This window comes from Salvelinus namaycush, chromosome 32 (assembly GCF_016432855.1).
Source record: "Salvelinus namaycush isolate Seneca chromosome 32, SaNama_1.0, whole genome shotgun sequence".
Lineage (NCBI taxonomy): Eukaryota > Metazoa > Chordata > Actinopteri > Salmoniformes > Salmonidae > Salvelinus > Salvelinus namaycush.
This window is the reverse complement of record NC_052338.1, coordinates 4,521,184-4,796,023: the sequence shown is the minus strand read 5'-3', so window position 1 is coordinate 4,796,023 and position 274,840 is coordinate 4,521,184. Positions and strand designations below refer to the sequence as shown.

Sequence of the window (274,840 nt, the reverse complement as noted above, 5' to 3'; positions counted from 1 at the left end):
TGGTTAAAACTATACTTTTGATATCATGGATGGTCAGTCCTTGCAAACAGAGCTCTAAAATACAATTTCTCCAGGCCCATATCCATCAGCTTTCTATCAACACACAGGCGAGGTGACACTTTGTTATTGTTTCAATTAAGGATTCAATTAAGGATTCCAGCTTTAAAAATGTGGATTATTGTTGCTGCCATTGATTGCAATGAAATATATTGACGACTATGAATATAACACCAACTCTAACACAAAAAAATGGATGAGCATTATTTTACAGCAGATACGGTATGTACATCACATATAGGTGTTTAATACCCCACTCATGATGTTACGGTAGAGCAGAGTTCCACTGCAAGTTCACCTGTGTGAAAGCGACACCTGGTGGTCATTCAGCGATCAACACTGCCCTGTATAATTTATCTATGAACCAACCCTCTGGTCTATTTTAACTTTTTGGTGAAGTGGTTTACTGTATTTGTATACGATTTAGCTGGGATCATCCCTAACGTGTCATGTGTCATCATAATCTTCCTCTTTGGATAAAAAAAAAAACACCATTCAAACTTGTGTGAGCCCCTAATCCTACGTTATTAATGATAGAATGGACAAAAACTATAATTCTCTGCAAAGAGATGACCAGCTTTTGCTAGGTTTCCATTTATAGCTCACAAAGCAATCTGTTACGAGTTATCTTTATTTAAATTAAAGTATCAAACACAAGATGTGCCTGAAATAGATACTTACTCATCCTGTGCGCCCTGCCGTGCTAAATTGCTGCTCTGAGTGACAAAGAGAATAAGAGAGGGTTTTATTGAACAAATGAAAGGCTTCTTCAGGCTTGAGTGAAGCTGAAGTTTGAAAATAATGCCTGTTACTTAATTTCCATTATTCATTCAAATGTGGGGTTGTACGGCTACAGGATGGATTTAAATGTCAATTTATCTAGTGTGGGAGGCTGAGTTGGGTAATTGTAAACCTTGAGACAGGTTTTATTTTCTTCTCTCTAAAGCCCTCTGTGTAAGCTGCTGAAACAGAAACTGGCACAGAAACGCCATGTCAGTTCACTTGGCTGCTGACAACTTCTTAATTGCGAAAAAGAGTGCCGTTTAGTTCACCACAATGAATGAGTTCAAATCTGGCTCGTCACAGGTTGTTAGATCCTAATTTCCTAGGTTATAATTTGTTTCCCACTTATGAATATTGAATAACTGAGGTCTGCTGTGACACGTGGCTCTATTTTGAGGCATTTGCACAAAATATGTAGACACAATTCTGGTTCTGTTGTGTCGTGCCTGTAGTGTTTAAGTCTTCTATAACAGAATTATGAATATCCAAAGTCCATAAAGATGAAGACAAATTAAGTATAGATTCTGTATCAGATGTGTAATATATGTTTCCAATGACCATACCTTACCTTAACACCCTCAAGCACAGACAGAGATAAAGCACATAGTTGATAGAAAAGTGTTCTCAAATACTGTTCAATTACCATGAATTATACAAACATGGAATAAATAGGCTACTGTATTTAAGAAAATAGATTTGCTCTATGACACATATTCTAACCACTTAGAAACGTCTTAAATTTAAGATCGCTGACATTGATGACCTTGGTGTGATTTCAGGGTGTACAGCACAGTATTGGACAACATCACCTCCACCAAACCAGCAGAGAGCCTCAACAATGGCCAGATTGAAGGCACCAGAGTGTTGAAAGGGAAAACTCCCAGTGAGGGGAGAGGAAACATGAACCATATAATGACTGCTGAGGGATATCAGGCTAAATCGGATTATCTACCATACTCAGCCGTCTCGTGCTTTAATTAAAAACACTCTGATCTTGTTCCTCCAGGGTTGGGTTCGGGAGGGGCAGAGTGCACAATAGTCTGCTCTCCCACTTCAACCAGGACAGTGTCTCACGTTGAAGAGGATTAAAAGAGAGAATGACCAAGCTACAGACAAGGAGAGAGATAATATAGGAGTAGGGCTAAATTGCGGAATCCTGTGCGAATTTCAGCCCTACAGTGACTGCCAGAGCAGCAGTTGGATAAAGGGCTTAACTTTCTCTGTGTGTGAGTCTCTATGTGTGTGTGAGCTGAGTAGAGTGGGGTGCAAAGCGTGTGTGTGTGTGTGTGTGTGTGAGAGAGAGTAATGTAGAGCAGACAAAAGCAGGGTGCAAAGAGGATGGGGTGCACAGGAGATGGGATACTGCCAGGGGTCAGCTGGTTTCAGGGAAACACAATCCATCAATCAGATGTTAAACACACACACGCTGCTCTAATCTGCCGAGTCATGCTCACACAGCCCACAGAGTGGAGTGCAAATGCAGAGGTTAAATGTTGATCCACTCACACATTCTAGAGAGCTTGTGATAGCCTTGCTGAAATGGTTTGCTACAACAAAACAAGTTAGCTGTGAAATCATAATTACACAAAATAACTTAGCCTTAAAAAACAACAAAGACCTCAAAAACAAAATGCATACTTAATCACTGACTCTCCCTTCCTTAATTGACTTATTCTACATGTTTCAAATACCCCCCTAATAGCTTTCAGTACACAAACTGAACCTTCCCCCTGTGTACATTTGATCAAATCATGTTATCAGGGTCTGATTTTCGACAGACTGATTGAAGTCTCCCTATTAAGGGAGGGTGAGGCCAAACCAGAGATGTGTATATGATACTGGGTCAGTAACACTAAGGGACCCTTGAGACCCAAGATGGCTGATCCATTGACATTGACGGCCTACAGCTGCACCAGACTGGCTGAAGGTCGAGGAGGGGACAGGGAAATTAAAAATGATCGAGGTGTGCAAAGAGACAATGGATCCACTGAGTGCTGTGTTGCTGAGAAACCCTTATCCTTATCAGGAACTATAGCAGAAGGCAAAAGGGCAAACGTGATTATTGACAACACTAGATTTGATTCAAATCAGTATTTTAAATATAAGGATGGTTTTGTTCTCTTAATTATTAGCATCTAACACCGTGTGGTTTCATCTAATTTTCTTTAAACAATACAGTGACCAGCATTTCAATATAGACACTTAAACCATTAAGCACTCAAATGACATTTTAAAATGTGGACTTAGAGTAAGATAAAACATATATAAATATAATTCATGGTGCAACACTTTCAAGCCTGTGATCAGCTATGGCACCCCGTCCCTGATCACTTCAATCTTTACTTCTTTGGGAATATTGGTACAGAGGCTCTTTCTTGTGACTGTAGAATGATCACCTCAGTATTTCAGAGATAAACAAACTAACCACACAACAAACGGGTAAACTACAAAGCAGGATCAGTGAGTTAGCCAGCTGTCGTCGATAAACAACCCCAAATAACGTATTGCTTTTCTGGTTCGTTCAGAAATGTAAACTTAGATATGTGTTTCTGGTTGTTGAGTCAATTGGACCAGGAATTCGGGAGTAGGGGGGGGGGGGTAAATTAGTCTAGCCATTTATCTAAACTTGTAATCATGGTCGAATTATTTTAAAAACTCTCCACCCCATGACAAAACGAGTAGAATTGCAAGAAATGTGTTATAAAATTGCTAAATCTTCTCTACGCCCCATGGCAGAATGTGTAGATTTGCAGGAAATTAACTCTAAGGGCTCTATCTTTTAACAAACCTAACGCAATAGTCAATCTAAGCGTTGGCAGTAGCGCTATAGGTTCGAGGGTGTGTCCAAAATATTTTAGCTATTTTTACAACCACAATTATTTCTACATTTATTTACCTTTATTTAACCAGGTAGGCCAGTTGAGAACAAGTTCTCATTTGCAACTGCGACCTGGCCAAGATAAAGCAAAGCAGTGCGACACAAACAACAACACAGAGTTACACATGGAATAAACAATAAACAAGCCAATAACACAATAAACAAGTCAATGACACAGTAGGGGGGAAAAGTCTATATACAGTGTGTGCAAAAGGCATGAGGAGGTAGGCAATAAATAGGCCATAGGAGCGAATAATTACAATTTAGCAGATTAACACTGGAGTGATAAATGAGCAGATGATGATGTGCAAGTAGAGATGCTGGTGTGCAAAAGAGCAGAAAAGTAAATAAAAACAGTATGGGGAAGAGGTAGGTAGATTGGGTGGGCTATTTACAGATGGACTATGTACATTATCTGCGCAGTTGCTGGCGGTGGCTCGAAAGGGCTGGGATTTGATGAATAAATAAGTTGTGGGTGTGTTGAGGCTTTACCCCCTCACTGGCCAATCAGAACATGCTCCATGGCTAAATATGTGGTTGCTTCAAGTTGTGTATATACAGTCTTGTATATATTACCTTGGGATCAACTCAAATTCCAATGTTAGTCCACTATAGTTTGTTAAACAGCTTACAGAAACAAAATAACTAAATGTAGACCTATCCCATCTTTGCTAAACTTGAACCTGTTTGCAGTCCGCATTGTTCTAAGTAATTAGATGGCTTCAATAGCGTTCGCACTGATATAGGGGCTAGGCCTACTGTAAATTGCATTATGGCTGAGCATGGACATGGCAAATGTTGTCAACAAGCAAGATTAAATTCACACCGAAAAATTATAATAAGTTTGTTTTAATAAAATGAAACAAAAAGCAAGCAATCTGTTTGAATTTTTTTCAACAACAATAAATGCATGTAAAATGTCAAATGTAATGTATCATAAAATCACCATCATAAAAGAACAACAACGAATTGCTGTTGAACCAGCCTTCGCTATAGTAGTCCTAGGGTAAAGGTAGTCTGTGGAGGGCTTGGATTTAAAAAAAAAAATGAAATGGAAAACAAGCAATTGTTACATGAAAATAACTAAATACGAGGTTCACCGGTATTCACCGAGGATCTCATCTCTCCTTTCACGATGGGCACGGAGACATGGAACCTATATCATGGAGGGAGTCTTACGCACGTCCAAAGCATGGCTAAAATAACGTAGGCCTGCCTACAATGCATAGATAAAAAGGGAACGTCAGCTCACTGTTTTACTCCTCTCAGACTTGATACAGTATTTTAATAAAGCTTGGGTGATTAGGATTTATTTCCAAGCGGTCTCACGAGCCAAACCCTTTATCAACGGTCTTGTCTAGCCTACTTGATTACGTTGGGCAGGACAAAAAGAAAACAGCCTTCATTGAGAGGGGAGGCTATGCTTGGTTTTTAATCAAATAAAATGAAATGGGGAAAAAACATGAATGTTTTATGTTTCTAAATACCAAAGTATACAGGTGCCAAATCACATCTTGTTCCATGTTCATGTGGGCAGTGTGTGTCACGGCTTTTAAGGCTGTGTTTCAGCTGTCAAAATTCATACCGTAACCAACTGCGTTACCATTAAAACCAGCTTTTGATTGGTCTTAAATATCCCTACCAGTGCCGCCTGAAATTAGTACTTTGGGTCATGTTTTTAAGGGCACGCCTAAAATATTTTCACTCCTCCCATCTGAGTGTAAGCATGCTGATGTTAGACAGGTAAATTGCCAAACCTGGCGTTAGGGCGGGAAAATGCCAGTCCGCCAGTTTTTACATGGCGAAATTGCAAACTAACGTGCGTATGACACTAGCGCCTCCTTAGCGCCAGCTGAAAATAGAGCTCTGGTCCAATATCCATGATTGATCAGCCAAAAGCAGAGCTTGAAGTGGACTTAAATATATGCCGGTACTCATCCAGAGAGACACTGCACTGCAAGTTGTTTGGCTGTAACATATAATCAAAAAAAGTTGTGTTCTATTCTATTTGGAGTGCTGTTTATACTAAGGTGCCGGAACGCCGCCGCAATATTTTAAGGCCACATTCTATAAAAGATGCAGGAACTCTAGCTGTACAAATGTGAGGTGCGAGAAATCAGTTCCAATATGTTCCTGGTCAAGTCAAGCACTGGCCAAAAGACTGTGTCCAGGCTACAACTAAATCCTGGTTAGGTAGCTTAACTTAGCCTCCTGGCCTTTCCCATGGGCTTAAACAGGTGTCTACATGTTGGGGTCCTCACACAGACTACACCCAGGCTTCTGGTCGGCCTGCTGTTCCAGCTGTAAGGTGACTGAATGAAAGTTGTAGTTGGAGAAGCAGGTTTGGGTCATCTCCCTTAGGACTGGCTGGGCATCCACTATGTCATCTGTGGAGGGAAAGGAAATGCAACTGTGATGACACTGACCAACTGACACTTTCGCAAGTCACTACGGTCCGATCAAGTCAAGGCACACACATATAGTGGAAACAGCGGTGGCATTTCCACAGAATGTTTCATTCTCAGATGCATGACAAGCAAAAAACAATGTGTCATGGATACAATAAAGCCATCATCATCACTACATATGGGAGTTGTAACATAACAGTAGATTACTGACAGCCTAGTCCAGCTACACTCACCTATAGCCACGTGTGCTGACAGCACCGTCTGGTTCATAGTCAGGGCCCAGATATGGAGGCTATGGACAGACTTCACCCCCTTCACTGCCAGCAGCCGGTCCCTCACCTCACCGTGCTTCACTCCAGCTGGGGTACCTGGGGAGAAATAAGAGAGGGAGAGAGGGAGAGAGGGATGGAAAGAGGGAAAGAGAGAGAGAGATATGGATTTCATTAACACGCAAACGCACACACACAGAGAGGAGGGAGTGGGCACAAAACATGGGCATCTTGGGCAACTTTTGTGATCATGAAAGTTTTAGACATGTTGCAATCGTCAACTGTTGCACAAATCATATCCTCGTGGCTGCCATCCCTATAAATCATTCCTAGTCTACAATAAGACGTCTACTTTGACATAGTCCCGAAACAGGGACGATAGAGAAAACTCCCTGTATTACCTTCCATGAGGACAAGCAGGATGTCTCTCAGAATGGTGACGGTGGTTCCCAGGACAAACATGGAGAACAGGAACGTACAGATAGGGTCCGCTATCTTATACTCAGGCTGTGGGAAACAAAGAGAACGAGAGAGTAAGGACCGTAATCATTACATTGTCATTACATGCTCTATTTTCCATCCAATATATTTCACTTTAGTTAAAAGACATACTTGTGGTAGAACAAACAGGGGACATCTCTATCTCACGTTAGAAACACATGAACGTTTGTGCTTGTACAGCATCACAAAAGGGATCATTCTATTGAGAATTGCCTGCTAGCAATATCCGTTTAAAAAATACATCAATCTCTAGTTTTGGAGTTACCTTCGAGAACATGACGCAGTAGATTTCAGTGCCTACGGAGGTGCATGCTCAGCGCATGAAGATTTTGAGAGATTATCACACACAGGAAGGAAGAGGGGGAAGAGTCTAAAAGTCACACTGGGCTTACTGTGAAATTAACAGTAAACTACTGTAACAGAGCGGTCCATTGTGTACTGCAATGATACTTGATTAATTTGTCGAGAGAGTCATTTTTGCAGCCTCGGCATGGGGCACAAGCCAATAAATCCCAAAGTGGATAAAGTCAACAATTTATAATACAGTAAATCGCCGCTAACTAGAAGTTATATGCATCTTCCATCAATTACTGATTGATTCTTTCAATTATTTAAATCCCATTGCTGAGAGTTTTCAATAGTACTTATGTACAATTTATGCAAATTCAAAAAGACTTTAACTTAATCTATGAAATTAGACTAATAACCTAATGTTGTCGGGGCTCTATTTGAGCCACTCTTTCAGTATCAGTGACATACTGTATGATTCATTCTAACACATTGAGTATTCAGCTATCTAAATGACCAGATCAAAAGGACATCTTACGAAAGTCAGGAAGAGTGTGTCAACACGAACATCCACCTCATCCTTATCTAACATCCTTATCTATCCTTATCTATCTAACAGACCGCTCTGTTGTTGAAAGCAATTACATGGACAAGATCCCTCCCAATTGAGGTAACAACCTGGCGGACAAAATGGCGGACGGAAGACAGGGTGGTGCGGCAGGTGCCGCTTCGCATTCGAATGCTGTAATTTTATCTAAACCATCAGGTGTACGCCGACCCCAGCTAAGTAACTCATGCAAAGAGTTAAAGCGCAATTATGTGTTTTATCTCCAGTACTCTGCCATGATTGTCAGTTATGTAGCTGCTCTACTGATAATCTCAGTGCGTCCTTGCTGGGATGACACAATCAGTCTACTACCGGAGAATATTAACACCAAACACATTGGTTCACCGTTCCACGGGAGCGGACAGTACACAGCATACCATAATGTTCTGAATAATGGCCAAGTCTACCTCGCTCCTTATTCTACTGAACCGCTTAGGCGCAACAAACACAAGTCCAACATTTATCGGAAACTGTTAAACTACCTGTTCACTACCCTCCTGCTCTCCGGGGATGTGCAACTCAATCCTGGGCCCAACATCACCGAGCCAGCGATACGCACCGGAGTGGAAAGCGGTGGATGGCCTCGTCCACTGATCGTCGCCGCTGTGGAAGTGGGTGAGTGCTATGGTCCTATGGTTTCTCTCGACTCACCCGGCTCCAGGATAGATTTTGACTCTTCAAACATACCAAAGTCGCTATATGCGATCCCTGACTCTGCTTCTGGTACGCAAGCTGTTTTAATTAGTTCCCCGCATCCAGTGCAGGCGGGAGGGATTGTTAATTGCGCTACCGAACTGCCCCTAATCAAAACGAAACAAAACGGCCTAAACCCAGCCGTCAGAAAACACAGAAAATTTAACTTTTTTCAATGTGTCAATCACTCTCGAGTCATCTGGGACCCACGAGCTAAGCCCAAGGGACTACTAGGGGGGCACTTGAACATTCGTAGTGTCATTCCAAAAAGTGATCAAATTCAACATCTACTCACAGACTCCAACCTTGACTTTCTCTGCCTCTCGGAGACATGGCTCCATAAAAACTCTCCATCTGCTGCTTTGATTGTGCCTGGCTACAATGTTTTCAGGAGAGACAGGACTGAAGGAAGAGGAGGGGGTGTGATGATTTACATTAAAGAACATATCCGATGTAAACAAATTGAGTGGTCATGTGATAATGAACTAGAATGTATTGGCCTGAACATTACACTGTCTCCCCAAATGTCTTTTACCCTCATTGGAATGTATAGGCCACCTTCCACCAAAAGTGTGTTTTTTGATCAGTTTAAAAACATGCTTAGGGAATGTGATTTTGGGAAAGAGGTCATCTTAATGGGAGATTTTAACATTAATTATGAAGACAAGTGTTGTAGGAAAACCCTCAAACGGATCATTAATACCTTTGACCTTACACAGCTAGTTAAAGGGCCAACCAGGGTGACTTGTTGCTCTAAAACACAGATTGATTTGGTGTTCAGTAATAAACCAGAGAGAGTGACTAAATCATTCAATATGGTTACTGGGCTATCTGATCATAATCTGACACTTATAGCCAGAAAGCTGTCTAAGAGCAGGTTTAACCTCTCTACTGTTAGAAAGCCTGATCAACTAAGAATACCTAAGAGTGAATTAAGCTATTTTGAAAATGCAATTAAGGGAATTAACTGGAATGATCTCTTGTCCTATGCAGACGTGGAAGCTGATAGTCAAGTTTTTCTATCCACAATCCAGACTACATTAAATGGTTTCCTAAAGAAAATCAAATCCAAACCTGGCCAAAAGAGCACTCTTCCTTGGCTAAATGGAGAAATCTGGAAATTGATGAAAGAACGAGATTATTATCTAAAAATAGCCCTAAGATCCAAATTAGAGCATGACAGACGTAGGTTTACCATGTTGAGAAATAAGGTGATGAAAGAAATCAGACAGGCCAAGGCAAACTTTTTTATTAACATAATTGGTGAAGCAAAGGGAAATTCTAAACTGATCTGGGAGAATCTAAAAAAGTTAACAGGGAAAGACCATAGTAACACTGCAAAAAGACTAGAAATCATGGTGAATAACAATCTAACACAGGATGCAGTTGAAATAGCAATAGCCTTCAATTCCTACTTTATTGACTCTGTCAGGGTACTGACACAGAACCCCTCCACTGGTTTCTTGGGCTCAGTGCTAGTAAATGATGCTCAACCTGTCTTCATCATAAGGGAGGTTTCTGAGTCAAAGGTGGACAAGGTGATTAGCTCACTAAAGAACTCTAAAGCCAAAGATGTGTTTGGGATGGACTCTACCTTTCTTAAAAACTACAAAGAGTCACTCATTGGCCCCATTACTAAGGTCACCAACACATCTATTGGTCTCGGGGTGTTTCCAAGGGTATGGAAGTCGGCCATAATAACAGCCATCTTTAAATCAGGCGACCCTGCTGACGTGAGTAACTACAGGCCCATTAGTATATTACCTGTGGTGTCAAAGGTTGTTGAAAAGTGTGTAGCAGAACAACTGATTGCCCACCTCAACAACAGCCCCTTCACATTACATTCCATGCAGTTTGGCTTCAGAGCGAAACACTCCACAGAAACGGCCAACTGCTTTCTTCTGGAAAATGTGAAGTCCAAGATGGACAAAGGGGGCGTTGTTGGGGCTGTGTTTCTGGACCTAAGGAAGGCTTTTGATACTGTTAACCATGAGATTCTCATCACAAAATTGTCCAAGTTTAACTTTTCCCCTGATGCCTTGAGATGGATGAAATCATACCTTGAAGGCAGAACTCAGTGTGTCAGAGTGAGCAATGAGCTGTCGCCCACTCTTAGCTATGATGTGGGCGTGCCCCAAGGGTCAATACTGGGGCCCCTCCTGTTCAGCCTGTACATTAATGATCTGCCTTCTGTCTGTACTGGGTCTGAAGTTCAAATGTATGCAGATGATACAGTGATATATGTGCATGCAAAGAGCAAACAACAAGCTGCACAAGAACTCACTACTGTAATGGTCCAGGTTACAAAGTGGCTCAGTGACTCGTGTTTGCATCTCAATGTGAAAAAAACTGTTTGCATGTTCTTCACAAAGAGGGCAACAGATGCTACTGAGCCAGATGTCTATGTGTCAGGGGAGAAGCTCCAGGTGGTATCTGATTTTAAGTACCTTGGCATCATACTTGATTCCAACCTCTCTTTTAAAAAGCACGTGAAAAAGGTAATTCAAATAACCAAATTCAACCTAGCTAATTTCCGATATATTCGAAATTGTTTGACTACAGAGGTAGCAAAACTGTACTTCAAATCTATGATACTCCCCCACTTAACATACTGCTTGACTAGTTGGGCCCAAGCTTGCTGTACAACAGTAAGACCTATTCAGTCTGTCTACAAACAGGCTCTCAAAGTGCTTGATAGGAAGCCCAATAGCCATCATCACTGTCACATCCTCAGAAAGCATGAGCTCCTGAGTTGGGAAAATCTTGTGCAATACACTGATGCATGTCTTGTATTCAAGATCCTAAATGGCTTGGCTCCCCCTCCACTCAGTATTTTTGTTAAACAGAAAACCCAAACATATGGCAGCAGATCCACAAGGTCTGCCATGAGAGGTGACTGTGTAGTTCCCCTAAGGAAAAGCACCTTTAGTAAATCCGCTTTTTCTGTGAGAGCTTCCCATGTCTGGAATACACTGCCATCAGACACACATAACTGCACCACATATCACACTTTCACAAAATGCTTGAAGACATGGCTTAAGGTCAATCAGATTTGTGAACATGGTCCCTAGCTGTGTGTTGCCGCTTTCCATGTCTGTTGTCTAACTTGTGAGGTGTGGAAACACTTTGTTGCTTTTATGAATTTTGTCTTGCTGCTTTTTGTTCTATGTTGCTCTGTCTGTATGCTACGTCTTGCTTGTCCTATGTTGCTATGTCTGTATGCTATGTCTTGTTCTATGTTGCTATTGTCCATATTGTAATTGTTTTTAATAACCTGCCCAGGGACTGCGGTTGAAAATTAGCCGGCTGGCTAAAACCGGCACTTTTACTGAAACGTTGATTAATGTGCACTGTCCCTGTAAAAATAAAATAAACTCAAACTCAAACTCAAACATGCACATTTTGCCTCAGTCCTAATCTTCTCACCCCATCGCCCTCTCCACCCCAGTTGACCACTACCTCCCCCATCACCCCAGTTGATCACTACCTCCCACATGACCCCAGTTGACTACCACCTCCCCCATCACCCCAGTTGATCACTACCTCCCCCATCACCCCAGTTGACCACTACCTCCCCCCTCACCCTAGTTGACTACTACCTCCCCATGACCCCAGTTGACTACTACCTCCCCCATGACCCCAGTTGACCACTACCTCCCACATGACTCCAGTTGACTACAACCTCCCCGTCACCCCAGTTGACTACTACCTCCCCGTCACCCCAGTTGACTACTACCTCCCCCATGACCCCAGTTGACTACTACCTCCCACATGACTCCAGTTGACTACTACCTCCCACATGACCCCAGTTGATCACTACCTCCCACATGACTCCAGTTGACTACTACCTCCCACATGACTCCAGTTGACCACTACCTCCCACATGACTCCAGTTGACTACAACCTCCCCGTCACCCCAGTTGACTACAACCTCCCCGTCACCCCAGTTGACTACAACCTCCCCGTCACCCCAGTTGACTACTACCTCCCCGTCACCCCAGTTGACCACTACCTCCCACATGACCCCAGTTGACTACTACCTCCCACATGACCCCAGTTGACCACTACCTCCCACATGACTCCAGTTGACTACTACCTCCCCCGTCACCCCAGTTGACTACTACCTCCCCCATGACCCCAGTTGACTACTACCTCCCACATGACTCCAGTTGACTACTACCTCCCCGTCACCCCAGTTGACTACTACCTCCCCCATGACCCCAGTTGACTACTACCTCCCACATGACTCCAGTTGACTACTACCTCCCCGTCACCCCAGTTGACCACTACCTCCCACATGACCCCAGTTGACCACTACCTCCCACATGACCCCAGTTGACCACTACCTCCCCCATCACCCCAGTTGATCACTACCTCCCACATGACCCCAGTTGACCACTACCTCCCACATGACCCCAGTTGACTACTACCTCCCCCGTCACCCCAGTTGATCACTACCTCCCACATGACCCCAGTTGACCACTACCTCCCACATGACCCCAGTTGACTACTACCTCCCCCGTCACCCCAGTTGATCACTACCTCCCACATGACCCCAGTTGACTACTACCTCCCCCGTCACCCCAGTTGACCACTACCTCCCACATGACCCCAGTTGATCACTACCTCCCACATGACCCCAGTTGACCACTACCTCCCACATGACCCCAGTTGATCACTACCTCCCACATGACCCCAGTTGACTACTACCTCCCCCGTCACCCCAGTTGATCACTACCTCCCACATGACCCCAGTTGACCACTACCTCCCACATGACCCCAGTTGACCACTACCTCCCACATGACCCCAGTTGACCACTACCTCCCACATGACCCCAGTTGACTACTACCTCCCACATGACCCCAGTTGACCACTACCTCCCACATGACCCCAGTTGACCACTACCTCCCACATGACCCCAGTTGACCACTACCTCCCACATGACCCCAGTTGACCACTACCTCCCACATGACCCCAGTTGATCACTACCTCCCACATGACCCCAGTTGACCACTACCTCCCACATGACTCCAGTTGACTACTACCTCCCCCGTCACCCCAGTTGACCACTACCTCCCACATGACTCCAGTTGACTACTACCTCCCACATGACCCCAGTTGACCACTACCTCCCACATGACTCCAGTTGACTACTACCTCCCCCATGAACCCAGTTGACCACTACCTCCCACATGACCCCAGTTGACTACTACCTCCCACATGACCCCAGTTGACCACTACCTCCCACATGACTCCAGTTGACTATTACCTCCCCCGTCACCCCAGTTGACCACTACCTCCCACATGACCCCAGTTGACCACTACCTCCCACATGACCCCAGTTGATCACTACCTCCCACATGACTCCAGTTGACTACTACCTCCCCCATGACCCCAGTTGACCACTACCTCCCACATGACTCCAGTTGACTACTACCTCCCACATGACCCCAGTTGACCACTACCTCCCACATGACTCCAGTTGACTACTACCTCCCCCATGACCCCAGTTGATCACTACCTCCCACATGACCCCAGTTGACCACTACCTCCCCATGACCCCAGTTGACCACTACCTCCCACATCACCCCAGTTGACTACTACCTCCCCATCACCCCAGTTGACTACTACCTCCCCAATGACCCCAGTTGACTACTACCTCCCCCGTTACCCCAGTTGATCACTACCTCCCACATGACCCCAGTTGACTACTACCTCCCCCATGACCCCAGTTGACTACTACCTCCCCCATCACCCCAGTTGACTACTACCTCCCCCGTTGACCCCAGTTGATCACTACCTCCCACATGACCCCAGTTGACTACTACCTCCCCCATGACCCCAGTTGACTACTACCTCCCCCATCACCCCAGTTGACTACTACCTCCCACATGACCCCAGTTGACCACTACCTCCCACATGACCCCAGTTGACTACTACCTCCCCCATGACCCCAGTTGATCACTACCTCCCCCATCACCCCAGTTGACTACTACCTCCCACATGACCCCAGTTGACCACTACCTCCCACATGACCCCAGTTGACTACTACCTCCCACATGACCCCAGTTGACCACCACCTCCCACATGACCCCAGTTGATCACTACCTCCCCCATCACCCCAGTTGATCACTACCTCCCACATGACCCCAGTTGACTACTACCTCCCCATCACCCCAGTTGACTACTACCTCCCACATGACCCCAGTTGACCACTACCTCCCACATGACCCCAGTTGACTACTACCTCCCACATGACCCCAGTTGACCACTACCTCCCACATGACCCCAGTTGACCACTACCTCCCACATGACCCCAGTTGACTACTACCTCCCACATGACCCCAGTTGACCAATACCTCCCACATGACCCCAGTTGACTACTACCTCCCACATGACCCCAGTTGACCACTACCTCCCACATGACTCCAGTTGACTACTACCTCCCCCGTCACCCCAGTTGATCACTACCTCCCACATGACCCCAGTTGACCACTACCTCCCACATGACCCCAGTTGACCACTACCTCCCACATGACCCCAGTTGACTACTACCTCCCCCGTCACCCCAGTTGATCACTACCTCCCACATGACCCCAGTTGACCACTACCTCCCACATGACCCCAGTTGACTACTACCTCCCCCGTCACCCCAGTTGATCACTACCTCCCACATGACCCCAGTTGACTACTACCTCCCCCGTCACCCCAGTTGACCACTACCTCCCACATGACCCCAGTTGATCACCACTCTCCCACATGACCCCAGTTGACCACTACCTCCCACATGACCCCAGTTGACTACTACCTCCCACATGACCCCAGTTGACCACTACCTCCCACATGACTCCAGTTGACTACTACCTCCCCCGTCACCCCAGTTGATCACTACCTCCCACATGACCCCAGTTGACCACTACCTCCCACATGACTCCAGTTGACTACTACCTCCCCCGTCACCCCAGTTGATCACTACCTCCCACATGACCCCAGTTGACCACTACCTCCCACATGACCCCAGTTGACCACTACCTCCCACATGACCCCAGTTGACCACTACCTCCCACATGACCCCAGTTGACTACTACCTCCCACATGACCCCAGTTGACTACTACCTCCCACATGACTCCAGTTGACTACTACCTCCCCCGTCACCCCAGTTGACCACTACCTCCCACATGACTCCAGTTGACTACTACCTCCCACATGACCCCAGTTGACCACTACCTCCCACATGACTCCAGTTGACTACTACCTCCCCCATGACCCCAGTTGACCACTACCTCCCACATGACCCCAGTTGACTACTACCTCCCACATGACCCCAGTTGACCACTACCTCCCACATGACTCCAGTTGACTACTACCTCCCCCGTCACCCCAGTTGACCACTACCTCCCACATGACCCCAGTTGACCACTACCTCCCACATGACCCCAGTTGATCACTACCTCCCACATGACTCCAGTTGACTACTACCTCCCCCATGACCCCAGTTGACCACTACCTCCCACATGACTCCAGTTGACTACTACCTCCCACATGACCCCAGTTGACCACTACCTCCCACATGACTCCAGTTGACTACTACCTCCCCCATGACCCCAGTTGATCACTACCTCCCACATGACCCCAGTTGACCACTACCTCCCCCATGACCCCAGTTGACCACTACCTCCCACATCACCCCAGTTGACTACTACCTCCCCATCACCCCAGTTGACTACTACCTCCCCCATGACCCCAGTTGACTACTACCTCCCCCGTTACCCCAGTTGATCACTACCTCCCACATGACCCCAGTTGACTACTACCTCCCCCATGACCCCAGTTGACTACTACCTCCCCCATCACCCCAGTTGACTACTACCTCCCACATGACCCCAGTTGACCACTACCTCCCACATGACCCCAGTTGACTACTACCTCCCCCATGACCCCAGTTGATCACTACCTCCCCCATCACCCCAGTTGACTACTACCTCCCACATGACCCCAGTTGACCACTACCTCCCACATGACCCCAGTTGACTACTACCTCCCACATGACCCCAGTTGACCACCACCTCCCACATGACCCCAGTTGATCACTACCTCCCCCATCACCCCAGTTGATCACTACCTCCCACATGACCCCAGTTGATCACTACCTCCCACATGACCCCAGTTGACTACTACCTCCCCCGTCACCCCAGTTGACCTCTACCTCCCACATGACTCCAGTTGACCACTACCTCCCACATGACTCCAGTTGACTACTACCTCCCCCATGACCCCAGTTGACTACTACCTCCCCATCACCCCAGTTGATCACTACCTCCCACATGACCCCAGTTGACTACTACCTCCCACATGACCCCAGTTGACTACTACCTCCCACATGACCCCAGTTGACCACTACCTCCCACATGACTCCAGTTGACCACTACCTCCCACATGACCCCAGTTGACTACTACCTCCCACATGACCCCAGTTGACCACTACCTCCCACATGACCCCAGTTGACCACTACCTCCCCATCACCCCAGTTGACCACTACCTCCCACATGACCCCAGTTGACTACTACCTCCCACATGACCCCAGTTGACCACTACCTCCCACATGACCCCAGTTGATCACTACCTCCCACATGACCCCAGTTGACTACTACCTCCCACATGACCCCAGTTGACCACTACCTCCCACATGACCCCAGTTGATCACTACCTCCCACATGACCCCAGTTGACTACTACCTCCCACATGACTCCAGTTGACTACTACCTCCCCCGTTACCCCAGTTGACCACTACCTCCCACATGACCCCAGTTGATCACTACCTCCCACATGACCCCAGTTGACTACTACCTCCCACATGACCCCAGTTGACCACTACCTCCCACATGACCCCAGTTGATCACTACCTCCCACATGACCCCAGTTGACTACTACCTCCCACATGACTCCAGTTGACTACTACCTCCCCCGTTACCCCAGTTGACCACTACCTCCCACATGACTCCAGTTGACCACTACCTCCCACATGACTCCAGTTGACTACTACCTCCCACATGACCCCAGTTGACCACTACCTCCCACTTGACCCCAGTTGACCACTACCTCCCACATGACTCCAGTTGACTACTACCTCCCCCATGACCCCAGTTGACCACTACCTCCCACATGACTCCAGTTGACTACTACCTCCCACATGACCCCAGTTGACCACTACCTCCCACATGACTCCAGTTGACTACTACCTCCCCCATGACCCCAGTTGATCACTACCTCCCACATGACCCCAGTTGACCACTACCTCCCCCATGACCCCAGTTGACCACTACCTCCCACATGACCCCAGTTGACCACTACCTCCCACATGACCCCAGTTGACTACTACCTCCCCCATGACCCCAGTTGATCACTACCTCCCCCATCACCCCAGTTGACCACTACCTCCCACATGACCCCAGTTGACCACTACCTCCCACATGACCCCAGTTGACTACTACCTCCCACATGACCCCAGTTGACCACCACCTCCCACATGACCCCAGTTGATCACTACCTCCCCCATCACCCCAGTTGATCACTACCTCCCACATGACCCCAGTTGACCACTACCTCCCCATCACCCCAGTTGACCACTACCTCCCCATCACCCCAGTTGATCACTACCTCCCACATGACCCCAGTTGACTACTACCTCCCCCGTCACCCCAGTTGACCTCTACCTCCCACATGACTCCAGTTGACCACTACCTCCCACATGACTCCAGTTGACTACTACCTCCCCCATGACCCCAGTTGACTACTACCTCCCCATCACCCCAGTTGATCACTACCTCCCACATGACCCCAGTTGACTACTACCTCCCACATGACCCCAGTTGACCACTACCTCCCACATGACTCCAGTTGACCACTACCTCCCACATGACCCCAGTTGACTACTACCTCCCACATGACCCCAGTTGACCACTACCTCCCACATGACCCCAGTTGACCACTACCTCCCCATCACCCCAGTTGACCACTACCTCCCACATGACCCCAGTTGACTACTACCTCCCACATGACCCCAGTTGACCACTACCTCCCACATGACCCCAGTTGATCACTACCTCCCACATGACCCCAGTTGACTACTACCTCCCACATGACCCCAGTTGACCACTACCTCCCACATGACCCCAGTTGATCACTACCTCCCACATGACCCCAGTTGACTACTACCTCCCACATGACTCCAGTTGACTACTACCTCCCCCGTTACCCCAGTTGACCACTACCTCCCACATGACTCCAGTTGACCACTACCTCCCACATGACCCCAGTTGACCACTACCTCCCACATGACCCCAGTTGACCACTACCTCCCACTTGACCCCAGTTGACCACTACCTCCCACATGACTCCAGTTGACTACTACCTCCCACATGACCCCAGTTGACCACTACCTCCCACATCACCCCAGTTGATCACTACCTCCTACATGACTCCAGTTGACTACTACCTCCCACATGACTCCAGTTGACCTCTACCTCCCCCGTCACCCCAGTTGATCACCATCTCCAACGTCACCCCAGTTGACCTCTGACCACTGACCTTGAAGAAGATGATGATGGCGCTGACCAGCACGCTGATGCTCTGGAGCAGGTCTCCCACGACATGCACGAAGGCGGCGCGCACGCTGGCGTTGGCCTGAGGTCGTGACCCCGCCGACTTCTGCTGCTGACCGTCCACCCCATTGTGCTGCTCCACGTCGCCATTTCCATGGGAATGGTTTTCTTGGTTACCGTTACTGTGCGAGTGGCTGCTCTTGTGGCTGTGCCCATGCCCATTGCCCGCCGCGTGGCTGTGCCCATGGTTGCTCTTGACGTTAGTGCTGTGGCTGTGGCCGTGCCCACTGCTGAGGCCCCCGTGGCTGTGCCCATGCCCAGACTGGTGCAGGGTGAAAGCCATACTGCCCACGGGACATTCAGAAAGACATAACATATTAAAAGCCCTGTTATTAGGCATTATAAATGCTCATATATGCTTACAACAAGTGATGAAGCATTATACATGGATGCTTCCTGCTGTCGAAGATGTCTGTAGGCTGTTTACGTGACAATACCTGTATATCTACTTGCTACTGTTGAGTAACACTGCTCTACAGACTATCAGTAACATTTCAACTAACTATCTACTAACCATACCCCTAGCTCTAACCCTAATGTTAACCCTTGCCCTTATTCTAAACCTAACCCTAACAGTAACCTTAGCAAGCAGTTGCTTATTAACAGACAGTTTGTTGATAGTATGACCATCTGTAGAGCATCTACAGATGGAAAATCTAAACTGTCCAAATAAAGTGTGACCTACTGTGGTTTCATTTTCACTTGTGAGTCACCAATATCTAGCCCTAACGGGGAACCATTAACGACACAGAAATACTACTAATAATACTAATCCACATCACTTTCTCAGCTTGTCTGTCATCAGTAGTCGTCAATTGTAAACACTACATTAGTCATGGTCACAGCAGACTACGTCCATTCCAAAGATGAAGTCCAATTCATGAATGGAATTGAATTGAATTTAAAATTCAATTAAAATGAAATGACATTTTTCAATTCAGATATTGTGAACTTCAATTCAGGAAGTGAATTTCAGCTCAGCCACTGAACTGAAAAGGAAGTAACCCCAGCCCTGTTGACCGTGACGGCCCAACGAATGGGCTGCGTTTGGCGTCGGTGGACACTCACATGATGTTTGCCAGCACAGCGCAGCCTGAAGTAATGAGCATTATGGTCCCCTCGATCTCATAATTATCGCTGATGAGGCGCTGCACAGCCAGGTAAACCAGCACACCTGTCACCAGCCAGATGGTCACCACCGAGAGGAGAGCACCCAAGATCTCTAGAGGATAGAGGGAGAGGACACACACAGGAGAGAAAGAGAACACGTGAGGTTTTAATCAGAGACCATAATGATAGAAATGTGATGGACGGATATATTACAGTAAAGAGCTGCAGAAAAACCCATTTGATCTTGCCAGCAGTGCCAGACGTACCACATAGTGAGAGCCAAGAGGAAATGTATCCAATAGGAGACACAGGTAGCCTAGTTTTACAAAACTCCAGTTGAAAAGTGAACCATTGTCCTATGCACAAATATTCACCTGAAAGGGAATCGATGCATCTAATGGTATCTGATTTTTTAAAGTATCTACTGTCAGGTTCCTATTGTAAAGGCCATGATACATAAATCACAATGCTAAAATGCTATTCTATAAACACATTAAATTACTCCACTTCAATTTATTTGTTCCAGAAAGACTATAAAGCACACACATCAAGTGGCTCATGAGATTGGGGTACAACATGTATTGATTATTTTATTGAAGATGGCAGTGATGATGAGGGTGAGCATTTTATGATCATGATGATCATGATTAAGATGAAGGCGATGATGACGACGACGATAAAGACAACGATGATGACGATGATGCTGATGATCTCACCTGCACGATGCCAGCCGTAGCTGAGTGTGCGCGTGGCGGGTCTGGACGAGAGCCACAGAGACACCAGGCTGATGATGAAGCTGGCGAAGTCGACCAGCAGGTGGGCGGCGTCAGTCATCACCGCCAGACTCCCCGCAAAGTAACCACCTACAGGCAAAGCGCGAGAGAGCGAGAGAGGAGTGAGAGAGAGCGCGAGAGAGCGAGGAGTATGTCACTAGCGACTAACCAACTAACTGACTGACTGTTGACTGCCTGACGGAGAGACACATAGACTCACTGACTAACTAATTGACAGGCTAGCCAATAGTCATGTATCATTTGACCCCTCACCCAGGATCTCTCCGATCATGAAGACCAGGCAGACAGCCGAGACAACGTAGAGCCTCTTCCTGGCCAACTGCTTCTCCCGCTCCCTGTCCTCCGTAGCTTGGCTGTTGTCATGGCAATGATTGATGTTGCTGTCCTTCTCCTCCTGCATTATCTCATCTGTGGACAGACTGTGGGGGAGGGGGGGGGACAGGAAAAGAAGACAACAGGCATATGGGTTATCCAAAAAGGAGGAGGAGAGGGGGATGAAAAGGGGAATTGGCAGGAAGACAAGAGAGATGGACGTCGTGAAATTCGTCCAAGAGGGAGGAGGAGAAGGAGGGACAGAACGCAGAGACTGAGGTAGAGCCTGTAAGAATGGCTCTCCCTCTCGTGTTGTGCCCAGAAAGACCAGACAAGCGAGATGGATGTCATGAAAGTCGTCCAAGAATTAGGAGGAGGAGGGTGAATGGAAAGAAGAGAGAAAGACTGAGGCTGAGCAGAGTTTGTATGAAAGGATGGCTCTCTCGTGTTGTGCCCGCGCATTCGGGCACTTCCACAGCCCAAAATGAATTCTCAGTATCGGCGCTCAGGCAGTGGCAAAGAAATACGTCCTACAATTCTACACATTTTGCCACTGGGGCAAAGAGAAACATATGCAGTTTTATAGCTAATCTCATGCTATTCTACACATTTTGCCATGAGGCTGAGAGAAAATGTTACCGTTTTAAAGCTAATTTCCTGCTATTCCACACATTGCCATGAGGCAGAGCAGAAAAAACGCCCATTTGTTCATTAACAGTGTAGTGTTAGGTGTTTTCTTTCTCAAAATGGAAATTCTACATCCATTATGTTAATGACATTGTCTGTGATGTTAATTACATTGTATGTATTACGCATGACATACTTATCTTTTAGTAATATGTTTCTGTCTGTAGTATTTTTAAGTTAGTGAGCGTCGTTAAAACTGTAATAATGTTGTAATGTCATAATGTAATAACTGTCATAAAGTGTTTTTACTGTCATAAGCCATAAAGTCAACTGTTTCCAACACCCCAGGGCGAATACTACCCAAATAGAGTCACCAAATACGGTCACGAAATACAGTCAGTAGCATATACAGTCCACCTCCATTTCAGAGCCTGTTTGGTACATGAAAGGACACCCCTCAGGAAAACCAGGTTGGTAGGGGGCCTTATAAGCTCCAATGTCGACAATTTACATTATCTGGGTTATATCCATAACTAGAGGCCTTATGAAAGACATAAATTGGTACATTGGGATCATTGGGGACTTTTATTTTACTTAATCCATGTACTACTGATAGTGGTGTAACCGTAGTTGATCCGTGATCCGTATGGATCACCCCCCCCCCCACACGGTTCGGCACGCACGTGAACCGTGGATCAATTGCAAAGTTTAACCATCATAGTGTGAAATACAGTTTTACTGACGCTGTTACTTTTAAAAGTAATAATTCCCTAAATCTCGATGCAGAGTCGCAGTGAAAAGATAAAGACAAGACTGATGCTGTGTTTTACTCTGAAGCCTGAAGGTTGATTTTATTATTTTTTAAAAGCAGTTGTGTGTTCTGTTCAGATGAACGGAGCATGTTGAATCCCAACGAATCAATCCCGGATGCTCGCGTTGCAAAAAGCAAAGAAGAAAAAAGAGCAGTGACAGCCATGGCTAGCGAAGGAGCTGAAGAACTGAAAAAGCCTCCCGCTTCATTTAAGTCTCGTGTATGGAAGCATTTTGGCTTCCCTGTCAAATATGATGACGGAAGAAGGGTGGTGGACAACACCATTACGGTGTGTAGGCATTGTGCCACAAGAAAGCCGTATGATCATGGAAATACATTGAGCATGGCCACGCATTTAAAGCGCCATCACCCTGATGTGTCAGTGACGGGAGCCAACTCAGCCAAGAGACAACAACGTCTCACCGCGGCATTTAAGCCCTTTGCTGCAGAATCAGACCGGGCTGAAGCCATCACCAAATCTATTGGAATGTTTATCGCTGCAGACATGAGGCCATACTCTGTTGTGGAAAACAAAGGGTTTAAAAATATGGTGAAAGTGCTTGAGCCACGCTAGGAAATCCCCTGGCGCACCCACTTCAGTATGGAGATCGTGCCAGATCTTTATGAACAGGATCAAAATTGTCAACGAATTATCCAAGGCATCCTCTGTTGCCCTCATCACAGACAGGTGGACCTCCAGGGCAACGGAAAGCTACGTGACTGTGACTGCTCACTACACCACAGAGGAGTGGGGGATGCGAAGTCCGGTGCTACAGACATGCCCCCTCTATGAGAGTCTCACAGGCACAAATCTGAAGCAGGTACTGCTCGGGGCAGTAGCAGAGTGGAAGCTAGAGAGGCCCAATAGCAATATCCCAATCACCACAGATAATGCCAAGAACCAAGTAAAGTGATAGAAGATGGACTGGGGCCACAGATAGCTTGCTTTGCACGTGTGATCAATTTAGCATCCTAAATAAGAATCTCAGTGAACCAAATGGATCGCCTCCTTGGGAGGATCAGGAAGGTGGTTTCCTTTTTTCCCCCGAATCACAACAGCCGCTCATGTGCTTAAGACCAAGCAAGAAATGCTACAACTACCGACCCACATGCTCATACACGATGTCACAACAAGATGGAACTCCACTTATGACATGTTGGAGTGCTATCTGGAGCAGCAGGCAGCTGTATACTCTGCACTGACAGACGAGACCCTGGAAAAACATAAAGACATCGTCACCTTGTCTGATGATGACGTGGAAGTGGCAGAGGAGGTCCTCCAGGTGCTCAAACCCCTCAAAACGGTTACAACCCTAAGGAGCACTGAAACTGCACCGTCGGTGTCCATGATCCTACCTCTGAAAACAAGGATTCTACAATCCATGGCCCCAAGTGAGGAAGACGGCACCATCAGTAGAGATGTCAAGGCTGCCATTAGAGAGGACCTGAACCCCAGATACCCATCTAATGTACAGGACTACCTTCATAGATCTACTGCACTGGATGCAAGGTTCAAGTCCCTGTCTCACCTAGACCCTGCCCTACACCGGAGGACATAGAGTGATCTCACCACTGAGACTGTGGCCACTGAAGAGGTCAAAAAAAAGAGTGAATTACTTAAATAATAAATATAGTGCAGTCTAATCTTAGTCTATGCTATTGCTATTAGAATCATCCATTTTTGATTTGGAATAATAATGTATTTTCTTAAATGTTATTGCCACAATTATAGTTCTATGAAATATGAAAATAAATAATTAGTTAGTTTAATAATAGATCGTTATTTTTTTCTGCAGGGTCAAGCCACAGAGCCGACAGGGGGCAGACTCAGAGGCATCTCCTCCACAAAATAATTTGTCCATGAAGGAGCTTTTCGGGGACAAAAGTTTGCCAACACCATCAAAGAGGAGGTGGCATCCTACAAGGCAGCATGCGGCATTCCAGTGGATGGTGATCCACTGGCATGGTGGAAAAGCAATGAGTGTGAATACCCTCACATTGGCATGATGGCAAGACGCTACCTGGCTGTGCCTGGCACTTCAGTTCCTAGCGAGAGGGTGTTCTCCATGGCAGGGGACATAGTGACTGCAAAGAGGTCTACCCTCTCCCCAGACAATGTAGACATCCTCATCTTTTTGGAAAATAATTTGAAGTTATAAACTTAGGTCTGCTTTGCTTTCTTTCTTTAAATTTTTTTTTTTTAATGATGTGGACACAGGCTATTTTTTCATTCACTATTGTTCAAAGGAAGAAGGTTTCATGCCTCATATTGCACTTTAATTTAACAATTGAGTATTGAATATTTTATTTTAAGATTTTATTTAAACATTGAAAAGATCCTTGCTTTAAGTGTTCTTTAAGTAATAAAAATGGAAAGCAAAGTTATATTTGTCTCCCTTTTTTTTGTTGCTAATCTGAAAAATGATCCGATCCGCGACTCAAAAACGTGATCCGATCCGCACCGTGAGTTTTGTGATCCGTTGCACCACTAACTACTGAACAGTGAACCAGTTGCATCTGTTAGGCTAACTGACTTTGTTCAACCTTGTAGCTCCTGGACTATCCTTCCATTAAATCCCCCACCCAGAGACCAGGTCATGGATGTGATGGGAGAGTAGTGAACTATGGTACATGTAGTAATTGAAATACATTTTGCAGTAGCTTGGCAGTAGTTGAACTTAATTCAAATCTTGGTAGTGTTTTAAGTAGTAAAGGACTTATTTTCCATGTAGCAGTCTAGCTAACTACCCGAACTAGACACTACTTTTTTTTGGCTAAAATATGCAAAAAAATATGTGTGAAGTAGGTAAGAATTTCCTTTCTTTTTCGGGAACAGACCTGGCCAATTTTCACTTGAAACATCGTTTTTGTGTTTAATAGGCCAAATTACACATTCTGTTAACATCTGACTCCCGATTAATCTGTTTTTGACAATTTTAGTCTATGACATTTCAGATTTAGATATGATAATTTATCACAAATTAGTTTGTATGTGGTGAACTACCTTTTCAAAGTTACTTTAGCAACCAGCAGTAGAAACAATTTTTAAAAAGCTTATTCCTCGCCTCTGATATGGTAAAAAGCTGAGGGTTGAGGCTGGAGAAATGTAAACACTCTCAAATTAAGGACTGACCATCAATGATATCAAAATTATAGCTTTAACCATGATTTGAGGCTATGTAGTGTTTGTTTACATTTACTTTCTTTACAAACATTGGAGTAAAACAAGCTTATATATTGGATTATGATGGGGTATGACAGTTGAACTAAGCTCATTAGGCATTTATAAATTATATTCTTCAAGAATCAACACTGTGGGAGTGATAACGCCAGATTTGGTGTGGATGCTATTAAATAACTAAAGATGCCGTGCACTCTAAGCATGACAATTAGCCCTAAATTAAGTTTAACATCGCAGGAGCGTGCACTGACTGCTGACCTCCTGTCATCCTTAGTGCAGAGCAATTGCAAACCTAAAATTGGAACCCGTGCGCAAAAAGTTTTTTACGCATGACTGGAGCAAGGGTAATAGGCTATCTTAGATTATCAAAATACGACGTTTTATTCTAAAAATGAACAATAGAAATTAAAATAATATGTCAACGAAACTCACCATGGGCGCTCAACACCCTCCTCGTTCACCATTGACATCATCCAAACGTTATTTTCCAACGTCACAAGTATCAAGAGAGGGGGATTCTCGTGTTCTCGACCCTCCAATTTTGTTCACCACTAAAGCTAGCACAGAACTAGACCCGTGTGTAAAATTTTGGAGAATATAAATCAGCCAGCCTAGCAGTAGCCCAGGCTGAGTTTGAGTACAGAGAACGCCTAAAAATGTGAAGTCAAGGCTGTCTGCTGTATATAAAACATTATTAAAACAAACTGTCAAAATAAATGTGACTGCGTATGAAATGTGATAACAGGACTAATCGTTCATTAGCACAATAAAATAATAATATCGTCCTATTCATGTGGATATGCTTCAAGTGAAAGAAACATCAACTCATCATCAAGTTGTTTTCAGATATCATAAATGTAAATGACAACATTGAAAACAGCATGACACTTTCAGACAATAAATAAACGGGGTACTTTACCTTCCCATGGTGATGCTATACATGGTGCCTTTCTCGGTGACCAGTTGAGTTTTCTCTGAATCGTTTCTGAACATGATTTCGTGCTTCAGGGATGACAGTAAACAAAATAAAACTAGTTACACTATTAACCCCCAGCCAATATATCTAGACGGAGAAATTAAAACAGAAGACAAAATAAAAATGCACTGAAAAATATTTTTTTTTTTAAATGGACTAATGTAAACTATATATTTCCAGCGTTACCATCGTCTAAATATATATCCTCTCACAAAAGAGGGTAAGTTCCACGCATCGTTGTTTGAGTGACTATGCAAGCAGTGTTAGTATTTGAAGCCTTGTGACCACGCACCGTGTGCAAATTTAGCCGCTTGCAGCACCTTTGGGCAAAAGTTTTTTATTCAGGGAGAGGGTGGGAATTTTAATAAGAGAGCTTCTGTTTCGAAAAAGTAATATTCCTTAAAATAAGGTTTGCTTCTAATCTTAGGAATGTAGTCTGCCCAAATTGAACATGAAGGAAAATATGGATTATTTTATTACAACCGAATAATCAGCTTTCGCATTTAGCCTCCCGAGTCGCACAGCGTTCTAAGGCACTGGGTTCGATCCCAGGCTGTGTTGACCCGGGTTCGATCCCAGGCTGTGTTGCAGCCGGCCGCGGGAAACCTATGAGTCATCCGGGTTAGGGGTGGGTTTGGCCAGCGGGATGTCCTTGTCCCATAGTGCTCTAGCGACTCCTTGTGGCGTGCCGGGCGTATGCACGCTGACTGCGGTCGCCAGTTGTATGGTGTTTCCTCTGACACATTGGTGTGGCTGGTTAAGGGAGCAGTGCGGCTTGGCAGAGACATGTTTCAGGGGACGTATGGCTCTTGACCTTTGCCTCTCCCGAGTCCGTACAGTAGTTGCAGCAATAGGACAAGACCGTAATGACCAATTGGATATCATGAAATTAGGGAGAAAAAAGGGGTAAAAAGTACAAAACAAAAACAATACTCACCCTCCATTTGGCAAGTCTGACCATAATTATCTCTATCCCCCTGATTCCTGCTTACAAGCAAAAACTCAAACAGGAAGTACCAGTGACGCACTCAATACGGAAGTGGTCCGATTAAGCGGATGCTAAGTCACAGGAGCGTTTCGCTAGCACAGACTGGAATATGTTCCCAGATTCATCCGATAACATTGAGGAGTTTACCACATCAGTCACTGGCTTCATTAATAAGTGCATCAACGACATCGTCCTCACAGTGACCGTACGTACATATCCCAACCAGAAGCCATGGATTACAGGCAACTGCAATAAACTAAAGGCTAGAGTTACCGCTTTCAAAGAGCAAGACACTATTCCGGACACTTATAAGATATCCTGCTACGACCTCCGACGAGCAATCACAGTCAAAACGTCAATACAAGACTAAGATTGAATCTTACTAAGCCGGCTCTGAAGCTCGTCAGATGTGGCAGGGCTTGCAAACTATCACGGATTACAAAGGGAAACCCAGCCGCAACTGCCCAGTGACGCAGGTCTACCAGGCAAGATAAATTCCTTCTATGCTCACTTCGAGGCAAGCAACACTGAACCATGCAACAGCACCAGCTGTTCCGGCCAACTGTGTGATCTCGCTCTCCGTAGCTGATGTGAGTAAGACCTTTAAACAAGTTAACATTCACAAGGCAGCGGGGCCAGACGCATTACCAGGATGCGTACATAGAGTATGCACTGACCAGCTAGCAAATGTCCTCACTGATATTTTCCAACCACCAAGACACTTCCGAGAGCTGGCTGCCCGGCCAAACTGACCAATTGGAGGAGAAGGGCCTTGGTCAGGGAGGTGACCAAGAACCCGATGGTCGCTCTGACAGAGCTACAGTTCCTCTGTGGAGATGGGAGAATCTTTCAGAATGACAACCATCTCTGCAGCACTCCACCAATCAGGCCTTTGTGGTAGAGTGGCCAGACGGAAGCCACTCCTCTGTAAAAGGCACATGACCGCCCGCTTGAAGTTTGCCAAAGGGCACCTAAAGACGCTCAGACCATGAGAAACAAGATGCTCTGGTCTGATGACACCAAGATTGAACTCTTTGGCCTGAATGCCAAGCTTCACGTCTGGAAGAAACCTGGCACCGTCCCTATGGTGAAGCATGGTGGTCGCAGCATCATGCTGTGTCATTTCAGCAGCATGGACTGCTAGCCTTGTCAGGAATGAGTGACAGATGAACGAAGCAAAGTACAGAAAGATCCTTAATGAAAACCTTCTGTAGAGCGATCAGGACCTCAGACCGGGGGGGAGAAGGGTCACCTTCCAACAGGACAACGACCCTAAGCACACAGCCAAGACAACGCAGGAGTGGCTTTGGAACAAGTCAAGGGGTCTGAATACTTTCCGAATGCACTGTATTCCTTGTGTTATTATTTTTCTATTATTTCCCAAAAATTCTCTCTGCCCGTAAGCATGCCACTGTTGTTTGCGAAGCATATGACAAATAAAATTTGTCATATAAAATACAGTCAAAATGGTCATCTGAGTGCTGCTTACCTTTTATGTGGAAATTGTCAAATTCAAATGTATAAATTGATTGAGTGAAAACTGTTAGCGATCTAACCATAGAGATGAATGTGTTTGCGGCTAAGCTAGGCTAGCCAATATAATAACTTTTGACAAAATGGCGCCTGCTAATCTTCTGTAATCGCTCCTCTAAGATAATATTGTGATTTCTTTCGGTATTTGTTTCAATTGTCCATTGTTGATATAGTCCCAAAACTTTTTATTTGCATGTCAGCAATCAAGTTTTCAAGATATGTAACTTTCAAAATACAGAAATTTGGCCCCTATGATGTGTTTTGTATCATATGATACACAAAGCGCAGCATCATATGATGCAAAATGCATCATACGGGACAGATTTCTCCTACATATGGCAACCACTTATCGGATTCCGGGTCACGGAGGAGAGGAGGATGGAGGAGTCGAGGAGAGGACAGATTTCTGCCCAATGGAGAATTTCCCCATGGTTAGGGTTGAACCGGGATGTGGACATGAACCTGGGGTTAGGGTTGCACAGGGATGTGGACATGAGGTTAGGGTGAGGGATAGTGCTAGAGTTAGGGTTAGGGTTGAACTGGGTCGCGGACACGAAGCTAGGGTTGAGATTACTGCTGTAAGTACAGTGTAATAATAATGAGTTATTACAAACAAGAAAGTATGACATAAGCTTATAGATCATTTTCAAAGCATCTGTATATACTGTAGGGTCTGAAATGATTGACACCCTTGATAAAGATGAGCAATAATGACTGTATAAAATAAATCAATCAAATAATGAGCTATGTAGTATGCAAAAGAAAACATTGGTTAATTATACTATTTTATACTAATGCAATTGCTCAGAGAAAGAGATTTTGTTTAACAATTACAAAACAAATTCTCAAAAAGGTAGGGGTGAAACTTATTGACACCCTTCAAGATTCTCATCAATAAATTAGTCAAACGTTTAGTATTTAGGTCCCATATTCCTAGCACGCAATGACTACATGAACCGTGTGACTCTACAAACTTGTTGGATGCATTGCAGTTCATTTAGCTTGTGTTTAAGATTATTTTGTGCCTTAAGAAATGAACGGTAAATACAGTATTGTGCCATTCTGGAGACACTTTTATTGTAAATAAGAATAGAACATGTTTTCAAACACTTTACTGTGGATGCTACCATGATTACAGATCATTCTTAATTAATCAATAAGTAATGATGAGTGAGAAAGTTACAGGGTCAAAGGGGGTCAAAGATCATACTCCCAAGACATGCTAACCTACCCTGTTATTGGTAATGTATGATATAGAAAGCCTTTATTAATTTAAGTTAGTTTAATGAAGTCGGACCAGAACTGTTCTTTTCCGGCGTGTAAAGCAAGAAATGACCAAAAGGTGGTGATAAGACTCTTCAGCACTCTCACCAAGTCAGCGTTCTGCTGTCTGCAGCAGGACTCTGCTCCTCAGGATTCTGGTCATTTCTGTCAGAGCAGCTGGAGAACCGGGGCGTCTTCTTAACAGTTCACTAGATCTTGTTCACCAGTGCAGGACCACAGCTTTAGTTTAATCAAACAGGGTCCCGTATATCCTGTAAAACTGTAGGCTATCACGTTAAACTGTATTTGTTCTGTAAGAGTCCAGAACAGAGTTAAGCAACAAATGATGTTGGCAACTCATGTGGCCTAACACATTCCACTCATTTGAGGGCATGGGGGTGGGTTTCAATGTGGTTCAGTGACTTGCAAAAGCTTAGTTCCTCATATTACGCAATATGTCACTGGTTATCTCACATTCACATTGCAGTGACATTAGTACAACACCTACCATCCCTATCAAGAGGTTGTTGCCTCTTGGTGTAATGGCTAAAATGTGTTAGAACTCGGTCAGGCTACAGTACATGTGTCAGGAGTGGGAAGCACATTTGCCTTCATGTTACTCACAATATTTGTATTTATTTTTTCAGTCTGGAGATGCCTTTGTTTCTACAATTCTAAATATAGATGCAAACGTGTCAAAGCTATTTTAGTCCATTTGTCTGGATCTGCAGCTTTGTTTGTAGGGGTTGCTAGGTGCAGCTCAGACTGCTAAGACAGAGTGTGCTTGTGTGTGTGTGTGTGCGTGCATGCGTGCCTGTCTGTCTGTCTGTCTGTCTGTCTGTCTGTCTGTCTGTCTGTCTGTCTGTCTGTCTGTCTGTCTGTCTGTCTGTCTGTCTGTCTGAGTAATGAAGGGGGACAGCTTTAGAGCTTTGAGGAACAAGCAGTCCACACTAAATTATGTCCTTGTTAACAGGGGTGACATGACAGCGAGCCAAGGACATTCCACAGACCACCCCGTTATCCTCAAGAGCACAATGGAGGTAACCTGGGCAACTGTCCTTCTTCTCCGTTCCTTCTTTTCCTCACTCCTCCCTCTTCCTTCTCCATAGGGGGAGTGTGTGTGTTAAAAAGAGACCCCAAAATGGTAAACAAAAGAGCTGACATCACTCCTGGTGCATCACACTAACACACGACTGACGCCACTCCACTGTCCCACAGAGGAGGGGGTTGAGGAAAACAGAGGAGAACCTCTTAAGTTTCCAGTCCAGTGCAGAACTACCACTGACATGAGAGAGGACACGAGGAAGTGGGAGTAGTGAAGCAGAAAGAGAAGAATCCTCCAGACAACGCTGTATCTCGCTACAGCCGAGAGAAGCTTTGACCAAACATAGATTCTATAAGAATACTGATTGATTTTCAGCCCAGATTGTAGACGTTGAAGCCTATCATGATGGAAGTGGTCCTGACTAGACTGAGAGACTTCTCCTCTAAGGACGCCACCTTTGATGCCTGTAAGTCAACCGGGCCCGTTGTGTCCAGGGACCCACGGACCATCAGAGACCCCTGCCCAGAGGAAGGGCTCCGGATGGCGGGCTGCATGGCCGGAGTACAAGGCAGCAGCACCTACAAACTGGACATTGAGAGTGCACTGGCCTGGCTGCGCAGGGAACTGGTAAGACTGGACAAATGACTGAAGTCTTTGGTTGTGATGAAGTCTCTCTAGAACGGATCAAATATGTAATCTGTCTATGGGCTTGAGTAAAAAGATACTCAGCAGCATTTACTGTATTTGAAAGTATTGATGTGTTTTGCATTTGCAACAGAAATACACATTTGTATTTGAAAATCGTAGAGGACAATTTGATCTTTCCTGTATGTTAACAGATGGTAATGGAAATTGGATTGCAATTATTCATCACTTTTACTGTGAGTTACTGTGAGTTACTGTGAGTTACTGTGAGACTCAAGGGGGATCTTGTCTTTCATTACTTCATATTTGTAGAGAAAGATGACATGTTAAAATGTTCCTATGCTGGATATGAATACCCAAGCCCCCAAAATAATGACCTGTGTGTGGTCTTCTGGCTCTGTAGGGCTCTGTGGAAATGGAGACATTTTTATTGGCTATTAGGGCTAAGGTCAAGCCATCTGTCACCCAATGAAATTACCTTCTTGGTCATTCAAATCGTTAGTGTGTGGGACTGTCACGTTATTGCATCCTTGTAATTGAGATGGGCGGGCGATGTTACGATGTCACCCTTCCAGCTTCCATTCAACCCCCCCCTTCCCATATGGAAAATAATCATGAAAATCAAATAAGAATCTTGTATGGCAGAAGAAGATTATTTGTACAAAAATCCTCCTCCTGCTCCTCCTCGCGGCAGGAATTTGATTCTAGTGTGTCACATTGCATGCGTCAGTAACGTCAGACAGTGGTATGCGATTGCTTTGAAATTTGTATGGCCCATGTATGTGAGACCATAGAAGGCTTAGCTTACATGTCTCTCATATGTTTTGTTTTATACAATGCATGCAACGGCTTGTTATTACTATGATCCAAGTGCTTTGAAATGAATTTGTCCTATGAACAGGTATGTGAGACCTCATAAGGCTTAGCTGACATGTCTCTTGTATGTTTTTTTATTTAATTATATGATGCAACATTTCTGTTATGTCTAAATGTTAATCCCCCATATAAGTCAGATGTTACAAGAATCTTCTATGAATCCTGTACGTTTATTTGCTGTTATATCTATTACTTACAAATTACAGGTAGAACATATTGTTCAATTATTCTATATCTTTTCCATGTTGGCCTAGTTGGTTAGAAATTCAAAGAGGGCCTATTGTCAATGATTAATATATCGCTTGGCATTTAGTCTTCGCCCGGCGCCTCGTCATGGAAACCAAGTGTCATGAGCACACAAAACCCACCAAATCTCAGATGGGACAGAGATACAGAGGCAAACTGGAGACTATAGGTTACTTTACTGGTATAGCTCTGGTTTAGTTGGTTCAATAGAATTGAATAGTTGAATGTGTTCTAATTTTGACTTAACTTAGAGAATGCTGTGTAAGCTAATAGTAGTTCAGAGAGACAGGTCCATTGTCAAACCGACAACAACAACTCAAGTAATCTAAGTCAGACACTATAGGCATTGGACTACATGGGGGAACCCTTGAAAACATACAGTACTGTATCCAGAGCGACTTACATGAGCAATTCGGGTTAAGTGCCTTGCTCAAGGGCACATAAACAGATTTTTCACCTAGTTGGCTCTGGGATTCAAACCATCAACCTTTCGGGCTACTGGCCCAATGCTCTTAAGCGCTATGCTACTGTACCAGTCTAAAGTTTGGACACACCTACTCATTCCAGGGTTTTTCTTTATTTTTACTATGTTCTACATTGTAGAATAATAATGAAGACATCAAAACTATGAAATAACACATATGGAATCATGTAGTAACCCAAAAAGTGTTAAACAAATCAAAATATATTTTATATTTGAGAGTCTTCAAAGTAGCCACCCTTTGCCTTGATGACAGCTTTGCACACTCTTGGCATTCTCTCAACCAGCTTCATGAGGTAGTCACGTGGAATGCATTTCAATCAACAGGTGTGCCTTGTTAAATGTTAAGTTGTGGAATTTATTTTGTTCTTAATGCGTTTGAGTCAATCAGTTGTGTTGTGACAAGGTAGGGGTGATATACAGAAGATAGCCCTATTTGGTAAAAGACCAAGTACATATTATGGCAAGAACAGCTCAAATAAGCAAAGAGAAACAACAGTCCATCATTACTTTAAGCCATGAAGGTCAGTCAAAATGGACATTTTCAAGAACTTTAAAAGTGTCTTCAAGTGCAGTCACAAAAACCATCAAGTGCTATGATAAAACTGGCTTTCATGAGGACCGCCATAGGAAAAGAAGACTCAGAGTTACCTCTGCTGCAGAGGATAAGTTCATTAGAGTTACCAGACTCAGAAATTGCAGCCCAAATAAATTCTTCATGGAGTTCAAGTAACAGACACATCTCAACATCAACTGTTCAGAGGAGACTGCGTGAATCAGGTCTTCCTGGTTGAATTACTACAAAGAAACCACTACTAAAGAACACCAATAATAAGAAGAGACTTCCTTGGGCCAAGAAACAGGGGGAATAGACATTAGACCTGTGGAAATCTGTCCTTTGGTCTGATGAGTCCAATTTTTTGATTTTTGGTTCCAACCGCCGTGTCTTTGTGCGACTCAGAGTAGGTGAACGGATGATCTCCACATGTGTGGTTCCCACCGTGAAGCATGGAGGAGGAGGTGTGATGGTGTAAGGGGGCTTTGCTGGTGACACTGTCTGTGATTTAATTAGAGTTCAAGGCACACTTAACCATCATGGCTACCACAGCATTCTGCAGACATACCCATCCCATCTGGTTTGCGCTTGGTAGGACTAATAGTTTGGTGTGTTTAAAATTTTGGCCTATACTGAACCTGCTGCTCTATGGCCAAAATGTTTCATATAGATCCACTGGTCCACAAGAGATATGTTATAAAGCCATCTACACTATCAGCAGGTCTCCGTCCTCTTTCATTCTCAAACCTCCAACACAAAAGACACCCATGTAAACTCTATCCAATTATTACACTTCCCAGTGACCAATGCTAACCATGTGTATGTGACAAATAAAATTTTATTTTATTTTATTTGGTTGCTGGCCTTTGATGTCATTAGATGTGGGTTTGTGCAGATGCAGTGGGAACCTTCCCAGGTCCAGTCTCTTTGTCCAGTATTCAGACAAACATAGCTACAAACCAGCCCAAATAGAAGTGACTTCCACCAATTAGAACCATCGCCTCTTATCAAGTCTCATGGCCCAGTATTCAGTTGTTCTCATAAAAGAGGAAGCAAGAACTCCAGCAAGAACAAGCGCTTGTTTACTGTCCACCATGGTACATTAGACATATTTCGATCTGTTGCAATGGCTGGGCAAAGGACAACAGACAGAACACACACACACACAAACACACGTCAAGAGGGGATATCGCCCCCCAGGAAGCCCACTGCTCAAACTTCACTCAAAGGAAAGTTGATGTTTCTTCTTTTATCCGTCTTTGAAACAAAGCTTTTAAAGCCACATCGCATCCTTTCAGTCGGAGCCCAATCCCAGTCTGAGGCTGTAATTAACAGAGAAAGAAATGCAGATCTGGTCATGATTGGTTTCTGTTCGAAAGTTCCTCTCCCTGGGACAAACTTGGACTTGGCGAATTTGTTGGAATTCTGTGTATTCTATTCTCAAAATGAGGGCAATTAGACTGGCTCTCAGAAATAGAGAAGAAAGAGAGAGAAAGAAAGAGAGAAAAGCATTTGCATCTGAAAGAGGCAGCGCTCAACTGAAATGGTTGAACCAGGTTATGTCAGGGAAAGGACAGGAACGTCATCATCTAAAAGAGACTAAAGGAAGCTGCAGCGCAGTTCCAAAAGAGAGATTTAGGCCTATAACTCAGTAGCCTGCACTGGTTCTTTTTGTTACATAACATTTGGTTCTGTGTTTTGAGCTATTTTTCTTTACCACTTGACAGTTGTAACTGCTATCGAGTCTTATTTTTGACAGCCATTTGTTTCTTTGTAATAGTTAGTATTTGCTTATGAATAATGCATGTCACAACCAACCAACTGTTTTTGAAATGGTGTTGTGTCTGTTTCAGTGTCTGTTACGTCTGTCTGCCTCTTTTATGTGCTCATATTGTTATGTCTGTATCTACGTGTCCGTTTACATCTCTTTTTGTTTCTTTATTTGTTATGTCTGTGTCACTCTGTTTAATTCAACAATCCTAACCCTTTTGTGCAGGTGGAGATGCGATCTCAGGACCAGGCCTTGATACGACAGCTGATGGACCTTCACGCAGGAATACAAGAGCTCAAGCTGGAGTGTGCCGAAGCAGAGGAGGAGGAAGAGGAGGATGACGAGACAGAAGAGGAAGGGAGCTGGGACTTTGGTAGTGAGGCAGGGGGCAGTGGTAGTAGTGTTTACTCCAGCTCAGGGGAAGTGGGCTTTTCCATATCTCGCCTGTCCACTAGAATGACTCCACCTCCTCTGGGGCCATCTCTACCTAGAAGGACTTCCAGCAGAAGAAGCTCCTTGCCTTAATAAAACCACAAACAGTAGTCTCTTATGGACCAACCGTGGTCAATGTGTAGGTCAATGTCACTGTCATATACCACAGTATCATCTATTCTATTGTCACTGTGTTTGCAAAAAAAATCACACAAGCGAATTTTGAATAGGCTGCAATAGATTCCATATAGAACCTAAAGATAATATATAGATTTAAGGCTTAGATTGACCTAAGGGAATCATATCTGCCTAATGCCTTATTGTGTTAGGAAGTTGAAAAAGGGTTTGTGTGTGTCTGTCTGTCTGTCTGTCTGTCTGTCTGTCTGTCTGTCTGTCTGTCTGTCTGTCTGTCTGTCTGTCTGTCTGTCTGTCTGTCTGTCTGTCTGTCTGTCTGTCTGTCTGTCTGCCTGTCTGTGTGTCTGTCTGTGTGTGTGTGTGTGTGTGTGTGCTCGTGTGTGTGTGTGTGTGTGCTCGTGTGTGTGTGTGTGTGTGTGCTCGTGTGTGTGCATGTGAGAGAAAAATATATTTTCATGAGACAATTGACAGACTGCAGAGCTTACACTTACTAAGTAAGCTGTGTAACTTTTCAACTCTAACTAGACGGAAGAGACAACAATAGCTGCTATCACTGTACGAAGGTCATAACGGTATAATAGTACATTTAAGAGAGAATAACCATTACTTACAGTAGCATATTGACTGTGATGTCTCAACAAAGGATTTGTAAAAACTCTTGTAATAGTGACCATAAAAGCGATTTAATATCATTGGCCGACCCAGCAGACTCATACAACATAATGAACGGTCAAGTTTTTAAAAAATCGCGAAAAAAGGACATCAAAGTGAACAAGATAGGATACTTCCCCATTTTCCCAATTCAACTGATTTCAAAAGGAGTTAATCTGTGATAAAGTGACAACAATTATTATGTTAACGTTTAGTGGACAAGTGGATATGTTTATCCTTGCTACTGTAACTGCATTTGGGACAGGTACTGTACATAGTATGCCAGAACAATAAAGATCTAAAAATTGAAATGTACTGTACATATATTTCTGTCATATCAGAAAACATCAAAGTCAAAAGCACAACTTGTCACGTTCGTAATAAGGACGGGACCAAGGCGCAGCGTGTGTTGAGTTCCACATCTTTATTTGCAGTGAAACTTCTCAAAAAAACAATAAACAAGCAACGAAACGTAACCTCAGTGGTGCTACAAGCACAAGCACAAACACAAATAATATCCCACAAACACAGGTGGGGAAAAATGGCTACCTAAATATGATCCCCAATTAGAGTCAACTAATACCAGCTGCCTCTAATTGGGAACCATACAAAACACCAACATAGAAATATTGAACTAGAACACCCCCTAGTCACGCCCTGACCTACTACACCATAGAGAAACAAGGGCTCTCTATGGTCAGGGCGTGACACAACTGTTACCGATACTTAAAGTTTCATGGTTTATTCTTTCTTTCTTTTAATCTGTTGCTTCTGCACAGCAAATTGGCTTGTGTAACTTAGTGTTACATTTTTCAGTGTAACAGTTCTAGTGTTGATTAGGGAGTTAAATGACCTCAGTAAGTGTTAAATTAACAGTCATTGGTGTAAAATAACCCAGTGTTGGTGTTAATAACCAGCATTAAACCAAAACCACGGCCATTATTATCATACTTCCCAGCATGCTCTATTGCAGCTAGATTTTTTTTAAATTGTTTGTTTCAGTACCTATGTTTTCTAATTGATTAATTCATCTTATGCTACTCAAATATAAATAGCATAAATTTTTCTAAACTAATCCAATCTGTTACTCATTGCACCCGTTACTAAAACTGTTGTTCCAGTTTAGATGATTTAGGTAGCGTCATATCTTTGGGGATTTTCACACGTAGTTTTGAGCTTTAGTTCGAATCAGAGTTTGATTATTTGTTACATTGTTTTTTTTTGTTTTTTTTGCCAGGTTGGTTTAACATTTCCAAATGTCAAATTAACTATAATTCCTAAACAAAACCACCCCACTAGCCACAGACGTAAATTCAACGTCTATTCCAAGTTGGTTCAATGTAATTATGTGGAATCAACATTGATTCAACCAGTGTGTGCTCAGTGGGATGTGTCCATTGAAGTCAATTGTTTATAGGCCAAAAATGCTCACGTTAAATCCATCTATGATTATCATGAAGCATCACTTGTGTGTTCCAATCTTCATATTACTTTTGTTTTGGTCTTCCAACAACATGCGGGAGGACACAGCACAATAGCCGCTCCAACTGTGACGTGAATAGGCTAAATGGATAGACTATATTCAGTAGCATATATCTCCGGTATAGCTCTGGTCTCCACTAATCTGCATCGGATGCGCTGCTACTCACAGAATGTTTCAGATAGTCAAGTTATGATGTTGCGTGCATTTCATCAAATGCTTGCAGTCAAACAACGAATAATACTGCATGACTCTGGTTATTTTTCTGTGTTTGGTCCAGACTGCGTTCTCACCTGCAGCAAACGGCACCACGGTACGAAATTAATCGCATAGAGACTAACCGTTTTGAGCGAACCACGGTGTGTTGTTTAGTGCAGATAGAGTGTTCACACCAGTACAAACGAACCAAACTAAGGGGGTAACGGCACCAGAGTTCGGAAAAACTGCTCCAAGCCAATTCAGTGTGATACCCCCTTAGTCTTCCTAACACTGGCAATCATTCTGAATGCAGTTTGTGGGTGAATAAAGATTCGGAATGTTGGATTCTGGTAGAATTCCAATAGGAATAACACATCACTTTGCAAACCAGCATAATGCGACTTATAGGCCTGATATGACCTGTAAACCCTGAGTTTCAGGCCACTGTATTAAGGTAAAACTAGGCCCTCAAAATAAGGCCTAATGAAATACGGATAGTTTTGTCTTGAATAATATAATTTTAATGATAACATATTCGCTTTGGATCTCACTTGGTGAATGACACAGGACTGAAAGTGTATGCATGCAACATTGAACACTACCTCACAAGTTTGAAACATTCTTACGGCTATTACTCATCAAATCATATCCAGTCCATTGGGTCCCTCACAGCCAACATCAAACATGCCATGTGACCTTTACAAGGGAATCCTCATTCCAAGGGTCTCTTTTGTATAACACTTCTACGTATCTGTTTTAGAAATGCCAAAGGACATAGTGTGGTCATGGATTCAGACAGGGTTCCAGGAAATTCCAGCAGGATACCTCCACAATCACTCTCTGTTTCCCCCAGGGGAGGTGTACTGGGCGGGGTTGGTTAGTGGTGTTCATCCCCCTCCGGCTCCAGAGCCCCAAACATACTCTCCCGCCTCAGTCGCTGGATCTCATTGTTGAGTCCCAGCAGGGTCTGGGCAAGCTGTTGGTCCTGAGAGCGCATTTCCAGCTGCATGGTAATGATGGGAGAATAGATCATATTTTCAGATCAAACACACACACATTCATAGTTCATTCTGATAAAACAGGCAGACTTTCATTCATTTGTATGTTTCTTTATTTACACTACATTGGCACACCTTAACAAGGCCTTTGAGTGATTCCTCACAAAACCAGGACAAAAAAAGACCATGAATTTGGGATTATCATCAGATTTAATCCATCGAATGGTACTTTGGAGGATCGATTGTTGACATATATTTGACGTTTGTATCTAAGAGCATAATTGAGAAATAATTGATCCAAGTTGGCATATTTAATCAATTGTGGCCTTATTCAGGCCTCCTTTAAAACTCCGTAACGTTTTATCTGTAGGTGCTAAACCGCAAACATGTATGTCATATCAAGATTTACCACTTGCTCTGTAAGTGAGACGTATTTGAGTCTTATTTTGATTTCAATAAGCATTTTCTTACATTTATTTATGAATATTGACAAATACAAACATGAATATTGAAATTTGATTTGTCAGTTTTATTTATTTGCGAACATAATATACTCTATGGGCAGAGTGGGATCTCTGCTAGTTTTATAGTTTTGGCATATTTCATACAGATACATTGGCATAGTAGGCAATGTAACAAATCACATCCCTCCTTGTACTTGTATCATGGCACGTTGTGCAAATTTGAAAATAAAGGAGAGCCGCACACTCTAAGAGCTCAGATGCAAAAATGTAATGTCCAACGTTTTGACAGGCAAGCTGTCATACCCTGAAGACAGCTTGCCTGTCGAAATGTTGGACATACATTTTTTGCATCTGAGCTCTTAGAGTGTGCGGCTCTCCTTTATTTTCAAGTTTTCCACTCCGCTAGCCAGCACCTCACCTAAATAGGTGTGCATTTCTTTTACCTCTACATTGTGCAAATTACCAGCAGAGGGCGACCATTTTGAATCCATTTTCACATTCACTCTGTTGGTAATGCTTATGAATTGCATCATAACTCTAAAAGTAGCAGAGACACCACCCACAGGTGCAACATTGCTAGACTTCCAGGAACGCTTGTGAAACAGACCAAACAAACCAGGCTGGGGTCAATAAAGTCAATAAAAAAAGTGAAAAATTCATCCTTAGTTTTTCATTTTCTCATAATCCAAAGGCACAACCTAGATTCCAGACAATGTCTTAAGTAGTTGAACGTGTTATTACTCCAACCTCATGAAAGCGACAAACTGCCACGTTTTCATTTTTTCTCAAAAACAACTTTATATCGAAGGAGTGCCTTTGATTTGATGGCCTGCACATGCACAGTTCAGCGCGAGACGACCGTTAGACCCGATGACGTGTTTCTACGCATGAGCTTAGCTTGCCAACGCCTCCATGACATCGCCTACAAGTGTGATCAGGGATTTCTATTGGCGAAGCAGTTTTAGCCTTCATAATGTACTGTCTTTGGCCCCACTCTGAAACTTTGATATGCCCGTAGATAATATTATGTTCAAGAATATTTTTGAAACATTTCCAAATAAAAAATGGTATATTTTCTTTATTCATGTTTATATTTTTCAATATTCATAAATGAATGTAAGAAATTTGTTATAGACATCAAAATACTACTCATGTTACAGAGCAAGAGGTAAATCTCCATATGGCACCAATTCTTTTTTTTTCACCAACAGATTAAATGTGATGTAGTCTTGAAAGAGGCCGGGGTAAGGCCAAAATGTCCTAAATATGCCAACTTTGATTCATTATTTCTCAATTATGATTTTAGATACAAATGTCAAATATATGTCCATCTTCCTCTGAAGGACCCTTCTATGGATTAATTCCTGTGAACATTTCTGTCCTGGTTTCGTGAGGAATCACACCTTTGGAACACAGACATTTCAGGTAAATGTTTAAATATTTGGTTCATTGAGGTCTAGATGACTCATAGGGACTATGACTGAACAGTGCACAATCACAGCAACAATAAATAAAACACTAATGAATTCTTAACTTTGGGTTACACATCTATACAATCCAATAATGCCCAACTCTACAATGCTGCACAGCAACATACTACACTGTCAAAGAGTCAACAGTATTCTACCAGGTGCAGATAACTCACCAGTTCAGATCTTAGCCAGGTTATGGCTCCATCTATCTTAGCTCTCCGCAGTTCCTCATTGGCTTGGTAACTCCTGCCAATGCTAATGGGCCCAGTAGTAGACTCTGGGGCATCCCGTGGTTCACCAGTGGTCCTGAATGCGTGAATCAGTTTGTTCTTGATGTTCTCCAGAACCATGGTTGACAAAGTGTCCTCACTTTGACTGTCTCGATTCATGCTGCCTTCCAAGGAGGCACAAATGTGGATGTGAGTATGTGTGTGTGTGTATCTTTTCCCCACGTGTCAAGCACTGTCTTTCCAGCACCGCCAGTCTCCAATATATCTTTTTTTGTCCTACTTTTGTTGTTTTTTCTCCTTTTTTCCCCCCTTGCTCCTTCACTTGTCTCAATCGACTGGACCCACTGTCTTCTCAGTTTTCCTCGTCCTGTCTAGTCGTCCTCCTCCTTGTCTTCCCTCGCTGCAGGAGCAGGATTCCTCCCTCTGTTTCTCAGCAGAAGTTACTGTGCTTCTGTTCAGCTGCCTCACTCATCCCATTCCCCGCTTTGTGTGGGACCGGCTTGTTTTGTCCCTGTTACTATGGAAAACCAGCCCTCCCTCCACCCCCCCTTTGGTAAACCCAATAAGAATGGTGGAAGATCTTGGACAAAGACCATTGTTGCCTCAAAAAGAACTGAAAGGACTCCCCCAACCCCACCCACCCCCTTTCTCTCTCCCTCGCCCTCACTCCCGCCTCCATACAATTTCAGTGTGAGAAATGCTGTGTGGGGGAGCTCTCACTTGTGTGCAGTGTCTATGTGTAGACCTGTGTGTGTGCTTGTGTCAAATCTGTTAAGCCTTTTCAGTGTCCGTGTTGCTCACCCATCTAAAAGACCTGCTTGTCAGCTTAAGAGACAGGTTGGGTGGGACCGGGGAAGGACATAGGCTTGGTGTATCCGATTGAGAGGCACAAAGGCCGTCCAGTGGTGAAATATATCCAGGTCTTTTGTGTCCATTCCCTGTGGGTTTTCTGGATTGGTTGTTGGCACAGACTACAGTCATTCTGACTTTTCTATAGAGATAACACAGAAGTCTAGTGTCCGCTCCTCCCTGACATATGTAACTCTGCAGCATTTTTCCAGAGTAGTTAAATGGCTCGCCAGTTTGACGAAGTACTGCAAATGATTGTGCACAACAAGTGTTTCTCTAAGAGGGTGAGAGGTGAAAAAAGAAATAAAGAGAGAGAGGGAGAGCAAACGAGCGAGCGAGCGAGAGACAGACAGAGAGAGAGAGAGAGACAGTGATAGAGAGAGACAGCGATAGAGAGAGAGAGAGCGAGAGAGATACAGAGAGAGAGAAAGAGAGAGAGAGAGATACAGAGATAGAGCAACATATTGTGAGAGAAATGGGCAGAGGCAGAGAGAGAGAGACAGATTAATATTAATTTCCCATTGCACATATTGACATCATCAACATTTCATCAGTCAATGTTAGTTCACAAAGCTCTGCTCATCTTCAAATTGAACTAGTAGTGAATTCCAGGCCATACAGTATCTCCACCTGAAACAGTTTTTCCCTGCAGTCTAGAGCCATAGTCATTATGCCTAATTCTATGTAAAAAAAAAAGTATATTTTTCTGCATAGGTTATCTAAGCATACCTCTTTACCTGCTCAATTGCCATTTTAATGAGGATGTCATTCTGACTGTTGTAAATCACACATCTCAATATACTGCACTAACATGCCTTGGATATTACATCCAAATTACAACACAGTACATGGGATCATAACACACATAATCAATACAAGCACATATCATGACATCATAATTAATACACAAATATCATGATATTATCACAAGGTGCCAGATCACATTTAAACCAAGTATTTTTCTGAATATCTAAGCCTTCCTCTTGAGCTGTCTGTGTCCTCCTGACTGGTGGTTCTTATTTTAAATAAACTAAATATGCTTCTCTGCATCTCTGCTAAAACAAAAAGTAAAATATTGAAAGGAATGAGTGTTATTCAGTGCATTCAGTAATTGCTTGCTTTTCTGAAGTCTAGCAACCTTGCCAGCAGGCATGCCAGCTAAGATAGTTAGACAAGTTACTCTAACTTGATAGCCTGAAATGGCTTGGTACCTAGTGATGAGGTTGGGAGATTGGGAACCTATCTAGCTGGCTAGCTAAAGTCAACTTCATAAAATTTCTAGGTGGCTAGTATTACATAGAAACAACAAAACATTATCCTTTCATTTATTCATCAAGAATGAATCAATAGGCTACATAGCTTGATCCAATTAATTTACGTACATACAGTGTCACGTTCTGACCCTAGTTATTGTGTTAATTGTTTGTTTCCGTGTTAGTGTTTTCACCACACGGTACTGTATAGGTTTCTGCACTTCGTTTATTTGTTTTGTATTTCGTGTCAGTGTTCGTGCCACACGGGACTGCTTTCGGTTTGATTCTCGTTTGTTGTTTTTGTATCTTGAAGTGTTCAGTTTACTTTCATTAAAATATGAACACTTTCCACTCTGCGTCTTGGTCCGATCCCTACACCTCCTCTTCTGACGAAGAGGAGGAAATCAGCCGTTACATACAGTGCTTTCAGAAAGTATTCACACCCTTTGACTTATTCCACATTTTATTGCGTTACAGCCTGAATTCAAAATGGATTAATATTGATTTATTTTCTCACCCATTTACACACAATACCCCATAATGACAAAGTGAAAACATGTTTTTCGAATTGTTTGAACATTTATTGAAAATAAAATACAGAAATATCTCATTTACATAAGTATTCACACCCGCTGAGTCAATACATGTTAGAATCACCTTTGGCGAGGGATCACGTGACCCCTGAACGAGATGGCCGCATGAACTAGGAGCTCCGCACAAGTAGTTTCCAATTCCTAATCTTACCTCCACCTCAAGTTTAAACTCATTTAGCTTTAGTCAAAAAGTCATGGCGGCTACAAAAGGCGACACTACAGGTGACATTTTTACACGGACTCGAGCACTAGCGACGGAAAAAGCCTCCAAGAAGCAGCTAGCTTCAGAAAAAGCTAGCGCCATTAGCCAGGAGCAAGAGGACCCGTTCCCCCCGGAGGCCCAACGAATGCCAACCTCGCACTCTGTCGAAGACATCTTTTCTGAGCTGAGATCCCAACGTACAGAACTCAACACTAAACTAGATGCCATTAACGCTCAGCTCAGTGCGATAGGGGGCAAGGTGACAATCCTGGAAAATGCTTTGCCTGACATAAACAACAAGATAACCATAAACGCGGGGCGCCTGGACGAGGCAGAGGGGCGAATCCTATCCACGGAAAACTTATTGACAGACGCCATGGAAACAATAGCATATGCTAAAAAAAAAATAGAGCAGCTGGAAGAGAAAACAGAGGACCTGGAAAACAGGGGGCGAAGGAATAATTGTGTTCTATTAAATCTGGGCAAAAAAGAAGAGGGAAACATGCCCCTGATCCGCTACCTGCAAGACAAACTTCCCGAGTGGCTCCACCTGTCCACCGACAGGCCCATAGAACTCGAGAGAGCTCACCGAGCACTGAGGCCCCCACCAGCAACCAGACAACCACCGCGCCCAATCACCATACGTTTCCTGAGATTCACCGACAAGGAACGAGTCCTACAGGCGGCGAAAACCAACACCATTACAGTGGGAAACGCCAAACTCACCTTACTCCAGGACCTGTCAGCTGGAATACGCCGAAAGCGCCGAGAGTTTGACGAGGTGAAGAAATGCTCCATTGACCGAGGCATCTTTAGGGGATTCAAATACCCAAACGAGCTCAGGATTCTTCACCAAGGAGCCCTGCGACACTTCAAAACTCCCGAAGAGGCAAAACGTTTTTTGAAAGACAACCCCGGTCAATGAGAAATGGACCATTGACTAAATGCGATTACTGTTATTACTAAAGGAGGTAAGACAACATATAGCCGATATCCAAAGACCCACCCGCCCTGCTAAATGTCATTATAGCCGTCTAATCTATATTTATGTTCCTTTAGCTGAGAGGGATAGGCCCCATATTATAACCTAGGCCTACTATATGTAGGCTGGGCTATTGATTTTATTTTCTCCCTTTTTTAATGTGGTCTGGACGGGGGCTACGTTGTCATTTACTCAATGCGGGGCGGAGAGGATGAGGCATTTCTTTGGTGGGGAGGGGGAGACGTTGTGCGTTGCTAACTGTTCCCGTTTTTTTTTTGTTGGAACACAGAATTGTGACTGAGCGGGGAGGTAATAGATCCAACGGGATATGTCGAGTTGTTTGGGAACTCGGCTGGGGTGTTCAGAGATTGTTATTTTATGTAAACCATTTATTTTCCTTTTATGTGAACGCAGCTGTAACTACTATCCACCTTTACCCAGAGATGACTTGCACTAAAGTTCGATTACTGTTCGATGACGATGACTAGTACCTTAAATCTATTGACATGGAACTGCCATGGTCTAGGTCATGCAATAAAACGGAAAAAGATACTATGTGCTCTAAAAAAGGAAAAAGCAGACATCGCGCTATTGCAAGAGACACACCTCTGTGATGCTGAACATGCCAAACTCCGCAGAGCTTGGGTGGGACATGTGTATTTCTCATCTTTCAAATCCAACAGTAGAGGTACAGCAAAACTTATCCATAAGAATGTTCCATTCATAATTGACAAAAACATATCTGATCCGGAGGGGAGATTTATTTTGATAACTGGGTCACTGTATGGGCAACCAATTACTATCTTAAACATATACGCCCCTAACACAGATACTCCTGCTTTTATGTCGAAAATGATAACCCTGTTCAATGAGCATTGTGTTTCCTTTGGAGTGTTGGCCGGAGATTTTAATTGTACCCTGAACCCAACCCTAGACAAATCATCTCAAGTCCCCACCACAAATCCTAGATCTGCAAAGATGTTGAACTCTCTTACTAAAGAGATGGGACTGATAGATATCTGGAGAGAGACTAATAGCTCATCTATGGACTATACATACTACTCTAATGTCCATAACACCTACTCCCGTATAGATTACATTTTTATCCCAAAGAGTTTCATAAATTCAGCCACGTGTACAATCGGACCCATAGCGCTTTCGGATCACGCCTTTGTCCACCTCCGCTTTGACCTCTGCAAAAACATCCCGAGGTCAAAGAGCTGGAAATTCAACACCTCCATGCTATCAAACGAAGCAGTCCATACATTGGTAACTACATGGATAGACAACTACACACAAGACAACAAAGATTCTCCTGTTTCTCCGGCCACAATGCGGGACGCTGCTAAAGCCACACTAAGAGGTCATCTAATTGCATATGCTTCCTCTAAGAAAAAAGCAATGGAAGCACACAGGCTAGATCTGGAGAGGGAGCTGGAACGCTGTGAAAAAGTACATAAACAATCCCCAGACAGCACCTCCTGGAGTCAACTTAAAGCAGCCAAAGCCAAACTGAATTTGGACTATAAAAAAAGTTTTCTTTACTAAACAGAAATACCATGAGTATAGCAATAGGCCTAGTAGATTGCTTGCTTATCAATTAAAAAAAGAGCAGTCAAAGCGTACAATTATGGCTATCCGAACAGCAGAGGATGAGGTCACATATGACCCAAAAAAGATCAATTTAACTTTTCATGATTTTTACTGCAAACTATATACCTCTGAGAGAAAACACACGGAGGCAGAACTCCACTCCTTCCTAGAGGGAATCTCGCTACCTAAACTATCAGAGACCGACCAAGAAGATCTCAACTCCCCCTTCACTCCTGAGGAGATCCTGGAGGCAATTACCTCCATGCCACCTAACAAGTCCCCAGGCCCAGATGGATTCCCCAGAGAGTTCTACAAAGCTTTTTGGCCCCAGCTTAGCCCTATTTTCATGCCAATGCTGGAGGATTTTTGCAAAAACTGAGTTCTCCCAGACTCAATGCACACAGCTCGCATTACAGTGTTGCTCAAAAAAGACAAGGACCCCCTATCCTGCTCCTCCTTCCGGCCCATAAGCTTGTTGGATTTCGACTACAAAATAATTACCAAATTGCTCGCCAAAAGACTAAACACTCTTCTTCCCAAAATAATAAAAGCAGACCAAACTGGAATTATTAGAGACAGATACTCTTCTGATAACATTCGCCGTCTTTTTGATATTATTGATCAAGTAAACGCACAGAAGACCCCTGTCCTGCTGGCTTCACTGGATGCTGAGAAGGCGTTCGACAGGATGGAGTGGAGCTTTCTGTTCTCAGTCTTAGAAAAGTTCAATATGGGCCCAAACTTTATTAAATGGATCAAATCACTATACTCTCATCCAAATGCCATGGTGACTACTAACGGACTGAACTCTGACAGATTCCCTTTGGGACGGGGCACAAGACAAGGGTGCTCGCTGTCCCCCCTGCTCTACTTGTTGGGGGCGGAGCCTCTGGCAGAGTTGATAAGGAGCAATCCAAGTATTATGGGTGTTCCTGCAGGCGGCCTGCAGCACAAGATTTCGCTTTACGCGGATGATGTCTTGCTCTACATATCCAACCCTGAGAAATCCCTTCCTCCCATTTTAGACACAATTGCTCAGTATGGCACGTTTTCAGGTTATAAGATTAATTTTAACAAATCCACTGTCTGCCCTCTCAATATTACACTCACCAGTTCTATGAAGACACTATGCCCATTCCAATGGATGACACAGGGGTTTCAATACCTTGGGATATTCATAACACCAGATCTGAATAGGCTTTTCAAGGAGAATTATCTTCCACTCCTGGATCGAATCAAGAACAACCTCCAAACCTGGATCTCCCTCCCAATTAGCTTAGTAGGAAGAATTAATGTAATCCGTATGAACATCCTCCCTAGACTGAACTATTTATTTCAGATGCTCCCATGCTATCTCCCAGCTTCCTTTTTCAAAACAATTAACCAAAGCATCACCAAATTTATATGGGGCAATAAAAAACCTAGGATCAAGCTCTCCACTCTATCGAAACCTGAATCTAAGGGTGGTCTTGCCCTTCCCTCCCTTCAATTGTACTACTGGTCTGCCCAAATCCGCAACATGCTAACATGGATCACAAACAGACAAGAGTCAACGTGGATCCAGATAGAAGCCCAATCCTGTGGTTCATTGCCACTAAGCTCAACTATATTCATTAATAACTTTAGTGAAGTGGGCAACATAGCCAAAACATTTGTGATTTACAGCACCCTACTAGCGTGGAGGGACTGTAAGAAATACCTGGGCATCTCCTCCCAAATATGTTCTCACTCGCCTATAGTAGGCAACCCAGACTTGCCAAAAGCCCTGAGGGATGCCAACTTTAATCTTTGGCAGTATGCCAAAGGAATCAGGACCTTTTCAGACCTATTTCATCAGAAGACCACTACACTGAAATCCTTTCAAGAGCTCTGCAGTGAATTCAATGTGCCAAGATCCCATTTTTTTTTTAATATCTTCAAATTAGACATGTCATCTCCTCATTTACTTCCAAGAGGAGGTTTAGAACTCAGTTGAATGAAGTTGAAACCCTTCTTGTCACAGCACAATCCATTAAAGGCAAAATATCCTATATCTATAGACTCCTTTCTGAGAAAGGAGGATCCTCCTTTACTCCTTTGAAAATAATATGGGAAAAGGACCTTGGTCTGACTATCAGTGATGAGTTATGGGCGGAGGTTTGCGACAGGGTATACTGTTCCTCTACTACTGTAAAAATGAAAGAATCTAATTACAAATTTTTGTACAAATTTTATTACACTCCCTTGAGACTCCATGAAATGAAAACAGACATTTCTCCTAACTGTAAAAGATGTACCTCTGAAAGTGGAACCTATATGCATGTATTTTGGAACTGTAGAGAGATTGACAGATTTTGGCAATCTATACATACTGCTGCACAGAAAATACTAGATGTACAGTTTGATATGACCCCGTGTCTCTATCTTCTTAATGCCCAGCAGGACTTTGTTCTTGATCCTGACAGAGAAAATTTGCTCATGACCATTACATACTTTGCTAAGAAATGTATTCTTCTATTGTGGGCCTCTAATACTTCTCCTACATTTAAAATGTGGATTGACCAGATTGTTGACTTTCTCCCTCTTGAAAAGCTCACTTATGACCTCCACAAGAGACAGCCCAAGTTTGATAGACTCTGGTCTCCACTACTCAACTATATTTCAAATTGGACAGAGTGAATGGGGGGGATCAGGGAGATGAGCAGATGCGTGTTGTGTAAGGTGCTGTAAAATCTAAAAAACTAATTATTGGCTCGTCATCTCAGCTAAGGCTGGAAATAGCTAATAAGAAACTTGATAGTGCTGCTGCAAGTTCTATATTTTAAATTTTGTTATAATTATTATTTGTGTGTATGTGTGTGTATGTATGTGTATATATATATGTATGTATGTATGTATGTGTATATATATATATATATATAAAACATTTTTTTTTTATTATTATTATTATTATTTTATTTTTTTAAAGTCTGTCACATCTGTGAATGTGGAATGTGTTTGGTTGGTTGATTGAAAACTTAATAAAACTTTAAATTGAAAAAAAAAGAATCACCTTTGGCAGCGATTACAGCTTTGAGTCTTTCTGGGTAAGTCTTGAAGAGCTTTACACACCTGGATTGTACAATATTTGCACATGATTCTTTTTTAAATTATTCAAGCTCTGTCAGGTTGGTTGTTGATCATTGCTAGAAAGCCATTTTCAAGTCTTGCCATTGATTTTCAAGCCGATTTAAATTCAAAACTGTAATTAGGCCACTCAGGAACATTCAATGTTGTTTTGGTAAGCAACTCCAGTGTATATTTGGCCTTGTGTTTTAGGTGATTGTCCTGCTGAAAGAACAATTGACAAGCATACCCCTAACATGATGCAGCCACCACCATGCTTGAATATGAAGAGTGGTACTTGTATTCAGGACATAACATTAATTTCTTTGCCACATTTTTTGTAGTTTTACTTTAGTGCCTTATTGCGAACAGGATGCATGTTTTGGAATATTTTTATTCTGTCATTTAGTATTGTGGAGTATCTACAATGTTGTTGATCCATCCTCAGTCTTCTCCTATTTATTTAACCTTTATTTTTATCAGGGAGTCATACTGAGACCAATGTCTCCTTTAGAAAATATAAATACAAAATGCAAGCAGTAAGAAAAACACGGTCATTAAAAACAAAACACATTTATCAGTAATAAGGTCCTCGGGGGGCCGGAACATAATTACAAATCATTTGTAGACTGCAAATTCATTGCAAGAATCACAAACAGATATAATATTTGACAAAAACATGATAATTTCAAACATTGCTTACATTTGTATACGATCACGTGTCTCTCTATTACGTGTGTGAATACTTGGGAACAGATTTCCAAGAATTCAAATGAGTATTTTTTGGGTCAGACAATGAATTTAAATATATATATATATTATTTATGTTCAGAAAACTTGGGGGCAAGTTTGAAAGTTTTACACCAACTTCTTGTTAACAAACTATAGATTTGGAAAGTCGGTTGACAGACAGATTATTTCACTTACAATTCACTGTATCACAATTCCAGTGGGTCAGAAGTTTACATACACTAAATTGACTGTTTCTTTAAACAGCGCAGAAAATTCCAGAAAATTATGTCATGGCTTTAGAAGCTTCTGATAGGCTACTTTATTGAGTCAATTAATTTGAGTCAATTGGAGGTCTACCTGTGAATGTATTTCAAGGCCTACCTTCAAACTCAGTGCCTCTTTGCTTGACATCATGGGAAAATCAAGAAATCAGCCAAGACCTCAAAAGAAAATGTAGACCTCCACAAGTCTGGTTCATCCTTGGGAGAAATTTCCAAATGCCTGAAGGTACCACGTTCATCTGTACAAACAATAGTACGCAAGTATAAACACCATGGGACCACGCAGCCATCATACTGCTCAGGAAGGAGACACATTCTGTCTCACACAATTGTGTGAAATATTTGCCAGTTCACTACAGAGTCAGTTTTATTAGACAATACAGATTTTTTTTTAAATGACCAACTCTGAGGACAAAAAAGTAATTAAACATTCAGATATAGCACCAATAACATTCGCCATGGAGGCAGTGGGGGCGGTAAATAAATGCGTATTCTGGTTTATGGACACATCTACAACCAAGAGCTTAACTTTCTTGGGAACAGAAATATTTAATGATTGGGACGCCATGAAGTTAGATTTTACATATATTGCCACTCCTCCCCCTTAACTGTAATATGTCACATCTAAATACATTATAATAATTTACTTCAATCTCTTTATCAGAGACAGAACCATTTAACCATGTTTCCCGAGAGAACCAGAATGTCAGGACACACGTCCTGTACCCCAATGTCATTTCTTTATCATACTTCGCAGATTTAGGTCACCATTGGCCTCATGGTGAAATCGCTGAGTGGTTTCCTTCCTCTCCGGCAACTGAGTTAGGAAGGACGCCTGTATCTTTGTAGGGACTGGGTGTATTGATACACCATCTAAAGTGTAATTAATAACTTCACTATACTCAAAGGGATTTTCAATGTCTGCTTTTTATTTTTACCATTGGAAAGCCTCCTTGGTCATTGTGGTTGAATCTGTGTTTGAAATTCACTGCTTGTCTCAGAGAGCTTACAGATAATTGTATATGTGGGGTACAGAGATGATGTAGTCATTCAAAAATCAAGAAAGTATATATATATATATACAGTGGGGAGAACAAGTATTTGATACACTGCCGATTTTGCAGGTTTTCCTACTTACAAAGCATGTAGAGGTCTGTAATTTTTATCATAGGTACACTTCAACTGTGAGAGACGGAATCTAAAACAAAAATTGGTTTCGGGGCTGTCGCTGGGCAATACGGACTTTCAGCTCCTTCCAAAGATTTTCTATTGGGTTCAGGTCTGGAGACTGGCTAGGCCACTCCAGGACCTTGAGATGCTTCTTACGGAGCCACTCCTTAGTTGCCCTGGCTGTGTGTTTCGGGTCGTTGTCATGCTGGAAGACCCAGCCACGACCCATCTTCAATGCTCTTACTGAGGGAAGGAGGTTGTTGGCCAAGATCTCGCGATACATGGCCCCATCCATCCTCCCCTCAATACGGTGCAGTCGTCCTGTCCCCTTTGCAGAAAAGCATCCCCAAAGAATGATGTTTCCACCTCCATGCTTCACGGTTGAGATGGTGTTCTTGGGGTTGTACTCATCCTTCTTCTTCCTCCAAAGACGGCAAGTGGAGTTTAGACCAAAAAGCTCTATTTTTGTCTCATCAGACCACATGACCTTCTCCCATTCCTCCTCTGGATCATCCAGATGGTCATTGGCAAACTTCAGACGGGCCTGGACATGCGCTGGCTTGAGCAGGGGGACCTTGAGTGCGCTGCAGGATTTTAATCCATGACGGCGTAGTGTGTTACTAATGGTTTTCTTTGAGACTATGGTCCCAGCTCTCTTCAGGTCATTGACCAGTCCTGCCATGTAGTTCTGGGCTGATCCCTCACCTTCCTTATGATCATTGATGCCCCACGAGGTGAGATCTTGCATGGAGCCCCAGACCGAGGGTGATTGACCGTCATCTTGAACTTCTTCCATTTTCTAATAATTGCGCCAACAGTTGTTGCCTTCTCACCAAGCTGCTTGCCTATTGTCCTGTAGCCCATCCCAGCCTTGTGCAGGTCTACAATTTTATCCCTGATGTATGTCCTTACACAGCTCTCTGGTCTTGGCCAGTGTGGAGAGGTTGGAGTCTGTTTGATTGAGTGTGTGGACAGGTGTCTTTTATACAGGTAACAAGTTCAAACAGGTGCAGTTAATACATGTAATGAGTGGAGAACAGGAGGGCTTCTCAAAGAAAAACTAACAGGTCTGTGAGAGCCGGAATTCTTACTGGTTGGTAGGTGATCAAATACTTATGTCATGCAATAAAATGCAAATTAATTACTTAAAAATCATACAATGTGATTTTCTGGATTTTTGTTTTAGATTCCGTCTCTCACAGTTGAAGTGTACTACCTATGATAAAAATTACAGACCTCTACATGCTTTGTAAGTAGAAAACCTGCAAAATCGGCAGTGTATCAAATACTTGTTCTCCCCACTGTACATATACACACACACGGTATATAGCGTATTATAATACGTTATTATTAGAGTGTAATATTGCCTCTCGGACCCCCTACGGCTTGGCCCAAGGGGCTTCCCTGTAAAGCCCCTGAATTAATCCAGTCACAAAGCAAGTGTGAAAAGTCTGGACAACCCCTCCCTCTCTCTCTCCCCTTCTCTCTCTTTTCAATTGATGTCACCTCTCCCGGTGACATTTGCCCCCTTCTTTCCGTTTTATTGTAACCAGCATCCTCACCCACTGAGCACCAACCGATACCGGATGTCCATGGACCTTGAAAAGTAGTTTAAATTTTGTCAGTCCGTCCTGGCCTTGATTTCAACATCCACAGAGGTTTGGATCGGGCTTCATTTGGCCCATGTTTCACAAGTTTGGACAGCACAGTACATAACAGTACAGTAGAGCACAGTAGAGTACAGTACTGTAAAGAAAAGTAGAGTATAGTTCAGTACAGTACAGTACATTACAGTACAGTAGAACACAGTATAGTAGAGTACTGTAAAGTAGAGTATAGATCAGTACAGTAAAGAAAAGTAGCATATAGTTTAAGTACTGTTGAGTAGAATAGAGTGGAGTAGAGTTCAGTAAAGTACACAGTTGATCACACTAGAGTTGAGTACACTGTAATGTACTGTACTGTACTGTATGGAACTATACTGTACTGAACTATACTCTACTTAACAAAATTGAACTATACTTGACTGTACTTTACTGAACGCTACTGTGCTGTACTTTAATGTCCAAACTTGTGAAACATGATTGGTTCAGATTTGGCCCGGTCTGGACCAACCAAATTTAGTCTTGTTTGTTGGCGGAGCTCATTAAAATAAAAGCCAGTGTGTAGAATAATACCCAAATATGCAGGAGGATAGGAGGATAGTCATATTTTTACCTTTATGTACCTATTTAGGATATATCACCAGGAAAAGAATGACATTCATATCCATAATAATGCATTTATGTGTAGTACAGGTCAGGGACCCATTACGAAATCCCCTTACCGCAATTCTATTACACGGGATACGTACACTTCACATACACTGCTCAAAAAAATAAAGGGAACACTAAAATAACACATCCTAGATCTGAATTAATGAAATATTCTTATTAAATACTTTTTTCTTTACATAGTTGAATGTGCTGACAACAAAATCACACAAAAATTATCAATGGAAATCAAATTTATCAACCCATGGAGGTCTGGATTTGGAGTCACACTCAAAATTAAAGTGGAAAACCACACTACAGGCTGATCCAACTTTGATGTAATGTCCTTAGAACAAGTCAAAATGAGGCTCAGTAGTGTGTGGCCTCCACGTGCCTGTATGACCTCCCTACAACGCCTGGGCATGCTCCTGATGAGGTGGCGGATGGTCTCCTGAGGGATCTCCTCCCAGACCTGGACTAAAGCATCCGCCAACTCCTGGACAGTCTGTGGTGCAACGTGGCGTTAGTGGATGGAGCGAGACATGATGTCCCAGATGTGCTCAATTGGATTCAGGTCTGGGGAACGGGCGGGCTAGTCCATAGCATCAATGCCTTCCTCTTGCAGGAACTGCTGACACATTCCAGCCACATGAGGTCTAGCATTGTCTTGCATTAGGAGGAACCCAGGGCCAACCGCACCAGCATATGGTCTCACAAGGGGTCTGAGGATCTCATCTCGGTACCTAATGGCAGTCAGGCTACCTCTGGCGAGCACATGGAGGGCTGTGCGGCCCCCCAAAGAAATGCCACCCCACACCATGACTGACCCACCACCAAACCGGTCATGCTGGAGGATGTTGCAGGCAGCAGAACGTTCTCCACGGCGTCTCCAGACTCTGTCACGTCTGTCACGTGCTCAGTGTGAACCTGCTTTCATCTGTGAAGAGCACAGGGCGCCAGTGGCGAATTTGCCAATCTTGGTGTTCTCTGGCAAATGCCAAACGTCCTGCACGGTGTTGGGCTGTAAGCACAACCCCCACCTGTGGACGTCGGGCCCTCATACCACCCTCATGGAGTCTGTTTCTGACCGTTTGAGCAGACACATGCACATTTGTGGCCTGCCGGAGGTCATTTTGCAGGGCTCTGGCAGTGCTCCTCCTGCTCAAAGACGGAGGTAGCGGTCCTGCTGCTGGGTTGTTGCCCTCCTACGGCCTCCTCCACGTCGCCTGATGTACTGGCCTGTCTCCTGGTAGCGCCTCCATGCTCTGGACACTACGCTGACAGACACAGCAAACCTTCTTGCCACAGCTTGCATTGATGTGCCATCCTGGATGAGCTGCACTACCTGAGCCACTTGTGTGGGTTGTAGACTCCGTCTCATGCTACGACTAGAGTGAAAGCACCGCCAGCATTCAAAAGTGACCAAAACATCAGCCAGGAAGCATAGGAACTGAGAAGTGGTCTGTGGTCACCACCTGCAGAACCACTCCTTTATTGGGGGTGTCTTGCTAATTGCCTATAATTTCCACCTGTTGTCTATTCCATTTGCACAACAGCATGTGAAATTTATTGTCAATCAGTGTTGCTTCCTAAGTGGACAGTTTGATTTCACAGAAGTGTGATTGACTTGGAGTTACATTGTGTTGTTTAAGTGTTCCCTTTATTTTTTTGAGCAGTGTATATATATATACTATATATATATATATATATATATATATATATACTGCATGACCAAATGTATGTGGACACCTGCTCGTCGAACATTTCATTCCAAAATCATGGGCATTCAAATGGAGTTGGTCCACCATTTGCTGTTATAACAGCCTCCACTCTTCTGGGATGACCTTCCACTAGATGTTGGCACATTGCTGCGGGGTACTGCTTCCATTCAGCCACAAGAGCATTAGTGAGGTCAGGCACTGATGTTGGCCAATTAGACCGGGCTTGCAGTCAGTGTTCCAATTCATCCCAAAGGTGTTAGATGGGGTTCAGGTCAGGGCTCTGTGCAGGCCAGTCCAGTTCTTCCAGACCGACAAACCATTTCTGTATGGACCTCGCTTTGTGCACGGGGGCATTGTCATATTGAAACAGGAAAGGGCCTTTTCCAAACTGTTGCCACAAAGTTGGAAACACAGAATCATCTATGTCAATGTATGTTGTAGCGTTAAGATTGCCCTTCACTGGAACCATGATAAACAACCCCAGACCATTATTCCTAGTCCGTCGGATCACCAGATGGTGAAGCGTGATTCACAACTCCAGAGAACGTGTTTCCACTGCTCCAGTCCAATGGCGGCGAGCTCGGCCATGGAAACCCATTTCCTGAAGCTCCCAATTAACACTTTTTGTGCTGATGTTGCTTCCAGACCCATTTTGGAACTTGGTAGTGATCCTCTGTAGCAGCACAAGAAGTGTTCATCGGGGGAGCTTCATGAAATGGGTTTCCATGGCCGAGCTCACCGCCATTGGACTGAAGACTGTTGGAAAAGCATTCTAGGTGAAGCTGATTGAGAGAATGCCAGGTGTGTGGAACGCTGTCATCAAGGCAAAAGGTGGCTACTTTGAAGAATCTCAAATATATTTATGTCTTCACTATTATTCTACAATGTAGAACATTTTAAAAATAAAGAAAAACCCTTGAATGAGTAGGTGCGCCCAAACTTTTGACTGGTACTGTATATACAAATGTATGCGGACACCCCCACATACTTTTGTGTGTGTATATATATATATAGATATATATAGATATAGATATATACACTGCTCAAAAAAATAAAGGGAACACTTAAACAACACAATGTAATTCCAAGTCAATCACACTTCTGTGAAATCAAACTGTCCACTTAGGAAGCAACACTGATTGACAATACATGTCACATGCTGTTGTGCAAATGGAATAGACAAAAGGTGGAAATTATAGGCAATTAGCAAGACACCCCCAATAAAGGAGTGGTTCTGCAGGTGGTGACCACAGACCACTTCTCAGTTCCTATGCTTCCTGGCTGATGTTTTGGTCACTTTTGAATGCTGGCAGTGCTTTCACTCTAGTGGTAGCATGAGACGGAGTCTACAACCCACACAAGTGGCTCAGGTAGTGCAGCTCATCCATGATGGCACATCAATGCGAGCTGTGGCAAGAAGGTTGGCTGTGTCTGTCAGCGTAGTGTCCAGAGCATGGAGGCGCTACCAGGAGACAGGCCAGTACATCGGGAGACGTGGAGGAGGCCGTAGGAGGGCAACAACCCAGCAGCAGGACCGCTACCTCCGCCTTTGTGCAAGGAGGAGCACTGCCAGAGCCCTGCAAAATGACCTCCAGCAGGCCACAAATGTGCATGTGTCTGCTTAAACGGTCAGAAACAGACTCCATGAGGGTGGTATGAGGGCCCGACGTCCACAGGTGGGGGTTGTGCTTACAGCCCAACACCGTGCAGGACGTTTGGCATTTGCCAGAAAACACCAAGATTGGCAAATTCGCCACTGGCGCCCTGTGCTCTTCACAGATGAAAGCAGGTTCACACTGAGCACATGAGCACATGTGACAGACGTGACAGAGTCTGGAGACGCCGTGGAGAACGTTCTGCTGCCTGCAACATCCTCCAGCATGACCGGTTTGGCGGTGGGTCAGTCATGGTGTGGGGTGGCATTTCTTTGTGGGGCCGCACAGCCCTCCATGTGCTCGCCAGAGGTAGCCTGACTGCCATTAGGTACCGAGATGAGATCCTCAGACCCCTTGTGAGACCATATGCTGACACATGCACATTTGTGGCCTGCTGGAGGTCATTTTGCAGGGCTCTGGCAGTGCTCCTCCTTGCACAAAGGCGGAGGTAGCGGTCCTGCTGCTGGGTTGTTGCCCTCCTACGGCCTCCTCCACGTCTCCTGATGTACTGGCCTGTCTCCTGGTAGCGCCTCCATGCTCTGGACACTACGCTGACAGACACAGCAAACCTTCTTGCCACAGCTCGCATTGATGTGCCATCCTGGATGAGCTGCACTACCTGAGCCACTTGTGTGGGTTGTAGACTCCGTCTCATGCTACCACTAGAGTGAAAGCACTGCCAGCATTCAAAAGTGACCAAAACATCAGCCAGGAAGCATAGGAACTGAGAAGTGGTCTGTGGTCACCACCTGCAGAACCACTCCTTTATTGGGGGTGTCTTGCTAATTGCCTATAATTTCCACCTTTTGTCTATTCCATTTGCACAACAGCATGTGACATTTATTGTCAATCAGTGTTTCTTCCTAAGTGGACAGTTTGATTTCACAGAAGTGTGATTGACTTGGAGTTACATTGTGTTGTTTAAGTGTTCCCTTTATTTTTTTGAGCAGTGTATATAGATATATAGTATCATACTAAATGGAGAGTCACAGATGTATATACAGAATAATACGAAATGCTCTGAGACCATGTTGCTTAAAAATACCTTAGTATCTGGTAAGGGCTTGGTGTGTTTGGTTTTGGGGGCTCCGTGGTGGCACAGCGGTCTAAGGCACTGCATCTCAGTGCTAGAGGCATCACTACAGACCCAGGTTTGATTCCAGGCTGTATCACAACCGGCTGTGACTGGTCCCATAGCAAGGCGGACACTTAGCCAAGTGTCATCCGGGATAGGGTTTGGCTGGGGTAGGCGTCATTGTAAATAAGAATTTGTTCTTAATTGACTTGCCTAGTTAAAAAAAAAAAAAAAAAAATGAATACAGGGCAAATTGAGTGAGGCATAAACACTTTCTTTATATTTTGAGATAAATAAATAAAAGTATGCAGATAATATAAAGCGTTCTTTAACTATGCTTAATCCGTGATGCATTGTGCTAGAAACAAGCTTTAAAATGCACCTCTGTTGTTTGGTTATGCAACGGACGAGTAGCCAGCAGGTGAAGCTTACATTGCGTCGGTCGAGCCTCTGTCTTGGTGGAAAGGTAACTTTTTAAAGTGCCATGATTAATTTCATAAGGATTTCTAATATTTAATTATTTGCAAAGAGCAACCGTTTCGTTGCAAACAAGAGACTCTGGTTTGACGTTAGAGAAATATGGTAAGAAAGCCTATTTCTCTGTTCATTCTTCCCTGAAACTTCGATTTTCATTATCCACCTTTCTTCTGAAACTTTTTCAGAGTGACATTTTCTCTTGTTTGCAAGATGCTTTTCCCTAATCAACGCATAAATAAATATAAAAAACGAATTTAACAGAGGCATTGGTGATTTTATCGGTGTAATCAGATTGAAAATATTAGGATATGTTATTGACATTGAACTGATTATATAGCCTACTATTATGTTCTTATCTGCCGACTAATAGCTGAGAAAAAACATATTGCTGATCCCTGCTGTACAGTATTCTAGTCTAGCATGGATAGGAAGGGGGTGGCAATTTTTTGTCTCGCTTAGGGCAGCAGAATGTACTGGGCAATTCTGCTACCCATAAAAAATATTGGTGCACCTGCGTGCGCACACAAAGGAGATCCTGTACCGGGAAGAAATTAAATATACTTTCACCCCTGGTTATAACAATCAAACAGATTGGTAAATGAAAAACCTGTAGGCTGTTTGCTTCCCAATTATACAAGAGTAATTGTAATGAGCCTTATTCACAAAAACAATTGTATTGTCATCCAATGGTAGTCGAATTAACGTCATTAATTTTAGGCCTAATAATGATTTATTGGTAAATGAAAAACTGGTAGACTAATAACCGACTTAAAAATGACTTATTTTCATATTTAGTGAGGAGTTTGTTGTGTTTTGTTAACATTCAAAAGCCACAGTATGATTCTCTTAAGAATAGAGTGCCTTAGCTCTCCCAACCTTGTTTGACATGGTTGATGTAACCTCTATCGCTGTTGATCCTCCCACTTCTGATGACACACCCACGTATGCAGTTACCCATACTTGCAATTGGAAGCCAAGTACCCCTGACTGCAATGTGCAATTCAGGCTGGGCTCAATGTGGGCGGAGTCAAACATTTGACTCCACCCACCTTTGTCTGAGGTTTGACGGTCACACACTGAATACAAACACACACGTTTGCGCAAAGCACACGTTGAATACAAACATATTTCATTTTTGAAGATCTTAAGAAATATTATATAAAGTGGTACCAGCAGATGTGTTGTAACACTTTTTGCTTCATGCTATGAGACAAGTTACTGATATTGTTGCAGTGAACAACACTTATTTATGTATGTCATGTACTGTTAAAATTGTGTTGATAAATGTTATAACTTATATTATTTAATTGAGCATATATATACACACACACACAGTTACTACCTATCCTGATTTATAATGCTATTTACTTTCCTCATGAGAGTGGAGACAGACTACACCATATAGACATACTGACAAGCTGAATGTGCTTTGTACATGAAGTTATACCAGCTCCAGTAAAGAGATCAGAGACTCGGGTGACTTCAACGTCATCTTTACTGAACAACTTAACACAACTAACAATTGAAACAATTAACACAGCAGACAAAAACAAGGTTTGACAACTCCTCAAAAATGGCTTCACTCCTGCTCCTCAAGAGGCAAAGACAGTAATGTTCTTGTTGTTCTATGTGGAGGCAGTTGACATCTCAATCTCTCTGTAACATGAATGGTTCCTTGAGGATATTTTCCTCTTCATCCAGGCCAACCGTAGTTCTTTAAGGGTTGTAGTGCGCTCTTCCCCCTCCATCCCAATTACACTAGGGAGGGAAACAGTGCCTTTAAATGTTTGGAGTTCACACCACCTTGCTGCCTCTAAGGTGTCCCTTAGAAGAACATCTGCTTCCTTGAAGAAAAAGGAAGAATAAACATTAAGAGTAGTGCCTCATTGGATGATCAAGTCAAATTACACCCCACTTTCACAATACCACCATGCAAACAAAAGCCACTATTACTAAAAGGGGTTTTCAGTGAGATCTAGAACTACTCAAGTCATCACAACTATTATACCTTGCCACGCATCAAGGCTTCAGCATTACACACAGTAGACTACATAACCAGTTCACAGCTCACCGTGCATTTTGTTTTCAGTATCCAGAAAGAAAACAGATTGTGGTCATTAAGTAATGTAAGGGAACCTCTACGGATGTGTGTACAAGACTGCACCTTACTTTAGCTAATAGCCTATACAGTACCTGATCCTGCAGAGCTGGATGCTGATGTGACATGCTGCGTCTTCTACATCATCCTGAAATATATTGGAGGGGGGGGGGGGGGTTAAGTCTTTAAACATTGGTTTAAAGACTATACCACTCATCATGACACCTACCTGTAGTGTGTTTTGTTTTCGCCACCTTTTTCGATCTTTCAACCTCTCTTCTTCAGACCTTAGTGAGGGAATGACATACATTCAATATGAACATATATTCAGGTCAGTCTGGCTACAGTAAAACAAGTGATTTTAAGGATGCAAATGAAACGTTTTTATAATGTTCAAGACTTACGGCATGGGAAAGTTCTGCAGGAGAACTAGGCGCCACCATGGCCTAATTTGCTGCATGTCTTCCTTTGAAAAAGAAAATCACACAATCGGATGGGTATCACAAAAACATTACATCCACTAGTGATGAGAATTTCATAATTTATACATACCTCAGTGAAATCACACTGTGCTTCCATTGCAATGTACAGAGCGTACTGTAAGTTAAAGAGTAGGTTGTTAAGTTTGATAGTTATGATCAATAATGATAACAGTAAATAATAATAATACCCCCCCCTCAGGAATATATTTCAGGATGTAGAAGACGCGCTTTCCTTGGACACTGCTTCAAAGCAATGTGTATGCTTTCTTCGTAAATGTGTCTTGAAGTTTTTCTTATTTAACTTCAGTTTGCAGTGTGGACAGGTTAAAATGACTTTTCTTGACTTGCCATGTATGTTGGGACCAGGTGATTTCATTATTGTATATACACTATGTGTAGGCTGTGTAGACTCGCTATGTGTAACTAAGGGAATTGCTTCAACAATACACATTTAGAGCCAGCCAAACACAACAAGGCATACATTGAATAAACACATAAAATCAACGATCAAATTGATTACATAACTACAAACCTAGGCAAATAAGATTCCCTCATTTGGAGCAATTAGCTACCTCACGTGCAAATGGGCGCTAATTAACCTATGCTAACATCTGCACGGTAGTTGGTCATATAAAAATGTACCACTGCACTGGTATAACATGAATATTACAAAGTACATTATGCATAATGACAGTCACTTACTGCCATGGTTTATATTTTTATCCATGTAGGTCAGGTTCGATTAAGAACTTGGGTGACCTTGAAGGAGATGGGAAGGGTTCGGGTTAAACGCGTTTGAGTCCGCCCACATTGAGCCCGGCCCCGAAGTATGACTCCGCCCACATTGAGCCCGGCCCCGACGTTTGACTCCGCCCACATTGAGCCCGGCCCAGAACTGCACACTGCAGTCAGGGGCTTCTCCGCGCAAGAGACCAAAAATGGTTGCTGCCATCTTGTTTGTTTTCAGTGGGAGGAGGAAGAGGAGGGGTGGAAAAAGTAAACTACAGTACAGCTGCCCCAAAAAATTGGAGCGTAATTGGTGAGTTGATTTACATTTTAAATATACGTTCAACTACTGGAATAAAGCAAATGTTTTGCATGTTAGATACAAAAAAATGGTATACACAAACCAAAAATCTTATCAGAATACGCGCTCTGTTTTGGAAATGACAGGGTTTGTTGATTACGTCGCACACACTGTTCGGTAACATTAGCTAGCCTAGTATATTAGCTATTTACCTGTTGTACTGTGGGTATTTAGCTAGCTTCACATTTGTTTATTAATCTGGAACGCAATATTGTACCAAAACGTACAAATATGTAACACTGGCGCTCACGTCTCCTGCAAAACCCCCAACGATAGCTATCGTGGCTGTTGTTGGGCTCGCGCCGAGGCCCCGTTATTATTTTATTTTATTTTTTACAATCTAAACGATTGGCTTCCTAACTCACTTAGTTGTATTCATACTTTTTGATGACAGAGCTAGTTGTGCATTGTTAATAAATATTCGATGTGTTTAATAAGTATCATATGTTGTTAAATTTACAAAACGAACTCTGTGTCGGTATCAACACAAATCCTCCGCCTCCCTCCACATGGAGGGTACCAAAAAATCAGGACAATGCCCAGATTGGGCCACAGTCGCTACTTGTAGCTAGTTAGTTTGACAGATGTAGCGGTAAATTATTCGGTCAGGTAAACGACATTTTTTGTTATTTATTTATTTACTTAATTTAATTTCTGAGTATTCAATCATTGTTGTTCATTCATTTTATTAACATTCATCCACAACGCACTTTCGTCATGCAATATAGTGTGAGAGTGTCGTTGGTCTGCCAGCAGCGGGGACTGATGACACAGTCAAATGTTACTTTGACAGAAATTGAGTAATGAAGTGTAGTATAAAAATGACGGTTAATGCGTGGCAATATAAAATGTATTTCTGAAAGTCCAATCTTTCCTTATTCAATATGACCATCAAAGTGTATTACCTCTTGTGACTGGAAGTTTTTTTCTAACAGCAGTCTCTAACCTTTGTCCCTGCAAGTTGGCGTCCCCCGTCCCAGTCCCCCTCCTTAGGTGAGAAGGTGCTGGGTCAATGTTTTACGCCCACTTTGTACTCAGCAAGCGTGGGCCGCTGGCCAAGATCTGGCTAGCGGCCCACTGGGATAAGAAGCTCACCAAGGCTCATGTGTTTGAATGCAACCTGGAGAGCAGTGTGGAGAGCATCATCTGCCCCAAGGTACACAAGCTATTATCCATACAGCGCTTCTATTATGTGTTTCGGTCATGTGCTGCGCTCTCTAGTCTCCACTAGGTTAATGCTGCTCTAAGGGTACTTTGACAGACTAGTGTTGCGTGAACCGGTAGAAGTGGGTACATTTTCAACTCACTTGCTGTGGGTCAGGGCTTGGTAGATGAGCGTACTAGAGATTTGAAGTGAATTATCTTGCCATAGGGGGTAAGTGTATTTCTGAAAGGTGTTAGATTAAATTACATTCTCTCTTATTATTTATTTCTCCAGGTGAAAATGGCCCTGCGTACGTCAGGTCATCTGCTCCTGGGGGTGGTGAGGATCTACAACAGGAAAGCCAAGTACTTGTTGGCTGACTGTAATGAGGCGTTCATCAAGATCAAGATGGCCTTCAGACCAGGTAATATATTGTCTAGGCAGCTGGACTGGTCCAACATCTTCTTTGTTGATTTACATTCAAGACTCTGAGTTACAATTTGGCTCAACAGCCATCTACTTTAAATCTTAATTTTACTGTTAGTTGGCATATATTGTTGAATGAACTGAAATTGGGGCTCCTGAAAAGAGTCCCAATATGAAACTTGTGAGTGGCACACTGGGCTTCTAGACAGTACTAACATTATTGGTAGATGTTATGGCTGTGTACTATGTGGGTTTGAGCTGACCTGACCCCTGCCTCCATCCCTGTCCTCTCTCAGGTGTGGTGGATCTGCCAGAGGAGAACAGAGAAGCTGCCTACAACGCCATCACCATGCCAGAAGAGTTCCATGACTTCGACCAGCCACTACCAGACCTAGAGTGAGTCCTGCATGTCATCAGAGCCCAACAAGTTGAAATATGTTTTTTGAGATTTGCCATGAAGCTCTGATGAGTGCTGTGTGTCCATTGATGTATATGTTTGCATCAAATTTGATTTGTCACATGAGCCGAATACAAAAGGTGTAGTGGACCTTACCGTGAAATGCGTACTTACAAGCCCTTAGCGAACAGTGCAGAGTGATAAAATATTTCTGAAATAAACTAAAGTTCAAAAAGTAACACAATAACGATGCTATATACAGGGGGTACCGGTACTGAGTCAATGTGTGGGGGTACGGGTTAGTCAAGGTAATTGAGGTCATATGTACATGTAGGTAGGGGTAAAGTGACTATGTATAGATACTAAACAGAGTAGCAGCAGCGTAAAAAAAGAGGGTCAATACAAGTAGTCCGGGTGGCCATTTGATTCATTGTTCAGCAGTCTTATGACTTGGGGGTAAAAGCTGTTAAGGAGCCTTTTGGACCCAGACTTGGCGCTCCGGTACCGCTTGCCGTGTGGTAGCAGAAAGAACAGTATGCCAATTTTTAGGGCCTTCCTCTGACACCGCCTGGTATAGAGGTCCCTGGATGGCAGGAAGCTTGGCCCCGGTGTTGTACTGGGCTGTACGCGCTACCCTCTGTAGCACCTTGCGGTCGGATGCAGAGGACTTGCTAAACCAGGCGGTGATGCAACCAGGCGGTGATGCAACCAGTCAGGATGCTTTCGATGGTGCAGCTGTATAACTTTTTGAGGATCTGAGGACCCATGCCAAATCTTTTCAGTCTCCTGCAGGAGTTCTGTATGCTCTTACTGGTATCAGTTTGCTTGTACCCAGCGCACTAGGTGTTTCTTTGCTCAGTGGTAGTGATTTATGTTGTATTTGCAGTGACATCGACGTAACCAAGCAGTTCACATTGAACCAGAGTCGAGTGGAAGAGATCACCATGAGGGAGGAGGTGGGCAACCTGAACCTGCTGCAGGAGAATGACTTCGGTATGTAGCCAGGCCTCCCAGTCCAATCCTTTCACCACCTCACTCCTCGAACTAAACCATGGCTGCATCTCAATAGTCTGTAGTTGCTTCCCTTTTCATCTCCTTCACCTCATCTGCACTGATATGGATAGGTGATAGCAAATGCTTGGTAGTGGTCTACCATGATTTCACCATAGTTTCATATCCAGGCAGATTATTGAAATGCACCCATACACCTATAAATGCATCCATACTCCAGCCTATTCCATCCTATTCCAAGCTTCCTAGTGTGACAAAGCCCGCCACTCATTACTGCTGTATATACACATTCCGAAAACTCATTCTAACATATTCAGTGTTTTCTCCCCTCCAGCTGACTTTGGGATGGATGACCGGGAGATGATGCGGGAAGAGAGTGCCTTCGAGGTGGACATCATCCACGGTGCATCAGCCTCCAACCTGCTCCTAGACCCAGAGACCTCAGAGGCCCAGATCACAGACAAGTCCAACCACCTGGAGTACGACGACCAGTACAAAGATGACTTCGGAGAGGACCCCATGGCTGACAGCGAAGGAGGCATGCTGGGTAAAAAGGATGGAAGGATAACCTGGGTTGGGGCTATGACCAAATTCTTTCTTTCCTTGTCTCCTTGGGTGCGTTTCAATAATATCTCCTTCCTCCTGAAGTGTGCACAGGTGTGGGAGGAAGGAGATGTAAATGGGACATAGCCCATGCCTTCTCCATGACTAATGTCGCCAATTGATTGTTTACATAATGATTGTATCTGGTGTAAAAACCCTGTGGCTTGATTCAATCTGTAGCGCTGAAGAGCTGCGCTACATACAGCGCCATAGAAATGTAAAGACAATGTTCCCGTGTCGTCGGAGACTGCATTCATGGTAAAGGCTTCTGTATGTTTCAGTTCGACTGGCGCCTAGCTGAACTCGGCTAGACGAACCGAACGAGTGTGCTTGCACACTCCCTTAATAGACCTTAGTGCCAATAGTACTGTTCGTTCATCTTGAGATACCGTAGCCAGATCTAATCTAAGATAACTCGAGAAATCTGTCATTTATTTAGACTTTTTTGCAGAGGATCTTAGTCGCACAATTTCACATCTAACTAAGATGCAGTATTTCTCAAGTGAAAAACTGTGCATGAAAATGATTAGTCTCTCGTTGAATTACAAAACACTTAATTGAAGAGTCCCTTCTGTTCAAATCAGATTGTACTGGTCATATACACATGGTTAGCAGATGTTATTGCGAGTGTTGCGAAATGCTTGTGCTTCTAGTTCCGACAGTGCTGCAATATCTAACAAGTAATCTAACAATTCCACAACAACTACCTAATAACACACAAACCTAAGTGAAGGGATGGAATAACATCTAAGCGGCATAGGCAAGATGCAATAGATGGTATAAAATACAGTATATACATAAGGGATGAGTAATGCAAGACATGTAAACATCATTAATAAAATGACTACTGATCCATTTGTTAGTGGCCAATGAATTCAAGTCTGTATGTAGGCAGCAGCCTCTCTGTGCTGGTGATGGCTGTTTAACAGTCTGATGGCCTTGAGATAGAAGCTGTCTCAGTCCCAGCTTTGATGCACCTGTACTGACCCTGCCTTCTGGATGATAGCGGGGTGAACAGGCAGTGGCTCGGGTGGTTGTTGTCCATGATGATCTTTTTAGACTTCCTGTGACATCGGGTGCTGTAGTTGTCCTGGCGGGCAGGTAGTTTGCCCCCGGTGATGCGTTGTGCAGACCGCACCACCCTCTGGAGGGCCTAGCGGTTGTGGGTGGTGCAGTTGCCATACCAGGCGGTGATACAGCCCGACAGGATGCTCTCAATTGTGCATCTGTAAAGGTTTGTGAGGGTTTTTACCGCCGCCTGAGGTTGAGGCGGTGCTGTTGCGCATTCTTCACCACACTGTCTGTGTGGGTGGACCATTTCAGTTTGTCCGTGATGTGTACGCCGAGGAACTTAAAACTTTCCACCTTCTCCACTGCTGTTCCTTTGATAGGGGAGTGCTCCCTTTGCTGTTTCCCTAAATCCACGATCATCTCCTTTGTTTTGTTGACGTTGAGTGAGAGGTTGTTATCCTGACACCACACTCCCAGGGCCCTCACCTCCTTCCTGTAGGCTGTCTCGTCGTTGTTGGTGATCAAGCCTACTAATGTTATGTTGTCTGCAACCTTGATCAAGTTGGAGGCGTGCATGGCCACGCAGTCATGGGTGAACAGGGAGTACAGGAGGGGGCTGAGCATGTACCCTTGTGGGGCCCCAGTGTTGAGGATCAGCGAAGCGGAGATGTTGTTTCCTACCTTCACCACCTAGGGGCGGCCCGTCAGGATGTCCGGGACCCAATCGCACAGGGCGGGGTTGAGACCCAGGGCCTCAAAGTTAATGATGAGCTTGGAGGGTACTATGGTGTTGAATGCTGAGCTGTAGTCAATGAACAGCATTCTTACATAGCTATTCCTCTTGTCCAGATGGGATAGGGCAGTGTGATGGCGATTGCATCGCCTGTGGACCTATTAGGGCGGTATGCAAATTGAAGTGGGTCTAGTGTGGCGGTGATATGATCCTTGACTAGTCTCAAAGCACTTCACGATGACAGAAGTGAGTGCTACGGGGCGATAGTCATTTAGTACCGTTACCTTTGCCTTCTTGGGAACAGGAACAATGGTGGCCATCTTGAATCATGTGGGGACAGTAGACTGGGATAGGGAGAGATTGAATATGTCCTTAAACACTCCAGCCAGCTGGTCTGAGCATGCTCTGAGGATGTGGCTAGGGATGCCGTCTGGGCCGGCAGCCTTGCAAGGGTTAACACGTTTAAATGTCTTACTCACGTCGGCCACGGAGAAGGAGAGCCCACAGTCCTTGGTGGCACTGTGTGGTCCTCAAAGCGGGCAAATAAGGTGTTTAGTTTGTCTGGAAGCAAGACGTCGGTGTCCGTGATGTGGCTGATTTTCTTTTTGTAGTCCGTGATTGTCTGTAGAACCTGCCACTTAGGTCTTGTCTGAGCCGTTGAATTGCTGTTGACCAGTGACCAATGAATAGTTGTAGACTTCGGCTACCGACTTGCCTCAAGACATTTTTGTGTGTGCGCGAACAGCCGAAAAAAAACTTCACAAAATGTAGTCAGAATATATGCACCAACTGTTCCGGACTATTTCAGATGGGAAGCATGCGGACGCCTTAAATGCTGCATGTCAGCTCAATCAAAAATTACGTTTACATTTCAATCGTGCAATAACTTCAGCGATACAGATTGAATCGAAAAACGAAACTTAAGAATGGGAAGCATAGAAATAGCACACCTAGAACATATATACTTTTAAAGACTTGTTTTCATTGAATCACAGATCTATAACTCAAATTTCTATGTGAATTTGGTCAGTTTGCCCAAAAAGTTACATATTGCAGCTTTAATTCCTGCTGAGCATTGCCACTTTCCTGCCTGTTTCTAGTTGACAAGCTCCTAAGTAACAAGGATGGGGGTGGCATTTTCGATGACCCTCCCGCCATCACCGAGAGCGTGCTGAGGCTGCAGGAACACGATGTCGAAGATGACTTTGATGCCCTCTCACGTAAGTTGCAACACTTACCATATGCTGTTCCCATAAAACTGTTTCGAACCAACATGGTCTTAGCCAACTCTTTTGTATTAGTTATTGTATGTTTTTATATTTTTCTATATGTTGTGTGTATAGCGGGAGGTCACGACAGCCCAGACTCAGGCCCAGCAGAGCCCCTGCCCGCCATGCAGGACCAGACAGAGCAGACCACGCTGGTACACAACGAGGAGGAGGCTTTCGCCCTGGAGCCCATCGACATCACAGGTCAGCCCACAATCTCTCACAAACCGTCAAATTCTGATAGTCATGTTATGCTATTATAACAAACCCAAACGGTTATGTATGTCACTACATCACATAGATCTATGCCATAACGTATTCACTTAGTAGCACCACTGCTCTCTTCTTGGAGTTTAGTAGCACACAAAATATCTTCAACACTTGCTTGTTCTTCAAGGCACCCCTACCACCCTGGATCCCACTGCTGCCACCAAATGTCACTATTCACTTAAAAGTTATTTTCTCTTTACTCCTCACAGTGAAGGAAACCAAAGCCAAGAGGAAGAGGAAGCTGATTGTGGACAACCTGAAGGAGCTGGATAGCAAGACCATCCGTGCCCAGCTCAGCGACTACTCCGACATCGTCACCACGCTGGACCTTGCGCCGCCCACCAAGAAGCTGATGATGTGGAAAGAGACGGGAGGTGTGGAGAAGCTCTTCTCTCTGCCAGCACAGCCCCTCTGGAACAGCAGGCTTCTCAAGGTAACCCAGCAACTGGTCTAGTAGTTAGACAAACAAGGGCGGTGTACTGTTATTGTGCTCAGTCCAGCACCTGGCAATGGCTTTTCTGTTTCCCCCCCAGATGTGTGCATGTTAATTCCTAAATCTCTTTCATTAGAGCTTTTCTATTTGTTTCTATTCTCAACAATCAGTTTGTGAGGACATAATGTAGCCACTATTTTTAGGGGTTTTGTGCATTGTTGTTTCTACCTAGCCTAACACCGACTCTCTCTATCCTCTCTCTCTTTCTCCCCCTCTCTTTCTCTTTCTGTAGATGTTCACCCGCACCCTGACCCCCCTGATGCCAGATGAGATGAGGAAGAGGAGGAAGGGAGGTGAGGCAGACAGCCTGGATGAGTTCTTGAAGGACCTGGAGAACCCTGAGGTGCCCAGAGAGGAGGTCATGCAGAGGGACATCATCGGTGAGATACTCCACTCAGTTAACTCACTACCAAATGTCAACAGTGCATTCCTCTACAGTAGATGCCATTATAGGCTAGAGGGCCAACTCTCGGCATGGTTATCACATTAAGACATAGGCTGGTATTCAAAGTAGATACATTTAAAGTAGTATACACTCAAAGTAGTACTATTGGAATTTCTTCAACACCAGTGGAACAGACAGATTCCCAATCTGACATAAGCCCTTCATCTGATCCTCATCCATAACACTCATGTACTTGTACTCAATACCTTTCTTTGATTACTGCAGTTTAATGTTCTGTCTGTGTGTAAATGCGCTCCAGACCAAACCATCCTGGAGGAGCCCAGTGTACTGCAGGCATCGGCCATGGAGGGCAGCAGGACCACCCTGGACGAGTCAGTCATGCCCCCACCCTCCTCCATGCACGGCCAGAAACGCAAGGCCCAGGACACAGAGCCAGCCTTGCCCGTGAGTGTCTCATTCCTCCTCTCTTCGCTCAAGCCCTGTTTAACTATGGCTAGGGAAACTTTCAAAGGCAGTTTGTCAAGCATATAAGGCTTGTTGGGGTTTGATATTGTATCCACTGGGAGATCTCATTAGTTTTTTGAAAGTAGATAGTAGAAGTTTGACCTGCTTCTATCTTTTGCCCATACTCAACCCGCTACTCAATCACTCAAACATTCTTATTCTCTCTCCATCCAGATGGGTACTCTGGAACAGGCTGCCAACCATTCAGGTGTGTCCCAGCAATTGGACATGACGGTGGAGCTGCCCCCTGAGGACAGCACCAACCTCAGCCAGTTCCCCGAGCTGGACCTGATAGGGGAGAAAAAGGACAAGAAGGAAGGAGAGGACGACTCAGACGAGGAGGTGAGATGGAGACAAAGATGTGCCAGTGGTCACAGCCAACCCTGGTTCTGGAGAGCTACAGGGTGTGCAGACTTGTGTTCCAAGTAAGAACTAAACAGCTGATGGAATTACGTGTGTTAGTGCAGGACTGGAAGAAAATCCTACAGACAATGTGGCTCTCTTGGACCATGGCTGGTGACACTGATCTATTCTGTCTTAGCTTCCAAAGGAAGCTAAATGTGTACAGGGACTTCAGAAAGTATTCACACCCCTTGACGTTTTCCACATTTTGTTGTGTTACAGCCTGAATTTAAAATAGATATTATAATTGTTTTGTATTTTACCCCCCGTTTCTCCCCAATTATGATCTTGTCTTATCGCTGCAACTCCCCAATGGGCTTGGGAGAGGTGACGATTGAGTCATGCGTCCTCCGAAACATGACCCGCCAAATCGTGCTTCTTAACACCCACCCACTCAACCCCGAAGCCAGCTGCACCAATGTGTCGGAGGAAACATCGCTCAACTGACTGAAGTCAGAATGCAGGTGCCCGGCTCGCCACAAGGAGTCACTAGAGCGCTATGAGCCAAGTAAAGCCTACGATTCAGTGCCTTAAACTGTTGCGCCACCCGGGAAGCCAGTAGATATATATTTATTTTTACAAATATTATCACAGGCCTACACACAATACCCCATAATGTCAAAGTGGAATTATGTTTTTCTATTTATTTTACAAATTACTTAAAGTAAAAGCTGTAATGTCTTGAGTCAATTAGTATTTAATCCCTTTGTTATGGCAAGCCTAAATAAGTTCAGGAGTAAAAATTTGCCTAACAAGTCACATAAGTTGCATGGACTCACTCTGTGTGCAATAATAGTGTTTATCATGATTTTTAAACGACTGCCTTATCTCTGTACCCCACACATAAAATGATCTGTAAGGTCCCTCAGTCGAGCAGTACATTTCAAACACAGATTCAACCACAAAGACTCAGGGAGGTTTTCCATGGCTCGCAAAGAAGTGCACCTATTCAAATTAAATCACATTTGATTTGTCACGTACACATGTTTAGCAGATGTTATTGCGGGTGTAGCGAAATGCTTGTGTTTCTAGCTCCAACAGTGCAGTAATATCTATCAAGTAATATCTAACAATTTCACAACAATAAATACAATACACACTAATCTAAAGAAATGGAATTAAGAATATATATATCTGGGCGAGCAATGTCAGAGCGGCATAGACCGTAGAATAGTATAGAAAACAGTATATACATATGAGATGAGTAATGCAAAATATGTAAACATTATTAAAGTGGCCAGTGATTTCAAGTCTATGTATATAGGGCAGCAGGTAGTGATGGCAGATGAGTGAATGGAAAATAAACCAGACATTGAATAGCCCTTTGAGCAAGTTACTAATTACACTTTGGATGGTGTATCAATACACCCAGTCACTACAAAGCTACAGGCGTCTTTCCTAACTCAGTTGCCGGGGAGGAAGGAAACCGCTCAGGGATTTCGGTCATTGTCCTGTTGTAGGAGGAAATTGGCTCCAATTTAAGCGCCGCCCACAGGGTATGGCATGGCATTGCAAAATGGAGTGATAGCCTTCCTTCTTCAAGATCCCTTTTACCCTGTACAAATCTCCCACTTTTCTCCCACAAAGCACCCCAGACAATCACATTGTCGCCATCATGCTTGACAGATGGCGTCAAGCACTCCTCCAGCATCTTTTCATTTTTTCTGTGTCTCAAGAATGTTCTTTGTGATCTGAACACCTCAGACTTAGATTCGTCGTCCATAATACTTTTTTCCAATCTTCCTCTGTTCAGTGTCTGTGTTCTTTTGCCCATCTTAATCTTTTTATTGGCCAGTCTGAGATATGTCTTTTTCGTTGCAACTATGTCTAGAAGGCCAGCATCCCGGAGTCGCCTCTTCACTGTTGACGTTGAGACTGGTGTTTTGCGGGTACTATTTAATGAAGGTGCCAGTTGAGGACTTGTGAGGCGTCTGTTTCTCAAACTATACACCACTCCTCTTTCTATTCTGGTTAGAGCTAGTTTGCGCTGTTCTGTGAAGGGAGTAGTCAGTGTTGTACGAGATCTTCAGTTTCTTGGCAATTTCTTGCATGGAATAGCCTTCATTTCTCAGAACAAGAATAGACTGACGAGGTTCAGAAGAAAGTTATTTGTTTCTGGCCATTTTGAGCCTGTAATCGAACCCACAAATGCTGATGCTCCAGATACTCAACTAGTCTAAAGAAGGCCAGTTTTATTGCTTCTTTAATCAGAACAACACCTTTCAGCAGGGCTAACATAATTGCAAAAGGGTTTTCTAATGATCAATTAGCCTTTTAAAATGATAAACTTGGGCCTCCCGAGTGGGACAGTTGTCTAAGGCCACTAGATATTCTGGGTTCGAGTCCAGGCTCTGTCGCAGCCGGCCGTGATCAGGAGAACCATGAGGCGGTGCACAATTGGCCCAACGTCGTCCGGGTTTGGCCGGCAGGGATATCCTTGTCCCATCGCGCACTAGCAACTCCTGTGGCGGGCCGGGCGCAGTGCACGCTGACACGGTCGCCAGGTGTACGATGTTTCCTCTGACACATTGGTGCGGCTGGCTTCTGTGTTAAGTGGACATTGTGTCAAGAAGCAGTGCGGCTTGGTTGGGTTGTGGTTCGGTGGACACACGTTTCCGTACGAGAGTCCGTACGAGAGTTTCAGCAATGAGACAAGCCTGTAACTACCAATTGGATACCACGGAATTGGGGAGAAAAAAGGGTAAAGAAATATAAATAAAATGAAAAACTTTGATTAGCTCACGCAACGTGCCATTGGAACACAGGAGTGATGGTTGCTGATAATGGGCCTCTGTACGAATATGTAGATATTCAGTAAAAAATCTGCCGTTTCCAGCTACAATAGTCATTTACAACATTAACAATGTCTACACTGTATTTCCGATCAATTTAATGTTATTTTAACTGACAATTATTTAAAAAAAATTCTAAGTGACCCCAAACCTTTGAACAGTAGTGTATATGCAAAAGTATGTGGACACCCCTTCAAATGAGTGGATTTGACTATTTCAGCCACAGCCATTGCTGACAGGTGCATAAAATCGAGCGCACAGCCATGCAATCTCCATAGGAAAACATTGGCAGTAGAATGGCCCATACTGAAGAGCTGAGTGACTTTCAAGGTGGCACTGTTATAGGATGCCACCTTTCCAACAAGTCAATTTGTTAAATTTCTGCCCTGTTAGAGCTGCTATTCAACTGTAAGTGCTGTTATTGTAAAGTGGAAACGTCTATGAGCAACAACAACTCAGCCACCAAGTGGTAGGCCACACAAGCTCACAGAACGGGACCGCCAAGTGCTGAAGTGCATAGCGTGTAAAAAATTCTGTCCTCGGTTGCAACACTCACTACCAACTTCCAAACTGCCTTGGGAAGCAACATCAGCACAAGAACTGTTCATCGGGAGCATCGTGAAATGGGTTTCCATGGCCGAGCAGCCGCACACAAGCCTAAGATCACTGTGCGCAATGCCAAGCGTTGGCTAGAGTGGTGTAAAGCTTGCCGCCATTGGACTCTGGAGCAGTGGAAACGCATTCGCTGGAATGATGAATCCCGCTTCACCATCTGGCAGTCCGATGACGAATCTGTGTTTGGCGAATGCCAAGAGAACGCTACCTGCCCGAAATGCATAGTGCCAACTGTAAAGTTTGGTGGAAGAGGAATAATGGTCTGGAGCTGTTTTTTATGGCTCAGGCTAGGCACCTTAGTTCCAGCAAAAGCCCTTTCCTGTTTCAGCGTGACAGTTCCAGCAAAAGCCCTTTCCTATTTCAGCGTGACAATGCCCCCGTGCACAAAGCGATATAGAAATCGTTTGTCGATCGGTGTGGAAGAACTTGACTGGCCTGCACAGAGCCCTGACCTCAACCCCATCGAACACCTTTGGGATGAATTGGAACTCCGACTGTGAGCCAGGCCTAATCGCCCAACATTGACGATGTAGTGTATTTCATTTTCAATAAAATTGTGTGTAGATGGGTGATAAATCTATTTTAATAAATGTTGAATTCGGGCTGTAACAAAAAATGTGGAATAAGTAATGGTGTATTATTACTTTCTGAAGGTACTGTAGGCCTAGGAGTACGCAGAAGCATGTCTCTTACTGTGTCTTGCATTGCTTGTACATTGGCTAAAGTGTATTATTTATGTAGAGTTAATGTTATGTGTGTTCCATGAAAGGATGAGGAAGGTCAGGCCGGAGAACAGGACCGAGAGGAGAGGCGGTGGAACAAGAGAACCCAGCAGATGCTCCACGGCCTACAGGTATGTCATAGGCGAGCTTCTACGAGAGCACTGAGAGCTCTACTAGTTGTTGTGACTCACCAAGTGAACCCCAACATTTCTAACCAGAACCGGGTCTTAACCGTGACGTACCTATTCTCTCCCTCCCTTCAACAGAGGTTGATGGCCAAGACGGGGGCCCAGCAAATTAGCCTGCTGGATCTGTGTAGGAACAACAACAAGAAGCAGGCTGCCGCCAAGTTCTACAGCTTTCTGGTTCTGAAGAAGCAGCAGGCGGTGGAGCTCAACCAGACAGAGCACTACAGCGACATCATCGCCACCCCTGGAGCCCGCTTCCACCTAATCTAGACTCGACACTGGCTGCTTTTACTCTAAAACTGTTGTTTTTGTTTGTATAGGATGTTATTTAGTTCTGACACTGTGCATTTTTATATATATATATATATATTTTTTAACTACACTGAACAAAAATATAAACACAACCGGCAACATTTTCAAATCTATGGATTTCACACGACTGGGCAGGGGCGCAGCCATGGGTGGGCCTGGGAGGGCTTAGGCCTACCCACTGGGGAGCCACGTCCAGCCAATTAGTTTTTCCCCACAAAAGGGCTTTATTATAGACAGAAATACTTCTAAGCACACCCCCCACCCGCAGGTGAAGAAGCCTGGGCTGGCGTGGCTACACCTGGTCTGCGGTTGTGAGGCCGGTTGGAAGTACTGCCAAATTCTCTAAATCGACTTATGGTAGAAAAATGTGTATTAAATTCTCTGGCAACAGCTCTGGTGGACATTCCTGCAGTCAGCATTCCAATTGCACTCTTCCTCAAAACTTGAGACATCTGTGGTGGCATTGTGTTGTGTGACAAAACTGCACATTTTAGGGTGGGCTTTTATTGTCCCCAACACAAGGTGGACCTGTGTAATGACCATGCTGTTTAATCAGTTTATTGATATGCCATGCCTGTCAGGTAGAAATGCTCACTAACAGTGACGTAAACAAATTTGTGCACAAAATTGGAGAGAAATAAGCTTTTTGTGCGTATGGAAAATGTCTGGGAACTCTTTTAGCTCGTGAAACATGGGACCAACATTTTACATGTTGCGTTTATATTTTTGTTCAGTATGTGCTTTTTTGTCTTTATGTTTTTTTTAAAGGTCAAGTGGCGGTTGGTGGGGGGGGGGATGAAGTCACTGAATGTCATGATTGGTGGGATTATTGTACGCCTCCGATCTTTGGCTTTTGTCATCCAATGAAAGCTCTTTATGTTTTGATAGAATGTGAGTGATAATCCAATCATGTGTTGCATTCAGAGGTTCAATTTCCCTCCCATAAAAAAAAAAGTTCTCATGTTTTATACCCTTTAGCTAAAAGAAGCGTGTAGTACTGGGCAAGTTTCTGAAACACAATTGCATACACCAGCAATCTTATCTTAAAGACCAACGGTAGCTTCAAGCGTTCCAATGGGTTAGTTTTTAATTCTGTGTTTACAAGTGCTTGTGTGTCTCTGACTGTACTTTATATTTTCAAATATCTTCAGACATTTAAAATGTCTCCATTGTTGTGGTGATTTGAGGATCATGTAGATTTAAAAAAATAACTACACTTATTGCGTGCTCCATTTTGAAATATACTTTATTCCAATGAATTGCTCCTGAAATTGTATTTTTATGGTATTTCTTGAATAATTACCTTTGTTTTAAGTCACATACTGTGACAATGAAAATACTCGTATCAACTATCTAATGCAGATGTTAATGGTTTGGTCAGAATCAGACTTAGTTAAGGCTGCATCTTTCGCATCATATTTTGAAGCTATCGTCAATTTCATCACAATCTCTAAATTTCAAGACAACTCAGCCCAGTGGGTGACAGGAAACTACATTTCATTCAACTTTGATGCAGCTAAATGTCAAGAAATCTCTGGTATATAGAAAACTTTAATTTGGTTTTCATTATAATCTAAAAGTTTTGATGGAAACTTGCATAGGTGTTTAGACCCGTTGCGACAGTCATTCTTCGATAGCTTGAATACGCTATTGCTCGTCTTATGGTTCATAGCTGCAGAGGACAAGAAGTAGATTTAGTTTTCGGACCGTCCTTTACAACAAATGCATTGTTTTGATATTCACTAACTCCCTCTGACATTGTTTATGATGTAATGTTTCAGTGCATCCCTTTTAAACTATGTGCCAGTAAACTTGCATTTTCCTTCTTGTATAAAACCCAAAATGACATCTTGTAGATACTGTTGCTAAAATGTGTTCTTACTCAGATTTGATGCCATGCCTGTAGTCCTGAGCCCCAGCAACTGATGTAAGTTTTCTAATAAAATGAATACTGTTAGCAGTTCGTGTCAATGCCGATCCTTTTCATAGATGGTTCATTGAGCCAGCGAACTGGGTATAATGGCTATGGACTTACTATAATAATGACTTAGAATATCAATACCTTCTGATGGTCAAAAACTAGTTTGAGGATACATTTTTAGAAACATGACATGAACCGTGACGCAATACAAAGACTGAATTCATTGTGTGCTTCTTCAAAAGATGTTCTCCAGACATTTGAAGTTGGATCTCTTGAATTCCAATGAGATGCCTTTAATCTGGCAAATGTGTTTAGTAAAGATATATAAAAAAAAAAGGTGTACATTTATTATATTCAGCTGTTCAAATTTCAACCTTAGGGAACGGTGGGGGAAAAAAGCTGCTATTTTTACTGCCCTGACAAAACAAGTCTCTTCCCACCACACTAGGGGTTTGGGGGCAGTTTGAGGGATGGACCCTCGCCTCCCTCTGGCTTGCTGCGTTTCCTTTGACGGTTCCGTTTCTTCTTCTCACCCTCAGTCTTAAGAGGCTGCGTCGGTGGCTGTTTTTTCTTCTTCTTTAGGCAGCTGAGCGGGTTGGGATTGGAGATTTTCCTCTTACGCTTCTTGCCTCGGCGCTCTCCATCCTGCCCGATCCCCTGCACCTCCTTCAGGCTGTTGATGCTCTGCTGCTGGGCTGGGGTGACCATCTCTCCCAGAGCCACAGCCTCCACATGGTTAACCGAGCATTGGCTGGGCTTGTCCAACACCATGGTGTTGGAGATGATATACATAAGAGGCACGCCTGGGATCTTATTCAGGCCTGCTGTCAGCTCTTGGTCCTAGAAATTAAACATCCGACAGGAAGAGGTGAATCAATGCATTTGGTCTAGACTGGATGCATGCAGTTAGGTGGGCGGCACTATTGGTTGTTGATCCTGAGGTGACAAGCGTTGCTAACGCATGCCAAAACTTACAACGCCTAGATACGTGAAATACCTATCAGCTAACCACATGGTCGTGTTCCCCTGCTCAGACGTTGCATGCATCAATCAATGGTTGCATACCACATCATCAAGGGCACCATATTGCTATAACATATGATCTGGTTCTTTTATGTACCTAGGCAAGTCAGTTAAGAACAAATTTCTTATTTTCAATGACGGTCTACCCTGGCCAAACCCGGATGAAGCTGGGCCAATTGTGCGCCACCCTATGGGACTCCCAATCATGGCTGGATGTGATAGTCTGAAATCGAACCAGGGACTGTAGTGCCTTAGACCGCTGCGCCACTCGGGAACTGATACGTGTGGTTAGCTGATACCTATCCAGGTGTTGTAAGATCTGGTATGCATCAGCAATGTCTAAGCAGAGGAACATGACCCCCTGTTACAGCAATTTGGCAGTCAATGATGTGGCATGCAACCATCGGTTGATGCATGCAAGGTCTGAGCAGGGAAACAGGACCATTGATTGACCCAGGTAAGTAAAGGTATGACATAACACTTACCTGTGTAAAGGTATGACATAACACTTACCTGTGTGGCAACAAAGTAGTGGTGTGGATTAGTCACTTCCAGCATGGAGAGCAGACACTCTGACGCAGAGACGGGGTTCTTGAAATGCTTGCAGTTCCTAACCTGATACCGCTGCAGGATGAGTTTGGCACCATAGAGGTCTTTCAGTGATTCAAGTTCCTTCAGCGCACAACTGTAGGACATAAGGTTAAAAAAACGGTCATTGGGTAAAACTCATGACAGTGTGACATTTACTACAACACCGAACTCCACTCACTTTGTAGTACAAAGTTGCACCTCCCCCATGAGGTATTTCGGCATCTGCTCTTTGATTTGAATCTTATTCTTCAGAGCCGCCTGGCAAAACGTCCCGTCGATGAGAATTTGAAAGGGCTCTCTAAAACTGAAGTTGTGTTTGTAGAAATTGATGTTTTTCTTGGCTTTCTTTTGTCGTTTGATCGTCATTGTGACTAGTTCGCTAGCCCAAGAATGTACTAAAAAGAGCTAACGAGCTTGTCTGACAGGATTACTTACTGAAAAATCACACACAAATATCACTCAAATAGACGCAATTGCATTACGTATATTCTGTAAATTTTCGTCAGTATCAGTTTACTAGTACACACGGATTCATAACCAATAAAATCAAGTTACTTGGAAAATATAAACACACGTTTCCTTGGTTGAGTAACAGCTTAATATGTTCGTCTGGAAACAAAAACGTCAGAAGAAAGACTTTTTTCTTCTTCTTCTGTGGGTTTTATGGCGGACTACAAACCCAAAAGTTGCATTGTCGCCTCCAACTGGACGGGTTGAAAACCAAAACAAGGTAAAAAGTAAATCCATACGATATAGGGACACTACTTTAATCCACCCAAATAAAAATAGTATATTAACAAAAACATAACTCCCACTTCTTTCTTCTTTCAAATATCCCTTCTCAGGCTCCATATAACTCCTCCGCTGAGAAATCTTTCAGTCCCAGGAACCGCTCCGCTGCATCCAAAATTATATCTACCTTCCTGGACCTTCTCCCCACCTTGGCAGTGCCATTAATCACCATAGCTATAAATGCCACAAAGTCCACCTTCTTAACCTTTAAAATGTCAGGGTCCTGTTGGTGAAAGGCAACCCCTGCAGCCTGCAGTGAAGGCCTATGCAGCACCATGGACTCTCAAGGAGCACCATGGACTCTCAAGGAGCACCAATCAAACCCTCAACTCTTTTAACAGTTGTTGCATATGACATGCTCTGGACAGCCCTGACTTTGGCCACCTCATTCTCTTTCGCCCTTGTCGGGCAATCAAAAGATGTAGCTTCATGGTTCCCACCACAATTGCAACATGTCACATTTTCCTCACTTTTAAATCACATGATTTGATCTTTTCCACAACTTGGATATCTCGGCTTCTCCCTTCTGCAAACAATTGAAACATGACCAAAAGTTTAACAATGATCACACTGCATTGGTCTTGGGATAAATGCTCTGACTCTGTAGTTTATATACCCCAACTGCACTTGAGTAGGGAGACACTCCATATAAAAAAAACAAAGAACAGATAGACTCTTCACTTTTTCACCATTCACCACACGAATCATCAGACATGCATCAATCACTCCAGGAATATTTCTAATCTCTTCAAAATCAACTTCCCACAAGTCGCCAGATTTTACCTCCTTAAGGGGTGCCCTGTCCGAAGAGACACACACAACACTTCAAACTTACCAAATCGGGTGAGAAGCGATGCACATTCCTTCTGATCCGCAGAAGCACAAAAATCTAAACAAGCCCGCCTCTCGTGATCCTCACAGCCTTCACTTTACCCAGCACTCTCTCCACCAGTTTGGATATCTCAAATGGTTTCTTCAATATTGGAAATGTGCTCAACTACTCCTCATTACCAAACTGTGCTCCTACTAGATACAAAGGGACATTCTCATCACTGTACATAACTTTGCTCCGTTTTCCCTTCTTTTGGACAATACTCCAATTCTCCTTGATTCTAGTGCCACTGGATTCAGAATCCACTTCATCGTCCACTTCCGCCTTCTTTTTCCAGCCTGCCCATTTTACCAACTTTTGTTCCTGTCTCAAGTCAATTCCGTTATGTGATGTGAAGTACTGCTGATATAAAAAGTTGGTGGAACAGTGGAACAGGCTCCTTACCAACTGTGCTATTTTGTGTGTTTTTTCTCTCGCATTGTTTGTAACTTATACATAATGTACATAATGTTGCTGCTACCATCTCTTATGACCGAAAAGAGCTTCTGGATATCAGAACAGGAATTACTCACCTCAAACTGGACAAATATTTTTTCTTTAATGAGTCTGACGTGAAGGATATACTGCTTCTCCGAGACCAGGCTCAAATCCCTGTCATTTGCGTGAAAAAAATACAGAAATACAGGGGTGCCTTGTGAGAATTCGTTGGCGAGTGGGTAACCCGCCTCTACCATCCGTTCTTTTGGCCAATGTGCAATCACTGGAAAATAAACGGGATGATCTCCGCTCAAGACTATCCTACCAACGGAACATTCAAAACTGTAATATCTTATGTTTCACCGAGTCGTGGCTGAACGATGACACGGATAATATACAGTTGGCTGGGTTTTCCATGCGTCGGCAGGACAGAACAGCTACGTCTGGTAGGACGAGGGGTGGTGGTGTGTCTATTTGTCAATAACTGTCACGCCCTGGCCTTAGTTATCTTTATTTTCTGTAATATTTTGGTTAGGTCAGGGTGTGACAGGGGGGATGTTTGTGTTTTTGTCTTGTCTTGGGTGGTTGTAGTGTCTAGGGGGTTTTGTTAGAGTGTATGGGTTAGTGTTGAGTGTAGGTTTCTAGGTATGTCTATGGTTGCCTGAATGGTTCTCAATCAGAGACAGCTGTCATTAATTTGTCTCTGATTGGGAGCCATATTTAAGGCAGCCATAGGCATTGGGCTGTTGTGGGTAATTGTCTATGTCATTGTGTAGTGTTTAGTGTCAGCACGATTTGTTTAAATAGCTTCACGATCGTCAGTTTTTTGTTTCGTCGTTATAATTAAAAAGAATGTATTTTTCACACGCTGCGTTTTGGTCCTCTCTTCCACATCAAGATGATCGTGACAATAACAGCTGGTGCGCAATGTGTAATATTAAAGAGGTTTTGAGGTATTGCTCAACTGAGGTAGAGTACCTCATAATAAACTGTAGACCACACTATCTAACAAGAGAGTTTATCTATATTTTTCGTAGCCATCTATTTACCACTACAAACCGATGCTGGCACTAAGACCGCACTCAACGAGCTGTATAAGGCCATCAAATCAAATTTGATTGGTCACAAACATATTTAGCAGATTATATTGTGGGTGTAGCGAAATGCTTGTGTTCCTAGCTCCAACAGTGCAGTAGTACCTAACAATTCACAAAAATACACACAAATCTAAAAGTAAAAGAATGAAATTAAGAAATATATAAATATTAGATTGAGCAATATCGGAGAGGCATTGACTAAAATACAGTAGAATAGAACACAGTATATACATATGAGATGAGTAAAGCAGTATGTAAACATTATTAAAGTGACTAGTGTTCCATTATTAAAGTGGCCAGTGATTCCCAGTCTATTTGTATATAGGGCAGCAGCCTCTATGGTGCAGGATTGTGTAACCGGGTGGAAGCCGGCTAGTGATGGCTATTTAACAGTCTGATGGCCTTGAGATAGAAGCTGATTTTCAGTCTCTCGGTCATAGTTTTGATGCACCTGTACTTACCTCGCCTTCCGGATGATAGTGGGGTGAACGGGCTGTGGCTCGGGTGGTTGATGTCTATGATTATTTTTTGGGCCTTCCTGTGACATTGGGTGCTGTAGGTGTCCTTGAGGGCAGGTAGTTTGCCTCCGGTGATGCGTTGGGCACCGCACCACCCTCTGGAGAGCCCTGTGGTTGCGGGCATTGCAGTTGCCGTACCAGGCGGTGATACAGCCCGAAAGAATGCTCTCAATTGTGCATCTATAAAGGTGAGCGTTTTAGGGGCTAAGCCAAATTTCTTCAGCCTGCTGAGGTTGAACAGGCGCTGTTGCACCTCCTTCACCACACTGTCTGTGTGGGTGGACCATTTCAGATCGGTAGTGACGACTAATCAAAATGGCGCCGACAGATAGGGCTGCGGTGCTTCTAGCTTAGGAAACTTTGCAGTATTTTATTTTGTGTTAATACATACAGCTGGGAAAAACTATTGGATAGCATTACCAGCATTACCAGCTTTACGACCAGGAATACGACTCTCCCGAATCGGATCCTTTGTTTGTACCCCCCAGGGCAATTGAACTGATTCCAGAGGCTGATCCAAAACACCGCCAGCGGAAGAAAGGTACTCGGAGTGGTCTTCTAGACCGACTTAGGAGGCGCGCACACCACCCACCACTTCTGAGTATATTACTCGCTAATGTTCAGTCTCTGGATAATAAAGTTGACGAGCTCAGGGCGAGTATTTCATTCCAGAGCGACAGCGAATTGTAACATACTCTGTTTCACGGGAAACATGGCTCTCTCGGGATATACAGTCTGAGTCCATCCAGCCAGTTAGGTTCTCAGTTTATCGCGCAGACAGGAATAAATACCTCTCCAGGATGACAAGGGTGGAGGTGTATGTTTCATGATTAACGTCTCATGGTGTGATTGGGATAACATACAGGAACTCAAGTTCTTTTGTTTACCCGACCTAGAATACATCACTATCAAATGCTGACTGTATTACCTCCCAAGAATACTCTCTTCGGTCACAGCCGTGTATATTCTCCCTCAAGCCGATACCATGACGGCCCTCAAATAACTTCACTGGACTTTATGCAAACTGGAAGCCACATATCCTGAGGCCGCATTTATTGTAGCTGGGGATTTTAACAAAGCAAATTTGAGAAAAAATCTACCGAAGTTCTATCAACACATTGACTGTATTACTCGCTCTGCTAAAACACTCCAACTTCCGGGATGCCTACAAGGACCTTCCCATCGGCAAATCTGATCACGACTCCATTTTGCTCTTCCCTTCCTATAGGCAGAAACTCAAACAGGAAGTACCCGTGTTAAGGACTATTCAACACTGGTCTGACCAATCGGAATCCACGCTTCTAGGTTTTTTTAATCACGCGGACTGGGATATGATCTGGTTGCCACCGAGAATAATATAGATGAATAAACTGATACGGTGACTGAGTTTATCAGTGAGTGTATAGATGTTGTACCCACTGTGACTATTAAAACCTACCCTAACCAGAAACCGTGGATAGACGGCAGCATTCGTGCAAAACTGAAAGCGCAGAACATCGCATTTAACCATGGCAAAGTGACTGGAAATATGGCAGAATACAAAAAGTATAGTCAATAATCAATACAGGACTAAGATTGAATCCTACTACACAGGCACTGACACTCATCAGATTTTAATTTTTTATTTTATTTAACCTTTATTGAACTAGGCAAGTCAGTTAAGAACAAATTCTCATTTACAATGACGGCCTACCAAAAGGCAATATAGGACAAAACACACATCACAACAAGAGAGACAACACAACACTACATAAAGAGAGACCTAAGACAACATAGCAAGGCAGCAACACATAACAACACAGCATGGTAGCAACATAACATAAGAACATGGTAGAAACACAACATGGTAGCAGCACAAAACATGGTACAAAAATTATTGGGCACAGACAACAGCACAAAGGGCAAGAAGGTAGAGACAGCAATACATCACATAAAGCAGCCACAACTGTCAATAAGTGTCCATGATTGAGTCTTTGAATGAAGAGATTGCCAGTTGGCAGGGCTTTCAATGGCAGGGCTTGTGGATGTGGCAGGGCTTGCAAACTATTACGAACTACAAATGGAAACCAAGCCGCGAGCCTACCAGACGAGCTAAATGCCTTTTATGCTCGCTTCAAGGCAAGAAACACTGAAGCATGCATGAGAGCACCAGCTGTTTCGGACATCTCTGTGATCATGCTCTCAGTAGCTGATGTGAGCAAGACCTTTAAACAGGTCAACATTCACAAGGCCGCAGGGCCAGACGGTTTACCAGGACATGTACTCAGAGCATGAGCTGACCAACTGGCAAGTGTCTTCACCAACATATCTGTAATACCAACATGTTTCAAGCAGACCACCATAGTCCCTGTGCTCAAGAACACTACCAACCCGTAGCACTCACGTCTGTAGCCATGAAGTGGTTTGAAAGGCTGGTCATGGCTCACATCAACACCATTATCCCAGAAACCCTAGACCCACTCCAATTTGCATGCCCCAACAGATCCACACTGCCCTTTCACACCTGGACAAAGGGAACATCTATGTGAGAATGCTATTAATTGACTACAGCTCAGTGTTCATCACCATAGTGCCCTTAAAGCTCATCACTAAGCTAAGGACCCTGGGACTAAACACCTCCCTCTGCAACTGGATCCTGGACTTTCTGACGGGCCGCCCCCAGGTGGTAAGGGTAGGTAACAACACATCCGCCATGCTGATCCTCAACACTGTGGCCCCTCAGCGGTGCGTGCTCAGTCCATTCCTGTACTCCCATTCCTGCAGAGCCAGGCACGACTCCAACACTATCAGTAGGTTTGCCGATGACACAACAGTTGTAGGCCTGATCACCGACAATGATGAGACAGCATATTGGGAGGAGGTCAGAGACCTGACTGTGTGGTGCCAGGACAACAACCTCTCCCTCAACGTGATCAAGACTAAGGAGATGATTGTGGACTACAGGAAAAGGAGGACCAAGCACACCCCCGTTCTCATCGACGGGGCTGTAGTGGAGGTTGAGAGCTTCAAGTTCTTTGGTGTCCACATCACCAACAAACTAACATGGTCCAAGCACACCAATACAGTCGTGAAGAGGGCATGACAAAACCTATTCCCCCTCAGGAGACAGAAAATATTTGGCATGGGTCCTCAGATCCTCAAAAGGTTCTACAGCTGCACCATCGAGAGCATCCTGACTGGTTGCATTACTGCCTGGTATGGCAACTGCTCGGCCTCTGACCACAGTACATCACTGGGGCCAGGCTTCCTGTCATCCAGAACTTCTATACCAGGCGTTGTCAGAGGAAGGCCCTAAAAATTGTCAAAGACTCCAGTCACCCTACCCATAGACTGCGGTACTGGAGCGCCAAGTCTAGGTCCAAAAGGCTTCTAAACAGCTTCTAGCCCAAGCCAGCCATAAGACCACTGAACATCTAATCAAATGGCTACCCAGACTATTGTATTTGCATTGCCCCCTACTCCTCTTTACGCTACTGCTACTGTTATTATCTATGCATAAGTCACTTTAATAACCCTACCCACATGTATTACCTCGACAAACCGGTGCCCACGCACATTTACTCTGTACCAGTACCCCCTGTATATAGCCTCTCTATTGTTATTTTACTGCTACTCTTTAATTGTTACTTTTATTTCTTATTTTTTTAAGTATTTTTCTTACAACTACATTGTTAGTTACAGGCTCGTAAGTAAGCATCACTCCAAGGTCAAAACCTATTTTATTCGGCGCATGTGACAAATAAAATGTGATTTGTTGACATAGTTGGATCCTTAATTGTTTTTACACTAACGTTACACAAAATAACATTTAAGAACAGTCAGCCCTTGAATGCCAGCTAACGTTAATAACTTGCAGAGTTGAAACTAACGTGATCTAGCAGGGATTGAAAGCTAGCTAGTTAACGTTACCCTTTCAAACCTGTCGTCTGGTTAGCCTGCTAGTTTGTAGCCAATGCCAGGAATCAAGATAGTTAGCTTTCCTAGCGACGAATCTAGCCAATTTGGCTAGCTAACATCGGGAGTATGGGGTAACGTTAGTTGCAGCGTGGTGAGGGTGAAAATCTGCATAGCTAGCTAATTGTAGCCACATTACTTTTTACAATTTCTAGTTAGCAATTTGACATCAGTAATATTCTGGAGGCAGTGGAAACGCAATTCGAGCAAGCCCAATCCCGATTGACTTCAACGTGCGAGGCTTTAGATACGGCTGTTTTTTCTCTCGAATTCGAACAGACGTACGCTACATTTTTGGTTTGCGAAAAGACCATACTTCTTAGACCGGATATAGAATTGCACAAAACCGGATGTCCCAACCCGGAAACGAGAGAATGGCCAACGAAGAAAGGGGCGGAGAATGCACGTTTACACGCACCACGTCAAATACGTCTAATTTCATTGGAAACATGTCGGCAGATGAGAAAATTACCAAGGTAAAGAAATGTTCGCTTTATTTTAGCTAATTTACAACGGCTATGTTGATTGCAAATTAGTCAGTTATTCAATACACCAAATATACATACACGAAATGCGAGTTGTTTTGCTTGCATAGTCTTGTTTCTGGCATTCTGCTAGCATGAAGCCAGCCCCCGTAAACAATTAACGTAGCTAACTAGCTTGCCAGACACAGGTAGAAAAGGGCTCTGGAAGATTTAGGAAAAGGTTCACAATTAAACATTTATAGCAAATATTCCTACATTTTGCAGTACATTTTGTGGAGATTGAGTGTCCAACATTTTCAATGGTCCTGAAATGTTTCAACTTCAGTAGCTATCTAGTTGGCTCGTGCATAACGTTACAATAGGAAAAGTTCCATTTCAATGCGTGCGTGCATTTCAGTGTCACTCACTACAATTTCGACATTACCTCTGGACATAACACTTCCAGCTATTATGGATGTTAAAATCTCTCTTGTTACGGTTGTATTCATTCATTCATTTATTCAGTATATTATTTGTGATGTGATCTGCAACTTTTGCACCCAAAAAAAATTCCAATGAGTCCTTCATGTCCTGCTCATGTATTTCCCCAATGTTAGGAGTTTTCTGAGAATGATGCATTGGAAACTGTACCTAAAGTGAGACTCTCAAGCCAGTCAGATGAAGGTATGGATGTAAATTTGTCTACTGTAGATTTTCAAATATATACACCTTTTTATTACAACCCAATTGGGTTGTGCTGTGCATGTTGATGCAGAGGCTTTGAATGTTTCCTAGGTGATGCAAGTACTGCCACAGCAGTGGTTACGAAGGAGACCAAGCCGATGGGTGGAATGCTGTCACAGTCGCTGTTCCAGGAGATTCAGGGGGATGGTTCGAAAAACGGGGAGGAGAGCGAACGACTATCAACAACATCCTCTTCTGTGTCCAGCAGAAACCTTGCAGGTATAAGATTGATCTATCTAGTGTCCATGGTTACAAGACTGAAATAACATTGATTTCATGTTTATCTTATTGTCAGTTCTCTCTTTTCTCTCTCTCTTCCTTAGTGTTCATAATCTGGTTTAACCTATGATTCCTTCGTTTATTCCTCACTCACAGGACATGCAGCGAAGACCCTTCCATCCACATCCTCTTCACTCTCCTCCACTTCCACTTCCTCTCCACCTGGCAGAGCAAAGATGAGTGTTTTTGGTCCTGGAAGTAAAGTTCTCCCGCCCCATCCCTCATCCTCCTCTCCCCATCCCTCATCCTCCTCTCCCCATCCCTCATCCTCCTCTCCCCATCCCTCATCCTCGTCTCCCCAGACAGAAAAGATACACCGTGCTCGCAAGACCATGAACAGACCTCCCCCAACACAGGTGAGTCTCCTAAGACGATGGCTGGTAGTAGCACTATATTCTTTAGAATAGCCATTTTATATTGTGATATCAATCAAAAAGGGCATATCTTATGTTTGAGTTAGTATGTTGACAAGAAGAGTATTTTACCACTCAAGGTTTCTATTCCTGTCACATTAAACCACTTCCTGACCATCTGATCCATAGAGTTTTTGCCTTTCAGGTGAGGTGCATTGAGTCTCCAATCGTGCCAGTCAACCCCACAGACCCCACGACCAGCTTCACGACAGACAGTGATACTGGTCAGCGTTGAAATATTGCATACATTTAGACTGAGTTAAAGGAAAGATTCACCCATTTTGAATGTTCTATATTATTTATGCGTCTCTGAGCGATGTTCTATCGTTTCCCGGGGTCATTTCATGTCTCTGAGCCATTCTCCATTCAAGCAGGCTGAAATATAGCCGGTACACCACTTTTTTTTTTTTCCGAGAATCGATAGAATGTCGCTCAGAGATGCACACACACAATATAAAATTCAAAATAGGTGAATCTTTCCTTTTAATGTTTGTGTAAGATTACTTACTGTTTGAATTATGTCACATTAAATGTGTGTCTCTTACTCAGCAGCAGCAAAAAGGAGAAGGCTGGGCCAAGGTTTTGACGGTACACCTGAGAAGGCAGAGAGCGCTATAGGCACAGAGCAGAAGGTAGGGACGGGGAAGGGGTGTGTCAGTGCTTTGTTATTGCTTTGAGATAATAGTTGCTTATAATGGGTCTCATGTTGAGTTATTAAGGAGTGACCCTGACCTAACGTTTAGTTTTTCTTACTTGAATTTCAGGAAGATCGTGTACTCCGCGAGGCTGCGAGACGGCGTGACAGTTGGCTGGAGGACTTGGAGGAGGATGCAGACGAGGACGAGTTTCTTCTCTATAACCCCTATGCAAGAGACGACACGGACGCAGCCTATTCCGACAGCAAGGTCAGAGGCTAATATCAATGTAAAAGACATGCTCACCACAGAATAAATATGATTATTGTGGCCACAACCCATTTGTATATACCCTTTAACAGGCAGCTCAACCAATTTTAAATGAAATTAAACATGAATTTAGTTTGGCATATTTTATCATCTTGATCAATGCCATTTAGTAAAATGGTCATGTAGTTCTCTTTATCAGAATCCCATATTTGTTTAAACACGCATTCAAAGATGGTTGAAAACCAGGAAGTGAACATGAGCAAAACTGAACCTTATTTATCACACTTTTCTGTACTAGTTGTATATAAAATGGAAAATTACAACATTGTAAAATGTTGTTGACATATAAAACAAAAGTAATTCAAATCATTTTAAAATTTAGTTTTACAATTTTAGGAACTCTTGAAAAATATGCTCTACCAGGTGGTTGAGTTGCCTATTAAAGGAATGCTATGAAGTCAAATGGACAATGGATGATTTTTTTTGTCTGTGCAAATACACAAATTATTTCAAATCCGTATCATTAATCACGGTCTGCCTGTTATCGGCAGTATGTTTCACAATATCATTCAGTACATGTAATTTTACTGATATTCAAAGCATTTGAACTGTAAATGCATTAATTTACATTCATTCTAATGATGATATTTTGACACATGTATGATATGTATTAATATTTGATATCAGTCCCCGTTTTAAAAGTAAATGAAGTAGACATAATGTAAATTCATGTATGATATATTTTTGATTATTTTAAAATTATATGCAAATTCCTATACAAAATTTGTTTACTCTAATTGGGCAACTCAACCGGCTGGTTGAGAAGTTTGTTATGCGTTACCTATCAACGTTTTTAAGTCAGGCAAACAATTTTTTTCATTTATTGGCCTATGCTGAGGCTAAATACACATTTTGCAGAAAATATATTTTTCAGGTATTTTTTTGCTTGGTGTACCAGTTAGAGTTAATGCTGAACAGCCACGATTTTAAATAGTTACAAGGACACTGTTGCTGCTCTCTTTCCATATGTATACCTTCCATTTTTCCTCTTGCAGTCTGAAGATGGTAGAATAGAGGAAAGGCTACATGAAAGAGAGGCAGAGGAGTCTGGTAACATGACAGATCATGTGAGTAGTTGAACCCTTCCTGTGTTGGTAGTTACAATCATTTACCGGGCAGTTTTAGGCAACATGTGTTGCATTAGATTCCCTTGCTGGAACATAATGTCTATTTGGGCAAAGCAATGTTTCTCTGCAGGTCAACCAAACCCTCTTTGCCCACAGAGCTCTGAGTCGGACCCACAGAGGCAGGGCCAGAGGAACAAAGTGAGCAGCGATTCGCCATGGACTCGCCCAGGGCGGGGAAAAGGGAGAGAGAGAGTCGAAGGAGTAGAGGCAGGAAGAGGCGAGTGACAGGGAGATCTTCATTAGTTTGTATAAATAGTCTTATCACCGGCACTATCATCACCACAGTGCCCTATTGCTGGTCAATTATTATTTTCTGTTGTAACTCCCAGCAGTGTCGACAGCATCTGCTCTAGGTGGGTCCCGCGAGTACACAGAGGTTGCCTTGGGCTCCCTGGACATCGCGGCTGCAGACAGCCTAACACTCTCACCTCACCACGGTGGGTAGATGGTGTTCACACACAATACACAATCTGCATGTCTTTATCCATGGACTCTCCGGGTCAAATCCTAGCTTGACGTATGCTTCCTGTAACTTTGACACAAATCTCCCATTGATGTCTTGTGAGCCACATGATTTGCGAACATAACTAAAGCCACGATATGGTTCTCAGTGAATAGCACTGATTATCTGCTACAGTGAATAGTACCATATAACACCGATGATGGAATGTCTTATCTGCATGTCTGTGTAGAAGGCAGTGATGGTGGGGAGACAGAGCGTCTGGAGGAGCTGCCTCTGTGCAGCTGCAGGATGGAAGCACCACGCGTAGACGGCGCCAGCAGACGGCCCAACAGACTCTGCATGGCCACAGAGAGCGTCAATGGAGAGGTAGCCTACATGTAGCCTACATGAAGTGTGTTTCACCTAGGATTTTTTTCAGCAGCGGTGGCAAAGTTAGTGTGGGGGGAGCTTGGTATTGAGTGTGGCCAATGGTGCAGTCTCTGACTGAACGTTTTAGAGGCCGCGCTCTTGGTCGCACAGACAAAAAAAATTGCAGTTTAAAACAAATATCCTGCAATTTTGCCATGGGGTGAAGAGAATTTGCAGATTTTAAGCAAATTTCCTGCAATTCTGCACATTTAACCATGGCTTATGCCGTGTTCTTATGCTATCTAAGTGACACAAACATGATTTTTTTTTTATTCACTTAATTCTATGGGGGCCCCATGCCGTTACTTTTTTGGGAATTTTAGATTCTCCCTGTTGGTTTAGTTTTTATTCTGGTGGTTAATTCTCAAAGATGATCTTGTAAAAAAATATATAGCTCCATTATCGTCATTATATTTTTTTACATCATATTTTTAGGAGTCGCTGCTAATTGAATATAGGCGATTCATCTCATTTAGAATCAACATATGACTCTTCACTACTTACTTTCCCTTTCAATTTTTCCCCCTCCCTCTGTCTTTCGCAGCTGGTGGGCTGTACCAATATCATTCTGAAGGGGGAGACCATGCGCCCGTCCAGTCGGGTTTCCCTCATGGTGCTGTGCGAGAGCCATCGGTCACATATGGTCAAACATCACTGCTGCCCTGGATGTGGATACTTCTGTATCGCGGTAAGGTTTTGTGCCACCCCCACAATCACGCATACTGTCTGAACTGGTTAGGTGAAAGCAAATTCCAAGTAGACATCCTCCATATTCTTTTCAGACTTAGCTTGTGTTTTCAAATCTGTAAAGATGGAGAGGAGACACAGAGAGGACACTTGAGATGCATTATAAGTTGGTATGTACAGTATATGTTTGACCTGGCCTTAACCCACACACCCCTCCCTATCTGATCTCCCAGGGCACCTTCCTAGAGTGCTGTCCGGACCAGCGCATTGCCCACCGCTTCCACCGGGGCTGTGTGACAGTGCTGGGGGCTGGGAGGGGCAGGGGCATGGGCACGGGCATGCTCTTCTGCCCCCACTGTGGCGAGGATGCCTCGGAGGCCCAAGAGGTCACCATCCCCCCCTCAGCATCTGCGGTCACTGTGGTCACCACCTCAGCCTCCTCCACCACCACACCGTCCCTCCCACCCTCCATTCCCTCGGCCCTCTCCCTGGCGGCCTCCACGGGGGCGCTGAAGAACGGGAAGAGGCCAGAAGGCCCTATCAGGTGAGGATGGAGGCAGAAAGAGGGAAATTAAGATGTGTGATATGACTAAGTGTAGAATGCAGTATGATTTTTTTTTTCCTACACTGCACTCCAATCATTGGGTGCTTTTGTTCCGCTTGTTGCATATTTGTGGATAATTGGTTGATTTGAGCTTGTCTGTGATTCTGTATTATTTGATAACTATTCATGTGGAAATTATGGATATTCGCACTACCCTAATTGTCCCAGCCTTTTTTTTTTTTACTAACTCTTTCTCCTCTCTATCCGTCAGTGCGAGGATGCGTGGGGTGGTAAAGAAGGACCCGGAGCAGCAGCCCCCCCAAGCCGCTGTGGCAGCAGGGCCTGTCAACGCAGCTCCCCCAGGGGAGGGGGGAGTGGACAGTGTGGGACCCTCCCTCTGTCTGCCCAATGGGAAGCCAATCTGTCCCAGTGCACTTCCCCCCGGACCCAGTAGGGCAGCACTGCAGAAGGCTATTCTCACCCAGGACACTGAGAGGTGAGACAAAATAATGAAATAGACTAATAGTGGTCTGTCTTTTAGAATAACAATTTATTATTGCAAATCAATGATTGATGGGAATTGTTTACAGCTACACTTGAGCCCTGTTTAGATGCTTTGAAAATACATCCATCTTTTCTTCCTTTGTTGAAATAAACATTTTTCTGAACTGACTGAATTGGGGAAATGTATTTAATGGTGTTGGATCAGTTATTAGTCCAGGGAATAGGTGTGGGAGAGATGCATTTTACAGAGTCCTGACAGCCATAACATAGGAGCTGTTCTCACTTGGTGATTTATTGGTTGTGATTGGTCAGGAGGAAGAAGCTGAGGTTCCACCCCCGCCAGCTCTATCCAGCCGCCAAGCAGGGCGAGGTGCAGCGAGTTCTGCTCATGCTCAGTAAGTGTCATAAGGAATCTGTTCGGCAGTTGCCGTACCAGGCGGTGATACAGGGTCGTATGCAAGTGAATGAATGAGATGACATTGACTCCTACTGCTGCTAATAACTCCTCCACTCAACGTCCTCTCTATGTTTGGTTCAGTGGAGGGCATAGACCCAGCCTACCAGGTTGAATCCCAGAACAGACGCTGTGCTCTCCACGTTGCAGCCCAGAGAGGCCTGCTGGAGGTCTGCTACATGCTGGTGCAGGTGCACAATCTTTTCACTTCAATTACAACTGCGTGAAATTCATTAGGCAGTTTTCTGTTGCAAACGTTCTACTACGGTGTGCCCAAATGAATACGACCCTGCTCTTTATCATTATGGTGATAAGTGACTCCTTTACATTTTTTCACCCAAATATGGATCAGAGTGTCTCTCATACAGTTCTTATTCACCAGAGTGCTCAAATAAATGTTTCTTCTATTTACAGGCAGGTGCGAAACTGGACGTCCAAGACAAATCCATGAGGACCCCTCTCCTGGAGGCCATCATCAACAACCATGTGGAGGTGACCAGGTACCTGGTCCAGAACGGAGCCTGCGTCTATCACACTGTGAGTGTCTGGTAAACAGCCCCCATACCAAAGCCGACTCGCTAACATTAGTAGTGGCTCTAATAACATGAGCCGTAAAGGATTTAAACCTGAAAGAACTTGATAATCACCTTGAGTCACCTCAGAAGTCAACAGGAGAATCTATTCTAGACTAACTGTAGCTAGGACCTGTAGGCGGTATGTTAATACAATCTTGATTGTGATCAAGTTATCCACTTCTGACCAATATTAACATGAGCATTTCTTTGTCCACCTCTCCTATTGTCTTCCTTCCCCCAAACTATTGTTTTTTTCCCATTCTCTTTCCTCACTCTTTTCCTCTGTTTTTCCTCTCTTCTCCCCTTCCTCTGCTCTCCAGGAGGAAGATGGCTACACTGGTCTCCACCACGCAGCCAAACTGGGAAGTCTGGACATTGTCACCCTTTTGTTGGAGACGGGACAGGTGGACATCAACGCACAGGTGGGGAAGAGCGAGAGAGGAACACTCTTGGGCTCTAGACAGGGTGGCAACAACCAACAAGTCAGTGTGTGTGTTTTATCAGTCTGTGTCACTCTCTGTCATGTTCATTGACCACATTCTGAGATTCAGATTCAGACTTCATGCACAGTTGATAATATGATTCTCTTTATTTGATATGAAGCTGTAACTTAAAAAAAAAAATATTTCAATTTTTTTTATTTTTTTTATACATATGCCAACCAGAGTTTGTCTAGTTTCAAACTGTATGTTATGTTTGTCTCTGCAGTGTAGTACTCCTTTACTTTGCGTAGCACTAACTTCTTCCTTTGTAGGTATAGTAATCATTCAATGTACTCAATAACAGATGCTGTATCATGTGTCACTTGTTAGTGTTGGGTACCTGTAGTTCTTAATTAGTCAATAGACTGAGTTAACTATTACCAGCAGACCAAACCTGTATGTTTAATCTATGTACCAGCTCCATGTAACGTACTGAACCATAGCACTTGTGTTTGGCTGTATTGGCTTGAGTACTATTGTATAGTCCAGTCCCCTAACCTTCTGTCAATGTGCTGTATCCCCCTTTCAGGATAGTGGAGGCTGGACTTCTATCATCTGGGCTGCAGAGCATAAGCACATCAATGTCATCAGAGCACTGCTTAACAGGGGGGCTGACGTCACCCTCAAGGACAAGGTTAGTCTTTCTGTCCTGCTATAACAACATATTGGCATACAATGGCCAAACTGATTTTGAAGGAAGGTATGTAGGATTTATAGGCACAAATCCTTGAAACGACAGCATTTGCTTCTTGATACTTGATTTAATGAAGGTGTGGGAAATTTTGGTTATATGACTCCAATTTTTCTAATAATGTATTTTTTTATATCCATTAATTTGTGATTGAAGTCCCTCTGGGATGATAAAAATCTCTCCTCTTTCAATTAGGAGATGAATGTGTGTCTCCACTGGGCGTCCTTCGCAGGCTATGTGGAGATAGCGGAGATGGTGCTGAATGCTGGCTGCCAGCTGTCCTCTGTCAACATGCACGGGGACACTCCCCTACACATTGCTTCCAGGGAGGGCTTCCTCGAGTGTGTCACGTGAGTAGCCCTATGGCCGGTCAATCGCATCCATCGGTCACTCCTATAGTCTATCAGTTTGGAATGGAAGGAATTTGTCTGTAGATACTAATCTGAAGCCAGGTGAGCATTTTACGCCCCCCTGAGATTACCCTCCCCATACCCTAATCTGATCCTAGATCTGTGTTTAAGGGCAACTTTAGCACCTTTGTTTGTTTTGATTGCTTATCTCCTTCTCTCTCTCTCTACAGGCTTTTCCTCTCTAGGGGGGCAGACATTGACATCATGAACAGGGAAGGGGACACGCCTCTTTCTCTGGCGCGTTCCGATTCGCCCGTCTGGGTGTCACTCCAGATAAACCGGAAGCTGCGGAGAGGGATAGCCAATCGCATGCTTCGTACAGAGAAGATCATCAGCAGTGACGTAGCCCAGGGGTATGAGAATGTGCCTATCCCCTGTGTGAACGCAGTGGATGATGAGGGATGTCCCTCAGACTACAAGTACGTCTCTGAGAACTGTGAGACTTCAGCCATGAACATCGACCGCAACATCACGCACTTACAGGTACATACATATGGTAACACCACACACTTTTAGATGATCCATACTATGATACTTATTATCATTGATGAGGCATGCGTTTTCTCTTTCTACAAACCTGTGTCTGTATCTGTCCCTCAGCACTGCAGCTGCACAGATGACTGCTCCTCCAGCAACTGTCTGTGTGGACAGCTCAGTATCCGCTGCTGGTACGACAAGGTTAGTGACACATTACTTATTTTACATCCCACTTTATTTGGATTTTAAAGTATTCAGCCGTTCTAGCTGTAAATGTTGTAGTTTTCTATTTGAATAAGGAAACAAAATCTGGAACCATGGAAAAATCCTAGGTTTTCAGAGCTTGCTTCTTCAAATTGTACATATCATCTTATTGAACTGTGGATAGTTTGTTGAACATAGATTATTTGTGATGGACTTTCCAAATAAAGTGTAACAAACTGTGTATGTCCCTTTTTTGTCACCCATGATGAAATTGGGGAGGGGACTGTGGATTTGTCTCCGTCCATCTGTTTGTACGTTAGTCACACACGATATCTCAGACAGCATTGGCCCTATTTTGACAACTTGGGTGAATGATGTGTCTTGCCATAGAGATCCAGAATTTACAAAATTACACTGACTGGCCAGATGGTGGCGCAATAACAATACATTGAAAATGCTAACATGGAAAGGGTCACGCCCTCACCCCTGACTGATCTGCACAAAACTTGATATATGGCATCTATGGACAAAGCAATATTTTCCAGACGAGTACCTAAAACAACATGGCCAATAAACATTCACGTGGGTGTGATCTGGCACACAAATGCATATAAATCAGTCAAGGATATTCATATTGTAACAATTTGGTACACATGATGCAAACACTGTCAAGAGTCAACATATGCAAGGACATTCATATCATCCACACGGGGGCGTTACAACAGGCACATGTTTGTTTCTCTTGATCTTTTTTAATCAGAGTGCTGAAATTTGGCACGCATGCTCAGGGATATGAGTCTAGCTAACCCACGTGATACCTCAGACTTCACTGGCCCAATTTTGACAACTTGGGTGGATGATACGTCTGAAAAGATGTTGCATAAAGCTTACTTAATTACAGTACCAGTCAAGTTTGGACACACCTACTCATTCTAAGGTTTTTCTTTATTTTTACTATTTTCTACAGTGTAGAATAATAGTGTAGACTTAAACTATGGAATCATGTAGTAACCCAAAAAGTGTTAAACAAATCTAAATATATTTGAGGTTCTTTGAGGTAGCCACCCTTTGCCTTGATGACAGCTTTGCACACACTTGGCATTCTCTCAACCAGCTTTGAGGTAGTCACCTGGAATGCATTTCAATTAACAGGTGTGACTGTGTTAAGCTAATTGTGGAATTTCTTTCCTTAATGCGTTTGAGCAAATAAGTTGTGTTGTGACTAGGTAGGGGTGATATACAGAAAATAGCCCTATTTGGTAAAAGACCAAATCCATATTATGACAAGAATAGCTCAAATAAGCAAAGAGAAATGATAGTCCATTACTTTAAGACATGAAGGTCAGTCAAGATCTTTGAAAGTTTCTTCAAGTGCCTACGCAAAAACCATCAAGAGTCATGATGAAACTCTTGAGGACTGCCACAGGAAAGGAAGACCAAGTTACCTCTGCTGCTGAGGATAAGTTCATTTAGAGTTACCAGCCTCAAATTGCATCCCAAATAAATTCTTCAGAGTTCAAATAACAGACACATCTCAACATCAACTGTTCAGTGGAGACTGTGTGAATCTGGCATTCATGTTCCAATTAATGAAAGAAACTACTACTAAGGGACACCAATAAGAAGATAGTTGCTTGGGCCAAGAAACAGGAGCAATTGACATTAGACCGCTGGAAATCTGTCCTTTGGTCTGATGAGTCCAAATTTAAGATTTTTGGTTCCAACCACCCTGTCTTTGTAAGACGTAGAGTAGGTGAACGGATGATCTCCGCATGTGTGATTCCCACCCTGAAGCATGGAGGAGGAGGTGTGATGGTGGGGTTGCTTTGCTGGTGACACTGTCAGTGATTTATTTAGAATTCAAGGCACACTGAACCAGCATGGCTAACACAGCATTCTGCCGCAATACGCCATCCCATCTGGTTTGCGCTTAGTGGGACTATCATTAGTTTTTCAACAGGACAATGACCCAACACACCTCCAGGCTGTGTAAGGGCAATTTGACCAAGAAGGAGAGTGATTGAGTCATGCATCAGATGACCTGGTCTACACAATCTCCTGACCTCAACCCAATTAAGATGGTTTGGCATGAGTTAGACCGTGGATTGACGGAAAAGCAGCAAACAAGTGCTCAGCATATGTGGGAACTCCTTCAAGACTGTTGGAAAAGCATTCCAGTGGAAGCTGATTGAGAGAATGCCAAGGGTGTGCAAAGCTGTGTTCAAGGCAGGCTAGTTGAAAGAATCTCAAATAAAAAAATAATTTTATTTAACACTTTGGTTTCTACATGATTCCATATGCGCTATTTCATAGTAAAAATAAAGAAAAACCCTTGAATGAGTAAGTGTCCAAACTTTTGACTGGTACTGTATTCGATAAAATAAAAGATTTTCACTGCATCCGGGATAACGTACACAGATGTTTCGGGTTTACAGCCTCTTCCCCCTAAGAGGTTTACCAGTAAGCCAACTTCATAGACTGCGTTGCATCTGTGACAGAGGAAGAATATGATACACAATTAAATTCTCCTTTAGTGTTTTCACTTGAGAGGTTACCCGGCTTGATAAAGCTAAAAATAAAATAAAAAAAAGTTAAAAGCTTGAACAGAATCTAGTTACTTAATAAATCCCATCAAAATGGAATAAAGTTTTCTGTAAACTATATACTTACTTTCAATGATAGCCGTAATGGCATCAAGTCTATTGTCAATAAACATTGGCATATTATCATCAGACTCCTCTTTATTTCGTACTTCCAGAATCCACCTTTATTCACCTACAAACGATCAAGAAATCTATCAAACATTGGTTAAATCAGATGTGGTCAGAGAGAAAAGAGGCCTTCCTATAAAGGATGCTTCCCGTTAGATCATGTCCCTCTTGTAGCACCATAAGGAAACAAAGTCATGTATAACTTGCACTACTAAAGGAGTTATTTATATGTTAGTGTTCTTGCAATAAGATTTATTTTGGAAAAACTTCCCGTGCCTTGAAAGTACACCTTGGAGAACATAAATCCACTATTAGACGTCTAGGTATCACCTCGCCAGTTGCGAGATACTTAATTGCGTTGCGTCGTGATCGAAAAGGTTTGTCCACCATGTAGAGGTGATTTATGAAAACACATTACTCCAAAGAGAAGCCATGTGGATATATACACTGCTCAAAAAAATAAAGGGAACACTTAAACAACACAATGTAACTCCAAGTCAATCACACTTCTGTGAAATCAAACTGTCCACTTAGGAAGCAACACTGATTGACAATAAATTTCACATGCTGTTGTGCAAATGGAATAGACAACAGGTGGAAATTAGGCAATTAGCAAGACACCCCCAATAAAGGAGTGGTTCTGCAGGTGGTGACCACAGACCACTTCTCAGTTCCTATGCTTCCTGGCTGATGTTTTGGTCACTTTTGAATGCTGGCGGTGCTTTCACTCTAGTGGTAGCATGAGACGGAGTCTACAACCCACACAAGTGGCTCAGGTAGTGCAGCTCATCCAGGATGGCACATCAATGCGAGCTGTGGCAAGAAGGTTTGCTGTGTCTGTCAGCGTAGTGTCCAGAGCATGGAGGCGCTACCAGGAGACAGGCCAGTACATCAGGAGACGTGGAGGAGGCCGTAGGAGGGCAACAACCCAGCAGCAGGACCGCTACCTCCGCCTTTGTGCAAGGAGGAGCACTGCCAGAGTCCTGCAAAATGACCTCCAGCAGGCCACAAATGTGCATGTGTCTGCTCAAACGGTCAGAAACAGACTCCATGAGGGTGGTATGAGGGCCCGACGTCCACAGGTGGGGGTTGTGCTTACAGCCCAACACCGTGCAGGACGTTTGGCATTTGCCAGAGAACACCAAGATTGGCAAATTCGCCACTGGCGCCCTGTGCTCTTCACAGATGAAAGCAGGTTCACACTGAGCACATGTGACAGTCTGGAGACACCGTGGAGAACGTTCTGCTGCCTGCAACATCCTCCAACATGACCGGTTTGGCGGTGGGACAGTCATGGTGTGGGGTGGCATTTCTTTGGGGGGCCGCACAGCCCTCCATGGGCTCGCCAGAGGTAGCCTGACTGCCATTAGGTCCCGAGATGAGATCCTCAGACCCCTTGTGAGACCATATGCTGGTGCGGTTGGCCCTGGGTTCCTCCTAATGCAAGACAATGCTAGACCTCATGTGGCTGGAGTGTGTCAGCAGTTCCTGCAAGAGGAAGGCATTGATGCTATGGACTGGCCTGCCCGTTCCCCAGACCTGAATCCTATTGAGCACATCTGGGATGTCTCGCTCCATCCACCAACGCCACGTTGCACCACAGACTGTCCAGGAGTTGGCGGATGCTTTAGTCCAGGTCTGGGAGGAGATCCCTCAGGAGACCATCCGCCACCTCATCAGGAGCATGCCCAGGCGTTGTAGGGAGGTCATGCAGGCACGTGGAGGCCACACACTACTGAGCCTCATTTTGACTTGTTTTAAGGACATTACATCAAAGTTGGATCAGCCTGTAGTGTGGTTTTCCACTTTAATTTTGAGTGTGACTCCAAATCCAGACCTCCATGGGTTGATAAATTTGATTTCCATTGATCATTTGTGTGATTTTTGTTGTCAGCACATTCAACTATGTAAAGAAAAAAGTATTTAATAAGAATATTTCATTCATTCAGATCTAGGATGTGTTATTTTAGTGTTCCCTTTATTTTTTTGAGCAGTGTATAAATAAAATTCTGTATCTCCACACGGTTTAAACGAAGAATTAGATTTCACCTTTATAAGCTACATTTAAACTGTTATGGACAGTGTTCTTGTATATCAGATTTTGCGTATCGTTTATGAGTTGGCCCCACATTTATTAACGGCTGTGCCTGATGTCCTTTGTGGTGGGCTGTCTCATGAATTGATATGATGTATTCAGGGGCGCGGACACCTGGCGCGGTTGATTCGTGAGTTGTCCGGTTGATTCGTGAGTTGTCCGGTTGATTTGTGCCCGCTCCTATACCCTATAAATCTGTATTTCTTTTACTAATTTGTATACCGGTAGAAAAGCCACTTCTCTGATTGGCAGATGAGTGGCAACCCTGATTTAAAGCACCTGCTGCTCATTGGTTGTTCTTTACAAATGCTGTTTTGAATTAAGATAATTGTACCTACACACTGAAGAAGGCTGTAAAGCCGAAACGTCTGTGTACGCTACCCTTGATGCAGAGAAAATGAATAATGAAGTAAGCTTTATGCGACATTTGAGCACAAACCCATTACACCTTTTTGTTTGTCTGATTTCGCGGGTTTTACGCACCAGACACGCTTCTGAGAGGGTGATGGTTCTGTTTTGATGAATGTTGCGTCTGGCGTAAGAGATCCGGTATTTACAAATGTACACTGACTGACCCAAGGGGGGCGCAGCATTATTCGTGGGGGACTATATGTGTTTTCTGTGTTCACCAGGACCACCGGTTGCTCCAGGAGTTCAATAAGATCGAACCGCCTCTCATATTTGAGTGTAACCTGGCGTGCTCCTGCTACCGCACCTGCAAGAACAGAGTGGTGCAGGCAGGGATCAAGTAAGAGCTGTGTTACTACACGACTGTACATATTGAATTAGAACACTATTGTATATACAGTGCCTTCCCGAAAGTATTCATACCCCATGACTTATTTCACATTGTTTTTACAGCCTGAATTCGAAGTGGATAAAACCTTTATTTTTTTATTTTATATTCTCACCCATCTACACACAATACCCATAATGACAAGGTGAAAACATGTTTTTAGAAAGTTTTGCAAATGTATTACAAATTATATCCAGAAATCTCATTTACATAAGTATTACTACCCCTGAGTCAATACATTATAGAGGCACATTTGGCTGCGATTACAGCTTTGAGAGTCGCCTTGGGTATGTCTATCAGCTTTACACATCTGGATTTGGGGTTTTTCTCCCAGTGTTCCTTGCAGATTTTCTCAATCTCTGTTAAGTTAAATGGGGAGTGGTGGTGAAGACCAATATTCAAGTCTTTCCACAGATTTAATTGGATTCAAGACTGGGCTTTGGCTGGGCCACTCAAGGACTTTCACATTTTTGTTCAGAAGCCATTCCAGCGTTGCTTTGGCTGTATTGTTGGGGTCATTGTCCTGTTGGAACGTAAATCTTCACCCCAGTCTAAGGTCGTTTGCACTGAAGCAGGTTCTCATTAAGGATTTGCCTGTATTTGGCTCCATTCATTCCCTCTATCCTTACTAATCTCCCAGTCCCTGCTGCTGAAAAGCATTCCCATAACATAATGCTGCCACCACCGTGCTTCATGGTAGGGATTGTGTTAGACGGGTGATGAGCTGTGCCTGGTTTTCTCCAGACAAAACGCTTTGCATTCGTCTCATCAGACCAGACTTCTTTGCCTTATGATCTCAGTCTTTCACGTGCCTTTTTGCAAACTCCAGGTGTGCTATCATGTGGCTGTTTTCTCAGGAGTGGCTTCCGTCTGGCCACTCTTCCATAAAGCCTAGATTGGTGAAGTGCTGTAGAGACCGTTGTCCTTCTGGCAGGTTCTCCCATCTCAGCCAAGAAACTCTGTAGTTTTGTCAGAGTGGTCATTGGGTTCTTGGTCACCTCCTTGACCAAGATCCTTGCCCGGTTGCTTAATTTGGTCAGGCGGCCAGTTCTAGGCAGAGGCTGGGTTGTTCCATATTTTTTTCAATTTTCCAATGATGGAGACCACTGTGCTCTTGGAAACTGTCAAAACTCTATAACTTAGTTTGTGCTCTGACATGCACGGTCAACTGTGGAACCTTATATAGACAGATGTGTTTCTTTCTAAATCACGTCCAAACAATTGAATTGGTCACAGGTGGACTCCAAGTTGTAGTGACATCTCAAGGACGCTCAAAGGAAATTGTATGCACCTGATCTCAATTTGGATTGTCATAGCAAAAGGGGAGTGAATACTTACAGTACCAGTCAAATTTGACTTACAGTACCAGTCAAAATTTACTCATTCAATGATTTTACTTTTTTCTACATTGTAGAATAATAGAAGACATCAAAACTATGAACTAACACGCATGTAGTAACCAAAAAAAGTGTTAAACAAATCAAATTATTTTTGATTCTTCAAAGTAGCCATCCTTTGCCTGGTCATCTGATGCAGTACTCCATCACTCTCCTTCTTGGTCAAATGGTCATTGTCCTGTTGAAAAACAAATGATAGTCCCACTAAGCGCAAATCAGATGGGATGGCGTATTGCGGCAGAAATGCTGTGTTAGCCATGCTGGTTAAGTGCCTTGTACTCTAAATAAATCACCTACAGTGTCACAGGCAAAGCACCCCCACTCCATCACACCACCTCCTCCATGCTTCAGGGTAGGAACAACACATGCGGAGATCATCCGTTCACCTACTCTGCGTCTCACAAAGACACGGCGGTTGGAACCAAAAATCTAATTTGGACTCATCAGACCAAAGGACAGATTTCCAGCGGTCTAATGTCCATTGCTCGTGTTTCTTGGCCCAAGCAAGTCTCTTTCTTATTGGTGTCCTTTGATAGTGGTTTCTTTTCAGCAATTCGACCATGAAGGCCTGATTCATGCAGTCTCCTCTGAACAGTTGTTGAGATGTCTGTTACTTGAACTCTGTGAAGCATTTATTTGGGCTGCAATCTGAGGTGCAGTTAACACTAATGAACTTATCCTCTGGAGCAGAGGTAACTCTGGGTCTTTCTTTCCTGTGGTGGTCCTCATGAGAGCCAATTTAATCAAAGCGCTTGATGATTTTTGCGACTGCACTTGAAGAAATGTTCAAAGTTCTTAATGTTCCGCATTGACTGACCTTCATGTCTTAAAGTAATGATGCTGTCGTTTCTCTTTGGTTATTTGAGCTGTTCTTGCCATAATATGGACTTGGTCTTTTACCAAGTTGGGCTATCTTCTATATACCTCCCCTTACCTTGTCACAACACAACTGATTTGTCCAAATGCATTAAGGAAAGAAATTCCACAAATGAACTTTTAAGAAGGCACCTGTTAATTGAAATGCATTCCAGGTGACTACCTCATGAAGCTGGTTGAGAGAATGCCAAGTGTGTGCAAAGCTGTCAAGGCAAAGGGGGGCTACTTTGAAGAATCTCAAATATAAAATATTTTTATTTGAATAACATTTTTGGTTACATGATAACATGTTATGTGTCTTCACTATTATTCTACAATGTAGAAAATGGTACAAATAAAGAGAAACCCTTGAATGAGTAGGTGCGCAATCTTTTGACTGGTACTGTATATAAATTAGATATTTCTGTATTTCATTTTCAATAAATTTGCTAGAATTTCTAAAACCATATTTTCACTGTCATTATGGGCTGTTGTATGTAGATGAGGGAGAAATCAATTTAATCAATTTTGAATTCAGTCTGTAGCACCGCAAAATGTGGAATAAGTCCAGGGGTATGAATACTGAAGACACTGTATCTATGACTGTACCCTCATCTCTTACTCAAACACACACTTTGATTTATCTCATCAGTCTTTATGTTCTTTTCAATGTCTTAAATTGTCCCGTGTGGTTCAGTTGGTAGAGCATGGTGCTTGCAATGCTAGGGTTGTGGGTTTGATTCCCACGGGGTTACGAAAAATGTATGCACTCTCTACTGTAAGTCACTCTGGATAAGAGCATCTGTTAAATGACTAAAATGCTAATCTTACTCTCTGGTCTGTGTCCTGGTACAATAGCACTTGTATACGTTCTCTCCCTCTTAGGGTGCGTCTCCAGTTGTACCGGACAGAGAAGATGGGATGGGGAGTACGGGCTCTACAGGACATTCCCCAAGGCAGCTTCATCTGCGAGTAAGTGTGTGTGCGTTTGGTTATTTAAAAAGAAAATTAGTGTGTATAAAGGCAATTCGTAATCCAATTCCAAACTTGCCTTGAGGCCACAGGAATGCTCTGATAGTGTAAAAAAAAACAAGCATACATTTTATTTTCCATACGAAGGTAATTTCATGGGCTATATTCCATCGATAGTCAAAGTGATCAGATTAAAATTGTAAACACAAAGTATGGACTAACAGCTTTCTTAGTTCCAAGTATTTGCGTAGCGGTCAAAAAAACTGTAAGGTACTGCCACACCTGAGGCAAAGTTGACTCCTACTGCCAAAAACCTAAGTAGGTAAAGGGAAGGGGAACATGAAAGGGAAAAAAGGTGTGCCCAGGAAAGGCTCCATAATGCTTTTAAATACCCATGAAAAACCAAAAACATATTCATCAACCATACTCATTAATTCAATATGTTTACTTATATATATATATATTATTATTTTTAATTCTAAATGGAGCAAAACAATAAATATAGCACAAATAAAGAAAATGGGAATTTGGCTCCAATGGTATGATTGGCTAATTTAATGTTTTGACAGTTTGTCAATTAATTAATTGGCTTGTTGATGAATGTAAGTAACATTTCTCTCCACACAGATATGTTGGAGAACTGATCTCTGATGCAGAGGCAGATGTAAGAGAAGATGACTCCTACCTCTTTGACCTGGACAACAAGGTACCTCATCAGTTTTTTTCCTCTCATAGGATTACACATAAATGATAAAATACATCAAATTTGATTTGTCACATGCGCCAAATACAACCGGTGTAGACTTTACCGTCATTTAGACACAGACGTTTTTAAAAACAGACTACACTGATATTCCTATGCGCCTTAATACATCTCTCTCTCTCTCTCCTTCCCTCTAAAGGATGGGGAGGTGTACTGCATCGATGCCCGTTACTACGGTAACATCAGCCGCTTCATCAACCACCTGTGCGACCCTAACATCATCCCTGTGCGTGTATTCATGCTACACCAGGACCTGCGCTTCCCCCGCATCGCTTTCTTCAGTTCCAGAGACATCCTCACGGGACAGGAGCTAGGGTGAGAGGCTGCACCGCACACACACTGTGGATCTGAGCGCCAGACACAAAATGGAAGCCCAGTGGAGTGACTTTGATACTGCCTTAGGAAAGTTTAAACATGATTTGGCACTACTTTTTCAGTAACAGTAGCATCTATTCCATGTATCACTTCTCTTGCACCAGAAATAAAATGGCCTGAGAGTATATTGTTTATTCCACTAGGATTATGATATTAACATACACTAATTCCAGGCTGAGAATTGTATCAATGTTCTTTCTGTGTACACAGGTTTGATTATGGAGACCGCTTCTGGGACATAAAGAGTAAATACTTCACCTGCCAGTGTGGATCAGAGAAATGCAAACACTCAGCGGAGGCCATTGCCTTGGAGCAGAGCAGGCTCGCTCGACTGGAGGCCTGCCCAGAATCGGAGACTGACCCTGGGCTTGCCATGTTAGGAAACTCCTAGGCTTCCCTGGGGCCTGTTGCGTGTATTTTTTTACACTGTTACTGTTCATTTTGTATGAATTTGTGCATTTATTGTTTCAGTGTGGTAGACAAATCTTAACTTCTTCGATGTATGGGGTATAAGTGACTGGAAAAAAGGTGTCTTCTGTGTAAGACCCTTTCATACAGTACAGTATTGCCATGAGAGATCAAGTTATGCTCACCACTTGCTGTGCCAAATACATACTGAATAATTAATTTCACAGTACTCTACCATGATAGTCAGTCTACTGCTGTGAAGCAACTGAAGTTACCAACAGCTGACTTGTGTAGTAATGAAGTTATGCATATGTCTTTTTTTTTTTTTAAACAAAGTCCCTTTTTTGTTTTATGTTCTGACATTTAATAAATGTTATTACACATCGACCTAAGGATCTACATTTGTTTCAGCAGTGTTGCATTTCATACAACTCGCTGAATATCATGCAGCCGAGACAATCCAGAGAATTGGTTGTTCAAATTTCTACATAGTTTGCAGTTGAGAATGTAACATTCCATCTGTATCCTAATCTTTTTAGTTTGAACCTTTGCTCTGAACAGCACCTTAATCTGGTCTTGGACAACGTTTTTGGGACGTGTTGAAAAGGTGCCACTATCTGCGAGTCAACTCAACCATGCTTTCCTTCCTCTGCCCCAATTCATGGTTATTGCAAAGTCTTCTACAGCTCATGATGAGAAAGGGAGTATGAACTCTTTGCTTTTATAACTTCTACAATAATACTGACAGCAAAGTCCATCTGACAGGCTTGTTCATGTTAATCACTGAAGATCATGGGGAGATAGAATGAAACCTTTCCAAAGCAATAAGGGCTTTTAGTGTGACGTGTAGTAAGTCACTCCCTCAAACATCCTAAATATACTGAACCAAATTCTAAACACATGTGTTTGGTCCCATTTTTCATGAGCTGAAATAAGATGCCAGAAATGTTCCATATGACAAAAGCTTATTTTTCTCACATGTTTACATCCCTATTAGTGAGCATTGCCAAGATAATCCATCCACCTGACAGGTGTGGGATATCAAGAAGCTGATTAAACAGCATGATCATTACACAGGTGCACTTTGTGCTGGGGACAATAAAAGGCCACTAAAATGGGCAGTTTTGTCACAACACAATGCCACAGATGTCTCAAGTTTTGAAGAGTGTGCAATTGGCATGCTGACTAGGAATGTCCACCAGAGCTGTTGCCTGAGAATTTAATGTTAGTTTCTCTACCATAAGCCGCCTCAAGTCATTTTAGAGAATTTGGCTGTACGTCCAATCGGCCTCACAACCGCAGACCATGTGTAACCACGCCAACCCAGGACCTCCACATCCGGCTTCTTCACCTGCGGGATCGTCTGAGACCACTCACCCGGACAGCTGATGAAACTGGGTTTGCACAACCAAATCATTTCTGCACAAACTGTCAGAAACCGTTTCAGGGAAGCTCATCTGTGTGCTCATCGTACTCACCAGAGTCTGACCTGACTGCAGTTCGGCGGTGTAACCGACTTCACTGGGCAAATGCTTACCTTCGATGGCCGCTGGAGAAGTGTGCTCTTTACGGATGAATCCCGGTTTCAACTGTACTGGGCAGATGATAGACAGCGTGTATGGTGTCATGTGGGCGAGTAGTGTGAATAGAGTGCCCCATTGCTGGCAGTGGTATGGGAAGACATAAGCTACGGACAACAAACACAATTGCATTTTATCAATGGCAATTTGAATGCACAGATATACCGTGATGAGATCCTGAGGTCCATTGTTGTGCCATTCATCCACCATCACCTCATGTTTCAGCATTATAATTAATGTAGCAAGGATCTTTTGTACACAAGTCCTGGAAGCTGAAAATGTCCCAGTTCTTCCATGGCCTGCATATTCACCAGACATGTCACCTATTGAGCATGTTTAGGATGCTCTGGAATGACATGTACTACAGTGTGTTCCAGTTCCTGCCAATATCCAGCAACTTCACAGAGCCATTGAAGAGGAGTGGGACAACATTCCACAGGCCACAATCAACAGCCAGATCAACTATGCGAATGAGATGTGTCACGCAGCATGACGCAAATGGTGGTCACACCAAATACGGACTGGTTTTCTGATCCACCCCCCACTTTTTTTTAAAGGTATCTGTGACTAACAGATGCATATCTGTATTCCCAGTCATGTCCAATCCATAGATTAGGGCCTAATTTATTTATTTCAATTGACTGATTTCATTATATGAACTCTGTACAGGTTTAGTTTTTTCCATTTATGTTTTGAGGTTGGAGTTTTAGCACGTTAACATGTACGGCACACTGATTGGTGTCACTTCGTTACTCAGTCTGTGTTACACCTGAGAGAGAATAAAGTAGATGTCACACGTCAAAATGTTGATTTATGACCCTATGTCATGATGACGTGTGCATGCCCATATTTGGGCTTCCGGTCAGGACATCCTGGTGGGGTGGGGGGCGGGGGGTAGGAAGTGACCATGTGTTTGGGCAGCCTGTTCCTGTTTCTCACGGTTTATAGTGTGAAAATAGTTTTTTATAGTGTCTTTGAAGTTGTCATGATGTTTGATGTCTAGTGTCCTGTTTGGAACGGGGTGGGGGGGAATGAACATTTCAAAGAGTAAGCATTTCAAAGAGTAAGGCCCCCCCTATTTTATTGCCCTCCGGGTTGTTGTCTATGAAACACGAATGTCCTGGGGTATTGGGCTTTGCAGACGCCTTATAAAGCCCCAGAACAATATATGCGTAAGACTGTACATGATAACCCCGGAATATTAAACAAAAATGACACCTATGCCAATTTTCGGTATGTTATGCGCGTCTTGTCATGAACCCAGTGACAGGGCATTCATACTTCTTGCGCTTAGCGGAGCAGCGCTTTTGTGAAGGAGGTGAGTTTGTGTTTATACAGGACCTCCCGCCCTCACCTACCATCAACCAATCATGTCAATGCGGAGCCCTCCACATTGTTAGCTACAAGATTTGAGAGGCGGACGGCGATGCGGAGTTCAAGTTGCTCCCAGAGGGACCGTTATTGGGTAACACCATCCACACCATCCACTCCGATCACGTTTACAAATCAAGCATTAGTTGGCTCTTAGTCTATCCTTTTTTGGGGGTGGAGGAAATCCTTCCAGATATTATGTGGTTTTCTTACTGGGGAACGGAACAACTGTAACTCTGTGAAATCTTTGAAATTGTATGTTGCGTTTATATTTTTGTTCAGTGTAAAATGTTTGTATTTGGTTATGTATGCCTCAAACATTTATCATACACAATTTGATCATTTTCAACTGAAATGTCATCAGATATGTTTGTTTGGGCATTTTAAGTAAAAGGTATTACGTAGGCATACAGCCAAATAATCAGAAAAATAATTTATTTCGTTTACCACATGTAGACCCGCCTATCAAACAGCAGGGGAGATTTAGTAAAGGGAGGCCAAGGGGCGCTGCCCGCCCGTGCGCGCATGGAAGTGCGCATCCCACAGGTGCGTTCGTGATGTCACAACCCTAGTTACTGTAGCGCGAGGGAGAAAGATTTCTTCTAAGGAAGTTTGTTTTTTATTGTGCACACAGGTGTACTAACACCTTTTGAAACGTTGTTTTAGACTTTTTGATTATTTAACTTCGACTTGATTTACCTGGCCATTGGAACGTTTTAGACGAATATAAACTAGTAGAGGTGGTGGAAAAGCATAGGTAATGGGTAAAAAACTGAAGGAAGAGAGTTTGGATCCCGTAGATTCGTCGGAATATGGTGAGTTAATTTCACATCGCAGGTTAAGTTACCTGGCTGGCTAGTATTTGTCTAACCTCACAGAGTAGTGTCACATTTTCTGTCTAAAATAAAACATTTTTATTTTTAGTTACTTGTCTGTAGTCTAGCCTATTTGCGTTTTTCAGTGATGAAAACAGACAGTTCCTTATGAGTGGTGAAAGCGATTGGGCCTAACTTTAACGTTACTTCTTCACTGGAGGTGTCACATTTGAGCCTATAGCCGATGACTGCATATTTGAATAGCCTAATAACAATTTGTGACATTGTCAATTGCTTAGTATTCAAGATTTAGATACATATGTAGTTATAGGCAAAGTTGACATTTAATTGTTTTCATGAAGCAAAGATATTATTGATGTATTTTACAAAAATACTACGTCAATAATTTATTTGGTTATTGCATCTTTCAAACTGTAAATATATGAATATATAAATGCAATCAGTGATATAAAATCAATATTCAGTAAGCATTACAGTTTAACAATCTACATGTTTTTAGCTGAAACGGGCTAATTGACTGACTATCCGTGACTGACATAACAAGAAAAAAACTGCTGATGCACAACCACATTTCGAGATTGCAATTCATGTATTATACTATTCTAACTCTCAACAATAAGTTGAGACTCTGAGTTCTCCACCATCTGTTGCCCATCCCTGTTTAATGGCATGTCAATGCTTTTATGTAGGTTTTTGGATTAGATGGTGAAATATAGAGGAGGAAGTTTGATATTTATTGTATGAAAAACAAACTTTGTTGTGAGGCATTCATTCTCTTTCAGTCTGCTGTGTGTTGTGGTGGTGGTATTTTGTTTTGCTTAAGTCCATCTCTGGGTGTGCCTATGTATTGTGTATAAAGGCTTACTGCCTTAGTGTGACCTATTACATGTCCATTTTACTCAAGGTTTGTGTCCAAAATTGCACCATATTCCCCATATAGTCCACTAATTTTGAACAGGGCCCATAGGGCTCTCAAAAGTAGTGCACAATATCGGGAATAGGGTGCTATTTGGTCCTTAAACCCAGTTGTTTGCATGAGATTTATAGTCTATTGACATTCTGGCACTGCTATTCAAATAGCCATTCCATGTAAATTCAGCTGCCTCTTGGACAAGTAAAGGTGTCCATCCTGTTTCCTAAGAAGGAAGTGGGTTCACAGGGTTTCTCCCTACCACTTAGACAAGGCGACTTTGTTCCTTTTTAAGTCTTATGAGGAATCAAACATGTATTGCCATTGACAGAGATATTTCACCGTCTGCTTCTTTAATTATGTTAGATTTTTTTGGTTAAAGTTTCATTTGATTGAGAGGTCAAACGTTACGTGTTTTTTCATCCTGGTCAAAAGCCCTTGACGTCAGCAGTGTTTTGTGTTCTGATGTCAATTTTACTATTTAGAAATAATTGTGGTGTGGTTAATACTGAAAAGTCTACAATGATGGCCTGCTAATCATTGGCCATTTATTTGTGAGGTGAGCTAGGCAAGCACTACAGAACATTGGAAAACCACGTTTGAAAGCCAATGATTAAACTAGACAGACACCAGACAAATCTTTCACCTCAGCTGCTTCTTCTAATATTGATACAAATTCTGTCACTATTAATTGGTGCTGGTCCTGGCCTGGCTTTTAATTTCAGATGCTGTTAGAACAGGTCAGCTGCGCTCTCTCTGTTCTCTAGAGGCACCATGAGGTTGTGTTAGCAAGCTCCACAAAATAGTCAGCTGAGCGAGGGAATGGGTGAATTAAATACTGGGCTAACTAGTAGCTAAATCCTTTCCTTAAGCGCTCCCTTTCTGTGTAAGAAGAGGGTGGGGTGTGTCAAAAGTTTATCACTTAATTAGTTGACTGACGCTGGCCTTGACAACCCAATGCATGTTTCCTCATAGGCAGATTCGGTATAGGAGACACACACACACACACACACTATGCAGCCTATCCAGGGGAGAACGGCTGGCCCTACTCATTGAAGCAACAAAAGTTGTACTGCAGGTATTGTTAGTGGAAAACAGGACCCCCCCATTATAGTGAATGTAAAAATGGCAATCTTCGTCGTCAATCTTTGTGTAAATAAAACACATTTTTGTGGAAAATCATGGTACCGATAATTGCTTCTAATACACCAGATGTATGTCCTTGAACCTATTTCTGTCTGTAATAAAGCTCTTTTGTGGGGAAAAACTCATTCTGATTGTCTGGGCCTGGCCCACCCAAGGCTGCACCCCTGCACAGTCATGTGAAATCCATTGATTAGGACCTAATGAATTTATTTCAATTGACTGATTTCCTTATATGAACTGTAACTCAGTAAAATCATCAAAATTGTTGCGTTTATATTTTTGTTGAGTGCATTCGGAAAGTATTCATACCCCTGGACTTTTTCCACATTTTGTTACGATACAGCCTTATTCTAAAATGTATTTAAATTGTTTTTCCCCCTCACCAATCTACACACAATACCCTTAATGATAAAGCAAAACAGGTTTTTAGAAGTTTTTGCAATTTTTGTTATGGAAATATGACATTTAGATAAGTATTCAGACCCTTTACTCAGTACTTTGAAGTACTTTTGGCAGCAATTACAGCCTTGTCTTCTTGGGTATGACATTACAAGCTTGGCACACCTGTATTTGGGGAGTTTCTTCCATTCTTCTCTGCAGATCCTCTCAAGTTCTGTCAGGTTGGATGGGGAGCGTCACTGCACAGCTATTTTTAGGTCTCCAGAGATGTTCGATATGGTTCAAGACTAGGCTCTGGCTGGGCCACTCAAGGACATTCAGAGACTTGTCCCGAAGCCACTCGTGCGTTGTCTTGGAAGTGTGCTTAGTGTCGTTGTCCTGTTGGAAGGTGAACCTTCGCCCCAGTCTGAGGTCCTGAGCGCTCTGGAGCAGGTTTTCATCAAGGATATCTCTGTACTTTGCTCTGTTTATCTTTCCCTCAATCCTTACTAGTCTCCCAGTCCCTGCCGCTGAAAAACATCCCCACAGCATGATGCTGCCACCACCATGCTTCACCGTAGGGATGGTATTGGCCAGGTGATGAGCAGTGCCTGGTTTCCACCAGACGTGACACTTGGCATTCAGGCCAAAGAGTTCAATCTTGGTTTCATCAGACCAGAGAATCTTGTTTCTCATGGTTTGAGAGTCCTTTAGGTTGCTTTTGGCAAACTGCAAGCAGGCTGTCGTGCTTTTTACTGAGGAGTGGCATCTGTCTGGATGCTGCTGAAATGGGAGAACCTTCCAGAAGGACAACCATCTCCACAGAGGAACTCTGGAGCTCTGTCAGTGACCATCGGGTTCTTAGTCACTTCCCTGACCAAGGCACTTCTCCCATGATTGCTGAGTTTGGCTGGGCGGCCAGCTCTAGGAAGAGTCTTGGTGGTTCCAAACTTCTTCCACTTAAGAATGATGGAGGCCACTGTGTTCTTGGGGAACATCAATGCTGCAGACATTTGTTGGTACCCTTCTCCAGATCTGTGCCTCGACACAATACTGTCTCAGAGCTCTACGTACAATTCCTCTGACCTCATCACTTGGTTTTTGCTCTGACATGCACTGTCAACTGTAGACCGGTGTGTGCCTTTCCAAATCATGTCCAATCAATTGAATTTACCACAAGTGGAAACCTATCAAGTTGTAGAAACATCTCAAGGATGATCAATGGAAACAGGATGAACCTGAGCTCAATTTTGAGTCTCATAGCAAAGGGTCTGAACTCTTATGTAAATTAGGTAATTTATTTTAGGTTTTGTAAATTTGCAAACATTTCTAAAAACCTGTTTTCACTTTGTCATTATGGGGTATTGTGTGTAGATTGATGAGGAAAATGTTTTATTTAATCCATTTTAGAATAAGGCTGTAATGTAACAAAATGTGGGAAAAGGGAAGGGGTCTGAATACTTTCCGAATGCACTGTAGTTGCCAATGGCAGCCTGCAGTACCCCGGTCGGCCTTCAACTTGAGTTACTAAATGACAAGGGGCAGCACTGAGTTAGCCTGCAATGCCACTTCCTGGAGTAGCTCAAACTGCATGTTATGTCTCCAAGAGACACCATTTTAACAGGCTTAATTTGGCTTCAATGCACTGTTGTGTCTTCACATATGAATTAATGGTGTCACGTGATCGATGGCTTTGTCCATTCATATATACAGTCATAGAGCCTACCTCACTGTGTGCACAGTGATTAACATACGCTCCTAAAAAGTTATCACAACACCACATCACAACCCAAACAGTAATACCTCCACGTGTATACCTCCTAATTGGACAAAGTTGTTGATCCTTTTACGTCACCACTCTATCCAAGGTCAAGCCAAATTACTTGAACTCACATACAGAGAGAGATTCATTGTTTGGGCCAAAGTACTGAAGTAAAAATGTCCTGACATCTGAGGTTTTGTAGAATCCTAAATGTTTTATGCCATATTCTAGTGAAGCAGATGGTGGTTAAAAACCAGGAAAAATAAATACTACATCAGGAAAGGGTCACTGTCAGTCAGTTTCCAGGTAGTGATTTGCACCAAAAAGACAGCTCTGTATTCTGCTGTAATCTGATATTAGTTTACAGCCGGCAATGAGGCAGAGGAACAGGTTTCTTTGTTCGGATATCCACATTCCTTCTCCCGGACTTTCACTAAGGTTATGTGTATTCTGTCAGTTGGAAGACAACAGCGTGCCTCATTCTAAATCGTTCATACAGTAGGCCTTGTAATTAGTAGCTGCAAAACAAACAGTATGATTGTCAACATCCTATACATTTATTGTGTATTCACTACAAAACTTACATTTTCACTAATTTCCTTTCCACATGTAGTAGGCGATCTTCAGGAAGCTGTTACTGTTAGCAGTTGTTATTCTTCATTAACACAGAACCCAAAGCAAATAGGTTCATTCAAAGAGAACAATCATGCTGGGAAGTAGATGGTCGATGTTCATCCTTCCCTGTCCTCAGTGTTTCTCTCCACAGAACAAAGTGATAATGTAATTTATAACCCCCAACCCTAGCCTGTGGTTGACCAATTATAATTCCTTGCAGTAAAATTGGGCAAATAGCAAGTATCCTGTTTCAGGCTCAGTGTATTGACAATTTGGACCAATGAGAACTTGACACATGTAGCTATGAGACCCAGACTGAAATTCCTACACAGATTCTAAACAGATGTTGAACTGAAAATCAACGATTTCCATTGATCGTTAATTTCCTATTGACCTTTTACTACTCTCTGTATTCTTAAAATATTATTCCATTACTAAAACATTGAGCTCTCATAAAACAAGATAAGTAGGTATATAGGATGTAACGGCCTTGTCAGATAATAGAGAATATACTAAAAGTCAATTCAGCAAGATTCATTTATTGGATATTTAGAGCTTCTTAAATTATACCTCTGAGTGAGACATTGTAGGCCATGAACCTAATGAACAGTCCTACATTGTATATGTAAATTCACTAACTCAAAGTCATAGTTGCTGACTTCATTGTAGACATGAGTGTTTTGCGTGCTTCCAATCAGTAATTGGTGTATAATGGCCAGCGAGATCTGGCCTGTTATTCTACCCCATAGCAGCCTAATTGAAATGAACAAAGTAAACCTCATGCTCAACTGCATATTCCTCGGACAGGTGCAATGTTCAAGGTGCTGTCTCTTTCATTTGTCATTTTATGAAGCCATTTTATTCTGGGATTTCGATTTGGTTTATTGTGAGGAGATGAGGAAGTGTCCATGAAACCAATAGCATCTCTTAGAAATGTGTGGCTTGCCAAACAGGATACAGACCAAACAAAGGTAATTGCTTACTGTGATAAGGTGAATGGGAGTGAGTAGGGCTGTGACGGTACCAGTATTGCAATATTATTTTCCATGGAAAAAATGAAAACACGAAGCAGACCAAACTCTGGGGTTAATTAAAAAGCTGTTGTATGCTATAGGTTGGAAAAAATAAATGTGACTCTGAATGACAACATAATGATCTTAGTTTCCAACATTAGGGCTGTTTTCCTGAAGAAGTTAAATCTGCTTTGTGTTTTGGTTCCTTGCCTTGATACTAACGAGTAACGTGATGCTGGTGTCGTCCCGGCCCTAGTTGTGAGTGACTATGAAATGCAGGATTTCAGTGGAAAATGTCTGATGGAATATTTTTGGGGGATCTGAGCATCCCTTTAAAAATGCACTGCTCTGCTTTGAGCCTGCTTCCTCCATCTTTGAATTCAAATTCAATTAAAATCTCCCCCATCACATACTGCCCCTTCTCTTTCGTTTTAGGCTACCTTTTAAGGTTGCATAAGTCATCAAATTTGTCATAAATACATTGACTTATTCAATGTAGAGATAAAAAGGGAGGGATAATGAGACATACAGTACCAGTCAAGTTTGGACACACCTACTCATTCCAGGGTTTTTCTTTATTTTTTACTATTTTCTACATTGTAGAATAATAGTGAAGACATCAAAACTATGAAATAACACACATGGAATCATGTAGTAACCAAAAGAGTGTTTAACAAATCAAAATATATTTGAGATTCTTCAAAGTAGCCACCCTTGGCCTTGATGACAGCTTTGCACACACTTGGCATTCTCTCAACCAGCTTCATAAGGTAGTCACTTGGAATGCATTTTAATTAACAGGTGTGCCTTAAAAGTAATTTGTGGAATTTATTTTCTTCTTAATGCATTTGATGGCAATAACAGTTCAAATAAACAAAGAGAAATGACAGTCCATTACTTCAGTCAATCTGGAAAATGTCAAGAACTTTGAACGTTTCTTCAAGTGCAGTTGCAAAAACCATCAAGCGCTAAGATGAAACTGGCTCTCATGAGGACCGCCACAGGATAGGAAGACCCAGAGTTACCTCTGCTGCAGAGGATAAGTTCATTAGAGTTGCCAGCCTCAAATTGCAGCCCAAATAATTGCTTCAGAGTTCAAGTAACAGCTGAGTGGCGCAGTGGTCTAAGGCACTGCGTCTCAGCGCTAAAGGCGTCACTACAGACCCTGGTTCGATACCGGGCTGTATCACAACCGGCCGTGATCGGGAGTCCCATAGGGCAGAGCACAATTGGCCCAGCATCGTCCGGGTTAGGGGAGAGTTTGGCTGTGGTAGGCCGTCATTGTAAATAAGAATTTGTTCTTCACTGACTTGCTCGTTAAATAAAAAAACAGACACATATCAACTGTTCAGAGGAGACTGTGTGAATCAGGCCTTCATGGTCGAATTGCTGAAAAGAAACCACTACTAAAGGACACCAATAATAAGAAGAGACTTGCTTGGGCCAAGGAACACGAGCAATGGACATTAGACCGGTGGAAATCTGACCTTTTGGTCTGAGTCCAAATTTGAGATGTTTGGTTCCAACCGCTGTATCTTTGTGAGACACAGAGTAGGTAAACGGAGGATCTCCGCATGTGTGGTTCCCACCATGAAGCATGGAGGAGGTGGTGTGGGGGGGCTTTGCTGGTGACAGTCTGTGACTTATTTAGATTCAAGTCACACTTATCCAGCATGGCTACCACAGCATTCTGCCACGATACGCCATCCTATCTGGTTTGGGCTTAGTGGGACTATCATTTATTTTTCAACAGGACAATGACCCAACGCACCTCCATGCTGTGTAAGGGCTATTTGACCAAGAAGGAGAGTGATGAAATGCTGCATCAGATGACCTGGCCGCCACAATCACCCGACATCAACCCAATTGAGATGGTTTGGAATGAGTTGGACCACAGAGTGAAGGAAAAGCAGCCAACAAGTGCTCAGCATATGTGGGAACTCCTTCAAGACTGTTGGAAAAGCATTCCAGATTAAGCTGGTTGAGAGAATGCCAAGCTGTCAAGGCAAAGGGTGGTTAACTTGAAGAATCTCAAATATAAAATATATTTTGATTTGTTTGAGTCTTTTTTTAGTTACTACGTGATTCCATATGTGTTATTTCATAGTTTTGATGAAACCCTCGAATGAGTAGGTGTGTGCAAACTTTAGACTGGTACTGTATATCTTAATAGTGCTCTATTTTTCTCCAATGGACAACTCTTAAGAAATGTTCTAGGAAGTGACACTAAGCAATGTAATTCCCGTAACCGTCATCATAACCCAGTCATCACCACCACAGCTCTCCAATGTACTGTACAGATTGTACAACCTATAAAGGAGTGTCAAGGTCTTATTCTTTTTGCTCTATTTCCTCCTTCTCAAGCTGAAGACTGTCACTCATTAACTCAATGAGGTGCATACTAACAAAGGCTACTCTTGTTGCTTAGCAACAACCCCCCCTCAATAAACCCTCAAACTCACAGGCACGCAATTCTCTCCATAGAATCTCACACACAGTAAAGCTATTTTGAATATCAATGCAAAATGCCTTTACTGAGAGATGTTTTCCCCATGTATTCTATCTAATCTGACTACTATCAGCATTTTGATAAAGTTTTTTTTGTGTGTTAATGTGCGGTCACAGTATGTGCATAAATAGCTTGACATTTATTTTGAAGAATAGACCTTCAGAAAATAGTTAAATTCTGTTATTGACCCATTATCTCTCTGTGTTTTCTTTTCAGGGGAACCTGCTCAGTATGACCCCACCTTCAATGGACCCATTCGGAAAAGGTAGCCTCTTCCGCTAAGTATCTCTCACTTATTTTGTCTCTTGCTCTCTACAAAGCCTACAAGCCTAGCCCTAACTATCACTATATCTCTGTATGCAAATTGTCCATTGTATGTCTAAAGTGCCTTGCTAGGCATACTTTCTGTAAAACAATTCTGCCCGGAGGCATGTATAACACAGCAATGCTCAAAATCACTTTGTGTGTTATTGTCTCCCCGTTCTCCCTCAGAGGCTGCACTGATGTCATCTGCTGTGTTCTCTTCATGGTCGTGATCCTTGGCTACATGGCAGTGGGAATTTTGGGTAAGATGGGCCTTCTACGCACCTCCCACCTCTCTCAGACCTTTTCTCTCACTCACACAAACTTACTTATTCCCTATGATAATTATTTTCTCTCTCTCGCACCATTAGATGAAATCTGATTCCTGACGTTATCTCTCTCTGGCTGTCAACCTCTTTGACTCTTACGTCCCTTTTGAAACTCTGGTGTCCTCGCCATAACACCCTATGTAAATGTAGTATTAGCAGGCGGAATGCACAGTCTGGCTAAACAAAACCACAGTGACATAATCATCTTGGTCCCTTCCTCAATTCCAACAGCTTGTCAAAATACCACTCACAAGTGAGAACAGAACTCCATTATTGAGAGTGCACTGAAAACATAAGTTTGTCATTGATACTATGATTTCCTGACTTTTCCCCTCTTCAAGGTCTCAACCCTCACCCTTCTCTAGTATTATAAGGTATCTCTATGGCCTTGATATTCTCCTACTTTTCCTGCCTTTCGGTCGAAAGGCCTCCCTCATCTCTGACTCCCACCCACAGTGGTTCCGAAGAGCAGTTCCAAAGCAGAAGCTCACCCTCACCCATGACATCCATGACCTGTCATCAAACACATTCCAGCAGCCACTCACTCTGCCTTATCTAGAGTCAATAGAGCTGCCTGATAAGAAAGGAGGTCATATGAATATATGGCCAATATCAATAGCTTAGTATGTGATTAATGTGATAGGATATTGTGCATTGACCGGATATACAGTCGTGGCCAAAAGTTTTGAGAATGACACAATTATGAATTTTCAGTCTGCTGCCTCAGTTTGTATGATGGCAATTTTGCATATACTCCAGAATGTTATGAAGAGTGATCAGATTAATTGCAAAGTACCTCTTTGCCATGCAAATTACCTGAATCCCCAAAAAACATTTCCACTGCATTTCATCCCTGCCACAAAAGGACCAGCTGACATCATGTCAGTGATTCTCTCGTTAACACAGGTGTGAGTGTTGACGAGGACAAGGCTGGAGATCACTCTGTCATGCTGATTTGAGTTCGAATAACAGACTGGAAGCTTCAAAAGGAGGGTGGTGCTTGGAATCATTGTTCTTCCTCTGTCAACCATGGTTACCTGCAAGGAAACACATGCCATCATCATTGCTTTACACAAAAAGGGCTTCACGGGCAAGGATATTGCTGCCAGTAAGATTGCACCTAAATCAACCATTTATCGGATCATCAAGAACTTCAAGGAGAGCGGTTCAATTGTTGTGAAGAAGACTTCAGGGCGCCCAAGAAAGTCCAGCAAGCGCCAGGACCGTCTCCTAAAGTTGATTCAGCTGCGGGATCGGGGCACCACCAGTACAGAGCTTACTCAGGAATGGCAGCAGGCAGGTGTGAGTGCATCTGCACGCACAGTGAGGCGAAGACTTTTGGAGGATGGCCTGGTGTCAAGAAGGGCAGCAAAGAAGCCACTTCTCTCCAGGAAAAACATCAGGGACAGACTGATATTCTGCAAAAGGTACAGGGATTGGACTGCTGAGGACTGGGATAAAGTCATTTTCTCTGATGAATCCCCTTTCCGATTGTTTGGGGCATCCGGAGAAAAGCTTGTCCGAAGAAGACAAGGTGAGCGCTACCATCAGTCCTGTGTCATGCCAACAGTAAAGCATCCTGAGACCATTCATGGGTGGGGTTGCTTCTCAGCCAAGGGAGTGGGCTCACTCACAATTTTGCCTAAGAACACAGCCATGAATAAAGAATGGTACCAACACATCACACAGAACAACAACACACAGAGCAACTTCTCCCAACCATCCAGGAACAGTTTGGTGACGAACAATGCCTTTTCCAGCATGATGGAGCACCTTGCCATAAGGCAAAAGTGATAACGAAGTGGCTCGGGAAACAAGACATTGATATTTTGGGTCCATGGTCAGGAAACTCCCCAGACCTTAATCCCATTGAGAACTTGTGGTCAATCCTCAAGAGGCGGGTGGACAAAAAAACACACAAATTCTGACAAACTCCAAGAATTGATTATGCAAGAATGGGCTGCCATCAGTCAGGATGTGGCCCAGAAGTTAATTGACAGCATGCCAGGGCGCATTGCAGAGGTCTTGAAAAAGAAGGGTCAACACTGCAAATATTGACTCTTTGCATCAACTTCATGTAATTGTTAATAAAAGCCTTTGACACATATGAAATGCTTGTGATTATACTTCAGTATTCCATAGTAACATCTGACAAAAATATATAAAGACACTGAAGCAGCAAACTTTGTGAAAATTAATATTTGTGTCATTCTCAAAACTTTTGGCCACAACTGTACAGTAGGCCATTTATTGAAAAGGGTGGTGGTTTAGTATATAAAATTACGCGCCTCCATGCCTCCATGCTCTGGACACTACGCTGACAGACACAGCAAACCTTCTTGCCACAGCTCGCATTGATGTGCCATCCTGGATGAGCTGCACTACCTGAGCCACTTGTGTGGGTTGTAGACTCCGTCTCATGCTACCCCTAGAGTGAGAGCACCGCCAGCATTCAAAAGTGACCAAAACATCAGCCAGGAAGCATAGGAACTGAGAAGTGGTCTGTGGTCACCACCTGCAGAATCACTCCTTTATTGGGGGTGTCTTGCTAATTGCCTATAATTTCCACCTTTTTGTCTATTCCATTTGCACAACAGCATGTGAAATTTATTGTCAATCAGTGTTGCTTCCTAAGTGGACAGTTTGATTTCACAGAAGTGTGATTGACTTGGAGTTACATTGTGTTGTTTAAGTGTTCCCTTTATTTTTTTGAGCAGTGTATATTGGTGTCCCCACGTCTCTATTAGATATTGATGTGTTTTTATATTTCCACCAGCCTGGCTTTATGGTGATCCCCGGCACGTCCTCTACCCACGGAACTCTACTGGAATGTTCTGTGGCATCGGGCTCAATGTGTAAGGACCTCTCTGGTGTTTGATGTGCTTGAACTAGAAGTCCTTTATGAACCATCAAGTATTATTTTATTCAGAAGTTCAGAACACTTGATGCTATGTAATGTGAATTTACTAATCATGCATTTTTGCCATGATTGGCCACATTTTCTGCTTTTATCTGTTGCATCTGAGTCACATTTCATCATTACATAATAATTCAAGCTTGGCATGCCTCACTACGTACTGAACTGTCATGTTATATATTTCGTTCAGAATGCATAGCTTGGTAACTTTTGCTTTCGCAGAGCTCAACCCAGCGTGTTCTACTTTGACATACTGAAATGTGCCACATCAATCAACGTCATGGCCGCCGTCCTTAATGGGTTACAGTGCCCCACCACACAAGTACAGTAACATCACACCTTTATAATATCTTAGTTTCTTTAAAGGCTGATGTCAGGAGTAATAAGGAACTCTGTGCACATCTCCAATTTCCCATTGTGTGTGTTTATACTCTTATTAATACCTGGGTCCAATTTGTATGTATATCTAATGTCTTCATCAAGCCGCTGGGAATCATACAAGTTGTCTTCTATTTCATTTTCATTTGTGTGAGGTCTTTCTTTCATTGTCTCTACATCCCAAAGTGACTTACTGACTTTATTGTCCTCATGGGGAAATTTTGCAGCAGTGTCATGTACATGTTTAATGTGGCATTTAAATACAAAACTAAATTGACAATAAAACTTTCATAAGTTACATACCAATATAACATTTTAAAAAATTAAAATGTAATGTGTTTCTCCATATCTGAGACAGGCAACACGTTTATGTCACAAAGTGAAGACCTCTTCTTTCCTCACTCTGCAGGTGTGTGTGGAAAAGTGCCCAGATGTATTCTGGGCTCTGAATCCTTTGGCCTACTTACCGAACGCCACGCCACAAGACTATTTCAACCAATCACTCTGCGTGCCATCCTTTGACCTAGCATCAACTAAACTGGTAAGTCCCATCCTATTCTTACGGAGGTTTGTAAATTCACTTCTTTAGATAGGCTTTCATTGATCATTGTTGTCACTGACTCCTCAAAGCCTTGGACTATCTTTTGGAAATAGATTTAACAGGAGGGGTTTCCCAGTTTTTTTTTTTTTTTTACTCTATGTAGCTGAAGATAGTAGTTTATCCTTTTTTCCCCCTTTGCCTCTCAGAAAGTTAAAGAAATTGTGGATCAAGAGCTGTGCCCGTTCTTCTACACTCCTACAATCTCTGGTGAGTGTGCCTTTTTTCATATTTCATTTCATAAATTACAGATCTAGATGCTTTTAAGTCATTAAATGTAAACATTTCTAATGTTTTCCTCTGTCTAGTGCTGGGAAGATGCATACCTGATGTTACCGCTCTGAAAAATATTCCTAAAGACTTTGCCAATACGCCAGGCTTGCCATCAAGCATCAATGATACAGTCAATGGCATCAGGAACGCCACAGGGTAGGGGGTGTTACACACACAGACACACACACACTGTAAATACCCATTAATAACCCATAATCTTTCTTTCTCACTGCCAGTGATTGGTCCTTGATTGAGTGAGTTAAATTGATCTCACATCAATATAGTAGACTAGTTCCTTTGTGTAGACTTAGATCTGTGTTAGCATGTTTGTGTTAGTGTCTTGCTTTATGATAGTGGTAGCCCTTTGCCATACCCTCGTAGTCATCTGCCCTGTCATTTAGCTCCAGTAGTACCCTTGCACATGGCTAGAACATTACTTTTAGTATTAGCTTTTAGTACAGAGTCGATCCACAAAGCCTTGGGTTGATTCTGAGGATAATATTAACACTGAGTCTGACCATGATGTCCAGACCTGAGTGGTCATTTTAGAATGTCATTAACTAAGAATAAGACTTAAGATAAGTAGGCTATTAGAATTATGTTCATCCTTTGACACATAAAACGTATGAGCATGTGTAATAGTGGGCACTTGTTAGTATTTGATACAGAAACAACCCAAGGATCTGTCAGTCGGCTCTAGTTGTACAACCTCCCAAATTACCCCTCAATGTGCTGTAGTAAACAATACACTTACTGGTACTGAATACCAGCAGTCAAAGAAAGCTTTTAATGTTACCATCTCTTTGTATTGAGCTCTATAAATACCACCAATGTATTTTTATTTTACCTTTATTTAACTAGGCAAGTCAGTTAAGAACAAGTTCTTATTTACAATGACGGCCTAGGAACAGTGGCAGAACGACAGAATTTTACCTTGTCAGCTCGGGGATTTGATCTAGCAACCTTTCGGTTACTGGCCCAACGCATGAATGTACTATTACGAAGAAACCTCTTTATATTTCTCTTTCTTTGTTCCTCTCATCTCCTCTACTTCTAAATCTTCTGTGCTTTTATCTTTATTTATCGTGTAGTACTCTGCATCATGCTGTTTTGTGTCAGAGACATTGTCAGTAATTACTAGCGTTAACAGGTCTTTTCCCGGTTTGTGTTGTAGTGACATAGTAAACGGCTTCAATGCCAAGGAGATCGGAGTGAGAATCTTTGAGGACTTTGCGTCATCATGGCAGTGGATCATCGCGTGAGTCTCTCTCGGGCTCATTTTCAACTACTGCCAGTTACTTGTCAATTCACAATTTCCATTGTCCTGTATTGTTGTATTAGAACAGGATAAACCAGAACATGTTGCGTTGTTGTTCATCTTCTCAGCTGATCTTTCAGTTTACACAAATTTAACTCATTAAATATAAGATATGCTCGACTAAGAATCTAACATTTTATTAGAGATGGCATGCTTATTAGGACCGGAACGATACATATGACTTGAAATGTATCTTATTTTTCTTTCTTATTCTCCTCTACCTCCTTTTAACTTGACCCTCTCCGCTCTTCCAATCCTGTCTTACTCTGCTGTGTACCTTTCTCCTCTCCTCCCTCAGTGCTCTAGTCATAGCCATGGTTGTCAGTTTTCTGTTCCTCCTCCTGTTGCGGTTCATCGCCCCTGTTATGGTCTGGGTCCTTATATTTGGAGTTTTGGCAGTAGGTGCCTATGGTAAGTCATTGATGATAATAATATGTCTACTAACATGTTTATATGTAGGTCACAGTTTAAGAACATTGACTTTTCAGGGTGGTTAAAGCATCTTATTTCTCTCTCTTGCTCTCTGTCTGTCTGTCTGTAGGTATATATCACTGCTGGTGGGAATACGACAACTACAGAAAGTCGACCGTCTCCATCACTGACATAGGCTTCACCACCGACTTCAAGGTCTACCTTCAGGTCAAGGAGACCTGGCTGGCCTTCTGTGAGTCTGATATTACACATGCTCTTTTTATGTCTCTGTTTTTCTCTGTTTACAGACTGACAGACATGCCTTTCTGATGACAACTTTGTACCGTTGTGTTGACCTATCTGCTTTCTCTCTCTTATTCTTTCTCACTCAGTGATAATCCTATCTGTGGTAGAGGGTATTCTTCTCCTGACCTTGATCTTTCTACGGACCAGAATCCTCATCGCCATCGCTCTCATCCAGGAGTCCAGCAAGTGAGTCAAGTTAGATATGAGCCAGGATTACACATACTGGCCCATACTTACACACACACACACATACCCATGTATTGTGACAAATATTCCACCAATATTGTGATACAACCTAACTTTTCAGCACACGTACTATAATGTTTTACAGGGCTGTCAGTCACATGATGTCTACACTGTTCTACCCTCTCGTCACCTTTGTTCTCCTGGTGGTGTGTGTGGCCTACTGGGGTATCACTGCTCTGTATCCTCTCTGTCGTGTAAATATTTGAGTATTTTACACTGCCTATTATAATTTTATGACAAATAATCATAAGGTCTGTTTTGTATCTGTGTTCCACTGAGCACTGTCTACAAACTCCACGGTATCGTTAACCCACTTAACAGAAGATGTTTAGGTATCTGGCCACTTCAGGCATTCCAGTGTACAAAGTGGTGACTCTCAACTCTACTCAGGGTAACTGTGGCCAAATCGGCGGCAATGTGACCTGTGACCCACAGGTAAGTGTCCCTGACGAACTTTGACCCCATAGAGATAGATGCATAAGCCCAACTCAGATATCAGAAACACACACAAAATGTGTGTACTTGCTTCAGCCATCTACGTAAAAAAAAAAGAATATCTGTTTGACCCCTTTCCGTGTCTCCATTCATATTTCATCCCTTCCTCTTTCATCTCTCCCCCCTCCTGTCTTTCCCTCAGACATTCTACAACTCTACAGACTACTCGTGGTGTCCGTCGGCGCGCTGCATCTTCATCAAGTACAACAACGAGGGCCTGCTGCAGAGGAACCTGTTTAACCTGCAGATCTACAACGTGGTGGCCTTCCTGTGGTGCATCAACTTTGTCATCGCCCTGGGCCAGTGCACCCTGGCTGGGGCCTTCGCCTCCTACTACTGGGCCTTCAGCAAGCCCTCAGACATCCCCACCTTCCCCTTGTCCCAGGCCTTCATCCGCACGCTACGGTAAGGGTGTAGACACGTTTCAGCAGTCGGGCTGTGGTGGTGCCTTTCCTTGCCTGAGTGTCCACAGACCATATACTTGTACAGTTATAATTTGAGCCAGAATCCAATTAGTATTTTGTTATCTATCCATTCAACTAACTCCCTTTCTCCCCATATGTCTATAGCTGTGTTCAAATACTCAAATTAACCGTACTATTTGTTACGTGAATTGAGTATATAGTATGCTTATTGGTTATAGTATGGATATAGTTAGTATGCCAAAAGTTCCCAGAATGTCGTACTAAATTTGCCAAAATACGAAGTACACATTCAGTGGACACTATTTCCATGCTGTTAGGGTCCATAGTGCAATTCTTCAGAGAATAGGCGTGGCTTCATAACTTTTCAGAGTTGAAGAAAATGGCAGAAAAGATGCAGCCGAAGTCAGTCGAAAGCGGATACAAATTCATTGCTTTAACTAATTAAGACAAATGTTGAGCAATGTAATAAAGTAATGACTTTTCAAATAAGTTACGTTACACGTTATGTTGGCCGACAACTTGTTAACTACTCTCTCCTTACGAACCGCATAGCATTACAGCAGTATGTACCGGTATGTAAGCTAGTTACCTAAGGTTAGTTGCCTACTAAGACATTGAACTTGCCAGGAAGTATATTAACTACCCCACGTTTATTGACTTGATTATTCACATCATTCTTAGTTAAGTGCGTTTCAATGGACATTGTTAATTCTGGCTATCTACTCTGATTTCGGAGCACTCTCGCTCAGAATAACTGGTGAATATATGAACGCTCAACACCCGTTGACTATAGCGGGTGTCAGTAGACGTTGGCAAAAAAAGCGTAGCTAATTTAATTGTTGCCAGCAGCACAGTTAGTCACCAACTCTCTGGATAACATGAAAACTGCCTAACCAGCTCTGCTAGGGTGATTAAAATGGTCAGAGTGAGGTGTTCTCTCATTTGTGTCTGGAAGTAGCTAGCCAACGTTAGCCAGTTCGCTTGGGTGCTTGACTGACCTACTCCTCGGCCAGAGCGTCCAGTTTGCGCTCTGAGCAAAACGCTCTGAATTTATGGACAGACAATCTGACAACGCTCTGGATTTATGAGCGCACTCTAGCACTCCAGATTGAATTTAAGAACACACCCGAAATTTTTAAATGTTTAGCTAGTCATTTGTTATGCTAACAAGCTAGCAAGATGCTGCATAGCAACAGCATCAACTTCCGGTAGACAGGCGAAGCTCTAGTACGCGCAACTGAAACGATACCGTTCGTTTACAGTATACTAAAATGAACTAATAGTATATACTCATTAACTATACAGTATGTTAGAATGGGTATTCGAACACAGCTGATGTTGCTTCTCTTAGATACCATGTTGGCTCCCTGGCGTTTGGTGCTTTGATCCTCACCCTCATCCAGGTAGTTCGAATCATCCTGGAGTACCTGGACCACAAGACCAGAGGTAAGGCTGGATTTTCCCTTGGAAACCTGTTATTGTTATCCGATTAGCCTCTTAGAGTCGATATCTGCGCACCTACGGAAATCGAAATTGGCCTAATATGGAACTAGTCAATTATGCCAAGCTCTCACATAATGCATGTTGTAATGTAAGGGTAATGGAGCTCCCCAGCTTGTAGTCGTAAAACCCGGAAATTAGTTACCTCTGGTTCGTTCAGCCATCCGTATGGGGAAAGAAGAGGGTTTTTGAATAAATGCTGAAAAAAGGTCTGAGGTTAACATAGGCTTAGGAGATCTTATACTTTTTGTTCTATGAGATAATAGCAGTCAACATTACCTTTTGAATTATGAAGCCTTTGTTGTTTTTCATGACATAAAACGTATGTGAGATCCTACACCTGTGTTGACCACATACTTTTTTAAATTTTTTGGCCTTTTATCCAAAAACCTTACAAAAACACCATTCATTTTTCCCATAGCCTTTTTGAAAAAACAATGGTGGAGTTCGTGCCTACAAAAAGACGGCATTACTATTTCTCTCTGTCTCTCTAGCGGCTCAAAACCCCTGTGCTCGGTTCCTTATGTGCTGTCTGAAGTGTTGCTTCTGGTGTCTGGAGAAGTTCATCAAGTTCCTCAATAGAAACGCCTACATCATGGTCAGTCTCTACTACATCCTCACATGTACCTGTTAACTACAACTACGTGTCTGTCAATCTCTCCCTCAGTTCCCCCAGTGTAGAGTATTTCTGGTAGGCTATGTATCTAATACACAGTCCTCTTTTCCCCAAAGATTGCCGTATATGGAAAAAACTTCTGTGTCTCCGCGAAAAACGCATTCATGCTTCTAATGAGGAACATTGTCAGGTGTGTGTTCTAGTATTGGTTGGTATGCCTGTAGGAATGTGTAGACTTGTTTTCCCCCCCCCCCCTCTTACATAAGAACATTTGCATGGATTTGATTGACTGCTGTGAAACCATAGCTGAATGCTGGGGATGTGTTTCCCTGACGTGCTGACTGTGCCTCTCTCCTCAGGGTGGTGGTGTTAGATAAAGTGACGGACCTGCTGCTCTTCTTTGGGAAGCTGCTAGTGGTGGGAGGAGTAGGTAAGATGACAAACACCAACATAATTATTATGCTGTTTATCATTAGTCATATTTCTGAATAGGAGCTCCTTTTGTGCATTTTACAGGCCAGAAGTGTGATTAGAAAACCTGTCTAAATTAATCGAATCTTTAACCAACCTTCCTCTTCTCTTCTCAGGTGTCCTGGCTTTCTTTTTCTTCTCTGGCAGAATAAGACTACCAGGCAGCAATTTCCGTACTGAAATGCTCAACTACTACTGGATGCCCATTATTGTAAGTGACAGAAAAGTATTCAGATCCCTTCACATTTTTTTCAATTAAAATAGTTCCTCATCAATCTACACATAATACCACATAATGACAAAGCGAAAACAGGTTTTTTATTTATTTTTGCAAATTTACAAAAAATCAAAAACTGAAATGCCTTATTTACATAAGTATTCAGACCCTTTGCTATGAGACTCAAAATTAAGCTCAGGTGCATCCTGTTTCCATTGAGCATCCTTGAGGTCTTTCTACAACTTGATTACAGTCCACCTGTGGTAAAATCAATTGATTGGACATGATTTGGAAAGGCACACACCTGGTTATATAACGTCCCACAGTTGGCAGTGCATTTCAGAGCAAAAACCAAGCCATGAGGTCGAAGGAATTGTCCGTAGAGCTCCGAGACAGGATTGTGTCGAGGCACAGATCTGGAGAAGGGTACCAACAAATGTATGCAGCATTGAAGGTTCCCAAGAACACAATGGCCTCCTCCATTCTTAAATAGAAGAAGTTTGGAACCACCAAGACTCTTCCTAGAGCTGGCTGCCCAGCCCAACTCAGCAATTGGGGGAGAAGGGCCATGGTCAGTGAGATGACCAAAAACCCGATGGTCACTCTGACAGAGCTCGAGTTCCTCTGTGTAGATGGAGAACTTTCCAGAAGGACAACCATCTCTGCAGCACTCCACCAATCAGGCCTTTATGGTAGTGGCCAGACGCAAGACACTCCTCAGTAAAAGGCACATGACATCCCGCTTGGAGTTTACCAAAAGGCACCTAAAGGACTCTCAGACCATGAGAAACAAGATTCTCTGGGATGTGTGTTTTGTCCAATATTTTTATTTAATTAATTTTTATGTTTTAATCCCATCCCCGTCCCCGCAGGAGGCCTTTTGCCTTTTAGTAGGCCGTCATTGTAAATCAGAATTTGTTCTTAACTGACTTGCCTAGTTACATAAAGATAAAATAAATTATGAAACCAAGTTTGAACTATTTGGCCCCCTATGCCAAGTGTCACATCTTGAGGAAACCAGGCTCCGCTCATCACCTGGCCAATACCATCCTTATGGTGAAGCGTGGTAGCAGCATCATGCTTTGGGAATGTTTTTCAGCAGCAGGGACTGTGAGACTAGTCAGGATCAAGGGAAAGATGAACGGAGCAAAGAACAGAGAGATCCTTGATGAAAACCTGCTCCAAAGGGTTCAGGACCTCAGACTGGGGTGAAGGTTCACCTTCCAACAGGACAACGACCCTAAGAACACAGCCAAGACAACGCAGGAGCGGCTTCGGGACAAGTCTCTGAATGTCGTTGAGTGGCCCAGTTTTTTTTATTTATTTTTTATAAATGTACAAACATTTCTAAACATTTTTTTTGCTTTGTCATTAAGGGTTATTGTGTGTAGATATTTTTTTTTAGAATAAGGCTGTAATGAAATGTATTTTTTTTTTTAAAGTGAAGGGGTCTGAATACTTTCCGAATGCACTGTATTTACAGGTATTCCATAGTGGAAGTGAAAGAAGCAGTTAACGATCAATTAAATGTGTGTTAGAGAAAGTAATTGACAGTGGTGTGTATGTCTTTGTGGTAACAGGTGGTTGTGGTGGGAGCGTACCTCATTGCTCATGGATTCTTCAGTGTGTACAACATGTGTGTGGACACACTTTTCCTCTGCTTCTGTGAGTAGAGCACCTCCAGCAACACACATCACTGTATCATATCCTGAGCAGTCACGCATTACATTGCTAAATTTCTTGCTTCATTGCACAAAAACATCTTTCAACATACCTGTCTTGATTTTCTCGCTTCCTTCTTGCTCCCTTTCTCACAGTGGAGGACTTGGAGCGACATGACGGAACGATGCAGAAGCCATACTACATGTCCAAGAACCTGATGAAAATCCTCAATAAAAAGAACAAGGGACCTAAAAAGGGCAAAGGAAAGGATTGATGAAATATTGCCTTGATATTAATCACTGTATAGCACAGTCACTTTCAACAACCTAGAAATACCCAAAAACATCACATCCTAGAAATCTAATTTCGTTTTTTTAGTTATGTTTCAGCCTTATCACGCCTTCCGTTTACACAAATTTGATCACTTTTTTTGCACTTTCAATTTGAGATTACATGTGGTGACCACACGTGTGAACGGAGAAATAGCTGGAACGTAAGAAAATCTCATAACAATTTGAATTGACCAAAGCTAGAGCTGTTTATTAGTCTCTGACCAAAACCAAATGATTATTCTCTTGCAGTGCTTATTTGTTTTCAGAAAAGAGACTATTTTCTCAAGTCAACAAATTATTTATCAGATAGAACAAAAACTTTTGAGACAGATCATCACAACAACAGTTTTAAATACTTTTTTATGATCCTCAGTACTCTGTGTATGATTTCACGTCAAGGTCTGTTTTTTTGTTTTTTTTTGTTAAAGTAACACTTAACAGTTTTTATGATTTTATTTTTTTGTTTTTATATGTAAATATTTATTAATCATTTTGACAATTATTAAAGGCTTTTATAACGGTATTTCTATTTTTTTTTTTTATCCATGCTGACATTACCTGTATGTTGCCTTGCGTAATGATGGATTCCTGTATAGGAAAATAGCTCTAGTTTATTTCACACATCTGCTTAAAGCAGTGGTGCATGTGATCTTCTGAAATGCTCTGTTGAATCATGACACTTGCAGGCACTTGTACATGGGCGCTGAAGACGAAGCTCTCTTTAGCAGAACTTATCGCAAGTCAAGGGTATGAGGTGTCTGAACTGGGGCCCTATTTATATTCTTATAAAGTACTGGACCCTGAAACAAATCAAATTCAGTCTAGAGAGTCTGTTCATCCATTTGGCTGCACTAAACACAATTAATTTTAGTTGTCAAAGATTAATGTTAATTTACCTCGCATACTACGACTCAATATCTCATGTCAAAATCTCACTACATTCCTCAACCTCTTGTCTGCGGAGATCCAGAGAGAAAAGTCACGTGGGAGTCTGCAGTCGTCATGTATGGTGATCTACTACAGGATAGACTCATCGTGTGATCGGGCAATAGTCCAGTACATGAGAGCGCGTGCCTTTTTATTGTTAAATCATTTGTAATAAAGTCACATTAACTGGATTTTAAGCTTTATTTTTTAAAAGCTTTTTCAAACTTAAAATTTCCCATTTACTTTTTATGTCAGATGGTCCAGCACCATCCTCAGGCAATTTTGTACATTTTTGTTGTAATTCTATTTTCTGGAAAAGGCTTAAAATAAAGGTTAAATCCAGGTCATGATCAACCAAAACACAGGGCACTGGTAAATAGTATTACATTGCAGGTTTCTGGCTTTTGTTCTCTTAGTCATCAGCTTGACTATAATCATATTACAAGCATAGCAATAGATGGCATACACCTGATCCAGCTATTTTAGTTTACAGTGAAGCAGAGCATAAACTGCCTGAACAAAAATATAAACACAACATGTAAGGTGTTGGTCCCATGTTTCATGAGCTGAAATAAAAGATCAATGTTCCATACGCATAAAAAATTTGGTTCACAAATTTGTTTACATCCCTGTTAATGAGCATTTCTCCTTTGCTAAAATAATCCATCCACCTGACAGGTGTGGCATATCAAGAAGCTGGTTAAACAGCATGATCATTACACAGGTGCACCTGGGGACAATAAAGGGCCACTCTAAAATGTGCAGTTTTGTCACACAAAACAAAGTCACAGATGTCTCAAGTTTTGAGGGTGTGCAATTGGCATGCTGATTGAAGGAATGTCCACCAGAGCTGTTGCCAGAAAATGGAATGTTAATTTCTCTACCAATGTCATTTTATAGAATTTGGCAGTACAACCAGCAGGCCTCACAATCGCAGACCACGTGCATTGGTGTTGTGTGGGTGAGGGTTTTACTGATGTCAACGTTGTGAACAGAGTGCCCCATCGTGGCGGTACGGTTATGGTATGGGCAGGCATAAGCTATGGACAACGAACACAATTGCATTTTATCAATGGCAATTTTAATGCACAGAGATACCGTGACGAGATCCTGAGGCCCATTGTCGAGCCATTCATCTGCCACCATCACCTCATGTTTCAGCATGATAATGCATGGCCCCATGTCGCAAGTATCTGTACACAATTCCTGGAAGCTGAAAATGTCAGTTCTTCCATGGCCTGCATACTCACCAAACATGTCACCCATTGAACATGTTTGGGATGCTCTGGATCGACACCATGTTCCAGTTCCCACCAATATCCAGCAACTTCGCAAAGCCTTTGAAGAGGAGCGAGACAACATTCCACAATGAACAGCCTGATCAACTCTATGCGAATGAGATGCCGCGCTGCATGAGGGAAATGGTAGCCTGGCAGGTAGGAGTGTTGGGCCGAAAGGTTGCTGGATCGAATCCCCGAGCTGACAAGGTAAAAATGTTGTTCTACCCCTGAGCAAGGCAGTTGACCAGTCATGGGAACAGTGGGTTTTCAGATAAAAAATTTAAAAAAGGTATCTGTGACCAACAAATGCAAATCTGTATTCCGAGTCATATGAAATCCATAGATTAGGGCCTTATTAATTTCAATTTCAATTGACTGATTTCCTTATATGAACTGTAACTCAGTAAAATCTTTGAAGTTGTTCCATGTTGCATTTATATTTGTGTTCAAAATAATTTTATGCTTTGTGGTTCTTTGTGGTTGAATGGATCTCAAAGTTTCACTGATGTGCCTTTCAAAATTCAGCATATTTGGACAGTTAATACACATTTCAACTTCATAAGTGTGCACAAAGAACTTAGACAACACAGGCTACATTAAATGTATTAAACAACTATTTATTCAGAGTGCAGGAAAACATTTCCACAGCTCCGTGACCATTCGGTTTTGCACAATGTCTCACTGTGTCATCTAGCAAAAGACTTGCAAAACAAATGTCATTTCCATCTTTTGTGTCACAAAAGACTCAGAATACAAATGCCTAGCTTGATCTGACAGTGATATGTATGAAATTACTTAGCCCCTTCAACTGTACATCACAAGAAAGACCACCCTCTTCCATCATTTCGTGCCCCCATAGCCCTTCCTTTACTCAACCCCTTGCATGGATGTTATTGGGCTGGTGCTGTTTGGTAAGGTGCTACAGAGTTCCTGGACACTCTTGATCTTCAACCCATTTCATAGACTTCACAGGAGTTGTATCAAAATGAAATGGGTAGGGTGAAATGGGAGTTTCTGTTTCCTTCTCATATACCGGTCAGATAGGTTAGAGTGCATTGTACGAGTACAGAAATGTAACTTGTCTTTCACTGAGTGGAAGAGGGGGACTCTGCTACATCATGACATGCTGGCCAGGTTAAACTCGAGCCATCTCACATCTTGTCTCATTGCCATGGCTGGTCATTCGGAAACACGTAAAAACAGCCTTTACAATATTCATATATACAAATGTGTATATACAGACAGACACACAAACACTTACAATCAGGAGAAACACTCATTGAAATCTTACAATTATAATAGTCCATGTCGTCACATTGGGCACAGTTCATGTTGCTCATCGCATTTAATTTATTTCAGCTGCAGATAACATCAAATACTCATTCTGACTTAAGTCAAAAAGGATCTGACAAACACTATATTGACTTATGCACCTGGGTCATGTTCAGTAGGCACAAAACGGAAGTAAACTGTACAAAACAGTGAAACAGGTACAATCTGAATTTGTCCAATAAACACTTGTTTTATTTTGCTATGTTGTGCCTTAATGAACGTGACTCTGTCATATTTTCCTTTGTAGCACTGTGCCCAGCTACAAACCCCCAAGGACAGGTTTTTAGTACATTTCATCCAGATCAAAAGGATCCTGTGTTGTGTTCCAGATCATTTTGATTTGTAGATTTAAATGTTCCACTAACTGTCCCCCAGAAAATACTGTGACATCATACAGTATTTACTCATGTGGCGAATTCTCCAGAGCACAACTGTACACAATACTGCTCACTCCAGCCTTCCCGTACACTACTCTCATGACTCTTTACAATAGTGTTAGTCTTAACATATATGACAAAGAACTCTCATAACGTGTCCACATTATTAGGCCTGTCTTATCTATGACTTCACAGTGCAATGGCAGTTTGTTAAGAGAATATACAAAGTTGTTATTGTACCCGTCTGTAGACCATCCTAAAGAATGTTCATAAATTATTTTCTTAAAATCTACAGACAAAAATTGAATCAGTTTAGTTGTAATCAGGACTATTCAAATACATTTTCCCAAAATCGTACTTGACGGTGATACATCGCTCTTTGGCCTGGGGAAAAAAAGTGTCTATAGCAATTTTTTTTTTTATTGTATCAGGTTATAATCCCATTCTCACCCTCCCTTAAAACCAAACAAGCTCTAATATTTGGGGAATAGCCTAAACCTGAAATTCCTTCGAAGGGTGATTTTTGTATTCCATTTTGTCTAAGTACAGTTGAAGTCGGAAGTTTCATTTTTCAACCACTCCACAAATTTCTTGTTAACAAACTATAGTTTTGGCAAGTCGGTTAGGACATATACTTTGTGCATGACACAAGTCATTTTTCCAACAATTGTTTACAGACAGATTATTTCACTTAACTCATTGCATCACAATTCCAGTGGGTCAGAAGTTTACATACACTAAGTTGACTGTGCCTTTAAACAGCTCGGAAAATTCCAGAAAAGGATGTCATGGCTTTAGAAGCTTCTGATAGGCTAATTGACATCATATGAGTCAATTGGAGGTGTACCTGTGGCTGCATTTCAAGGCCTTCAAGCTCAGTGCCTCTTTGCTTGACATCATGGGAAAATCAAAAGAAGAAATCAGCCAAGACCTCAGAATTTTTTGGGATGACCTCCACAAGTCTGGTTCATCCTTGGGAGAAATTTCCAAACGCCTGCAGGTACCACGTTATTCTGTACAAACAATAGTATGTAAGTATAAACACCATGGGACCACGCAGCCATCATAGCGCTCAGGAAGGGGACGCATTCTGTCTCCTAGAGATGAACGTACTTCAGTGCGAAAGAAATAAAAGCTGAAATAAATCCTTCTCTGTACTATTATTCTGACATTTCACATTAAAATAAAGTGGTGATTCTAACTGACCTGAGACAGGGAATTTTTACTAGGATTAAATATCCGGAATTGTGAAAAACTGAGTTTAAATGTATTTGGCTAAGGTGTATGTAAACTTCAGACTTCAACTGTATCTCTAGGTATTGTGGTACAGTAAAGTTACTTAGTGATCATTGTCATACTCCCCTAATTTACAATTAACTCAATCCAACCATTTCTCTCAACACTGATTCCAGTCTATACACCAGTCCCATCCCTAAAAAGTCAGCCCCCACGCTTCAACCCAGGTATCCACTGTGTGTGTGTGTGCATGTGGTGTATTTATGTACAAATGCAGAGAAAGGTCGAAAGATTGACTTCGCTTCACTCACCCTCACGTTTGGGTATCATCCACCACCACAGAGTGGTGTCTCAGTGTACTCTCCCAATCCAAATGAATCTCGTAAATCATTTGGGGGGGGGGGGCTAATACACAAATATTTGACACGTTTGTTTGCTGCATTAGATATCGCTTGCTAAGAGTAAACTGACAGTCATCCCACCACCACCCATCTATAGTCTAAAGTCTCCCAGTCTCTACTGAGCCAGAAAGTCGGTAGTTCCTGATGCTTTGATGTGTGTGTAATATATATATACATACACACACACACACACTCCCCCATCCCTACACCTCTCCTTTTCCACCTTCTATCCATCTTCTCCCTCACACAGTCAGCAGCCAGAAGAACAAGAAGATGGCCACGAACAGGAAGAGAGAGTCCTGCCAGTTGTTGCCGTTGTCAGGGTCGCCTTGGTGATCGGCTGCGTATGCGTCTTGGGGGGGGGGGGGGAGAACAGTGATAACATTGCAATGATCAGCCAATAGCCATTGTGTCAAGGAATACATTATGGTTGTGTGGGTGTCTGTTTGTGTGTACCTGCTCTGTGGAAGGGGTCATTGGTGTTGAAGACTGTGGTGAAGAAGCCGAATGGGAATGCACCGATCCCAAAGGACATGTGGAAGCCAGTGTCCCCAAACCCCTGGAAGGGCTGCAAGAAGAGGAAAGAGCAGAATAGTGGTCACTCATTACAAATAGAGTGAACACACAAAGAACCATGCAATAAATGTCATATTAAACTCATTCTAATGTAAGTGATGAAGAGGAGGCCTCACCCCTCTGCTCTCTGGCTCCGTTCTCTGTCCCTGAGGCCGAGGTGGGGTTTTCAACCTGGAGGACGAAACACCAGTTAACCAATGCAGTTTCTCAATGTCACATGTGTACAACCATGCACGCTCAAACACACACACACAGTGTACCTGGGGTCCTCTTGGCTGGAGCTCCCTCTGCCGTAGAGGGGGATGACTTTCTCTCTGCTGATGCCCGCTTTACACACAGGACACTGCTGTTGGCTGGGCCGTGTCTCCAACCACTGCACGACAGAGAAGGGGAGGGAAAGAGAGACAGAAGCCATACTTTACTGTCTGTTCAATACGGTCAGTCTATTGGCATGCACTGACTTACTACAATGTGCAACACACAAGGTAGATCTATGGGATATAGTGTGTTGTGTAAAAGGACTAATCAATATACTGTAGTAGAATGATTTATTCAAATTTAAAAAAGGGGCAAAATAATTCCAAATTATACTTTGCACTTTCTGTGTGTCATCAATATAAGAGAGTTTTAAGCAGTAGAGCAAGTACGACAGCTGGGTACACAAGGCACTAGCGTTGACACTCTATCAACAGAGTTAGCTCAGTAACTAATGAAAGAAAAACATTGACTTGTTCTCAGACAATAAAGGAGAAGGATACGCAACATGATGCATGTACAGCTTGTGCTATAATCTACAGCACCTTGAGGACAAAAGGGGGTTGACAGTAAACACTGGTGTAATGAATGTGACTTTAAGAACATTATCAACAAGCTGCACTAAATCAGCTGACTGACCAAGGTTGGTCTCAGGTCATGTGACAGTGATTGAGGGCTGGTTTCAACCAGTAGGAAAGGTGTAGCTAATATTTACCCGTACTGTGAAACTAAAGATAACACCTTTAAAATGGAATACTTACTTGATGAAGGCAGGGCCAGCTGTGAAAGAGAGAAGGAAAAAATGGTTAAAGTGGGTATTATGGCATCACCTAGAAACCTGGTGACATTTGGAGGAACCTCCTAATGGCCTACTTAATTGAGTCTGAATTGACACACAGGGTGATTCTCAATTGCATACTCCTCGCTTCCTCTCTCCTCGTCTCATTTTCAAAACACAATGGATGAGAAAGTCAGAGGTCGCTCTCCTCTGACCTTCTCCTCCAATTGGCTTTGAGGCGAGAAGAGACGAGGAGTATGCAATTGAGATTCTCCCATAGGCCTAGTTAGTGGGCTAGATTTTGGAATCCATATTCGCCTTGTTTTCCCGGTAGGCCCCCACCTACAGGGTGCATCTGGTTACCCTGTTCTGACCTTAACCATGCGAGTGATTCAAATTATCCCGGCTCCCCATCGTTAGTTTTAATTAGCTCCATCTGTCATCGCTCGTTAGCACCATCGCGCCTCGTTGCTGGCCAGATTGCTGCATTGTGGGACAGCAGGATGGTAGATGTAACATAGCGCGGCATTGTTGGTTCCAAAAACCATGGTTACAAAGAGGACTATCGTGAATGTGACAACGATAGAAATAGAAGGAAGAGAACATCCAAAGCCCCTAAGACAATGGTGAAATGGAGCTGCCCCTTCTCGTTGTCTATGGTGACAACACATGGGCTAAAAGCGTGCCATACATTTGCAATCTGAAACTGGTTTGTGGCTCTATGGAGCATAAACAGCATTTGTAGAGCTGGGCAGTGACCATGGTTCTGGGAGGGTTTTAAGAGTTTTGTCAGGTGAAGAGCTTATTTAGGCACCAGTGGAAAGAAAGCAGCGACTGCACATTAGATCTGTGGGAGACAGGTGAAGTGTGTACTCTAGTCTAGCTACCTGTGCTAAGTAGGCTAAATTAGATGGAAATGAGACATTAGTTGTCAGGGAAATCTAGCCTAATGCAGTCTCAGATACCCACTGATGTTTTACATCAAATGATTAGTCATCGTCAGTCCACTGCAATATTTTAGCGCATGGAGAAGACTGGAGGTTCGACAATGAAATGAGCCCTCTATTGAGAAGTGTCAAACATCAAAATATATATTTCCATTCTTCAGTACAGCCTAACCGGTTCAAACACCAGCCTGTCAGGATTTCAAGTTTTAGGGCTGTGTAACATTTTATTATATCCTCCAATTTTAGAAAAACACTGTCCTGGTCAAATTCTGAAAATTTACACAGAGTCTAGGGGAGCTTAGTATTAACCAACAGAATGTTTACACCAGGAAGAGAGGACTTGCCTTCCCATAATAAAGGACAATAGAGAAGAAATCTCAAGATTAGTGACATTCCCATCTCCTACCTTTCATTTGAAATGTGGATATGGTCAGCAAAAACACATTTCTGTAAGCATTCGACGAAGCATCGACGAAGAAGAGGAAATGAGCCTCTTCAGACTACCGAGATGCTCCTGTCGTCAAATGAGTGTCTGCTCTGCAGAAAATGTGACCACTCTTACTCTCCACAGGTCTCTCCAGCTACATTGTTACATTCAAATATAGGCTTTGGCTCTAGGGAAGGAGACTTCCTCCTTATCTCCCACGTGGGGGCTCAATATCAGCTATTGGAAGCTTAAGCCTTTCACCCTCAACGGGGATAGGGGTATTCAAGTGGACTTACTTTAGTATAAGTGAGACATGAATCTCCAAATAATTTCTCACTAAACGATACCATTTTCTAAAGGAAATCGAGATTAACACTATTCCTCTTTGCATGAATAATGTACATGAAATAGCTAGTTCAATTTTTTTAAATAAAAAATAAATCTATTTTTCATTGAGAACAGTTCAGGAATGTGTGTTCCATCAAGTCTCATTGCTCATCAACTGTTGATTTTATTTTTATTTCACCTTTATTTAACCAGGTAGGCTAGTTGAGAACAAGCAAGTTCTCATTTGCAACTGCGACCTGGCCAAGCTAAAGCAAAGCAGTTCGACACACAACAACAGAGTTACACATGGAATAAACAAACATACAATCAATAATACAGTAGAAAAGTCTATATACAGTATGTGCAAATGAGGTAGTATAAGGAAGGTAAGGCAAATAGGCCATGGTGGCAAAGTAATTACAATATAGAAAGTCAACACTGGAATGGTAGAATGTGCAGAAGATGAATGTGCAATTAGAGATACTGGGGTGCAAGGGTGCAAAGGAGCAAGATAAATAAATAAAGTATGGGGATGAGGTAGATTGGATGGGCTATTTACAGATGGGCTATGTACAGGTGCAGTGATCTGTGAGCTGCTCTGACAGCTGGTGCTTAAAGCTAGTGAGGGAGGTAAGAGTCTCCAGTTTTATTGATTTTTGCAGTTCGTACCAGTCATTGGCAGCAGGGAACTGGAAGGAGAGGCGGCCAAAGGAAGAATTGGCTTTGGAGGTGACCAGTGAGATACACCTGCTGGAGCGCGTGCTACGTACGGGTGGGTGCTGCTATGGTGACCAGTGAGCTGAGATAAGGTGGGGCTTTACCTAGCAGAGACTTGTAGATGACCTGGAGCCAGTGGGTTTGGCGACGAGTATGAAGCGAGGGCCAGCCAACGAGAGCTTACAGGTCACAGTGGTGGGTAGTATATGGGGCTTTGGTGACAAAACGGATGGCACTGTGATAGACTGCATCCAATTTGTTGAGTAGTGTTGGAGGCTATTTTGTAAACGACACACTGTACTGGAGAGAGTCTTTTATGTCGTGGACACTGTGGGTCTATTCTTACCCCTTTATAGTGACAGTACCTCTGACACCAATTCCACACACTCGCCCCTAATCTGAAATGAAACCCGTAGACGTGACTACTGAATAAGGCATGAATAAGTCAGTGAGACCAACTACATGCATGTTTACAATACAAACAATGCAACCTTAAGCCAACAACTTTGCAGAACCTTGAAGGTCAATGCCTGCTTTTTGTAATACATGATTCACATGTCAATGTTGGCTAGTATCTAAGCTGGTGACGATGTGTGCTTGGTAGAATCAATTATTGTTTAGTGGATGAGTGAGGTTCACCAAAGTTACCCATTGCCTATAGCAGAGTGTGTAATAGTTATTAACCCAATGCAGAGGCTCAACCTCAACCACTGACTGAGCTCCATGCAGCGAGCAGGTGTGCGCAAGCGAGGCATTCACTGTCACATTGCAAACGTCAGATCATACATTGTTGCTGTAGCTTGCACACAGGTGCAACTGAAAAGGGGACATGACTCAAGTTCCACAATAATGATTTTGGCAAGATGCTGATAGCTAGCCAACTAGGTTGCGTCCAGAATAGCCCAATAATGGCATAAAAAGAGCCTTAGTCCAAGGACCTTACATGTTGTGTTTAAAGGCGAATTGGTAGGATGGGTACCAGTCTCTTTAGCTAATCCACTCACTGTACTCCATGTTATGTGACAATGACAAGGAGTGGCACGTTAGCTAAAAATATTGGTATTCAGACTAGCGAATTGGCTCTGGAAGCCAAAACAGCCAAATACGATCGATTCTAAATTGCGGTACGGTTCTAGAACCATAAATCCCTTTACTTTCATATGACATCAAAAAGATTTCACAAATGCAAAACACACAGTTGCAGCTGACAGTATTTTCAGTGACAACACGTTTGTGGCTTTCATTTTTTGAGTTAACACGGTGTTCAGAGACGCAGATCGCTAATTAGCACAGGTAGTCAGTCCACTGTCTTCCGTATGTTTTCCATAAACAAGCGCTGTAACATGACAATATGGCCGCGTGGGAACCCTATAAAAGGAGTGTATCAATTGAACCTTTTTATTATTATTTGTCGCTGATATGAATGATAAGGTCATTATGCTTCCAATACCGTAAGGCAAGCGATTCGTGTTAATGTTCAGACCGAGCGTCTGGGCTCTTAAAAACAAAACTAACCCATACAGAATAAGCCTTCGCCCAATGACTCTTCAATCAATCAAACACATTCATTTATAAAGCCCTTTTTACGTCAGCCTATGTCAAAGTGCTATACAGAATCCCAGTCTAAAACCTCAAACAGCAAGCAATGCAGATGTAGAAGCACGATTGAACTGTGTAATGGAACTGAAAGTCATGATCGAGGGCTACGACCACCGCAACGTAGCCAACTAAAGCCAGGTAGCGAGATCGTATAACAATCTAACTTACCTAGCTAAATTGAGTTAATGTTGATAAAATGTGTGAATCAATGTTGTAAAGTTGAGGTGAGGAGCATATCAGTCAAATGCACTTTATTTCGATGGGTTGGCTAATGTATGACACTCAGCCAACCAACACTCATCCATGATTAACGTTATCTAGTAGATCATCTACTAACTAGACTTCAAGTTAGCCATCTTGCTTGTTAACTATATACACAAACATTGTGCATGCATTTGTCATCGACGTATGGGTGTGATCCGACAAACAACCCGCTTGTTATTGCATAGAAGTAAGCTAACGGAAATGTGTTAAAAGGTAAACAAGGCAATGCCCGCTGGTTATGTATGTAAGTAAGCTGTTAGAATGCAACAACATTCCCTATTACTCGCGATTGATCGAAAGTATACCACGGCTCGTACCAGAACAAGTGCCCGCACAAGCTGATGACAGCGTCCCTTGCTGTGTCCAAACAAATGTTGCATTCGAATGTTGACCGATCTGGCTCGGATTCTCCCTCTCCGCCGCTTCCTCCCGGGCCATCGCGCTCGTTGCTGCTCTCACCAGCCGGGAACTCTCCTCTGCTTGCGGGCCTGTCATGACTCGAGGACCAGGGATCCGCGGCCGCCATAATTGTTTACTGACAAAGTAATAACTCGGGCAGACGAGAGCTAGCTTCGAGGTTTCACTTTACATGTGTACCACCCCTTCCGTTTCCGTAAAAAAAGAAGAAACAACTGGGAGGAGTTTAAAAAGCACAGCGTTTCTAAACCGCGAGACTTCCGGGAACACTTGCGAAACAGACCATGCTGGGGTTTGAGAAGTCAATGAGCGAAGTGAAAGATTATTCCTTAGTTGTTAATTTTCTCGAAATCTAAAGGCACAACTTAGATTCGAGCCAATGTCTTAAGACGTTGACCTGTTATTACTCAGAACTCGTGAAAGTGACAAACTGACACGTTTTCATTTTCGTTCCTGTTCTGCACGAGATTAGCTAACAGATGTCGCAATGACATCGCCTACAAGTGTGATCGGGGATTTTCTATTGGAGAAGCAGTTGCTGCCTATCTGCATACTGTATGAAGCTCAAGCACTACACTACTATATTAATATTCTAAAAGAGGAACAGGAGATCAAGCAGTAGAACCTTTGAGGTGTCGAAACGCTCACCCCTGCCAGAATACCCAATTTCGCGTGAACGCGCACGCACTCAAGTCTTCATTGCTGCTACTTGCTTGACCGCGCACGCACTCAAGTCTTCATTGCTGCGACTTGCTTGCTAGTTGAGATTTCTGTTCACGTTCGGCTGCGTTTCATTTGATTTTCATGTCGGTTTGATAGCGGGGAGGCACTACTAATGTCTGCAGTTTTCGGTTTGGCTATTTGTTTCAAGTGTATAAGTCTATAAATAAATCTCTGCCAAAATTCGTAATTGCTCCCATGTCTTATTCGACTAGTAGTTGTTCTGAAATGTTTGCTTGCCTATATTTTACTCCCTCTTAATATAACACGTACATTAATTATTAATTTTGGTTGCCTATCCTGTTTGTTCAATAGAAAGTATTTGACTCTGATGTGTCACAGAAAGTATTTGACTAGCCACAAAATTAAGGAAATTAGAAGTGGGGAGGACATAAAGAGGGCGTAAAATGTAGGCAAGCAATAAACATTTCAGTGGTGTGGGGGCTGTGCTTTGGCAAAGTGGGTGGGGTTATATCCTTCCTGTTTGGCCCTGTCCGGGGGTATCATCGGATGGGGCCACAGTGTCTCCTGACCCCTCCTGTCTCAGCCTCCAGTATTTATGCTGTAGTAGTTTATATGTCGGGTGGCTAGGGTCAGTCTGTTATATCTGGAGTATTTCTCTTGTCTTATCCGGTGTCCTGTGTGAATTTAAGTATGCTCTCTTTTATTCTCTCGTTCTCTCTCTCGGAGGACCTGAGCCCAAGGACCATGCCTCAGGACTACCTGGCCTGATGACTCCTTGCTGTCCCCAGTCCACCTGGCCGTGCTGCTGCTACAATTTCAACTGTTCTGCCTGTGGCTATGGAATCCTGACCTGTCCCAGACCTGCTGTTTTCAACTCTCTAGAGACAGCAGGAGCGGTAGAGATACTCTGAATGATCGGCTATGAAAAGCCAACTGACATTTACTCCTGAGGTGCTGACCTGTTGCACCCTCGACAACCACTGTGATTATTATTATTTGACCCTGCTGGTCATCTATGAACATTTGAACATCTTGGTTCTGTTATAATCTCCACCCGGCACAGCCAGAAGAGGACTGGCCACCCCTCATAGCCTGGTTCCTCTCTAGGTTTCTTCTTAGGTTCTGGCCTTTCTAGGGAGTTTTTCCTAGCCAACGTCCTACACCTGCATTGCTTGCTGTTTGGGGTTTTTGGCTGGGTTTCTGTACAGCACTTTGACATCAGCTGATGTTTATTTTATTTTTATTTTACCTTTATTTAACTAGGCAAGTCAGTTAAGAACAAATTCTTATTTTCAATGACGGCCTAGGAACAGTGGGTTAACTGCCTTGTTCAGGGGCAGAACTGCAGATTTTTACCTTGTCAGCGAGGGGATTCGATCTTGCAACCTTTCGGTTACTAGTCCAATGCTCTAACCACTAGGCTAACTGCCTAAATTTGATTGGATCTTTTTTCAGAACAACTACTAGTCAAATAAGACATGGGAGAGATGACGAATTTTGTCAACGAGATTTATTTATAGACTAATACACTTGAAACAAATAGCTAAACTGAAAACTGCAGACATTACTATTGCCTCCCCCACGATCAAACCAACATAAAAAATAAAATGAAACGCAGCCTAATGTGATCAGAAATCTCAACTAGCAAGCAAGTCGCATCTGGCAGGGGGGAGCTTTTCGGTACAACACCGGTACTCAGCTCCGGTGAGCTCGTGCCCAAGTCAAGCACTGGTCCAATGAATGAATATAATGATGATCAATCAAATATATTTATAAAGCCCTTTTAACATCAGCAGTTGTCACAAAGTGATTAAAGGCCTACAGAAACCCAGCCTAAACCCCCAATGGAAATGACTACTTTGGTACTTTCATTCATACCATGGTATAGTCTTAGTCATGGAAATGTACCATGGTTTTAACTTTGAAGTATGATGGTACTGCCATGTACCTAAATAATACCACGATATTGCCGAATTTTTACCATGGTATAAATGTGGATCATGGAAATACCATGGTTTTAACCTGCATTATACATTCTACCACAGTAACGCACAATTATGCTAAATAGTACCAAAAATTATATGGTACCATCTTTATTAATTGTGCGTTACCGTTACAATGGCACTATAATGCATTAAATAAATAAACCCCCCAAGGTCAAGAGGTTGGTTGGTATTATATTGATAAATGTATATACCAGTATGGACAAGTTTCTGATAATGTCAGAGGCAGGCTACTATTTTTTGTCCTAGTTTGTCTGTAACATCAAAGAAAAAAGGAAATAGTTGCTGTGAAAAAGGGGGAATACTTTCTGCATTAAGAGTACAGTTTTTTGCTCATGTTTGGGTTCCCTGTGTTGCCAACCTGAAATGTGGGAGAACGTGAGATACAGTGCATTTGGAAAGTATTCAGACCCCTTCACTTTTTCCACATTTTGTTACGTTAGACCTCTCAACCTCAAGTCACTCCAGAGATGGTCGTCCAGGCTCTGGCTGGACCACTCAAGGACATTCAGAGACTTGTCCCGAAGCCACTCTTACATTAACTTGGCTGTGTGCTTAGGGTCGTTGTCCTGTTGGAAGGTGAAAGGGAAGGGAAAGGGGGATACCTAGTCAGTTGTACAACTGAATGCATTCAACTGAAATGTGTCTTCCGCATTTAACCCAACCCCTCTGAATCAGAGAGGTGCGGGGGGCTGCCTTAATCGACATCCACGTCATCGGCGTGTGGTGGAATATTCTATTGAAGTGAGTGAGACTTTGTCATTTCTTCAAACAATCATCTTTATTCAATATCGATTAATTATTGCAATAATTAAGACCAGCAGCCTACCCTTTACAGACCATGCTGTTCCTTATATAGCTGATGCCAAGATTGCTCAGTCATAGCTGGTTCAAACACCTCCCATATAGATTGGGGGGCTCCAGAAGCCACTTTGGGTTTATCCTGTGGTCATCTGCCTCTGGTGTTATTTCCCAGACGCAAGGATGAGAACAAACAATGAAATATTTGTTCTATTCCTTCAGGCGACTATCTCTATCTCGAGTCCCACACACAATGCCGCCCCAATCAAACCGGAGACATGTCTCACATGCACCACTAATCACAGAATGGAATGTGGCTGTTTGGTTTTTGTCACCAAGCCATCTCTTAAACAGTTGCCAGACCACGCTTCAAAGACTCCTCTCAGTTCAATCAGAAGTAAAAGAGAGAGTTCTAAGAACCATACTCTATTGCATAAGATAACCATTCGGTGCATAAACATATGCTCAAACCCTACACCCCAACCCAAGCACTCCATTCTGCCACCCCTGGTCTCTTGGCCCTCCCCCACCCTACAGGAGGGTAGCTCCCGCTCAGCCTAGTCCAAGCTCTTTGTCCTGGCACCCAAATGGTGGAACCAGCTTCACCCTGAAGCTAAGACAGCAGAGTCCCTGCCCATCTTCCAAAAACATCTGAAACCCTACTTCTTCAAAGAGTACCTTAAATAATTCCACCTTTACGAGCTCTGACTTTGGTGATAGTTACTTTATTGAGGAAAAATGCACTTACTATGACTGATATGTGGTTATCCCACCTGTTATCTATGTTAGAAATGTGGATCAAATGTAGGCCTATGTAATTAGATTGTAAGGATAAAGATGTATTTAGGCTCTAAATAGTCATCCACCCAAAACAGTAAACATAATAACCAATGATAGGTGGCGACATCAACCATTTAATGTGCATGTAGTGCCTTTTGCTTCCAAAAAAACAGAAGAAGGTTGTCTCTCCCACAAGCTTTGGTTCCGACTTCAAGTTGCAGTTGGTGAGCAACTGCAGAAATGTTCAGTCGACTGCAGTCGAAAGTTCATGACCTTTGATCACATGGTTGTTGTAAAGGTCATGCATTCAACATGTAGTCGCAAGTCAGGCAATTCTTATACCCATAATGCAACACACTTTGAAATGTAACTTCTTGACAAAAGTGATCCGCTCGAATGCACCTACTGTGTCCCGGTGTTGTTGCAGTTCATGCTTGTTTCAAGGTGACATCTAGGTGGTTATCAGAAGCTAGGTTTCCATCCAATTGGCGACAGATTTTCATGCGAATATTCTAAAATCCGCTAATTTTCCCACCAGTGGTGTGTTTCTACCAAACTGACTTGATTCTGATCAAATCAAATCAAATTGTATTTGTCACATGCGCCGAATACAACGTAGACCTTACAGTGAAATGCTTACTTGCAAGCCGTTAACCAACACAAATAAGAAATAAAAGTAACAAATAATTAAAGAGCAGCAGTAAAATAACAATAGCAAGGCTATATACAGGGGGTACCGATACAGAGTCAATGTGCGGGGGCACCGGTTAGTCGAGGTAATTGAGGTAAAATATACATGTGGGTCGAGTTAGTCTTATGGCTTGGGGGTAGAAGCGGTTTAGAAGCCTCTTGGACGTAGACTTGGCGCTCCGGTACCACTTGCCGTGCAGTAGCAGAGAAAACAGTCTATGACTAGGGTGGCTGGAGTCTATGAAAATTTTTAGGGCCTTCCTCTGACACCGCCTGGTATAGAGGTCCTGGATGGCAGGAAGTTTGGCTCCAGTGATGTACTGGGCCGTACACACTACCCTCTGTAGTGCCTTGCGGTCAGAGGCTGAGCAGTTGCCATACCAGGCAGTGATGCAACCTGTCAGGATGCTCTCAATGGTGCAGCTGTAGAACCTTTTATGGATCTGAGGACCCATGCCAAATCTTTTCAGTCTCCTGAGGCGGAATAGGTTTTGTTGTGCTCTCTTCACGACTGTCTTGGTGTGCTTGGACCATGTTAGTTTGTTGGTGATGTGGACATCAAGGAACTTGAAGCTCTCAACCTGCTCCACTACTGCCCTGTCGATAACAATGGGGCGTGCTCGGTCCTCCTTTTCCTGTAGTCCACAATCATCTCCTTTGTCTTGATCAAGTTGAGGGAGAGTCCTGGCACCACACGGCCAGGTCTCTGACCTCCTCCCTATAGGCTGTCTCGTCGTTGTCGGTGATCAGGCCTACCACTGTTGTGTCGTCTGCAAACGTCAATGATGGTGTTGGAGTTGTGCCTGGCTGTGCAGTCATGAGTGAACAGGGAGTACAGGAGGGGACTGAGCACGCACCCCTGAGGGGCCCCTGTGTTGAGGATCAGCGTGGCGGATGTGCTGTTACCTAACCTTACCACCTGGGGGGCGGCCCGTCAGGAAGTTCAGGATCCAGTTGCAGAGGGAGGTGTTTAGTCCCAGGGTCCTTAGCTTAGTGATGAGCTTTGAGGGCACTTTAGTGTTGAACGCTGAGCTGTAGTCAATGAATAGCATTTTCACATATGTGTTCCTTTTGTCCAGGTGTGAAAGGGCAGTGTGGAGTGCAATAGAGATTGCATCATCTGTGGATCTGTTGGGGCGGTATGCAAATTGGAGTGGGTCTAGGGTTTCTGGGATAATGGTGTTGATGTGAGCCATGACCAGCCTTTCAAAGCACTTCATGGCTACAGACGTGAGTGCTACGGGTCGGTAGTAATCTAGGCAGCTTACCTTAGTGTTTTTGGGCACAGGGACTTGGTGGTCTGCTTGAAACATGTTGGTATTACAGACTTAAACAGGGAGAGGTTAAAAATGTCAGAGAATACACATGCCAGTTGGTCAGCGCATGCTCGGAGTACACGTCCTGGTAATCCGTCTGGCCCTGCGGCCTTGTGAATGTTGACCTGTTTAAAGGTCTTACTCGCATCATCTGCAGAGATCCGATATTAACCAGTAATACAAAATACATCTAAACATTTTAAAACGTTAGCTGACACCTTGAGGCTCTATAGGGGGTAACAATGTTTTCCGTGAAGGGAAGGCAATTTTGTTATTTGTTAGCTAGCTATCTAGGCTACTAGTTAGCTTTTAACATTACCCCTCAATCAAGTCTAGCTAGCTAGCTCTACTGGCTGCTGGCTAAATTAGCTAACGTTCTTGATTGTAGTTACCAAGATAAATAAAACATTTCAATTTAGCTACTCACTTTAGCGTTTACTTTATTGAGGTCTTTTCTGAACAGCTTCTCACTTCTTTGTTTCTCCTGTTGTCAGTTTGACCACACCATTTACAGCCCCAAATTAAAAAAGGACAGTTGGAACACCAGTGCAGTGTAATTCTTGTTGCTAGGCTACAGTGCTTTTATTTGGATTTATTGTGGTTTGCGCATGCCTTTAACCAGAGGGAATTCACAAATGATCGCTAAAGTCTGAAAGAATAATATGTATTTAATATCTGTTTTTGAATTTGAGCATGTCCTCAATTCATATCCACATCTGGAATGTTCCTAATTTAGCATATCAAGATCCTGATATGGACCTCAGTGTAACGTTCGTTCTCCTCCTCGTCTGAGGAGGAGCATGGATCGGACCAAAACGCAGCTTGTGTGGAATACATGATGAATTTATTTAAACAAGACGAACACGAAACACACTTGATAAATTACAAAATAACAAAACGACGTAGACCGACCTGAACATGAGAACACGAAGAACGCACGAACAGGAACAGACTAAACAAACGAAACAGTCCCGTGTGGTACATACACTGACACGGAAGACAATCACCCACAAACAAACAGTGTGAACAGCCTACTTTAATATGGTTCTCAATCAGAGGAAACGTCAAACACCTGCCCCTGATTGAGAACCATATAAGGCTAATTAACCAATGAACCTAAACAAGAAACAAATAACATAGACTGCCCACCCAGCTCACGTCCTGACCAACTAAACAAAGCTAAACAAAGGAAAAACAGGTCAGGAACGTGACACTCAGTCATGAGCATATGCATTGTATGTGCTGAGAAAATATACTATGTAAGCCTACTGTCAGTATTTATCATCTATAGTCAAATTAAGATGTTCACATAGGCCTATCTCAGTATATCTAATGAGTCAATATCCGGCCATACCATGTATGATATCTGGAGGGAATCCAAAAATAATTTGTGCATGAAAGAAAAATATGGATTTCATATTTGTCAAATTATTGAGCCCGTGGTGAAAACTCAGAAATGCATCAGAAATTGTCCCTATTTTCAGCATATCAAGATCTGCATATGGACCTCAGCCAAGAGAAGCATATCTGGAATCAATATAGCTTCCTATCTTGAATGTGCTGAGAAAACACATATGTGATGTATACGGTCAGTATTTATCAACAAGAACAGAGGAAAAGGATGTCACATATCTCAGGATATTGAATTAGTGCATTTCCGGATTAAGAAAATGTCCATGTGTAATATTTGGAATAATCCCAATATCCTTCATGTCTAAAAGACACATCTGAATTCAGAATTTGTCAGGGTATGGTGCATATCCACAAAACTCAAAGTGTGCATTGGAAATGGTTTGAATGATCTATTTAGCACTTATCATCATGGTTTCTCGACAACAACAAAAAATACCTACCTCCCTACTCAGTATCAAAGACTTGGTTTGAAAATCTCACAATGTCATTCAACTTTTTAGTATTTTGTAACAGAAGTCTCTTTCCATTGATCTAATGGCCGTTGAGGATTTTGGATGCTGGAATTATATTAGAGTGGAGTGGATGAACATGTGCAGGTAGCCTACTGGAGACTTTTGAAGTAACCTAATCAGGGTGCTGAGAATTTTTTGTTGTGGGGGGGCAGATTTTTTGGGGGGGCCCGCACTACAGACGGATGGGTGATTGTGCAACTACAGGAACTTCTATGTCCTCAGGGTAAATTTGGGGGATTTTATTTAAAAATCAATATTTTTAATCTTAAAACCATATGCTGACACATGGACATTTGTGGCCTGCTGGACGTCATTTTGCAGGGCTCTGGCAGTGCTCCTCCTTGCACAAAGGCGGAGGTAGCGGTCCTGCTGCTGGGTTGTTGCCCTCCTACGACCTCATCCACGTCTCCTGATGTACTGGCCTGTCTCCTGGTAGGGCCTCCATGCTCTGGACACTACGCTGACAGACACAGCAAACCTTCTTGCCACAGCTCGCATTGATGTGCCATCCTGGATGAGCTGCACTACCTGAGCCACTTGTAGACTCCGTCTCATGCTACCACTAGAGTGAAAGCACCGCCAGCATTCAAAAGTGACCAAAACATCAGACAGGAAGCATAGGAACTGAGAAGTGGTCTGTGGTCACCACCTGCAGAACCACTCCTTTATTGGGGGTGTCTTGCTAATTGCCTATAATTTCCACCTTTTGTCTATTCCATTTGCACAACAGCATGTGAAATTTATTGTCAATCAGTGTTGCTTCCTAAGTGGACAGTTTGATTTCACAGAAGTGTGATTGACTTGGAGTTACATTGTGTTGTTTAAGTGTTCCCTTTATTTTTTTGAGCAGTGTATTTTATGTATTTAGTGTAAACTATATGCTAGCTGTAATACTAGCCAAAGCATGCTAAGCAGTCTGTCATTTTTCTCCAAAAACAGTAGAAGTGTCATTTCCATCACGGTAATTTCCATCACAAACTTAACAGTGGTGGAAATGTCAGAAAGTGGTGGAAATGACAAAAATCCATTATGTTATTACTTTTTTTAAAAATCTTTAGACTTCTTTAATCATGACTTGAATTCCTTTAATCTAGAAAATGCTCCAAGGTGTGCACAATTTGAAAACGTAAGTAGTATTTCTCTTTGTTTTTAGAAGATGCCACATAAAACAGCATAGAGGTCACAACAAAATAAAAAAATGATCCTATACGATACCAGGAACATCTGAAAAAATACAGGGAGAGATACTGGAAGAAAAAAGAGAAGTAAAATCTATCTCTGAGCTTACAAAGCGAGAACAAAGAAGCAAGAGATGGCAATGGAAATGCAACCAACAGAATAGAAGACAGACTTTAAAGAGAACAGTTGCAATGGAGACCTACCTATCAGGCAACACAACACCTTAGTCACCAGATGACTTGCAGCCAGAACATGAGGCCATCATACTTGCCCCTAACTTATCTGCCCCTGATGCACGCCCTGATACCCCTTACTCATCATCTGCAACAGGAATGAGAAGTCAAATACTTGCTGGAAGGAAAAAGGTTGGAAGAGTTCGCTCAAAAACAGATCTTTGCATGACAAATGTCAAACTTGATAAAGCTTAACGGAAAACTGAGTAATACAAAAAAGGTATGATCAACTGATGAAGAAAATGGAGAGACAAGATTCCCCAAAAGGAACTCTGAAGAACTTGAGAGGGATTTTATTGTTTCATTGCAGAGTTAAATTAGAAGTATCAAAAAATGTGCAGTGCCAATGTCACGACTTCCGCCGAAGTCGGGTCCTCTCCTTGTTCAGGCGACGCTCGGCGGTCGGTGTCGCCGGTCTTCTAGCCATCGTCGATCCACTTTTCATTTTCCATTTGTTTTGTCTTGTTTTTCCACACACCTGGTTTCAATTCCCTCATTTACTTGTTGTGTATTTAACCCTCTGTTCCTCCCATGTCTTTGTGTGGGATTGTTTATTGTAGTGCTTGTGCACGTTCCCCGTGAGCGCACAACGGGTTATTTTTGTGCCCATTTATCTTGTTGTTCTGGATGCCGTTGGTTTTGCTTAATAAATCTCCGATTATTACCCAGTTCTGCTCTCCTGCGCCTGACTTCTCTGCCGCCAATTACACACCACGCTACAGCCAAGGACAAACAAGTTGCTTCAAAAATGTTCAGAGGCAACATGCTGAGAAATGATGGCCTGGTCAAAGCCGCAAACAGAGAATTTGGATTTTAGGAAAACCTTAAAAAGCACTTAAAATAAGATTCAATGCAAGTTCATGTACAAATGTATAAGAAATGTGTTATTAATTGTATGATATTTAATTTTCAACTAAAATGTATGTTTAATGACGTGCTGTAAATTACATTTGTCTGATGGCTGTCTGAGAAAAATGACAAAAATATATACATTCCTGAATAGTACGATCGCAGCCATGATCAGATATTGTTTCTAGACAAATCAAAGACAATTATAATTCTGGTAAAATGGTGTTCCAATACATTTTAATTTCTGAAAGCTTGCAGGGCCAAAGTTCCCGAAGTTGCAGAATCACCTGGATATATCGGCCCACTAATACAGGATTACTGCTGCAGCAACCTCAGCACTTCTACTTCCTGTGGCTATGGACGGGATAGGTGCTTGCAAGCAGATGAGGAAATTTGGCTGTATGGAAGACATTATATAGTAAAACCTGTAAAATGGCGAATGTAAATCAGAGAAAAAATGCAATACCCTCCGCTGTACCCAATAAAAAAACACACAACCCTCCCCAAAGCAAAAAATAAGTTTGACAACCTTCCCCTATTTTGGACCAGCCACCACACCCCAGTAAGTTTTGAACTATCCCTAACAAAAGAAAGAGGAATAAAATACAGAAGAATTGAACTATATACAGGGATTTCCAGTACCAAATCAATGTACATGAAGATATCTGTATATATAACTCACTGTATAATGAGGATAAAGATGTGGCTCACTGATGTCGTGGAAATTGCAAGATTATGTTATAATGCTTGTATTGTATTATAATGGTTGTTTTATTCGACAAAATAGAGTATTCTGTTAACTATTGTGTGTGTGTTTTACTGAGGAGGGCCTCCATGAGATAGCACTGACGGAGGAGATTTACGATGTCTTTGGGTGATAAAACCTAAAGAGCATTCCAGATAACATGAGGTAATGTTTTTGTGCTATACCGTACCAGGGTGAGACGGTTCCAGTTTGGAGTAGGAGGACCAGATACGGGTCTTTACAATGAAAACTGTTGACACAGCAGTTGCTGTCTGCTATGTATTATAGATACCTTTCATACAAATCTTAACCTTGTGACCATTCTATGTATTTGTTGTTCGTCATGTAGGTTGAGAGGGGTGTATCTTGGCTATAAAAGATCTTTGTACTTTTGTGTTGTCACTTTCAATGGTTCATTAGAAATGGCGCATCATTGAAAGTCATTGCTATTGCAAAGCTCTTATTATTAAAGATGTAGTTTAAGTATAACTCTGACTGGTGTGTGAAGTTTGTCTCTCTCCTCATTTGGTAATACAGAAATTAACCACCACACTAGCCATGTGTAACGCTCGTCCTCCTCCTCGTCTGAGGATGAGCAAGGATCGGACCAATATGCAGCGTAGTGTGAATACATCTTGATTTATTTGTGAGAGACGAACACGAACAAACACTTGATAAACTACAAAACAATAAATGACGTTAAAAGACCTGAACTTGTGTAACAGTTTAACTTTATACCGTCCCCTCGCCCCGACACGGGCGCGAACCAGGGACCCTCTGCACACATCAACAACTGACACCCACGAAGCGTCGTTACCCATCGCTCCACAAAAGCCGCGGCCCTTGCAGAGCAAGGGGCACACTACATCTAGGTTTCAGAGCAAGTGACGTAACTGATTGAAACGCTACTAGCGCGTACCCGCTAACTAGCTAGCCATTTCACATCCGTTACACTCACCCCCCTTTCAACCTCCTCCTTTTCCGCAGCAACCAGTGATCCGGGTCAACAGCATCAATGTAACAGTATAACTTTAAACCGTCCCCTCGCCCCGACACGGGCGCAAACCAGGGACCTTCTGCACACATCAACAACGGTCGCCCACGAAGCGTCGTTACCCATCGCTCCACAAAGGCCACGGCTCTTGCAGAGCAAGGGGCACACTACATCTATGTTTCAGAGCAAGTGACGTAACTGATTGAAACGCTACTAGCGCGTACCCGCTAACTAGCTAGCCATTTCACATCCGTTACACTTGTGAACATATAACATGAACGCACGAACAGGAAGGAACACACGAAATAACTGAACGAAATGAACAAAAACAGTCCCGTGTGACACAAACACTGACACAGGAACAATCACCCACAAACAAACAGTGAGAACAGCCTACCTTAATATGGTTCTCAATCAGAGGAAACGTAAAACACCTGCCCCTGATTGAGAACCATATCAGGCTAATTGAAAATGAACCCAACATAGAAACACATAACATAGAATGCCCACCCAGCTCACGTCCTGACCAACTAAACAAAGACAAAACAAAGGAAATAAGGTCAGGAACGTGACACCATGAATGACTTTAGGTTGTTTACTCCAAAACAGCTACAGCTGAATTCAGAAGTTTACATACCTGTTGGAGTCATTAAAACTCATTTTTCAACTCCTCCACAAATTTCTTATTAGCAAACTATAGTTTTGGAAAGTCGGTTAGGACATCTACTTTGTGCATTACACAAGTCATTTTTGCAACAATTGTTTACAGACAGATTATTTCACTTATAATTCCCTGTATCACAATTCCAGTGGGTCAGAAGTTTGCATACACTAAGTTTACAGTGCCTTTAAACAACTTAGAAAATTACATAAAATGGAGGTGTACCTGTGGATGTATTTCAAGGCCAACCTTCAAACTCAGTGCCTCTTTGCTTGACATCATGGGAAAATCAAAAGAAATCAGCCATAACCTCAGAAAAAAATGTGATGACCTCCACAAGTCTGGTTCATCCTTGGGAGCAATTTCCAAATGCCTGCAGGTACCACGTTCATCTGTACAAACAATAGTACGCAAGTATAAACACCATGGGACCACGCAGCCGTGTGGCTCAGTTGGTAGAGCATGGCGCTTGCAACGCCAGGGTTGTGGGTTCAATTCCCACGGGGGGACCAGGGTTCAATTCCCACGGGGGGACCAGGATGAATATGTATGAACTTTCTAATTTGTAAGTCGCTCTGGATAAGAGCGTCTGCTAAATGACTTAAATGTAAATGTAAATACCACTCAGGAAGGAGAGGCGTTCTGTCTCCTAGAGATGAATGTACTTTGGTGCGAAAAGTGCAAATCAATCCCAGAAAAACAGCAAAGGACCTTGTGAAGATGCTGGAGGAAACAGGTACAAAATTGTCTTTATCCACAGTAAAACAAGTCCTATATCGACATAGCCTGAAAGGCCGCTCAGCAAGGAAGAAGCCACTGCTTCAAAACCACCATAAAAAAGCCAGACTACGGTTTGCAAATGCACATGGAGACAAAGATTGTAGTTTTAGGAGAAATGTCATCTGGTCTGATGAAACAAAAATGGAACTGTTTGGCCATAATGACCATCGTTATGTTTGGAGGAAAAAGGCGGAGGCTTGCAAGCCAAAGAACACCATCCCAACCTTGAAGCACGGGGGTGGCAGCATCATGTTGTGGGGGTGCTTTGCTGCAGGAGGGTCTGGTGCACTTCACAAAATACATGGCATCATGAGGATGGAAAATGATATATTGGATGGATAGTGGATATATTGAAGCAACATCTCAAGACATCAGTCAGGAAGTTAAAGCTTGGTCGCAAATGGGTCATCAAAATGGACAGTGACCCCAAGCATACTTCCAAAGTTGTGGCAAAATGGCTTAAGGACAACAAAGTCAAGGTATTGGAGTGGCCATCACAAAGCCCTGACCTCAATCCTATAGAACATTTGTGGGCAGAACTGAAAAAGCGTGTGCGAGCAAGGAGGCCTACAAACCTGACTCAGTTACACCAGCTCTGTCAGGAGGAATGGGCCAAAATTCACCCAACTTATTGTGGGAAGCTTATGGAAGGCTACCCGAAATGTTTGACCCAAGTTAAACAATTTAAAGGCAATGCTACCAAATACTAATTGAGTGTATGTAAACTTCTGACCCACTGGGAATGTGATGAAGGAAATAAAAGCTGAAATAAATCAATCTCTCTACTATTATTCTGACATTTCACATTCTTAAAATAAAGTGGTGATCCTAACTGACCTAAAAAAGGGAATTTTTACTTGGATTAAATGTCAGGAATTGTGAATAACTGAGTTTAAATGTATTTGGCTAAGGTGTATGTAAACTTCCGACTTCAACTGTAGCTAAGTTTTCAGACGTTCCTTTTTGTGTCTTTCCCTTTAAAAAAATGACTGACAAGCTGTTGTCAGGGGAAGTGATGGTCCACTCACGTAAAAATAATCGCTAGCTAAATCATAAAACATTTTTTGGGGAGGGGGGCTTAATTTGATGTCATGCATAAAGTTAGCAGTGTGGTTAAGGTTAGGTTTAAAATACAATTTTAAGAAGATCATTTGTAGAAATAGGCGGGGTTTATGACTTAGTGACTTTGGTAACTAATAACGACCGTTGATAACATGCTAACGTTAGCTAGTTAAACAAAGTAAACATATTAGCTGGCTCTCTAGCGTGTTGGCTAACATACAACGAATGGGTGCCTAGTTACTCCACAACAAAACATATATTAAGGAGATATTAAAGATATCTACAGTAATAGCAGGTAAGGAAACACTAAACTAGCTAATGTCCAATTTATTGGCTTTTAATGCAAGGGGTCTTGTTGCTAGCTAGTTGACATTGGCCTGGCTGGGGCTAGGGGGGCAACAAGCTAGCTTGGTACTACTAAGTTAGCTGGGTAGCTACGAGAGGGGTCGGATACACAATAACGTTGGCGAAATTTACAACCTGCACAATTGACCTAAGCACATGCTGCTAGTGCTAACTAGCTAGCTAGTAACGTTAGCAGTAGGATGTAGCGAGGTCGAAAAATATATAACATTAATGGTTATCTTATCCGAGGTTAACCTAGGCTAGTAACGTTAGTAGCTTGATTGTTTACTTTGTTATAGAGAGCCATATCATATGCATGATTTCAGTTACACGTTGTGACCTGCTTGACTTGAAAACAAAACAAGTGAACAATGACTTGACCTTCTCTGTCTAACATGAACATCAGTTCAGAATCACAGGGAATGTTGATTGTCAACCCGAGATATGGAAGCTGTTGTGCTTTTACTCTTTAAAGAATAGTCAGACAACACCATGCCTCTTGTACAACTTTGCGTCTCTCTCGCTCTCTTTCTGGTCTGAATTTGGCCAGTATGACAAGCTGGAGAAATGTCCAGACTCCCAAAAGTGCCAAGTTTCCCTTAGGTTGATCCAGGTGCTACATTATATAATATATATATATACAGTACCAGTCAAACGTTTGGACACATCTACTCATTCAAGGCTTTTTATACATTTGTTACTATTTTCTACATTGTATAATAATAGAGAAACGATGAAATAACACATGTTGTAACCAAAAAAAGTGTTCAACAGATTCTTCAAAGTAGCCACCCTTTGCCTTGATGACAGCTTTGCACACTCTTGGCATTCTCTCAACCAGCTTCATGATGAATTATCAAGGCACACTTGTTAATTGAAATGCATTCCAGGTGACTACCTCATGAAGTTGGTTGAGAGAATGCCAAGAGTGTGCAAGAGCAAAGGGTAGCTACTTTGAAGAATAATGAAAAACCCTTGAATGAGTAGGTGTGTCCAAACCTTTGACTGGTACTGCATATTTTACATGATAATTGCATTATGTCAAGAATGTCCTCTTCATGTCTCTCATATAGGCACCACAGTAGCTAAGATGGAGGTGCTGTGTTTCCGGTTGCCAGGTCACGGTGACGCCACCCTGAAGAGCATGAACTCTCTGAGGTCCAGGCAGCAGTTCTGTGACATCACCATCGTGGCCAGCGGCAGGCAGACATTCCGCGGACACAAAGTGGTCCTGGCTGCCTGCTCCCCCTTCCTCAGGGACCAATTCCTGCTTAACCCTTCCTCTGAACTGCAGGTGGATGCCAGTGAAAGCCACCTTGATACACACTATTTGGGTTATGTTTCATAAATGTTGTGTCAGCTTCAGCTGATATACTAGCCCCTGACACTTCTTGTCACATGCACCTTTCAATGATCAGACTGTTTTAATAGGCATATCTTTGGCCTGGGAAGCTCACAGATGTATCACGCCAGCTGTGGTTCCAGTCCTACGCCTCATTATGGTTCAGTCGAGTAGATACTATCACAAGTCTTGCAGGATATGACACTTATGGCTTACGCGATTGATCACAGGAAAGATCTCTTGAGACGTAACAGCAAAATAACTGTTTGGTATGTTTTTGTCCTATTTTGCCCTCTAGGTGTCAGTCCTTCACAGTTCCTCGGTGGTATGTGAGCTGCTCCAGTCCTGTTACACCGGTGTGCTGCAGTTCAGCCCCAAGGAGATAGTGAATTACCTGACGGCTGCTAGTTACCTGCAGATGGAGCATGTTGTGGAGAAGTGCCGGGGAGCCCTGGGCAAGTACATGCAGCCAAGGAACCCCAGCTCACCAAAGGTTAGTTACTTATTTTGGTTAGTGTTTATTGGTGTTTAGTCGTAGGCACCCTATTGAAGCATTGGTTGGAAATCACAACATAAAATGTTAACATACATTTCAGTTGTAGAAAGCAAATACTAGTCTACTATGTGATTCAACAAAGGCTGGATTTGCAGTGTTGACTGTAAGATTGTTCTACCTGTGACGACATTCAATCGGCTCGTCTTCATTCTTTCTCTCCACCGCTCATTTTCAGATCAAGTCAGAAGAGAGTCACTCGATGCCAGTGACAGTCAGTGGCAGCAGTCAATCCCTTATGTCGACCTCTACTGATCATTCCCCCTCACTGCAGCCTCACAGCCCTGTACATTCTCAGGCTGATGACCATACAGACTCGCACACTAAGACAGATATACGACACGATGACGAACATAACACTCTGGATGAGATCAAGGTAAGTAGATCCAGGAACAAAACTTACCAGTGCATCCATTTCTGGATCTATAAATGGGTGAGAATCATGTACTCTCTACAACAGCAGAGTTACTGTATTGTATCAACATAATAGTAGTATGTGTATTTGGTATTTAAAATATTCTATTTTCAAATACACTGCCCAAAAAAAGATACACGGTTTAGTATTTTAATGGTTATTTGTAAAAACTCATTGTATTTGAGAGTATTTTCAAATACTATTTTTAAATCCCTGGGTTAAATGCATGGGAGTGTATTTGAGTCTGTGTATTTTAGTATTTCCAAATGCATAAAAATATTCAACTACTTGTCCTTTCAAATACATATAAATACTTAGAATGTATGTGAAAGTAATTGAGATATTTTAAATAGTATTTGAACCCAGGTCTGGTAGCTACCCAAGGACATTGATTACTAGCACACTCAAATCGGTCTCAATTTTGTTCCAGGTGAGGGTAACAGAGGAGGACGAGGGCAGGGACGATTATGACGTGTTCCGAATCTGCATCGAGGATGAGCAGGAGCCGGAAGAGAGGCGAGAGGTAGAGGAGGGCGGTGAGGAAGCCACAGAGGGCCATCAGGGGGGCCAGTACCCAGATACGGACAGTGTCATAGTGGGAGGGGGCGAGGGGGACGACGTGACCCCAGCCGAAATGGCTATCCGCATCAGCAGCTTCGAGAGGGAAGGGCTCCGCGCCTGGAGGCGGCGACTCACCGACTCACCGAAAGTGGGCCGGGGGAGGGGCTTCAAGAGGAAGCGTGGCTCGTACCATGAGAGGGAGAGGAGGCCTCTAGGTATGCAGTACCAGGAGGCGTGGCGTCTGCCCACCGGGGCAGAGATGATGCAGAGCTACGGCCTGGACTTCAGCCAGGAAGCCACGAGGTCAGCGTTCCTCTCGGGGAGCGAGCTCCCACGGCTAGACTACGGGATGGGGGACTCTCAGGGAGAGGAGCTGGTGCCTCGGGATGGGAATGGGTCGGTCCACTACAGCCTGGACGACCCCAGTGGTGTTGGAGGGGAGGGTAATATGGGAATGTCGGCTGTGCCAACAGGTGGTGACGAGGCGGGGGATGAGTCTGTCGCAGTGGTAGGCTCCACCTCCAGCACAGCGGGGCCGGTGGCTTGCGAGCAATGCGGCTTGACCTTCCCCTCTGCCCCCTCCCTGGCCGTCCACTCGCGCGCCACCCACTTGCTGTACGTGTGCCCCTGCTGCGGCAAGCACTTCAACCACTCCAGCAACCTCAACCGTCACATGACCGTGCACCGCGGTGCCAAAGTCCACCGCTGCCAGCTCTGCGACAAGACATTCACGCAGAAGTCCACGCTGTGCGATCACATGAACCTGCACAGCGGTGAGCGGCCCCACTGCTGCGCCTACTGCCACTCACGCTTCGCCCACAAGCCGGCGCTGCGGCGCCACCTCAAAGAGCAGCACGGGAAGACGACCGCTCAGAACAGCCTGGAGGCACAGGCCGAGATGGAGAGAGTGGCAGGGCCAGGGGAAGGAGACACTCAGGACAGATTTGACTTTTGACAAGAACACTGTCCAAAGTGTACTCTCATTGACTAAGCATTACAGGTTTCGGTTGGAGGTAAAGAGGGGTTATTCAAGCAAGCGTGCCTTTTGCCCTAATGGCCAAAGAGTGGTTTGGAGTGTGCCTTCAGACTTGAGGGTTGGAAAAGAGGTAAGTGTGTGCTGGAGGGACCAACTAAGACCTTGAAAGGGAAAACCCCTCCTTTTAGACCTGGGGTGCACAACTCTGGTCCTCCTTTTGGGCCGAAGTGTATGCTGGTTTTATCTGGCCAGTCAATGACATGGATTGATTATTTATCTTATTTAATTGAAGGGGGGAAACGATGACCTACACGACCGTGGTTCTGGAGGACTTGAGTTGTGTAAACCTCAGTTTTAGATCTGTCTCATTTGTAACTCACTGGCTGACCAATAAAATATTTTTTGTGTATTTGAGAGGGTGAGCTTCTTCTTAAACACTGGATGTTGGTACATACAACCTGATTTGTAATGTGTAATTACAGCTACACACTTATTTGTAACAGCGTGTACTTACTATTAAGACACTTCATTTAAAGAGGGATCCAAAATAATACAGTAGGCTCAGTCATTCCATAGTCATGTTCATCACAAAGGACAAGTTGTAATTTGCCATACACGCTTACTCATGACTCGTGAGACACTTGTGTACTTTTGTGCATGAAATGACATGTGACTTGGTGTGCTCAGCAGACATGCTAATGTAAGTACATCTCTGCACTGTATCATGTGCTATTCCAAAGGAACCATACAATGGATACATGTGAGGCCTACAACTATGAGGCTGATAACACAATAATACTGTGTCTACACTGTATTACATTGATACAGTGCCAAATCTAATTGGCCCCTTTGATTCAAAGCAAGACAACCAGATGAACAAATGTATTGAAGTGATTTATTGAGCTCCCCAAAACAATGAATCCCCTGGTTACAAGAGCAAGACCAGGCCACCATGCCAACCATCACAATCTCTTTTCACGTGGTCGTTGCCATTACACATCCTGGCCATGAATAGAAATGTAGCACCTACTCAGAACAACTGACACGTGGTGCCGTATCGGGCTAACAGGAAATAAACAACAAACTCAAAATGCAATATAGAAAAAAGCATACAAACAAAGCTAACACTAAATCATTGATTACTACTCCTTACAGATCTCCAATGCAGCACGCCCATCCAGCTCATAGGAAATCCTCACTGTACACAACCTGGTTCCTCTTGTCTCGGTAGGAGCCTTTGGCACTGTTCTGCACAGCTGGGAGAGAGAATACATGAATCCAGAGTTGACACGGTTACACTGCTTGTTATTCTGATCTGTGTTTGACTGTGATATTTACCCAGAGTGGCCCAGACAGATTTGCCGGTGGCTGCCTCCAGCATGGGCTGCTTCCTAGCGATGCTGACTTTTATGGGGACATCTCCCACTGTGCTTCCATTCAACTGGGAGAAGAGTGTATAGATTATAGGTTTTACACTTTAATGAATTAAGTTGGGAGCTAGAGCTATACTTACCTCTGCTACAGCCTGGTCTGCAGACTCCATCTTTTCAAAGGTGATGAATGCACAGCTAGAAAGAGAAAAACAGGGTTGTGTTCATTAGCCATCAAACAACAAAACAGTCAGGGACTTACTGGACTAGTTTTCAATTGCAAAACATTTCAAAACACAATCACACACTGCCACATGGACGTAAAATCTCAACATTGTAGTTATGTAGCCCTACTTGCGTTGGGAGTCCATGGACAGGTCAATGATGGTGCCATGTTGGGAGAAGGCTAAGCGCAGGCTGTCCTCCACAAGGCCAGTTCCATACACATACACCGTGTTCCCCTTCCTCACCCCCCTCCGCTCCGGGTATGAGTCTGATCCTGAGAGGGAAAGAGAGAGAGAAGATAAGGGGGAAGAAAAAAGTACCATTATTTGCTCTTTGAACTTGTATTTTGATTGGAACATCCTTTTAAGAATGCCAGTGATTAAAGACATGAAAGACAGAAGTTCAGTAAAAGAATATTCACGTCTGAATGGTCCGTCTCGCTCACGTGACTCTCTGTCTCCTCCCCTTTCCCGGTCACGCTCTCCGTCTCGGCTCCTGTCTCTCTCGCTCCTCTCGCGGTCTCGCAGCTCTCTGTCCCTGCCCCGGTCGCCGCTGCCCCGGTCTCTCTCCCTCTCTCTGTCACGCTCTCTCTCTCTGTCCATCTCTCGGTCTCCTCTGTCTCGCTCTATGTCTTTGCTGGTGGACAGGCCGCCTCCCTCCTCCTCATCACGAGCTGCCCGGTCGCCTGGAGTGATGAAGCTGTTGGAGAGCCACAGAGGAAAATATTTTAAATCGCCTTATACAGAGAACCAGTGTAGAAAACATGACCTACTCTATTATTCATCAGAGCTTTTAGGCTTACCTCTCGTACAGAGATTTTCTGTGGGCTCTTTTGCCAGCCTGAAGTAGAAATGTCAAATGTAAAGTAGCAGCATCAGTTCTCAATAACATATTTTTTCAAAGTCACTGGTTCTGTGGCCACAATACAGGCAGACTGCATTGGTAAAATACTGTAAAAGCATGCCATTTTGTAGGTAAAGTACATCAATTCATTGGATGATTTTAAAATGGGATGTCATTCTCACTTTACCTCAGAAAGCTCATCATCTGTGGACATGCTCCTTTGGAATGGTTGGAAAGCCACAGGGCCTGGGACTTTCTCTGGATCCTGGTAAACGGAAAGAAAATATAACAAATCATTACTAGACCATCAGTTTATAAGTTTGAGTTCCATCAGACTAGTGTATGTGTCACATTTAAGAGGCATTTGCACCTGTCAGCTTTATACATATTATTAATGTATATTCATTATATAAATAATTTATTCTATGATCAATTCCTACTACTACATTACACATCCTTGCATGTTGTATCTTACCTTGAGCTTGATCTCTAGCGTTCTAGAGCGCTTGAAGCCAGAGTTCTTGTTCTCTGACTTGATGGCACTGATGGCCCCAGACTTGATCAGCATCTTCGCCTGCTCTGTAGCTGTCGCTGTATCCAGCACAGGCTGGTCTGACAAAGCTAGAGGACAGAGAAAGTAGATGCAACTTAACCAACTTAGACCAAATATCTGCTTAGTAATACAGTTTTAAAGAGTTAACTTCTTAAAGTGAAGACAAAGCCCATACTGCGCTTCAATCCACTCTGATTGGTCTGGCTGGTTGAACTCTGCTGCTTCTTCAAAGCCAGCAGGGCCTTTTTCTATAGGTGTGCGGAGAGAGCGAGAATAAGAGGTGAACAATTAGTTTGGTAACATAATAATGATGATATCTAACTTTCTACATTATGAGTGTGATGATGATGACTGACAGGTGAATATTGATTTAATAAAGGCCTACCCCTAATTACATCTGCAAACGTGGGTGCAGTGGCACATCTCATTGTCAGCAGCAGGATACAGTTACATGGATAGAGTTCTCTCTAGTCAAGTGGAGTGAGGAGATTATTTGAGTTTCTCACCTTTTTCTTGAGTTTGGCATATTTCTTCTGCAGAGACTCCTCTTCCTCTGTCAAGGAGCTTGGGAACACTACCATGTTGAACCCAGCTGGAAAGCATTGTGAAAAAGGACCAGAATAGTGGACACATTTGCACAACAAAATGCACGTCAATACACAAGTGTGGTTGAATTCAACTCTATAACATGAACTCAAAAACGACCATATACACGTTGTTCACGACCACAGGGGTTTCTCTTTCTACATTCTGCATGCACCTGACAACATTTTAAGCGTTACGTTAGATTGTTAGCTAAGGCGAGTTAGCTACTTCTAGCTAGTTACATTATGTATTACACAGGGCAGTGGAAAGTATTATATTGCTTATCAACAATACGGCAATGTAGCGTTCAGACTACAGCAATTGATAAATATACTACATTGACACTACTGTATTTAGAAATGTAATTACGTTGTTACCTCTGTAACCTTACTGTAGCTACTTTTAATCACTCGCTCCTTCATGAACACAAAAACAAAGGCGCATGAATATGACGTATAATGTTGGTAGGGGTGCATGAATAAGACAAAATACTATTCAACCTGCTAAAATTGCGGGAATAAGTCAATTATAAGAAATGCATGGCATACACTTGACAACAGTTAGTAAAATAATGCATTAATATTGAGATATTTATCGTATTACATTTGGCAATTTGACCTACTTCCGTATACCAAACTTGGCCATTTCCGACTTTCATCTGCGGTGGAGAAATGGAAAGAATAGGTAAAGGACAATTAAACGTTAGATAATATTTACATTTACAGTTAATGCATTAGATATACGTTTAAGACCATTGCTGTAAGCTTTGCTTTAAAGTAACTTGCACTAAACTTGCTAGCAGTACAGTTTACTGGCGAATATGACAACTTTGGTTAGCCTAGCTAACGTTAACTGCAGTAGCCAGCTCAGCTGTCATTCATGTAGCAGAAATGTAGTCCCTCCCAACATGTGCAACGTGTTATAGGCAGAATCTTATCAGCTAAAGCAGTACATGATGACATTGCAATATGTGTATGTGCATTAATATATACAATGGACTCTATTGTGTTGTATGATAGAGGACAGTCCACAGAAACTAGGCTCTTTATCTCAATCCCATTTCGCTCTCTCTCCATAGATCTGCCCGCTGTGGGCCCCACAGACCTCCCTATATCCCTGCTGGAGATGGGTTGCTCTGGCAGGTTTGAGCTCATCACACACCCACAGCCCAATGACCAGCCCCTGCCTCCACAAAGTTCGGTCAGTATGAGAGTCTCAGTGTGTGGTTGGATTCTTATCTGAAAACTCGCCCAGCCATTTCTACAGATATGAAAAGGACTGCCAAGCAATATATTCCATCTACCTCTCTATTTGTCTGAGTTAAGTTTTTACAGTAGGTCTCACCTACCCGTGTCCTTCAGATCCGCAAAGGCCCGCCATCAAGTTTAGAAGAAAGGGAGAAAACTTCAGTTTGAAATGCAGCCTGTGTTGACATAGATCTACTATCCAATCTCTCCAGCCCATTATATCCCTTATGTATTTCTATCATTCTTTTATCTACAGCTCCCTCATGGACTCCCTCCCACTAGTGTGAGCCTGGAGACAGAGGTAGAGAAGCGCTTTCTACGCGACCCTGCCTGGCTTCCCATACACGATACCGACGCTGCCTTCCACAGGTTTCTGAAGTGAGTCTGCTTACATTTCTTATTAGGGTTTTTACTTCTTTACTTGTTATTGCTTTGATGCAATGTAAATCTTTTTTGGAAGCGGTGTTTATAAGGGGAATTCAGTGGTCCAGATGAGGCTGTGGTGCCAAATGGTCACAGAATTAACTTGCGGTAACAGACTTGTTTTCCTCTAGGCTGGCTGAGAGAGATGTTCATATAGACTCTCTTCTCCATTGTGCTCTGTCTCCTCTGCACTCTGGCATCTCAGTAGTCAGAGATCCAACAACAGGAATGTTGTTGGACTTCACTGAGGTACATACTAGCGTCAGATCTTACCTAGCTATGCTGTCTCAGTCTGTGTGTCCTAATCATACAGCTATGTCATGATGTGACTCAATGGGAACATTCAAAATTGTAGTAATCTTATTGAAAGGTCTACTTTGATTTTCATACACATTTTGCAACCCAGTGTCCTTAAATCTCACTCTCTATCCAGGTGTTACTGGGGGACACAGGCATCTCTGCTAAGAATTCTATGTCCCTGCAACGTCCACCAAACCCTAATCCCTCTGAGAGCCTACGAGGAAGCAACACCAACTACCCATTTTTGCCCGGTGGGTCTGACTCATTACCTAAGTATTTTATCAGAGCTATATACACTATATATACAAAAGTATGTGGACACCCCTTCAAATTATTGTCTATTTCAACCACATCCATGCTGACTGGTGTATAAAATTTAGCACACAGCCATGCAATCTTCATAGACAAACATTGGCAGTAGAATGGCATTACTGAAGTGCTCAGTGACTTTCAACATGGCACTGTCATAGGATGACACCTTTCCAACAAGTCACTTTGTCAAATTTCTGCCCGGCTAGATCTTCCCCGGTCAACTGTAAGTGCTGTTATTGTGAAGTGGACACATCTAGGAGCAACAACAGCTCCGCTGCGAAGTGGTAGGCCACACAAGCTCACAGAATGGGACCGCTGAGTGCTGAAGCGCGTAGCGTGTAAAAATTGTCTATCCTCGGTTGCAACACTCGCTACTGAGTTCCAAACTGCCTCTGGAAGCAACGTCAGCACAATAACTGTTCGTCGGGAGATGCATGAAATGGGTTTCCATGGCTGAGCAGCCGCACACAAGCCTAAGATCACCATGCGCAATGCCAAGCATTGGCTGGAGTGGTGTAAAGCTCGCCGGCATTGGACTCTGGAGCAGTGGAAACTCGTTCTCTGGATTGATGAATCACGGTTCACCATCTGGCAGTCTGACGGACTAATATGGGTTCGGCGGATGCCAGTAGAACGCTACCTGCCTGAATGCATAGTGCCAACTGTAAAGTTTGGTGGAGGAAGAATAATGGTCTGGGGCTGTTTTTCATGGTTTGGACTAGGCCCCTTAGTTCCAGTGAAGGGAAATCTTAACACTACACCATACAATGACATTCTAGACGATTCTGTGCTTCCAACTTTGTGGCAACAGTTTGGGGAAGGTTCTCTCTTGTTTCAACATAACAATTCCCCGTGCACGAAATGGTTTGTTGAGATCGGTGTGGAAGAACTTGACTGGCCTGCACAGAGCCCTGACCTCAACCCCATCGAACATCTTTGGGATGAATTGAAACACCGACTGCGAGCCAGGCCTAATCGCCCAACATCAGTGCCCGACCTCACTAATTCTCTTGTGGCTGAATGGAAGCAAGTCCCCGCAGCAATGTTCCAACATCTAGTGGAAAGCCTTCCCAGAATCATTAATCCCCTTTGATTTTGGAATGAGATGTTTGACGAGCAGGTGTACACATACTTTTGGTCATGTAGTGTATGTGTATATGGCTCTGAGATGTATAATAAATGTTTTTTGTAAATTATGTCTTCCCTTTAGTCAAATATAGAATATAAATATTTTATCTTTATGTTGTCACATAGGTGGTATGGAGGAGCTGACACTGGAACAAATCAAGAAGAAATCCGAGCGGGAGGAGGACATAGACTTTGAGAATGGTGATTTTACATTTTTTTATGGGGTTGAAATGGTGAAGGGGCAATTGTCATACCAAAGACTGCCTGTGCACAGTGAGGGGGGTTACTGTGAGGCGGGATGCTTGCTTTACAATGAAAATGCAGACTGAAGGAATCTTTGAAGTAAAAAAAAAAAAAAAAAAAAAAGTCTGTGTGCTGTTCCCTAGGAACCAAATGGTTCTTTTCAAAAATCAGAATACAGATTTGAGTGATAAGACAGATCTTTTTGTTATTGAGCATATGTGTTTCTTGCTTGGCTTATTTCATGTGTATGTAAGTAATATACAGTATGTATTTCTCTTTATCTTAGGGTTACTCACAGTGCCCCCTGGCCTGAAAGTTGGGATGGACTTCATTGACAAAGGTTTGAATGGCCGTTTGTTCCTAAAGGTTATCCTTTTGCCTTGGACTTGGCTTGAATAAATATATAATACGTTTTCTTTCTTTTTAAAAATTCTCTATGAAGATGCCAAAACCACAAAGGGAGAAATCAATCTCCTGTCCCTCCTGTCCACCTTTGATGACATCATAGACTCCCAGCCTGAGGCAGAGGAGAAGGAGAAAGGCCACGGAAGTGGAAACGCACCCAAACTGCCCAGAACCAACAGCCTGGAAGACCTGGGGATCAAGGTATTCAATAAATATATATCGTTTTTCTGTTGTTTATTGACAAATACAATCTACATCTCAAATGTAGTTTCCCCTCAAACTTAGCTTCTGTGGTTTATCATGTTCATATACTGAAAGGTGGTTGTTTATTTCCTCCTGTAGGACTCTCCCTCTACACCTGGGACCACCTCTACAGAGAAGAAAGATGGAGGAACGACCAAACCAGCAGAGGGCCAGGAGGAGAAGAAGAGATGGGCAATCCCAATAAACATCACCTCCCCCTGCGGTGACTTCTACAAACGTATCCCTAACCCTGCCTTCAAGGTACTGTGCTGCAATGACAAAATATGTTGTTGGTTTGATAAATGAAGTTGAATATGTCGATGATGAATGTGTTGATTAGTCTCATGTAGTTTTGTTTTATAGTGTTATGACATTATTATTCTAATCCCTTATTGGCACAGAACCTTGTTCATTCCACAATACTAATGTGATTCCCACCTCTCCCAGTATCCCTTTGAGTTGGACGTGTTCCAGAAGCAGGCAGTGTTGAGGCTGGAGGCCCACGAGTCTGTGTTTGTGGCAGCTCACACATCAGCAGGCAAAACCGTGGTGGCAGAATACGCCATAGCACTCTCACAGAAGCACATGACCAGGTGTGTGTATTTACACATTTGTCATATTCTCTACAATCTTTAATCCAACAGGGTAAAAATATGGGATTTATTAGAAATTCCTGATGTTTTGACCTGAATCATTGAAATGGACGAATAGGAAATTGAGTTGTTCCTGGTTTTCCATGTTAGGCCATCCAATCGCCTCTGGTGCAATCTAACCTCTCCATCTATTTGCACCTTTTGATAGGACCATTTACACCTCCCCCATCAAGGCGCTGTCCAATCAGAAGTTCCGGGACTTCAAGACCACCTTTGGGGACGTGGGGCTTCTGACCGGCGACGTACAGCTGAGTCCTGAAGCCTCCTGTCTCATCATGACCACTGAGATATTGAGGTGACGTAACATATACGGTACATCATATCAATCACTTAGAAAACATGTCACATTATTATATAACTGTACACATTATATCACACTGTCACGTTATACCTCCACGCCTCTAGGACCAAGCTCCGCTCTATGGGGGATTGTAACATATGCAGTACATCATATACACCAAACATTACACATTATAATATAAAATGACACATTCTATCACACATTAACCCTATGGAACACTGTTTATACTGTCTAATTGAACGCAAACCATGGTTATATTTTTACATACCCCTATCCATGTAGGCCTATACATCAGCTTATTAACTATGTAACACTGAGTGATGCTTTTCCATGTACTGTTTGACTGACACTTTCTCCCTCCCTCCCTCCCTCCCTCCCGCCCGCCCGCCCGCCCGCGCTCCCTCCCTCCCTCCCTCCTTCCCTCCCTCCCGCCCGCCCGCCCGCGCTCCCTCCCTCCCTCCCTCCCTCCCTCCCTCCCTCTCTCTCTTGTAGGTCCATGCTCTATAACGGTTCGGAGGTCATCAGAGATTTAGAGTGGGTGATCTTTGACGAGGTTCACTACATCAATGATGCTGAGGTAACGGAGAAGCCTCACTCTCAAAACCTTCCTCTCTCACTGTTTTGGTCAATCACACGTGTCACTAAATCTCATTCTCTTCCATTTTCTTTCCCTCCCTTTTTGTCTTTCTCTCCCTATTAGAGAGGAGTGGTGTGGGAGGAGGTTCTGATCATGTTACCCGACCATGTCAGCATTATTCTTCTGAGTGCCACTGTCCCCAACGCTGTGGAGTTCAGTGAGTGGGTCGGGTACGTTGTCAACTATTGCCTACTGTTCTCCTGATCACCACACCTTAACACCTGTCATCACCAAACCCAAAGCATGTACACTATATATACAAAAGTATGTGGACACACCTTCAAATGACTGGATTTGGCTATTTCAGCCACACCTGTTGCTAACAGGTGTATAAAATCGAGCACACAGACATGCAATCTCCATAGACAAACATTTGCAGTAGAGTGGCCTTACTGAAGAGCTCAGTGGCTTTCAACGTGGCACCGTCATAGAATGCCACCTATCCAACAAGTCAGTTCGGCAAATTTCTGTCCTGCTAGAGCTGCCCCGGTCAACTGCTAGAGCTGCCCCGGTCAACTGAAGTGCTGTTATTGTGAAGTGGAAACGACTAAGAGCAACAACGGCTCAGCCGCAAAGTGGTAGGCCATACAAATCAAAATCAAATCCAATTTTATTGGTCAAATGCACATGTTTAGCAGATGTTATTGCGGGTGTAGTGAAATGCTTGTGTTTCTAGCTCCAAGAGTGCAGTAATATCTAACAAGTAATATCTAACAATTTCACAACAATACACACAAATCTAAAGGAATGGAATTAAGAATATATCAATATTTGGAAGAGCAATGTCAGAGCGGCATAGACTAAAATACTGTAGAATAGAACATAATACAGTATACACTACCGTTCAAAAGTTTGGGGTCACTTAGAAATGTCCTTGTTTTTGAAAGAAAAGCACATTTTTTGTCCATTTAAAATAATATCAAATTGGTCAGGAATACAGTGTAGACATTGTTCATTTTGTGAATAACTATTGGAGCTGGAAATGGCAGATTTTTTATGGAATATCTACATAGCCGTACAGAGGCCCATTATCAGCAACCATCACTGTTATTTTAATGGACAAAAAATATGCTTTTCTTTCAAAAACAAGGACATTTCTAAGTGACCCCAAACTTTTGAATGGTAGTGTAAACATAGAGATCAGTAATGCAAAATATGTAAACATTATTAAAGTGACTAGTGTTCCATTATTAGAGTGGCCATTGATTTCAAGTCTATGTATATAGGGCAGCAGTCTCTAAGGTCCTAGTGATGGCTTTTTAACAGTCTGATGGCCTTGAGATAGAAGCAGTTTTTTAGTCTCGGTCCCAGCTTTGATGCACCTGTATTGACCTCGCCTTCTGGATGGTAGCGGGGTGAACATGCAGTGGCTCGGGTGGTTGTTGTCCTTGATGATATTTTTTGCCTTTGTGACATCGGGTGCTGTAGGTGTCCTGGAGGGCAGGTAGTTTGCCCCCGGTGATGCGTTGGGCAGACCGCACCACCCTGTGAGGAGCCCTGTGATTGCGGGCGGTGCAGTTGCCATACCAGGCGGTGATACACCCCGACAGGATACTCTCAATTGTGCATCTGTAAAAGTCTGAGGGTTTTAGGTGCCAAGCCAAATTTCTTCAGCCTTCTGTTGCGCCTTCTTCACCACAATGTCTGTGTGGGTGGACCATTTCAGTATGTCAGTGATATGTATGCTGAGGAACTTGCTTTCCACCTTCTCCACTGCGGCCCTGTCGATGTGGATAGGGGGGTGCTCCCTCTGCTGTTTCCTGAAGTCCACGATCAGCTCCTTTATTTTGTTGACGTTGAGTGAGAGGTTATTTTCCTGGCACCACACTCCCAGAGCCTATAGGGAGGAGGTAAGGGCCATCTCGTCATTGTTGGTAAACAGACCTACTACTGTTGTGTCGTCTGCAAACTTGATGATTGAGTTGGAGGCGTGGTGAACAGGGAGTACAAAGGTGAACAGGGAGTACAGGAGAGGGCTGAGCACGCACCCTTGTTGGGCCCCTGTGTTGAGCTCACAGAATGGGACCGCTGAAGTGCATAGCGCGTAAAAATCTTCTGTCCTCGGTTGCAACACTCACTACCGAGTTCCAAACTGCCTCTGGAAGCAACGTCAGCACAAGAACTGTTCGTCGGGAGCTTCATGAAATGGGTTTCCATGGCCGAGCAGCCACACACAAGCCTAAGATCATCATGCGCAATTCCAAGCGTCGGCTGGAGTGGTGTAAAGGTCGCCACCATCGGACTCTGAAGCAGTGGAAATGCGTTCTCTGGATTGATGAATCACGCTTCACATTCTGGCAGTCCAACAGATGAATCTGTGTTTGGCGGATGCCGGGAGAACGCTACCTGCCCCAATGCATAGTGCCAACTGTAAAGTTTGGTGAGGAGGAATAATAGCCTGAACCATGAAAAACAGCCCCAGACCAAGCCCCTTAGTTCCAGTGAATGGAAATCTTAACGCTACAGAATACAATGACATTCTAGACAATTCTGTGCTTCCAACTTTGTGGCAACAGTTTGGGGAAGGCCCTTCCCTGTTTCAGCATGACAATGCCCCCGTGCACAAAGCGAGGTCCATACAGAATTGTTTTGTTGAGATCGTGTGGAAGAAGTTGACTAGCCTGCACAGTGCCCTGACCTCAACCCCGTCGAACACCTTTGGGATGAATTGGAATGCCGAGCCAGGCCTAATCACCCACAACATCAGAGCCCGACCTCACTAATGCTCTTGTGGCTGAATGTTCCAACATCTAGTGGAAAGCTATTCCAGAAGAGTGGAGGATGTTATAGCAGCAAAGGGGGGACCAATTCCATATTAATGCCCATGATTTTGGAATGAGATGTTCAACGAACAGGTGTCCACTTTTGGTCATGTAGTGTATGTTGGGAAAGATACCGTTAAACCATGCATGTTTTTGTGAGTACATGACCTACTGAGTCTAAAACTAGGGCCCAGAGTTTTTCCTATCTCTAGGACCCAGAGTATTTGTTGGTCAAGTCATGTGGTTAGAAAAAACTCCTGACCCTAGTTAAAGTACAGTAATAGCCGTTGCTATGGTCACAGTATGGAGCATGTATAGTGTGTGTTGTGGTTGGCCTGTAGTCTATGAATGGAATGATGTCTTTGAGTTGTGTACGGATGCTTTAGTTTCTCCACTCCCTTCCTATCTCCTCTCCAGACGCATTAAAAAGAAGCACATCTATGTGATCAGCACAGCGAAGAGACCTGTGCCTCTGGAGCACTACCTGTACACAGGCAACAGCACCAAGACCCAGAAGGAGATGTTCCTACTGCTGGACCCTTCGGGCAACTTCCAAACCAAAGGGTAAGTACACGCACACACACACACACACATCTGGCCTCATAACAGCTTGGATGGTAATCCGAAAATTATCGATACCGACCGAACCGACAATTTATCCAGGACGTTTTACTGATATCGATAATAAAGATAAGTAGCCTTTTACTAGAGGAATGTGACGTTTGAAAGGAAATGTCTGCTACTATTGCTAACAGGACAATTGATAGCCACTGCATTCAAAGTAGTAGCAGTAGTAGTTTCAAAGGTAATATAAAAAAGGAACTGCTGCACATCAATGTTGTAAACTTATCGTTCAATTTATCATTATCGTGATAATCAGTCAATATATAGTGATATGGCTTTTTGTCCATATCGCCCAGCTCTAGTTGTCATGGAGAGTAATGTAGTGATCACTTTTTAATGTTGGTGGCTTCTTTGTTTTTAAGGTACTATGCTGCTATAGATGCCAAAAAGGAACGTACCAGTAAACACGCACAGTCCTTTGGGACGAAAAATTCATCTCAGAACACTACACCTAATCAGGTACAGAATATCATCCCTACACTCTCTGGGCTCTATTTTAACAAACCTAACACAATGGTAAATATAAGAGCTGGCAGTAGCACTATAGGTTTGGTGGTGTGTCAGAAATATTGTTGCTATTTTCACAACCGTAATTGTGGGCGCAGTTCCTTGCGGTGGCGCGAAACGGCTGGGTTTTGACGAGTAAACAAGTTGTAGGTGTGTCGAGGCTTGCCCCCTCGCTGGCCAATCAGAACGTGCTTCATGGCTAAATATGTGGTTGCTTCAAGTTTTTTTTAATATCGCCTTTATTTCACTAGGCAAGTCAAAAGTTAAATTAAGGTCAAATAAAAACATGTGGCCACCAGTGTCCTTAAAACCAGGACGGTGAATCATTCTAATAAGTTTGCTTATTTTTCGTTTAATTTTATTAAAACCAGTCTGTTTTTTTAATATTATAAAATCGGCAGGATAAAAAAGACAACGCATTGCTGTTGAACCAGCCTGCTTTTATAGTAGGCCATGGGTACGGACTTGGGTTTTGAACATATGAAACGTAAAACAAGCAATTGTTACAGGAAAATAATTTCTAAATACAATGTTCACCGGTATTCACAGAGGTTCTCATCTGTCTTTTCATGATGGACATGGACACATGTAGCATACATCAAGGAGGGGGTTTTACACACGTCTAAAATGGAGCTGTATGGCTCAAATAATGTAGGCCTGCCTACAATACATACAGTTCATTCAGAAAGTATTCAGAACGTATTCAGAACCCTTGACATTTTCCACATTTTGTTACGTTACAGCCTTATTCTTAAAAATAAAAAAAATAAAAAAAGATATATATTTTTTCCATTATCAATTTACACACAATACATACCCCATAATGACAAAGCAGAACAGGTTTTTAGAATTTTTTGCAAAATGATTACAAATAAAAAACATACCTCATTTACATACAGTACCAGCCAAAAGTTTGGACACACCTATTCATTCCAGGGTTTTTCTTTATTTGTACTAATTTCTACATTGTAAAATAGTAGTGAAGACATTATGCACTGCTCTGATTTGAGCCTGCTTCCTCCATCTTTGAATTCAAATTCAATTAAAATCTTCTCCATCACATACTGCCCCTTTCGTTTTAGGCTACGTTTCTTTTAAGGTTGCATAAATCATAAAATGTGTCATAAATAATTTGACTTATGCAATGTAGAGATAAGAAGGGAGGGATGTTGAGACATACAGTACCAGTCAAAAGTTTGGACACACCTACTCATTCCAGGGTTTTTCTTTATTTTTACTATGTTCTACATTGTAGAAAATTAGTGAAGACAACAAAACTATGAAATAACACCTATAGAATCATGTAGTAACCAAAAAAGTGCTAAACAAATCAATATATATTTTATATTTGAGTTTCTTCAAAGTTGCCACCCTTTGCCTTGATGACAGCTTTGCACACTCTTGGCATTCTCTCAACCAGCTTCATGAGGAATGCTTTTCCAACAGTCTTGAAGGATTTCCCACAAATGCTGAGCACTGGTTGGCTGCTTTTCCTTCACTCTGCGGTCCAACTCATCCCAGACCATCTCAATTGGGTTGTGGAGGCCAGGTCATCTGTTGCAGCACTCCTTCATTCTCATCTTGGTCAAATAGCCCTTACACAGCCTGGAGGTGTGTTTTGGGTTATTGTCCTGTTGAAAAACAAACGATAGTCCCACTAAGCGCAAACCAGATGGGATGGTGTATCGCTGCAGAATGCTGTGGTAGCCATGCTGGTTAAGTGTGCCTTGAATTCTAAAGAAATCGCTGACAATGTCACCAGCAAAGCAGCCCCACATCTCCTCCTCCATGGTTCACGGTGGGAACCACACATGCGGAGATCATCCGTTCACCTACTCTGCCTCAAATTTGGAGTCATCAGACCAAAGGACAGATTTCCACCGTTCTAATGTCCATTGCTTGTGTTTCTTGGCCAAAGCAGCAATTCGACCATGAAGACCTGATTCACTCAGTCCCTCTAAACAGTTGATGTTGAGATGTGTCTGTTACTGGAACACTGTGAAGCATTTATTTGGGCTGCAATCTGAGGTGCAGTTAACTCTAATGAACTTATCATTTGCAGCAGAGGTAACTCTGGGTGTGTGTAGATTGATGAGGGAAAAAAACTATTGAATTAATTTTAGAATAAGGCTGTAATGTAACAATACTTTCCGTATGCACTGTAGATTGAAAGGGAATGTCAGCTCACAGTTTTGCTCCCCTGAAACTTTGTTTAAAAAAAGCTTTTGTGATTTAAGATTCATTTCCAAGCAGTCTCACGAGCCAAACCATTTAGCGACAGTCTTGACTATTTGGCGATTGCAATGGGTAGGACCCCCAAAACAATTGCCTTCATTGAGAGCAGTTGAGGCTATATTGGTTTTTAATCAAATAAAATGAAATTGGAAAAAATAACTTTTTTAAAAATGTTTTTAAATACGAAGTATACAGGCACCGAAAGCACATTACTCCGGTTCCATGTGCAAATGGGCAGTGTGCTTCACGGCTGGATAAGCTGCCTCTGCTGTCAAAATTCATGCCATAACCAACCTCGTTACCGCTTAAACCAGCTTTTGGTGGTTCTTAAACATCCCTACCAGCACTGCCTGCAATTAGCACTTTGGCACTCAAATATTTCCACCCCTCCCATCTGAGCAAAAGTGAGCTGATTTAAAGATAGGTAAATTACCAATCCTTGTGCAAGTTTGAAAATAAAAGAGAGCTGGCTTTAACAGGTCGAAATTGCCAATGAACATACGTTTGACACTAGCACCGCCTTAATGCCAGCCGAACATAGAGCCCTCTCTCTCTGTCTCCTTTACCCTCTCTGTCACTCATCCCCATCGTAGGACTTCTGCCAGTCTTTGAACATCTTCTCTACTTTGCCATTTCTCCATGGGCCATCTTCTCCCTGTATCATTTCTTTACTCTTTCCCTCTCGCTCCATTTTCTCACCCCTCTCTCCATCTCTCTCCACCAGGACCGGGCGGTGTGGCTTTCCCTCCTCCACTTCCTGTCCCAGCGCCAGCAGACCCCCGTGGTGGCGTTCACCTTCTCCAGGACGCGCTGCGACGACAACGCCCGCTCTCTAACCTCCATGGACCTCACCAGCTCGGTGGAGAAGAGCGAGATCCACTCCTTCTTCCAGAAGAGCCTGAGACGCCTCAGGGGAGGGGACCGCCAGCTGCCCCAGGTAGGGTGCACTCTGGCTGGGGCCTGTTGTCTGGGAGAACTAAGACCTGCCTATCATGTTCTATTGTTCCTTGGGAAATGTTTCATGCAACCATCAGCAATGCAATGAAATCGGCTCACAGGACTGCGGAATTATTCATTCCATATTATAGCCAATTGTAGCACGTAGATTGAACTTATGGACATATACCCTAGGAGTTGTTGTTACAAACTCCTCCTATGTTGTAGATCCTGTTGATTAGGGACCTACTGAAGAGGGGTATCGGTGTGCATCACAGTGGCATCCTGCCAATCATGAAGGAGGTCATTGAGATGCTGTTCTCGCGGGGGCTAGTAAAGGTGAATCTTATTGGTCCGTTTTTGGAATCAGTGTGACAATTTGTCAATATCTTGAAATGACATGTCTGATTACTAGTCCCAACTTACATCCTCTACCTATGTCATCAACTCAAAATGTGTTTAAAGTGCGTTTAACAAAGTCTTAACACACTTTACAATAAATGTGTCTCCCTCAGGTTCTGTTTGCCACTGAGACGTTTGCTATGGGAGTGAACATGCCTGCGAGGACAGTAGTGTTTGACAGCATACGGAAACACGATGGCACCGGCTTCAGAAACCTGCTGCCTGGTATGCTCTCTTCCCTCCTCACACGTTTATATACACAACATTAAGGGTGTAATGGTACCCGTATTAGTACCGAACCATTCGGTACGGGGACCTCTATTCGGTCTACACTGTAAACCCGGAATAAAATTATAATACAAATAAACTCACTAGGCCTATAGGCTATGCCGATGCTGCTTTATAAGTCTCTTGAGAGTTTTATTTATTTCACCTTTATTTAACCAGGTAGGTGGTAATTAAAGCAACTTCAGCCTATGTGCAAGTTGTAATCAAAATTAAAATCTTAATTTGGCTCATTTCAAACAGTCCTTTTGCGAGGGGCAGCCGGGATCTAGTTCTTTACTATGGTGAGTGGTGGGGTCGATTAACCAGGAGGATTCTTCTCCATAGTTACAATCTCCAGTTTGGGAACATTTTGGCTTCCCAGTAGATTATAGTGGCGATGGACAGAGAGAGTATGTCTCCACTGCTCAACGAGAATAACCTATGCAGCTGCCAACACCTCAAACATGTTGACACATTTACGCCGACATCACCCCAGTATTCCTACCATTGGAACAGGTGGGAAACACAAAAAGAACAACACAACTTTGTCTCCCCTCTGCATTCAAGCAGCCCTTCGGCAGCTGATTCTGACCAGGCCCCCAAAAAATTAAAAGAGCGATAGGTAACATTATGTTTATAGCCATGGACATGCGCTCATTGTCGGTGGTTGAGAAGAATAGGGAGGTTCAGCACCTTGTGAAAATGCTCGAGCCGCGTTACGAACTTCACCCTCTCACACCCGTTTCAGCAAACAGGTAGTACCACCTCTAAATGAGCAAGCTAAAGTTGTCAATGAAGTTGTCAATGAATTTGCCAATACACCCTGTGTTGCGCTTACTACAGATGGATGGCAGTCCAGGTCTACAGAGAGCTACTTAACAGTAACAGCCCATCACATTTCTGCGGAACGGGGAATGAGAAGTACCGTGCCACAGACACGCCCCCTTTATGAGTCACTCAAGTGCGCATATTTTCCTCTTTGTTAGAAAACATTCTAGCATGGGCCAATACAATGTTTGAGCCATGTTTACATGTTGATTTCACACAGATATTGCACTTTATTTTTGTGTTGTTGTTGTTGAGTGATCTTGTGTTTTCATTTAAGAAAATATAAAGTGTTGGTATTCAAAAATCAACTTCATTTTCCTGCTGTACTGAAACCGAACCATGACTGCAATACCTACCAAACCATGGTGAAACGTTACAACCGTACTTAACATCCTTTTCATTCTCTCTCTCTCTTTCGCTCTCTCTCGCTCTCTCTGGCTCTCTCTCTGTCAGTCTGACTTTTTCTGTCTGTGTCTGTCTCTCTGCCTGCCTCTGTCGGTCTGATAGAAAAGCAGAGCATGATGCTTACAGGCAGTATTTTAATCTGATGTCACTTCAATCTCTCTCTCGCTTTCTCTCTGATATTTGAGGGGAAAGGAGAAAATAGAATGGATGTTTTTCTACATGTTTAAGAGCTCTTAGTTCCGGATGACTAACCTCTTTGCCGCTGTCGCTCTCTCTCTTTCTGTCGCTCTCTCTCTTCTCGCTCTCGCTCTCTCTCAGGTGAGTATATCCAGATGGCTGGTAGAGCGGGTAGGAGAGGTCTGGACGACACAGGCACTGTCATCATCCTCTGCAAGTCAGGGGTACATGACATGGGGGACCTAAATGTCATGATGCTGGTAAGGCTTCCATCAGAATGTACTGTCGTCTTCCATTCAATACCACTACATCAGTGGACCACTGGTGGTCTGTGATACATTTTTTTTAAATGTATTTTTGTGATGAAGTTTATATAATTTTTTGGGTTGACAGGACAAACCAACACAAACAGACATTGAACACATACACATGTACCCCCCCCCCCCCCCCCCATCCCCCTCCCCTTCCCACCTGCAGGACCTAGTTACTTGAGTGCATATATCAAAGTACTGATTTTAAACTGTTGAGTGTTGTAGTCCACATGCTAATATTTTCAGATTTTGCACCATGCGGTCGAGAGATTGACAGTTTAAGTTGTGCAATGTCCATGAATGAGGAAATCCGTTGCTGACGTGGCAGAATGTGTGGGGCTTGCCATCGTAAGGCAACCATTCTCTTGGCTGCTGTTAAGCCGGCAAGCCAAATCCTTCTTTGCCTGTACGTTAGGTTCAGCGAAGTCATCATTAAGCAGTAGCACATTGGGAAGACTGGGGATGGATTTAGACAAAATGCTTGATAATGATGAAGCCACAGATTTGCCAAAAGGAGGAAAAAACCTCTGGGAACTTCCAGACCATATGAATGAATGTGCCAGGACTCGTACCACGGGGGGGGGGGAGAGCATACAGACGGGGGTTGAATTTATGTTCATCTGAAAAAGAGTCTCATAACTCGTGTGCCAAATTGTAGTGGGGTAATTTGGTGATTTGTGTTTCTTGATGAGAATGTTAATGTTGGACCTGACGGTGCTCCAGTTAACATTTACTGTTGGTATATCTTAGTTCTGTTTTGAATTGATTGGTGATATGTTGCTTTGAGCAGGAATATACACTGCTCAAAAAAATAAAGGGAACACTTAAACAACACAATGTAACTCCAAGTCAATCACACTTCTGTGAAATCAAACTGTCCACTTAGGAAGCAACACTGATTGACAATACATTTCACATGCTGTTGTGCAAATGGAATAGACAAAAGGTGGAAATTATAGGCAATTAGCAAGACACCCCCAATAAAGGAGTGATTCTGCAGGTGGTGACCACAGACCACTTCTCAGTTCCTATGCTTCCTGGCTGATGTTTTGGTCACTTTTGAATGCTGGCGGTGCTCTCACTCTAGTGGTAGCATGAGACGGAGTCTACAACCCACACAAGTGGCTCAGGTAGTGTAGCTCATCCAGGATGGCACATCAATGCGAGCTGTGGCAAGAAGGTTTGCTGTGTCTGTCAGCGTAGTGTCCAGAGCATGGAGGCGCTACCAGGAGACAGGCCAGTACATCAGGAGACGTGGAGGAGGCCGTAGGAGGGCAACAACCCAGCAGCAGGACCGCTACCTCCGCCTTTGAGCAGGAGGAGCACTGCCAGAGCCCTGCAAAATGACCTCCAGCAGGCCACAAATGTGCATGTGTCAGCATATGGTCTCACAAGGGCTCTGAGGATCTCATCTCGGTACCTAATGGCAGTCAGGCTACCTCTGGCGAGCACATGGAGGGCTGTGCGGCCCCACAAAGAAATGCCACCCCACACCATGACTGACACACCGCCAAACCGGTCATGCTGGAGGATGTTGCAGGCAGCAGAACGTTCTCTACGGCGTCTCCAGACTCTGTCACGTCTGTCACATGTGCTCAGTGTGAACCTGCTTTCATCTGTGAAGAGCACAGGGCGCCAGTGGCGAATTTGCCAATATTGGTGTTCTCTGGCAAATGCCAAACGTCCTGCACGGTGTTGGGCTGTAAGCACAACCCCCACCTGTGGACGTCGGGCCCTCATAACACCCTCATGGAGTCTGTTTCTGACCGTTTGAGCAGACACATGCACATTTGTGGCCTGCTGGAGGTCATTTTGCAGGGCTCTGGCAGTGCTCCTCCTGCTCAAAGGCGGAGGTAGCGGTCCTGCTGCTGGGTTGTTGCCCTCCTACGGCCTCCTCCACGTCTCCTGATGTACTGGCCTGTCTCCTGGTAGCGCCTCCATGCTCTGGACACTACGCTGACAGACACAGCAAACCTTTTTGCCACAGCTCGCATTGATGTGCCATCCTGGATGAGCTGCACTACCTGAGCCACTTGTGTGGGTTGTAGACTCCGTCTCATGCTACCACTAGAGTGAGAGCACCGCCAGCATTCAAGTGACCAAAACATCAGCCAGGAGGCATAGGAACTGAGAAGTGGTCTGTGGTCACCACCTGCAGAATCACTCCTTTATTGGGGGTGTCTTGCTAATTGCCTATAATTTCCACCTTTTGTCTATTCCATTTGCACAACAGCATGTGAAATGTATTGTCAATCAGTGTTGCTTCCTAAGTGGACAGTTTGATTTCACAGAAGTGTGATTGACTTGGAGTTACATTGTGTTGTTTAAGTGTTCCCTTTATTTTTTTGAGCAGTGTATATCATTTGGTGAAGACTATGCCCTAACTTGCCGTTGCTGTTAATATAAGATACTTGATTTGAACCCCTTGGTACTCTGTAAGCACATAGAGCAGAAGGAAGCTGCAAAAAAAGATACAATTTAAGAACCAGGCAGATCGTAATTCTTTTTCAGGTCTATTTTTATTAGATTTTTTCTTCCAAAAAGGAAAGGTAAGGGGATACCTAGTCAGTTGTACAACTGAATGCATTCAGCTGAAATCTGTCTTCCGTATTTAACCCAACGTCTCTGAATAAGAGAGGCTGCCTTAATCGAAGTCCACGTCATCGGTGCCCTGGGAGTAGTTGTTGCTGGGGTTTAACTGCCTTGCTCAAGGGCTGAACAGCAGATTTTCTTCACCTTGCTGGCTTGGGGATTCGTGACTGTTCGATTACTGGCCCAATACTCTTCTTAAACACTAAGCTACCTGCCACAGTTGGGAGTATTAATGATTTTTTACTTTTCGCAATACAAATTGTTTAATAAACATCCATCTGTAATAATAGGCCTTTAATTAATCTCTTACATTCACATATCAAACTGATTTTAAATTTGACCGCAAAAATATTTTTTGTAAAAAAAAAATTGATCTGCGACATTTGACACTGATATGGTGGTCCCCGGAAAGAAACATTTTGGGAATCGCTGCACTACGTCAGTCACTTCGTTTATACAAGGGTATTACTTGGCTTACATTTCCCAAGGGTGAGGGGATGGCTCATATAATTAAAAAGGGATTGCTATTCTACTAAGGATAATAAAAATCCCATATTTCGTATTTAAATCTGAAATCCCTCAACAGTTTCCATCTAGCTCGCCCTGTAAGTGCTCCTCCATTGTACAGAACATAGGCTACACACCAATTGGCATCCTATGCCCTATGTAGTGCACTACTTTTGACTGGGACCCATAGGGAACTGGTCAAAAGTAGTGCCCTATGTAGGTTTTGGGAATAGGTTACCATTTGGGAAACAGTCATTCACTGCTCCTCTAGGTTTGCTGCACGCTAGCTTGTACAGTATAAACAAGTGCCTCTTTAAACTCTCAAGGGCCTTATTTTAAACCAACCTCTTTAATGTGGGGCTTTGGAGTGGACTATTTCCTTCCTGAATTGATCCTCCTGTTGCTAGATCAAGGATATGAAAATCCTCTAAACTGTTCTGTAGAAAACATGATTATATCTCCCTATCACTCTCTCGCTGCCAACTGCCATCGTGGATCAATTGTTGGATCAATTGTTTTAGCCTTATGCTAACAGTCATTTGCTCGATAGCAGCGGTAACTAATCGCTAACTGTTACTATACAACTATGGCCCAGAGTTTTTCCTGATCAGATCATCTGGAAGGAATGTAGGGCTCTCTATAACAGTTGTTTGCTAATTGCTAAATGCTAACTGTAACTGTCTATATGATTTAGAAATGCTCAACTTCATCCTCCGTACCTCCACCCTGTGTGTTCTAGCACTAACCTTTCTCAATCAACATTGAAAGGTTCCTGCTCCATTACCTCCATTTCTTATTTTTTTTCGTGTATACAACATAGTAGCGACATGAATTTTAATGACACTTCTTTGCCGTCAAGGGGAAGCCCACAGTGCTGCAGTCCCAGTTCAGGCTGACCTACACCATGATCCTCAACCTGCTCCGTGTGGAAGCCCTCCGAGTCACCGACATGATGAGGAGGAGCTTCTCTGAGAGCCACAGAGACACACAGGTACTGTACTACATTACCCACAAGCACTTGGGACAAAATTCTAGAGATAATGGATGACAGTTGAGGACTACCAGTTTAAAAAGAAAATGTAACTACATTTAAAAACAAAATGGAGATCAGCTTTAATATTGCAGATAGATTATGGCTTCCATCAATGTAATTGTCTGCATCATTTCCAATCCCCCGTATATTTTTTTGTAAATATAGAATATGGAATTCGAGCTCCATTATCAAAGGTCCATTCAGCTTTTGATGGCAGGAGTCAGAACAGGAATATTGTCCGTAATATACATATTTGACATCAGATCTATCTATGCTTACTGATGATCTACATTAATTTACATTCCTTTAGATCTTCCTACATAAAGTCACTCTCCAACCTGCGTTTGTATGTATTTGTGTGTGTATATCAGAGGGGTAAAAGCAGAAGACAAATTCCCAGCGCATATGAACTAATAATAAAAGTATATCTTATATTTTCATCCTTCTCTCAGGCCCATGAGCAGCAGATTGGTCAGTTGAAACAGACCCTGTCCTCTCTCCCTCCTCTGGACACGGAGGGTCAGCTGTCTGACCTACTGCCGTACTACTACACTGTCACTGAGCTACGCCTCACCGCTGAGGCGCTGCAGGTACACACACAACATACTGTAAAGGCACACACGTGCCCACAGACAGACACTCACTTATGTATAACACACACTATCTTAAAACACTCAAGCTCAAACCACATCACAAAACAACTGAATATAATTGAATGTGCAAAAGTGTCATAATTATTATATATATATATTTTTAAACATCACTAAGATTTGTTAATTGTCCGTCTGTCATCTTTCAGTGTGCTGTTCTGGGGTCTGTGAATGGGTTGAAAGCTCTTTCCGTGGGACGAGTGGTAGTGGTCAACAACAAACAGCACTTCAACGCCCTCGGAGTCATCCTACAGGTGTGTGTGTGTGTGTGTGTGTGTGTGTGTGTTTTTTATTTTATTTTATTTTTTTATAGGTGACAAAGCCATGTAATGCAGTTATCATTCTCCTTTCTCACTCCTCCTCTCGTCCTTCATTTCTTTAATTTCTCTCCCAGGTTTCCAGTGACTCAGTGAATCGTACGTTTACTGCTCTCATCATCTGTGAGAAAGGCAATGAGGAGGGAGGAGGGGACAGCCCCAACGGCAGTGCCTTCCCCCACCTCTACAACACTGCCCTCTTTACACCTGAAGGTCAGTTCATGCGCACATATTTATGCACACACACGCACACACACACACACACACACACACACACACACACACACACACACACACACACACACACACACACACACACACACACACACACACACACACTGATTGATGCTCAACCTCTCCTATTAGCGACAAACAGTACGAGTCAAACGTTTGGACACACTTACTCATTCCAGGATTTTTCTTCGTTTTTTTTACTATTTTCTACATAGTGAAGAACAAATAGTGAAGACCATAAAAGTGTTAAACAAATCAAAATGTATTTTATATTTGAGTTTCTTCAAAGTAGCCATCCTTTGCCTTGATGACAGCTTTGCACACGCTTGGCATTCTCTCAACCAGCTTCATGAGGAATGCTTTTCCAACAGTCTTGAAGGAGTTCCCACGTATGCTGAGCACTTGTTGGCTGCTTTTCCTTCACTCTGCGGTCCAACTCATCCCAAACCATCTCAATTGGGTTGAGGTCGGGTGATTGTGGAGGCCAGGTCATCTGATGCGGCACTCCATCACTCTCCTTCTTGGTCAAATATCCCTTATACAGCCTGGAGGTGTGTTTTGGGTCATTGTCCTGTTGAAAAACAAATGATAGTCCCACTAAGCGCAAACCAGATGGGATGGCAGATCGTGGCAGAATACTGTTGTAGCCATGCTGGTTAAGTTTGCCTTGTATTCTAAATAAATCACTTATAGTGTCACCAGCAAAGCACCATCACAGGGCGGAAGGTAGAGCATTGGGTCAGTATCCAAAAGGTAAAAATCTGTTGTTCTGCCCTTGAACAATGCAGTTAACCCACTGTTCCCCGGTAGGCCGTCATTGTAAATAACAATTTGTTTTTAACTGACTTGCCTAGTTAAATAAAGTTTTTTTTTAAATCACACCTCCTCCTCCATGCTTCACAGTGGGAACCACACATGCGGAGATCATCTGTTCACCTACTCTGCGTCTCACAAAGACATGGCGGTTGGAACCAAAAATCTCACATTTGGACTCATAAAAACAAAGGACAGATTTCCACCGGTCTGATGTCCATTGCTCGTGTTTCTTGGCCTAAGCAAGTCTCTTCTTCTTATTGGTGTCCTTTAGTAGTGGTTTCTTTGCAGAAATTCGACCATGAAAGCCTGATTCATGTAGTCTCTTCTGAACAGTTGATGTTGAGATGTGTCTGTTACTTGAACTCTGTGAAGCATTTATTTGGGCTGCAATCTGAGGTGCAGTTAACACTAATGAACTTATCCTCTGGAGCAGAGGTAACTCTGGGTCTTTCTTTCCTGTGGCGGTCCTCATGAGAGCCAGTTTCATCAAAGCCCATTAAGGTTTTTGCGACTGCACTTGAAGAAATGTTCAAAGTTCTTAACATTTTCCATATTGACTGACCTTCATGTTTTAACGTAATGATGGACTGTCATTTCTCTTTGCTTATTTGAGCTGTTCTTGCCATAATATGGACATGGTCTTTTACCAAATAGGGATATCTTCTGTATACCACCCCTACCTTGTCACAACACAACTGATTGGCTCAAACGCATTAAGAAGGAAAGAAATTCCACAAATTAACTTTTAACAAGGCACACCTGTTAATTGAAATGCATTCCAGGTGACCACCTCATGAAGCTGGTTGAGAGAATGCCAAGAGTGTGCAAAGCTGTCATCAAGGCAAAGGGTGGCTACTTTGAAGAATTTAAAATATAAAATATATTTTGATTTGTTTAACCTTTTCTTGTTTACTGGAGGATTCCATATGTGTTATTTCATAGTTTTGATGTCTTGACTATTATTCTACAATGTATAAATTAGTAAAAATTAAGACAAACCCTTGAATGAGTAGGTGTGTCCAAACTTTTGACTGGTACTGTACACATTTACCAATAAAGACACACACCGCTGCCTCAACACACACACGGCTATTTGAACACACACAGAAACATGCTAACACTACCTAACAAGTTCACACAAGCTTAAACTGAATAACCCACAACGATTGTGTACATTCTGTATGATCCGTGGCTAGGTCCCTGCAGTCACACGGTCCAGAAGCTGAAGCTACAGGACGTCTCAGCCATCACAGTCAAGACCCTGAAGGTGATCCCTGACCGAATCATCGACAACTACAACAAGAGGCAGCAGCTTCGCTTCAGGTGTGTGTGTGTGTGTGTGTGTGTGTGTGTGTGTGTGTGTGTGTGTGTGTGTGTGCATTAATGCATTATTATGTAGCGTATACAGTATGTTTCAGCCTTTTTGCACATTATTGCTCCCCTGAGCCAACACAACCATGTTTATCTAGGCAAATGAGGTGTTTATATGTGTTATGTCATCATGACCACTCAAGTGTCTATCCATCTACCTTCTTCTATTGAATAGCACTCTACATTTCATTGAATGCACAGAAAAAAGAGCCACCTCTAGTGAGTCTATTTCCATCTTTCTCTCCTTCCTTCCATCCTTTCTCCCTCGCTCCATTTCTCACAGGCTTGATCCTCCGGGTCAAGCCATCTCCACGGCAACCCAGGAACTCCTCCGATTGGCGGAGGCCAACCCAGGCGGGGCGATGGCCCTTGACCCAGTGAACGACTTCCAGCTGAAGAGTGTGGATGTGGTGGAGGGCACCATGAGGCTGCGTGTGCTGCAGGACAGCCTCAAAGACTTCAGCTGCATCCACTCACCCACCTTCTCAGAACAGGTGTGTGTGTGTGTGCGTGTGCGCATGCGTGCGTGTGCGTAACTGTGTGCGTGCATGTTTATTTTTTCATTATTATTAACCCCTCCACCACCACCCTCTTCACCACCTTCGTTTGGTTTCCATGTGCCATATTTTTCAATTGTGCTGTGATGTTTTACATAATTTTTTTACCTTTCTAATTGTATAGTATCCACATATTCTGAGCTAAAGATGAAAACCTTTCCTACGAGTATTATTATATTATTTATTGACTGACTATGGCTTTCCAAATTGCCCAACACTGCTATTTGTGTGATTTTGTTTTATTTTAAAATATACATTTTTTAACCATTCCTGAACCTGTGACCAGAAACAAGCTACATTGGGACAATACCAGAATAAATGATCTATTGATTCTGTCTCTTCGCAGCAAAATCTACAGAGCTGAGATTGTTGTATGTCCCATATATATAGCATTCTGTTGGTGGCAAGAATTTTAAATAATAATTTAAATAGAACAACTCTTAAGTGTTGAATCAAGTGTAGTTTTTTGTACCAGTTCATAAACATTAAAAATCTCTTCACATCTAATTTGCAACCTGTATGGCGCAGCTGTCAACATTTCTGTCCTCAAATGAAACTGGTATATTTTTCTATTTATACCAGTTCCTTTCAGCCAATTTGTGTTTTTAGTATATGACAGGCAAACAAGTTCCCTTCCTTCTCCCTTTTCCACTTGCCTCCTCCATTTTTGTGGTAGTGCTACAATCAGTTGGTTGTAAGTTTGGATTGAGCAGATATTCCCATATATTTTCAATAACTCCGTTTCTATTCATAATATCATTAATTAAAAAAATTATAAAAAATCTCCATAAAGCCTGGGATCGAACCCGGGTCTGTAGTGAACGCCTTAGACTTCTGCGCCACTCGGGAGGCCCTGTAAATATTTCTGATTATTGTACAGCCCGAGAAGATATGATCTATACAGGCTCTGGATTTACGAAAACCGTTTGTGTGTGTGTCCCTTCCAAACACTGTCCTGACATTGCAGTAATGATGTTGGAGCGCTCATATAATGAACAGCGACATGTCTGACAGACTGTCTCCACACACCTCCTCCTCTGTCTGCCTCTCGTTTCCACTTCATTCTCTCTCCCTTCTTTCTTCAATCTATAGCCCAGGGCCCGTATTAACAAAGGGTCTCAGAGTAGGAATGTTGATATAGGATCCCTTCTTGAATTTGATTACATGGACAGGGTGGACCTGATCCTATATCAACACTCCTACTCTGAGACTCTTTCTGAATACAAGCACTGGCCTCTTTCTATACTGATTTCTCATAGTAATTACATCGGACTGTAATTTATTTGGGCCTGCACTAAGCATTGTAAAACTAAGCCTTGTTAGATATTTCCCTGCCTTGTTCAGTGGCCAACTCAGTGGCCTTGTGGTTAGTGTCAGCCCTGAGATTAGAAGGTTGGGAGTTTGATCCCCAGCCAAGTCATAACAAAGACAGTAAAAATGCGATCCGCTGCATCTCTGCTTGGCACTCAGCATTAAGGAGATCGATTGATGGCCATGCGTTAGAGTAGCAAAGTACCTGTACATTAAGCTGCATCACGCTACGGAACCAGAAGATTGTCTCCTGCTCCTATGAGCTGTTCTGGCTCACACAAACCAAGGCTTGTTTATGTCTACTGCCTTGTTCCAGGATAAGGATGAGATGAGAACAGCAGAGCAGGGGCGTTCTATAATTACTTGGGTAGGCAGTGCAGAGTCACACATCAACACTGTCTGTCTCACTGAGGCGATACATTAGGACTGTATATCATTAGATCCATCGCTCAGTCAGACAGTAGCCTATGTGCTACTTCTGCTGGACTCTAATTTCTTTGGGAGGTAGTGATAGCTCACAAACACTATCTTCTCTTTAATGGCATGCAGTGTCCAAAGTGGGTATTTTATAAGGAGGTGAGATGGTTGTATGTGATGTAGTTATTTAAAACTCCTGTCTTTGTGTCACATATATATTACTTGTAAAACAAAATCTTTCTCTAAACAGTTGTATTAGTATACAATATCATTTTTCGATTATCTGTAGTATACAATATAGCTCAGTATTTTGTATTATTTATTTTATAGTCTTTTTTGCTCATCTTTGTCAAAGGGTCCAATAATTGAAGTGCATTCGGGAAGTATTTACACCCCTTGACTTTTTTAAACATTTTGTTACGTTACAGCCTTATTCTAAAATGTATTAAATTGCTTTTTTTCCTCATCAATCTACACACAATCCCACATTTTGACAAAGCAAAAACAGGTTTTTAGATTTTTTTTGCAAATGTATATAAAAAAACAACTCTCACATTTACATAAATATTCAGACCCTTTACTCAGTACTTTGTTAAAGCACCTTTGGCAGCGATTACAACCTCGAGTCTTCTTGGGTATGACACTACAAGCTTAGCACACCTGTATTTGGGGAGTTTCTCCCATTCTTCTCTGCAGATCCTCTCAAGCTCTGTCAGGTTGGATGGGGAACGTCGCTGCACAGCTATTTTCAGGTCGCTCCAGAGATATTAGATCTCTCTGTACTTTTCTCCGTTCGTCTTTCCCTCGATCCTGACTAGTCTCCCAGTGCCTCAGTCCCTGCGGCTGAAAAACATCCCCACAGCATGATGCAATTCCTTCGACCTCATGGCTTGGTTTTTGCTCTGACATCTGTCAACTGTGGGACCTTATATAGACAGGTTTGTGCCTTTCCAAATCATGTTCAATCAATTTCATTTACCCCAGGTGGACTCCAATCAAGTTGTAGAAACATCTCAAGGATGATCAATGGAAACAGGATGCACCTGAGCTCAATTTCGAGTCTCATAGCGAAGGGTCTGAATACTTATGTAAATAAGGTATTTCTGTTTTTTGTTTTTTTATAAATTTGCAAAAATTTAGAAAAACCTGTTTTCGCTTTGTCATTATGGGGTATTGTGTGTAGATTGATGAGGAAATAAATTAATTTGATCTATTTTCGGATAAACCTGTAACGTAACAAAATTAGGAAAAAGTCAAGGGGTCTGAATACTTTCCAAATTCAAAATATGTGCGAGTGATAGCCTACATCCATGTACAACCTTGTCTCTACAGTAAATGTATTGTAAATGAGGTGAAATTGCTGTACAATCTACGCGATCAAATGGTTGCACTATATAGGAAGTAATTCTACAGACCTTTTCTATTACTGTTCAGAGTGCATAGATAAAGTGATTGTCTATAATAGCCATGTTGACCTCTTTCTTCTGTCAGTTTCTGCGGGTGCAGGAGAGAATTTGTGTTCAGGAGGAGCTGGACAAACTGCTCTTCCTCATCTCAGACCAGTCCCTGTCTCTACTGCCAGAGTACCACCAGAGAATCAAGGTATGTCTGACTCCCGTTATCTTAGTGCACATGTAATATTAAACTCAAAACTTTTCATAGAGTAGCTTTCTTCCAAGGTTCCTACCATCTAGGGAGTTTTTCCTAGCCTCTGCATTGCTTGTTCTTTGGGGTTTTAGGCCGGGTATCTGTAAAGCACTTTCTTTTCTTTTTTTTTTACAACTGCTGATGTAAAATTACATTTGTTTTAACTAGTTCATACACATGCAGGCCTCTAAATAAATAAAACAATTGTTGGTAGCACTGGTGTGCCCAACTTTAAAAAGTTAAGAGCACAGAACAAAATTGATTAAGGTTAAAGCATATTAATTCTAGCTACTTCTGAAGCACGTTGTGCTCTAGAAACTAATATGTAACCCCGTAAATACATTTGTTTATTATAAAAAGCTAAAATGTTGATGCAAATACCTGTCATTGAAATGAGTCATTTGTGGAATATTAGGTTTCTACATGATGTAAAAGCACTATTTTCCTATTGAGATGGATTGCATTAAATTGTACACTGTTTCTTTAAGAGCGTTGAGTTTATGATGACAACATTGCAAGAGATCTGACATTCATTCATTGTTATGATCATTGATCTCCTGAAGAACCTATCCCTTTTCTTTCTGTGCCCCCAAATGTTTGGATATACTGGTAAAGTTACCAGGTTGTTAGCTAGCTAGCTAGCCAATGAGGTAACAAGCATGACTGAACAAGGTGTAAAACAAAATGGTTAATGGCCCGCGAATAGTTTTAGAGCGGTTCGCAGCATGGTTTATGAATATAAAACGCAGGCCCCCAATCCTCGACTTGAAAAAAATACGTCTCTTCGTTCAGTAATGCTTAAAAATGTACCTTCAACCAATCTCTAACGTAAAGCCTACACATTTGCCTGCCATTATGTCAGATCATGACGTTGAGTTCAAATACATTTTTACCTGACCAAATTATTAGATGGCCTCCTTTTTTGGAGGACCAAAAAAAGCCGATTACCGATTAATCTGCTGATTTTTATATATATATATATATATTTGTAATAATGACAATTACAACAATACTGAATGAACACTTTTATTTTAACTTAATATAATACATAAATAATAATCTATTTAGTCTCAAATAAATAATTAAACATGTTCAATTTGGTTTAAATAATGCAAAAACACAGTGTTGGAGAAGAAAGTAAAAGTGCAATATGTGCCATGTAAAAAAGCTAACGTTTAAGTTCCTTGCTCAGAACATGAGAACATATGAAAGCTGGTGGTTCCTTTTAACACGAGTCTTCAATATTTCCAGTTAAGAAGTTTTAGGTTGTAGTTATTCTCTATACCATTTGTATTTCATATACCTTTGATATTGGATGTTCTTATAGGCACTATAGTATTGCTATCCTAATCTCGGGAGTTGATAGGCTTGAAGCATTGTGAATAGATGCTGGCAAACGCAGGAAAGTTCTGTTTGAATGAATGCTTACGAGCGTGCTGCTGCCTACCACTGCTCAGTCAGACTGCTCTATCACATCATAGACTTAATTATAATATAACTACACACAGCCGTAGGTCATTAATATGGTCAAATCCGGAAACTATCATTTCGAAAACAAAACGTTTATTCTTTCAGTGAAATACGGAACCGTTCCGTATTTTATCGAACGGGTGGCATCCATAAGTCTAAATATTGTTGTTACATTGCACAACCTTCAATGTTATATCATAATTATGTCAAATTCTGGCAAATTAGGAAAAAATGGTCTTCACACAGTTCACAAGGAGCCAGGCGACCCAAACTGCTGCATATACCCCGACTCTGCTTGCACAGAACGCAAGAGAAGTGACACAATTTCCCTAGTTAATATTGCCTGCTAACATGAATTTCTTTTAAATATGCAGGTTTAAAAAAATATATACTTGTGTACATTGGTACATTGGTGCAACGACAGTGCTTTTTTCGTGAATGCTCTTGTTAAATCCACCCGTTTGGCAAAGTAGGCTATAAATCGATGATAATCATTGCGGTGCCTGTTAATTTATTTGCAACGCAGGACAAGCTAGTTAAACTAGTAATATCATCAAAAATGTGTAGTTAACTTGTGATTATGTTAAGATTGATTTGTTTTTTATAAGATAAGTTTAATGCTAGCTAGCAACTTAGCTTGGCTCCTTGCTGCACTCGCGTAACATGTGGTCAGGCTGCCACGCAGTCTCGTCATGGAGTGCAATGTAATCGGCGTCCGATTACCAATTGTTGTGAAGAATTGAAATTGGCCCTAATTAATCGGCCATGCCAAATAATTGATTAAAACACACCGACAGCTGATTTGTTGTGCACTGAAGTCCACAAGCGATGGGAAAGGTGAGAGGAGGAGAACGTGTAGATGCAAGAAGGAATTATGTGATAATGCTGTTTGTATGTGGCTGCTATGAAAGTGAACTGTGTTTGCGTGTGATCAGGGGTTTATTCATTCCGCCGATTCTGTTGGAAAAGATTTTCATAAGTGGAAGCAAACGGGGATGAACATACCGGAATTTGTTCAATAAAAACTCCCAAGCTTAAGTATGTCACCCCTCATGCCTCTATTGTAACTAATGCTTAATAATATAACTAATGATTAATAATGTTTAAAGCTTGTTTAAAGCTATCAGCGGTATTGAATGTGTCACTGTTTGTCAACTTGATTACTCTAATTTTCCTCAGCACATGTGCACTTACGTTGTAAACTTACGTTGTAAACTTTTATTCATAGGCTAGGTTGTAGAAACCTCATGATGGGTATTCGGAAAATTTGAGTATCATGTAGTAGCCTAAACTTATCGCTGTTACATTGAACTGGGTGAATGGAATATGAGTGGCAGTCATCCAATATGCTGTAATAGAAATAAGGCCATGCTCATAATTTTTTTAATCGTTCTCATCTTAAACAGTAGCGTCCACCACTGGTCTTCAGAGATGTTTTATAACTTATCAGCATATAATTGTTGTCTGGGGATCAAAAATCAGTAGTAACAGTATGCAAATCAGGGAGCCATATAAACAACTTTTTCACTGATGGGATTCGGTACCCAACATTCACCAAAAATATGTTTAAACAGAGCCTTTAGTATGCGAACTGTGTAAAAAAGGCATTATCCCCCATCCACAGGTGCTCCAATCCCTGCAGTACGTGGACAGTAGTGGTGCGGTGCAGCTGAAGGGCAGGGTGGCCTGCCAGATCAGTAGCCATGAGCTGCTTCTCACAGAGCTACTGTTTGAGAACGCCCTGAGCCCCCTGGCCCCTGAGGAGAGCGCCGCCCTACTGTCCTGTCTGGTCTTTCAACAGAAGACCCAGGTGGAGCCTCACATCAGCAACACACTGAAGGAGGTATGGGGGACTGGGGGCAGGTGGGAGGGTTGGGGGAGAGGGGTGGGAGGATGAGAATGTGTGAGAATCTCAATTGCATTTCCTTGATTCTTTGGGTCCTCTCTTCTTGCCTCTTTCTCGAAACCCATTGGATGACAAGGTCAGAGGTCCCTCCCCTCTGACCTTGTCATCTAATGGGTTTTAAGAAGGAGGCGAGGAGAGAGGATGCAAGGAATCAGGGAAATGCAATTGTGATTCTCCCTGTGCGTGTGCTGCGGTGGTAGAATGTGCTTTGTTGATGTCTACTTGGGAAGAGTTGAGGTTACACTTTTTGTGTGTTTGTGTCTGTCCCCTATGTGTTATAGTTGTGAAGGTTGTGCAACAACCTCAACGGGTCATTACATATAGACAGGATACAGTACATACATATAGACAGGATACAGTACATACATATAGACAGGATACAGTACATGCATATAGACAGGATACAGTACATGCATATAGACAGGATACAGTACATACATATAGACAGGATACAGTACATGCATATAGACAGGATACAGTACATGCATATAGACAGGATACAGTACATACATATAGACAGGATACAGTACATACATATAGACAGGATACAGTACATACATATAGACAGGATACAGTACATACATATAGACAGGATACAGTACATGCATATAGACAGGATACAGTACATGCATATAGACAGGATACAGTACATACATATAGACAGGATACAGTACATACATATAGACAGGATACAGTACATACATATAGACAGGATACAGTACATACATATAGACAGGATACAGTACATGCATATAGACCGGATACAGTACATACATATAGACAGGATACAGTACATACATATAGACAGGATACAGTACATGCATATAGACAGGATACAGTACATGCATATAGACAGGATACAGTACATGCATATAGACAGGATACAGTACATGCATATAGACAGGATACAGTACATGCATATAGACAGGATACAGTACATACATATAGACAGGATACAGTACATGCATATAGACAGGATACAGTACATGCATATAGACAGGATACAGTACATGCATTTGTTCTTCTAACTATACATTTCAATGTGTCATCTTTAATGTACATGGATGGATATGTGGGCTGTAGTAGTACAAGCCTGGCCGCTCCACTGGTCAGACACACACACCACGCACGCACACACACGCACGCACATATAGACAGGATACAGTACATGCATATAGACCGGATACAGTACATACATATAGACAGGATACAGTACATACATATAGACAGGATACAGTACATACATATAGACAGGATACAGTACATGCATATAGACAGGATACAGTACATGCATATAGACAGGATACAGTACATGCATTTGTTCTTCTAACTATACATTTCAATGTGTCATCTTTAATGTACATGGATGGATATGTGGGCTGTAGTAGTACAAGCCTGGCCGCTCCACTGGTCAGACACACGCACGCGCACACACACACACACACACACACACACACACACACACACACACACACACACACACACACACACACACACACACACACACACACACACACACACACAGTGGCATGAGCTCAGGCTAGACTTCACGGCTGCCTTACCCCGCAGCAAGAGCACCACACCTGACACACACACTCCCGAACACGCACACACAGCCATGTCAGTGTGTGTTGTCAAGCAGCCCCGCTACATGGAAGTGCTCTAAAGAGGGCTGAATTAGTGATGACCAAGGCGAGAGCCTTGTCTGGAGTGGTTTATAGGGGTGCCATCCAGGGGCGAGCAGCACCGAACAGTGAACACTGACAGGGAACACATTCACCCAACACTGGTGACAGGGCTCCGAGTGGGGTTTCTGACGACCTGCAGCAATACACTCCGGAGCTTTGGCGACTACTAAGTTTTTATTAAACCTCCTGCTTTGAGCTGGATGTGTCAGTGTGTAGTTCATACATGCATAATCTATGTGTATAATTACTGTCTTACCTCAATTAGCAACGAAATTCCTAGATTTTCTGGAAACTGTGCTGCCCCAATTTCCCTGCATTTTCCCCCACGTGGGCCAGCCCCCAAGCAATTCGAGTCCAACCAATGAGCTTCAGCCCCTCACTATATGAGTGACAGCTAGCAAGATGGTCAAACAGCAGAGAGAGAAGAGAGCAATGACGTGCACTTATCTGCACATATGTGACAGTGCAATTTTCGGGGATCACTTTTGGCTCGTGAGCGCTACTTTACAAACTACTGGCTAAAAAGTATACAAAAGTACCGTAACATCCCTTTAACAGAGAGGAGGCTGAGGTTGGAGTGGGAAAAGTAGAAAGTGTTGTGCTTAAGTGCTCCCTGTATGACTAATCTGTGTGTCTGCATTTTGTGTCTGTCCCTGCTCTCTTTCTCCCTGCTCTCTTTCTCAATCTCAACTCTTCTCTTTCCTTGTATTACCCCACTTTCTACCATCACCCTTTCATTACTACCACTTCATCTCTCTCTCTCTCTCTCCCTCTCCTCCCCTCTCTCTCGCTTTCTCTTTGCCCTTCTCTTTACATTACCCCACTCTGTCTGTGTCCCCTGTCCATTACTTTCTTCTTTCGCCCCATCTCTCCCTCCCTCCCGCTCTCCTTCCCTCTCTCCCACAGGGTATTGAGAGAGTGCTGGCGGTGGCCCAGCGTATTGGGGAGCTGCAGAGGGACTGTGGGATAACCCAGACAGTGGAAGAATTTGTGAGCCAGTTCAAGTTTGGCCTGACCGAGGTGGTCTACTGCTGGGCCAGAGGCATGGTGAGTGGCGTACTCTATCTCTGAAATGCTGGACTTCTTGATTGACCTCGTTTCAGTCAAGACACTCGTGAACACTTTCCTCGCACACAGAATAAACAATTTTTTTTAATTTTCATGTTCAAGTGCTTTGTACTCCAGAACTAGGCTTAGTCTGGTTCGTGGAAACTGGCCCCTCAAAGTTATGAAAGCACTGTACTAAACTATACTGCAGCTTTACCCAAACTAGGGGTCGTGACCACGTGTGGGGTCGCGAGAGAGAACTCTGAAATAAAAAATTTTTTTAAAATGGCGCTTGGTTCATAGAACCCGGGATTATGTCAGTAACCTCCGGTAGCCACTAGACGAGGTTGTAATAAACGGAGCGGTTTCTGTTTTTTCTTCCTGCAAATGTGATTATCTTTTGAACGGTTTAAGCAACAAAATATCACGACACTATCACTGAAAGATAAGACTCTCAGAAATGTGTCTTCTGTTTACCTCTACTCTGCCCACTAGCTTTGTTAGAAGAGAGTGGACAAGACCAGGCACTAAATCAGACTGGGGGGAAAATAAGATAATCAATGCTTATGTTATTTTCTACCTAGAAGATCATGCAAAATTATTGCCTGATGACCTTCTGAACTTCCCAATACGTTTCTGATGCAATTCAGTCACTTCAAACCATACTTCCTTCAGATAGAAATACTGTCAAAGGTACTGTCAGACTGATTTGTAATAGGCTGTCATAGCCCCATTCAAAATAAGTTAACATTGGCTGTTGATTACATCACTTTTTTAACATGGTGGGGTCTGTTTAAAAAAAAAAAAAAAAAAAAATGTTTTAATTGGGTCACGGGACAAAAAGGTATGGGGGACACATGCTATACTGTATCTAAAGTTGAAACTAACTGATATCCCTACCTCCTGTCCTAGCCTGTACTTTATTTTATTTAACCTTTTATTTCATCAGGAAAGTCTCATTGAGACAGTCTCTTTTACATGGGAGATCAAGTAGGCAGCAGTCCTGTACTGAACTCACTCTGTCTATACAAACTGCTGTCCCTTCCTATTTCCTGTCCCAGCCGTTTGCAGAGATTGCCCAGTTAACAGACGTCCAGGAGGGTACGGTGGTGCGCTGCATCCAGAGACTAGACGAGGTGCTGAAGGAGGTGCGCCAGGCGGCCCGCATCGTGGGAGACTCGGTCCTGGGCAGCAAGATGGAGAAAGCCTCCCTGGTCATCCGCAGAGACATCGTGTTCACCGCCTCACTCTACACACACTGAGATAGGGAGCGGGGGGGAGAGGAAAAGGGAGAGAGAGGGTGTAGATAGTGTTTGTATAGTACTATAGGTGAAAGTGTGCCAATGGAGCGAGGGAAGAAAGGAGGGAGTGGAGAGTAAGAGAGGGAGAGTCAGTGTGTGTTACTGTATAGGTGAGAGAGTGGGGTGTCTATACTGTATAGGTGAGAGAGTGCCAAGGTGCCTTAGCCAAGTCCCAAGCTCAGTCAGTGTGTGTGTTTAGGGTGAAAGAGCGGGTGAGTGTGTGAGGAAGGGATCAGTCAGTGCACTTGTGATGAAAGCGAGGGTGTGTGTGTGTGAGGCAGTGAGTGAGTATGTATGGACATGCTATTGTTTACATGAGTCCTGATGAAATTCCTGGACATGGAAAGGGAACACGCTTAAACAAATCAGACCAAAGTAGTAATGATATGAATGAAATGGTTTGTAATGTATTGCACAGTAATAAAATCAACTGTAGACTGTACCAATTGACTTTTTTTTTTCATCTATTGTCCCCCAAGGTCTTGTGTGATGTCTAAGTGTCTGTATGCATGAGTCTACCATTGGTTTAAATGATGACACAGTGAACTACTGCTCTTGCTGTATACTGTAGGAACAGAAATCTGTGCATATCCTATTCTATAAAATACAGTAAAACATAATCATATCCATGTCATTTACAGTCATCTAACCCTGATCAAAGTTATCATCAGTTCTAGAGTCATGCCCATGTCCAGCAAAAGCGTTGCATGTCATGACAGCAAGATGATTCAAAATAGGTTTGTTTCGGGTTTTCCATCTCAGTGGCATATGTATTTCCCAGTCTCGACTGTCTCTTTAAGACAGCGATAGCTGTGTGTCTGATTAATTCAATGTAACTAGAGATGCATTGGAGAAACCCACTTTCCGCTATTACGGTGGATGTACCAGCTACAGAGAGAGAGTGAATAAACTGAACATTTCTTTCCCAATTGGTCATTATAATCGGATAATCCAATTGGCCGTTAACATATAATAAAGTTATCCAGTAATACCTTTATTATAGGCCACGGATGTGGAGATAAAAAATTATTAGCTGGAAATTGAAGTCTCAATCATTTCATATTTCCCTAAGAGGATTTACCAGAAGTCGTATTGCAGAAATAAGAATATTTACATTAAATTGTTTGGAGCGGAGTTTTATTCTGACTGCACGAAATGTCGGAAAAACACGGTAAGCTTTTATTCTCTGGTTCTGTTGCGTCTTTTATGTCACCACTGTAATTGATAATTGATCCAATTCTTTCACTCCTCCGCTGTCTATTCTCTCCGTTGCATTGTGATAAATGTGTATATTTCGGATAATTCTTTGGCTATAGGGTGTTTTGGTGATTTTGGAGGTGGATTACTGTAACAATTGGCAACATGGTGACGCACGATATCTCTGTTTCCATCTTCTACATTTTCAGCTCCCCATGTCAACATCTCCGACAAACTCATCCTACTTATCTGCATGCGCTGCATCTGTAGTACACTGTTTTTCCCCCCAATAGGCTGCTCTCTCTATTTCATCACCTATGCATGCACATGTATTTAAATGACTACAATGAAGTACGTTTTGCGCGCGTGCGTGCGTGCGTGTAGTTGTTTCCCTGCGTGCGGACAGATGTGCGTGTGTACAGTGTATCAGGGTGTGTGTGCGCGTGCGTGATGTTCACATAAAAAAAAAATGCACTACAATAATTTGCTTCATTTGTCCCTTTTAACTTCCCTGGATTCACTGTAACCTAGGAGGTTACCAAGGTAAGCGCCATGTCACTGAGTGAGATGCCTCCCTCTATAAAGAGGCCTACAGTGCATGTTCATGGCATTCTCACATCTCAATGAATGAAGTGCATAGGCTATATAGCCTCATCACGTGCTGGACACACAAACACACCTCTGAGGTTTTGTTTTATGTATCAGAATAGACGGAATAATGTCATCCAATACGGATGATAAAACATGCCAGATTCAAGGTATTTTTCACTGGAGATATGGCAACAGATATAGATAGGCCGATTCCCCTTCATTATTAACATACCCAAAGGAGACCTATCAGGATTTGCCTATAGATCTACGCTGAACAAAAATATAAATGCAACAGGCAACAATTTCAAAGATTTTTCTGAATTACAGTTCATATAAGGAAATCAGTCAATTAAAATAAATTCATCATGCTTATCTATGGATTTCACATGACTGGGAATACAGATGTGCATCTGTTGGTCACAGATAGCTTTTTTTTTTTAAGGTAGGGGCGTGGATCAGATAGTACCAGTTAGTATCTGTTGTGACCACCATTTGCCTCATACCTCATCTCCTTCACATAGAGTTGATCAGGCTGTTCATTGTGGCCTGTGGAATGTTGTCCCACTCCTCTTCAATGGCTCTGTGAAGTTGCTGGATATTGGTGGGAACTGGGACACGCTGTCGTACACGTCAATCCAGAACATCCCAAACATGCTCATGGCTGACATGCATGCAGGTCATGGAAGAACTGGGACATTTTCAGCTTCCAGGAATTATTTACAGATCCTTGCGACATGGGGTCGTGCATTATAACGCTGAAACATGAGGTGATGGCGGCGGATGAATGACAGGACAATGGGCCTCAGGATCTCGTCATGGTATCCCTGTGCATTCAAAATGCAATTGTGTTCGTTGTCTGTAGATTATGCCTGCCATATCGTAACCCCACCGCCACCAAGGGGCACTCTGTTCACAACATTGACATCAGCAGTCAGTTGAAACCGGGATTCATCCGTAAAGAGCACACTTCTCCAGCGGGCCAGTGGCCATCAAAGGTGAGTATTTGCCCATTGAAGTCGGTTACAATGCCAAACTGCAGTCAGGTCAAGACCCTGGTGTGGATGACGAGCACGCAAATGAGCTTCCCAGAGACGGTTTCTGACAGTTTGTGCAGAAATCCTTCGGTTGTACAAACCCACCGTTTTTGCAAACCCACGGTTTCATCAGCTGTCCGGGTGGCTGGTCTCAGATGATGCCGCAGGCGAATAAGCCGGATGTGGAGGTCCTGGGCTAACGACTTTGGAGGAGGCTTATGGTAGAGAAATTAACATTAAATTCTCTGGCAACAGCTCTGGTGGACATTCCTGTAGTCAGCATGCCAATTGCATGCTATCTCAAAACTTGTGACTGTGGGATTTTGTTGTGTGACAAAACTGCACATTGTAGAGTGGCCTTTTATTGAAGGTGCACCTGTGTAATGATCATGCTGTTTAATCAACTTTTTAAAATGCCACACCAGTCCGGTGGATTGATTATCTTGGCAAAGGAGACATTTGCACCTACAGAATTTGAGAGAAATATGCTTTTTGTGCATACGGAACATTTCTGGGATCTTTTATTTCAGCTCACTTTACATGTTGCATTTATATTTGTATTCAGTATACAACATAAGACATTTGGAATGATCAAACTATATATGTTATTTGGTTTTAGTTCACCATTAGACTGATGGGTTTCATGCAGGCCTATACTGTACTTGATGGTCTATTTGGTATACAGTATGACTTAGTTAGTACAGTATGACATTAGTGCTTATTATTAATTTGGATCTGATTGTGAACTGGCCATGTATCACATGTCCCCCATTCATCCACTGTTCCCCTTTTTTTCTTCACTGTTGTCCTTTATCTTTCACCCATTTGACTATGTCTCCCATCTCATCCTATTAATCAGATGTCTCTGTTTTGCATTCAGTCCCTGTTGAGTGCCATGTGCCCTTTAACAGGTGTCCCTCCTTCTGTGTCAGCATCCCATCCCTCTTCTTCTATGTCTGAGTGGTCTTACTCTCGCAGTGGTGACAGTGTTAGTGGGTTATGTAATGCCTGTGTGTATCCCCAAGCACAACTCATCTCTCATCACTCACTCACTCTCTCCCCACCTCTCTCTCTCTCTCTCTCTCCCCACCTCTCTCTCTCTCTCTCTCTCTCTCTCTCTGTCTGCCTCATCAACTGCTGAATAGGCTAGTCAGCATGCTGTGAATTCCTGTATTGTACAAAATGAACCTGGCTACTGTGTGAACGTGGGGATTTTTGTTTCTCTCTGCGTGAAATGTATCCAACATTTTCCCACGCTATACATGTCTTTGTGGTTTACATACCGGTAGGGAAAAAAACTATAGTGCTCGTTAGGGTTGCACATTTTGGGGAATATTCAGAGGTGGAAACTTTCCGTGGGAATTAACGGAAATATATGCAAATTAATATTAATACCATTTAAATGTAGATTTTTTTTGCATTGGATATATTTACCATATCATATAGAGACAGAAACATAAACCTTTTACCTTATCATAAGTAGACATAATTGCAAATGATTTAAATCCTTCCAATAGAAAGAAAAAAACTATTTAGTTACGAATTGAACTTTAATTAAATTAGTTGACTCTTCACATGGGATGATTTCACTGAACAACAAAATAAAGGCAATATTGAATGATCCCTAATGATCCATTGCATCTCCCAAAAACGTTTTTAACATACATCTGTAAAATGATAGTCTAGAAACTAAAGCTTTGGTTGTCTTCCTGTCAGGCTTCCTGTCAGTCTTGTCCCTGGACCTCCTCAATGTACATCTCTTGAACATCAGACTCTGAGGCCTCATCTTCACTGTCACTTTCCAACCTTGTTGAGGATGGCTCGTTGTCAAGCTCAAAAATCCTCAAATTTGCCCGGATGGCCACCAATTTTTCAACACTTGTATTGGTCAGCCTGATGCGTGCTTTGGTGTGTGTGTTCCCAAACAAGGACCAGTTGCTCTCTGAGGTGGCTGATGTTTGTGGGATTTGGAGGATGATGGAGACAACAGGGGAAAGAGCCTCAGATCCACCAGGTGGCTGATGAGATAAGTTGGCACGACTGCCATATTGCATCTCCATCCCAAAGCCCTTGCTTGGACGTGTACTTCGCCAGACTGCCAAGAACCTTGCCCTCATCCAGTCCAAGGTGGCGAGACACGGTAGTGATGACACCATAGGCCTTGTTGATCTATGTGCCAGACAGGATGCTCTTGCCAGCATACTTGGGGTACAACATGTATGCTGCGGCGTGTATGGGCTTCAGGCAGAAGTCTTCATGCTTTTTGATGTATTTCTTCTCTTACATCTGCAAGCAGAGTCTGAACATTAGACAGGATGGCATTGTCGTCCTCAATTCGTACAATGGCTGCTGCTATAGGTTTCAGGAGTTTCAGGCTACTTACCACTCTCTCCCAAAATACATCATACAGGAGGATCCTCTTGATGGGGCTGTCCATATCGGCAGACTGTGATATGGCCATTTCTTGGAGCGACTCCTTCCCCTCCAGGAGACAGTCAAACATGATGACAACACCCCAACGGGTGTTGCTGGGCAGCTTCAATGTGGTGCTCTTATTCTTTTCACTTTGCTTGGTGAGGTAGATTTCTGCTATAACTTGATGACCCTTCACATAACTAACCATTTCCTTGGCTCTCTTGTAGAGTGTTTCCATTGTTTTCAGAGCCATGGTGTCCTTGAGGAGCAGATTCAATGATTGAGCAGCACAGCCAATTGGTGTGATGTGAGGGTAGGACTCCTCCACTTTAGACCAAGCAGCCTTCATGTTTGCAGCATTGTCTATCACCAGTGCAAATACCTTCTGTGGTCCAAGGTCATTGATGACTGCCTTCAGCTCATCTGCAATGTAGATACTGGTGTGTCTGTTGTCCCTTGTGTCTCTTGTAGAATACTGATTGAGGGGTGGAGATGATGTAGTTAATTATTCCTTGCCCACGAACATTCAACCACCCATCAGAGATGATTGCAATAGAGTCTGCTTTCTCCATGATTTGCTTGACCTTCACTTGAACTCTGTTGAACTGCATCCAGCAAATGAGTAGATAAAGCATGTCTGGTTGGAGGGGTGTATGCTGGGCGAAGAACAGTCATAAATCTCTTCCAGTACACATTGCCTGTGAGCATCAGAGGTGAACTAGTTGCATACACAGCTCGAGCAAGACATTCATCAGCATTTCTCTGACTACGTTCCTCCATTGAGTCAAAAAAAACTTCTGATTCCAGGAGGACCATGAGCTGTTGCTATCGATAAGGTGTCTGATTCATCATTTTCACCTCGAATAGAAGTAGAGGGACTTTGTCAGAAATTGCTTGTTGTGAGTGCTTGGCCAGATGATTCTGCATATTTGTTGCATTCTTCACATATGATTTGGCACAGTATTTGCAAATGTACACAGCTTTTCCTTCTACATTAGCTGCAGTGAAATGTCTCCACACATCAGATAGTGCCCGTGGCATTTTCCTGTAAAGATTAGACATTTTTTTGTAAAAAAACAACAAATACAATTCCATGTACAGATAAGTAGTTAAGCAGTTAGATTAAACAACTCCTTTGTAAGATACATGTTTTAAATGTATGGAAACAGGTGAATTAACATTCCTCAGTTAGCAGGCTCAAGCAAGCTAAAACCCACATGGTAGCAAAAACTAACTAGCAGAAATTGTTAGCAAGTTAGAAATGATTTAAACACACTTTGCTGTAGGCTACTATTTACTAGTTAGCAAAAAATCATGTATGTCAAATAAAATATATTCACCCCACCCAGTATTATAATCAAAACTTACCAGAACACATGTAGTCCTTGGCTTAGACAGTGTAGTAGTGTGGGTTTAATAGCATCTCATTAGTGTGCAAGATCTTGAGAATCAGCTGTACATGTGATGGAAGAATGCACTGTGCATGCAGAGGGTTGCAATTCCATTTAATTGGGGACAGTTTAACCAAAATATGCCACAAGACCTAGAATTGCCTTATGTGTATCTCACAAATAAAGGTTCATTGTTATAAGCTAACTTTTTTGATGAATTTATGCCAAATTCCCCAAATTCCAGGGCTTAACTTCCCATGGAAAATTTCCGGAAAAATTCCGTAAATTTACCGGAAAGTTTACAACCCTTTGCACCCTAGTGCTCGTATAGATAACTTGCAAGTTAGATAACGTTTCTGCCTACTCTTCTCTCTCTCGCTCTCGCTCTCTCTCTCTCTCTCTCTCTCTCGCCCTCTCTCTCTCTCTCTCTCTCTCTCTCTCTCTCTCTCTCTCTCTCTCTTTCATTTTTTTCTTGTTAACTAATTTCTATCTCTTCCTCTCTCAGGTCTGGAGGACACCAATCGCCAGGCCATGTCTCAACCCATGCAGCAAATGCAGCCCCCTCCGTACCTCCCCTCCCAGGAACTTAACATGGGCCAACAACACTCCAACATGCAACACTCCAACATGCAACACTCCAACATGCAGCACCCCAGCATGGCCCCTCAGGCCGGCTGTGGCCCCCAGCCCAACTACCCCCCTCCACCCCCGCCCCCTGGCTCCGATGGCTACCAGGAGACCCAGTTCCACAATGGCTCCTACGGACACCCAGGGGTCCCACAGGGCTACACAGTCCAGACCCAGGGCCCAGGAGGGGGGGTTCCACATGCCCCCGTGGGGTACTTTCAACCAGGATACCCTCTCCAGTTGCAGCCCTGCACAGCCTACGTTCCTGTCTACCCCGTGGCGTCGGTGAGTCAATGACTTCAACTACAATAGCAGTCATCGTTCGAACTCAAGAAATGTAAATGTAAAGAAATGCAAAGGATTTTGTGTTTGTCGAAAAGACAACAAAGCGTACGAGGATGATATGCTCATCCAAATCTGTAGAAAACTGGTGCTGGGTGGGCAACAATATACAAGAACGGAAAGGCCCGCACAAGGTATAATATGGCTTCCCAGTCCTCTACTTCCTCACCATGATAGATTATGTAGTGCAGACATTTCCTTTCTTAATGGAATGGAGAATGAGTCACCCACATAGCCAATGTCCACTGGTTCTTAGATTAAGGCCGGGAGCCACTGTCATATGATACCTTTGTGTGTCCTCCCTCTCCCTCTCTCTCTCTTCCCCCCCTATCTCTTGCTCACTCTTGCCCCCCCCCCTTTCTTTCTCTCTCTCTCTCTCCCCCCCTTCTCTCCCTCTCTCTCCTCAGGGGCAGCCCTACCAGGGGATGCCCCAGGGCCAGATGGGCATGCAGATGCCCCATGGCATCGCCCTGATGGAGCCACGGCGCCCGCCTCACGACTACCTGCCAATCGCTGTGCTCACCACCGTTTGCTGCTTCTGGCCAACAGGAATCATAGCCATCATCAAGGCAGTACAGGTTGGTATTAGGCAAGCACATAATCATAGAGAACACTAGAATGGACATTGGCATCCCAGGAACGGGATAACAAGACGACCATCAGGGTCAGGGCAAACTTTCCTTCTAGAAACTGATCGAATATGGTCAAATGTTGTATGAAACTTGAACATTTGTAGATATGTCTACACAGTGTGTTTGTTAGCTAGCCAGTCAGTTTTAGTGGAATGATTTTTCAGAGTATTTTGATGTATCTCTATGTGTATTAAAGTATTATGTTCGTTGTTTATATGCTGGCTTTGATAGTTAGCCTGATCATTATGCGCAACACTCTACAACAGCCTATATTATGTAATTGCAGCATTGTTTACACAGGTTAAAATAGATTTTCACTTTGGGCTTGCTTCCGATGGGTTTTTTGTTGAGCTAAGCTGACAACAAGGCGTAGATAGGCCTGCAAGCTTAGAGGTTTAACCATTAGTATGTTTGATTAATTTAAGGCCTGATAAATTGTGTTTTGTGGCTTTTTGTGTGGGCATGTGCTGTTGTCAACACCTCTCTCTCTCTCTCTCTCTCTCTCTCTCTCATTCTCTCTCTCAACTAAATTCAGAAGTTGCTTTAATAGCATGAAATACATTCTATAAATATGGCCAAAGCATTCCAAAAACCATATTTGTGAGGGGGGGGAAAAACTCTCTCTCTCTCTCCCTCCCTCAGGTTCGTACGGCGGTGGCCAGGGGGGACATGGTGATGGCAGAGATAGCGTCCCGCGAGGCGCGTAACTTCTCCTTCATCAGCCTGGCGGTGGGCATTGCCTCCATCGTTCTGTGTACCATCCTCACCGTGGTAGTCATCATTGCCTCCCAACACCATGACGACGACTGGGAACCCTAATACATAACGCAGTGTGGCATCATGGGATATGTAGTTTTGGGTGGAGATAGAAGAATAAGGGCACTGAAATGCACACTCTGATACTGGTATGTTATATTGGAGGTATATATGTGTATATATGCACCCTGTGTACTGTATATACAGTTCTGACCTACTGACTACTAACAGGCTGAGAAACAATCACAGCTAATATTCAAATGTCAAAACAAATAGGTGCCCATTATGGGCCAGTATTACTTACCACTGTAACCATTTATATTCAGATAAAGTAGTACTCCATAGCCCTTATGGGGGAAAACAGAGTACATACACAGAGGAATTGAATGGCAATTCCACCACTTTTCAACCTAATTTTCATGATCTCCTGCACAATACTAGTGTCATATATGTGAAAACATCACCTGACGTCATCAAAAGTTAAAACCTCAGTGACGCGAGGAGTAACAAAATATTGTCCATCTGGCTAGAAACTCATTGCAGTTTACTTTTAATCCTAGCTTGTGATGTCACAGAAAAGCATTTTTTTAGGACTATTCTTCTTCTTTTTTTTTAACCACAGATCATGGAAACGCAGTATTTTCACGTATATAGACACTGGTATGATGCTGGAGATAATGAAAATGAGGTTGAAAAGTGGTGGAATTGCCCTTTAACTGTGAATTATTTATGAATTACTGATTAATTTATGGTCCCCTCGAACCTAGGTAGACCAAACCATGGGTCACACTGTATCACAAAACTGTCAAATAGATCACAAATCATAACTGAAATTACTTCCCTATATAATTAGTATTTTATGAAGAGATTGTTTTGAATTACTTCAAAAATAAATACTTTTATTGAATTGTGTTTGTAGTCATGTATAGTTTTTGATTTATTAGGATTTTCAAAAATCTGCGCCATCTAGTGATAGTATATTTTATATTTATTTAAAGGATAGAATAAATTACAGTATAACAGACTGCCAAATATTGCCACTCATTTTACACACAATCAAATGGAAAGTAAATGAAGTCATGATATAGTTGACTAATTATGAGATCAAACTATGAAAAAGATGAAAAAATATTGAGATTTTTCTTTTGAGATGAATGACATCTCTATTTAAAGTTGTGTCGATGGAGAGATACACCATAGGATGTACTGTGTCAGTGTCCCGCCTTTTTTTGTGTGGCTGATATGGACTTGGTTGTTGACAAATTGTTTGTTGCATAAGACTGTTTAATACTTGTTCACTTTATTTATGTATGTATTCATATTTTGTTGCATAAGACTATTTAATACTTGTTCACTTTATTTATGTATGTATTTATCTATATTATAATTTATTCAGTTGTTTATTTATATAATATATTTTTTCATAGCTTTTTAAAATGTCACCCTTTTTTATATTAGCCTACAAACCATGAAACTAGATGAAATTGGATGATGTTTGGGATGATTTGCACTTCCAGTAGGCTTAGAATTGCTTTCTACTAGGTTTTTATACACTTCGATGGGAAAGGGTAGAATTGTAGAAATAGACACAATTACAACAACAATTACTTGCCTGATTGAAGTGGTTGACCCATTTTCTAATGTCACAGACATAAAGTAAAGTATTGCAGTACTAAGACAAAAAGCAACACATTAATGGAAAGTGCTTGGATGGACGCAATATTAAAAAGGCTATGTAATTATACATAGGGCTAGTGAGGTGTACATTTGAGAAATTGCTGCTTTTGCAAATAATGTTTAGCAAATATTAAATAGGGTCACAATTGGCAATACAAGAGTATTATCTTAGTTAATAGTTTCTCAGAGTAAAAAGGTTGTAGGCAAAGGACTTCTAGGATACAGACAAAAACTCTTTTGTGCATGCCATTGTGAACCATTATTAAAATTCTCTCAGCTAACCTTTTCCCTAATTGCCTTAGCTGATAATATGGGTTGCGTCAAACACATTTGGTCTCTAATCTAGCCTATCACGTTACGAGGTGTGTTGCCCTATGTTATAGAGAGCCGAGAGGGCTATTGTGGAAGAGTATGAGCTGAAATGACCTGAGCCAGAATCAGTGCAGCAGAAATACTGATGGTGGCTCTGAAAACGAATGTCTCTGAGGAGAGAGAAAAAAAATCAATGCCTAATATACATTTTCCTCTCCTCAACTTGTTTCTATTACCCCAAGCAGCCCCTCTCTCTCTGTTTCTCTTTCTGCTGTCCACTGCAAAATTGGGACTGTAATTCTCAACATATCTCTAATCTGCTTGTCCTTTATCTTCCGTTTTCAATTCCTATGATAATGCTATTTTTTAAAGAAAATTAAGTTAGTCAGAAGTGTTGAGAATGTATTGTTTCTCGTGAAGGACCATGATTACTGATTTGAATATTGTATTAGGGTGTTTGAAGTTTCATTCTGAAAGTATTATTACTATGGCTATTATGATTCTGTTTACGTGGTAATCACCTTTGCATTTGATTATCACTGCTGTATTTATAATGTACATTGTATTTGGAGAATACTGTATGTTCTTAATCTGATAACATGGCATTCTAGAAATATGCTAAGAGAGCAAAGTAAGCACAGTATTGTGACTCAGTGGTGCTGTTACTCACCTCTATACAAGAGGTGTTGGTATAGAACGTGTGTATGCTTTTTAGACTCACTCCTAGCATATCTAGCTGTTTTTAGATCTTCACTGTGCTCTTCCCACATACTTGTTTTCTCAGGCATTTCTATGCCATTGTCGATGACAGGCTGGGCAAATGCTACTGCTTCTTTGCCGTATTGATACCTTTTCTCTGAGCATGTAAATGTAATGGATTGGCGCGTTCAAAGTGGCTGGCGAATCACAGTGTACACCAACTTCTCCTGGGGGTTTATTTCTGTTCATGGGTGTTACACATGCATTTGTGTATGAATTCAATTGTTTGAATAAAATACGATTTTCTGGGTTGAGCAAGACCGAGCAACAGTGATGTGTACTCTACATCTCTTTCTGTCTCCGTCTCTTCTCTCTCTGTGGCCTTTCCTCTCCCGACGTCTCTTAAGTGCTATTTATAGTTGGCCCGGATTCCTCCATCCTTGTACAGTTTCTCTTTCTCTCCCTGTCAGAGCATGAACTATCTTTCAATAGCTTGGGCTTCATCACATATCAAAGTGCAGCCTCAATGGTATTTCTTTCTAGTCCCATTATTACAGCGCCAGCATTTCTGTTTGTCTTTTTGCACCGTCTCAAGAGCGTCTAAGGCCTATGTCATGTGTATTTTTACAATCTTTTTTCCCATGTAGATAACACAAGAGCTAAACCGCAACATAAAACATTAAAACACATCTCTATACTCTACGTCCCATTGATTGCTTATAGATATTACACTAACTGGTTGAGTGCACATGTATCCCCAGATAGACACAGAGAGCAGAGGAGGCTGGTGGGAGGAGCTATAGGAAGACAGGCTCATTCCAATGGCTGGGATGGAATAAATTCTACGGTATCAAACACACATGGAAACCGTTACCTTTATTCCATTCTAGCCATTACACTGAGTCCGTCCTCCTATAGCTCCTCCCACCAGCCTCCTCTGACACAGAGAGAAGAGAGGGAGGTGGTGGGACTAGGCCAGACTGTGTCTGCAAGATCACAGATGGCCATTTAGCCTCCCAAATAGTGACCCAGCGTCTGTGCGATCGTTTAACTTGGACTGTCGCAACATGCATCTCTGTACCACTACACCGCCCTGCCTCCCCTACACCGCCCTGTCTCCCGAGCGCTGTGTCTCTCCCTGTGTGTGTTTGTGTCATCATGCCAAGCACCGGATACTTATGAGCCAATCACCTCAGCAGTTGTGTCAAGGCTGATTAATAACCATGGATTAATGAATGAAACTGTGTGCCACATGCACCTCCTGTGTAGCCGTGCAGCCGGCCAAGAACAATGATTCACGTTGACCCCCTGAGCTTAATACTTAAACTCTGCATCATTGAATCTGTCCTCTCCTGCCCCCCCTCGCTCTCTTTTTTTTATTTTATCTCGCCGCAAAATCCCTTCATAATTTGCCCTGTTTATCTAAATGCACTCCCAGAATATATTGTAGCATGTACCTTATCAAAATAAAGGAATATACTTGTTTACTTAAGGACGCAACTCATAAAGAAGGTATATATTTATTGTTTGTACAATTGAATGCAAAATAATTTACACAAAAGTGGGTTTCAAATCGTGATTTTTACATGATCAGGGCAAATATTATACTGTCCTACAATAACATATTATTTAAAGCGGAATGAATAAGCTTTTCTGTGTCCCTGTCTTATAATCGTAGAACCTTGGTTTTGATATACTGACACAGACAAAGGGAGGCAGTGGTGCAGTGATTCCTCCTGGAGCGTAGGGGGCGGTGTGTAGAGTTTGTCAGCTTTTCAGACACTAACAGCTTGACATACGCCGCACCATAGGTCAGTAAAAGTTGGAGTGCTTTGGCCTGCAAAAAGAGATATGTTTGGATAGCATGAACAACAAGAGAGCCTTAATAATACTATATTGAACACACTAGTGTGTAGGTAGGCAATATCTTAGACAGTGGTGGCTGGAGCTCATCCTCCAGATTTCTCTCTCCACCAGCCTCCACTGATCTGGAATACCATTTGTTCAACATATTGCACGATAGAAAAACCATTTAGTGAGCAGTCCAAATTATAACATTGCAAGTATTATTGAAAGCAGTTTCTCTAACTAACCTGAGCTGGTAGTATTTGGTCCGGTACCAAACTGTAGTTAGTGGTGAGTTTGGTGTCCTCCCTCTGGCTGGTTGAGGTACTGTGTCCAGTCTCCTCATCGTTCATCAAGAGGGGCCTTTCCTCATCAGAACTTTCATTGACACTTGACCCCCCCGCCACAGGATCAAAGGTCATGACCTCTGTCACCAGGACAAGGTGGGACATTCTCTTATTAAGTATTTTCTAGGGAGGGAGTGAAAAGTGAGGATAGCCCATGAGATTGCATTGCCTGCTACTGCTACACAGAACCACTGAATGGTGGTCATCATTACACATCACAAGATTGCCTTACTTGACAATTGAAGGGCTATATACACCATCTAAAACCCTCTGATAGGCCTAAATCACAATCTATAATACTCAATGTCTCCTGTTGTCAATTTCCAGTTTAATTTCAATTTGCCTTATACAATTCCTTTTAACAGTACATAGAGATTTGTCAATATCAATCTACTGTAAAACTTCAATTAAATGCAGTCTCAAATAGCCGACTGTCCCTTTCAATAGCCGGGAGACGGCAAACATTTCAGCAAATGAACGCCTGTTTCAAATAAACGCTGGGTGTAAATGTTTATGAGTTTACCATGAATTGTTTACGAGGTTTAATGTTCGATTAATTACATTAAATAATTCAGTAATGACTCGAAAAACAATGTCAATCATCCGTTTCTAGCACCAGTAAGAAACTGCCAGCCATTGACTGCTAACAGCTGAGTACTGCTAGCCATTGACTGCTAACAGCTGAGTACTGCTAGCCATTGACTGCTAACAGCTGAGTACTGCTAGCCATTGACTGCTAACAGCTGAGTACTGCTAGCCATTGACTGCTAACAGCTGAGTACTGCTAGCTAACTGGTAAGCACAAAAATAGTCAACAATTTTGGGAGTACAGGGCCCGGTTGCATAAAATATCTTAAGCGTTTTCCTTAAGGGTTTACATGAAGGAATACTTTCCCCTTACATAAGGGAATTGTTTAAGGGCATTGCTTAGAGCCCACCAATTACTTCCTTAGGTATAGGCATAGGGGTTTTACGGTAGTTTGAAGGCACGTATGGCAGAAAGAGTATCTGATTACCATGGAGATGGCCTGATTCACTGACTAAGCTTCTCATGAAAGGAATCGCTTTCATTTGTGAGATAGAAAATAGAACTTCAAGACAGAATACCCTAATTGTTTCAAAAGATAATAAACCAAGTTTCTTGGAGTTACTTTTTTCTTAACTTGTTTATACTACTTTCTAGTACATCAAGCTAGCTTACAGAGTAGCTATAGCTAACTAGCCAGCTAGCTTTGTAGAGATGGATTGTGCATCTTCCATTGTTTAGCTAAGTAGCTAACGTTAGCTGGTTGATATTTTCCATCTGTAACCACAGCAGATGAAAGCAACATTCACCTCCACAAATGCTGTTTACATTGACATCCATACTGAATGAAGAAGTTAAGGAACCTCATGGGTACTCTTAACTTTTTCACTTAAAATGTTTTGTGCAACTGACTTAAAGTTTTGGAAACTTTAAGGAAAACTTAAGGTGTTTTATGCAACCGGGCCCAGACCCTTAGAAATTGTCAGATCGCCCTCTAGTGGTGAAATAACTGCCGAAAATGCACAGTCAGGAGAAAAATCTGTCAAGGAAGCATTTTTTTTAAGGGGGGATAGAGGCATACTAAGACAAAATAAACTTGACAGTGTGCAAATGCTAACACATTAGTGCAGGCAATGAAGAAATTGATTACAATGCTGGAATTAAACAATTATCTATGCAAATGAGCAAAAGCTGTGTGCTTCAAATAGAATCTTGTCTCTAATAAGCGCTTGTTGTGTTCAGTGATTTAAGCAAATAAACGCCAGGGCTATTAATCAAAGTTTTACACTATGCATATTATATCCCATTGCCTTCCCGAAACAGCATGGACAGAAAAGCCTTGGCAAAGAGAACGCAGACACAAATCAATAGAGTCATAGACCGAACATGGTGACATCGTGATGTACCTACCTGGGCCTCGTCTCTGACAAAGAGCATCTCCTCTAGAGTTTCAGTCAGTGCCCTCAAGCAGTGGGCCGTATCCCAGTACACAATGAACAGCTGAGAGGGTAAGAGCGAGAGAGAGACAGATAAAGAATGACAGAGAGAGACAAAAAGATACACAAAGACAGTAAGATGGACAGACAGATAATGTAATGGGGACATTTTAAATGACTGAAGTTGGGATCAACACAATGTTGAGCATATTTAGAGTTTCTGTAATACATCATTTCCAGGGTTCCATTTGTGACACTCAAGGTGCAGGTTGATGGTCACTAGACTTGTTATGGATTATTCTCATATCTGTTGATAGTGATTGATGCCAGACTGGAGGTACAAGGACCGAGGACACTGATTATTCACTTTTGTATTGATGGCATTCTGTGGCCACTGTGGTTCTGTAGCAGCTGGCAAAGTCGCTGCCTTTTCGTTTTGACTTTGTACGTGTCAGAACATTTGGTGCGGTCTGATTAGGATATAAAGGGCCTGTCCCAGAGGCCAGTCAGACATTTTCTCTGCTTCTGTGCTGGGTGGTGTCTCCCTGTTGCAACTTACAATGAACCAGATAGATTTTTGATTGACTTTGTCTGTGGCTGCTCTTTTGTCCCCCTGGAAATTCCTATTACAATGAAACTACACAATCATATCAGTACATCGACATATAACTTCATAATTGATCGTTCGAGGGATCCGGTTACAGATTCATACCACAACAAACAGGCATTTAGAAGTAACCTCAATTGCAAGAAAGGGAGAGTGATGAAAAGGTTTGACACAAAATGTCTGCCCTCTCGGATTGAGCTGCCTATATGTGCAGGTTAACGCAGCCTACCTGTAGACTTCCAGTACAGTTCTGCACCCAGTCGGCCACGCCTACAAGCAGCTTATGTCGGCTCAGCCTCTCATTCACCTGGATGAGTCGCACGTCAATGTTGATGTTTATCTGTAGGACGACCATTAAACATTACAGGTGCATCTACATCTAACGTTTCAGGGTCTTCAAACTGGTTGCAGGCTCTAGCCCAATATCTCTATATAATTCAGACATGGAAATCAAGGGTGTTTAATAACGAACCATATTGGTTTCAAAGTGTCTGTGAATGTTTTGCTTCAATCCTCTTGAGTGTGACATAGCTACATAGTGTATTTATTTGCTTCCACAAGCAGATGCATTCCTATTAATATCTATGCATCATTTATGTTGCTACCGCAACTCACTAATAGCGCTGCGATTAAAGATTGGATGGCGTTTAGAAGTGCGCAAACCATTACGTTTCTTAAGCGCTCTCAGACTGAAAAACAGATGGAACACCCACCTCCTTGTTACTATAGTGGAGGATGACAATGATGGCTGTGGTGAGGAAGATGGAGACCAGACTGACAGACAGGCAGAGGACCCAGTAGTCAGTGACTGAGAGATAGAGGTGAAGAGTGGAGAACACAGCACACCATATCACCACATATAGAATCTGGAGGGGAGATAAAAAATGATACAGTATAAACTAAACATGCAAAGAACAGGCACTAACTCTGAACAGATACCGGACACATTAGTAAAAGATCTCCTGATGGCGTATGAGATTAACTGACACGGGACACTATAGTGTGAATAATGTAAAAGATGTCAAAAAATAACAGATACAATGGACCCTTGAGTTATGAATCAATACTTTGAGGGACCCTACCGGTGCCATGATGAAGTGGAAGAGAGAAGAGTTAAAGAACAGGTATCTCCTGACTGAGGGCACGTCCAGTGCTATTTCCAGAGGCGTCTCAAAGTCTGCTACAGGAATCTACAGTGGAGAAATCAAACAGTAAACACATGGCAATAATGTATTCTAAATGTAATTTTCCATGCACTGGCTTTCATACTTCACCAAAACACATTCCACATAAACAAAATAAGGGGGAAAAGTGCTTTGTGCTTTGATCTGGGTGGTCAAAAGGTTGTAAAAGTGTGTGTCACACTGGTATAAAGGATTTGGAGACAGGCGCAGGAATACACAAAAAGGGTTTTTAATACACCCAAAACAAACACGTATACAAAAACACTGGGCTGTACCCAAACAAAAGAGCGAGGGTAAACCTCGTTGAACGACACGGGCCGATACCCATAATACACAATATATAAAGCACGCAGTATAACCGCTGCACCACCGCATAGGTACTCACACCACCAACAGACATGGGAACAATAACTGACAAAGACAGAGGGAACAGAGGGCACATATATAACATACTAATCAGGGGAAATGGGAACCAGGTGTGTGTAATCAGACAAGACAGTCCGGGGTTGATGATAATGAATCCCGTCAGTAGACCTCCGGAACTGGTGAACAGAATGAGCAGCAGTACTGGGGGGGGGGGGATCTGTGACAGTGTGTGGATGTGGAAGTGTATGCGTGTGTGAGTATGATCTCTAACATAAAAATCACTCACTTCACTCACGGTGTCTGTGTGAATAAGTTGTGCTCCAAAGGCAGCAGCACTACAGCCATTCCACACAAGTGGGCATTGCCACGTAACAATGTGTTTTTATCGTGATTGTCAAGTTGTCAAGTTTTGTGTGCCACAGAGCTTCTTGACAGAATGAAAAGACAGCTGATGCAAGCACACAAACCTTTTGTAGTTATATGTACAATCCATAAACAATGATTTAAGCAACTTTTATTTTCAATATAAGGTGTTTATTTAATATTGGGGGAAAAAGGGTTTCTTCTCTCCTAGGACAGCCAGGGACAGCACCTCCATCTTGACGGATGACTGACTAGCAGAGACGCTCAGCGCAGACAAAGGCGTAACCCTCGCTGCATTCATTATCAATCCACAGCGTTTGATAGTTTGTGTTTACACAGTTTTGAGCCTTTCCACCATCAGGGTCTGATTTAAACCAGTCGGTAAAGTCCACCTTGGACCCGTCAGTCCACATCCACCTCCCCTCCTTAACGATGTCAGACAACCCGATCCAGGTGTAGAACTCCGCAGGGTCGTGTTCAGCATCCAAAGCAAGACTGAGGAGAGAGATAACACAGAAAAACACAAACATGGTTCTAGTTGGGCTGGTAGGCAGGTAGGTATGCTGGGCTGAAGTGGGTCCTGTCCTTTTATCTGATTTACAGAGGGAAGGTGTGGCTGGTAGGCATCATGTCATAGGTGGATCATGTACAGACGTGGCACATTCACTATCTCAGAGTAAATATTAGGCCTATATAAATAAACCTCAACCTATACTGCGTCTGTTTAATCTGTAGAACAAAAAACTAACTCTAAAAGAAGAAACGAAATAAGGAAATCAAAAAGTTTAAGAACGTTATTTCTCACTTCCCTAATTAATTATGGCTGGGATCCCGTTAACGGGCTCGACTTGACAATAGCCAGTGAAAATGCAGGGCGCCAAATTCAAACAACAGAAATCTCATAATTAAAATTCCTCAAACATACAAGTATTTTACACCATTTTAAAAATAAACTTGTTGTAAATCCAGCCACAGTGTCCGATTTCAAAAAGGCTTTACGACGAAAGCACACCAAACGATTATGTTAGGTCAGTGCCTAGTCACAGAAAAATACAGCCATTTTTCCAGCCAGAGAGAAGTCACAAAAAGCAGAAATAGAAATCAAATGAATCACTAAGCTTGGATGATCTTCATCAGATGACACTCATAGGACTTCATGTTACACAATACATGTATGTTTTGTTCGATAAAATTCATATTTATATCCAAAAATCTTAGTGAATATTGGAGCGTTATGTTCAGTAATGTTTTGCCTCCAAAACATCCTGTGATTTTGCAGAGAGCCACATCAATTTACAGAAATACTCATCATAAATCTTGATGAAAATACAAGTGTTATGCATGGAACTTTAGATAAACTTCTCCTTAATGCAACCGCTGTGTCAGATTTCTAAAAAACTTTACGGAAAAAGCACACCATGCTATAATCTGAGTACAGCGCTCAGAGCCCAAACAAGCCATACAGATATCCGCCATGTTGTGGAGTCAACAGAAGTCAGAAATAGTATTATAAATATTCACTTACCTTTGATGATCTTCATCAGAATGCACTCCCAGGAATCCCAGTTCCACAATAAATGTTTGTTTTGTTCGATAACGTCCATAATTTATGTCCAAATACCTCCTTTTTGTTTGCGCGTTTAGTTCCAAAATCCAAATTGATGACGCGCAGGTCAGACAAAAAGTAAAGAAATTCCATTACAGTTCGTAGAAACATGTCAAACGATGTGTAGAATCAATCTTTAGGATGTTTTTAACATAAATCTTCAATAATGTTTCAACCGGAGAATTCCTTTGTCTTCAGAAATGCGATGGAACGCAGGTCGCTCTCATGGGAGCGCGCGTGATCAGCTCATGCCAGACACCTGACTCAAAGAGCTCTCCTTCCCTCATTCTTCACAGTAGAAGCATTAAACAAGGTTCTAAAGACTGTTGACATCTAGTGGAAGCCCTAGGAAGTGCAATATTACCCCAAAGACACTGTATATTGGTAGACAAACCTACAAACCTCAGATTTCCCACTTCCTGGTTGGATTTTTTCTCAGGTTTTTGCCTGCCATATGAGTTCTGTTATACTCACAGACATCATTCAAACAGTTTTAGAAACGTCAGAGTGTTTTCTATCCAAATCTACTAATACTATGCATATCTTAGCTTCTGGGACTGAGTAGCAGGCAGTTTACTCTGGGCACCTTATTCATCCAAGCTACTCAATACTGCCCCCAGCCATAAGAAGTTTTAAGGTCTGTGTGAATAAGCTGTGCTCCAAAAGGTCTGTTGCTGCACGACCGAAGGTAATCGCCTTGTTCCGCCCCAGTCCCACCCCGCTGGACACCTTCCCTTCTCCATTCATCATTGAGCGTTGGTTGTTTAGCTATCGGGAAGAGGTGTCCAGAGAGTTTGGCAACATAGCTACTCCGCTCCAAATGCATCACTACAGCCATTCTAGATAAGGGGGTATTGCCACATAACCCAGTGGTCATATCAACTCTGCAGCTGTGTTCTTCTCAAAATTTCTGTTCCAAGTTTTGGTACAGGGCTTTTTGACACAAACAAAATACACCCTGGATGGGATGTTTTAGCCAACAACTTAGACTTTTGAGGTAACATTTTCAACATTAACTGCTGTTCAGTTGTCATTCCAATGAATGATATATACTGATTTTTAAAGAACATAACTTAGAAATGCCTCATGAGCTTAGTACACCGGTCTTACCCCATCATAACCCAAAATACAGTGCCTTGAAAAGTATTCATCCCCCTTGGCATTTTTCCTATTTTGTTGCATTACAACCTGTAATTTAAATAGTTTTTTATTTGGATTTCATGTAATGGACATACACAAAATAGTCCAAATTGGTGAAGTGAAATGAAAAAAATTACTTGTTTCTAAAGATTCTAAAAAATAAAAAACGGAAAAGTGGTGCATGCATACAGTATGTATTCACCCCCTTTGCTATGACGCCCCTAAATAAGATCTGGTGCAACCAATTACCTTCAGAAGTCACATAATTTGTTAAATAAAGTCCACCTGTGTGCAATCTAAGTGTCACATGATCTGTCACATGATCTCAGTATATATACACCTGTTCTGAAGGCCCCAGAGTCTGCAACACCACTAAGCAAGCGGCACCATGAAGACCAAGGAGCTCTTCAAACAGGTCAGGGACAAAGTTGTGGAGAAGTACAGATCAGGGTTGGGTTATAAAAAAATATCAGAAACTTTGAACATCCCACAGAGCACCATTAAATCCATTATAAAAAATTGTAAAGAATATGGCACCACAACAAACCTGCCAAGAGAGGGCCGCCCACCAAAACTCACGGACCAGGCAAAGAGGGCATTAATCAGAGAGGCAACAAAGAGACCAAAGATAACCCTGAAGGAGCTGCAAAGCTCCACAGCAGAGATTGTAGTATATGTCCATAGGACCACTTTAAGCTGTACACTCCACAGAGCTGGGTTTTACGGAAGAGTGGCCAGAAAAAGCCATTGCTTAAAGAAAAAAATAAGCATACACGTTTGGTGTTCGCCAAAAGGCATGTGGGAGACTCACCAAACATATGGAAGAAGGTACTCTGGTCAGATTGTCACGTTCCTGACCTTATTTGCCTTTATTTTACTTTGTTTAGTTGGTCAGGACGTGAGCTGGGTGGGTAGTCTATGTTATGTGTTTCTATGTTTAGGTTCATTGGTAATTAGCCTTATATGGTTCTCAATCAGGGACAGGTGTTTGACGTTCCTCTGATTGAGAACCATATAAAGGTAGGCTGTTCACACTGTTTGTTTGTGGGTGATTGTCTTCCGTGTCTGTGTATGTCGCACCACACGGGACTGTTTCGTTTTCGTTCGTGTTTGTAGTCTGTTCCTGTTCGTGCGTTCTTCGTGTTATTATTGTAAGTTCGTAAGTTCAGGTCTGTCTACTTCGTTTATTGTTTTGTAGTTTGTTCAAGTGTTCATAGTGTTTTCGTCTTGTGTAAATAAATCATTATGTCTACATACCTCGCTGCGTTTTGGTCCGACCCTTACTCCTCCTCCTCGTCTGAGGAGGAGAACGACTTAGACGACCGTTACAGAATCACCCACCAACAAAGGATCAAGCAGCGGGGTAACGAGCAACAGCGACAGCGACAGCAGCAGCAGCAGCAGCAGGAGAGGCTGCACTATTTGGAGAAATGGACATGGGAGGACGACCTAGACGGTAAAGGACCCTGGGCACAGCCAGGAGAATATCGCCGCCCCAAAGAAGAGCTGGAGGCAGCGAAGGCGGAGAGGCGCTATTATGAGGCGCTCGCACGGCAGAGCGGCTGGATGCCCGAGAGGCAGCCCCAAAAATTTCTTGGGGGGGGGGGGGCACACGGGGAGTGTGGCAGAGTCAGGAGTCAGACCTGAGCCAACTCCCCCTGCTTACCGAAAGGAGCCGGTGAGGGCGGAATTGGAGGTGAGTGACGCAGAGACTGTGAAGGATTTAATGGGGAAATTGGAGGAGAGAGTAATGAGGGATGTACTGGTTTGGTGCATGAGGCACGACATCCGTCCGACTGAACGTGTCGGTGAGTTGATGTCACCGGGAACAGCTCTCCATACTCGTCCTGAGGTGCGTGCTAGCCGTCTGGTTAAGACAGTGCCTACACCACGCACCAAGCCTCCTGTGCGTCTCCAGAGCCCTGTTCCTCCTCCACGCACTAGCCCTATGGTGCGTGTCTCCTGCCCATTACCACCAGTGCCTACACCACACACCAAGCCTCCTGTGCGTCTCCAGAGTCCTGTTGCTATTTCCCACACTAGCCCTGAGATGCGTGTCCCCAGCCCGGTACCACCAGTGCCTACACCACGCACCAAGCCTCCTGTGCGTCTCCAGAGTCCTGTTGCTGTTTCCCACACTAGCCCTGAGATGCGTGTCCCCAGCCCGGTACCACTAGTTCCGGCACCACGCACTAGGCCTAATGTGCGTCTCCAGAGTCCTGTTGCTGTTTCCCACACTAGCCCTGAGATGCGTGTCCCCAGTCCGGTGCCACCAGTTCCGGCACCACGCACCAGGCCTATAGTGCGCTTTGAGAAACCAGTGTGCCCTGTTCCTGCTCCCCGCACTAGCCTTGAGGTGCGTGTCTCCAGTCCGGTACCACCAGTTCCGGCACCACGCACCAGGCCTACAGTGCGCCTCAGCCGGCCAGAGTCTGCCGTCTGCCCAGCGGCGCCTGAACTGCCCGTCTGCCCAACGGCGCCTGAACTGCCCGTCTGCCCAACGGCGCCTGAACTGCCCGTCTGCCCAACGGCGCCTGAACTGCCCGTCTGCCCAACGCCGTCTGAACTGCCCGTCTGCCCAACGGCGCCTGAACTGCCCGTCTGCCCAACGGCGCCTGAACTGCCCGTCTGCCCAACGGCGCCTGAACTGCCCGTCTGCCCAACGCCGTCTGAACTGTCCGTCTGCCAAGCGCCGCATGAACTGCCTGTCTGTACTGAGCCTTCAAAGCCACCCGTCTGTACTGAGCCTGCAAAGCCGCCCGTCTGTACTGAGCCTTCAAAGCCGCCCGTCTGTCATGAGCCTTCAGAGCCATCTGCCAGACAGGAGCCGCTAGAGCCGTCCACCAGACAGGAGCCGCTAGAGCCGTCCGCCAGACAGGAGCCGCTAGAGCCTTCCGCCAGACAGGAGCAGCCAGAGCCTTCCGCCAGACAGGAGCAGCCAGAGCCTTCTGCCAGACAGGAGCAGCCAGAGCCTTCCGCCAGACAGGAGCAGCCAGAGCTTTCCGCCAGACAGGAGCAGCCAGAGCCTTCCGCCAGACAGGAGCAGCCAGAGCCTTCCGCCAGACAGGAGCAGCAAGAGCCGCCAGCCAGTCATGAGCTGCCCTTCAGTCATGAGCTGCCCTCCAGTCATGAGCTGCCCTTCAGTCATGAGCTGCCCTTCAGTCATGAGCTGCCCTCCAGTCATGAGCTGCCCTCCAGTCATGAGCTGCCTTCCAGTCATGAGCTGCCTTCCAGTCATGAGCTGCCCTTCAGTCATGAGCTGCCCTTCAGTCATGAGCTGCCTTCCAGTCATGAGCTGCCTTCCAGTCATGAGCTGCCTTCCAGTCATGAGCTGCCTTCCAGTCATGAGCTGCCTTCCAGTCATGAGCTGTCCTACAGTCATGAGCTGCCCTTCAGTCATGAGCTGCTCTACAGTCATGAGCTGCCCTACAGTCCGGAGCTGCCACTCAGTCCGGAGCTGCCACTCAGTCCGGAGCTGCCACTCAGTCCGGAGCTGCCACTCAGTCCGGAGCTGCCACTCAGTCCGGAGCTGCCATGCAGTCCGGAGCTGCCATTCAGTCCGGAGCTGCCATTAGTCCGGAGCTGCCTCTCTGTCCGGAGTTGCCCCTCTGTCCTGAGCTACATCTCTATTCCTGAGCTACCTCTCTGTCCTGAGCTACCCCTCTGTCCTGAGCTACCTCTCTGTCCTGAGCTACCTCTCTGTCCTGAGTTGTCTATATTTAGGAGGGGCTTTGGTGAAGGTTCATGGACCATGGTCGGGGGCGAGGGTCGCCACTCAAGGGACGCTAAGGAGGGGGACAAAGACAATGGTGGAGTGGTGTCCTCGTCCTGCGCCGGAGCCGCCACCGCGGACAGATGCCCACCCAGACCCTCCCCTTGAGGTTCAGTTATGCGGCCGGAGTCCGCATCTTGGGGGGGGGGGGGGGGTACTGTTACGTTCCTGACCTTATTTGCCTTTATTTTACTTTGTTTAGTTGGTCAGGACGTGAGCTGGGTGGGTAGTCTATGTTATGTGTTTCTATGTTTAGGTTCATTGGTAATTAGCCTTATATGGTTCTCAATCAGGGACAGGTGTTTGACGTTCCTCTGATTGAGAACCATATAAAGGTAGGCTGTTCACACTGTTTGTTTGTGGGTGATTGTCTTCCGTGTCTGTGTATGTCGCACCACACGGGACTGTTTCGTTTTCGTTCGTGTTTGTAGTCTGTTCCTGTTCGTGCGTTCTTCGTGTTATTATTGTAAGTTCGTAAGTTCAGGTCTGTCTACTTCGTTTATTGTTTTGTAGTTTGTTCAAGTGTTCATAGTGTTTTCGTCTTGTGTAAATAAATCATTATGTCTACATACCTCGCTGCGTTTTGGTCCGACCCTTACTCCTCCTCCTCGTCTGAGGAGGAGAACGACTTAGACGACCGTTACAGAATCACCCACCAACAAAGGATCAAGCAGCGGGGTAACGAGCAACAGCGACAGCGACAGCAGCAGCAGCAGCAGCAGCAGCAGGAGAGGCTGCACTATTTGGAGAAATGGACATGGGAGGACGACCTAGACGGTAAAGGACCCTGGGCACAGCCAGGAGAATATCGCCGCCCCAAAGAAGAGCTGGAGGCAGCGAAGGCGGAGAGGCGCTATTATGAGGCGCTCGCACGGCAGAGCGGCTGGATGCCCGAGAGGCAGCCCCAAAAATTTCTTGGGGGGGGGGCACACGGGGAGTGTGGCAGAGTCAGGAGTCAGACCTGAGCCAACTCCCCCTGCTTACCGAAAGGAGCCGGTGAGGGCGGAATTGGAGGTGAGTGACGCAGAGACTGTGAAGGATTTAATGGGGAAATTGGAGGAGAGAGTAATGAGGGATGTACTGGTTTGGTGCATGAGGCACGACATCCGTCCGACTGAACGTGTCGGTGAGTTGATGTCACCGGGAACAGCTCTCCATACTCGTCCTGAGGTGCGTGCTAGCCGTCTGGTTAAGACAGTGCCTACACCACGCACCAAGCCTCCTGTGCGTCTCCAGAGTCCTGTGCGTCCTGTTACTGCTCCACGCACTAGCCCTATGGTGCGTGTCTCCTGCCAATTACCACCAGTGCCTACACCACGCACCAAGCCTCCTGTGCGTCTCCAGAGCCCTGTTCCTCCTCCACGCACTAGCCCTATGGTGCGTGTCTCCTGCCCATTACCACCAGTGCCTACACCACACACCAAGCCTCCTGTGCGTCTCCAGAGTCCTGTTGCTGTTTCCCACACTAGCCCTGAGATGCGTGTCCCCAGCCCGGTACCACCAGTGCCTACACCACGCACCAAGCCTCCTGTGCGTCTCCAGAGTCCTGTTGCTGTTTCCCACACTAGCCCTGAGATGCGTGTCCCCAGCCCGGTACCACTAGTTCCGGCACCACGCACTAGGCCTAATGTGCGTCTCCAGAGTCCTGTTGCTGTTTCCCACACTAGCCCTGAGATGCGTGTCCCCAGTCCGGTGCCACCAGTTCCGGCACCACGCACCAGGCCTATAGTGCGCTTTGAGAAACCAGTGTGCCCTGTTCCTGCTCCCCGCACTAGCCTTGAGGTGCGTGTCTCCAGTCCGGTACCACCAGTTCCGGCACCACGCACCAGGCCTACAGTGCGCCTCAGCCGGCCAGAGTCTGCCGTCTGCCCAGCGGCGCCTGAACTGCCCGTCTGCCCAACGGCGCCTGAACTGCCCGTCTGCCCAACGGCGCCTGAACTGCCCGTCTGCCCAACGCCGTCTGAACTGCCCGTCTGCCCAACGGCGCCTGAACTGCCCGTCTGCCCAACGGCGCCTGAACTGCCCGTCTGCCCAACGCCGTCTGAACTGTCCGTCTTCCAAGCGCCGCATGAACTGCCTGTCTGTACTGAGCCTTCAAAGCCACCCGTCTGTACTGAGCCTGCAAAGCCGCCCGTCTGTACTGAGCCTTCAAAGCCGCCCGTCTGTCATGAGCCTTCAGAGCCATCTGCCAGACAGGAGCCGCTAGAGCCGTCCACCAGACAGGAGCCGCTAGAGCCGTCCGCCAGACAGGAGCCGCTAGAGCCTTCCGCCAGACAGGAGCAGCCAGAGCCTTCCGCCAGACAGGAGCAGCCAGAGCCTTCTGCCAGACAGGAGCAGCCAGAGCCTTCCGCCAGACAGGAGCAGCCAGAGCTTTCCGCCAGACAGGAGCAGCCAGAGCCTTCCGCCAGACAGGAGCAGCCAGAGCCTTCCGCCAGACAGGAGCAGCAAGAGCCGCCAGCCAGTCATGAGCTGCCCTTCAGTCATGAGCTGCCCTCCAGTCATGAGCTGCCCTTCAGTCATGAGCTGCCCTTCAGTCATGAGCTGCCCTCCAGTCATGAGCTGCCCTCCAGTCATGAGCTGCCTTCCAGTCATGAGCTGCCTTCCAGTCATGAGCTGCCCTTCAGTCATGAGCTGCCCTTCAGTCATGAGCTGCCTTCCAGTCATGAGCTGCCTTCCAGTCATGAGCTGCCTTCCAGTCATGAGCTGTCCTACAGTCATGAGCTGCCCTACAGTCATGAGCTGTCCTACAGTCATGAGCTGCTCTACAGTCATGAGCTGCCCTACAGTCCGGAGCTGCCACTCAGTCCGGAGCTGCCACTCAGTCCGGAGCTGCCACTCAGTCCGGAGCTGCCACTCAGTCCGGAGCTGCCACGCAGTCCGGAGCTGCCATTCAGTCCGGAGCTGCCATTAGTCCGGAGCTGCCTCTCTGTCCGGAGTTGCCCCTCTGTCCTGAGCTACATCTCTATTCCTGAGCTACCTCTCTGTCCTGAGCTACCCCTCTGTCCTGAGCTACCTCTCTGTCCTGAGCTACCTCTCTGTCCTGAGTTGTCTATATTTAGGAGGGGCTTTGGTGAAGGTTCATGGACCATGGTCGGGGGCGAGGGTCGCCACTCAAGGGACGCTAAGGAGGGGGACAAAGACAATGGTGGAGTGGTGTCCTGCGCCGGAGCCGCCACCGCGGACAGATGCCCACCCAGACCCTCCCCTTGAGGTTCAGTTATGCGGCCGGAGTCCGCATCTTGGGGGGGGGGGGGGGGGGTACTGTTACGTTCCTGACCTTATTTGCCTTTATTTTACTTTGTTTAGTTGGTCAGGACGTGAGCTGGGTGGGTAGTCTATGTTATGTGTTTCTATGTTTAGGTTCATTGGTAATTAGCCTTATATGGTTCTCAATCAGGGACAGGTGTTTGACGTTCCTCTGATTGAGAACCATATAAAGGTAGGCTGTTCACACTGTTTGTTTGTGGGTGATTGTCTTCCGTGTCTGTGTATGTCGCACCACACGGGACTGTTTCGTTTTCGTTCGTGTTTGTAGTCTGTTCCTGTTCGTGCGTTCTTCGTGTTATTATTGTAAGTTCGTAAGTTCAGGTCTGTCTACTTCGTTTATTGTTTTGTAGTTTGTTCAAGTGTTCATAGTGTTTTCGTCTTGTGTAAATAAATCATTATGTCTACATACCTCGCTGCGTTTTGGTCCGACCCTTACTCCTCCTCCTCGTCTGAGGAGGAGAACGACTTAGACGACCGTTACACAGATGGGAAATGTAGCTTTTTGGCCATCAAAGAAAACGCTATGTCTGGCGCAAACCCAACACCTCTCATCACTCCGAGAACACCATCCTCACAGTGAAGCATGGTGGTGGCAGCATCATGCTGTGGGGATGTTTTTCATCGTCAGGGACTGGGAAACTGGTCAGAATAGAAGGAATGATGGATGGCGCGAAATACAGGGAAATTCTTGAGGGAAACCTGTTTCAGTCTTCCAGAGATTTGAGACTGGGATGGAGGTTCACCTTCCAGCAGGACAATGGCCCTAAGCATACTGCTAAAGCAACACTTGAGTGGTTTAAGGGGAAACATTTAATTGTCTTGAAATGACCTAGTCAAAGCCCAGACCTCAATCCAATTGAGAATCTGTGGTAGGACTTAAAGATTGCTGTACACAAGTGGAACCCATCGAACTTGAAGGAGCTGGAGTAGTTTTGCCTTGAAGAATGGGCAAAAATCCCAGTGGCTAGATGTGCCAAGCTTATAGAGACATACCCCAAGAGACTTGCATCTGTAATTGCTGCAAAAGGAGGCTCTACAAAGTATTCCAGCGACGGTCACCGGTCCGGATCCCCCTGCGACGGTACCCAGTCCGGAGCCCCCAGCGACGGCCTCCAGTCCGGAGCCTCCAGCGACGGTCTCCAGACCGGAGCCTCCAGCGACGTTCTCCAGTCCGGAGCCTCCAGCGACGGTCCCCAGTCCGGGGCCCGCAACGAGGTTCCCCAGTCCGGAGCCTCCAGCGACGGTTCCCAGTCCGGGGCCCGCAACGAGGGTGCCCAGATCCATGGCACGAAGCCTCCAGTGATGATCCATGGCAAGAAGCCTCCAGTGATGATCCATGGCACGAAGCCTCCAGTGATGATCCATGGCACGAAGCCTCCAGTGATCATCCATGGCAAGAAGCCTCCAGTGATGATCCATGGCACGAAGCCTCCAGTGAGGAGTCATGGCACGAAGCATCCAGCGACGGTCCCCAGTCCGTCGCATCCAGCGACGGTCACCGGTCCGGATCCTCCTGCGACGGGTCCCCGGTACAGAGCCTCCAGCGACGGTCTCCGGTCCGGAGCCTCCAGCGACGGTCTCCGGTCCGGAGCCTCCAGCGACGGTCTCCAGTCCGGAGCCTCCAGCGACGGTTCCCAGTCCGGGGCCCGCATCGAGGGTGCCCAGTCCGGGGCCCGCAACGAGGGTGCCCAGTCCGGGACCCGCAACGAGGGTGCCCAGTCCCGGGCCCGCAACGAGGGTGCCCATTCCGGGGGCCCGCAACGAGGGTGCCCAGTCCGGGGCCCGCAACGAGGGTCCCCAGTCCGGGGTCGGCGACGAGGGTCCCCGCACCAGAGGAGCCACCAAAGTGGGGTGAGCCAGTGGTGGAGCGGGGTCTGCATCCCGCACCTGAGCCGCCACTGCGGATAGATGCCCACCCAGATCCTCCCCTATAAGTTCAGGTTTTGCGGCCGGAGTCTGCACCTTTGGGGGGGGGGGGTACTGTCACGCCCTGACCTTAGAGAGCTTTTTTTATGTCTCTATATGGTTTTGTCAGGGTGTGATTTGGGGTGGGCATTCTATGTTCTTTAGTTCTGTTATTTGTATTTCTATGTTTTGGCCGGGTATGGTTCTCAATCAGGAACTGCTGTCTATCATTGTCTCTGATTGGGAACCATACTTAGGTAGCCCTTTTCCCTCCTTTCTGTGTGGGAAGTTAACTTTGTTTGTGGCACATAGCCCTTAAGCTTCACGGTTGTTTTGTATTGTTTATTGTTTTTGTCGGTGTCATTGGGAGGGTGAATTGTTTTGCACGCTCAAGTTTTCTGTTTTTTTTGTCTTATTTCTTGTTTGTTTCACAATAAAAAATATTTTGCATCTTCAAAGTGGTAGGCATGTTGTGTAAATCAAATGATACAAACCCCCAAAACATCTATTTTAATTCCAGGTTGTAAGGCAACAAAATAGGAAAAATGCCAAGGGGGGTGAATACTTTCGCAAGCCACTGTGTAAGGATAGGCTGGGATGTGAATACGGAAACATTGCTTTTGCCAGTGCCAGCAGTATACCACCCTGCATCCCACTGCTAGCTTGGCTCTGAAGCTAAGCAGGGTTGGTCCTAGATGGAAGACCAGATGCCGCTGGAAATTGTGTTGGAGGTGGAGTAGGAAGCACTCTATCCTCTAGTCTGAATAAAATACCCCAGGGCAGTGATTGGGGACATTGCCCTGTGTAAGGTGCAGTCTTCTGGACGGAATGCTAAACGGGTGTCCTAACACTCTGTGGTTATTAAAAATCCCATGGCACTTATTGTAAGAGTAGGGGTGTTAACCCCGGTGTCCTGGCTAAATTTCCAATCTGGCCCTCAAACCATCATGGCCACCTAATCATTCCCCGGATTCAATTGGCTCATTCATCCCCTTTAGCTATTCCCCAGGTCATTGCTGGAAATGAGAATGTGTTTTCAGTCAAATTACCTGGTCAAATAAATAAAATAAAAGGTGCATAGCTGAAAAGGAGCGATCGGATTGAATCCCGGCCTCACTCATGGTTTATGTTTTGCTGTCATTTAAGACCTATAGCTTCAAAATATGTTTTACTATCATGTTGATCTCATGGAATGTCAGTCATGGCATGCAAAGCTTTATCTATGAATACGAGCGCTTTGCATTTCTCCAGCCCTATTCCTCAGCTTAGCAAATCAAGTGTGTGGGGTACAATTTGCTGTCTCATAAATTCAGGATGGTGGCATTAGCACGGGTCATGTTTTTCTTCATGAAAGCTTTTTAGATTGATGACATAACAGTAGGCCTATGTTTTGATGAGACACAAGACAGTCTGAGAGAGGAAGTGAGATAGCGAGCTATTCTAGTTTAACCTCCCCACACAAGTGGACAGGCTGCTTGACATAGCGAGGCCCAACGGATGAGAATAAAGAGTGCCAGTGGGCGCCCAGAGAGAGAGAGATGGAGAGAGAAAGCAAGAGTTTTTGTGTGTGTGTATGTGTGTGTGCACTGACCTGGAAGCCGTCCCTCTCCAGCAGAGCCCTGCAGAGCGACAGATCAAACCTGGGGCTCAGCATGGAGGAGGTGGGTACTGCCAGCACACACTGACCTGGAGGAGAGAGAGAGGGGGGGGGGGGGGGGTGATAGACAGATAGATAGATGAAGAGAGGGGAGAGTGTTAAGGTTGACAGTAACACATTCTGACAGAGGTTGTAACAGTGATAACAAAGGAGAGTGATTGAGAGAGTCAAAACATAGAGAGAGAATCAAAAAGGTGTAGAGGAAAAAGATCCTGGGTAAAAGCAGGACATTGTGAAAAGTGTTAGTTTATCCCAAAAACTTGCCAAGAGGCAGAACAAAGAACAAGGAAGAGAAACAAAAACAATGATTTGACAAACAGGATATGCCACATGATAACACTTTTACCCATAATACAGTTTGATAACTATGTTACTACGCACCATTCCTCCATCGAGATGTTCTTCTGTTTTCTGGCTGGATCTTGGATGATCGTCTTAGGTCAACTTCAACATCACTCTCGTCTGAAGGCACAGAAGTCTTGTCCTCCATCTCATCCATGATGACGAGACCCTGAACGAGCAAAAACAGTGATACAGTTTAATCAAAATCCCCAACCATAATTCAGACGAAGTGACTAAGAGTGTAGTGAATGGCCAGTGTGATGACTGCCAGTGTGATATACAGTGCAGCAACACAGTTCCATTAGCCTGGTCTCAGATCTGTTTGTGCTCTCTTGTCAACACCTACAATGACTAGAGGAGACAGCACAAAAATCTGGGACCAGGCTACAGCTTTGTTGCTCAAGCAGAGAGATGCTTTGGCATGATTATGACACCACTTCCTAGTTCCCATGTATCGTAGACTGTCAGATACAGTATGTGTGTGATGTATACACAGTATTATGAAGTGAGTACTAGCACTACAGCTTGCAAGAAGCACAAGCAGCACATTCCAGTGGCATGCAAAACAAACAAAGACATTGAAATTTGACCAAATATTCCCTCAGTAGATAATGTTTTCCTGAGGCATAGCTTCAATTGTAATCTCAGGTATACCAGAACTAAAATCTTGTGTAATGTGGTTGCGTGCGCAGAATCTGTTCACAAGAGATGAATTGTACCGTGACTCTACTGGAGAAAAAATGTCAAAGGGCTGAAGCTGAGGCCCCCCTCTGAGACTATAACTTTATCTAGCAATGGCATCAAACGCCAAAGTTTAACTTTGGAGAAGTCAGTGTCCTATGTGTCCTATGTTTCGAAAGCAACCAGAAATCACATCACTACTCCTTTTAGAACGGATTACATTGCTCTGCTATGTTATTTCAGCATCTTGGAGAAACCAACAGAATAACTCACTGTACTGCCAAGGATTTCAGATTCAGCACTTTCAACACAAGTCTAAACAATAAGTTAAGTCGTAGACTGAGTAGACTGTTTTACTGTCATGGTACTTTCCTTTACGATCCAAGTATACTGAACTTAGGTGTAGCGAAAGGCAACTACACTTGTCTTTCAAATGTGAACTTTTCTCTTTTCTCAGGCTACACTCTTCACAGGTTTCTGTTGAAAGTGGTTAAACTGTACCACGGTTATAAGATAGACATACTGCACCTCAATAGGCACTGTCTTCAACGCAGCTACAAAATCTGTGAAAGAGAAATACTGAAAATAGAGAAGAGACTGAGAGAGCAGCTATATTTTTGTTCTTTCTCTCCCTCTCCCATCCTCCCTCTCTCCCTCTGCCGCTTTGTTTCTCTCGTTTGCTTGTTAGAGAGGGAGACAATTTTTTTTGCACAAACGCTGTCGGCAAGGTTGATTTCAAGTTGTCTCCTTATCCCTACTGTAGTTCTCTCTCCCCCTCTCCCTCTCCCTCTCCCTCGTTCTATCTTTCTCCCCCTTCTCTCTCTCGTTCTATCTTTCTCCCCCTTCTCTCTCTCATTCTAATTCTCTCCCCCCTCTCTCTCTCCCTCGTTCTATCTTTCTCCCCCTTCTCTCTCGTTCTATCTTTCTCCCCCTTCTCTCTCTCATTCTAATTCTCTCCCCCTTCTCTCTCTCTCTCGCTCTCTCTCTTTTACTCTCAGGCACACACTCTCTTACTCTCACTTCCTCCCTGCTGTAAGTGAGTTGTGACATCTTGCCAACTTTGAAACAGTTTGTCTCTATACGTTTCTGTGCACGTGTTGTGAAGAAAAGTGCATGTCTACAATGTTATGCGAATGAGTGTATGTAGCTGTGTATAACCATGTGATCTGTGTGTGTGTGTGTGTGTGTGTGTGTGTGTGTGTGTGTGTGTGTGTGTGTGTGTGTGTGTGTGTGTGTGTGTGTGTGTGTGTGTGTGTGTGTGTGTATCTGTGTATGCAGGTTTAATGACAGAGAATAACAAAATATTTTAAGCAAGAACCATCGCTTCCGCTTGGCTGAGTACTCCCCTCGTGTTTTCTCTTGATCTAGTTCCTTCTGAACTCTAGGTATGGTTTTTAAAGATAAAGTTTAGCAGTGACAGTGAGGTTCTGAACATAAAGGAAGACACATGACTAATAGGAGAACTCACCAGAGACTATTTCATGTAGAGTCTATTACATGATCAAGAGCTTGCTACCCACCCGCATTCAATGTAATACAGTTACAGTGTTACAGTGTGATCCTCTTCCCTTCCAACTACACTGCAATGCCTCTGGAACCAGACTCCCTGTATTACCCTGTATTCTTTAATTTACTACCCACTTAAGCCCCCCCCCCTTCCCCCCGCACAATCTCTAACTCTCTCTCTCTTTCTCTCAATTCAATTTCAATTTAAGGGGTTTATTGGCATGGGAAACTCTCTCTCCCAGCTTGTGACTTAGATCAGCCGGACCACATGACTGGTGGAATGCGGCCTATGCTTCTCAGCCCAGCAAAGAGAATAGAGTGAGTGAGAAAGTGAATGAGAAAATGAGTCCAAATGGGGTATTGTCTACATGCATAACCATATCTGTGTAGGGTCCCGTGTTAATGACATAGCAATGTATCAAAACACAATGACAACAAACTTTCTTTTACAAATGGATATAAGCTGGCAGAGTAGGATCCTACTTGAACTATATGAGGCATCAGTGCGCGCACACACACACACACACACACACACACACACACACACACACACACACACACACACACACACACACACACACACACACACACACACACACACACACACAAACAAACTCATACACACTATTCCTTACCTACCTTAGATTGTTGTTGTTCTCCTAGCCGGTGTGGATCTGGATTCCTGGGAGAACAGCAGCTGTTCTCCAGGCTGTCATGACTCTGGTCTGGTGGTCTGCTGCTGGGGGCTGGGACTGTCACACATTAACACATGCCCCAGAGCCCAGAGGGGCACAGTGAGAGGTCACACACAGGCATGCACGCACACACAAGTCTGCATGGACGGATCATATACGGTCTCGGGGACGAATGTGCACAGGTGCATGCACGCACGCGCACACACACAGACACACATACACAGACACACACACACTTACGCACACACACGTACACTTGGACGGATCACATACGGTCTTTGGGACAGATACGCACGTACACACTGACAAATGAGAACAGGCAGAGTGATGTATGTTATTGATTGTAACTTGGTACCATGGAAATCTGTATAATTCTGTGAGACTAACCAGTTGACCTGAAAGAATATTATCTCGAAACCATAATCTGATGACGCATGTGATAAATGTGTGAACAATTCCACCTTGGTTATGAGTTTACAATGACGTTTCGTATTGTTCTCTCTATAATTTCAGGAACTTTATGAGGGCAAAAAAGTCCAGATTAAATGTTGACTTGGTGTTTCAATGGTTTATTACTCTGAACATAGCAGACTACAATACACCTTGTGACTGGGACATGGCACGACACAGGCATGGCGGCCAGTCTTTCACTTCACTGAAGTGCTCAGGCTAGTACGCCATCTTGTGTGAAGGAGTAAGTAAAACGGAATACTTCGTTGTGCGTATCCCTAGTCATCATCATTGTAATGGGAATATTTGAGACAAAAAAAGTTCTTATTCAGTTAAGAGTGATTAACACAATGTTTAGCATATTTACTGTATATATTTTCCCATTATGTAATTCCCATGATTTCCAGTGTTCTGTTTGTAATGGTCACTAGACTAGATGCTGTATGTTATGGATTAAACTCATATCTCTTGAAAGGGATTGATGCCAGACTGGAGGTACAAGGACCGAGGACAGACGGATTATTATTGTAGTCTGGGATACACTGTGTAGCAGCTGATGAAGTTACTGCTTTTTGTTTGAGTTCCTACAAGCCTCTCGGGCTGGTGTTTACAGAACATTTAGTGCTGTCTGATTAGAATATAACGGGCGTGTCTCCAAGAGGCCAGATAGACATTTTCTCTGCTTCTATGCTGGTTGTGGTCTCCCTGTTGCAACTTGTATTCAACTGTATTGATTTACGATTGACTTTATCTGTGACTTCTCTTCTCTTTTGTTCAATTGGAAATTCCTATTACAATCATCATCATCATCCTCATTACCATCATGTGCAATAGGCCTATATATACAAATATAACCAAGGACCCTCCTGAAAAAAACAGCATAGACCAGAGCCATATGCATAGAGAGTTCGGCCAGGTTATAGAACGGCTGCCATGTTAGTGTCTTTATCCTTGAAATGTTGATGATGTAACAATTTGAGAGCGCCTCTGACAATTCACTATGAAATGACCCACTGTAAACAAGCAAAACAGAGCAGCGAATTGAACAGCCATTTTTATGTATTAGCATTCGGGATAATGTGTTTCCAAGTCTGTACTGTGTTGTGGTGTCAACAAATGTCATTTCTGCTTTCACGGGACATCTTCATAGGTTTAGAAAACTATCACAAATAAACGTCAACTCAGAGCACAGCACGGAAGCATCAGTTATCCCTTAGCAAAGGCTATGGAGGAGAAAGTGGCACTCTCGGAACGTTTTGACAGAAACCACATTGGCCCAACTCTCTATATATATGGCTCTGGCCTAGATCAGCATATACAGTGCCTTGCAAAAGTATTCATCCCCCTTGGCATTTTTCCTATTTTGTTGCATTACAACCTTTAATTTAAATATATTTTTATTTGGATTTCATGTAATGGACATACACAAAATAGTCCAAATTGGTGAAGTGGAATGAAAAAAATTACTGGTTTCAAAAAATAAAAATAAATTAAAAAAAACTGAAAAATGGTGCGTGCATATGTATTCACCCCTTTGCTATGAAGCCCCTAAATAAGATCTGGTGCAACCAATTACCTTCAGAAGTCACATAATTTGTAAATAAAGTCCACCTATGTGCAATCTACGTGTCACATGATCTGTCACATGATCTCAGTATATATACACCTGTTTTGAAAGGTCCCAGAGTCTGCAACACCACTAAGCAAGGGGCACCACCAAGCAAGCGGCACCATGAAGACCAAGGAGCTCTCCAAACAGGTCAGGGACAAAGTTGTGGAGAAGTACAGATCAGGGTTGGGTTATAAAAAAATATCAGAAACTTTGAACATCCCACAGAGGACCATTAAATACATTATTAAAAAGTTGAAAGAATATGGCACCACAACAAACCTTGTTTCACAAGAAAAAATATTTAGCATTTTCAAAGTGGTAGGCATGTGGTGTAAATCAAATGATAACTCCCCCAAAATAAATTTAAATTCCAGGTTGTAAGGCAACAAAATTGGACAAATGCCAAGTGGGGGGAATGCTTTCGCAAGCCACTGTACTGTATTTCAAGCTGGTGGTTTATGCTGGCCCATGGTGGTTAGTGCTGGTCAAGCTGGTCTGACCAGCTTGGTCTAGCTGTTCTGACCAGCATGGTTATTCTGGCTGACCAGCATGGTCTAGCTGGTTAGAATTGCCAACTAGCTGGTCATGCTGGTCATGCTGGTATGCTGGTACGCTGGTGACTATGCTGGTCCATGCTGGTCTATGCTGGTCCAGCATGGTCTAGCTGGTCTACAAAACCAGGCCTATCATATTTCCCAGCATGCTCTATTGCAGTTCAATTTTTAGAATCGTTATTGCTATCCGGGATCCTTGCCCTAAACACCAACCCTTACCTTAACCCTTACCTTAACCCTTACCCTAACCTTAACCACAACCCTTACCTTGACCCTTACCCTAACCTTAACCATAACCACAACCCTTACCTAACCCTAACCTTAACCCTTACCTTAACCATTTTAGATTTTAACTTCAATGGGGGTTAGGGACTTCTCAAGGATCCCGGATAACAAGGACCTTTTGGAATTATTTGTTTAAATATATTTTTGGTTTATTGTGTTTTTACATGTACATTGATTGATTAATTAATCTTATGCGACACAAAGATAAATAACATGCACTACCGTTCAAAAATTTGGGGTCACTTAGAAAAGTCCTTGTTTTTGAAAGAAAAACACTTAAAAAAAATAAATTAAATAACATAAAATTGATCGGAAATACAGTGTAGACATTGTTAATGTTGCAAATGACTATTGTAGCTGGAAATAACATAATTGCAAAAGGGTTTTCTAATGAACAATTAGCCTTTTAAAATGATCAACTTGGATTAGCTAACACAACGTGCCATTGGAACACGGGAGTGATGGTTGCTGATAATGGACCTCTGTACACCTATGTAGATATTCCATAAATCTGCAGTTTCCAGCTACAATAGTCATTTACAATGTCTGCACTGTATTTCTGATCAATTTTGTTATTTTAATGGACAAAAAAATAGCTTTTCCTTCAAAAACAAGGATATTTGACCCCAAACTTTTGAACTGTAGTGTATCCATTTTTATAAACTAATCCAATCTGTTAGGATTTATTGCACCCGTTACTGAACTGGTTGTTCCAGCTAAACCAGCACTAGTCAACAGCATATTATGGTGACCATCATAACCAGTCTATGTCAGTCTATGCTGGTTTTCAGCAGGGAATATTTATCAAATGGAATTTTATTGCCCATATACAGTTGAAGTCGGAAGTTTACATACACCTTAGCCAAATACATTTAAAGTCAGTTTTTTCACAATTCCTGACATTTAATCCTAGTAAAAATTCCCTGTCTTAGGTCAGTTAGGATCACCACTTTATTTTAAGAATGTGAAATGTCAGAATAATAGTAGAGATCGATTTATTTCAGCTTTTATTTCCTTCATCACATTCCCAGTGGGTCAGAAGTTTACATACACTCAATTAGTATTTGGTAGCATTGCCTTTAAATTGTTTAACTTGGGTCAAACGTTTCGGGTAGCCTTCCTCAAGCTTCCCACTAAGTTGGGTGAATTTTGGCCCATTCCTCCTGACAGAGCTGGTGTAACTGAGTCAGGTTTGTAGGCCTCCTTGCTCACACACGCTTTTTCAGTTCTGCCCACAAATGTTCTATAGGATTGAGGTCAGGGCTTTGTGATGGCCACTCCAATACCTTGACTTTGTTGTCCTTAAGCCATTTTGCCACAACTTTGGAAGTATGCTTGGGGTCACTGTCCATTTTGATGACCCATTTGCGACCAAGCTTTAACTTCCTGACTGATGTCTTGAGATGTTGCTTCAATATATCCACATCATTTTCCTTCCTTATGATGCCATGTATTTTGTGAAGTGCACCAGTCCCTCCTGCAGCGAAGCACCCCCACAACATGATGCTGCCACCCCCGTGCTTCACGGTTGGGAGGGTGTTCTTCGGCTTGCAAGCCTCCCCCTTTTTCCTCCAAACATAACAATGGTCATTATGGCCAAACAGTTCTATTTTTGTTTCTTCAGACCAGATGACATTTCTCCAAAAAGTACGATCTTTGTGCCCATGTGCAGTTGCAAACCGTAGTCTGGCTTTTTTAAGGCGGTTTTGGAGCAGTGGCTTCTTCCTTGCTGAGCGGCCATTCAGGTTACGTCGATATAGGACTCGTTTTACTCTGGATATAGATGCTTTTGTACCTGTTTTCTCCAGCATCTCGAGGTCCTTTGCGGTTGTTCTGGGATTGATTTGCACTTTTGGCACCAAAGTACGTTCATCTCTAGGAGACAGAATGCGTCTCCTTCCTGAGCGGTATGACGGCTTCGTGGTTCCATGGTGTTTATACTTGCGTACTATTGTTTGTACAGATGAACATGGTACCTTCAGGCGTTTGGAAATTGCTCCCAAGGATGAACCAGACTTGTGGAGGGCTACAATTTTTTTTCTGAGGTCTTGGCTGATTCCTGATTTCTTGATTTTCCCATGATGTCAAGCAAAGAGGCACTGAGTTTGAAGGTAGGCCTTAAAATACATCCACAGGTACACCTCCAATTGACTCAAATGATGTCAATTAGCCTATCAGAAGCTTCTAAAGCCATGACATCATTTTCTGGATTTTTCCAAGTTGTTTAAAGGCACAGTCAACTTAGTGAATGTAAATGTGATACAGTGAAATAATCTGTCTGTAACCAATTGTTGTAAACATTACTTGTGTCATGCACAAAGTAGATGTCCTAACCGAGTTGCCAAAACTATTGTTTGTTAACAAAAAATATGTGGAGTGGTTGAAAAATGAGTTTTAATGACTCCAACCTAAGTGTATGTAAACTTCCGACTTCAACTGTATCATTGAGGTCAAAATCAATGTAAGCATAATGACCTTGGTTTATCTTCCTCAACCTCACCTGCTGTCTTGCCCTCTGAATGCTCTGCTATGAAAAGCCAACTGACATTTACTCCTGAGGTGCTGACCTATCGCACCCTCTATAACCACAGTGATTATTATTTGAACCTGCTGATCATCTATGAACATTTGAACATCTTGAAAAACGATCTGGCCTTAATGGCCATGTACTCTTATAAACTCCACCCGGCACAGTCAGAAGAGGACTGGCCACCCGTCAGAGCCTGGTTCTTCTCTCTTCCTAGGTTCCTGCCTTTCTAGGGAGTTTTTCCTAGCCACCGTGCTTATACATCTGCATTGCTTGCTCTTTGGGGTTTTAGGCTTGGTTTCTGTATAAGCACTTTGTGACAACTGCAGATGTAAAAATGTCTTGATAAATACATTTGATTGATTCAAGGTAGAAAAAGTAAAGTCTTGAACTTTTGAATTCAGATTTGTGTTAATGCAGACTTTTTAGGGCAAGAACATGCCATCTGATTCGGTCAGTGCTATCCGGTATAGCAAATACCCATCCGCTTCAATGCTTCCCCCTTCGCAGATTTGTTTATTTATTTGCAGTATAGGACGAGTTAGTCATGTGCGGGCTTGTTTAGATTTTGTGTGCTTCTGTGGATCAGAATTGCATTGTGGGGTGCATTGTGGGGTGCATTGTGTCTTGACCAATTTGATAAGTTTGAAGTGTAGTGTGTGTTTCTTCGGAACAGGGCACCCCTCAAGGGGCTTATTTGAGGCGTCTCGTGGGAAGTCGATTTTGAAGTGATTCAAAATATTCCTGGAGTGACTGAAGCGTGTCGGATGAATCGTGTGGTGAATGGTGAAAAAGTGAAGAGTCTCACTGTTCTTTTGTTTTTTAATATGGAGTCTCTCCCTACTCAGGTGCAGTTAGGGTATTTTAACAGAGCATTTATCCCAAGAATGATGCAGTGTGATCATTGTAAAGCTTTTGGTCATGTATCAAGTGTTTGCAGAAGAGAGAAGCAGATATGTCCAAGTTGTGGAAAAGATCATATTATGTGTTTTAAAAGTGAGGAAAATGTGACATTTTGCAATTGTGGAGGGAATCATGAAGTCACGTATTTTGAATGCCCCACAAGGTTGATAGATAATGAGGTGGCCAAAGTCAGGGTTGTACAGAGCATTCCATATGCAGCAGCTGTGAAAAGGGTTGAAGGTTTGAATGGTGCACCAGAAGAGTCCATGGTGGTGGATAGGCCTACACTGCAGGCTGCACAGGTTGCCTTTCACAAGCAGGGTCCTGACATTTTAAAGGTTAAGAAGGTGGACTTTGTGGCCTTTATAGCTATGGTAATGAATTGCACTTCCAAGGTTGAGAGAAGGTCCAGGAAGATAGAAATCATAGTGGAGCGGTTCCTGGCGCTGAAAGATTTCTCACTGAAGGAGTTACGTGGAATATTGGCACAAGCCGTACCATTCTCTCAGGTTCTAGAGCCTGAGACGGGAGATATGGAGAATTAAAAGAAGGAAGAAGTGAGACGTTTTGTTTGTTTTGGCAATGTACTATTTTAATTGGGGTGGATTAAGTTAGTTTCACTATTACGTATGGATTTATTTGTATTTTTTGGGGATTAAAACCAGTCCTCCATAGTGGCATAGTGGTCTAAGGCACTTTGCAGTGCTAGAAGTGTCACTACAGACCCTGGTTTGTTCCCAGGCTGTTTCACAACCGGCTGTGATCAGGAGTCCCATAAGGCGGCGCACAATTGTCTGGGTTAGGGGAGGGTTTGGCCGGAGGGTAGGCCGTCATTGTAAATAAGAATTCGTTCTTAACTGACTTGCCTACTTAAATAAAAAAATAAAAAAAGTCCAGTTGGTGGCGGCAATACAGTTTTTTGGGTTGTAGTCCGCCATAAAACCCACAGAAGACGAAGAAGTAGAAGAATAAGTTAGTCATGTGACCACCCACTTCCGTCATATGACCGCGGTGTTTAGGGTTTCGGTGAGGAGGAAGTGATTGTGCTACAGTTTTGCAAAGTTTGGCTCTGATGCCATAGTATCATAACTTTCTTAGTCAAATTACGACTGAGAGAATACTGAACAGCATGGTCACAAGGGCTGGTTTGATGGGGTTACGAAGCCGAGTCGCAGTACTTTTCTCAGTTGTGCTATCGCCAAGTCTATGCACCTCTTTTGGCCAGGTAGGAAACTTGTCAGATATTTTGACCGGTTTGTCAGTCATGGGTTGTATTCCTGAGTGTTTATCAACATTTTTAGCTTGATTCTACACAGCTTTGCAAGATGTAGCCAATCTATTTTGTAGGTCGTTTACTGCAAGAAAGCATAGCAGTATAATGATTTTGGGTGTGATAAAGTTGTGGCGCAAGAGCTGTTATCTCTGTAACCAACACTGCAATAGACTTGCGATGTACGTTTGCACTAACAGGCCGTTGCAAAGCTAAGCGACCAAAACAATCCAACAACCTCTTGCACCTCTACATTTAGTAATCCATCCTGTGTTTTAATAGCAGATAAGTTAACTTGCTGAATTGGTGGCATATAGTATATGAACAAGAGTAACACTTGTTCTGAAGGCACAACATTACTTGGATGGCACAGAGAATGATTTTATGGACACATCCTGTTGATCTTGTTCTGTCACTTTCACATGCTGTCTTTTTATAATGGTCTCTCAGCAGTTCTTGTTGGCTAAAATCCAAGCTTCTTCCAAGAGGGAACTTGGCGGTTCGCTTTCTGCCCACTCAGTTTCACCTGGCCTAACATGGCAAGTGGCTACATCTGCCAAGCAGTGAGCCAAATGAAGTCTCTCTTTCTCTCTCCCAGATTGACCCCCTGGTCTATGATGAGCAGTTGCTGTGGGTGAGGGGCGGGGCAGGGGAGGTGAGCACTTACCGGATCCCACTGCTCTCCTTCACCCCCAAGGGCAGTCTGCTGGCCTTCGCTGAGGCCCGGAAGAAGTCTGCCAGTGATGTGGGGGCCAAGTTCCTTGCCATGCGACGGTCCACAGACAGAGGTAGGCAGGCAGGCAGAGCAAAAGACAGTGCAATGCAGGGATGGGCAACTTTGATGGGGTTGGCAGCCCCCCCCCAAAAAATTGAACTCATCGTGAGGGGCCACAGTGGCTCGCATGTCTGCGTACCCACATCCATTCCCACACATGCAGTCAGCAAGCCTTTTGACAGCAAAACAAATCCTGCAATTCTACACATTTTGTAATGGGGCGTGAAGAGAATGTTGCAGTTTTAAAGCAAGTTTGCTGCAATTCTACACATTTTGCCATGAGGTGGTGAGAATTTAGCAAAATTATAACTCATTTCATGCAATTCTACTCATTTTGTTATGGGGCGGAGAGAAAAATGTGCAGTTTTACCGATCATTTCCTGCAACTGTACACAATTTGTCATGGGGAGGGGACAAATGTTTGCAGTTTTTAATATGCTATCTAATGATCAATGGGCCCCCCCCATTTGGTAATTCAACCATGGTTACTACAAGTTTAGATAGCTGGCCGCTAGACTAACTTACCAATCAAAAACTGACATGGGCTAATTGATTGACTGACATAACAATGATGAGAACCTGCGATGTGGGGAATTGTAATTGGCTCGTTTCAGCTAGTTTTATCTTGTTCTTGATACCATGTCTTGTTTTGAGGTGTTTTTACCGATTTTCATGTTAATGCTAATATGGCTCAAATTCACTAGCTAGCTAAGCAACGACTGTAACGATGCATTTGACAGACACCAAGTGCTCATTGTGCAAATTGTATGTATGTTTTCAAAAAACATTGGAGACGAAATAGATGTTGTCAACAATCTATGCCAACCCGGCCTGTTCTGCCCAATAGTTGCTCACGTTGGAAAACGGGGAGGGGTTTGGTTGTGGTTCAATTCACTGCTGCCCTTACTTTTAGTAAGCAGTATCAGAGATCCCACTCTGGAACTTTGATATGTCCGTAGAGTATATTATGTTCAACAATATATTAAACATTTTGTAAAATCAAACAATACATTTTTTCAATATTCATAAATGAATGTTTCAAACTTTTAAAATCAAAATACCACTCATATTACAGAGCAAGCGGTAAAGCTTTATATGACACCACTGTATGCTTTGTAGCACCTACAGAATAAACACTATGGATTGTGTTAAAGGAGGCCTGGGTAAGGTCAATATGACATAAATATGCCAACTGAGTCATTATTGGTCAATTATGCTTTTAGATATACATGTCAACAATCCTTCCTCAAAATGAATATTCTATGAATTACATTTTGTGAAAATCCACCAAATCATGTTTTTTTTTTGTCTGGGTTTTGTGAGGAATAATTCTAATAGGGAATTCCAGGTGAACAAAAAGGAGAGCAGTAGCAGATAAAATAAATAAATATTGTTTATTACAAGCTGCAACAGGAAGACAGAGAAAATGTCTAACTGGCCTTCTCTGATCAGGCTCTTCTATCTTAAAGGCCCATTGCAGATAACTTGATTTTCCTGTTTTATATATATTTCCACACTGATGTTGGAATAATTATGATAACATCCTTTCAATGTAAGAGTTGTTTTGATATTGAGATAAAAAGGACTACATTGGACATTTTAATCCAACCTGGAAATCTTCTTTTAAAGTTCCAGTGGATCTGTTTTTATCTGGATATCAAATCATTTCTGGGTAACAATTTAAGTACATTACTGTGAATTTAAAATGGTCAAAAAGCTAGCTTCTAAGCAAAAAGCCACTTCTCATGCAAGAATTTTGCTAGGACTGTCTGGGGGTGGTCTGAGTAGGTAGGGGAAAAGGAGCAGTTGAGGGGATTTGATTGATCTGGCCCGGGTGCCCGGATAGGTGTATTTTGCACAGGGTAAAAGTTGATTGCATTAGTTTTGGAACCCGGCAGCCTCCAGTCTGGCGTCAACCACTATCAACAGATATGAGAATAATCCATAACAAGTCTAGTGACCATCAACCTGCACCTTGAGTGTCACAAATGGAACACTGGAAATTATGTATTACAGAAACCCCAAATATGCTAAACATTGTGTTCACTCTAAATTAAATATTAACTTTTGTTATGTTAAATATTCCCATTTCAGACAGACAGAGAGACAGGACAGAGAAACACACGGATACTCGTACACATATTTGAATTGACATTGCTTTTTATCAGTGAATCTTCACTCCAGTGCATTTAATTTACAGCACTACTTATGACTGATACTTTCCTCCTCCCTCTGTCTCTCTCTCTCCCTCCTCTATACCTCCCCTCCACCCTAGGTACCACGTGGTCTCCCACCACCTTCATAGTAAACGATGGCTTCCTGGCTGACGGACTGAACCTTGGTTCAGTGGTGGTGGATGAGGAAACTGGCTCTGTGCTACTGATCTACTCTCTGTGCTTCCACCAGTACCAGTGTGACCCCGCCAGTATAATGCTGGTGGAGAGCATGGACGACGGACTCCGCTGGAGCCCACCAAGGAACCTCTCGGTCCAGCTGGGGGTCAAGAACTTCGTACCTGGGCCCGGCTTTGGCATTCAGGTGGGTCACCATCATCCAAGGCTTTCAGACTTCTCTTCATCTCCCATTTTTCCTCTCGCTCTTAAGCTTATTTTTCCTTTGCCAAGATAATCCATCCACCTGACAGGGGTGGCATATCAAGAAGCTGATAAACAGCATGACCATTACACATGTGCACCTTGTGCTGGGGCAATAAAAGGTCACTCTAAAATGTGCAGTTTTGTCACACAACACAATGCCACAGATGTCCAAGTTTTGAGGGAGTGTGTAATTGGCATGCTGACTGCAGGGATGTCCACCAGAACTGTTACCAGAGAATTGAATGTTAATAACATCGTTTTAGAGAATTTGGCAGTACATCCAACTGGCCCGACAACCGCAGATCACGTGTAACCACGCAAGCCCAGGACCTCCACATCCGGCTTCTTTAACGTCAGGATCGTCTGAGACCAGCCACCCGGACAGCTGATGTAACTGTGGGTTTGCACAACCAAAGAATTTCTGCACAAACTGTCAGAAAGCTCATTGGTGTGCTCGTTGTCCTCACCAGGGTTTTGACCTGACTGCAGTTTGGGGTTGTAACTGACTGTACCGGGCAGATGGCGGACAGTGTGTATGGTGTCATGTGGGCGAGCGGTTTGCTGATCTCAACATTGTGAACAGAGTGCCCCATGGTGGGGTTATGTTATAGGCAGGCATAAGCTATGGACAACAAACACAATTGCATTTTATTGATAGCAATTTGAAAGTTAAAAGATACCGTGACTAGATTCTGAGGCCCATTGTCGTGCCATTCAACCGCCACATCACATAATGTTTCAGCATGATAATACACTGCTCCATGTCGCAAGGGTCTTCTGTTCACAAGTCCTGGAAGCTAGAAAGGACTCAGTTCTTCCATGGGCTGCATATTCACCAGACAATGTCACCCATTGAGCATGTTTGGGATGCTCTGGACAGACGTATACGACAGCATGTCCCAGTTCCTCACAATATCCAGAAACTTCGCACAGCCATTAAAGAGCACAGGGACAACATTCTACAATCAACAGCTTGATCAACTCTGTGGAAGAGAGGCAATTGGTGGTCACAACAGATAGTGACTGGTTATCTGATCCAAGCCGCTACTTTTTTTTTTTTTTAAGGTATCTGTGACCAACTGATGCATCTCTCTTTTTCCCAGTCATTTGAAATTCATAGATTAGGGCCTAATGAATTTATTTCAATGGACTGATTTTCCTTATATGAACTGTAACTCAGTGAAATCATAGAAATGGTTGCATGTTGCTATTTTTATTCAGTGTAGTTTCCCCCTCTTTATTTGCCTTCTCTACCGACCTATGACGAGAGCTCCTTTATATTTCCTTCCTCGTGATTCCATTGCTGACGTAGCCTACTTTTGTGTTGTCAATTATCAGGCCAATTTCTATCATCATAACCTTAACCCTTATGTTGTGTATAATAATAAACCTTAGTAATAAATATTGGGGTCAATGTACCCGGGGTCAGTCGTTTTGATTGAACTGTTGTGCTTTGATAGAGTACACTGTTTTGACTGTCTCTCCATGTCTCCGCTCACAGAAGCACTACCCTCCTGCTAAGGGGCGTCTGGTGGTGTGTGGACATGGAGGGTGACGGGGTCTTCTGCATTCTGAGTGACGACCACGGACGAAACTGGAAGAATGGCGCCGCGCTGAAGAGCATCCCCTACAACCAGCCCAAACAAGCCCTGGACTTCAACCCAGATGAGTGCCAGGTAAAGCTAACCAGGGAGGGAGTGAGCAGGAAGGAAAGGATGGCACACAGTACAATAGCCGTGTAGTTATTAGGAAGGTGGGAGGAGCTATAGGAGGACGGGCTCATTGTAATAGCTGAAATGGAATTCATGGAACGGGATCAAACTTATGGAAACTCCGTTTGACTCTGTTCCATTAACTTCATTCCAGCCATTACAATGAGCCTGTCCTCCTATAGATCCTCCCACCAGCCTCTTCTGCCATTAGGCAACCCTCTAGTTTTACTAGTCTAGTTTTACTAGTCTGGTACTAGTGTCATACTTATTTTATTTAACCTTTTATTTAACTAGGCAAGTCATTTAATAACTAATATATACATCAATGATGTTTCTCTTGCGGCTGGTGATTCTCTGATCCACCTCTACGCAGACGACACCATTCTGTATACTTCTGGCCCTTCTTTGGACACTGTGTTAACTAACCTGCAGACGAGTTTCAATGCCATACAACTCTCCTTCCGTGGCCTCCAACTGCTCTTAAATGCAAGTAAAACTAAATGCATGCTCTTCAACCTCTGGACGGTTCTGACTTAGAATATGTGGAAGAGAAAATACAGTAGACGGCATCCGTCAAACGAGTGATTTATGACCTATTTTATGGGTCACGTCGTTACGCCCATATATGTTCATCCTGTCCTTCCGTTCTCACACTCTCGAGTGAGTTTTTATTTAAACAGATGCACTATGTTAAAGCTGTCATGATGATTGATGTGTAGTGACCTCGTTGAACTGTGGAATGTGTTTGAACATTTCAAAGAGTATGGCCCCCCCTGTTGTAGTGAACTTAACCCTTAAAAAAATTATTTATGTAGGCTCAGCTAGTGAACAACAGTGAAAGTGTCTAACAAACCTGTTTCAAGTTATTAGTGGCACTCAGACCCCAACAAACCAAAGAAAGCTCCCTTCTGTCCGGGCTGTTGTATATGAAAACCGTCATGTCCGGGGGTATTGGACAGCCGCAGTATAAGTAAGAGCTGTGAACACTACAAGCAACCTCGATAAACCCCAGAACACTAAAGAAGAAATTAAAATAAACCCAGAACACAGAACACAAGAGGAAATTAAACATGTCTCCTAGACAAATTGTAGGTGTACTGTGTTCCTCGTGTCAAGAACACAATGACAAAACCATCGAAGACATTCTTTGGGTAGCCCCTGATTTGTTTTAATGGAGTGCTGGATATGAGTGACGGCCATATGGGTTACATTTTCCAACCGGACGATTCAACGGTGAAGATTTTCACAAACAGCGGCCACAGCACCCTTTTTCAAACAAAAACAGAATTTTGAAGGTGAGGATGTGGAAATAATATATTATATTAGATTTTGTGTGCGTTAGGTAGTTTGTGGCAAATGTTTGATATTACCTGTTAGAAATTACTGCACTGTTTGGATGTCTCTCTAATAAGGTTTCCTCAAATATTATATATGGTTGTTACAGATATTCTAAAAGTGGAAGACATTGAATTTTCCGGTATGTTTTTATGTCAAATGTATGTCTTTTTTTAAGTTAAAATGTATATATTTCGTATAAATATATTTAAATATTGTTTAAAAATGTCTATAGGATACCAGACATTTTACACAGCTGCTACCGGGAATAATTGATTTGGATCATCCAACATCAGCTGTTATAACTATCCATGATGAGGATTCAGAGGAACAAACGGAGGCCTGTTCTTCTTTACGCAGCCCTACGGCCTCAAGCTATTTTCGACGTAAGTCCCAAAAATAAAAAGGCGTAATAATCTTTATATATTAAACACTAAACAAAAGTGTGTACACTATTTTAAAAAGCTCATCTTGTGTTGACAGCGGACAGAACCCCAACAAGAATACCCGAGGAAATATGGACTCTACCTATGAACGGCTTCGGGGGCGCTGAAACCATAACTCCAAACAACACAAGAAGCGCAGATTTAACACACAGCTACACACCCCCTTTGAACTCCACCCAAGAGCTATATAATCTAGCACCTAAGGCGCATCACAATACTTTGGCATAAGTGCACCGCGCAGAATCACCCCGGCCCGAGAAGGGCGACTGGTCTGAAAACGATTGGATTCAAGAGCATGCTCTCTATGGATACTGTATGACCAGTTATGTTTTTTTTATTAGTTATACATTTTTTGATAGAATATGTAAAAAAAATGTCATGTTTTTGTTTTCCCAGACTCCAACGATAGCGATACAAACCATGCAGAATCTACAAAGCCAGAGGACATTGGGATAGGAACCCCGTTATCGAGGATTCCTAAGAAAAGCAGGCATCAAACAACCAGAGGTAAGTTAACTAAACCCCAAGGCCTAACAGCGAGAACTGTATTAATATATCTGTAATATATTTGAAATTGACATTTTTATATAATATATATTTTTCTTTGACTCCTCCCAGGCGTATACCGACACAGAAGGCCCAATATGTCGAGAGGAAGAGGTCGAGGAGGAAGAGGGCGCCCAGGACATGCATAGTAAAACATCGAAACCTGATAATTTCAACACTGTAAATGACAAGGATGAAGAAGACGATGTGTTGATGTATGAAGCGGCCAAACAGCTTGATACAGTCAATTCTGAGGTAGAAACAATATTCATTGAAGATATTCTCAATGAGGACCCAGATCCTGAAAAGGATCGTCAAGATGGGTTTCTCACAGCCTTTTACAGGGCTCTAAAAGCCAGAGAGGTCCAGCTACACAAACGTATGGTTGCTTTACTAAGGCGTCAATACAGTCAAGATCTATCCTTCTGGCATAGAACAACGCCCCGCTTGTTAAACAACAATCTCATAAAAAAAATGCACAAACAAGCACCCAAAACTGTATGTAACATGGCTACTTCTAGAATACCAGAAGAACTCATATCCTTAATTAACCAAATGAAATGAGATAGGTCCAACCTCCCCATCAATAACCCAAACACATTAACACCTGTTATTACAGATACCCCTAGAACTCATATCCTTAATTAACCAAATGAATGAGACGGGGCCAACCTCTCCATCAATAACCCAGATACATGAACACCTGTTATTACAGATACCCCCAGAACTCATATCCTTAATTAACTAAATGAATTAGAGCACAACATCTTCAACACCCCCCACACAACATCTTCAACACCCCACCCCCCACACACACACACCTCCTTTAACTCCTATGTCCGATGACTCTGAGCAACCCCACAATGTTTTTGAGGATTTGGAAAATTGTGTAATAAATCAGTGGCGATGGTATTGATAGAAGTGTTTGTGTTGTGTACCGCAATAAATTCAGCAGTACAGAGATTTGTCCGTGTTTTAAATTTCACATTGATGAATCAGAACCTTGATTATGCAGTTTTTTATGTGATGATTTTGGATACTCTGAGAACTTTTAGAAAGGGCTACAGATTAAGCCGAACCTCGTGATGTCTTACAACTTGAAATATCTGGAGATAGTATGCAAAACACAGTATCTGTATCAGTATCTCACAGTATCTCACAGTATCTCAGGAGGCCACAGCCTCCTGTATACCTAGACCGACGAAATGCCGTCGGTCTAGGTATACAGGAGGCTGTGGCTTTCTCAGACAGTCAAATTTGAAAAATTTCTAAACATCAAGATTGTGGTTTTGTACCATAGAGCTAATTCAGCTCTCTTGAAATTCCAGAACAACCCACAACCTCATCCTCAGATTCTGTACTTTTATGTGCAAAACGCCCATTATTATGCTATTACCAACATCAGAGCTTTTTTAGGAGCGCCAAATGTGTGTCCATGTCATACAGGCTACACCCGAAAGGGGGGGCACTCTTGTCGTTATAACTGTTCAGTATGTCAGGATGAAAAATGTCCGACGCAACCCTTAAACCTAACACCCTGTGCGGATTGTCAACGCATATGTCGTTCGGCCGACTGCTACGAAAAACACAAAATTGAAACATGGCACCCCAAGGCATGTACATCTGTAAGCAGTTGTGACATTAACAAGAAATGTCCAAAATGCCATTGCAATTACAACCTTAAAATAGACAGCCCTAAACCTCACGTGTGTGGGATCATACATTGCCCTATCTGTAAAGGGCCTTTGAAAAGCAGAGACACTGAAGTAGTTCAAGAAGTGCCACACGAGTGTTATATTCAGCCCTTGGCTGAAGATGAACATTCAGAGAAATATGTGTCTTATGATTTTGAGACTAATCAGCAATCCGGGGTTCATTTGCCTATTTTTGTATCTACCATGACTTTCAAGGGTGAAAAGTGGTCGGCAGAGGGACCCAATTGTGCACTACTCTTTCTAAAACACTTCAGAAAACCACAGTACAGAAACTTCACGTTTATAGCCCACAATTCTAGAGCCTATGATTCCTATCTTCTTTTGAACCCCTTGATACAACATGGCGTTGCAACCAGTGTCATAGCGCAAGGTAGTAAAATCTTGTGTTTTGTAGACCCCGCCTTCAACCAGAGATACATTGACAGCTTAAGTTTCTTACCCATGAGATTGGCTCAAATGCCTGAGGCCTTGGGTTTTGAAAACTCTGAAAGGTTGGTTTCCTCATTTCTTCACATCTGAGGAGAATCTACATTATATTGGATCTTATCCCAGCCCCGATATATACGGGTGTGATCAAATGTCTCCCAAAGAGCGCGAGAGATTCATGACATGGTATGCGACAGTACGTCATAATACCTTTGATTTCCGTAAAGAGATGGAGTCATACTGTGACAATGATGTGGTTATACTGCGTGAAGGATGCCTCAGATTCAGAGAAGAGGTAATCAAAGATGCCGGGATTGACCCCTGGAGTTGTACAACTATTGCATCGGCATGCATGAAAACCTATCGTACACACTTTTTACCTCCAGCATCTATAGCTATTCCATCGCCTGACAACTACCGACGACATTTCAAGTCATACTCTAGCGGGTCCATTCAATGGTTGGAGTACTTGGCCCAGGATAAAAACATTTTTATTCAACATGCCTTGAATAGTGGGGAGAAGGCAATTGGCCCGTATCACGTAGATTGACGGTGTTGAGACAGTGTTTGAGTACAACGGTTGTTTCTTCCACGGTTGTAAATCTTGCTTTGTGCCCCAGGCCATGTGTGTCTTAACCCAAAAGACTTTTGGGGATATGTACCAGGAGTTCCAAGACAAATTGGAATCTTTACAGGCTGCTTATGGGTTGAAAGTGAATGTGATGTGGGCGCACGAGTGGACAGAACTCAAAAAGTCTGATTCTCATGTTCGAGCTTTCCTTTCCAGCTTTGACACACCAGAACCCTTGGAACCCCGACAGGCCTTGTATGGAGGTCGTACCAATGCTTTGACATTACGGTATGTAGCGCAACCCTATGAGACAATAGGACATGTAGATATTACATCCCTTTATCCTCATGTAATGAGTTCCTCTTGTTATCCTATGGGTCATCCTGAAATTATTCACCGTGACTGACTTACCACAAAACTATTTTGGTCTGATTAAAGCAACTGTTTACCCTCCCCGGGGTTTGTATCTGCCAGTGTTGCCTTACAAGGGATCTCAAGGAAAACATTTCTTTCCCCTTTGTCGCACCTGCAGTGAAAACCAACAACCAGGAAAAGCCTTGTGATCATTCAGATCAAGAAAGAGCCCTGACAGGTGTATGAGTCACCGTTCTCTAAGGCTCTAGAGAAGGGGTATCGTGTGGCCAAAATCTTTGAAGTGTGGAACTTTTCCAGGAAATCACACTCTTTTTAAGGAGTACATCAAGACCTTCTTGAGATGGAAGCAAACGGCTTCAGGGTATCCTGCATCGGTCACAGATCAAGAGAGCAAAGAAAAGTACATTCAGGACTATCACGACAGAGAAGGTATACGTCTTGACCCTGACAGAATAGAGGTCAACAAAACCAAAAGAAATCTGTCAAAATTGTATTTAAACTCGCTTTGGGGCAAACTATCCCAGAGAAGCAATATGCTAACAACGTCGATCATTAAAGATCCCGAAGAATTTATGGAATTAGTTTTTTCAGACCAATACGAAATTTCACGTTTTTCATTCTTGAGTCAAGACATTGCCCTGGTGCAATGGAGACGTAACAAGAAGTGGGTTCTACACGGCCTATGGTCGACTTGAACTGTACACACTCATGGAACAGTTGCAGAGGCGTGTTCTGATGGACTTGCTTAAGTACCACAGCAGCCCACAAGATTGCTAATGACAGAAGACCTAATGGGTGGCGTCAGTTTCTTAAGGCCCTGGCAATCCTCAACATTCCCCTCTCGGATGTACCAAACTATAAGCTTCGTCAACAGATTCAAACTTTAAAACAAAACCCTTCAAAGAGCTACAGCACCCCTAAAGATGTTCTAGCAACCCCTCCCCCCTTTGAAAGGGCTGATGATAACTCATTTATGGGCGAGTCCTCACCCCTGAACATCTCCAGACCTTTTCCTGATCTCTCAGGGTGGTTAGACTTTTGAATGACTTTTGATTAAATTCAATAAATTGTATTTGAAAAATGTGAGCATTTGATGTGAGCATACGCCTTGATTACAGGGTCTTAAAGGACACATACAAAACAAAACAATCTACGGTGCTATCATTACTTCTTAAATCATCATTATAAAGAGACTTCAAAAGAAACTCCACTGGCTCTTTGGCATAGGTAGAATACACAGTGTTGACCACATGTAGTGGAAAGGTTATCTTGTACTTGTTTGATGCTGTTGTAGATCTTTGATCAATTTTTGATCAAAAACTGTTTAATAGATGTGGGGAAATGTGAAAATCCGGGGGGAAAGCCGTAGGAATCAAAAAAAGTTTAGATTTTTCTTCCTCCATCTTCTAATGTCACAGCTAGCCAATGTTCACCCGGCATGTGTTTAGGATGGGTATTGACAATAAACATGGCCGGTCGCTCCTTCCATTTCTCAATAGGTAGTTCATCACAAGCCCATACTCCACAAAATTGTTTTCCAATCAAGCGGCTCATGAGACCTAGCTCTTGGCTTTTCATGTTTTTGCTCAACGATCCTTAACATCTTAATAATAATCCACTAAGACTTGTCTGACGGCATTAACTTCCAAGATTGAATCAGAGCATGCATAAACAATCATACTAACTGTACAAGCTAAAGGTGTACGGAAACGCATTTCTAGCCTTAGGTTACCTTGGGACACCACAGACAGATTTCCTGAGGTGTCATCATCAGGTGCTAAATTGAACACATACAATGTGTAACCTTCTGCAAAATCATTTCTGTCAATAGGTAAAAAGAGATCTTTTAGATGCCTCCCGGTAGCCAGGAATAGATTGTAAAATTCTCGCACCGATATGTTATTAAATTGTGGTTGGAAAGCCTTAGCAGGGACCTGACGTCCGTCCTGACAGAGAGCTACATACTCTGCAATGAAATGTTGAAAATGTACGTTTTTTTTAATGTAAGCTGCCCGTATTAGAGGCGTGATCAACCAAGCCTATAACGATGTAGCGGGGTAAAGGGCCTAGAAACAGGTTTTCTTGACTACAGATTCTACTTCCCACCGGTATGCTAAATGTTTTCATGGTAATTCTTTGGGGAGGGTAAAGGGCATTTCCTTTCATCAAAGCCTGTGAATGACCCAGACGAACGGCCGGAGATACCGACACCCTTTTAATAAAAAGCTTAGCCCCCAACACTTTTAAACTAAAATTACCGTCTTGGGCAGACATCAGACAAAGCTCATCCTTGGCTCTGGTTAATTTTAGCCTTAAATCAACCGAATTTAAAAGTAAACGTTCTTGAAAGAAAATGGCAGTGTATAGGCCCTAGCTAACTCTTGAGATTCAGCACAGTAGCGAGCACGTGCCTCCAGTCCTTTTGTTTTCCCCAGTGGTTGGGTCTATGTCTTCCATAGATGCTCCTGCAGTATCCTTGCTAAACAGCCCGGCGCTGAATTGTGTCTTCGGAGTAGTTTAGTAAACATTCCAGGATAGCCTTATATAAGGATAGGTGGCACTGCTTTGACTGATAAGGTGTTCACCCAAAGTCACATCCACTTTAGAGAAGATGGTAGCCAAGGGGTTATTAATGAGACTCACTTTGGCATCATTTGCAATATTGGTACCATCTCTTTTGGTCACTTTGAGACGGAAATGCAATAAGGTGTTGAGGTCCAGGTAGTTGTCACCATGGCCTGGGATGAAATATTCTATAGGACCGTTGTCTGTAATGGCAGAGAGTGGGGCTATCTCCACATAACAGGACCTCTCTATTGAATGTTGGGTTAAGGGGGCCGTGAAAAGATTGAGCTCTGTTTTTATATCTTCAGAGGACATGCGGTGTAAAAGAGACATGTTGCTTGTTCTTTTAGAAAATACTTCTGAGTATTTTTTTTGTTGTTTTTGGTCCAGACCTCCTCACTTTACGTCGTCTTTGACTTACTGAGATTCTTTGAACGGTTAACCTCCGCTTTTTAAGGACCGGCCTGCCTTATACCCGGAGGTCTCTTTTTTGGTCTTCGAGACAACAGCATAAGACCCGAGCCTTCTTGATGCTCGGGATCTGATGAAGCCCGTCTGGTCATAGCATTGGCTACAACCTCACAATATTTTTGTCTGCTGATTTTAAATGTGGTTTGGCTATGCTGAGGCCTCTGTTCATAAACGGTAAAACCATCCTTAAGAGGTTACGAAATATACCTCCTATCCCTGAACCATACATGGTAGGGGATCCATGATAACCGGGTAATCCATTACCCGCTTGATCAACATAGTATGAGACATATTGGTTAGGATCGAGATGGTGGTTGTGTACCATAACCATTTAAATTTATTTTGTATTATGTTTATTAAAAAAAATATATATATATATATATATAATACTAATAATACACTGCTCAAAAAATAAAGTGAACACTAAAATAGCACATCCTAGATCTGAATGAAGGAAATATTATTATTAAATACTTTTTTCTTTACATAGTTGAATGTGCTGACAACAAAATCACACAAAAAGTATCAATGTAAATCAAATTTATCAACCCATGGAGGTCTGGATTTGGAGTCACACTCAAAATTAAAGTGGAAAACCACACTACAGGCTGATCCAACTTTGATGTAATGTCCTTAAAACCTGTTGAGGACAGAGGGCGCTGTTTTCACTTTGGGGGAAAATCGTGCCCAATTTAAACGGCCTCGTACTCAATTCTTGCTCGTACAATATGCATATTATTATTACTATTGGATAGAAAACACTCTCTAGTTTCTAAAACCGTTTGAATTATATCTGTGAGTAAAACAGAACTCCTTTTGCAGCAAACTTCCTGACAGGAAGTGGAAAATCTGAAATCGATGCACTGTACTAGGGCCTGCCTATTAATGTCCTTGATATTTATTAGTATAGATGCACTTCATACGTCTTCCACTAGATGTCGACAGGCAGTGAGAGAAGAAATGGAGTGTGTAACTTGATCTGGGGTCGAATAATAGCTCTCGGCATGACGTGTCACCAGTTTCCTGTTTTCTGGAGAGCGCGTGAAGGGACCTGGATTTGCCTTCTGATAAGCTGTCGTTATGGACGACTAATATCTCCGGCTTTGATTTTATTTGATACATGTGACAATATCATCGTAAAGTATGTTTTTTCAATATAGTTTTATTAGATTATTGAAATTTATTCGGGACGTTAGGCGTGTTGCGTTGTGTGCCTTTGTTCAGGAAGGAGAGCTTAGCGCCACTTTGCTAGCTTTCCGTGCTAATTGACTGGAGAAGAGGACATTCTAAATCCAAACAACGATTGTTCCCGACAAAGGACCCCTTGTACAACATTCTGATGAAAGATCATCAAAAGTAGGACCCATTTTATGATGCTATTTCATATATATATATCTGTCGAACATGTTGTACTAGTCGTTTGCGCCCAGATTTTGGGTACTCTCTCGCTATACCTAAGCTGGATGTCGTAATGAAGTTATTTTTAGAATTCTAACACGGCGATTGCATTAAGAACTAGTGTATCTATCATTTCCTATACAACATGTATTTTCTAGTAACGTTTATGAATAGTTATTTGGTCAGAATAGTTGGAGTGTCATAAAAATATCCGCACATTCTGGGAAAAAGATGCTACGTTAGCACAATGTATAACCACTGATTTCAGCTCTAAATATGCACATTTTCGAACAAAACATAAGTGTATGTATAACCTGATGTTATAGGACTGTCATCTGATGAAGGTTTATGAAGGTTAGTGAAAATGTATATCTTTTGCTGGTTTATTCCCTATCGCTAACGTGCCTATTGCTATCGCTAATGTGCCTTGATGAATGAATGCGGTAGTGTGGTAGGCTATTGTAGTAAGCTAATATAATGCTATATTGTGTTTTCGCTGTAAAACACTTAAAAGATCGGAAATATTGGCTGGATTCACAAGATGTTTGTCTTTAATTTGCTGTACACCATCGATTTTTCAAAAATGTTTTATGATGAGTATTTAGGTATTTGACGTTGGTGTCTGTAATTACTCTGGCTGCTTCGGTTCTATTTCTGACGGTAGCTGTGATGGTAGCTGCAATGTAAAACTGATTTATACCTCAAATATGCACATTTTTCGAACAAAACATAGATTTATTGTATAACATGTTATAAGACTGTCATCTGATGAAGTTGTTTCTTGGTTAGTTTGGTTGGTTCTTGGTTAGTTAGGTTGGCTTTGTGCATGCTACCTGTGCTGTGAAAAATGTCTGTCCTTTTTTGTATTTGGTGGTGAGCTAACATAAATATATGTGGTGTTTTCGCTGTAAAACATTTAAAAAATCGGACATGTTGACTGGATTCACAAGATGTGTATCTTTCATTTGCTGTATTGGACTTGTTAATGTGTGAAAGTTAAATATTTCTAAAAAATATCTTTTGAATTTCGCGCTCTGCCTTTTCTGTGGAATGTGGGAGGAGTTCCGCTAGCGGAACGCCGGAGCCAGACAGGTTAAAACAAGTCAAAATGAGGCTCAGTAGTGTGTGTGGCCTCCACGTGCCTGTATGACCTCCCTACAACGCCTGGGCATGCTCCTGATGAGGTGGCGGATGGTCTCCTGAGGCATCTCCTCCCAGACCTGGACTAAAGCATCCACCAACTCCTGGACAGTCTGTGGTGCAACGTGGCGTTGGTGGATGGAGCAAGACATGATGTCCCAGATGTGCTCAATTGGATTCAGGTCTGGGGAATGGGCGGACCAGTCCATAGCATCAATGCCTTCCTCTTGCAGGAACTGCTGACACACTCCAGCCACATGAGGTCTAGCATTGTCTTGCATTAGGAGGAACCCAGGGCCAACCGCACCAGCATATGGTCTCACAAGGGGTCTGAGGATCTCATCTCGGTACCTAATGGCAGTCAGGCTACCTCTGGCGAGCACATGGAGGGCTGTGCCGCCCCCCAAAGAAATGCCACCCCACACCATGACTGACCCACCACCAAACCGGTCATGCTGGAGGATGTTGCAGGCAGCAGAACGTTCTCCACGGCGTCTCCAGACTCTGTCACGTCTGTCACGTGCTCAGTGTGAACCTGCTTTCATCTGTGAAGAGCACAGGGTGCCAGTGGCGAATTTGCCAATCTTGGTGTTCTCTGGCAAATGCCAAACGTCCTGCACGGTGTTGGGCTGTAAGCACAACCCCCACCTGTGGACGTCGGGCCCTCATACCACCCTCATGGAGTCTGTTTCTGACTGTTTGAGCAGACACATGCACATTTGTGGCCTGCTGGAGGTCATTTTGCAGGGCTCTGGCAGTGCTCCTCCTGCTCAAAAGCAGAGGTAGCGGTCCTGCTGCTGGGTTGTTGCCCTCCTACGGCCTCCTCCACGTCTCCTGATGTACTGGCCTGTCTCCTGGTAGCGCCTCCATGCTCTGGACACTACGCTGACAGACACAGCAAACCTTCTTGCCACAGCTCGCATTGATGTGCCATCCTGGATGAGCTGCACTACCTGAGCCACTTGTGTGGGTTGTAGACTCCGTCTCATGCTACCACTAGAGTGAAAGCACCGCCAGCCAGCATTCAAAAGTGACCAAAACATCAGCCAGGAAGCATAGGAACTGAGAAGTGGTCTGTGGTCACCACCTGCAGAACCACTCCTTTATTGGGGGTGTCTTGCTAATTGCCTATAATTTCCACTTGTTGTCTATTCCATTTGCACAACAGCATGTGAAATTTATTGTCAATCAGTGTTGCTTCCTAAGTGGACAGTTTGATTTCACAGAAGTGTGATTGACTTGGAGTTACATTGTGTTGTTGAAGTGTTCCCTTTATTTTTTTGAGCAGTGTATATTAGATATGTAGAGACGTTTTGGATGGTCTAAAGTGGCGTTTTTCAATCGTTTTACCATAATTAGATTATTTTTGTTCTGATCCGTTTTAAGCTCAACCAGAATGTTTTCAATATATTTCTTGCTTACAGGTACATAGTGTGGCTTGTCATAGTTAACAGTGACTACATCACCATCCTTTCCATCTATATGAACTGTTCTCAGGAGGGGCACATAACTGTCTCCTACCCTTTGATAGGATATGATGTTTGGTATACACAAACATGTTGTAAAACCCATGCAGGTATATCCGCAGGGAATGGGAATAATTTATCTTTCACATGGAACTGGGACAAGGGATGATTAAACTCTATTTCGTGGAAATTGTTTTCGCACAGGTTTATGCAGAGTGTAAGCATCCTGCTCTGCTAGCCATTCATTCACTTGAGCAGCTACTAACCTGCTACCTGTTTCTTCGGCTATAGCTCTCTGGAACCTCTCCTTCCCCCCATAAGACCCTGGGTTAGAGGGGGTATAATACATGTTTTTCAACATCTGCGCCGTCATCCTTCTTGCCTCTCTGATGTACAATAACATTAATGAGCCCCTTTCAAATAACGAGAACTTTTCATTTTGCATTTTATTTTTGCTAATATTTTTTTTTAAGTATTACGTATCCATACACTTCAGGATATTAGTACCCGTTTTCTCAGTGACCCATGCATGCAACACCTTGTATACTTGGTTTACATTTACAGGCCTATATCGCTGAATTTTTAAAACACATACATCCGTTATATAAACAACAAACATGATACATGTTACAATCAAATAATGTTTCCAACAAATAAACTAAAATCTTAGACAAGGATGTTTCTAGTTCTTCAGAATCATCTACAAGACGGGATACCAGTTGTGTCCATTGTAGAGTCTCCCCGGTATGTCTTACATGACTCATGATTTGCTCAATTTTTAGCACACGCTCTGCATAACCCCTGTATTTTGGGTTTTGTAGAGCGATACATTGTTCACTTTATTTTCAGTAATTTGCTGCATAACATTTGTAAATTCTCTCAAAAGAGAAAATGTATTCTCTCTAAAATCGTATGCATATAGTTACCCATTGCTTTATATCTAAATAAAAATCTATACATTGTTACTCGTTCTCTTGGGGTTTATTGAGCCAGAAAGTCACCACACCAGCCACCAAAGCTTCCTTGTATTTGTTGTCGTCCACCAGTGCGTGCCTGATTTCTTTGAGTTTCTCGTGGATGTAGATCACCTCCTTCAGTTCATGTAGGAAAGCCTCGGTTACACCGTAAACCCTGGGAATGGCACAAGATATAAACACAGATGTCGTCGTTGGCTGGTTGATCTCACAAACGTGGCATTTCTCTTATATACTCTCCAATCACCACATCTAAAAGTGCGTCTACAGAGGTCTTGATGGTGTCCACAAAAATAGTACTGACCACCCCATCAAACACATCCTCAGGCTGTGTACATGTAGGGGGTGTCGGGTGGCTTGCCTGGGGGGAGTAGAAAGGAGGGCTGTGAGGCGTAGAGTCCTTAGGGTCTGGTACCCATGACGTATCGGAGTCCTGATATGGTATATGAATATCCATGGTATATGCTGAAATGAAGAACCAGAGGCTTTATGGTCACCCCTTTTATTGGTGAACCATTCCGTTGGTATCTGGGCGTGGTTAACGTAACAGCCGCGTACTTAAGTTTTTTTAGGGGATGACCCTTCTGGGGGTTCCTTTGAATCATAATCCTTAGGATTCATATATATCATGCACTTCCTTAGTTGGCTCTGTACAAAAAGAGCATCCACTAACTCTAACATTTTCAATTCCATTAAATCCCAACTTTTAAAAAGCCAAAGCCAACTCCTCCTTTGGCTGCCTTTCCTTCCAGTTCTCTGCTGCCAATGACTGGAAAGAATTGCAATAATCACTGAAGTTGGAGACATATCTCCCTCACTAACTTTAAGCATCAGCTGTCAGAGCAGCTTACCGATCACTACACCTGTACATAGCCCAACCAACTACCTCATCCCCATATTGTTATTTATTTTATTTATATATTTTTTGGTCCTTTGCACCCCAGTATCTCTACTTGCACATGCATCACTCCAGTGTTTATTTGCGAAATTGTAATTATTTCGCCACTACAGCCTATTTATTGCCTTACTTCCCTAATCATACTTAATTTGCACACACTGTATATAGACTTTTCTATTGTGTTATTGACTGTATGTTTGTTAATTCCATGTGTAACTCTGTGTTTGTGTCACACTGCTTTGCTTTATCTTGGCCGGGTCGCAGTTGTAAATGAGAACTTGTTCTCAACTGGCTTACCTGGTTAAATAAAATAAATAAATAAAACATTTTATTTAAAATGACGGCTTACCTTGTGATACCATTTGCTTTTGTTCTGGTTTTATGCAGTAGTGCTGTATACTGATTACAATGCAGTTCCTCAACTAATTTTGTTATCAGGGACTGGAAAGCTATAGTAGCTTGTCCTTGTAGGACAACTTAAATGAATTCATCTGAGTAACAACCATCAGTATCCCTTGATGAGAAGCGCTTGAGAAACACCGTATTAGCTTTTATCAGTTTTATCGGGCTCACCTCAGTTCCTCAATCAAACTCCTCTCTGCCCCCCCCCCTCCCCCCTGTAGCCTGTCGAGATGGAGGACGGTAGCATCGTCATCAACGTGCGCAACCAGAACAACTACCACTGCCGCTGCCGCATGGTGGTGCGCAGCCTGGACGGGGGCGAGACGCTACCCATAGAGCAGCTGTTGTTTGACTCCACCCTGATAGACCCTGTGGTAGCGGCAGGGGCACTGCAGAAGGAAGGCGTGATGTACTTCACCAACCCAGCTGACAGTACTCACAGTAAGGACTATGGGATTGGGTTGGGGCCCTTTGGTGGACAGAGTGGGTGGGAAAGGGGAATAGTGGTGAGTTATTATTTTTGACTTCCACCTTCAACCTTTCTGTCCCTCTTGCTTTCTTTCCCTTCCTCTCTGTCTCTCTCTTTCCTTTCTTCCAGGGGTCAACCTAACCCTGCGCTGGTCTCTGACCAATGGCACGTCGTGGGAGAAGAAGGCTGTCCAGATCTGGGCGGGGCCAAGCGGCTACTCCTGTATGACATCACTTACGAGCGGCGGCGCAGAGGACAGGAAGTTCATCTTCGTCATCTACGAGAAAGGCCACAAGGACTACTATGAGACCATCTCCTTTGCCAAGATCCACCTCTACGGTGGACTGTAGTAGAGTAAGGCTGGGGGGGTGGGTACTTGGTAGAGTCTGCTTCTAACTACTGGTCCATGGTCAAGGTCCGTATTCTCAAAGCCTCTCGGAATGCTGAACTAGGATACATTTAGCCTTTTAGATCATAATGAATTAGATTATATAGACGGGAGACCTGATCCTAGATCAGCACTCCTCTGAGATGCTTTTTAAAAAATATAATCCCAAATATTTTTATCCACTTAATAATAGTTATGGTTAGGATGTGGATCGGGGAATTTCATCTGTGGTTAGGGAATTTCATCTGTGGTTAGGGTATTTCATCTGTGGTTAGGGTATTTCATCTGTGGTTAGGGTATTTCATCTGTGGTTAGGGTATTTCATCTGTGGTTAGGGTATTTCATCTGTGGTTAGGGTATTTCATCTGTGGTTAGGGGGAGGATGTTGAAGATTCTTTCAGGAAGGAAGGAGGACTCATTGGACTTTGCAGCACAGCTTTATTTTGATAGGTGAAGGGAGACATTGAGAAATACAAACTACTGCTGTTGTATGGCACCAAGAATGACAGGTTTGTGCCACTTTATCCTAAGGTGGGCTTTTAAATACATCATGATTGTATTAATTAGGGCAAAACCCATTCGCAGCGGGAAACGGAAATTTGCTTTTCTTATTGGACAAGTTCATGTAGTTCCTCCCTGTTTTAGTCTGTTTTCCTCGATTTGGTGCCTAATGTACATTTTATTAGTATGGCCCAATCACAGGTGTCCCGTCCTTTACTGAAGCTATGATAGTCTGTAATGATTGGGGGTATGTTGGTGTACTCTTCCTGTCTGGGGCTCCCATAGCTGAGAGAGGAGGAAATCCCTCCACCCACATCTTTTATTTTGTGATGTGGGGAAGGAAAAAGGTTTGGGTGGGGTATGCGTCTCCAAGCCATACAAATATTGGGACAGACTTACTAAGCGTTTGCAACTGTGCTATTTCCATAGGGCAAAAAACTTGAACAAAGAGTAAAAATATAGGTTTAGAGGAGGACATTTTAACGCCTAGTAAATCTAGCTCCCATGCATCACAGCCCCTAACAGAATGGTTTCACTTTCAGAATGGATCTTGCCAACTTTTGGCATGAGATTAGTCCGTATGATGAGACAATAGTTTGTGATGGAATTGGACCTGTAAATGATTGACTTGTGTCAGAATAGGAGATGCACATTTTGAGTCCATTTTCTTTTTTCTTTTTTTGAGCCAGGGATGTAATTGAAATCCCCCTTGTGCTATCAGTTGAACGTTTATTAAATGTGATTGTGTCACAAATGCCTCAACTCAGTACCTGGCACTCCCCTTGTATGTGAAACAACGTGACAATTTACCTCCGGTTTCTATAGCATATTTGATCGGTCTCATCTAGCTAGCACACTTCTGTCCACAGCAGTTGTAGTTGTTTCCCTCAGCTCACCTCGCTGAACCTAGCTGTGAAGCCGACATACTGGTATGCAATGGATTCCTTGTTTAGTGGTAAGACGCTGCACCTGGTTAAATGCACACAAGGATTTGATTGGTAGTTCACTGAAAATGATTTTGATGAGAAACTTTTGCCTATCATTGAAAAATCTGGATGCACGGCAACTCATTGTGTCAAGAAGTTTAACTGCCACATGTTATGGTCTTTAAGTCCACTTGATTTTGTGTTTTATTTTGCATATATTCTTTTTATTGTAAGACTACATATCTTACGAAGTTTATTATCCTTCCTTTCCTGAAAGTGTGTAACTTCAATAAAATGCTTTCAATTCACATTTTAAGCTAAGATTTGTGGTTTTAACATTTCAGATGCCTTTTTCTTATCAAGACATTGAAGTCCAATATAAATAGTGATTTATGGGAGGTGTGAGTGTGATGTGTGTCTGAGTACAAATATGATATTCTGTATGTACGTTTGGATATTGTACTGATATTTTTCCAATTAGTGGTAAAAGATAAGACCTGGGCTGCCTGTGTAAAAGCAGCCATTGATCTACAGTATGTGGAAACATGTGTATCAGTTCATAAACCATGGAATGGGTATATCAAATCTTTTCGCAACTATTTTGCAGTCTATATGGCACAGCTGTCAATTTTTTGGTCCTGAAATTAAACTGGTTTTTTTTAACCAATTTTATTTAACCAATTTTGATCTTTAATGCAGGGCTGACAGACAAGTTCCTTCCTTGCAATAATGCTGCAATCAGTTTGTTGTAATTTTGAGTAGAGCAGACATTTCCATATGTTTTTGTTAGCTGCATGTGTGACAACTCCACCGGTCCTATGTATGATATAATTTATAAAGATTATACCAGATTGTTTTTTTATTTTTTTAATCAATTATTATATTTGAGCTTAACCATATTTGTTGTTGTAATATTTGTTCTGTCTTTTCTGGTGGATTAAACTGAAATTACAACCAACTTTCTATGGCTTGTTTTAAAAATATTTTGGAGATAATTTCATTTTCAAGTAACAGAAAGTGAGAGATTGTAATCTGGATAAAGGGAAAAAGACCATTCTGGAACACGGGTTGAGACATTCTTACTAATCTGCTAGAGAACCAGTTTGGATTTAAGTTTAACTTTGGTATGACTGAAGCCTTTAGTGAGGTCTAATGCTTTAATATTTAATCATTTCTGCCCCCCCGAATTCATTATAAACTCAGCAAAAAAAGAAACGTCCTCTCACTGCCAACTGCGTTTATTTTCAGCAAACCTAACGTGTAAATATTTGTATGACCATAACAAGATTCAACACCTGAGACATAAACTGAAAAAGTTCCATAGACATGTGACTAACAGAAATGTAATAATGTGTCCCTGAACAAAGGGGGGGGGGTTCAAAATAAGTAACAGTCATTACTATACATAACTAACCCATTGTATAAGAGATTCTCCAAAATGGAAATATTCCAGGCATTCGTAGATAAATTCCAGTCATACTTTATCAAAAGCCTTTTCAAAGTCAGCTATGAATGCCAGGCCTGGTTTCCCAGATTTTTCATAGTGTTCTATTGTGTCCAGTATTTGTCTTACATTATCTCCAATGTATCGTCCATGGAAAAACCCTGTCTGACTAGGATGAATAATATCCGACAATACCTTTTTAATTCTATGCACTATGCATTTTGCTAGAATTTTTGCATCACAACACTGAAGTGTAAAGGGCCTCCAATTTTTTTAAATGGTCTGGATCTTTATACACTGCTCAAAAAAATAAAGGGAACACTAAAATAACACATCTTAGATCTGAATGAATGAAATATTCTTATTAAATACTTTTTTCTTTACATAGTTGAATGTGCTGACAACAAAATCACACAAAAATTATCAGTGGAAATCAAATTTATCAACCCATGGAGGTCTGGATTTGGAGTCACACTCAAAATTAAAGTGGAAAACCACACTACAGGCTGATCCAACTTTGATGTAATGTCCTTAAAACAAGTCAAAATGAGGCTCAGTAGTGTGTGTGGCCTCCACCTGCCTGTATGACCTCCCTACAACGCCTGGGCATGCTCCTGATGAGGTGGCGGATGGTCTCCTGAGGGATCTCCTCCCAGACCTGGACTAAAGCATCCGCCACCTCCTGGACAGTCTGTGGTGCAACGTGGCGTTGGTGGATGGAGCGAGACATGATGTCCCAGATGTGCTCAATTGGATTCAGGTCTGGGGAACGGGCGGGCCAGTCCATAGCATCAATGCCTTCCTCTTGCAGGAACTGCTGACACACTCCAGCCACATGAGGTCTAGCATTGTCTTGCATTAGGAGGAACCCAGGGCCAACCGCACCAGCATATGGTCTCACAAGGGGTCTGAGGATCTCATCTCGGTACCTAATGGCAGTCAGGCTACCTCTGGCGAGCACATGGAGGGCTGTGCGGCCCCCCAAAGAAATGCCACCCCACACCATGACTGACCCACCGCCAAACCGGTCATGCTGGAGGATGTTGCAGGCAGCAGAACGTTCTCCACGGCGTCTCCAGACTCTGTCACGTCTGTCACGTGCTCAGTGTGAACCTGCTTTCATCTGTGAAGAGCACAGGGCACCAGTGGCGAATTTGCCAATCTTGGTGTTCTCTGGCAAATGCCAAACGTCCTGCACGGTGTTGGGCTGTAAGCACAACCCCCACCTGTGGACGTCGGGCCCTCATACCACCCTCATGGAGTCGGTTTCTGACCGTTTGAGCAGACACATGCACATTTGTGGCCTGCTGGAGGTCATTTTGCAGGGCTCTGGCAGTGCTCCTCCTGATCCTCCTTGCACAAAGGCGGAGGTAGCGGTCCTGCTGCTGGGTTGTTGCCCTCCTACGGCCTCCTCCACGTCTCCTGATGTACTGGCCTGTCTCCTGGTAGCGCCTCCATGCTCTGGACACTACGCTGACAGACACAGCAAACCTTCTTGCCACAGCTCGCATTGATGTGCCATCCTGGATGAGCTGCACTACCTGAGCCACTTGTGTGGGTTGTAGACTCCGTCTCATGCTACCACTAGAGTGAAAGCACCGCCAGCATTCAAAAGTGACCAAAACATCAGCCAGGAAGCATAGGAACTGAGAAGTGGTCTGTGGTCACCACCTGCAGAACCACTCCTTTATTGGGGGTGTCTTGCTAATTGCCTATCATTTCCACCTGTTGTCTATTCCATTTGCACAACAGCATGTGAAATGTATTGTCAATCAGTGTTGCTTCCTAAGTGGACAGTTTGATTTCACAGAAGTGTGATTGACTTGGAGTTACATTGTGTTGTTTAAGTGTTCCCTTTATTTTTTTGAGCAGTGTATTTACAACTTGGGTACTGTTTCAGTAACAATTACATCAGACCTTGTTGAGTATCTGATAATCTAGCATTTTTATAGGAGTGGTTAAAACATGCTATAACGGTCCTCTGAGTACATTAAAAAAGGTTTGGTAACCTCAACTGGTATGCCATCCAGCCCTGGAGTTTTCCCAGACTTAAATGCTTTAATTGCATCAAGCAGTTCCTCCGTAATTTGGCTTTCACATGAGTCTTTCTGGACAGCTGTTCATTCTACATTATTAATAGAAAACAAAATCCTTACAATTATCTTCGGTTGGTGGAAATAGTGGAGACTGAAACGAAAACATATGCTTAAAGTACTTTGCTTCCTCTTTCAAAATATTGTTTGGTTAATCATGAATGACTGACATTTGTTACAAGTTTCAGTCAATTATTTTTGGTAGCATTTCTATGTTGAAAAGAAAATATTCCATTCATTTTGCTTTATTATTATAATAAATTACACTTGAATAAGTTAAGGGCCCCAATCGCCCCAAAGCTTGTGACAGTGCTTCAAAGATTCTGTACAGTTATTCTCTTCAACCATTAAAAGGTTGTGGAGGTCTGCAGTGGTTGTTGTCTGTTGAGGAGGTATGGACTCTGAGAGAAATTTAAGGTTATAATGTCTATACACAGCATTCAACGGAAACTTTTCCATTATTTTGGTCCCCCCTCCTCTCAGGACTACTCCCTTAAATGTTTCACCAAATTACAAACACATACAGTACATATGGAATTATCTCAGAGTTTGTTACAGTACCTCTTTCTCTTCCCATGTTCCATTGCGGTCCATGCTGACACACACAGACCCTCCTGTCCAGCTCGCTCCACTCTTACCCTGAGTCCCGTACTTCAAACCAATCCAGGGTTTTGTCTCGCTATCTAGAGTCTTTCACTTGAATGAAAATGTCGTCCATGTGAGATCTGTTGTTTACAGTGACTAAAGTGCTGGTGCCATTGGCCTTTGCCCATGTCTTTGTGTTACTACTGTAAACACAGGAAAATAAAACTAACTAAGCACAGGAAATAAAACGAATATTCAAAAGTCCTTGCACACATAACACCCAGCTGGTGAGGATGATATAACTGAGTAGAACAATCCTTCTACACCAGACTGACAACATTACCTACATCCTTAATTCCTTTACATTTCAATGCAATAATATGCTAATCTTTATGCAACACTTTTAACTGCCACCTGTTATAATATATTTATGTATTTGATGATATATAATAATATAGAATATTTATAAATACAGTGCATTGGGAAAGTATTCAGACCCCTGGACTTTTTCCACATTTTGTTACGTTACAGCCTTATTCTAAAATGGATTAATCTACACACAATACCGCATAATGACAAAGCAAAAACAGGTAAAAACATTTTTGCAAATAAAAATAAATGACATCACATTTACATAAGTTTTCAGACCCTTTACTCAATACTTTGTTGAAGCACCTTTGGCAGCGATTACAGCCTTGAGTCTTCTTGGTTATGCTTAGCACACCTGTATTTGGGGAGTTTCTTCCATTCTTCTCTGCAGGTCCTCTCAAGCTCTGAGGTTGGATGGGTAGCGTCGCTGCACAGCTATTTCAAATAAAATAAAATTGTATGTGGCACATGCGGCCAATACAACAGGTGTAGACCGTACCGTGAAATGCTTACTTACAAGCCCTTAACCAACAATTCAGTTTTAATAAAATAGAGTTAAGAAAAGATTTACTAAAGTAAAAAATAAAACTTTTTTAAAATTAACACAATAAAAATAACAATAATGAGGCTATATACAGGGGGTACAGGTACCGAGTCAATGTGCAGGGGGTCGACCTTCGTCTCTCCCGAGCCCATACGGGAGTTGTAGCGATGAGACAAGATAGTAATTACTAGCAATTGGATACCATGAAAATTGTGGAGAAAAGGGGGTAAAATAAAAAAAATAAAAAAATAATAAGTGCATCTACGACGTCATCCCCACAGTGACCGTACGTACATATCCCAACCAGAAGCCATGGATTACAGGCAACAGCCGCACTGAGCACAAAAGCTGACGCTTTTAAGGAGCAGGACACTAATCCGGACACTTATAAGAAATCCCACTACGACCTCCGGCGAGCCATCAAACAGGCAAAACGTCAATAAAGGACTACTACACCGGCTCTGACACTCGTTGGATGTGGTAAGGCTGGCAAGCTCTCACCGATTACATGCATACTCAGAACATGAGCTGACCAGCTGGCAAGTGTCTTCACTGACATTTTCAACCTCTCAACCTCTCTCTGTAATACGTACAGGTTTCAAGCAGACCACTATAGTCCCTGTGCCCAAGAAAGCCAAGGTAACCTGTCTAAATGACTATCGCCCCGTAGCACTCACATCTGTAGCCATGAAATGCTTTGAAAGTCTGGTCATGGCTCACATCAACACTATCATCCTAGACACCCTGGATCCACTCCAATTCACAGGGGTGTGTGCTTAGTCCCTTCCTGTGCTCCTTGTTCACCTATAACTGTGTGGTCACGCAAGACTCCAACACCATCATTAAGTTTGCTGACGATATGACGGTGGTAGGCCTGATCACCGATGACGATGAGACCTCATATAGAGAGAAGGTCAGTGACCTGGCATTGTGGTGCCAGAACAACAACATCTCCCTCAATGTCAGCAAGACAAAGGAACTGATCGTGCGATACAGGAAACGGGCTGCTGAGCACGCCCCATCCACATCGACGAGACTGTAGTGGAGCGGTTCGAGAGCTTCAAGTTCCTCGAGGTCCACATCACTAAAGAATTAACATGGTCCACACACACCAACACACAGTCATGAAGAAGGCACGACAACGCCTCTTCCTCCTCAGGAGGCTGAAAAGATTTGGCATGGGCCTTCAGATCCTCAACAAGTTCTACAGCTGCACCATTGAGAGCATCTTGACAGGCTGTATCACAGCTTGGTATGGCAACTGCTTGGTTTGATTAATAAATGCATTTCTATAGCTTTCAAAATATTTTTTACAATAGTGAGGGAGTGCGAAGATTGAGGTATGGTGGCTTCAACACAGCACCCCCTGATAGTCATCTAGTTAAGATATAAAACATTGGTAGTACCTCACTGCCAAAATGGCTGAACTGATTTTTAAGCTTTACATTTTAAAATGACACTAGCGATCAGGGCTTTAAAAAAAAAACAATTACAACACACAGACAGGCGAAGAAACTTCAAACTTCTTTTACAGTGTATTTTCCTACTGGAAACAAGTGAAATAAATCAATGATGCATATGGAGGATAAATTCAAGGTAATGACACATTAAATGTGGATGGAAAAGAAATGTGTTGCATTACGATGACCACCAGGGTGTACCCTTTTCATGCATACAAAATGTTTACACTTTTGGTGACTTGATCTAAATTGGCCACTGGTGGAAAATATAAATATATATACTTAAGTATCAAAAGTAAATGTAATTGCTAAAATATACTTAAGTATCAAAAGTAAAAGTACAAATCATTTCACTTTCCTTATATTAAGCAAACCAGAAAGCATGATTTTCTTGTGTTTTAATTTGCTGATAGCCAGGGGCACACTCCAACACTGACATAATTTACAAACGAAGCATTTATGTTTAGTAAGTCCGACAGATCAGAGGCAGTAGGGATGACCAGGGATGTTCTCTTGATAAGTGTGTGAATTGGATCATTTTCGTGCCTGCTAAGCATTCAAAATGTAACGAGAACTTTTGGGTGTCAAGGAAAATGTATGGAGTAAAAAGTACATTATTTTCTTTAGGAATGTAGTGGAGTAAAAGTAAAATATATATTTTTTAAAGTACAGATTTTAAAAAACGATTTAAGTAGTACTTTAATGTATTTTTACTTAATTACTTTACACCACTAACCATAGCTGGTGATTTACGGCCTCTGACCAAAATTGACAGTGGTACCACTTAAACTCCGCTCAGAGTTTAACAGGTTGAACTTCTGGTCTAAAAACCGCTACAAAACACTACAAACCAACTCATAATACATCAATTAACAATAGGTTTGGAGTGTTTTGGAGCGTTTTCTAACATGTTTTAGACACATTTTCATAATGCATTGTAATCAATGGAAATGTGACAACCATTTTTTTCTGTAATGAAACAAAATATGTAAAAACTGTTTGGGTGATCAGCTACAAGCACAGAAAGAGTGAAAATAAGGCACCATGTAAACATGGGTGAACTTCTCCTTTAATTATATGGTCATGCTTGAGAGATGATCAAGAGGGATAAACATTATCTGGCACCCCAATGGTGGAACAAACTCCCTCACGACGCCAGGTCAGCGGAGTCAATCACCACCTTCCGGAGACACCTGAAACCCCACCTCTTTAAGGAATACCTAGGATAGGATAAAGTAACCCTTCTACCCCCCCCCCCCCCTTAAAAGAGTTAGATGCACTATTGTAAAGTGGTTGTTCCACTGGATATCATAAGGTGAATGCACGAATTAATTTGTAAATCGCTCTGGATAAGAGCGTCTGCTAAATGACTTAAATGTAAATGTAAATAAACTATTGAATTGCATTATAGTGAGAATGAAAAACACACACTTGATTTTGTTTTAGTGTTGATAAGTGTTGTCACAGTGTGACACGATAAACAGTGCGTTCAAAACAAC

General features: G+C 43.1%; 11 protein-coding genes, 1 long non-coding RNA gene and 1 pseudogene across 17 annotated transcripts; 8 read left to right on the top strand and 5 right to left on the bottom strand.

The window, feature by feature from the left end:
* Positions 1 to 4,631: 4,631 nt before the first annotated feature.
* Positions 4,632 to 21,338, bottom strand: LOC120027318 (zinc transporter 8-like). The gene is made up of 8 exons (XM_038972240.1): positions 21,305 to 21,338; positions 20,975 to 21,121; positions 20,217 to 20,370; positions 19,311 to 19,432; positions 19,075 to 19,175; positions 6,797 to 6,902; positions 6,360 to 6,494; positions 4,632 to 6,105 (listed from the first exon to the last, which is right to left on the bottom strand). The coding sequence occupies exons 1-8, from the start codon at positions 21,321 to 21,323 to the stop codon at positions 5,960 to 5,962; spliced, it is 930 nt and encodes a 309-aa protein (XP_038828168.1). The 5' UTR covers positions 21,324 to 21,338; the 3' UTR covers positions 4,632 to 5,959.
* Positions 21,339 to 63,872: 42,534 nt separating this feature from the next.
* LOC120027121 (double-strand-break repair protein rad21 homolog A-like) lies at positions 63,873 to 77,443 on the top strand. Its single transcript, XM_038971960.1, has 14 exons — positions 63,873 to 63,961; positions 64,971 to 65,165; positions 65,448 to 65,577; positions 65,876 to 65,975; positions 66,863 to 66,969; positions 67,322 to 67,534; positions 70,435 to 70,554; positions 70,678 to 70,806; positions 71,082 to 71,305; positions 71,598 to 71,745; positions 72,070 to 72,215; positions 72,450 to 72,617; positions 76,854 to 76,937; positions 77,073 to 77,443. The coding sequence occupies exons 2-14, from the start codon at positions 65,022 to 65,024 to the stop codon at positions 77,262 to 77,264; spliced, it is 1,905 nt and encodes a 634-aa protein (XP_038827888.1). The 5' UTR covers positions 63,873 to 63,961; positions 64,971 to 65,021; the 3' UTR covers positions 77,265 to 77,443.
* Positions 77,444 to 78,534: 1,091 nt separating this feature from the next.
* LOC120027024 (rRNA-processing protein UTP23 homolog) lies at positions 78,535 to 82,944 on the bottom strand. The gene is made up of 3 exons (XM_038971867.1): positions 81,020 to 82,944; positions 80,764 to 80,935; positions 78,535 to 80,067 (listed from the first exon to the last, which is right to left on the bottom strand). The coding sequence occupies exons 1-3, from the start codon at positions 81,205 to 81,207 to the stop codon at positions 79,672 to 79,674; spliced, it is 756 nt and encodes a 251-aa protein (XP_038827795.1). The 5' UTR covers positions 81,208 to 82,944; the 3' UTR covers positions 78,535 to 79,671.
* A 5,993-nt stretch (positions 82,945 to 88,937) lies between these two features.
* LOC120027420 (histone-lysine N-methyltransferase EHMT2-like) lies at positions 88,938 to 109,161 on the top strand. Of its 2 annotated transcripts, none has more exons than XM_038972351.1 (27): positions 88,938 to 88,987; positions 89,593 to 89,659; positions 89,771 to 89,938; positions 90,095 to 90,354; positions 90,557 to 90,635; positions 90,964 to 91,043; positions 91,176 to 91,316; positions 92,372 to 92,443; positions 92,600 to 92,720; positions 92,836 to 92,940; positions 93,196 to 93,332; positions 93,919 to 94,062; positions 94,295 to 94,605; positions 94,877 to 95,101; positions 95,422 to 95,504; positions 95,648 to 95,754; positions 95,978 to 96,100; positions 96,459 to 96,560; positions 97,150 to 97,254; positions 97,507 to 97,661; positions 97,892 to 98,204; positions 98,322 to 98,399; positions 103,841 to 103,956; positions 107,142 to 107,228; positions 107,856 to 107,934; positions 108,131 to 108,306; positions 108,577 to 109,161. In XM_038972351.1, exons 1-27 carry the CDS (start codon positions 88,961 to 88,963, stop codon positions 108,755 to 108,757), a joined length of 3,642 nt encoding a protein of 1,213 aa, XP_038828279.1. In that variant the 5' UTR covers positions 88,938 to 88,960; the 3' UTR covers positions 108,758 to 109,161. The 2 variants fall into 2 exon arrangements, with proteins under 2 accessions (XP_038828279.1, XP_038828278.1); XM_038972350.1 differs by having other exon boundaries at positions 90,961 to 91,043.
* Positions 109,162 to 112,485: 3,324 nt separating this feature from the next.
* On the top strand, positions 112,486 to 134,017 carry slc44a4 (solute carrier family 44 member 4). The gene is made up of 22 exons (XM_038972431.1): positions 112,486 to 112,540; positions 121,111 to 121,159; positions 121,387 to 121,460; positions 124,303 to 124,381; positions 124,666 to 124,765; positions 125,231 to 125,362; positions 125,569 to 125,629; positions 125,728 to 125,848; positions 126,867 to 126,950; positions 127,309 to 127,421; positions 127,552 to 127,674; positions 127,814 to 127,913; positions 128,059 to 128,151; positions 128,306 to 128,408; positions 128,611 to 128,873; positions 130,245 to 130,339; positions 130,888 to 130,991; positions 131,126 to 131,199; positions 131,369 to 131,439; positions 131,597 to 131,691; positions 133,278 to 133,362; positions 133,515 to 134,017. The coding sequence occupies exons 1-22, from the start codon at positions 112,486 to 112,488 to the stop codon at positions 133,631 to 133,633; spliced, it is 2,193 nt and encodes a 730-aa protein (XP_038828359.1). The 3' UTR covers positions 133,634 to 134,017.
* Positions 134,018 to 138,822: 4,805 nt separating this feature from the next.
* On the bottom strand, positions 138,823 to 145,770 carry LOC120027464 (E3 ubiquitin-protein ligase RNF5-like). Its single transcript, XM_038972408.1, has 6 exons — positions 145,452 to 145,770; positions 140,837 to 140,855; positions 140,081 to 140,193; positions 139,937 to 139,991; positions 139,701 to 139,812; positions 138,823 to 139,596 (listed from the first exon to the last, which is right to left on the bottom strand). Exons 1-6 carry the CDS (start codon positions 145,658 to 145,660, stop codon positions 139,487 to 139,489), a joined length of 618 nt encoding a protein of 205 aa, XP_038828336.1. The 5' UTR covers positions 145,661 to 145,770; the 3' UTR covers positions 138,823 to 139,486.
* A 14,495-nt stretch (positions 145,771 to 160,265) lies between these two features.
* Positions 160,266 to 164,854, top strand: LOC120027270 (zinc finger and BTB domain-containing protein 12-like). Its single transcript, XM_038972185.1, has 5 exons — positions 160,266 to 160,548; positions 161,672 to 161,892; positions 162,239 to 162,433; positions 162,672 to 162,869; positions 163,339 to 164,854. Exons 2-5 carry the CDS (start codon positions 161,689 to 161,691, stop codon positions 164,422 to 164,424), a joined length of 1,683 nt encoding a protein of 560 aa, XP_038828113.1. The 5' UTR covers positions 160,266 to 160,548; positions 161,672 to 161,688; the 3' UTR covers positions 164,425 to 164,854.
* Positions 164,855 to 165,323: 469 nt separating this feature from the next.
* On the bottom strand, positions 165,324 to 168,470 carry LOC120026994 (negative elongation factor E-like). The gene is made up of 11 exons (XM_038971828.1): positions 168,399 to 168,470; positions 167,943 to 168,028; positions 167,612 to 167,684; positions 167,359 to 167,504; positions 167,071 to 167,148; positions 166,843 to 166,880; positions 166,462 to 166,739; positions 166,170 to 166,314; positions 165,959 to 166,013; positions 165,784 to 165,886; positions 165,324 to 165,701 (listed from the first exon to the last, which is right to left on the bottom strand). The coding sequence occupies exons 2-11, from the start codon at positions 168,015 to 168,017 to the stop codon at positions 165,628 to 165,630; spliced, it is 1,065 nt and encodes a 354-aa protein (XP_038827756.1). The 5' UTR covers positions 168,018 to 168,028; positions 168,399 to 168,470; the 3' UTR covers positions 165,324 to 165,627.
* Positions 168,471 to 168,644: 174 nt separating this feature from the next.
* LOC120027478 (helicase SKI2W-like) lies at positions 168,645 to 202,673 on the top strand. Its single transcript, XM_038972424.1, has 29 exons — positions 168,645 to 168,705; positions 169,100 to 169,221; positions 169,525 to 169,646; positions 169,823 to 169,940; positions 170,125 to 170,242; positions 171,558 to 171,632; positions 171,961 to 172,014; positions 172,117 to 172,280; positions 172,422 to 172,583; positions 172,770 to 172,915; positions 173,124 to 173,270; positions 173,769 to 173,853; positions 173,977 to 174,083; positions 177,093 to 177,239; positions 177,662 to 177,758; positions 180,766 to 180,978; positions 181,206 to 181,316; positions 181,493 to 181,604; positions 183,198 to 183,316; positions 187,326 to 187,457; positions 187,952 to 188,089; positions 188,299 to 188,403; positions 188,544 to 188,679; positions 190,713 to 190,839; positions 191,171 to 191,381; positions 194,664 to 194,774; positions 197,914 to 198,132; positions 200,790 to 200,930; positions 201,992 to 202,673. The coding sequence occupies exons 1-29, from the start codon at positions 168,693 to 168,695 to the stop codon at positions 202,190 to 202,192; spliced, it is 3,753 nt and encodes a 1,250-aa protein (XP_038828352.1). The 5' UTR covers positions 168,645 to 168,692; the 3' UTR covers positions 202,193 to 202,673.
* Positions 202,674 to 203,386: 713 nt separating this feature from the next.
* On the top strand, positions 203,387 to 211,609 carry LOC120026761 (proline-rich transmembrane protein 1-like). The gene is made up of 4 exons (XM_038971480.1): positions 203,387 to 203,402; positions 209,365 to 209,771; positions 210,242 to 210,406; positions 211,103 to 211,609. The coding sequence occupies exons 1-4, from the start codon at positions 203,387 to 203,389 to the stop codon at positions 211,277 to 211,279; spliced, it is 765 nt and encodes a 254-aa protein (XP_038827408.1). The 3' UTR covers positions 211,280 to 211,609.
* A 3,850-nt stretch (positions 211,610 to 215,459) lies between these two features.
* On the bottom strand, positions 215,460 to 235,615 carry LOC120027356 (transmembrane protein 268-like). The gene is made up of 9 exons (XM_038972269.1): positions 235,477 to 235,615; positions 234,307 to 234,436; positions 233,860 to 233,954; positions 219,748 to 219,855; positions 219,379 to 219,531; positions 218,895 to 219,005; positions 218,033 to 218,122; positions 215,998 to 216,219; positions 215,460 to 215,741 (listed from the first exon to the last, which is right to left on the bottom strand). The coding sequence occupies exons 2-9, from the start codon at positions 234,422 to 234,424 to the stop codon at positions 215,571 to 215,573; spliced, it is 1,068 nt and encodes a 355-aa protein (XP_038828197.1). The 5' UTR covers positions 234,425 to 234,436; positions 235,477 to 235,615; the 3' UTR covers positions 215,460 to 215,570.
* Positions 235,616 to 244,487: 8,872 nt separating this feature from the next.
* Positions 244,488 to 267,908, top strand: LOC120026973 (annotated as a pseudogene).
* Positions 250,288 to 253,124, top strand: LOC120026974. 5 transcript variants are annotated; one of them, XR_005473258.1, is made up of 5 exons: positions 250,288 to 251,129; positions 251,279 to 251,311; positions 251,405 to 251,555; positions 251,653 to 252,122; positions 252,234 to 253,124. It is a non-coding gene; the product is annotated as an uncharacterized LOC120026974 (long non-coding RNA). The 5 variants fall into 5 exon arrangements; XR_005473259.1 differs by lacking the exon at positions 251,279 to 251,311; XR_005473257.1 differs by having other exon boundaries at positions 251,279 to 251,555.
* Positions 267,909 to 274,840: the final 6,932 nt, after the last annotated feature.

Coding starts and splice junctions, on each gene's coding strand:
- slc44a4 (XM_038972431.1), top strand. CDS start 112,486: ATGGGTAAAAAACTGAAGGAAGAGAGTTTGGATCCCGTAGATTCGTCG. Junction 130,992..131,125: donor ATAGAAACGCCTACATCATG/GTCAGTCTCTAC, acceptor TTTTCCCCAAAG/ATTGCCGTATATGGAAAAAA. Junction 131,692..133,277: donor ACTACTGGATGCCCATTATT/GTAAGTGACAGA, acceptor TTGTGGTAACAG/GTGGTTGTGGTGGGAGCGTA.
- LOC120027318 (XM_038972240.1), bottom strand. Junction 19,433..20,216: donor GCTGTGCTGGCAAACATCAT/GTGAGTGTCCAC, acceptor TCCCGTGGGCAG/TATGGCTTTCACCCTGCACC. Junction 6,495..6,796: donor CCTGCTTGTCCTCATGGAAG/GTAATACAGGGA, acceptor ATTTCTCCCCAG/GTACCCCAGCTGGAGTGAAG.
- LOC120027464 (XM_038972408.1), bottom strand. CDS start 145,660: ATGGCGGCCGCGGATCCCTGGTCCTCGAGTCATGACAGGCCCGCAAGC. Junction 139,992..140,080: donor TCCAGCCAAGAGGACCCCAG/GTACACTGTGTG, acceptor TTCGTCCTCCAG/GTTGAAAACCCCACCTCGGC. Junction 139,813..139,936: donor CGGAGCCAGAGAGCAGAGGG/GTGAGGCCTCCT, acceptor CTCTTCTTGCAG/CCCTTCCAGGGGTTTGGGGA.
- LOC120027356 (XM_038972269.1), bottom strand. CDS start 234,424: ATGGATGAGATGGAGGACAAGACTTCTGTGCCTTCAGACGAGAGTGAT. Junction 233,955..234,306: donor AACATCTCGATGGAGGAATG/GTGCGTAGTAAC, acceptor TCTCTCCTCCAG/GTCAGTGTGTGCTGGCAGTA. Junction 218,123..218,894: donor ACTGTACTGGAAGTCTACAG/GTAGGCTGCGTT, acceptor TTACCCTCTCAG/CTGTTCATTGTGTACTGGGA.
- LOC120027478 (XM_038972424.1), top strand. Junction 172,584..172,769: donor TCCCTAACCCTGCCTTCAAG/GTACTGTGCTGC, acceptor CACCTCTCCCAG/TATCCCTTTGAGTTGGACGT. Junction 194,775..197,913: donor AGTACCACCAGAGAATCAAG/GTATGTCTGACT, acceptor CCCCATCCACAG/GTGCTCCAATCCCTGCAGTA.
- LOC120027420 (XM_038972350.1), top strand. CDS start 88,961: ATGTCGGCAGATGAGAAAATTACCAAG. Junction 91,044..91,175: donor CTATAGGCACAGAGCAGAAG/GTAGGGACGGGG, acceptor CTTGAATTTCAG/GAAGATCGTGTACTCCGCGA. Junction 97,255..97,506: donor ACGTCACCCTCAAGGACAAG/GTTAGTCTTTCT, acceptor TCTTTCAATTAG/GAGATGAATGTGTGTCTCCA.
- LOC120026761 (XM_038971480.1), top strand. Junction 209,772..210,241: donor CTGTCTACCCCGTGGCGTCG/GTGAGTCAATGA, acceptor CCTCAGGGGCAG/CCCTACCAGGGGATGCCCCA. Junction 210,407..211,102: donor CCATCATCAAGGCAGTACAG/GTTGGTATTAGG, acceptor TCCCTCCCTCAG/GTTCGTACGGCGGTGGCCAG.
- LOC120027270 (XM_038972185.1), top strand. CDS start 161,689: ATGGAGGTGCTGTGTTTCCGGTTGCCAGGTCACGGTGACGCCACCCTG. Junction 161,893..162,238: donor ACCCTTCCTCTGAACTGCAG/GTGGATGCCAGT, acceptor TTTGCCCTCTAG/GTGTCAGTCCTTCACAGTTC. Junction 162,870..163,338: donor ACACTCTGGATGAGATCAAG/GTAAGTAGATCC, acceptor ATTTTGTTCCAG/GTGAGGGTAACAGAGGAGGA.
- LOC120027024 (XM_038971867.1), bottom strand. CDS start 81,207: ATGACGATCAAACGACAAAAGAAAGCCAAGAAAAACATCAATTTCTAC. Junction 80,936..81,019: donor GTGCAACTTTGTACTACAAA/GTGAGTGGAGTT, acceptor TATGTCCTACAG/TTGTGCGCTGAAGGAACTTG. Junction 80,068..80,763: donor ACTACTTTGTTGCCACACAG/GTAAGTGTTATG, acceptor TTTAATTTCTAG/GACCAAGAGCTGACAGCAGG.
- LOC120026994 (XM_038971828.1), bottom strand. CDS start 168,017: ATGGTAGTGTTCCCAAGCTCCTTGACAGAGGAAGAGGAGTCTCTGCAG. Junction 167,685..167,942: donor ATGCCAAACTCAAGAAAAAG/GTGAGAAACTCA, acceptor GCACACCTATAG/AAAAAGGCCCTGCTGGCTTT. Junction 167,505..167,611: donor TCAGAGTGGATTGAAGCGCA/GTATGGGCTTTG, acceptor TCTGTCCTCTAG/CTTTGTCAGACCAGCCTGTG.
- LOC120027121 (XM_038971960.1), top strand. CDS start 65,022: ATGTTTTACGCCCACTTTGTACTCAGCAAGCGTGGGCCGCTGGCCAAG. Junction 65,166..65,447: donor AGAGCATCATCTGCCCCAAG/GTACACAAGCTA, acceptor TTATTTCTCCAG/GTGAAAATGGCCCTGCGTAC. Junction 70,807..71,081: donor GGAGCCCATCGACATCACAG/GTCAGCCCACAA, acceptor TACTCCTCACAG/TGAAGGAAACCAAAGCCAAG.